General features: G+C 38.2%; 1 protein-coding gene across 7 annotated transcripts; it reads right to left on the reverse strand.

Moving 5' to 3' along the window:
• Positions 1-17,382: 17,382 nt before the first annotated feature.
• Positions 17,383-185,398, reverse strand: PTPN4 (protein tyrosine phosphatase non-receptor type 4). 7 transcript variants are annotated; one of them, XM_081052197.1, is made up of 28 exons: positions 185,211-185,331; positions 171,343-171,487; positions 156,903-157,057; positions 130,427-130,534; positions 102,966-103,008; positions 102,789-102,888; positions 100,789-100,833; positions 100,476-100,528; positions 99,984-100,104; positions 95,049-95,136; positions 86,761-86,849; positions 70,050-70,113; positions 67,362-67,534; positions 66,002-66,070; positions 59,578-59,703; positions 57,517-57,675; positions 46,630-46,789; positions 43,617-43,700; positions 43,469-43,525; positions 38,381-38,537; positions 34,362-34,528; positions 33,462-33,552; positions 33,316-33,377; positions 29,741-29,887; positions 28,857-28,985; positions 26,215-26,363; positions 24,829-24,964; positions 17,383-19,585 (listed from the first exon to the last, which is right to left on the reverse strand). In XM_081052197.1, exons 3-28 carry the CDS (start codon positions 157,038-157,040, stop codon positions 19,499-19,501), a joined length of 2,802 nt encoding a protein of 933 aa, XP_080908323.1. In that variant the 5' UTR covers positions 157,041-157,057; positions 171,343-171,487; positions 185,211-185,331; the 3' UTR covers positions 17,383-19,498. The 7 variants fall into 7 exon arrangements, with proteins under 7 accessions (XP_080908323.1, XP_080908320.1, XP_080908325.1 ...); XM_081052194.1 differs by having other exon boundaries at positions 43,448-43,525; XM_081052199.1 differs by lacking the exon at positions 171,343-171,487 and having other exon boundaries at positions 102,789-102,867; positions 185,211-185,398.
• Between the last annotated feature and the right edge of the window lie 63,878 nt (positions 185,399-249,276).

Consider the following 249,276-nt stretch of genomic DNA (forward strand, 5'->3'; position numbering starts at 1 on the left):
AACAGATCAGGAGTTGTTTTCTTCCTCACATAAGTAGTCTAGACATAAGTGGCAGCCTAGTATTGGTTCAGCTCCTCAGCAATGCTGTAAACATCCTAATAAAAGCATCCTAATAAACCCTTTTACTCTCTCTGTTCTGCCATCCTTGATAGGTTGACTCTGGTTTTTATGCTTCTAGCTTACGGGCCACAGGAGGGCTACAGGATCTCCAGTCCTCCTATCTGAGTTTCAGAAACAAAAGGGAAAGGGGAAAAGACCTTCTCTTCCTGAAGTCTTGTCTTTTACTTCTGGGAATAAAGTCCCACCACCCTGTCTCATTGGTCAGAACTAGATTACCTGCCCATATTTAGGCTAATTACTAGTCATTGGTAAAGAGAATGCCATCACTGGTTTCAACCAATCCTAATTCACTAGTGGGGCTTAGGGAAGGGCCTGCTCTCTCTGAGATCAATGGCTCTCCATTAACTTCTTGAACAAATCCAAGTTCTATTAGCAGGAAAGCGGGGGTGTTACTAAGAAGACTGACTGTGGGTAGGCTACACAGAGGGCCTACCACAATAACCCACTTTTTGGTGGAATAGTTCTGGCCCATGGAAAGATTTTCCTTTATTGAACTTACATCCTCATCCTAGATTACCTATCTATCCTAGGTTCTGGTTTGATCTCTGGAGCCACACAGAATGGGGTAAATCCAGGTTTTGTGGGTTCTGAAAATCATACAACTGAGGGTGGGGAGTGGCTCTTAAAGTGAAATAACACAAAGTTAAGGATTCAAAATTAGGTACGAGGTTTCAGAAGGAGCCCACACAAGTAGTTCTAAAGCTTAAACCTGATTATCTTCATGATAAATTCACCTCTGCCCACAAGAAGAAACGTTATCCCTCTTTCACATCACAACCCTTTAAATGATTGAGGACATTTGTTCCAAGCCTGCAAGATATCTTCTTATCCTGATTTCCAAACTCTTTACTTTCTGGGTCAGCTTCTCTAATGGTCCACACTGGTGGAACCATTCATGCCATGGGATTCTGAGCAGAGTGAAGCAGAGAAATTTAATATGAGATTCAGTCCTCCTGTAGACTGAAGAAACCCTGCATTCCAAAAGCCTCCATTGAAAAGAAAACACACTTGGGAGAGTAGGTATTATGAATAATTTGCTTACCAGACACTGGATCTAAGACAGCACTACCTATTTAAAAAAAATGCACACAAATAAAATAGTCACGGGCCACATAAGAACATTTAGGTCAACAAAGGGCCACACATACAATGGTGGTCCCATAAAATTATAATGGAGCTGAAAAATTCATCTCACCTAGTGACTTCGTAGCCATCATTAATAGAGACAGATGTTCATGGTGCATTATCTGCTTACAAGCAAATCTACGATGAAAAAAATACACAAACCAAGCAAACCACCATGGACATATTTCTGAATAGAATGACATCTCCTCAAAAAGAGCCTCACGCAGATCCTTCAGGAGCTCTTCCAGAAGAAGGCACTGTGATCATAGAAGATGACAGTTCCACGTGTGTTATTGCCCCTGAAGACCTTCCAGTGGGACAAGATGTGGAGGCAGGAAATTAGCCTTATGTGTGTGTTTGTGTTTCCGTTTTTAACAAAAATGTTTAAAAGTAAAAAAACAAAATACAAATTTTAAAAATAGAAAAAAGCTTATAGAGCAAGGATATTAAGACAACAATGTTATTTATACAGCTGTACAACGTGTTTGTGTTTTAAGCAAAGTGTTATTACAAAAGTAGAAAAGTGCCAAAAAATTAAAAAGTTTATAAAGTAAAAAAGTTATAGTAAGCTAAGGTGAATTTATTATTGAAGAAAGAAATCTTTTTAATAAATTTAGTGTAGCACAAGTATACAGTGTTTATGAAGTCTACACCAGTATACAGCGTGTCCCAGGCCTTCCCATTCACTCATCACTCTCTCACCCACTCACTCAGAGCAACTTCTAGTCCTGCAAGATCCATTCGCGGTAAGTGCCCTACACAGGTGTACCTTTTTAAAAAATCTTTTTAAATCTATTTTTATCTATTTTTACAGTATCTTTTCTATGTTTAGACATGTTTAGGTACACCAATACCATTGTATTACAATTGCCTACACTATTCAGTACAGTAACATGCTGTACAGGCTTGTAGCCTAGGAGCGATAGGCTTTACCACAGAGCCTGAGTGTGTAGGAGGCTATTCCATCTATGTTTGTGTAAGTCCACGCTGATGTTCACGCAACACAAAGTCACCTAAGGTAACCCCATCATTAAGCAACGCATGACTGTAAATCAAAACATAAACCAGTCATCAGGAAATACCACTAAGAGAGAGTTTTATTAGCATACTGCAGAGTCTAGACTTCAGTTCAGAAGCTGAAAGACCTAAAACAGCTTTCAAGTATGTAAAATGAGGGTAATATCACCTTCCTTACAGGGTAGTTGTGGGGACAGAGCTAGGAGTGCAGTTTCCAGGCTCTCGGCCTCATGTGGAGGGGTGCTGGCTCAGGTAGTAAATGGCCATCAACTGTGATTGGATGGCCATCAGCTGTGGCTAGTTGGCCGTCAGCTGTAACCAGTGAGCCATTGGCCACTAATATAACTGCCGTGGCTACGCTAGCAGAGAATGGGGGCTAGTAAGAAGATGGTGGCTGAGTTAGCAAGAGTGGATTGCAGTTAGCAGGGTGGATTGCAGCTAGCAAGTGAGGTTTTTGGCAGAGAAGTGGACGCCAGGTTGCGGATCATGTGGCTCCTGCTTTCAGTGTCTCCAACCCAGCCGCCATCAAGACTGTAATGGTATGACTCCCCTACCTATGGCTCCGTGGGTGTTCCTTTTTGGCCTCACCAGGTCCTGCGTTCTTATGTGGGGAGCGGGAGCGGAGACCCCGCATGACACCCTGCATGACAATATTAAATTAGAATTTTGTTAAAAATAGTTGATTTAGAAATATTAGGTCAGGTTCAAGTTATGCTGATGATTTTTTAAAACATACAAATTGGATTGTTCCTTTAAAAATAATTTATCTCAAGTAATATTGAATTCGACTCTAGAATCAGAAAGAACTGTTCTAGTCTCCACCCCTCCATGTTCAAGGTACCTAACTTCCAGAAGGATAGTTAAACTCTGAGTTTCAATTTCCTCATCTATAAAATGGAGATGTAGTTGTGAGGACCAAATGCATGGTGGGAAATGTGCAGTTTAGAAACAGCGTAGCTCATTCTTAGTGCTCTTAATGTCTGAAAAAGCAGTGGGAGAGTGGTGGTGAGAGATGAAGCTGGGTATTTAGGCAGAAACCACTTCACAGGTCTCTGGATTTTCTCAGTGGCAGCAAATCTTTATTCTCTGAGAGTGGATTTTGTTCCTGGCAACAGTCAAAAGTCAATCAAAATATAGGTCAATGTGCTGAAAAACAAGGTGTCTAAAAGTAATGTGTTAAGTGAAGTCTGTGAAAATAGTAAGGAACCTTTGAAAGTCCTTTCATCCAGAAAAGCAATAAAGCACTGTAAAAAATAGTCAGAATCAACTTTTTCAGAACTCTGGATATTAGTAAGAGCAGTGAGTTTTGTGGCACTTTAACTTGCCCTATTCTCATTTTCCTCTCCCCAGTTCCACGACACACTTAAAACCCAGCATAGCAGCCACTGGACAGGACAGAGCAGTCAGAGCTCCTTCAAAGCCCCAATCTCAGAGAACTATTACTGTAAGACATATCTAGTGGTTTACTGGAAGGCCCCATTCACAAGGTGTCTTTATTTGACCTGACTCAGAGGTCACTCTGGGCAAGCAGCCCTTTTCCCTGGGGTAAATTGTTGAAAATAGGGGCAATTGTTTAACATTATGAATGTCTGAGGCAATGGATAGAGTTGGGGTAAACAATAGGCTAAGGAAAAAAGAGCTCAAAATAAAAATCTGGGGAATGAGATGTCCACAGGGGTCTTTGAAAAGCTCTGTCTGTTTCTTGGAATCTAGAAGGCCACTTGCATGCACAGGGTTTTGTGCTTGCCCAGCTCTACGAACATGTTCAGGAAAGATCTGAAAAGATCCTGAGGTCTCGTCTGTCTAACCTTGAGGCTCTATTTAAGTAAGAAGTGAAAGCTAAGAAAGAGTTGTAAACTGCCTGGAAGAGTGTTAAAGATGAGCCACAACATACACACACAGTGCCCCTTTATAAAGATTGAAGACTTAATTAGTTATAGGCATTTAAGGAAATGTCTGTCTGGTCATTAGGTAATCACTGAGCTAACTGAACAAAGACCTCAGCAGCCACATGTGATTAAAATATATATATATATATATATATATATATATATATATATATATATATATATGTATGTATTTCACAGCACTAATTCAGGAAAGTAATGAAACAAACATCAACAACAAGAGCAAAAACCATGGAGAGAGAATCTGATTTGAGTTGTCACATCATGTTATTTAAAATACTAAGTTCTCAACAAAAATATGAAACAAGCAAAGAAATGAGAAACAAGACAAAAAGTAGTCAATGTTTCATCCCTGAGTAAGACCAGCTATTGCATTTATTAAACACAGATTTTAAATCGGCTATTTTAAATATATTAACCTAAAAAGGAAAGGCCAAAGTGAGAGGCAACAAGTGTTTATTTGAGATGAGAATAGCTATTTGGAAGCACTGATTCAGCAGAAACCCAGTTAGTGTTCCAATTAGGGGGCGAAGGCAAAGAGTTATGAGAAAGGGAAGGTGAATAATTATATGAATAGAAGGAAGGAATTTCTGTTGGTGTTAATAAGTCAAGGAAGGAATTTCAACAGGTGCAAATAATGTAAATATTCTCTAGCTATTCATGATGGTGCTAATTCTAAAGAATGGTCTGCTTTCTTGTTAGCTTTGCAAACAGTTGTTTGGAATACAATGTTTCTTTAGCCCAGTCCAAAAGTTATTTTGTCCAAGTTAAATATTCCAAAGTTTTCAGGGTGAGAGGTGCAATGCAGTTCCTCTGGGATGGCAGCTCCGACTCCATTTTGAAGTGGCTCCGTTTATATTATTTTTCACAGTTCAAAGAACTAAAGGAAACTGTATCTAAAGAAATAAAAGAAAGCATGGGAACGATGTCTCACTAAATAGAGAATGTTAATAAAAAGACAGAAATTATAAAAAAGCAAATATAATTTTAAATTTGAAAAGTACACTAACAAATGAGGAATTCACTAGAGTGGTTCAACAGTAAATTTGAGCTGACAGAAGAAAGAATAAGTGCACTTGTAGATAGGTCAATTGAGATTATTCAGTCTGGATAATAGAAATGAAAGAACAATGAATAGACTCAGAGATCTGTAGGACCCTGTTATTTTCCAATGCAAAATATATGTTGTAGTTCTAAACCCCAATATCTGTGAATGTGACCTTATTTGGAAATAGGGTCTTTGCATATGTAATCAAGTTAAGATGGTGTCATTAGAGTAGGCCCTAATCCAATATGACTGGTGTCCTTATAAGAAAGAGAAATTTAGAGAGAGAGACAGGTACCCATCAAGGAAAGATAATAAAAAACCGGGAGAGGATGGCCATATTATGATAGAGGCAGGGTGCACCTAGAAGCAAAGGAATACCCAGGGTTGCCAATGAATGCCAGATTCTAGAACAGGTAAGGAAGTAGGCCTACCAAATTTTGGATTTATTGAGTTTTGGGTAGGATTCCATTTTCCTCCATTCTTGGCATTTATTTATTAATTAAGATATTTATTAAGAGCCTACCATGTGTAGCCTACCACTGTTTGTGCACTGGGTATACCGCAATGAACAACACAGAATCCCTGCCTTTCTGGAGCTAACATTATCGTGAAGAATTAGAGCATAAAGCAAAACAATTAAGTAAAATATATAGTATGTCAAGTGAACAAACGAAACAGGAGAAGGGAATGGGTCGTGCTGGAGGGAGGTAGATGTCAATTTTTTATTTAATAGACTTTATTTTTTGGAGCACGTTGAAATTTACAGAAAATTTGAGGACAAAGTACAGAGAATTCCCATTTAGCCTCTTTTCCTTCTACCCCCCGCCCCAGAATTTCCCCTATTAACATATTGCATTAGTGTGATACATTTGATAAGTCAATATTTATACATTGATATAAATAAAGTCCATTAGGGTTCACTTTTTGTGTTGCACACTCTATGGGTTGAAAAATGTATATTAACATGTATCCACCATGACAGTATCTTGCAAAATAGGTTCACTGTTCTAAAAATCCTGTGCTCCAACTATTCATTCCTCCCTCCCCACCAAACTACTGTGGTCATGGAAGTTTCTATTATCTCTAGGGTCAGCCAGTGACCTGAGAAGTATTTCCTTAAATGTCTGGCTCCTGAGAGAGAGGATAAAACCAAGTACTGTTTCTCAATTCCTTGGAAGCAGCTTTATTTAGCCCACGGGGGTTGAAACAATACCAACCAGCCTCTAGAGGTTTGGCCTCTCAGTGATTAAAAGCAGCAATCGTCGGTTAGAACCCACAATCTTGATATTTGGAAGACAAGGTCCTTTTTGCCCACTCTGGCACCAGCAAATCACACCAGGATCATGGGTAGCCATCCCCACTGCTGCCTGCCCCACGTATGGCAGATGGTAGTTGCTACCATGCGAAAGGCTGAAACTCACCAAAATTTACCAGTCTCTTCACCAAGTATCTACTGGATGCTGCAAATTTTCTAACTAAAATAGAGTTCTAAAATAGTAACTCCAGTGTCCACCAGCTATTAAATTGTTTAGGTGGAAGGATGAACTCCTGGAACTTCCTACTACACAATCTTCTGCTATGTCACTTCCATAAGCCTTCATGTATTTTTTTTAAAACAATAGTCTCCTTATATTGTTTTCCTCTACATCTGTGGACATATTAATCCTACTTGTTATGTGTCATTGTCTTTTTCTTCTAATTTCATTGTCTTTGCCATTTCTGAGTCTATTTCTATTAAATGATTTTTGTTCTACGGGTCATATTTCCTTGCTTTGTTCTACCTATAGTAATTTTTGTTTGCTGGACATGATTAATTTTATTTAGCTGAATGATATTAAGTGGGCTTTTATCTGTCAGCCCGTTAAGTAACTTGGGAATTAATTTGATCATTTTGAGGCATGTTTTAAGATCTTTTAGATGAAGCTAATGTAGCCTTTATTCGACAGCTTAGTTAGCTTCACTTCCAAAGTTTGGCCTTTCTTGGGTTTTTACTGAATGCTCTGTATTTTCAAAGAATCTTCTCCAATTACTTGAAATGAACTTGAATTCTTCTTATCATTGTGGCCAGCTCTGGGAATAGTCGTGTTACAACTTGCTAACTGTCTTTCTTCAAAATTTTTTTGTCTGGCCTCATGGGATTTCACCACATGCAAAGATTAATATTCAGTCTAGGACCCAAGGTGACTTTTATGTAAATTCTTGAAATCCTTTTCTATATAGATTCCTCCTCTGGAACTTTGGTTCATACCTTCTAACAGCCCCAGCTTCCTAAACTCTGATTATCTGGCTCCCCACATAACAAGACTACCAGTCCTATTGGGGTTCCAGATTTCTGCACCAGTTTATAAATTGCCTTCACATAGAAAACCTGGCTTATGGTTAAGGCTCACCTCACTTATTTTTCTTTTCTTGGGGATTATAGTCTTGTTCTGCCTTGACCCAGATTGTAAAAGTTGTTTCTTATATTTAGTTGAACTTTCTAGTTGTTTACAGGAGGATGTTTCTGGACCCTGTTACTCCCTCATGGTCAGAAGCAGAAATCCAAATAATATTTTGTTTAGGTAGAGTAAATTACAACAACAAAGGACCTGAAGGGGCAATTCACCCCAAAAGAAATATGCATAGCCAATAAACATATAAAAAGATATTAAATCTTAGAGACATATCTTCTGACTGTAAAGTGATATGTATTTTGGGGAGCCAATGTGGCAATATCAATCAAAATTTAGAATATACTTAATGGACGCACCAATTCCACTCCTAGATATTTACTCAAGATGAATGAAATCATGTGTCTACAGGCAGATTTGTACAGGAATGTTCATAGCATTTTTTATTGATAATACCCCCCAAACTGAAAATACCTCAAAGCCTGGCTATCTATTAAAAGGAGACTTGGCAAACAGATTGTGTTATAGAAATAAAATGAACTACTACTTATTAATAAAAATAAACAAGGAATACTGATGAAGCTCAAACTTTCTGACTAAACAAGTTTTAGAGTGTTTATTCATTCCATTTATACAAAATTCTAGGACAGGCTAATCTATGGTGTAAGAAAGACTCATTGTCCCTGGTAATGTTAAGGGTTGTATTGTGTCCCCTCCCATCAAAAATGTCAACATCTGTACACTCAGTACCTGAGAATGTGATGTTATTTGGAAATAGGGTCACTACTGATGTAATTAGTTAAGATGAGGTGGTGGTACTGAAGTATCACTAATCCAATATGGCTGGTTTCATTATAGAACAACGGCCATATAAAGATGCAGAAACAGGGCAGTGAGATGGCTCGTTGGTTAGAGTGCAAGCTCAACAAGTTGCCTGTTCAATTCCCTCATGGGATGGTGGGCTGTGCCCCCTGCAACTAAAGATTGAGAACGGCGACTGGACTTGGAGCTGAGCTGTGCCCTCCACAGCTCGATAGAAGGACAACGACTTGGAGCTGATGGGCCCTGGAGAAACACACTGTTCCCAATATTCCCCAATAAAAAAGAAACAAACAAAAAAAAACAATACCATAAGTAACATCTTCAAAAAAAAGATGCAGAAACACAAATGTCACGTGAAGATAGATTGAAGTGACATTTAAAAACCAAGGAAGGTCTGAGGCTCTCACGAGCTAGAAGAAGCATCTGAATAGATTCTTCCCTAGCACCCTCAGAGAGAGCATGGCCCTGTTGACACCTTGATTTTGACGGGAGGAAAGGTGAGGGTGGTAATGGACGGGGGAGGGGAAAGAGGAAACTTTCTGGAGCGATGCTAATGATCTGTATCAAACCCTAATGCAGGGGTTTGAGTTACACAGATACATACATTTGTGAAAACTTACTGAATGGTAGACATAATATTTGCTTATTTGATTGATAAAAAATGTATGTCAAAAAGGGCAATTATTGAATACTAGTTAATGATATGCATGCTGAACTGCTCAGGGAGAAGCGTACAGATGTTGGCAACATTATTTTATGAAATGCATAAAAAAGATAGATTGATGGATGGAGAGAGGCTTAATAGATGAACACAAATGTGATAAGAGCAAATATATAGCTGGATGTTAATTGTTGAACCCAGGGAATGAGTATGTAGGTGTTCAGAGTTCAATTCTACCTCTGTTTGAATATTTTCATAATACAATGCTGGGGGGAGATTTATATATAGTTGACCCATATGTACAAGCATGATTTGTAAGGGAATATATAAAAATCTATACGTATTATCGTTTTTAATAGCCAAAATTTACAAACTGTCTAAATATTTAAGAGGAATTATTATATAAATTATGGTAGAAACCCACATATCTGATGGGATCAGAAGTAATGGTTGATTGGTTGAATGAAAACCATTTAAAGAACAAATAAAAAAATACACATACTTTGTTTTAGCTCAAGATACATAAACGCATATTCATTTGTGATTCTTTTTATGTAGGGCCAAGGCTTTTTACGTTGGGTTTGAGCCCAATTATAATTCCTTAGTCTTTGTTGCAAAAAACAGACCCCAACTGTATCTATTTTTTCTGTTAATCTCTCAATTATATCATCGATTCTTTTGCTCTGTTAGTCTCTCTTAATTGTCTTGCTCATACCTATTTTTAATAAATTTTTAAAGAATTTAATAGTTTTAATGATACCTTTATAAGGCATTTGCAAAAATCCTACCCTTTTTCTTGTCATACTCATTTAATTGGCTTGTATAATATATAATTAACTAAATGATATAATAAAGGTAAATAAATTTGCATATGTAGGTGAATGAACGCACACAACTGATTTTAGTAAGCTTACGACTTAATTGATGGAACCAGAAGAGCTCAGACATAACTGAGAGCAGTCAACAGTGGGCAAGGGAAAGAAAGAGAAGAGTGCCCGTCTACTGAGTAGGCTATTTGGATGGTGGGTAAGAAAGCTTCAGTCAGATGGAATGTTAACAGGGATTAGGAAAAGCTTTTGCAGGTATGCCCCCAACTCAGAAGTCATTAAGGAGATTGACACACTTGCTTATGAAAGTATTAAAAACGTCATCATACCCCCCAGCTTTCAAAAAAAAAAAATCAAACACCATAAGGTTTTGCAACATACATGACTGAAATGACTAATTTCTTTAATTTCCAACATCTCATAATGAAAACATGAAACAACTTGATGTGAAAAGAAAGGATATCAATATGAAATTTAGGAAATAAATACAAGGTATCAATAAAGATAAAAATCTAAACCTTACAGAATACATCAAAATAAAATATTTCACTTACGAGATGAGCAAAAAAATTGTTTGATATCAGTTCTAAAAAGAATGTGGGAAAACATTCTCATATGCTTTGGTTAGAAGCATAAACTGGTATAATCTACTCTGAGAACAATTAGACAATATTTATTAAAATTTTAAAATGTCGGTGCCCTATGACTTAGCAATCTCACTGTTAGAAGTTTACCCTATGCATATACTTGGAATGATTAATGAAAATGTTTGCATAAGAATGTTCACTGCAGCATTGGCTGTACAGTATAAACTAGAAACAAGCTAAGTGTCCAACAAGAAATTAAATTATGGTATATCCATATGATGGAGTACAAGGCAGTGATTAAAAAGAACGAGGTAGACCTGAATATGCTGATACGGAAATATTTCCAAGATGATAAAGCAAGCTGAATATATTGCACAATCTCTTTGACATTAACAAAATGTGTATGTACACACAAATGCATGCACACACATTTCATCCCCTAGAAGAAAACACAAGAAATTTAACAGAGGTGGCCATTGACTTGAGGGGGACTATTCTTAGGGGTGGAGCATGTAGAAGAGGTTTCCAGAACTCCTCGTGGATCTTCCTCATACTGTTTAAATTTTTAGGATCTTGTACATAAGAACAGTCATGGCATAATGATGTCTTTATTTCTGCCTTTTGGTGTAATTTATTTTTAGTTATGAAATGATTTAAATATTAATTTTTTTCTCTAAGAAATTATTTTCTCTCAGATGAAAAAAGGCATACCTAACTGCACTTGGTGAAGATATGAAGCCAGCTGACTTTAGGAATACAAAGGTCCTTTATTTTGACTGTTGAGGTCTTCCATTAGGAATACTAGAAGAGAGAGCTTACTGCTGGGAGAAGGTATCAGACATCCTTTATTCGTCTGAATTTCTTTTAGTTCCTTATTTACCCTCTTCCCTCTCCCCAACAAAGCCACTATGTGAGCCAGTAATTCTAGAAATGTCACACTTAGCATTCTCCTCGTTCCTTCCGACCACCCATTAATGAATATAACCGTTGTTCGAAAGCCCAATGACAAAAAACTCATAAAATAATCTTCAAAACTCCTACACTTTAAATTACTAAATCACATCTTTATTTAGCAATTGAACAATTAAAAGTCACAGCTAGAGTTTTTTTCACGTTTGTACCTGAACAACTATTTCTCAATCAAACTGAAATATGGCCAACAAATTACGTGTCATAGCATTTCACATAACAAATTGCTCTTAGTACTAAAACAGTTTTAATGCAAATCAGCATTTTTATCCTGTTTGCTATTAGTATTTAGATTTTTTAAAAACATGAATTGCAGGAATTCTAATTTTTTACTGATATTAAGACAAATAAACTCACAAGGCCTTTCTAGCATATATTAAGCTGCAGTGACAAATGCAGTGATCTCAAATTATGCAGTGTTGACCAAGTTCAAGCGTACACATTTTAAATGAATCCTAAGCTTCTTTGCCTCTTACTTAGGGAACAAGCCCTATGTGAAGGGATATATTTTTGTGAAAAGGGGTAAGAGTTAGCTTGAAAAATTAGGGGGCTAATTCCATTTGCTACTAGTTCAGTACAATGAAACGTGAAATGGCAGCAGATGTGTAAAACAATGTTTTAATTAGGAAATAAACTAGACAAGTGACTTTTTGCCCTTCATATTTACATATAGCACCTGTGACAAGGAAACAAAAATCCCAAATTAAAACATCCTCTACACAGAAATTATTTTAAAAACCACCACTTAAAAGTATTACAGATGACTATATACCAGGGGTGTCCAAACTTTTTTCAATGTTTTTTACCAAGGGCCATATGTGGTAAAATACACAAACAGCCGGGCCACTCACTCGAGGTGAAGTACGTATTGCCTCACTTGGTTTATTTAAGTAAACTAAATATGTTTTTGGAATTTGCTGCGGGCCAATAAAAAATGAATCGCAGGCCACAGTTGGCCTGCGGGCTGCAGTTTGGACACCCCTGGTATATATAGTGAACTATCTGTCCTAAAATTAAGCCTACACTGTAGAAAACAAAGACTAGCTTTTCTTATTTGAAAAGATTACAGTATGGATTGTAACTGCAATGACCTGAAGCTGTAGGAACACTGAGTTGGACGGTTTTAATTTTTTAAAGCACATATATTCTAATGATAGAAAATGAAAACAGCTTAATGTAAACTGTTTTTTGTCTCTTAAATCCTGCCCTGTGACATGTATCTGAAGTGTCGGGACTTTGCCCCCTTCAATTTACTTGTGGTGCAGTATTGACTTAACCCCTAGGTACAACTTAAAAACAAACAAATGGATTTCCAAGTATTTAAGTAATGTACAAAAATGCAAAGCAGAAATGATTCCAGTAAACCAAACTTGGTTGAAGCTAGCTGAGAGAACTCAGAATCCAGCCATACAGTCAACTGGGTAGCTTTATTGTACTAAATAAATTACAGAAAAGTGGCAAAGCTAAAATCACACAAGTTACCCTTCAATATCAGTGACCAAGAGATCGATGTAAAGCATTCAAACTTGGGTCCAATCAAATGAGCTCTACATATAATCCACTAATTTTCCATATTTACAACACTCCTAGGATATTTTTAAATGTATAAATTAAGTCAGTAGTAAGCATGAAATAAAGTGCTACTATTTGAAATTCAAGGAATCAATTTCAGCCCTGAAATTTGACCTACTCTACAGACTGCAAGAAAGAATGAGTAATTCTGTTAACTCACCGAAGGGTGGGAAAAGATGGGGACCAGAGAAGCCCAGAACTGGGTTGAAATTTTCTTGCCCAGGAGGGCAAATAACTGGGACACGACAAGTCAGGAGGAAAAACCAAAAAGCTTTTTAAATAAAATGCAAAACGGGCTCAACATGACTGCAGTGAATTTGGGGAAACCACAAATCAGCACCTATTTGGGTCTAAGATTGTAAGCAGGGCTGGGCCCCCTTGCGGACTTTATGGTGATAATTTCATTTAGCATGTGGCACTTTATTTACTTAAATAATATTTGTTAAGTTTTGGAAACTCCCAGAAATGATAGGGGGCTGATAGTAATCTTTTAACAACTGTTAACAAATTTAATGAAGATACCACCTTATAGTTGCTCAGGGTACTTCACAAAGACTCTACCATAAAGGGAAGTTAATGATTTTGTACAAGTCAGAGGAATGGAAGCAGGTGTCAAAACAATGAAGGCTCCATCGAGTCAAGTTTAATGAGTAATAAACAACAAATACTACTTTTTAAGAAATTGTTGAATAAATTAATGATACCTAAAGATTTTGGTTTAAAATGTAGGGGTTTTTTTCCAGTTGTTTTTTTGTTCAATGGAATTAATAGACCCTAAACGTATACGACACCACCACTACAAGTCAAAGTTGGTCTTATCTGTCTAACACACAGAATAAAAAGGCAGAACTATTTGTCAGGGGCCTCTGCACATATTTACTGTGGTGAATCGTAGGCACGGTTTTCTGGCTTCACCAAAGTCACACTCTCATAACAGTGTCCTCATCTGTGGCTGCCACAGTGCCAAAGCCTGAGAAAATTCCTTCATGGGAAACACGGTCAGCAGAAATGTTTACCCTCACACAAAAGCAACCTTCCACTCCACTCCAGACAAGTCTATATTACACTTAAAAACAGTATGCACAAATTTTCTTCAAATTTCTTATTCCAGAGCTAAAACAAAGTGAAAAAGAATGTACATTATATTTGAAATGTGTCAGATTGTTCTTGTTTATAATGAAATTGCATTTTTCTTCTAAAATTGCATTTTGTATAATGAAGTGGAATACACTCTCCCTTTCCTTCTTTTCAATCCCTCACTGATTTTTTAAAACAAAGAGTATCTGTAGAATCAAGTCATAATTCTAATAACAAGTGAAAGATACATTCATTTTCTTTACAGCACAAAAGACATACAAATATCATTTTTTCCTCTTTAAACAATGAAGTAAAAGAAGTTAACAGTTTCAATCTTTTGTCCATAGAAAAATATTTTTCTGTATCATTTACATCACAACAGACAGGAAAATTTTACAGTGTTGAACTGAAACTTTTATGAGCACAAGGCTATCAAACATTTTCATTCTTGTGTTTGAAATCTTAAAAGGTTTCAGGAAGTTAAACATTAGAACGTCCTCCTAAAACTGTAGTCTTTAACTGCAATATTGCTAATACCTTTCACTTTGTAAATTAAAAAATAAACCAGTTTACTTATTTATGCAATGAACTGTATCTCGTCAGTGTTGATGAACTGCATCCCGGTAGATACCACTTCCGGCTGCCCATTTAGCTTGAATTACTAAACTAAAAAAGACTACAAAACTTTAGAAATCAACAGCAAACTGCCATGGAAAACCTCACATATAAATAGCAGCAAATTTAGGTATGGAAACAGAAATAACAATTTGGTGTCTACACATGACGACTTCATCAAGATTATAAAACCAAAATGTCTAATTTCTGGCTGAAATAGGGCTTGTTTTTGACAACATTGAAAGGCGTACTGTAGTAATGGCTACTAAGAATGAAGTTTGTATATAATAAAAAACTGTGGATAATAGTTGCAGACATTGTAAAGCAAGTTGAACCCCCAAAAATAAAATTTAGAGTATAATTTCATGTATTCTTTATAAAATTGAAGTTATCTATGAGCAGTTAGCCCTTAAAATGTTTTACGTAAATTCATATCTACACAATTCTCAAAGAATTTTATACAACTTGCGTTGTGATTACACTAGGCACCAATAAATCTCTACCAACAGAACACTAATTCTGATATTTGATAAAATTAATCCAGTGAGTTTTAATAACATAGCTATTTTAACTGGAGGAAACAACACACAAAATGATCGCAGAAATTGTGGTGGGATAGCTGAAGCAAACGTATGACGTAAGCAAAGCTAATGTAGTTACTTTGCCGATGTGGCAGATGACATAAAAGCAGCTGTCTCATAAATTATCTTTGTCTTGTCATGTTATTAAGAGATGTTTATTCCAACAAATATTTACCATAATGTATTTTCTCTAAGTGACAATGCAAATTCACCTGAACTACAAACCAATGACTACAAGATAAGAGATGTAAACATATTCCACATTATTGTGGTATAAATATTTTTATGAATTCAAAACTACTTTGGCAACCTTACCATCAGAATATTTTAAATATTTCCAAAACAGGTATTTATCACACTAGAACATTGTTAAAAATTCTTATTTTCTTCTCCCTTTCTGATAAGATTATAAAACAAGTAAAGATTATAAAACAAGTAATCCTTTAATTTTACTACATGTTCACACTATGAACACAAATTATTTGATTATAAGTGGACGTGTATTCCAAATCTTAGTTCTATGTTTTAAGTGCTTTTCAACATTAGTCTTCTAATTAGCATTTTAGCATGTTTTCACACTGCACGTCTATCAGCCTAAATACCTTACAAAAGCTTATGTTCTGTCAGGGAAGCATGGCTAGCAAACTGAGTTGGGGTCCTAATTAGGATCACTTTTTAAAGCCTACTTATTTTCTACCTTAAGTGACATCTTCTAAGGTCATCCAACTTATTAAGTGAAATCACTGCCTAAGTACAACTCTTGAGATGAAATAGACAAAAATTCATGAGAATTTATGATACGTTGCCTAAACTAATAGAACGTGAGATTAGATAAAAATCTTTTAAGTTCCTTATAGCTCTCAAGGTATAGTACTTCTAGTGGAGATAGATTTTTTGCTCAAATACCTGCTTCGATCTGATCAGATCTGCCAACAGATAATAAACAACTCTATAGTTAAAATAATCCTTTACTTCTGTTTGTTAGCATTAGCTTTTCTGAAACACACAAATATATAAACACACAAAAGTATCTCTGTGTGTATGTATTAGTACTTGAAATCTTCAAGTAACTGTCTTAATGGCTTAACATACGTTTATACATTTGAAGCCAGCTTTTATATATATATTTTCTCTTCACTCTTAATCAAAGTGATCAGCCCTTTCTCCCCTCTTACTTGTGCTACCAGGCCAAACAAAGGAAATTATTTCTTATGCTGTTACTCTGCCTCTATTTTGAATGGATACACTGGTTTAACAATTACTACCAATTCTTCTTCTCGTGAATGGAAAGTTTATTCCAAATTATTCCTCATCCTATGTATAGAGTGCTGACACAAATCAGACGCTCAATGAAACATTTGAAACGAACATGGTAAAACCATCATAAATCAGATGGGAAAGGTTGTCACAAACATTTCTTAGCATTTACAAAAGCCCTTTGATTCACCAATATCTATTTCCACTTGTGAGAATAACAATCAGCATTAATTGAGAGCGAGAGCGAGAGCCAGGGGGTGGGGGGCTGGAGAATAGGGGAGGGGGAAGAGTAGTTTAGATACAAGAAATCTGGCACTTTAATCAAGCAGTATTACACTGACACGGCCGGAATCTAGAACCACTTGGTGTACACAAACCAGGATGTTTCCTAGAACGCCGTACAGACTGATAAATTGGTAAAAACATTCCTTAGGTGTAATGGGTGAGGTCTTATCTGTCCTGTGAACCGGGAGCATAATTAGCATAGCTGTGAAGGATAATTTATTTTAAATTTAAGATCCCAATAAATGTGCCTTTAAAAAAGAATCTTTTCTGTACATAAAAATACTGACAGAGAATACCCCCCCAGATGAGAAATTTAAATGTAATCCTAAACGTCTAACATATCACTTAAAGACTGGCATTAAGGATTAAAAAAGGCAGCAGTGCTCATTGCCAAGAAATGATTAGAGTTAATCTCAGAAGTGTAAACAAAGCTCTAAATTGAAGAACACGCCAACCATGCCATTTATCTGCTTATGTCTATACAACTGTATCTTGTTAAAAAACCCATGGTTGTCATATTCTATCCATACAGTTAGAACAGTTTTCCTTTTAATTCAGGTGAAAAACAACCACCAAAACAGTTATTAATTATGCAGACCCCAACATGATTTTACTTTTCAACTTATCATCATGTCATAAAGCAGCCTAAATTACATTTATCTGTTGGTAGAATGGAATGTTCAAATAAAACTATAGTTATTTACTATCTTATACTGTCTTGACTATGAAATCCAGAAATAGATAAGAAAATTTCTCTTCAACGTGTTTCCTCTTCTCTTTTAAAAAGAACTTAAAATATTTTAATATAATAATTTATTTGGCTCTTGGCTATTAATGTTTAGGACTTAACTTTCTAAAATTTATTATTATGAATTTTGAACATTTGAAATAACATCATTAGGTTACACTTAAGATTTTAAAATGTACATTTCCCCCCTCATACTAAATGGCATTCCAAAATAGCTACCAGTCAACTCTAAATTTTATCAAGACTATACTGAAATATTCAGAAACCACTAGTAAATGAGTCTATTTTAACCACATCCATATAAAATAACTGTGTAATATAACTTTTCATTAGGTGAGCAAATTTCCACTTATATTAAAACTGGGCAATTTTAAAATTTTCTCTCTCCATAGACTTAAAAAAAAAAAAAAAACCTGAAGAGGAAAACACATCCTCAGAGGGAATCAGATCCTCTTATCAGGCAGGACAATCAACACTCTCTGTATTAACATGCTGATAACTTAATAAGTACATATAAACTGGAGTAATTTAATTGTACACAGAAATGACAAGAAGATCCTCATTTCAGTTATTGAGGGATTACATTTAGACACAAGTCAATAACGTTTCATTCTTCGTTTGAAGTATCCCAACCAATAAGCCACTGTGAACAAAGCTTGATATGAACTGAAATGAATGCCGAGCAGTAATAATTTAGTTAGTGGTAGAAGTAAATCACAATTAATTGCTCTAACTTTAGCTTAGAGTATCAATATGTTTAACTTTAATGTGTATAACAGATACCACTTCCAAAGTTAGGCATAAAATAAATATTAAATTTGAAGAATAAAGCATCTTTTAACTTGAGCTGCTAACTGTAACCCTTGTCCCTCAGGAAAAGAATGTGCAGATTTTGAACAATTCCATAGCAGCAGAGCGCTCACTCAGTAGAACAAAAATTACCTTTGTTTCCTGTGGCAAAACACAGGAATTGAGTAAGAAACAGAATTTCCTTACCCTTCTTTGACTGCATAACTCTCAATATAAGAAGCTATTTTAAAACGTGAACTGATTCAAAATGCATAAAAATGTAAATGTACAATATACATACATACCTCCTATTGGGGTCAAATGAGTGCCTTTTTATTAGACATACAAAGACGTCTCAAGGCACTTAAGGGGTTAAGACACAATGCATGCATTCCTTTACATCAAGTATGTGAAATCACATGATTTGGAATAAGCCAACCTTATGATAAATATAAGTTACATTGTTAAATTCAAGAAAATGTGTAGATTCATATTTATACTTTCTATAAGATGCTGGTAAATGGACAATGTGCAGCATTTCCTGGGAAAGCCAATTCCACCTTTCTTCTTATGGACAGCAGGTCACTACGGGGGGTGGGGAAGCTGTGCTGCGTCCGTAGGCAGTGTACTGGCTAACAGTGAGAACGATATTGCTAACATTTAAAAAATAAAATCTGGTAATCAGTATAGTAAGTACATGAATCACTGGAACACCAGAGCTGACTCCTGATGGTTACTTCTTTTTGCTTTCAGAATTCAGGAGGAGAATAGATGAGATGATGAGAATTCTGAGCCTTGGTTGTGGCAATTCTACCAGAAGGGGACTGCATGGCACCACCACAAAATTTCATAAATTACCCTGAACGTACTCAGTTATTCACTATTTGTTCGGAGCAAAGCATGAAATAGTCTTCAAACGCATGAATTATAGGTTTTAGACAGTGACTTTTTTTTAAACATAAAGTGCAACAGTGCTGAAGTTTTCAGTTTTTGTTAGTTCTTCATTGTTTGATTTAGATGCCACTTCCTGCAATCAGTATTATGGCACAGTGAATATAATGGAAAGCAGTTTCCAACACGTATCCCAGATCTTTTGCTTTCTTATTTATTTGATGATGATGTTAAGGGTTTAACAAATCCTTCTTCATAAACTTTCAAAATAGCTTCACATACAAATCTGTATTGACTCTGAAAAATAAAATATAAAAAATAGAATTGATCAGAAAAAGCAGGAAACAAAACAAAAAAATGACAAACTCACTTGATTTGTTTATTAAAAAAAGTAAAACTGCACAGAGATGCATTTTTCATGAACAGGCTAGCAAAAAATAGAAAAGTCTGACAACATATTTTGTCGGCAAAACTCATTCATATATTGCTAGTATCCCTAACATTACCACAATCCCTACTGATGGCAATTTGGCAGCATCTAACAAAACTACACTAATTTATCTATTTATTGCCTTGCAATCCCACTTCTAGGAAACTATCCAAAGATAAACTAGAAAAAGAAATTGAAAACATACACTCATAAGTGAGGCTATTTACTGTCGAATTCTTTATGATAACAGAAAAGTAGAAACAATCGAAATTGCCCCCAGGAAGAAACATGGTGAGTAATCTGTGGCATATCACATCCTCACACAGGAATACTATGTTGTGGGGAGAAAAAAAAGTCTGCAGACAACTCTAGAATGATTGCAGAGTAGTTTGTTAAGTAAAATATCAAGGTAGAGAAAACTGCATACAATATATTATCTTTATAAAAGAAAGGGGGGAATATAAGTATCTATCTGTCTGTCTGTCTCAATCATTTGAAAAACAGCAAGGGAAGGATAAATCATCAAAAAATGACTTTCTATAAAGGGAAGGAGGGAATAAGGTGCTGAAGAGAGATAGAGACTAGACTTCACTGAATATACTTCCTTCTTTCATATATTTTACTTTGGAACCACAGAAATATACCCCATATTTAGACCATTAATTAAAAAAAGCTCTATAAATTGAAAATAACACAAATCAACGTGTCTATCTAGTTGATGGCATAACTACTGTGTTTCCCTGAAAATAAGACCTAGCCAGACCATCAGCTCTCATGTGTCTTTTGGAGCAAAAATTAATATAAGACCTGGTTTTATTTTAACATAAGACCGGGAATAATAATATAATATAATATAATATGATATGATATGATATGATATGATATGATATGATATGATATAATATAATATAATACAATACAATATAATAACATAACATAATACCAGGTCTTATATTAATTTTTGTTCCGAAAGATGCATTAGAGCTGATGGTCCAGCTGAGTCTTATTTTCAGGGAAACACGGTACATAGAGAGGAGCTATTTCAAGGGACTTTGAAACAGTAATTTGACTGTATCTCTTGTAGAACATGTCCAAAAAACAAATAAAAAAAGAAACTTTGGGAAAAAATGAAAATTCTTTTCAGTATCCATATGTTGGTGATAGTAGTGTTAGTCTGTATATTCTGAGATTATTGTTGGTAAATTGGAATAAAACAAATGAGTACTGTGTGATAGGTCGGCTGGTAAAGAAACGCACATGGTCAGGCAAAATAAGAAAGTTTTTACTGTAAGAGACAAAAGTTTATCGGGTTGAGCAAAACATGGCTACAGCTCGGCTGCACGTCTAAAGGAGATTTTCAGCCCTGAAGGAAGGGGTGAGGAGGGTTTTATAGGGGCTGTGCTGACAAGGAGCATTGTTTGAACAGAAAATGTTGACTGCCTGCAAGCCAACAGACATTTTGTTGTCTTCTTGCAGACATGGCGCTGTCTGTAAGTCAAGGTCTCTGAGACCTAGCATTCAGAGACCTACCATTAAGTCAAGGCCTCTAACATTAGAGACGGAACACTGTGGTATTCTAAGTCTTTCATTGCTGGTATTGTAGAGAACCAGCACGTTTGTTAAAGAAAGGCGATCAATGTAAGATAAAAGACGTTAAGTAAAAACAATGTGGTTCTGTGTTTGTATTGGAAGCACCAGTATTGATTCATAAGTTGTTTTCCTACCTCTGGCAATTGGAAGATTTCTAGAGACAAACACTAACACTACTAACCAAAAAACTATAAACCACTCTAGTGCTCAGAGGTGCTCCCTAGAATCATTTCTCCATAAAAAGAACCAGTACTTTTTGGAGAAATTACAGATTCTAACTTGGGGGCACGAAGTATACAAGTGAGGGCCTCAATATCTTTACTGATGGCAAGGAAGCTATCAACGTTACTCAGGTCTTTACAAAAAGGCTCAGGAGCCAAGCTACATAGCTCCCACTGGCCAAAAATGGGACAATTTAGGCATCATTAAGAATCATAACTACAGGGGCCAGCCCAGTGGCCCGGTGGCTCAGGTGGTTGGAGCTCCGTGTTTCTAACTCCGAAGGCTGCCGGTTCGATTCCCACATGGGCCAGTGGGCTGTCAACCACAAGGTTGCCAGTTCAATTCCTCAAGTACCACAAGGGTTGGTGGGCTGCTCCCCTTGCAACTAAGATTGAACATGGCACCTTGAGCTGAGCTAAGCTGCTTCCCGGATGGCTCACTTGGTTGGAGTGGCAACCACAAGGTTGCCGGTTCAATTCCCGCAAGTGATGGTGGGCTGCGCCCCCTACAATTAACAATGGCAACTGGACCTGAAGCTGAAATGCGCCCTCCACAACTAAGATTGAAAGTTCAACAACTTGACTTGGAAAAAAGTCATGGCAGTACACACTGTTCCCCAATAGAGTCCTGTTCCCCTTCCCCAATAAAAAAAAAATCATAACTACAATGGATAGAAACATATCACATTACGTATAAATCCACAATTTCAAAATAATGTCAAAACAAACGAAAGTAAACCACTGGGAGAGGCAATTGAACCAACTCATTCTATTGAAAAGTTACAAAGGGAAAGCATGCCTTTCCTACACAGAGTGTGCCACTGGTTAACCTCTTTAAAGAAGTAGTCCAGCTAATCAATAAATAAGGAATGATAAGGTATCATCATTTTGAAAGCCCAATGAATTAATGGTACAGGCATTGATCACCCAAGGCTGCTTTGAGACTCTTTCATTTTTTTTTTTTTTGATATATAACCAGAAGTCAAACTGCTGGACCATATCATACATAATGAGTTATGTTTTTACAGTATGTCAGGATTCATATGTGGTCCATACATTTTGATTGGTTTATATGTTTTCTAAATCTCTTAAAAAAAAGAAAGGTATCTAAATTGAAAAGGAAGAGGTAAAGTATCTCTACTTGCATATAATATGATCTTATTTAGAGAGAATCCTAAGAAATCCACTTTCACACACAAAAAACTATTAGAGTTAATAATTTCAGCAGTGTCAGGTACATGATCAAGATACAAAATCAATTTTATTTCTATACCCAAGCAATGAATAGTCCTAATATGAAATTAAGAAAAAAATTCCACTTTAAATAGCATCAAAAAGACTAAAATACTTACGAATAAATTTAACCAAAGAAGTGCAAGACTTGCACACTGAAAATGACAAAACGTCATTGAAAAAAGTTTTAAAAGACATATAAATGGAAAGACATTTTATGTTTATGGTTTGGAAGATGGAATATCATTAAGATGGCAACGCTTCCCAAAATGAGCTACAGATTTAATTCAATCCCTATCTTGCTTTTTTTTCAGAAAGGACAAATTGATTATAAAATTCACATGGAAATGCAAGGGACCTAGAATAGCCAAAACAGTCTTGAAAAAGAACAGAGTTGGGAGATTCAGGTCCTGACTTCCAATTTTATTACAAAGCTACAATCATCAAGACAGTATACCAGCCTTAAGAATATACACACAAATCAATGAAATAGAATTGAAAGTCCAAAAAACACACACAAATGTTTATGGTACCACTATTCATAATAGTCAAAGAGTGGGAACTATTCAAATGTCCACCAACAGATGATGAATGGACAAACAAAATGTAGTATATCCATAAAATGTAGTATTATTCAGCCTAAAAAAAAGGAATGAAGTACTGACACATGCTACAGAATGCATGAATCTTTAAATATTATCCTAATTAAAAGAAGCCAATCACAAAAAAACACACCGTATGATTTCATTCATATGAAAGGTCCAGAATAGGTAAATCTATTGAGACAAAGTACATTACTGGTTGCCTAGGGCTGGGTCAGAGGAAAACTGGGGAAGGTATGAAGGAAAATGGGTATGAAGTTTTTCTGGGGGGGTAATGAAAACGTTCTAAAATTAGACTGTAATGATAGTTGCAAAATTCTGTGATATACGAAAAACCACTGAACTGTACACTTTAAAACGGTAAATTTTATGTATGTGAATTACATTTCAATAAGGCTGTTCTAAAATAAAAAAAGACATGAATTATGAGATAACTGGAAACTTGAATACTGGTTATTTGATAATATTAAGGAATTACTGTTAATTATACTTAGATGTGATAATGGTATTATGGTTTTGTTTAGAAGGAAAAACAATCCCTGTCTTGTAGACATATACAGTAAAATATTTATAGACAAAAATGATATGATGTCTAGGATTTGTTTCAAATATGGGGAGAGTATGTGGCAGTATAGATGACACAATATGGCAAATGTTGGGTCTGAGTACTCAACATAATGTTCATTATATTATATTGCCTGCTTTTGTGTGTTTGAAATTTTCTATAATTTAAAGCTAAAACAATGACAGGCTGTTATAGGATCATATAGGTCAGCTCATTTCAGGAACTTTACTGCCACTAACAATGCTCACATTTCACAATGGCTTATACAAAAAGTAATCTTAACTTTAACTCTAAAATTCCATGATTCCTCTTTTGAGTCCTAGAACATTATTCAGAGTCATTGTAGAATGCAGTAAGTTAGTAGCTTAATTTCTATGATTTGTGTTGTTGCTGCAATTAAAATTCTTATGTGGAAAAGAAAGGTAATTTCACCCTGGGTGTTTCACTGACAGCAGGTCTATCAAGATCCTCCAGGTCAGGGATGCTATCATTCCTAGCATTCCACTTGACTACGTAACATAGGGCAATTCTGTGGAAGCACTCAAGAATTAACTTGCTACAGTGGTGTTGACAAACATTTTCTGTAAAAGACTGGACAGTAAATATTTTTGGTTTTACAGATTAGATGGTGTCTGTTGCAACTTCTCAACTCTGCTATTGTAGTGTGAAAACAGCCATAAACAATATGTAAATGAATGAGCATAGCTGTATTCCAATAAAACTTTATTTACAAAAACAAGTGGCAGGCCGGATTTGGTAATGGGCTGTATTTGACAATCCCTGGGGTTATTTGCTCCCGGCAGGGGAATCAAAAGCTAAAAATATAGTTTGGAATATACAGTGGTAACAAAAATCACCGTGTTGAGAATACACACTTATACATGAAGTACAGTACTTACAGGTGTTTGGATCATCATAGCTCGTTGATCTCTCATTGTTCTTACAATATCTAGTGGATAAACTGGTTGATTGCATTCAATGAGACACATGGCTGTTTCCATAGTAATAAGAACCCCAGTTCTTCCAATCCCAGCACTAAAAAAGACAAATATGAGGCAAGGTCTTATTGACACTATTCCGTTAAAACTTCTGTGGATTTTGTGCAGAAAAATAAAGTACTGAACCACAGTATAGTAGAAGAACAATTTGATTTTAATGTTTAATATCACGAAGGCAGCAGGCCAACTAGAAAATATTTTGAAAATTGAAAAAAAAGTCACATTTAATACAGATTAAAATGGTTTGTATCCACACTCTCCCCCACTGATAGTTGTAAAAATACTATTTTACAAGAGTTATATTTCAGTTTTTAAAATATGAACAAGGTATAGAAATTTACTGGAGTAACCTAACTTTAAAATGTAAAATAACAGAATTACAATAATCTATCACTAAATACATGAAAGATAGTATTTTACACACTCAAGTCAGTTTTTAAAGGCAAATTTAACTCTGACTAAACTTTACCATTGAGATAGACCACACCAACTTTTTGAAGCCTTCTCTGTGAACATGGCTATAGTGGACATTGGACCCTTAGGGTAGAAAATGGCCAAAGGTGTTTACCATTCCTGCCATTCTGTCTCTCAAATATGTGGTCTACAATCTGTTTTTGATGATTTGAAAGTCTGGTCTTAAAAAGTGCTAGAAAGTTTAAGAATAAAGAGATACCTCAATACATCCCTGAGTAAGTCCCTTAACAGAGGTGGCAGGATGGGGAAAAAATAATTTCTCTCTCCTCATCTCTCGGTTGGTGTCAGTGAAGGCTGGAGTCACTAAACCTGGCTCTTTAAGGGCAGATGGGGCATGAGTCTGAAAGGAAAGGAGGACAGCCTACCACTATTTATCTGGAGCTCCTAAAAGTGGCTTATCTTGTGCTGGTATTGGGTAGGCCAATTCCAAGATATGTGAGAGTACTCACCAAAAGTCCTGAGAGGGGCCACAGGAATTCTAAACCTTAGCCTGCAACCAAATGCCTACATTACCGTATTTTATCAAGTCTAAGATACCATCATTGGAACACACATCCCAATTCCAGATGTTAAACTGTGAAAAAGACAAGCTTCTAAGAATCAGTGCAAAATATTATTTTTACTTCCTGTGATAAAGTTTCTGCCAATGATATATTGTGAACATATCCTTTGTCTTCTACCTTCAGAGCATAGCTTTGAGTTCTCTCTAATTATAGTGAAAATCACAACTTAAGGATAAAATAAATTACACATTCCCTTTTAAAAATGACATCTAGTCAGCTATTCAATCATAAAGAACAGAAAATAGAATACCTGCAATGAACAACAATAGGTTCTTCCTTGCCTGCCCTCTTACTTCGTACATGACAAACAAAATCCAGAAAGTCACTTGAATCATCAGGAACCCCATGGTCAGGCCAGGCTATGTACTGGATCTGAGTGAGTTGACGACTCTCATTTTTCTAAGTGTAAATGAAAAATTATGTACCCTTACTTAGGAATTACCTTTAAAATATAAACATTCATGTCATTTTAATTTTAGAAGAAAAGCAAAAAAAATTACTCCCACTATTCCCCAAAAGTAATATATACACTCAATGAAACCAAAAATTTCAACAAAAAGAATCCATTTTATAGAAATAGTTGTTTGGATCATTACTTTTCTTATAACTCAATTTCTCTATTTGTAAAGTATTTTTTTTAACTTTTTAAAATTTATTTTAAGTGTGTTTTTTCAGGACCCATCAGCTCCAAATCAAGTAGTTGTTTCAATCTAGTTGTGGAGGCTCACAGTGGCCCATGCAGGGATCGAACCCGCAACCTTGTTGTTAAGAGCACCACGCTCTAACCAACTGAGCTAACCGGCTGCCCCCAGGGAGTATTTTTTAAGATGACAATCAAGTAAACAGGCAAAAACAAGTTAAGTTCTAGAAAAATGTGTAAGAAAACTAAAGAACTCGTTGAACAAAAATGGCAAAGCGAAAAAATAATTATGAACAGAGTTGGGCTAATCCTAAAAAACACAAGTGAAATCATGGAAGATCAGGAAAACAAAACCTGAAAGTAAACGTAAATTAAAAACTGAATATCATAAAAACACAAATTCAAATCAGGGCTTAATTCTTTTTTAGGAGCCAAGAGTTAGTATAATAGAGAAAAAGACACTGGATTTATACATCTCGACTCTGTCAGTTGAGGCACTTCCTTCAGCTGAAAATGAAATAATATCTACACCCAAAGGGATAGTCTTATGTTGAAAGGATTCTATGAGAGGACCTATAAATCTCCCAATCAGCTGTTTGGAATCATATGCTTAATAATTGGTAGCTATAGTCATTCAACAATGAATCTCGTGATTGTCATTTACATTAAAGGGAATTTCCAGAAAAGACCATGAAAGTAAAAGATAATTAAGGAAGGGACTAATGAAAGAAGAATTCCCAAAGATACCTCAGTAAAATTTAGTAACTATAACTAAAAGAATCCTGTAACTCTGTAAAGTGAATTGAAGTGTATCTAATACAGACTACCTTGATTATTGTTAACAAAAGAATTTAATGGTACCAATAACCTACAAGAACAGATAACGTAAAATTATATTTTATTAAGTTTTGGGGTAGTGTCTGTCTCTTCATCCATGTATGTATGTATTTATGATAGCAAATTTATTTTCCTAATTATATTTCGGCCAAACTTTAGAAGCGAATTTAAGTGTTAGCATAGCTCTGAGGTACTCAGGGTTTGCAAATAAAGTATATAAATTGGCCGTGGACAATGCATAGGTGGAGCAAAATAGAGACTATGCTGAAGAGATAAATATTGTTTTATGTAACCATATACAGCCTATCTTTCATATCTACTTGAGAAAGTGAAGAAATATCTTATTAGCTTGCCTTGTTATATTAGACCATGAGCTATACAGTACATGTCCCTAAACACTAAATTCATTCTGATGGAATCTCTACCCCATCAGATTTTGAAACTTTAATTTTGTATTTCTTGTAACTTTAGCTTTACTCAATGACAGATTTATTTAAAAGAAATCAGCACAACTTCTAGCTCCTTACGTTTTGGTCAGTAAGGCTCTAACTTGCTGGGCTCCTTTAATCATACTCAGGAGGTAGGGGCTAGTGGGGGGAATGGCATTGTCGTTTCCAAAGGCTTAACCATTGATGGGATGGGCCTGGGTCTTCATAGCTCTGCTGTTTGCTCGTCTTCTCTAGTGATTGTTTCTTCTTCCAGCCCCATTCAAAACCAAAGGTGGGTGGCAGGGGAATATGTAGCTGCAGGCAGTGAAAGTGTGGTGCACCGTCTCTAACAGCCTGACATGACTAGCAGCATGCCATCCTCCACATACATCTTCCAATTGGTTTATTAAGCCATCATTTAGGAATCAGTTTCCATTTCTGGCTCTGGCTTTGGAAGCCAAGGTGAGTGACCCAGGTGGCAGTAAGAAGTAGAAATTAAAAAGCTACACTCTATCTGCTATCAGAGGGTCTTGCCTATGACCTTTTCCCCTTAATACCGAGGAGACTGAAATTTCTCTCCTTTACACCTTTAAAAAAGGGGAATATTTTGACAGCTTACAATTGTTCTTTTCATTTCTACAGATGTTCTCAAATACTTTATTGATATCACTTGTAGGAAAAAACTGATTAACAAATATACCTCTGGTATAATTTTTATGAATAGGCAAAGTATTAAGAGTAATAACTATTTATTTACGATTCTTTTTTCACTGACCATTCATATTTACCCACAGAAACTGGAAATACATTTATTATAGTAGGAAAATACAATTCATGAGATTTCAAAGCATCCCAATCAATCAAATAATTCACTAATTTGAAATAATTATTTCCTAGTACCAGGACTCAGACTAAAAGCATTTTCCACTTCCAAAGCCTTCCCCTTGAACATAACGGTCCGGATGAATATCTTTCTTGCCCTCTTACCTCCTGGTTAAATAGTGTCATCTTCCTGAAGATATATGCAGTGTTTCCTTCTTCTGAGTGGCAGGTGACTTGGTAGCATCCATAGGATGAACTTCCTGTGGGCTCTGGCCAATACTGGTGACACTTAACCTGAAATCAATAAATTTAAAATACACATATACATATAATTTAGGTTCTCCAATTCTTAAAATGTTTTGATTTTTAATAACTTTCAAACTTACAGAAAAGTTACAAGAATATTCGAATGAACTCTCATACATGCTTCACCTAGATCTGCCAACTATAAACATTTCCTCTTTGCCATTTTTGTCTCTTTATACTAATTGTTTGGATATATTTTGAGAACTGCAAATATACTGTTTACAACAAGCTTTCACCCAGTGTTTTACTATTTATGATTAATTCTTGCCTGAATCAATTAATATAATACTATGAGGATGGCAAAATGGTGCACTAATTTTGATATCTTTTAGATTTAAGTTAACAATGGAAGAATCTTCAACTAAAATGCCAAACACAATCCATTTATTTTCATAATTAGGGTTTTAAAAAATAGCTTTACTGACATACAATTCACATATCATACAATTCACCCATTTAAAGTACACACTTCAATTTTTTTCAGTTTATTCACAGAGCTTTGCAACCATCACTACAATCACGTTTAGAACATTTTCATTACTCCCAAAAGAAATCTCATACCCATTAGTCATCACTGTGCATTTCTTTACCCCATTCCCTTTATTCCACTCTGGACCTAGACGACGACTAATCCACTTTCTGTCCTCTATGGATTTAAAAGTTACAAAAAAGACTACAGTAATGTGAATATTTTGACTATAGTTTACGCAATGTAATTTGTGTAAGATTCAAGTATGACTTACTCTGCCACGTTCAACTTGTGTGGTCAACATCACAACCATGGAAGAGCCTTGTTCCCAAGTCATCTGCCAAAAATCTGTACAAGTGTGTGGTAATGGCCCTTGACAAGCAATGTACTGATTTATAATGCTAGAAGAAGGAATTTCCATCTACACAGAATAAGACACAAAAATAAGATTTTCTGCATTATTACTTTTTACTATGATCAAGCATATGAAAATCATCCACTCAGTGGTAATTGAATACAACTAATCTCAATAAAATGCAAAATCAGTAAAACAAATCTTCATCAACAATTTATTTTATTTGTAGAAGAAATTTCTTGGAAATGGCCAGTAATTAGTGAAAACAGAAATTTAAGTATTTTCCAAAGCACTGTTATGGTTTTAAGAGCGGTTTTACAGAGAATCTGGTTTCAGAGGCAGAAACTTGATACAGAAATAAAAAATATTTATCTCTAAACACTAGTAAAATCTGTTTGAGAAGCAAAGTTCTGACATTTGTTTGAGTTTAGGTTTTACATGTTCATATATACACATATATAACATACATATGTATATATGTATACATATATACTTATGCATACATATATGTATATATAATAAAAGAATATTAGAAAAATATTTCAAATTCATTATTTTTAGAAAGCAGTAAGATTATGAGTATTTGGGGAAGATGAGTCATCATCCTACACTATTTTGAAATTAAATTAAGAAGAAAAGGTGACATATGCACATGGCAATTGGAAGAATATCAAAGGGTAAATAAAGTCTCCCTTCCATCTTAGCCTCCAGTTTATATCCAGAGGGCAATTCTTTTTTCTAGTTTCTAGTATATCCTTTCAGAGATATTCTATATACCATACACAAATGAACATGCAAAACTATCTTCCCTTTTTTCCTGTAAAATGTAATGTTGCTGTGCATTTTGTTTCTTTTCCCCCTACTTAATCTTTGAGATCATGTCAGATTAGTAAATAAAATTTCATTCTTTTTAATGGCTATACTGTGTAAATATACCATATTTTATTTAACAAACATTTAAGTTACTAACCTATTTGCTACCATAAACAAAGTTGCACTGAATACTTTTGTAAACCTAACATTTTGTGCACATAAGAAATATATTTGTATGGACAATAGGAAGAAATGAGAATGCTGGATCAAAGTGTATGTGCATTTAAAATTTTCACAGCTAGTGCCAAATTGCTCTTCAAAGAGGTTGTACTATTTATATTTTTACCAATAATGTATGAGGAATGCTTATTTCCTGATAATCTTCTTAATATAGTCATAATCCCTGATCCACAATTCTGAAACTCCCAATGCTCTAAAGTGTAAGTTTGTCTTTTTCTTTTGGTATACCTGACTTTACCTGAACTGATTTGACAGCAATACCTGAGTTTAACTGATCTAAGACGACTTACAGTCTGTATTAGTTCCAATTACTGGAACTATCCATAGTTTGCTGTTGAATATCAACATACTGATTAAAGGGCAATGTCTCAAAGCCTGGTGGGGATGTTACCTATATAACATACAGCATATGCACTTAGCAACCTTAAAAAAATCCAAAAAATTCTAAATTCCAAAGCATATTAGACTCCAAGGTTTCAGATAAAGGATATATATAGATTTATATATGGTATTATCAAACTTTTTGATATTTCTATCTAATAAGTGAAAAATGGTAATTCCTTACAGTTTTGATTTGTACTTTTCTTTTTGTGAATTAAGTTGAGTGTATTATTTAACTGTTATTGTTATTTTTTCTAAATGTTACAATGGTATTGTGGTTTTGCTAAAAAACTAAATAAAAAAGGGTCCTCAGAGATTCATACTAAAATCCTCATTATTCACAAATTATGTATTTGCAAATTTGCCTACTTTCTAAAATTTATTTATGACCCCAAAATACTTGTAGAGCTTTCACGGTTATTTACAGATATGTCCAAAAAGGTGAAAAATTGGAGTGACCGAATGTGTACATTTCCAGTGAATGTTGAATGAGAGATGGTTCTGTCTTCTTGTTTCTGCTCTCATACCGTAAATAAGTGTACTTTTTGCAGTCTATTTAGTGCCATGTTTTTGAATTTTTGTGCTTGGTGGTGATTTCACTGGCTAAAATGGTCCCCAAGGGTAGTACTGAAGTGCTGTCTAGTCTTCTAAGTATAAGAAGAGATATGCCTTACGGAGAAAACACATCTTAGATAAGCTTCCTTCAGGCATGAGTTACAGTACTTGTTGGCTGTTGAGTTCAAAGTTAATTGATCAACAATATGTACTAAATAAGTTCAAACAGAAACAAGTTCAAACAGATCAGTTATATACTGATCACCTGACAAAAATGTTGCCAATAGAGGCTCATGGGAACTTAAACCTCTATTTCCCCTTGGAACAAGGATTCAGTATTTGCTAATTCAGGGTTAATGAAGACTGTATGGACTATCACTACTGCAAATAACAAGAATTGACTGTATTTACAAAAAGTGATATATTTAGGCTTTAAATAAATTATCTAGGGGCGTGGTGTTAGATGAAATAAGATTGGCTATTTGTTGATAGTTCTTGAAGCTGGGTAACAGGTTTGTGGTGGCGGAGATCTTCATACTAGTTTTTCTACTTTTGTATAGATTTGAAAATACCATAACATTTTTTAAAACATTATTTGAAGTTCCTTTTCTGTGACCTGTCTTTGTATATCCTTCATTATTTTCATTGTATTTATTTTTCTTATGCATTTATTCTGTATATTGAAGAAATAAGCCCTCTGTAGTATTTTAAAAATTTAGTATTTTTTAAGCATCCCCCAGATTAAAATTTTTACATTGTCAAATTCACCAATCTTTTGTTTATAACTTAGACATGTTTTCTAAGCTTAGAAAAGCCTTCCACTTTCTGAGATTTTAAACAATTCTAACATATTTCCTCCAAGTTATTTCATGATTCCATTTCTTACATTGATATTCTGATATATCTAAAATGTATGTTGGCATCAAGACTATGTAGGTAAACTATTTGTACATAAATGATCTAATGTATGGATTTGTTTCAAAACAGTCTGGATATATGGGGGTACAGTAGGGTTATAGGTGAAACAAAGTTGGCTATGAATAATAATTGATGAAGCTGAGTGATGTGTATATAAACATAAAAGTTCTTTCTACTTTTTCCTCTACTTCTGTATGTTTGAATTTTTTTATATTTCAAACTTAAGGAAAACAGTAATAATTTTTTCCCCCAAGAGGGGGGACCTCCTTACGTGATATATTCTAGACAGTAGACCTAACCCATTCACTAGGTAATCTGTTTTATCTTCAATGATTTAAAAGGCTATCTCGATCATAAACAAAATTCTACTCTTTATTTCAGGACTAGACTATTCCATTCCACTGCTGTATATGTACTTGTATATTAATATGCAGTACCAAACTATTTAACATTAATTTTATAATATTTTTCAATATCTGAAAATTTTAATATTCTGTCAACGTTAGGCTTTTAACAGAGGAATAGTGTCAAAGTTTATAGTGGTCCCTCTTATACCAATGACAAAGACACAATAAAAATAAACTTACATTTATATAATTTGCATTGATATAGTCTTCATTACCCTTTAAAATGACCCGTGTAGCATCATCTGAAAAAATTTCAAAGAAAGAATGTTTTAATAAAGTAATGTTATAAAGATTCAACTTAACATACAGAGATCATAGATACTTACAAGGCGAAATATCTCTGTATCTATTTTTGGAAATGTTCTGAGGTAATTTGGCACAAGACATTGTCATTCCAGGTTTTTTCCGATACAGTTGCTATAAAAAAAAAAAAAAAGTACAAGACAAGTCCAGCAAGCCATCAAGAGTTTCTGTTTTGTTTTGCAGACTTGTGTCTATGCTAACAAGAAACAGGTTTTTTTCCTTAGAATACTTCATCTATACAATGATATAACTTAGACTAGCAGGATATTAAACCAGGTTTGCAAAGATGAATTCTGCACAATTTCTGACATGAATTATGTATCATATTTTGAAGAATGGTAAAATAAGTTAGAACAATTTTGGTTACAGCACAAAAATGAAGTACCTTCAGTTTTGAATAGCAAATCTGTAGAAAACATTTAGCTTTCATTTAGCTTGCAGATGTTATAGTACATGAACCGAGGACCTTTTACAAGAAAAACTGACACACCCTAAGTGTTTGTCAGTCACAAATGTTTATAGTCACTTATCTATAACATATACTTCCAAGCAACAAATATTAATGATGGCCAACTACACTGACAAAAATTAGAGGATTAAATATGACAAGGTACAAAAATTATTTTCCTTTAACTCAGGATTTTGAAGTCTACAATAGCCTGTCTTCGTCTGCCAACTGTCATAAAGACAGCTATTTATTACAGAAAAACAAATTAGTTTGATGATATATGTATAAAATCTCCTTATTCCTCTCTTTTACTTTGACATCTATTTATGTAACCATGGCTAGTATTTTGGGAGCAATTTTAAAAACTTTGTATTTCAGAACTCTTTTTCTGTCAAGTATTTCTCAGAATACCATTTTAGTGTGTAAATTATAACTGACAGATAAGACAGTTAAGAAACCATACAGCACTACTTACATCAAATTGTGTCAGGACTGTTCCAGTGATGAGCCCCTCAGCTAGCTGGATCATTGACTCACGCAAGGAATGGTCATCCTGATGGACGTTATCTAGAGGGGCTTTCTCAGGAATGTACTGGAAGTCTGGCTCATTTTCTAGCTTTTCTTCCACTACATCATATATAGCTAAGACAACAAACAAAAAACACAAAAGAGCCATATGGAAATCTTAATGAATTGATAAAAGGAATTTACCGTATCTATTCTTTAATTATGTGGCATTTATTCTTAATTCATTTATTCTTAATTCATCAGGTGAGGCTGGTGCCACAGTATAGGGACGAAGAGCGGCTGTGGAGTTGAGTTTTGCTACACCTTTGGGGAAAAGAAGGGTTCTTGGCCATATTGCTAAAAATATCTGTAACTTGAGGAGACATGAAGAAAAAGAGGAGCTGCCAAGAAGCAGCTCTGCAGAGACCTGCCCTTAATCTGTGGGACCTAGGGCAAGCGTACAAATAGAGGCCTATATACCACATGTCTAGGTTTGAAAGGTTACAAATAAATTAAACAAATATGTCTTATCCCTTTTCCTTGACACATGTACAAAACAACTGGGAGGCCATTGTTCAAATGTGAATGTAGGCCAGAACTCACGGTCATGGCAGTGAGGAGAGCCAGACCCTAGACTCTGGCCTATGGCCCACCCTACTTCTTCTCCCACCCTCAGCCCTGTTCTTACACATGGGAGCCTGTGAACATGAACAAGAACATCCCAGTCCATATGTAAGCTTGTTCTACACACCTTTCCAAATTGCCACCTCCCAGCCACCCTGCTGGCCTAAGAGTACATACATCATGTGAGCCAGCTTGGGAGAATGAACCTGGGAAAATGGCCACACAAGCCCAGGATTGGGCTCAGAGCTATTTGGACAGAGAACTGAGGGTTGAAAAAAGTGGTCTAGGAAGGAAGGGGAGGTCACAGGACTCCTTGCTCCTGCAAAATCCTGACTTCCATGGTGGTGGTTAAGGGAGGTGGGGGGTGGGGGGGAGGAGGGACGGGCGGGGGGCAAAGCCAGAATACAGCTTTCTAAAGGATGGAGCCAAGCTATGGGTCTCCAGTGTCCTTGTCAAAGAGGTTTGGTTCCTGCTCAGATATGTAGGCACTTTTGAGAAGAATAAATTTCTGAAATGAATGAAAAGACAAAATGGTATGAATGCATTTTGTCTAAGAAGAAGTAAGATTTAAAGGGGAAAAGACCAGAATATCAAGCTTTTTGTTTTTCTGGTATTTTTGGCAAACATAATTTTAAAGTTTGATTACATAGCATGTCCTCCCTTAACGTTGATAGGTTCTTGGAAACTGATTGGAGCAAAATGACATACAATGAAGCCAGTTTTACGAGAGCTAATCAATATAAACAAGAGTTAAGTTCCCATATATTTCTGGTCACAAAAATCTCACCAAACTTCTAAATAAAGATCCAAAATACTTCTAGCATTAAACATTGAAATAAATGTGAGCTATGTGTACATTTAAGAAAAATTAATAAAGGCAAGTAAGATAATTATTTTCCAACATGCTTATTCCAGGTCAGGGTCCCACGCGGCCTGAGCCTGTCCTGGCAGCTCAAGGCAGGACCCTACCCTGGAGTGGACGCCCTTCCATCACAGGGCATGCTTACACACATCTACACACTCACTCGGACAGGATCAATTTAGACACGCCAGTTCACCTCATGTGCACGTCTTTGGGATGTCGGAGGAAACCTGAGTCCCTGGAGGAAACCCACAGAGACATGGGGAGAAGGTGCACACTCCACACAGACAGTGGCCCTGGCCAGGAATCGTTTTAATTTTTCCCATCAACATTATAACAAATGATGCTGAACAAAACATTATTTGAGGATCTGCTGTTCGTTATTTTAAATAAAAATAGATATGACACACCCACACTGAAAGTGAATACAGGTCATGGTCCAGATTTTGACCATAAAATAACATTTGAAACATCTTTTGTCAAGAAGTAAGTCCTAGGTGGGTTCTTCTTCTAATTAAAGTATAAATTAGGTGATTCGAATTGCAAGAAGCCCTGACTTTTCCATTATATGGACTTTTGTTCATCTTCTGGGTCTGTACTACTCATGAATTTGTGAGCTGAATGTGTTGGTGCCAAAGTGTCTTCAACTATAAATTGGGGATAATTCATCTCAATGGATGGCTATGAAAATTAAACGGAAGGGGCGGTAGGTTAGCTCAATTGGTTAGAGCGTGAGCTCTGAACAACATGGTTGCTGGTTCGATTTCCACGTGGACCAGTGAGCTGCGTCCTCCACAACTAGATTGGGGACAACGAGCTGCCACTGAGCTTCTAGAGGGGCGCCCGGATGGCTCAGTTGGTTAGAGCGTGAGCTCTCAGCAACCAGGTTGCCGGTTCAATTCTCACATGGGATGGTGGGCTGCGCCCCCTGCAACTAAAGGTTGAAAATGGCAACTGGACTTGGAGCTGAGTTGCGCCCTGGAGAAGCACACTAGCCCGCAATATTCCCCCCCCCAAAAAAAAAATTAAATGGGAATATATACAAAAGAGTCCAGGTGCATGAGAAACACTTACAAACTATTATTATTGTAAATTCTTTAGTATGTTATCAAGAGGAAACAGAACAAAATAGGGAGAATATTATTCTTGGTATAAAATTTAAGTGCTTTATGTGACAAAAAATGCCTAATAATGAATCACTTCAGTATCATGTCTAAATAAATGAGTTCCTTGAAAAGTCAAAATAGAATGTTCTGTTGAAGTTCTTTGAATTTCCCTACAAAGCAAATTCTAGACCACAAAAAGAGAAAAACACAAAGTAGAGAAGATAAAATGAAAATGCCTGTTTGTACCCAAATAAGTTTTGTGTTTTATTTTTTCTTGCAAAAATTTACACGGTTGGGTATGGTGGGTGAACAGATAGAGTTCTAATTGCTTCTCTATGGTGTTCTTCAACAACTGGTACACGGTATTAACCTACAATTACTCTGGTGGCTAAAACTGACTAATAGAAAACTGTTAAGAACAAAATTAGAAAAATACATCTGTAAGAATTTTTTCTCAGGAGACAGATGGAGTGCTGAGGGAACTTGAAACAATGCCATATGCACACTGGCTGAGGGCCTGGGGTTGTTAAACTGGAGAAAGGGGGCGGGTTTCTAGTAAAACCAGCTATTGTCAAAAAACTGAAGGCAGAGGGGTTAAACTTATTCTGCATGAAATTTACTGTGCATAGCACAAAGTGATAGAATCAGGATCAATAGGACTGAAGGAAGTTGGATTTTTAATTCAATTAATAGTTAAAGCTATCCAAGGGGGAACGACCTGCTTCAGGAGCCACGGAGTGCTCCCATAGACAGGCTGTTCTGAGATTGTTGTAAAGGAACTCAAGCAGTCGGCAAAGGGGCCAGCGCGCACGCAGATGGCAGGAAAGTTTCTCCAAGCCTGAGATTCTTGTCTATGAATTAACAGGTCAGCTGTCCAGAGCAGCATTATCGTACTAAAAACAGACAGGATTTTTTTTTTTTAAAATGCTTTAACTACTGCTTGATTCAGAGTTTTCTGAAAGTAGAACAGAGTTCAAAATTTACTCATTCATTCAACAATTGTTCACTAAGTACCCACTACTACTATTAGAGCAACTGGGGGAAGAGGGAGGCCATTTTAGCTATGGTAGTCTGGAGAGGACTTTCTGAGGATGCCATTTGAGCAAAAACCTGAAGGAAATGAGGGCATAAGCCATACTATAATCAAGAAGAGTATTTTAGGCAGAAGGAACAGCAAGAAGGCCAGCACAGAATAGAGGAGAGTGAGAAGGCTGAGGGGTAAGCAAGGAGGTCAAGAATTTGGATTTTACTCCAAGTGTGAAAGGAAGCCACTGTGCTGAGTAGGAAACTGACATGACATGACTTAACGTTTTAAAAAGCCTACTCTGGCTGCAATGTCTAGTAATAAATACTAAAGAATTATGAAAAATACCCAGTGCTGCGTAGAGTACGTACCATTAGGTCGAACTAGAAGTACGAGTTCCCCAGAATGTCTCTCACAGCTGGCTTTAATAAACAGGACAACCTGATCATGGGTATGTTCTGCGATGTCCCGACCATTGATCAGTACAACTTGGTCCCCTTCATTCAATCGAGGGACACAGAGGTCAGCCTGTGATGTAATGCAGATAAGGTTTCAGATTTGTACATGGCTTTCTAAAAGTAAAGCACGAAAATTTATTTTTATAGACTCTACAACAGGAGAACTAAAACTACATATAGAAAAGCATCCATCTACTACCAAAAAAAAAAAGAGAAGTAGAAATATAGTTTTCCCATGAAGACGATGTATTGTTTTCCTTCTTCATTCAACCGCTTCTTCCCTGATGCCCCATTATATGCTTAGACACACAGGTAAGACTAGTAGTCTCGAGGTGGCTAGAGACAGCCCTTGCTTGTACCATCCAGGTATGTTCAAATGGCAGTTACCACAGTTTAAATAACACCAGTTTCCCAACAACACGGTACAAATTTCAGTTACCATGATACATTAATTGTGAATAATTAATTGCATGAAGTACAAACTTTGCTGCTAGCTCATAGTCCAAAAATCACCATGTAAATAACAGACATAGATCATGATCAGTGACCAAGCCATGCACTTGTTATTCAGTTCATGCAGAGACAGCAAAGTATGTACGTATGTTGCTTCCTTGTCTCCCAGTGATAAACCTACATAACAACGGATGATCTAAAGAGGAAATTGGCCAAAAATGTTAAAAGTGCAGCAAAGAAACAAAAAGTGATACTGCTGGAAGTGAATTTCATCTTGAACGTAAATGGAGTTATAAAAGCAATAGCTGATGGTGGAAACACATGATGCACACGACTATTGTTTGAGAGATTCTAGGTATATAGTGAGAAATTTAGTGACGGTGAACTTAACATAAATGATGACAGTGGCTGTAATGAGAAGGAGGAAGACTTCCATGAGGAAGTGATGTTGGCAAAAAAACCTCATTAAAGGAATGCTTAGACATATCTCACAACATTGAAAATGCAGAGGACAAAATGTTGGATGTGGATTCAAACTTCGATAGGATTATGACAATTTGCCAAAGCGAGAAAGAATGCTCACTCTGTATCTTAAGTTTCATGATGAGGACACAGCACTGTTCAAACTACTTGTGATAAGTTTTTACAAAGAAATAAAACACTTAAATTCTCAATGTTTCTAATGTTTAGACGTATAGGATACTAAATCAGTATTAGTTTTATTGTTTTTTTATTTCCCTATACATTAATAAGAAAATGTATTTTATTTTTTTTATTTCCCTATAAATTAATTGTTGAATGAATGAGTAGAGAGGTTTTAATGTTTTGATAAAAAAATTAAAGTTCATGGAATCAGGATTTCCCCCCAGTGATTATTAAGGTCACTTTGTACTTTCAGCTTGAATGGTCATTTGTACAGTCTTGCACTACCTGTGCAAAGTGAGGACTGCCTGTATTTTATTGAGAAAACAAGTAATTAAAGTAAAAGAGATAAACAGAAATACGGACAGCATGTTCCAGGAACACGGTAATAAGGCCGTATGGGAGGCAAGTATGAAGGATGATAGGTCAGATAGAGAAGGAAATGATGACAGGGTTGGTTGGACCTTACAAAAAAAAGAAAAAAGGAGCTTCCAGTGGCAAAGTCTTAAGAAACAAAAGCATGACTACTCACATTCACTATAAATACAAAATCAATAAAACCCAACATGGTATTATCATTAGTGGAAAGAGCACAAGTCTAGGAGCCATGTTTTTCCTGTACTGCTTATGAAACATGTGATCTTGGACACCTGAAACTCTGAAAATGGAGCCGATATCTGCTCTAATTATTTCAGAGTTGTGAAGATAAAAATGAGATAACTTTGCAAAGTGTTAAGGTCTGGAGAATTCAAATTTAACATTCTATCATTCTCTCTGGTTGCTTCTCGCTCTACTTCTTGTAGTGGAGCAGACGGCATTCACATCACCCCGTGCGCTAGCAGTGTGATGCTTTTGTGTACCAATCTGGTCCCACGTTTTTACAAATGTCTTTGAGGTAGAAAGACTAGTGAATTGGGAGGTATTAATGGTACTGGGAGAAATGTAATGGGTTATAAGCAGAAAGTTACCCTCTCACCTTACTTTGTGGATAGTGCAGTTGGTGGAAAAGAGGAAGTGGCCTACAGTTAGAGAGAAGACAGTTGCAAATCTCTAAGTGGACATTCACTGATATTTCCAGTTCAGGGATTGAGACTAGCAGGGGAGTATATGCTATGACATACAGAGATTTTTTTTTTTTTAACCCATTATCACTGAAGAGAACAGAACTCTCTCATACTTAATCTGCTTTTGTCAGGTATGTTTATAATTTTTTATTTGCATTTCATTATGATCTGGCAAATTTAGATAAACTGTATTAAAATGAATTTTGTTGGAGCAACAGCTATTAGCTCAAAGATGATCAGATAGGAAATAAAACATGACTTTAACTGGGTATTATTTTATTCATTTCAGAAGGTGTCCAATATATATAAAAAGACATTAAAATATTTACACTGTCCTTTTCTACTAATCACTTTAAAATGAGGTTTCCAATGGAAGACTGTGATGGTCTCTAATTAGTAAAATACAGAAATGATAAATTTGTGCTGTGTTAATTTGTTCCAAATTTAGCTCAATATTTATGAAACATAGTTGTATGTGGCAAAAGGAAAAAAATCACCAATAATTGTTATAGCCTAAAAACAAAATTTAGAGTCAAAGAATTCTGTTTGGAAATGAACCTGTCCGTAGAATGTTCCCTAACCATCCTTGATTTAATTAAAAACCATCCACATTCGGTGGTAAGAAAAATCAATTATTGCTTTTGTGTCATTCACTGACTCTTACAACTGGCATAACAAAAAAGGTTTATTATTATTTCTAATATAAGAGCAATACATGCTCATTGTCATGATTCAGACAATTAAAAAAAGGAAAATAGAAGAAAGTGATAATTACCAGTAATTACACTACCTAGATGAAACACTGTTAATATTTTAAGCATGTTTCCAGGCTTTTTAAATGCACATCGCTCACATTTAAAAAAACTGGATAAAACATGTATGTGGAATTATAATATTACATTTCCCGTAACACCATCTTATAAACATATTTCCATACTGACATAGAGCTACATTATCCAACAAGTCAATAGCTGCAAAGCAATGCATGATTTATTTCACAAAGTCTAATGATGTATATTTTGATTTTCTCCCAATTTTTCACTGTTATAAATAATACTACAATGAACACCCTTATGTATCTTTTTGTTCCCTAGTCCAACTGTTTCAGTAGAGGCCATTCCTAAAAGTGGAATTGTCAGGTCAAAAGATACACATTTGATTAAAAAGTTTTAGTTACAATTTTTGTTTTTAGCTAAGTTATACATCACATAGTTTAAAGAATTGGTCTGTAAGATTTTTAAGACGAGAAACTATTTCTTGTATTCTTCCCTACCATCTTCCCCTGATCTAGAGGCAACGTCTTTCAACATTTTAGCTACATCTTTTATCTTTACCTCAGTATCTGTTCTTAATATCCCTATTTGGTTTTTCTTAATTTTCTATTTTAGTTGTTATCTAACTTTCTACTCCATAGGTGAAAACAGCAATCTTATCTCCTCATTTGCAGTCCCAAAAACACATACATATTTCCCATCAAACATATACTAAATAAAAAATTTTGGATTATTTCCCCCAGCTTTGTCCCCATCTTTCATATGCATGGTAGACTCGAGTCATTTTACGTATCATATCCAGTCCTGACCCCTGACCACAAAATTTGCTTAAAAGAGGATATGTGATCCAAACTGGGTCTGTGACTGGTTTCCTTCCCACGAGTCTATGATTTGGACAGGTTTAATCACTCTGGGTTGCCGAGCTGGTAATATGGAAACCTGGAGGTTACGAGCAGTGACATCGGACCACATGACTAAGGAGTGGAATAGTGGTAGCTAAACAATTTCTATTTAGTAGAGATTTAGGAGTCATAATTGTATTTGAAGGTAGAGTGTGTGTGGCGGTGGTGATGTTGCAGGACATGAAGCTGCTACTAAGCACACTGCTCGTATTTAGAGTATGTTACTTGGAGCAGCTTGATGAGGCTGATCTAGGGTACACATTGGTTTGCACTGAGACACCAGAAGGGAACATTCACATAGAGATGAAAAACAGAGAGTGACGGATGATTTTTAAAGTTCTTTCTAGAGGTCTGACTGCATTCCTGTCCTTGGATTTTGTGAGACCTACAGAGCTCTACGATAAATTTTGTATTTACGCTAAACCAGGGGTATTCCATGAGTAAGGACCCTGTTATTTGCAACCAACCAAGTCCTTAAAAACCAGAACCAAAACCATATATATCATGATATCCTTAATCAATCTTGGCTGTGATTTTCAAACCAACTTTGAGATTGCTGCAAAGCACCCAAAATAGCATAACTGGCCTATTTCTCTCAGGCTGCTGGTTCATACTTTTCCTAGGGTGGGGGATAGTTAAATGACAAAGGGTGCTGATCGAAAAGTCCTTGAAGACCATTTAGGCAACGACATAAATGTAAACTGAAAGCAATATTTGCTATATAAGAGCAAAAAAAAAAAATTGACCTTTTAGGGGAAAACAAAATCACTGGCACTATTTCTAGTTAAAGTAAAATTTTTAAACATAGAGTAGGTAAATAGTATCTAGGTAAACAATTCTAAATGAAAAACAAGCAAATAAACAGCAAATGAAAAATATACCTCTGTCTACATTTTGCTGTTTAAAGAGGTCATACTTTAGAGGCATTGAAAGTCATAAACAGCTTCTTTGTAGGGACAAGGATTTTAAAATCTCTATAGACATGGAATAAACAAAAACTAACTTTACAGCAATTTCAGATATTAAGCCAACATTGGAAACTTGACAAACTAAAAGAAATGATTGGTTTTTTCCTTTATTGAAACTAACAAAAATACTATTGTATTTAAATTTATTGTATTTCATATTCTCGAAAATAGGATTTACTTGCAAGATTAGGTAACTCACAGGTGTTCCTGGTGCTACTCGGGACACGATCACAGGCATCTTCTGATCATATCCTCCCTTAAAAACAAAGCAAATCAAACATTAGACAAACATTAGCGAAACAGAAACATCTTAATTTAAAAACAGTACAATATAAATTTTAGATTACCTTTACATTGAATCCAAACCTTCCATTTTCATCAGGTTTCATTCTGATTAGAACAAGATTATCGTGTGGAATACCACCATTAGGCTTAAAAACATAAAAATAAATAACTTGTAATTGTCTTCATTTATAATCTATCCTTCACATATACATGAAGTACGTTTTTTTGTATGCTGATGTTTTACATACATGAAATCACACAGTATACAGTCATTTGTTACTGGCTTCTTTCACTTACCATGTTTTATGCTTGCTCTCTGAAGATACGTGTTTGGCTAATTCTTATTTGTCCGCCAAGACACAGGTCAGAGATGATCACTTCTTGGAAGCCTTTCCTTAACCCCACAGCTGCATTAGTTATTTTTATATACTTTTGAATTCCCTATAATCACTTCTAATTATAGAACTTATATTGTCTTCAAATTGTCTTCATACTTGCTTGCTCTAGGATCCCATCCTCTCTTCCATACTCAAGAATATTGCTATAGCAATTCTCTACTCTCCTGAATTATCCATTTCCCCACCTCCTGGGAAATATTCTTATTTCTCCCATTAAAAAAACCCAAAACCCAAAAAATTCACTCTGGATTCCACTTCCCCATCCAGCTCCTGCCCCATTTCTCTCCTTCCTCTTGCTGCTAAACTTCTCGCAAGAGTTATCCACATTTGCTGTCTTTATTTCCTCTAATCCCATCCTTCTGGAGTCTGGTTTTCATCCCCAACACTACACCAAAACTGTTCCAATTAAGGTCACCCCAAATTTTCACATTGCTTCAGTGTTCAATTCTCAGTCCTCATCTTACCTGACTTACCAGTGGCAGGTGACAAAGTTGGTTACTATCTCTGTGATTTCTTCCCATCAGCCATTTGACTATCTGTCTGCATCTCCTCAATCTTCTTTGCTGGTTTCTTTCATCTTCCTCATATTTACAATTTGGAGGACCAAATACTCAATTTTTAGAACCTCTTATTAGGTTACCTACAGACACCACATTTCCTTGTTGATTTCTTCCTGTCTCATAATTTTAAATACTGTCTACATGCCATCAGCTCTCATTGTTGTAACTCTTCCTTTAATTCCAGAATCCTATCCCCAAATGGATTTCTAATAGACGGCTCAAATTAACAGGTCCTAAACTGAGCTCCTGATAGTCCACCCATACCTGCTCTACCTGTAGCCTTTCACATCTCAGTAAATGGCAACTTTGTCCTTCTAGTTGTTCAGGGCAAAAGCCTTGCTGTAATCCTTGATTTCTCTTTCTCTAGTACTCCACGTTCAATCCATTGGAGTATTATGTTAGCTCTACTATAAAAATATACCCCAAATATAGTCACATCTCATTCCTTCTGCACCCACCATCCTGGTCCAAATCACCACTAATTCCTTGGAAGAATTTATACCTTGTGACAACTATCTCTATTACCCTGGTTTCAGTCTATTTTCAATATAACAGCAGAGTGATAATGTTAAAACTTAAGTGACATCATGTGACTTCTCTCTTCAGATATGTATATCCATTTGCTTCCTATCTCACTCAGGGTTAAAATACAAAATCTTTGTAAGACCGGCTTGTAAGATCTGGCCCCCTCCCGTACCTGGCTCCTCCTCATGTGCTTATTTTGCTCTGGCCACACTGACTCCCTTGCTGTTCCTTGGCCATATCAGTCGTCTCTTTGTACCTGCGACGCCCTCAGCTAACCGACATGGCTTAGCACTAAGTCTACCACCGGCGTACACTATCTAAAATTGTAACACTCTACTCTTGCAATTCCTTAGCCGCTTCCAGTTTTATGTTTCTCCCCAGCATTTATATTATCCAATATGCTTTATGTTTAAACTATTTACGTTGTTTACTGTTTGTCTTGCCCTTATCCCCCAGAATGTAAGTAACTTGAAGGCAGAGGGATTTTTTCCCCAATTTTATTCCGTTATAGCCCCAAAGCCTATAACAATGCACTGAATATATCAGTTACTCGGTAAATAATTTTTGCATGAATGGAAAAACAAACTAGACCGTAGATTATTTAACAGCAAGGACCATGTTTTGTTTCTGTATTCCCACTACCCACCAAAGTACTTTAGCAGACAGAAAGACTTCAACAACTATGAACCAATGAATGAATAAATGATATAAAAAATCACCACATAGATAGCACTAAAAAACTGCCATTTCTGGTAAGGATTTTGCTCTCTTTTTGATGTGTCTGTGGTGATGGAGCAATAGTGTAAGAGAACAGTGTTGCCTGCAGCCTTTCAACTTTAGTTAATGTTGGAGGGCTATAGGTGAACAAATGAGAGGGCCATGAGTGTCATGGCTACCGGAAACTTCTGGCGCTGCCAATACCTGCTGTGGATTCTCCTCTCTCTGCATCTTATTTTATTCCGAGGTCCCTTAAAGATTCCCGAAACACTCTCATATTTTGTCTGTGCTTACACTTCTTCACGAACAGAGAGTATTTTTCAAATTTACTGATAATCTCACTTTTGATTTATTTACATCTACCTGAGAAAGCAATAAAAGTCCACAAGTCAGAGGATTCTAACAATTTACCATTTGTTGTGGTAAAAGCATGTTCTCTAAGGCAAAAGTATCAATATAATTCATACGTATATTTTGTAGAACAAAGAGTGATCATATACTCCAAGGATTTGTACTCAATTTCAAAAGGTTGATGAAAATGTTAAAGTCTCTGCACTCAGTGAATTATATAATAAAGTTAATGGTATTTAATGGATTATTAGCATCTGTTCTGGAAATGTTGTGTTTTGCAAGATTAAAACCCACATAAATTTGTTAAGAATTAATTTCTAGAGCAATGAACATTTTATGAATAATAAAAGGAAATTCCACAATTGGATTATATCGTGGCACAATTCATGAGCAAACATATAATGAAAAAGAGAAAGTACTATAACTTACAGATAAAACATGTCACAGTACAGTACAAAAGAAATTTCATTTATGATTTAAAAATTTCAAAGAAATTTTTCAAAGAAATATTTGAAGCTACTTACAGTAGATTTTTCTGGGGAAGATGGAACATCAAATGTTTCATTAATATGATTTTCTAGATCTTGTTGAGAATGTGAATATTGAATTTGGTTCCAACTATTTTTCTTTGATTGTTTGGGTGGTAAAGCTGGTGGCTGCCCATCAACTGGGGTCTCTTGTGATCTAGATAGGAAAAAAGGAAAAGAATGAATATTTTGGAAATTGTCTTACAGAACTGTTATTTTAAAAACTAGGGTTAAACAATTCAGATATTTACAATGTCTAGCAGGAGACAGGCTTTAAATACCATATTTATTTGCAAGTGTCTCTGCTTAATGAAATATTTCTTTGAAATATTAAAACTTTGAAATTTAAGCAGCAAATCTAGTTTTCTGCTTTATTAAATCTGTAAACAATCCTACATATAATAAAAACCAGGGGTGCCAAAAAATGTATGCAAAGTGGACACTTTGGTCAAAGCTGCAAGCAGTAGTTCACCATAATCAGAAGTGTCTGGACGCTGATGGTAACCACTTTAAGCACCTCTTGTAATTGCAGAAGTCCAACGTGACTTGTATTCACCTTTTGTTATCAGTATATATTGAGTATTACAATTTTTATAGTTTTTTCCTTTCTTAAAATGTGTATATAGTTTTTGGCACCCTCTGTATAGTTTAAGGGTATCCTTATGAAGATATTTATTTCAATCTAGTAAAACAATGTACACACCTTTCCAAAAATCTTTTTAAAAGGTTTTTAGTGAAGTTATATAGGTAGCCAGGGAATAAGGCAAAGAGAAATCAGAACTCAGAGTTGAGACATTCCACAGATAAAACACCTGTTCTAGTCTAGAGAAGTTAAGTGATTGACTCAATTTATTTAGAAATAAGACACAATTCATGAAAGTAATGAGCTCAATACTGCAAACAAGGATTAGAATCTGAGTGAAAATGCTGAGATCCCTGAAAAGACAAAACTGGATGAGACATTGTCAGAATATAATTTAAGGTGAGGAAGCAAAAATTCAATTAACATCAGAGAGAATAAGCCTCAATCTGTGACAGTAGGAATTAACAACAAGAGCTGGGTATAATAGGGAAGGTTTCAAGGTAAAAACTGTAGCTTTTAAGAACAAGCACAGTGTATGTTACTAACATTACTTGTGAGTTTTTCCCAAAGGCCAGAAGGGGGAACCAATGGGTTCAACTTGTATCCTAGGAAGCATGCATCCGAGGAGCTGAGGAGTTAAGGAGAATAGGCAAGAGGAAAATGGTTCTTGAGAAGGGCACTCACCATCACTGGGGTTACTATTTATCTCTACACGGCAGCAGGTCTTTTGGGGGAAATAAAAGAGTTACCGTTCACTGCCTAAGAACAGTTGACAGCTGCTGTGTCAAGCTCCATGGCTGCTGCTGTGGCACTCAGGCACACATTTCACCCAGTTTCTGCTTATTTTTGTTCACTGACAATGGATGCCTAAGATAACAAGCCATAAGGTCGTGGGGAAGTGGAACTGTGTAAATTACATTATTGTTCAAAAATTAATCTCCATCCCTCCTAGTTCGACACTTGGCGTGGCCCTATGACTTGCTGTGGCCAATGAAATATGAGAAGTGGTGTGTATCACTTTGAAAGGAAGCACTAAGAAATAGCTCATGATTCATTATACTTCTCGTTTTCCTCAGCCCTGAGATTAGCCATATCCCAAAACATGGGTTGCTGTCAGCCTGGGTCCTGGGACGAACATGACATGGAATTGAGAGCCAGTCGATCCATGATGTACATATAATGTAAGTCAGTGTAAGTTGGGGTTAATTTGCTACTACAGCAGAATTTAGCTCGATAACTAATACAGAGATTACAGCCAGAGTGGCCCTTAGATACATATGATCTCCCTTGGCAGAGAAGCTGTGAACTTTATTTAGAGGCTTGCTGCTAGATACCTGGTAGATAGACAAGCTAAAAGTTTGAATAGTGCCAAGGAAGTCAGCCAGGATTAATAATAAATGGTGTAACTCTATGGTCCTCCAGGGAGGTTTCTCCTAATGAGAATACAGTCCTGCAATTCTATAAGCGAGTATAAAATATAATCTTTAAATAAGCAGGTAAACAATAATGTCCACTCAGCTGAGCTTTCCTCATAGTAGTCTGTAGGGCACAAAACACTCTAAATTCTGATAAGCCTGTTAACACTGCATCAGAGACCATCTCTCTCCTTTTCAGAAAAAGCTTCTTTGAGGTCTACCTTGATGGCCAGGGATTCTAGGTCGAAACATACTAGTTTTTATGTAGCTAGTTTCAACTGCCAAGAACCCACGCCTCTAAATTCAATACATTCAAGTGCTGCTGGTACAGAAAAATGTTCCTAACGATTAGAATACAGACATCTACCTCAGTTGTGCCCTGCTGCAAGGAATTAGGAAAGATGAAGATGGAAATCCCTTGGCAGAGCCCCACAGATCTGACATTTCTAAAAAGCAGTTGATTAAAAGCCTCCGAGACATTACAAAATCCAGAAGTCCCTGGACTCCACATGTAGCAATCAATAGGTCTTATTCCCTACTTAGGGTTAAGAGTGTAAGGTGAACAGAAACTTCTTCTAGTTTTGCATACAGCTAGCTGTCACAGCCGGCAAGCATTTAGTCTCAAAACTAAAGGTCCGTAGGGAAAAGTATAAAGTTGAGATTGGATGGGAATAGAGTCAGAGCAACTTTCTTTACTCTTGGTCCAGCTAACAATGGAAATACAGCACCAAAACACACAGCCAGGACCAACTTGAGCCTGCTCTGCAGTGCAGTACCTAATGAGCCAAACCTGATGGGTGAGCTAACAATGGCATTGCTCAGCACAGGAAGGACAGGACTGACATCATGCGACATGTTGCTAAACCTTCTGAATCTGAAGTTTGGGGGTTAAAGATTAGGCATGTATAGTCAAAAAAAGCTCCACAAGTGATATTTATTATGCACTTCTGATTAGAAAGCATTTTCCTAAAAGAGTAGTGGCCAATTCATGACTTGTGGGACAATTTTGGCCAACATACATATGGCCCATTCATTGCTTTTGTAAAATGTGAGTTAACTACCATTTAAAAAGTTACATTCAAATCCGGATTTCCAGAATGAAAAGTGGGAGCTCTGGAAAGAATGGACCTGCATTATAAGTTGTCAACTACTGGACCAAGCCAGATGATAGCTGCTGCCTTTAAATGGGCCATGGGCATTCTAGTCTACTGGAATCTCACCCAGTGTTACTCCAGTGGGTATTTGAGTATAACCTCTTCTTTAAACACTCATACTCTGCAGAAAGACACAGATAGGAAGGGAGCCCAAGCATACAGTTGGGGCTGCCATGTAAGCCAAATTCTAAGAAAAGGTGAAGAGAATGTAGTAGAGGATTAGCCAAGATGTAACAGAGGTGAGGAGAATAATTTGGATTTCCGGACAGCGGCTACCTGCCTTGTCTTATTGTTTTACGTAACTTTCTTATTAAAGTAACTTTAATTACAAGGGTTGGACAAGCTTTCCACATGCATGATTGCTATTAAGGTGAGGCCGGACTGGGAAGCTTCTACAGACCAATGACGTGCTGTCCCAGTAATCCTGTTAACTATCTTTCCATTTTATATATTTCAAATTTATAAAATACATATAACCAAACTATTTCTCTGTTTTTCTCCCCTGCCACCATCCACTTACCAATCTAAAACACAGTCAATAAAAGTAACTAAGGGTGTCAACATTGACTCCTGAAACTCATCTTTTGGACAAAGGCTAGCAATTACATTTTAAAGACATACTCCAAAAGTATTAATTTATTACAATAAATGATAACTTTCTTCTACATAGCGAATGTAGAGCTGTCAAATGCAATTTATTACTCAATTATCTAGTAAGATGACTTTCATAGGTAAACCATGCATTATAATTAGAAATTATAATACATTTAAATAATGTCATGAGACAGGCCAGTTTTAAAAATGATACCATTTCTAAGCACACTCCCCCCCAAACAACAACAACAATAAAAACTTCAAACAAAACAAAAAACTGCTAAGTATAACAGAATGAAGAGACATCATATATTTGGGAAGAACAACTAAGCAGCATAGTAGAACACAGCCACACTAGAAATAACAGTTGGCACCCTGAAGGAAGGGACCCATACAGTAAGGCCAGCATCTACTAACAGGTGGTTTAGACAGGACTAGGGAAACAGAAACCAAAGAAAAAAGTAGGGATCAAGACTTTGGCTAGAGTCTCATAAGTAGAGGTAATCATTTGGCTTTAAAGATGGGAGTAGGAGAAGATCTGTCTGTCATAGGGAGATTATAGAAAAACTGTTATTCCAAAGGGATTGTTTTAGTTACTTAAAAAATTAGCAAGATAAATCCTGAAAATTGTGAATTAAAAAAAAAAAGACGTTAAAGGATTTCCAGTCAAGATGGTAGAGTAGGTAAACACTACGTTTGCCTTCTCTCATGATCACCTTGAAATTACAACTAAACTACAGAACAACCTTCATTGAGAGACCTCCTGAAGTCTAGATGAACTGAAGTCCTATATCTAAGGACATACAGAAGAAACTTGAGACTGATAGGAGGGGCAGAGACGACCATACCCATGTGTGACCATTAAAAATCAGGCGGAATATCTCACCTATGGAGGCCTCCCCACCAGGTTCCACAGCCCAGGGTTCCAGTACTGGGAAGAGAAGCCCCCATAACTTCTGGTTATGAAAACCAACGGAGACTGTGGTTGAGTGAGATAAAGGGTGGCAGGAGCCCTAGGTATCCCTCTTAAAGGGCCTGCACATGGACTTACTTGCTGACAGACTCCCTTGCTCTGAGCTTCAGCTCTGGGGCAGCAGCTCGACAGGTGCCAGGGACATACGGGGAGGAACTAAGTTGTCTGGCTGCAGAGCGAGGGCTAGAGGGGCAGCTTTCTCAGACAGAAATGCTGATAGAATCCATTCTTTGTTGAGTCCTCCCCCCTCCCAGCATGCAGACACAGGGAGATGCCATATCTGAGTCTCCATCATCCTAGCTTACATCATTTGTTCTCTTCACCCTGGTGATTCCCTGAGATGCTGCCCCATCCAATTTGAGGAACCCACCCAAGCAGCATCAATCAAGTGGCTTTTCCATACAAACAGCCTGTCTTGCTCATGCTGCGGACTTTCCTAAAATATCTCAAAGATTCACAAACCCCAAACAAGCAACATTTGGCTTTGACGTGTCCCGTACATCTTGCTGAACAACCCCAATCTCAGCACTAACGGCAGCAGGCCTCGATCCTGGCTTGGCCTCTTGAAGCACCTCCAAGCCCAGCACGGATGGTGGCGATCTGCAGATTGCTTTGTGGCTCATGCCAGGTGGTCCTGGGCAGGATACAGGTAGTGGCTGAATTTGGCCAGTGGCAGTGCACTGCCCAGGAAGCCCTGGGGCTGGAATGCCTGGTGGCCAGCTTTGGACTGAGCTGAAGTATCACCTAGCCGCCTCCAAGGATGACACACCCAAACAGCAAACTGGGCAGGCAAGAGAATGCTGCTAAAATGAATCCTGCTCCATAGGGGCAGCCCCTGCACAACAGCTCCTCCACTGTAGTCATAGCCAGTCCTCACAATTAATGAGCCTGAGAGTCAATCCCTCTCGTTGACGTGCAAACAGCAACCAATGCTCAACTACAACAGGACACATGGAACACACCGAAAGGACACACTTACAGCACTCTGCTCAGGTGACCAGGCAGAATATGCCACTGGGCCCCACAGCACATCTACAACATGAGGCCACTCTACTAAGCCTGGGAGACATAGCAGCCCGACCTATACATAGAAACAAACACAAGGAGGCAGCCAAATGGGGAGACAAAGAAACATGTCCCAAATAAAAGAACAGAACAAAAGTCCAAAAATGAACTAAACAAAATAGAGACAAGCAATCTACGAGATGCAGAGTTCCAAACACTGGTTATAAGGATGCTCAGTGATCTCAGGGAGAACTTCAACAAAGAGATAGGAAACATAAAAATGGAGATAGAAAACATAAAAAGAACCTGTCAGAAATGAACTACACAATAACTGAAATGAAGAATACTTTAGAGGAAAATCAACAAGTTAGATGAAGCAGAATATCAAATCTGCAATTTAGAAGGAAGAGAACATACAATAAGGATAATGAAAACAAAAAAGAATGAAAGAAAAATGAGGGCCTCTGGGATAACACCAAGCACCCAATACTCACATTATAGGGCTACCAGAAGGAGAAGAGAGAGAGCAAGGAATCGAACACCTATTTGAAATAAAAATGATGGAAAACTTCCCTAACCTGGAGAAGGAAATAGACATACAAGCTCAGGAAGCACACAGAGTCCTAAACAAGATGAACGCAAACAGGCCCACATCAAGACACATCATAATTAACATGCCAAGGTTAAAGACAAAGAGAGAATCTTAAAAGCAGCAAGAGAAAAGTAGTTAGTTATCTACAAGGGAGCTCCCATAAGATTGTCAGCTGATTTCACAACAAAACCTTTGCAGGCCAGAAGGGACTGGCACAAAACAGTTAAGCAAAGACCTACAACCTATGTTATACTACCCAGCATAACTATTATTTAGAATTGAAGGACAAAGAGCTTCCCAAAGAAGAAAAAGCTAATGGAATTCATCACCACCAAACCAGTATTACAAGGAATCTTACAGGGACTTCTTTAACATGAAAACAAAAAAAAAAGATAAAAAATGTAAATAATAAAATGGCAATAACTACATATCTATCAACAATTACTTTAAATGTAAATGGATTAAATGCTCCAATCAAAAGATAGGGTGAGTGAATGGATAAGAAAATAAGACTTTATATATGCTACCTAGAAGAGACTCATGTCAGATTGAAAGACACAGAAATTGAAAGTAAGGGAAAAAGATATTTCATAAAAAAGGAAATGAAAAACTAAAAATCTGGAGTAGCAATACTTATAGCAGACAAAATACTTTAAAACAAAGGCTATAATGGGTGGGAGATGAGGGTAAGGGGGATCAAATATATGGCGATGAAAGGAGAACTGACTCTGGGTGGTGAACACAGAATGGGATTTATAGATGATGTAATACAGAATTGTACACCTGAAATCTATGTAATTTCACTAACAATTGTCACCCCAATAAATTAAAAAAGAAAAAAGGCTATAACAAGAGACAAAGAAAGACTCAGTAATCCCACTTCTGGGTGTTTATCCAAAGAAACCCAAAACGCTACTTCGAGGGCACATGTGTATCCTTATGTTCATTTCTGCATTGTTTCCAATGGCCAAGATGTGGAGGCAGCCCGGGTGTCCGTCAATAAATGAATGGATAAAGAGGAGGTGGTACATAGATACAATGGAATGTTGCTTGGCCAGGAAAGGGAATGGGTTCTTGCCATCTGCGGCTGCATAGATGAACCTGGAGGGTACTGTGCTGAGTACAGTATGTTAGACAGAGAAAGACAGAGGCAATGTGATTTTGCTTATATGTGGAATCTAAAGAACAAAATAAACGAACAAAACAGAAACAGAACATTTTGATAGTTGCCAGATGGGTGGAGGGTTCGGGGGCTGGGTGAAAAAGGGGAAGTAACTAACAAGTACAAATTGGTTGTTACACAGTAGTCATGAGGATGTAGGGAATAGCATAAGGTATATAGTCAATAATATTGTAATAATTATATATGGTGTCAGATGGGTACTAGATTTATTGGGGTGATAGATGGGAGGGGGGTTGGGGAACAGAGTGAAAAATGTGACAGGATTAAGAAGTACAAATTAGTAGTTACAAAATAGTCATTGGGATGCAAAGTAAAGCATAGGGAATATAGTCAGTGATATTGTGATAGCGTGGTACAGTATCAGACAGTTACTGGATTTATCACTTTGATCACTTCTTTAAGTATATAAATGTTGAATAACTGGTGTACTCCTGAAACTAATATAATGTTGTATGTTAGCTATATTTTAATAAAAATCTTTAAAAAAGATGTTGAAGGTTCAACTGTATATACATACCTTTCATAGAAGCACAAAGTTTATTCTAATTTAAGACTAGAAAACAAACAGAAACCATGTTCTTTGCAGACACTAATATAAACTTACCAGGAATGATGGATCCTTTTAAAACTCTCATTTTTTAAGATACATACCAGAACTCATGACTCCTTCAATTACAATCACTACTGTCGTCCAAGTCTCTGCTGAGCATTTAACCCTACTACACTTTATATTATGTAAGATACAGATAAAATTCTGGTTCAAAATTCAGGATTCTTGACACTCTGACATTCAGAGTATTTCAAAGTAATCACCATTTCAGAGTGACTACTAAGTAATGCTCAAGGCAATTTAAAAAGTATATATAAACTCTCAGGGATATGATTAATGTAGGAATAAAACTGAAAATGTCATATTATTTTATCAGTAGGAATTCATTCCAAAATCAAGGTCCCAGACCTGAGATTCTGGGTTTCAACCAAACTCCAAGTCCCTGATCTTAGCTGCCAAATCCAAGTAGTGGAGACTTTTTCCAGAGATGGAGGGCAGGTAAGTATACTGCAGCCGTAACAGCCCAGGGACATGCAATTAGTCTTGTCGTCACAAGTACAGCATCTAATATGGTGTGTCCTCTGAGTTCCCATGGCTTGATACCTCCTTCCAGCTGCACCCTGTTTGGTTCTTTTATTTCCTTGTCCTAGAGCAGTCTAGTATTTGCAGGGTCCATGACATATGAGACTTGATCAAGATTGGCATGGGAATTGGGTTAAGCTGAGCCTGGAGATGAAGTTAGTGCCAGTAGCTCAGAGGGGCAGAGGGAAGGCAAATCTTTGATGACTAAGCCAAAGGAACTGATGAGATACGAACAAAGCTGTGGTAACTCATTAGATAGGATTAGAATGGGACAATCCACGAAAAAAATGGCTCAGGAAAATGGATTGAATACTTGAGGGGAATGAAGTTGAGAATTTGGGAAATTCTTCACTGTGTTTACTTAGCCATCCATACTTCAAACATGCAGACAGATAAATGGTACATAAATACTTAAGAGATGCCAGTGTATACCCCCAAAATTAACTGAAAAAGGCTATGTAATTACTATAGTTAACACCTACTAAGCACTTTTTCTCTGCTGAACTATGCGTCTCATTAAATGTCACAGCAATTTTATGAGGTAGATATTATCAGGCTATTTTTACAGGTGAGGAAATCGAAGCTTACAGAGATAAAATAATATACCCAAGGTCACATAATTAGAAGTGGTGAAACCAAGTTTTAAACCCAGTTTGAATGCAGAGCTTGTGCTCTTAACACTGTTATAGTTGTACCTCAAAGAAGATCACTGTAAAAGGCAGGAGTAAAGTTATTTTAAATTAGGTGTTTGCAAACTTTTGGTAGCAGTGGACTCTTCTTCAAATGAAATGCTTCGCAGAAGCCAATTTAAAAAACAAACAAAAGCTAAGCAACCCTCTTACCTGCCAGTATGTGAGGCCTCAACAGACCTATTTTCTATGATTCCATTTTGGTTATAAGTGGTAGTATTGTTGTAGTTTAAATTCTAATAGAAACTACTTATATTTAAATAAACAGAATGCAAGATCAGTAGAGACCAGGGCTCTAATAACATACATATTTACTTTAGATGATAACATATTTCTAACTCAATGATTTTAATATATTCAAAACCAATATTTGCCTAAAATAATCCAAAGGCGGGGGTGGGAACCAGGGCTTGAGACACATACTGTTCAACATTTAGCCATATAAAAAATGTTGTGGATAAATTAGTTCCTGTGTTAACTTTTGGATGTTAAGAAGAGAAAGAGGAAGACAGGAATAACAGCTGATCCTTGAACAACGCAAGGGGTTAGGGGACTGACCCCCACATACTCGAAAATCTACATAAGACTTTTGACTCCCCCAAAAATTCAGTTGTCCGTCAGTATCTGCCAGGGACTGTTCTAGGATGCCCGTGGATACCCAAACCCAGAGATGCTCAAGTCCCTTATATAAATGGCATAAGCGCAATGTACACAGTTGGCCCTCCACATCTGCCCATTCCCAAGTGCAGATCAAAACAACAGTTTTCGGTATGGCTCTTACAGATCCTGTCACAAGTTTCTGGAGCACCTGTAACTAAATGCTTTGTTGATCACTCCACCTACTCCTCCATCTATCACTCTCAGACTCAGCCTTTCTTTAATCCTGATCACATTCGCTAGATCTCATACCCCTTTCTCCTTCTGAACAATGAATCTTCTTTTCCATCTATGTATCTTATAAAGTATTTTACTTTTTTCTAATTCTCACATAGTACTTCCATATGAACTGCATTATATAAACCAATAAATCAAGATGTTGTATGTTAATATAAGCATGTTGTACACTACATTGATGAGATATAAATATTGAATTATGAAGCTGAATTTATGTATCAGAATGTAATATGAATTTTAGAAATGATGCATGCATGTTTTCTATGACTTATTTTCATTGTGATGGTCATCGTACTTAGTTCTCCTTTGTCAGTTAATTTTTCCAACACTGTCTATTCATCCTGTGGGCCCCTTCCTGAAAAATATTTTAAAAACCCTACCTTTCACTACTTTATTGCCTGACCACATTATCTGCAAAAATATTTAAGTGTATGTACTAACAGTTCAAGAACATATTAGTCAACAAAATAACATTGATTTCTTTTGGTTTATAAGGGGAGCACCAAGAAATCTCTGGGACAGATAAGCACATTTACAAATATATAAATTTTTAAAACACTGCAAAAATAAAATCTTGTATCAAATACCCCAATTTCCCAGATTATTTCAAATGAAACAATTTGGGGCATTATTACTTATAAGAAGGAAACCAAATGGAAAAAGTTCTTACGGTGATGATTCCAGAATGATGCTATTAGCTTGTGTTGAAGATGGAGATCTGTGATTCACAAATACTTCACTTGGGGAAGTGTGAACCACGTGGTCTACCAGATGACCAACTGAAGATGGTCGCAGCCGGGTTCCCTCTTGTGTGAATGCAGAATTTCGACTGCATAAAGAGGAAGAAAACTGAGTAAAAATGTGCTTTAATTCAATGTTTTCAAGCTTCTTAATTGTATGATTGCATTGAAAGTACGCATGTGCTTTTAAGACTAACCACATTGACTAAGCAGAGTCTCTGACAAAAGTAGAGCGATGTAAACAGAAAGATCACAGGATAGGAAGTCAAAGATCTGAGGGATTGTCAACCATCTGCCACAAGGATTTTATCTATTCAGACATCTATTATCTCTACCAACCTTACCGTTTCTAGGTTTTAGTCACTACAACGTTGTGTCTTAATCAGCATTTAATAAATAAATGGATAAAATAAATGATTCAAAAACACCTTTGGTCTGAATCACTTTTGAATCCCTATAAGTATTTTTACGTATGGGACTTTAATTCCTAACAATATTGCATAACATATTTCCATGCTCATATGTCACATAGTCACATGAATTATTATTGTCATTATTATCATTAATTATGATAGCTAACATTTGAGCACTTATTATGTGCCAGGTATTGTTTTAAGCATTTTACATATATCAACCTCATTTAACCCTCCTAACAATACTACAAGAAGGATATTATTATTATAAACATAATTTTGTAGACGAGGAAAATGGGACAAAGATTAATTAACTTGCCCAAGTTCCAACATACAGTGACTCCAGGGCCCGTGCTCTGAACCACTAAGTTCTAAAGAGACTGTTTAGAATTTAGAAAAAGTTTTTCAGACTATACCTAAAATTGTTTCATTAACCAAATATTTCATCAGAGCTACTGCTAACTAATTAATTCAATCATCTGGTTTAAATTTCTTGTTTCTGGTAACAAATGAAGAAATGGCTGGAAAAAGGACCAGCAAAAGAAGTTTCTAATTTTCTTTAAACAAGCTAATTAACCTTGAAATACAGGCAATTTTTTTTTTTAAAGAAAGATGATATAGCAATCTGCAATTAGAAAAGATAGAAACTTTTGAGTCTATTTTTAATAGTAGCAAGGAAGACATCTAGGTATCGGGTAACATTCTGTGAACCAAACTGTTTATGCACACATTTTACTTCCAATGCAGAAGTTTATTCTTTGACTGACAAACATCCATCAGTGACACAATTTTTAGAATTTAGTGCATTTATTGAACATTAATGTGTATCTATTTCTAAAGGAAGATTTCTTCAAATATTATATTCCATACCCAAATTAAAATATTTTGTCTATCAGCCTTATGGGTTAACAAGGTCTGTCAAACATACTGACATACATTTATTACTATGTTAATAACATATATTACAACACATTTGTTGACATTATAAAATTAACAACATCTTTGACTAATAAAGTTTATTAACTTACTATCTACACCAAAGCACACAGTTTTTGTGAGAAATGCTAGAATGAAGTACATACACAGTAAGTGCTGAATAACACAGTACTTAGCATAACTACTATGGCTAAGCTCGTAGGAACTAATGTTGGAGATCCCTTTTTGTATACCATAGAAAGTGGCAGAGCAGTGGTTCTTCAAACAATATATGCTCCCCTAGAAATTCTATTGGACACCACATGGATGAGGATTATAACAATAATATTTCCAGATTTTAAGTCTACTAATAGATCTTGATTTATTCGCCAGGGACCTTACTTTGAAAGCCAACTACGTGAGGAAGCGAGCATCTTGTCGAACATCCTTGCTCTACTATCTCACTTGCTGAGGCTATTCCACACCACTTACACAATGAGCTGCAGGCCGAAAGGAAAGAATGCTCTGGAGCAACAAAAATCATGTCTGATCAAAAGATTTAAATATAAAGATTTACGTATTTTGATCTCCAGGCAGTGGAAATATACAGCCAATAATTTAGAAGTAAGCAAAAATGTACATCTGATATTAGTCTGTACTTACTGATTAGGAGTTCCAGGTGGAGATCGTGAAGGGAGGCTTTGTGTTTCTAACCTGTCATCAGATACTGAATTTCTGCTTACTATTTCCCAATCCATTAATTTCCGCACCAAGGGCTTACTTGGGGATCTGCAGAAATAATTTAGTATGTAAAAAATTTTATGTTTGTAGCTGAAACTATAAACCACATTTTAGAATTTGTATTAATAGATCATATTCTAGATGGATAAATATGAAGTATTTACTTATAAGCAATTAACGCATTTGGAGGCTATATATCATATAATTTCCGAAGAAAGTAAAGTCTGCTTTGTATGAAGAAGGAAGAAAAGATAAGCTAGGAAAAGTAGGAGAGAAAATAGGGAAAAGAGAAAAAAACATGAAAAGCAGAAAAAAAAAAAAGCAAGGAAATGGATGGCTACCAAATTTTCTCAGATATTACCAATGTTATAGAGTACTGACCATTCCTTACCATTCCAGAGTCTCTAAAACTCTAGCTTACTTTGGAATGTATTAAACAATTCTTATTATGTCATCTCCTGAATGTCCTTAAAAGTAAATCCTGATCCCTTGCCTCAATGAGGGCAGGGCTAAAATGATAATTATGTATACAACATTTTGGGGCAGGGCTAAAATGATAATTATGTATACAACATTTTATTTATAATTTTTCCTTTTTATATGCAGTAGGCCAGTGGATTTCTTTCTTTTTTATCTTTTCTTTTTAAAAAACCATTTGGAATGTTAACTATTCTGTCTCATGGTGGGCAGTAAAAGAATATGTTTTATTACCAATCTATATATTGTCATCTATCATAGTGATAAAGATGAAAACTAAGTGATATTTTCAAAAAAGATAATGATCTTTGCAGAGATTAAAAACCCTTATAGGTAAGTTACCAACTAAAGTCTTTTTTACATGTAAATTCAGATAGTGGCCAAAATTCATGGAAAATACATGACATGTACTTGAAGTTTTGCTTTTTGAGACGTAGTTAATATGGAGTCTAATATTATAAATTAAGCTACTTATATTAAAAAACATAATAAATCATCTTGTAAACTGATAGTTTTACATTTCAGTAATATATTCACTGAAGTACACAGAAATAGACTGGACTAAAAAGCATGGTAACAATGACCAAGAAAGGCTATTCAATAAAATTTAGGTGCATACGAGGAAGCATTAGAATGATGATGGAGAGGGACCCTAAATTCTAGTTTTGATCTTCCACTAACTTAGGTTTCTACATCTAAATATCTAAATTTACTAGTACAATATATGATCCTAAGATCCTTCCTTACCTCCTGAATTTTGATATACTAGCATCTAAATTTTCAGTGCAATGTTTTAGTCTATTAATTTTACTAAACCATGAGTAACTTAAATTATTTATGATTCCAAACCACATTAAGTGCCTATCATTTCACGTATTCATAGCCAAAACCTTTTTGGTTTGGCCTAATGACATCTCCTTAATTTAAGAACATATAACATTTTCTAAGAGATGTAATGTTATAGATTAAAAAAAAGATGTTGACTCAGATTTGTTTTCATAAGTGAATTTAAAGTTATTTAAGCATGAACATTTCCCATTATCCTGTGTTTATAGAATTTTCTGACTTGAAGACAATTCAGGACACCAGTTAGACCAAACCCCTCATACTGCAATGCAAATACTCCTATCAGTCACAATAAAAGGAAAATAAAGTATATTATCGCATGCATTAGATTTTTAAAATGAAGCAAAGATTACGAAAAGAAACAAGCATTTATAGCTCTTCTATTAATGCTAACTTTTAATTTTAATAAACGATTCTTTCTCATATACGAGACTACTGAATGTAAGCTGTAAGAGAGCTCACTAATCATAGCCAGGAGAGCAACTACTTTCATTTTCTAAGAGAGGAAAAAAGTCATTTGAAGGAGGAAAATATCCAGTTTTACTCACCTATTATAAAGCATCAGAACACTGTACTGTTGTTAATAAACTAAACATGGTAGGGAATGCTTTGCACTTAAAACTAAATTTCAGGTACCTTATTTTATTAACAGTTTTAACCTCAGAGGTCCACCCACTCAAGCTTGCTGTCTATGTTTCCTGTTGAGTGTGGAAATTTCAGAGAAAAAAATACCACACTTCATCATTGTGTTTGCAATGTGGTAAGTTTATTTTCTGACCATGGCACTTTATTTTTCTGTTGCATGGGAACATTCTTTTGCTTTCTTCCGAGATATTATATGACAATTCAAAAAGTGTGAAAACAATTCAAAGAATTGATATATAAGGAAAATAAAAGTTTATTATTGCTTAAAAAAACAACCTTACATGAAAAGCGTATGAAGAAATTCCTTCTATTTATTTATATTGCCAATTAAAATTCCACGAAGTGGACAAGAACTCTATAATTCTCTAATACTTTAACAGAGTAAGTTAATAGTTGCTAAAACCATTCGAGTATTTTGGCAGACATGCATCAAGTCACCACAATGAGATTCTGATGTATTATAAAAGCAAACCTAGGAAAGCTTAGTCTTTCAGAGTTAGCAGGATCATCAAAACAGTACTATTAAAACCTCGTCCCAGGTGATGACTTATCATTTTTAAGAGGATTCATATAATTTCAGCATAACAAAACAAATAGGACAGTTACTTGGTGCTTATCATATTAGAATTTTAGCTCTACTACTCATTGAATAATATATTTATTTTATAAAACCACCTGTTAAACTATTTCACATTTAAATAATATAGAAAATAAAGTAAGATGCAGGTATAACTGTGTATTTCGCAAAACCTGATATGATGAAAATAGGAAAACATTACCACTTATAAAGTCATTTGCATGTGATATTAATATTAATGTATAAATACACCTATGATTTGATATTCATATTAGAACATCATACTACAGTAGAACTAGTTATCAAATCATGTTCAGTATTTTTATACATATCAAGCAAGAAAAAAAGTTCTTGTTAGGAAAAGAAAAAAAGTATAAGTATTTTGTTACTTATACTTAAAAACAACCTTACATGAAAAGTTTATGACCATGCAGTTTATAAACCATGCAGTTTTAACAGGAAAAAAACCCAGAAAAATATTTATTTTGATTTTAACAAGTCTGAATGGAGTGTTGCAAGTAAGTTATAGTACTAAGAACAAGGACAAATATATTTTTAAATTAAAACAACAAAGGTGATAGGAAGTAAATTCTTAAGAGCAATTTCAAAGAAAACAATTTCAAATTAACATTTTACTGTACATTTTTACCTGTGTGCAGGTCCTTAGTACTTTCTAAGTGGAAAAAAGGGCATCTAAGACTATAAAAGGGAGGATTTTGAGTAATTTCAGTAGCCATGTCTATTGGGATAGGCATCTGTGTTCTTACTTTTTTTCTCCCTTCTGAAATAACCAAGTCACTAATATGATAACACCAAGATTTGTATTTAATAGTGAATATTTCCCTCACAAATTTAAATATAAGAAATAATAAGTCAACTTCAAAACATTTTTGAACCTATGCTGAAATAAATTACATCATTCAAATTTAAGTAAACTTATCACAGCAAAATACTATAGCCCTGATGAGCTAGCTAAATCCTTCCTATATCAAGGCATTTTCATTGATGGTTTTCCTGTTGGGTAGGTTATTCATAGACAAATAGGGATGTACTAAGCCAGGAATGAAGGGGAAAAAAAATGCAAGTAAATTTTATTATCCAAACACATACAAATCATGCTTAAATGATTTTTTTGTTTCAAATATCCTTAACTCTAAGGAACTTACAGTATTATTTATTATTATATTTTAATAAGCATTCAGGGCACAGCCTCAGATGGTCTTAGCAATGAACCTGACTCCAGAGGCATGAAGTAACAGGGTAAAAGGAAGAATTCTAAAGTTATATCCTACCATTGAGGATAAAAGGATTCAACTGTTTAATTGATTTATTGACATTATAAATGACTGTAGATTTTTCAATTTCAAAGAAAATGCTTGGCGGGTTAAGTGATAAAAACACACAATAAAAAGTATTTAAAAAGTCTTTAAAATAAATAAAAGATACACATAAATATATCTATGAGTATATGCTTGGCAAAATCTTGACTAGGAAATACCAAACATTTTGAAACTGATTGTATTGGTCGGGGGGGTCCTCAATTTTATTTTATGTTACTTGGCAATATTGGAGTTTTAAAAAAATAATAAACTATCATTTATACAAGTAGAAAACACAATAAAACACTGTCTACTTTTGGAGGGAAGAAAGAAAAAACTCCTTTCACTCCAGAAACATACAGCAGGAATGTCTTAGGGATAACGACTAAGAGCTAAATTAAAGGAAAAACAAAAGCAAAATTTGCTAGCTTTCATTTATTACAATTTTCAGGCCTTCAATGGCAGTAGAAGCACATGAACTCTTCAAGGACTTATCCTCTCTAAGCCATTTTCACTGAAAACACACTGCTTCATTTACAAAATATCTGCCTTTTCCTACACATTAATATAAGAGCTGGGGCTACTGCGGTGAATAAAAGACAAAACTCCTGCCGTCACAGAGCTTACAGGCAATAAACAAGGTCATCTCTCCTATCTCTGAGACAGGAAAGGAGTCAAGCACGCACTTATGTCATGCAGAATAGCAAAAATTGTTCTGTAGTGGTTAGAAGTGTGGATAAGAGCCTGAAATTCCTGGCTTAAAATCTTGGCTACGTTCCCTACTATCTGTATAATCTCAGGAAAATTATTCAAACTCGCTATGTTCAGTTTTCTCATATGCAATGGGATTTACCTCATTGAGTTATAAGGATTGTGAGTTAATATACAAAACTCGCCTGGCACAGATAACAACAAAATAAATGTTAGCCATTATTAGATTCACTGACCAACTCCTTCCTACCTACTCACATCCCCATATAGCTGACTGTCACAGCAGCCAGAGTGAGCTCCCCACCCCCATATTTTTATTATGGAACATTTAAAACAGTAACATAAGTAGAGAGAACAGTTTAATAAACCCTGTATATTCAGGATCAAGGTTCAACAATTATCATTATGGTCAATCTTGTTTCATCTCTATCACTTACTCTAACCCTCTCACCCCAATTATTTTGAAGCAAGTCCTAGAAATCATGATATTTGTACATAGCTTATTACTCTACCACATTTTAAAAAATACAAGTCAGTTTATATCCCTTCCATGCTCATAGCCCCCATTGGCTTCCACTTAAAATCCAAACTCCTTACATTTCTAACATAGGGTCACACAAGTTCTAGCTGCTGCCTGCCTCTCTAACCATCTCCTCTGTCATTGTCTTCTCCCTTTGGTCCATTATTGGCTGCTTTTCTTGAAACATAAGTAGTCTCCAGTTCCATGGCCTTGCTGACTCAATCCTTTACTTATATTTGATATCCACTGCACCAATTAGAATCTGAACTCCATGGGATTAAGATGTGTATCTTGTTTTTCACTGCATTCACAGGGCCTGAAACAATGCTCAGCAGAGTAGGTCTTCAACAAGTATCTGCGGCCACTGATTTGGTACTTCTCCCTCCTCCAGGGCTCTACCTCTGAATATTTAATCATCTATTGGGTAATCCTGTTAAAGAGTGTTGCTCAAGCATCTCAAAGTAGACCTCTGCTAATTTAACTCCTTTTTTCCTTACAAATTTGTTCTCTCTCCTGTATCCCTCCCTGTCCATTGTATGTCACCCAAATGTGACAGTCTTTCCAGATACTCCTGTCTCTCACACATCTCATCCAATCGGTCAACTGCTAGTTCTACCTACCAAATGTTCGGCAAATTTGTTCCCTATTCTCCATTTCATTGCCAATGTTTTAGTTCAGGCCTTCATTATTTTCACTTGGACTGCAGCAGTAACTTTTTAATTGGTCCCTGGGAACCCAGTCTTTACTTCTAATCCATTCTCTATCTTTGTTCATAAAACTATGTTCTAAAACATAAATCTAATCATGTCATTTCACACATTAAAAGCAAACTAGCTACTAACAGATCTAAAAAGGGGAAGCTAACTAAATGGCACCCAAATAAAATGCAACTTATTTCCTAATGATTTTTTTAAAATATGGAAATGGACTGGATAACATATAAAAAGAGTCATTATATTTCTCAAAAATGTTTAAAAAAAAGGAAATGAACCTTCCAACAAAATGTTATAATAATACTTGATTCAGCTTAGTCAGAGCTACAATTCTTGGCACAGGGTTAATTTAGCTCATGTTAAAAAAAGAATGAATAAACTAGACAAACTATTAATATTTCATTATTCGCGCAACATAATTTGCTGTTTAATTAAAGAATGAATCATGTAATAATTCTGTAATCATATCTGGAAAAAGAGTAATAATTTTAATCTTTCTTTAAAAAAAAGTTAAGACACTGAAACAGAAGTGGCTTACCTTGCAAATACCCTGTCTTTATTGGCCTTTTCTTTGCCATACTGAACTGACTGGACTTCAGTTCTCCCGCTGAAATACATAAATATGCACAATAATAAAATCTTTAAGAGAACTATAAAATAAAATGACAATATACAACATGATGATGATATTACAATTTCATAAGAGACAAAATATTTCTAGCAGAGAAAAGGGAGCAGAGGTTAAGAAGACTGAACTAAACTTAATTGTTATAGTTCTTTCATCAATGAACAAAGCTATGTTCCACAGACCCTGCATTATCAGATGCTTCTGTATTTGAGAGTGAATGAGACATAATTTTGCATGAGAGGAATTCCTTCTCTGCTTTGCCCTGAACAGAAGGAAGAAACAGTTCTGCCAGAGGTAAGTGTAGTCTTGTGTAATAACTCTGGGGGTTGCTTAGTTAGGAATTAAGTTTATCAAGGGTTAAAATCTGTACTGTTCTCTGCTGAGATGTAGTACCAACAGATGATGCTTTTAAATTTTTTCTTGATTTTCACCATTGAGCTAATCCTCACTCACTCTTCCTATTTACTTTTAAATTTGCAAGTACCTTACTTTTCCCAGTATTGCTTTTAGGAAAGTGGCAGAGGAGTTAAGCATGATACTAAGTCATTTAAGAATCTGCTGTGCCTTTTTTGTGGTTAAAATTTTCCTAATTCTGTTTGTGTTGCTACTGAATTTTGGAGCAACTTTTACTTTTTTTATTGGGGGGACGGCATGTATTTTTAATGGAATATCCTATACTAAGCTTTATGCTGTTATTTTTTCCTGGTTAGAGTTATCCCTCAAAGATTGTTGCCTTCAGGAAAAATTAAAAGCTATCACGAATAGGTAGTAAGATAATTTTAGGAGAAGGAATCTGGTGTTATTGTTCAATGATTACTATCTATTTTGTATAATAGCTGTTTTGAACTGTTCACAATAAAGAATTTGACAACTCATATATAAAACAAGCAAAGTACTTGTACGCTCATGAAAACATCTTGGTTTTCACAAATAAAATAAAGGTATCTTAGAACAAAGAAGTTTTCTTGTAAATATTTAACAAAGACTGTAAATTATAACATTTCTAGAATTAAAATAATTAAATGTGGTTGATTTACATTAGGAAAGAATGACCTGGAATAAAGTCAATTAAACAGGTTTCTCAAGTATGGTTATATCAAAGAACCTACAGAACTTTTTGCTGATACAGAAAAACTCCACACTCCACGGAGATTTTGACTTACTAGGTACGTATCAACAAAAATTCTATGGTTCAATAAACCAGACCCCATATATTTTAAAGGGAGGACAAATCCAGCAATACTGCATTTAATGCATAAGCCATACTTACCAGTACCGGAATTTTGAACCTAATGTAAAATAATGTGCAAAAAAATTCTTTTGAGGTGGAAGTGGTCTGTCCAAACGGAAGAATGTGTGATGTTCTACACATGCTTTCCACAAATTTTTGCACGCTCTATAATTCACCATGTTAAATCCCAATAATGTTTCTCTAGATTCATGCTGTAATAAATAACAAAAAGCAGTGGAATAAATTTTATTTGATTTTATCTTCCCAATCACCCTAAGTTCTTAAATCATCCCTACACTTTCCTCTTCCTGAAAGAGAAGCCTGGACAAGTTCAGCATTACTGATAGAGCCCAAATATTCTCACCTAAGTGCATTATATGTTATTTCTATGTCACAACATATTGCCTTTATGGTCACCAGATGCTTGTGTAATGGAGACATATTGAACTACTTCTCTGATGATTAATGAGGTTCAATACCTTTACATGTTACTGGCTATGTGCATATCCTCATTTCTGACGCGTCTGTTCATGTCACTAGAATATTTTTGGACTGGGTTGGAAATACAACCAAAGATGTTGTAGTATGTGTGTATTACATATAATACTCTGTGCTACTTCATTCTTAATGATGTCTTTTGATGAATACAGTTCTTAATTTTAACATAGTCCAAGTTACTGATCTTTGCTTTTAAGGTTGGTTTTCTTTCTATGTCCTGTTAAAGAAATCTTTGCCTATCAAAAGGTCATGAAGATATTTTCCATAACTAAAATGCAATAAAATGTCCATGTATAAGTATTTAATTATCATGTTAGAAAATATTGTGCTTAAATTATCACTTTTTGATCACCAGGGAAGTCTTAATTATGCGTAGTTGCTTTGTATGCACTAACAAATACCATTTCCATGTTGTAGAACATACCACAAACAATGCAAAAGGACAGAAAATGTCTCAGAGTATGACTGCAGTAATGCTTCTCAGTGGAAGCAAAATCTGAGGTGCATATATGTTCTTTCTCTTTTTGACACTTTGCACACTTCAAAAAGTCTACATGTGATTCTGACATTCTACCTATTGTATTTGGGATGTAACAAAAATTTCCCCACACATTTTGTAAACAATAGATATACAAAATGTGGTATTGAGAGATAAATAGACACCACAGTTTGGATATTTAAAAATAAAGAGATATTTCAGAGAGAAAACATTAACAAGGGAACACTCTGCAGAGCATGCCTGCAGACAGTCTTTAGTTGACTTTTGTTGCTAATAATATCTAACGCTAAACACATTCTAATGATACATTACCTCCGACAATGGTTGTGAGGATTAAATTAAATAAAAACGATTGGCATATTACCAGGCACGTAGTAAGACCTCAATAAATGCTAGACACTATAACTCTATTATCATTACCAGTAACAACAGTACTATAATGGGAAGCAAATTAGAAAATTGGCTTCTATATTGTGTTCTACAAATGTAATTATTTAAAGTAAAATGTGTTCTCTAGTTTCCAGATAAGATTTATCACACTTTATTCCTCTAAACATTTATCAAAAAATGTACAAAAATGTCCATTAGTAGCATTAATCATAATAGCTACAACCTGAAAATGATGAAATTGTCCACTAACATAAGAATGAACAACTAAATTATGGTACATTCCTTCAGTAGAATACCATAAAGCAATGGAGCAAACGATTGCTGTGTGTGACAACATGGATGATTCTCATGATGTTAAGGGAAAGAAAGCACACAAAAAGAGAACATTCTGTATGAGTTCTTTTTTAAAGTTTAAAAATAAACAAACTAACCCATGGTGATAAAAGTGAGAATGATGTTTATTTTTGGGAGGGTTAATGACTGTAAGTGGGAATCAGCGCCATTAGCAGTAATTCCAGCTTCTGGGGTGGTAGTGATGTCCTGCATATTTGTATTATGTATCATACACTCATCAAGCACTATACTTAATATCTCTATACTTTTCTATTTCAATAAAAACTGTTGAAAAACATTTTGTGAGCATAAATGATGAGTCATAATTACTTAGTAGATCAATATCCTTATAAAATATAGCTGATTCAAATACACTTTTAAGGTTTTTGAATATATTTTACACAAATACAACCATTTTGAAATCTGCACTAATTTGTCAAGATTTCTAATAAATAATGTAAGTCAAAAAATAAGGTTAGTTTAATTTGATAGAATAGAGAAAACCACAAGATGAAATTCTTCCCAACGCTGCACTTTCCATAACTCAACGTGTTGTTATCTAATACATAAAAAGGGTATTACCACTCCAAAAAAGGAAGGAAATATACTATATGTTCATAAACAAGAAACAAAACTAAACACTCAGATTCTCTTCAATGAAATTAGCTTACATATGAAAGTGCTACAGATTTAGAAGAAATAAGAAAAAGGACATATAAAAGGCTCAATTACCGCTCTTATGAATGGACCCTGGGGCCTAATAATGAACATTATGATTGAGATCAGTTTCTAAGTTCAAGAGATAGCGGAATGGATATCTAGAATAACTTTAAATCATAACCAAATACTGGGGAAATAAATACACTTTGTCATAAAATGTGAATTAATTATCAAAAGTTATTAATTATCAGTTATCAAAAGTATTAATAATACACTAAAAGTTCTGTCATAAATGAGTTATTTCTCAAGACTTCATTTATATTAATAATTATTAGATCATTACTCACCAGTTCTTTTCTAAGTTGAATAAAAAACTGTTTGCACTTAAATGAAATTTTTACAATTTTCAACCTGGATAAAAAGAGAGGGGAGTATTTAAAATATCAAAAAGATATAAACATTAGCAAATAAGAAAACAATTTTAAAAATAATCTTTTAAATGTATATTCAGTAACATATAAACATTTAATCATATATACATACACACATTACATAAAGAATCTAAAGTTTTTGGTGCTTTGTGGAAAAATAATTAGAATCTATGTTCTCAACTAAGGAAAGTTTTATCAGAATATTTGCTGTGAACTATACATTTCCCTATGTTATAGCTAAAGAAATACATAAAGATGTCACAAATTAAAATTTCAAGAAATCTCAATAACATAATTATTTACTCTTTAAAACTGCAAGTAGCTTTCTGGTTCTGTATGTAAAAAGCTTAGAAATCACCACTCACTCTTAACAATATAAAAAGCTCACAGACTGAAAAATCAACACCTCTTCTTGGATCCATAAGTGAGGGGAGGGCATGGGGCAAACTACTGTCCCCTTGACTTAAGAGACCAACAGCAGCAGGTGAATACAGGGTAGCTATCGTTGCTTACCAGAGGAGAGACGAATGAGCAGAAACTGCCAGAAGACCCAGTGTGGGGGTAGGAAAATATGCACTGTAATTTACGAATTGTTGGAGTTTCAGTCAGAACAACTCGAAGAGTGAAAAACTCCAGGGGGACCCAGTCGTAGCGGGTGTGGGGGTCACAAAATTGTGAGATTTACCTCCAGGAGCTCCACCAGATTCCCACAGTAAATATCGAATAAAAATACCTTCGGTTTCTGGCAGGGGACGGGAAAAAGGAACCATTTGGAAATAAACCAGAGCACTTGGTTTTTCTTAACAAGGTCTGCCATCGGAAAACTAGTTAACCAGAGCCTTACCTACAGGGGTATGATCAGACTCTAATTGACCTAGGGAAGGGAAGTACCCAACTGCAGCCTACCCTAGCCACCCTGTCCCGCCTAAGGGAAGAGAAAAACCCTGAGAAACACTGTGCAGTGCACAGCCCAGAGGCCCAGTCTCGCTAAAACACTGAGAGCTAATCACAGGATAAAGGCTCCCCCACCCCACATCACTAAGGCCGAGTTACAGCAGTCCCGTTAGCCGGACATCATGTCTGCATACCAAGAAAGATTCACAAGGCATACCAAGAGACTAAAAACACACTGTGAAGAGAGAGCAAGCATCGGAACCAGACAGGGAAGGGATGTGGGAATCATCAGACAGGGAATTTAAAACAACTATGACCAATACGCTAAGGGCTCTAACGGATAAGGTAGACAGTATGTGAGGCCAGGTAGGCAATGTAAGCACAGAGATGGAAATCCCAAGAACGAACCAAAAAGAAACGCTACAGGTAAAAATCAAGGTAACAGAAATGAAGAATACCTTTCATGAATTTATTAGCAGACTGGACACAGCTGAGGAAAGGATCTCTAAGGTAGATATTTACCAATAGAATCCTCAAAAACCAAAAAGCAAAAGAGAACAGACTTAAGGAAGGTCAGAGAACACAGGCAGGGTAAGGGCCTGAAAAACTACACACACCTACGCAGGTCATTTTAAAATTACAGAAAATCAAAGATAAAGAAAAAGTCTTGAAAGAAGCCGGAGGAAAAAAAAACGCCTTGCCTATCTTACTTATAGAGGAACAAAGATAAGACTTACATCCCACTTCTCAGAAACCGTGAAGCAAGAAGAGACTGGGGTGAAGTATTTAAAGTGTTGAAAGCAAAAAACCCACCAACCTAGAGTTTTGTATTCTGTGAAATTATCCTTAAAAAACGCAGGAGAAATAAAGACTTTCTCAAACAAACAAAAAGAGGAAATTTGTTGGCAGTAGACTTGCTTGCAACAAATGTTAAGAAGAGGAAAATAATAAAGGTCAGAAACCTGGATCTACATAAAGAAAGTTAAAGCATTGAAGAAGGAATAAGTGAAGGTAAAATAAACTTTACTTTTGTTATTCTTAATTGACCTAACAGAGAATAGGTTATTCAAAATAGTAAAAGCAATAACGTATGCAATTATGTATATATCATATATATATACAATTATATATTTATTTATGCTTATATAGACAGTCCCCAACTTAACGATGGTGGTCTTAACGATTTTCAACTTTATGACGGTATAAGAGTGATACCCATTCAATAGGAGCCACATTTCAAATTTTAAATTCTGATCTTTTCCTGGTCTAGCGATATGCAGTACGATCCTCTCCCATAATGCCGGGCGGCACGAGTGAGATGGTTTTGCCCAACTGTAGGCTAAGTTCTGAGCGTGCTTATGGTAGGCTAGGTTAAGCTATGATGTCAGGTAGGCTAGGTGCATCAAGCGTGGTTTTGACTTAGGATATTTTCAACTTACAATGAGTTCAATCAGAACATAACCCCATCATAAGATGAGGAGCATCTGCATATGAGTGAAAGAATGACAGCAATGATACAAGGGACAGGAAGAAGAAATTAGTACTATTTTGTTAATATACGGTATTTATGTTACCTGTGACATGGTATGCTGTTATTTGAAACTGGAGCTGGATTAATTTTAAGTGTATATTGCAAACTCTAGGGCAACCACTAAAAAAAGTACAAAAAAAAGAAATATAACTGATAAGCTAAGAAAGAGAAAAATGGAATCATGTAAAATGCTCAATAAAAACAAATGGCAGAGAAGGAGTGAAACACAAAAATAGAAACAAAAAACAAGGGCAACAAAGAGATAACAGTAATGAACATGGAAGATATTACACAAATGCATCAATAATCCCTTAAATTGTCAATGATCTAAATGCACCAACTGAAAGAAAGATATTGGCAGAATAGATCAAAATACAAGATCTAACTATATGCTGTCTACAAAAAACTTGCTTTAAATATAAAGACACATATAGGTTAAAAGTAAATGGATGGAGAAAAATATACCATGCTAACACTAATCAAAAGAAAGCAGGAGTATGTGGGGATGTAATGTACAGCATGGTGACTATAGTTAATAATACTATATTTTGTCTATTTGAAGTTGCTAAGAGAGTAGATCTTAAACATTCTCAATACAAGAAAAAATATAACTTGTGTGTGTAACTGTTAACTAGACTTATTGTAGTGATCAATTCGCAATACATACAAATATCATATCATTCTGTTGTACACCTGAAACTAAAACAATGTTGTAAGTCAGTTATACCTCAATTTAATAAAGAAAACAAGAGTAGCTCTGATAATCTCAGAAAGAACAGACTGTAAAGCAAGGAAAGTTACCAGGGATAAAGAAGGGCGTTACATAAAGGGGTCAATTCTCAAAGACACTAAAAATTCTTCCTGTGTCAGTGCCCTGCAACAGAGCATCAAACTACAGGAAGCAAAAACTGATAGAACTGCCAAGAGATACAGATGAATCCACTATCCCACTTGAAGACTTCAACATCCTCTATCAGAAATGGACAAATTCAGCACACAGAAAATCATGAAGACATAGCTGAGCTCAACAACACCATCAATCAAATGGATCTAACGGAAATCTATAACTACTTCGACAAGAGACTGTGTATTTTTCTCAAGTCAAATGGAATATTCACCAAGATAGACCACATTCTCAGCCATAAAACACACCTTAAACTGAAGGAAAAAAAAACAGAATTCACATAATGTCTGCTTTCAGACTACAATGGAATTAATCTAAAATCAATAACAGAAGGACTACTGGAAAATCCCCAAATAGGAGGAGATTAAGCAAGCAACACACCGATAAATAAAACAGGAGTCAAAGAAGAAATTTCAAGAGAAATAAAAAATTATTGGAATTAAATAAAAATAAAAATACAACCTATCAAAACTTGTGACGGCAGCAAAGGCAGTGCTTAGAGGGAACTTTATACTACTAAATTCGTATCTTAATAAAAACAAACACTACAAATTGATAATCTGAATTTCTACACTGAAGTAGAGAAGTTAGTGGAATTGAAAACAGGAGATCAGGATCAAGACAATGAAGCCAAAAGGCAGTTTTTTGAAAATATCAGTAAAATTGATAAGCCTCTAGGCCAGACCAAGGAAAAAAGAGAGTATACAATTACTAATATCAGAAATGAAAGAGTGGACATCACTACAAATCCCACTGATGTTAAAAGTATAATAAAGAATACTATGAACAAGTCTATGCCCACAAATTTGGTAATATCGATAAAATAAATCAATTCTTTGAAAGACACAATCTGCCAGAACTCACACAGGAAAAAATACATGATCTAAACAGGCCTACACAGCAGTCCCTTCATCTGCAGGGGAAACATTCCAACATCCTCAGTGAATGCCTGAAATTGCAAATACTACTAAACTCTATCTATGCTGTTTTCTTTTTTCTCTACATACACACCTTTGCACTTAAAGGGAGCACGTTCTGGCTTCTCTTCGGCATATATGAATTGCCAGCATCACTACTTTTGTGCTTTGGGACCATTATTTAGTAAAATAAGAGTTACTTGAACACAAGCACTGTGATCTGATAACCAAGAGGGCTACTAAGTCAATAATGGCCAGGTAAACGTATACAGAGTGAAAAAGTGATGATTCACATCCCTGGCTGGATGATGCTGGGCAGCTCGAGATTTCATCACATCACTCAGAAGAGCATTCAATTTAAAACTTATGAATTATTTATTTCTGAAACTTTCCATTTAATAATTTCAGACCACAGGTAACTGAAACCGTGGAAAGTGAATTGCAGATAAGAGGGGACTACTGTAGCTATTAAAGAAATTTAATTAGTAACCTTGCAAAAAAAAGCCACTAGGCTCAGATGTTTCATTGCTGAATTGTACCAAACACTGAAGGAAGACATGATACCAATTCTCTACAATCTCTTTAAGAGGATAGACGCAGAGGGAACACTTTCAAAATCATTCTATGAGACCAGCATGACTCTACTACCAAATCCAGACAAAGGCATTATAAGAAAACTATAAAACAATCTCTCTCATAACCATAGTTTAAAATCCTAAACAAAGTATTAGTAAACAGAAATCAACAATTTATAAAAAGACAACCAGCTGAAATTTATCCCAGAAATACAAGGCTGGTTCAACATTTGAAAATCAAATAAAAAAGAAACACATCGAAAGACTAAAAGAAAAAAAAAAAAAACTACACAATCACATCAATACATACAGAGTAAGTAGTTGACAAAATCCAACACCCAGTCACGATTAAAAACTCTCACTAAAGTAGGAATGGAGGGAAACTTTCTTAACTTGATAAAGACTTTCTACAAAAAAACCTACAGCTAACATAGTTAATGGTGAGAAACTAGCTTTCCCACCAAGATCAGATAAAAGGTAGGGCTATCTTCTCTCACCACTCCTTTTCAACATCATATGTGAAGTCTTGTTTATGCAGTAAGAGAAGAAAAGGGAATGGAAGATACACAGGTTGGGAAGGAAGATATAAAACTGAATTTGTTCACAGATGACAGGATCATCTTTGTAGAATATCCAAAAGCATAGACAAAAAAACTTCTGGAATTAATAAGAATGACAGCAATGTTGCAGAATACAAGGTTAATACACAAAATTCAATTGCTTTCCTACATACCAACAAAGAACAAGAGAAATATGAAATTAAAAACACAATACAATTTACATTAGCATCTCTCCAAAATGAAATTGCTTAAGTGTAAATCTAAAAAATATGTACTAGAACTATAAGTGGAAAATTATAAAGCTCTGATGAACAAATTCAAAGTACTTAAGACATGTAAAAATAGTCCATGTTCATGGATAGGAATAATTAGTATTGTTTGTCAAGATGTCAATTATTTCCACTTTGATCTATAGATTCACTGCAATCCCAATCAAAACCCCACCTATTTATTTTGTGCACATTGACAAATTGATTCTAAAGTTTATACGGAGAGGCAAAAGACCCAGAATAACCAATGTGATATTGAAGGAAAAAAACAAAGTTGGAGGATTTATGCTATCTGAGTTCAAAACTTACCATAAAGCTATAATAATCAAGACAGTGTAGTACTGGTGAAAGAACAGACAAAACAGATCAATGAAACAGGGTAGAGAACTCAAAAACAGACCCCCATAAATATAGTCAAATGATTTTTGAGAAAGGAGCAATGGCAACACAATGGAGCAAAGACAGTCTCTTCAACAAATGCTGCTGGAACAACAGGATAGCCACATGAAAAAAATATGAATTTAGACAAAGACCTCACATTCTTCACAAAAATTAACTCAAAATGGATCAGAGACCTACATCTAAAATGCAAAACTATAACATTCCTAGACATAACATTGAAGAAAACCTAGATAACCTTGGGTATGGTGACGCCTTTCGAGATATAACACCAAAAACATGGCCCATGATATAAGTGATAAGCTGGATTTCATTAAAATGAGAACTTCTCTTAAAAAAAAATTAAAACTGCTGCGTAAAAGACAATATCAAGTAAATAAGAAGACAAGCCACAAAGGAGAAAATATTTGTAAAAGACATATCCGATAAAGGATTATTAACCAAAATATATAAAGAACTCTTAAAATTCAACAATAAAACAATCTGATAAAAAATGGGCCAAAGCCATTAACAGATATCTCATCAAAGAAGATACACTGATGGTAAATAAGCACACAAAGATACTCCACATTACATGTCATTAGAGAAATGCAAATTAAAACAATATGATACCACTACAATGCCTACAGAACAGCTCAAATCCAGAATACTGACAATATCAAACGCTGATGAGGATGTGGAGCAACAGAAATTCTCATTCATTTTGGTGGGAATGCAAAATGGTGCGGCCACTTTGGAAGACCATTTGGTACTTTCTTACAAAACTAAACATACTTGTACCACACCATCTAGAAGTTGCACTCTTTGGTATTTACCCAAAAGAACTGGGAACCTAATCCACACAAAAATATGCACATGGATGTTAATAACAGTTTTATTCCTAAGTGCCATAACTTGGAAGCAACCGAGAAGTCCTTCAGTAAGTGAATGAATGAACTACGGTACATCCACATAATGGATTATTATCCAGCTCTAAAAAGAAATGATGTATCTAGCCATGAAAAGACTTGGGGGTGAGGGGAAGTAATTGCATATCACAAAGTTAAAGAAGCCAATCTGAAAAGATTACAAACTGAATGATTCCAACTATATGACATTCTGGAGAAAGTAAAGAGATCAGTAAGTGACAAGAGTAGGTGGGGAGATGATTAGGCAAAGCACATAGGATTCTTAAAGTAGTGAAACTACTCTATATGATATTATAATGATCGACATATGTCATTATATATTTATCCAATGCCATAGAATGTATAACACCAAGAGTGAACCCCAATGTAAACTATGAACTCTGGGTGATTATGATGAGTCAACGTAAGTTTTATCCTTGCAAAAAAAAAAAAGCATCATTACAGTGAGTGTTGTAATGGGGGAGGCTGTGCATGTGTAGGGGCAGGAGTATATGGAAATCTCTGCACCTTCCCTCCATTTTGTTATGAATCTAAAACTGCCCGAAGAAAACAGTCTTAAAACATTAAACAAATAAAAACTATAAGCAACATTTGGAAAAAAATGTAAGACTTCAGGTTTTATGCAATGATCCTAAAAATACACGTATTTTTTATTTAATGTTAAAAAGCATAATGATTTTTAAATGTTACCTTTCTACATTGCTATTCTTCTTATGTGCAACTCATATAATGCTATAAAAAGGGAGTTCTGAAAGCTTAATTAGTACAATCAGTATCAGCAGAATATATTTGCCTCCTTATTTTAACTTTATAGTAAGTCATACTCAGATCTTCTTTATCTTCAGAGCTAAGAGTCTTGAGGCCAAAAGATTCAATCTTACTAAATAAAGCTTGTTTTGGGATCCTGGACCAATCATCAAAATATTGTCATGGTAATTCTAAGTTTGAATATTTATGATGTATGGCATTACGCATTCAAGAAGCTCTCAGCAGAAGAAACAAAGATTTAAAAGTAGCAATGAAAGTCTACATGAGCCAAGGGATTCCAGCAAAAAGATAAATATTAGAATAATCAGGATTCCAGAAGGAGAAGAGAAAGAGAAGGCAAAGCGTTTATTTAAAGAAATAATAGTGTAGAACATTGCAAACCTGGGGAAAGTAGATTACTACCATGTTTCCCCGAAAATAAGACCTAGCCTGACCATCAGCTCTAATGCATCTTTTGGAGCAAAAATTAATATAAGACCCGGTTTTACTTTAATATAAGACTGGGATAACATAACGTAACGTAACGTAACGTAACGTAACGTAACGTAACATATATAATACCGGGCCTTATATTAATTTTTGCTCCAAAAGACGCATTAGAGCTGACAGTCTGATTAGGTCTTATTTTGGGGGAAACACGGTAGTTGCTTAGAGCTGGGGGGTGGGTGGGAAGCAGGGGATAAGGAATGACTCCTAAGGAGTAATAAAAATGCTTCAAAATTAGAGTATGGTGATGGTGTACTTGGTAAATAAACTAAAAACCATTATTTGATACTTTAATAAGGAAACATCATACGTAAACAATATATACATCAATAAATTGTACAAAATGGAGTTTGATAAAGGTTCAATAGGTTTTAAGGTTTTAAGGTTCAATATATTTATGCTTTTAGTAATATCTGACACATTTGCATTTATTTATATATTTTGCTATCTTTCAAAATTTTTGACAAATGTTTCTACTGGGATAGCAACTATTTTTTATTGCTTCAGTGGTTACATTTATCCTTACTGTAAGGATTTCCTCCCGCTTTGAAAACCATTTTATTAAGTATAATTTGACATTCAACAAATTGCACATTTAAAGAGTACAACTTAAAAAATAGTCATGGGTATGTAAAGTATAGCATAGGGAATATAGTTAATGGTATTGTAATAACTATGTATGGTGTCAGATGGGTACTATATTTATTGGGGTGATCACTTTGTAAGTTATAAAATGTCTAATCAGTATGTTGCATACCTGAAACTAATATAATATTGTATGTCAATCGTAATAAAAAAGTAAAAATTACTTTAAAAAGTGTACAATTGTCTAAGTTTGACATTTTTATGTATACTTATTCACTCACCATTGCAATCAAGAGGGACTATATCCATCATACCAATTCCTTCTGCCACTCTGTAACCCCCCCTCAGTCACCCTATCCCAAGATAACAACAGATCAGCTCTCTGTCACTATAGATTAGTTTGCGATTTTCTAGAATTTATATGAATAGAATCATATAGTTTGTACTCTTCTTTACCAGTCTTCTTTCACTCAGCTTAATTATTTACAGATTCATCCATATTGCTGTGTTTTTCAGTAATTTTTTTCTCTTTCTTGGTGAGGAGTATTAACATTCTATGGATATCACAATTGGTTTATCTGCTCAGCTAATAATGGACATTTATGTTTCTAGTTTGGGCTATTACAAATAAATTTGATATGAACATTATGTGCAAGTCTTTATACACACATTTGCTTTAATTTCTCAGGTAAAAACTTAAGAATGGAATGGCTCATTCATATGGTAGGTGTATGTTTAACTTTGTAAGCAACTGCAAAAGTTTTCCAAATTGGTTGAATCATTGTACATATAAATATAGCTACACTAGCCTTCTTATGATTACTATTTCCATGGTTTATCTCTTTCATTCCTTTATTTTCAGTCAATCTATATATGCACTCATATCTCCAAATAAAGCAGTTTATCTTCTTTTCAATCTGTTTGCCTTTTATTTTTTTTTCTTGCTTTAATATGGTGGTGAGGACTTCTGGAACAAAGCTGAAGTAGTGCACGTAAGCATACCGTTCCTGACCTTACACAAAAAAAGCATTGATACTTTTACCACTTAGCATAATATAAGCAAAAAAAGATTTTCCACAAATGTACCTAATCATCTATGGAACAGAAGAGTACCCTTTTATATATATTAAGTTAAATTTTTTTTTATCATGAAGGAATGTATAATTTTGTCAAATTCTTTTATTGCATCTACTGAAACAATTATGTTTTTCTTCATTACAATAATATTAATCATAGGGACTGATTTTCAGATGTTAAAGCAAGCTTATAATCCTGGAATAAGCCCTATTTGGTCACAATGAATTATTATTTTTATATATTGTTGGATTCAAGTTGGTAAAGTTTTATTATTGTTAAGGATTTCAACACCCATGTTCGTAAATAACTATTTTTCTTGTGAGGTCATTGTCTGGTGTTAGAATCAAGGTAATAATTAATTTGAATATATTCCTTCCTCCTTGATTTTCTAAAAGACCTTATGTAAAATTGGTATTATTTTTACCTTAAATGTTTGATAGAATGCACAAAGAAAGCAATTTGTGCAGGGAGTCCTGCCAGTTAAAAGGTTTTAAATTATAAATTTATTTTTTAAATTGATATAGGAGTATTCAAGTTTTCTATTTTTTCTTCAGTTACTTTTGTTCATTTAGTCTTTCAGAGAATTTGGCCATTTAATTTAGGTTGTGAATGTATTCATGATATTCAAAGCTGTTCATAATATTCTTTTATTATGCTTTAAATGTCTATGTAATCTATATTGATGTCCCTTTTTAAATTCCTTATGTTAGTAATTAGTATCTTCTTTATCTCCATCAGTGTAGCTATAGACTTTCATTAATTTTTTTTCCATTTTGTGTTCATTTTATATTCAATTGATTTTCTTTCCTTCTATTGAGTTCAATTTGTTCTTATTTTTCCAATTTCTAAAGATGAGAACTCAAGATAATGGATTTCATATTTTGCCCCCAACATAAACATTTAAACAAAATTTCCTCAAAACATCACTTAGGCTGTATCCTCAAAAATTTATGTTGTAGTTTTCATTTTTGTTCTGCTAATTTGTCTTGTGATATGTTTTCTTTGACTCATGGTTTATTTAGAAATCGTATTTATTAAACAAGTCTTTGGAATTTTTCTTGTAATCTGATTGTTAGTGATTTCTAATTTAATTTCATTGTTGTTAGAGAATATACCCCGCATGATTTAACTCTTTAAAATATTTACTTAGGCTTGTTTTATGGCTCAGCATATTTTCTCTCCTAATAAACCATGTGTACTTGAAAAATATATGTATTCTGCTGTTGTTTGTAGTATTGTATAAACATCAATTAAGGCAAGATAGTTGAAAGTGCTCAAATCTACTTCAGCTGATTTTTATTGTTTAGTTTTGTATGGATTAATGAGAGGAAAATGCTCAAATCTCCAAATATGACTATAGAATTATCTATTTCTCCTTTATTTTTTTGCCTCATGTATTTGGTAACTTATTAAGCACATGCATCCTTACAACTGTTTGTTGCTTCTTTTTCGGGTGTATGGGTAATATAAGGTTGGTGCGAAAGTAATTGCGGTTTTTGCAATCATTTTTAACCTTTTAAACAGTAATTGCTTTCACACCTACCTAGTAGTTTCCTTCATTTCTGCATGCCTTTTAATATTTTGTTGGAAACTGGATGTTTTACATGTTATATTGCAGTAACTCTGATATTGGTTTCCCTTCCCCATAGCTTGTTATTGTGATTTGATAGATTATTTTCATGAACTCTATCCCCATCCATTAACCCCCAGTGTTAAGCTTCTCCTGTTGCTCTTCAGGAAGGCATGTCTTTGGGGAAGCCCGCAGTAATCCTGTGATGACGGTGGTACCAGTCATCCCACTCTTTCAGTAAGCACACCCAGCTATAATTGCCAAACACATCCTCCATTGTTTCCAACAGTGCCCTGGGAGCATGAATTCCTTTAGAAACAAAAGCAGTCAAAGTGTAGCTTCTTCAAAGGAACCGTTTCTCAGATAGGTGTTTGAGGCTGTTCCCTCTAGCATCTGTTTTTGTCTCCCATGTTGTCTTTGGGTTTCCCTAGAGACTCCTTCTTCAGTAGACAGAAGCCCTGTTGATGAGAGAGTAAGGTGTGGGCTGCGGAGGAATCCTTCTTTAATCCTATGATTAGGTCAGGGGTTTAGTGCTCTGTGAGCCCTGGCTGTGACCTTCAGTGCTTTTCAGTTCACCCTCTTCTTAGGTGAGACAAGAAGTACAGAGGGGGCTGGAAATGGTTAGGTTCTGGTAAAACCCATGTTGGTTAAGTACTGGTAAAACAGATTTTCTTGAGGGCAGACTTTTGTTTAGGAGAATAGAAAGCTCTTGAGAATATTTCAAAATGGTTATTTCCCTGTTCACCACCACCACCCACCACCACCCCTCCAGAGCATGAGTAGATTTTCCTCCAATCTTCACCTTGAGAAGCTGGTGAGGCGCCTGGTAGTAAAACGTATGAAAGTATGGGGACCTTCTTAAGGCTGGGCCTTCAGGAGTTTTCATCTCTCAAGCTAGTCTTTGCTCAGTCTCCAGCAATTAGTCAATTACCCTTTAAGTATTCCTACCAGTTGCTGGCTGCAGCAGTGGTTTCTAGTCCTGGTAAACTGTCATTCTTTGTATTCATCTGTCTCCAGTTTTCAGAGCTGCAGTTTGCCTTGTGTCCTTAATTCTCTGAGGGATCTAAAAAGAATTGTTGGTTTTCAGTTTTCTTTTTTTTTTTCTTGTGAAGACAGGAGTGATGACTTCCAAGACCTTTACCTGCTGGACTGGGAAACAGAACTCTCCCCTTCCCTTTTCATTTCCTTAATGGTGTTTTTTGATAAGCATTCATTTTAATGAAGTCTAATTTACGGAATCCAAGTAATTCCAATTCACTACTCTACATTTTTAAGTTATAAACTTGAACTGGATCATTCCAGTAATAACCATACATGGAAAGACATGAGGGAGCATATTTATTATGTGATACAATACTTTTTCTAAATGTATCTCTAATTTTGAGGGAAGAGCTAAGTGAGAAGTTTGTGTTTCAGAATCTGAAAGATCTCGGTTTAGAGTTCTGCTTCGTACTTATCAGATGTTTAACCTTGGGGCAGTCAACTTTTCTGGAATTTCTCATTCCTTATCTATAAAATCAATGTTAATAACATTCAAGTTGCAAAGTTCTAAGTTACAGATAAAATGCATTAAAATCCATCAGTGATTTTTCCCCCCTTGCCTTGATCTTATAAAACTAAAATATCAGTTCTCAAACTGCCAACTTTACTCTAAACTCTTCATTCATATAGAAACTTGGTAATTTCACCATTTAACTTTTGGTCAGAATATATTACTTAAAATAGTAATAGGCTAAAAGTAGCTAAAACGTATGTGATACCACATTAGAGCTGTAATCATTATCAGTTCTCATCAAGTGATTTTTCTTATACAATACTTTGTTAAAATATAAATTTAAAGGCAATGGCAATTCTACAAACATTAATTTAATAATGGTGATGAGGTTAATATGGTCTCATTCACATATAGTATTATTAATGAGAAGTATGTTGCCTTTGTGAAAACAGATCGATATTTTAAGAACTAAAAAGTAAACCATGTATTTAATGATTATCATAGAACCCATTGATATTCCTTGGAAAGCAATTGATATTGGATCTTAACTTGTGGCTACTTATGGTGTATTTATAAATGTGTTTGTTGTAGTATGTACTGTTACAAGTAGTTAGGATCATAAGAAATTCTTATGTTCCCTGATAATGTAAATTTAATAGCTTTAACAACTTTAAATCCCATTTATTCAGTTTAATTATTGAAAATAAAAATTAAGATGAACACTATCCTTTTTCCAATCGATCTCTTAGCTCACATCCTTTGTTTCCCCGAACCTAACTTGTATTATAAAGACTTGAAAATATGAGTTCTATTTCTCAACATTAAACTAAGTCCAAGCATATTTACCAATAAAATAATATACTAACTCCTGAGCATACAAAATATGTAAGATCCTTCACAATCCGAATCCAATTTCTCTCCTGAGTATCAACTTCCTAAATTCTCGTTCCCTGGCTTCTGTGCTCAATGAAGATAACTGAAGGAAAAACCAAGCCAAATAGCCCACCATTTCCTCAACTCGCCATGTGCTTTCTTATTATTAGGTCTCTACAAGTGCTTGTACCTCTATCTTGAATTCCCCTATTGACCCTCTATACACATATGCCTCTTCTTCACTTCCTTTTCACTGAGGAAATTTCTAGCGATCCTCTAAAGACCACCTCAAATATCGCTGAGCTAGTAAAATTTTCCCTAGAGAGATTGTATCCATGGCGTTTCGAAAGCAATTTGCTAAAAACTCTTTTAGAATTCTTATTTAATAAAAATAATAAAGGAATAAGTCTACAATATAAAATTTTAAAGATACAGAAAAATTTAGATTATGTTATTCTAACCCCCATCATCTGAAACTAATTTATTTCTGATCTTGACATTTATATAAAATATAAAATTAATAAAAGGTGAAAGAGTATTTTTAAAATTGCCTTTAGTAAAATCATAAATGCAGTAAAATCAAAGATGCACATTTAACATTATGAAAATCAACAATGATAATTATCTTCTTTGAAGCATTTAGTAACAAATTTTCTCACTGTGTTGTATAATGAATTTTTGTGTGTCCACTTATAAGCAGGGACCATGTCTTTGAACTGTTTTGTATATTCCTTTGAATATGTCAGTTTGAATTATATAGGAAGCATTTAGAATATGTGGCATGAAATACTAAATGATCTTTAGTTTTCTTTTATGAGACATACAGAGGTACAATTTACATATACAATAAAATATACCAATTATAGGTGAACAATTCAATGAATTTTTATAAATGTATTCAGTTGTACATCCATTTGGTCGGTGCAAAGGCAATTGCAGTTTTTGCAATTATTTTTAACCTTTTAAACTGCAATTACTTTTGCAGCAACCTAATACCACCCAACAAAGTTATCATGTAACATTTCCATCACCTCAAAATGTTCCCTTGGTGCCCTTTTGCGGTCAATTGCTTCCTCCCATTTTCACTCCTTGGCAATCACTGATCTGCTAAATCTAAAATTTTTGTTTTCTAGAATTTTATACAAATAGAAACAAAGTGTATATACAATACTTTGTGTCTGGCTTCTATTATTAGCATAATATTTGAGGGTAGGGTCACATCCATAGGGTTTACTGTCTCAATAGTTCATTTCTTTTTATTGCTGAATAGTATTAGTATTCCATTGTATAGCTATACCATAATTTTCTTATCCTTTCACCAAAGGATGGACATTTAGAATTCTGTTTTGTGCTGTTATGAATAATGTAGTTGTGAACATCAGTGTACAAATCTTTATATGAACTTACGTTTCCATTTCTTTTGGGTAAACATCTAGAAATAGAATTCCTGGATTATATGGTAAATCTACGTTTAACTTTAAAGAAACTGCCAACTTTTCCCAAGTTGGTGTGCTAGTTGGTACTCCCACCAGCAATGGATGAGATTCCTAGGTGCTCTGCTTCCTTGCTATCACTTGGTATAGTCATTCTTTTTATCTGGAACTATTCCAGTGATAGAGTAATATTTCTCTGTGGTTTTAATTTGCATTTCACTGATAACTGAGCTTCTTTTCATGTGCTTATTAGCCATTTGTGTATCTTCGTTGGTGGAAGTGTCTATTTTGCCTATTGTTTTCAATCGGTTGTCTTCTAATTCCTGATCTATAAGAATTCTTTACATACTCTTGATAAATCCTTTATCAAATACGTATTTTATAAAAAGACTGTATCTTGCCTTTCATCTTTAGAGTGTCTTTCGAAAAGCAAAAATATTTAATTTTGATGAAGATAATTTTTTATTTTTTGGTTCATATTTTTGTGACCTATAAGAAATGTATCTGTTTTTTTTTTTTTAACACAGTTGTGGTGATTTTCTAAAATAATTGCTTCTGTCAGTTATCATATTTCTGTTAAAGTGTTATAAAGGGACTAATTATAAAAACCTATTAAATATAAAAATCATAGGTACTGAAAAATCAGAACCAAATCTTTTAAAAGCTATAAAGAGAAACAGATTAATACAACATATTTCTTTTGTATTTGTTTCTTTCCCTAAAGAAAATCAGTTTATTTTTAAAAACCTGGGTTACTTATATGATATATACATAAGGCATATGATCGATGTGATTTTTACGATTTTCACATTATCCCCTTAAAGGAAAGTGGAAGATGACACTCTTCCTTCTTCCTCATCCTGGGATGGGGGGACTTATCCCGGACAATGAGGACAAGGACAGTATGATGAGGACAGTAGAGCAATTAAGACAAGAAAAAAAAGAAACAAAACCCCCCAAAACATGAGTTTTATACCCCATGGTGCCACCATACCTTTCTAGCACCAACTTAAACCACTGTAATAACAGGTCTTTGTTGCAGCAACCAGGCCCGTGTTCCAATTAATAAACTAGCACCTCACTGAAAACGTCTAAAGGAAATACTGTATTTAAAGCAATTAGCATGCAAAACAGACGTTAGCTATTATATTACAGCACAAATTTAGAGATTATCTAAGAGAAAAATACATAAAGTAGTATTTTCCATAAGCTAGGCAATTTTTGAATTAAATAATTATTTTGGTATCTTCTGCTAGATTCCAAGTAAGTGGGATAAAGTTGCATGACAATATGAATACTTCAACAGCCACTGTCTTTATATAAACTTATGAATTATTATGTTAATATAATGGTAAAAGCAAAAGTATTGATGGAAGTTCTTACCATGGAAAGGTATTCATTCGTACCCTGTTCTTATAAATCAGAATTCCTCCTGACATCACTCCAATCATAATTTCATTGTTACTTTGATCCTTCAAAAAAAGAAAATGACAGATCTAAAATACTGGGCTTTAGTTGCTAAAGATATAGTTTAAAAACAGGATTGGTTTTTCTTATTTTACACAATAAGACATTGTCAAAAGGCAGCACATAATTGCATATTTACAGATCCATACAGTAAATTGTTATCTCACAAAAATAATGACATACTTTAAGTCGAACTTAAATGTTGCATTATTAAAATTCATTAATCTAAAGCAAAAATGATCTCGGGATTTCCCGTAGTTTATAACTGGGACTGACATTTTGGGATAAGAAATTGAAGGCCTTCTCATTTTGTAGAATGATGACTTAGTATCCATCCTTCCATTCCTAAAATTATTATGATCCAATCACTATGTAAATATAATGTGAGGATTGCAAAAGTGAATAAAACATGGAGTAGTTAAGAGTTTGATGAAGGGAAGGAAACCTGTAATTAAACAATATTTGCAATATAATGAAAGTCCTATAACTAACATAATAAAAATATCATGGGAATATAAAGTGAGGAACAACTGTTGGAGAGTTTGGAAAACCCCAGGGAAGAAAATTTGAATCCTGCTTGACAAATGTGCAAGTATTCATGCTAACTGATCCAACTTAAATAGCTAACTGCCACTCTAGAGTAAATGAGTAGAATTAAAATATTTTTTTCAGATGCTAATCAACCTTGAAGTAGTTTGCTTTTTGACTTGAAACAGTCTACAGGGAAACTAATACAGCAATAATGCGGTTACCCCCTATTATTCATTTGCTTAGAAGGCAGAATTGATGAAAATATAATCAAGACTTTATAATTGTCTCCCTAGGGGGAGAAAAAAAACCTTTAATATGTAGTTTCACTAATTTCTAATTCAATAAGATCTTATTAAATTAACATATTAGGGAGATAATACGTAACAAGGCCAAATAGAACAATGTATGCTAATTTGTCTGGCTGCTTGTTTTGTTTCACAATAATCAGCAACACTGCACACTATTATCAGAGTCTTAAATCTTTTCTTAAGGACGTCAATTAGAGGTCTGGACCAAGACTGCAGAATGAGACAAAAAAAAAAAGGCAGAATTAATATATGCTATTACTCCTGCTCACAATCGTAAAACATCAGAGAAGATACATGAAAACCGAAAGAATGTGTAACACTTGAAAACAATCCATTACACTTAAAGGTAATCAATGTACCAGACATTTTAAGGAATCTGTAAAAACACAAAAAGGATAAAATCAGATTTATAGAGAGAAAAAAAATTACAGAAAACCACAACTCAAACTATATACTCAAGAGAAAGTTCTATGTGGGGCAGAAAAGTAAGCAAAGTCAACAAAGTTCAGAGACAATGGATAAAAGAAATAAAGTGAGCCCTCAAATGACTGTCAGGATCATAATGTAGGGAGCAGCTATGGTAATTAGCTCCTATCGGCCCTACAGCACAGCCCCGTCTGGATTGAGCTATAGGACAGAGAAGTGTGTGCAGCCTGTCTGAAACATTGTGTTTCCCTGAAAGTAAGACCTAGCCGGACAATCAGCTCTAATGCATTTTTTGGAACAAAATTAATATAAGACCTGGTATTATAATATATTATCATATCATATCATATCATATATCATATCATATCATATCATATCATATTATATTATACCCGGCCTTATAGTAAAATAAGACTGGGACTACACCTCCAAAAGTGCTTTTACAAGGTAACCAACAGCTTCCACATTTCTAATTTACTTCTCATCTGACATAGTTGATCATGCCTGATTGACTTGGCTTTAAAGACACATGTGTCTTTGACAGAAAGAAAGGCTTTCTTTCTATATAAATTGCTTCTTCTTTCTGGTCTCCTTTCCAGGTTCTTACCCATCTCTAACTTCTAAACTTTGTAGTGTTCCAGCTCTGAGGTCGTCTTCCTTCAATATCTACTAGATTTGGTACTTCGGTGCTCTTATTTCATGGTTTTAAATATCATTTAAAGCTGACAGTTCCCAAATTTATATCTCTAGTCTAGACTTCTGCTCTGAACTCTAGTTTCATATACTGAATTACTATTTCCTACATTTGGATTTCTAAAAACTTTGTAAAATTTAACATATCTCAAAACTAATTCCTGACTCACCCTCCCAAAGCTGTTTCTCTCTGATCTTTCCCAATTTAGTGACTTACTTACTCCATCTTTCTAATTGTTCAGGCCAAAAACTTTGGAACCATGTCTAAATCCCTTTTTTTCTCACACCCCATAACCAATGCACCAGTAAATGCTGTCAGTTCCATATTCAAAATATATACAGAATCTGATTACTTTTCACCACCAATAGCTACAACCACCATTATCTCTCCTCTAGATCAATGTTGTAGTCTCTAGGCTGGTCTCTTTCCTTGTGCCTTACAGAATACTCTCAAAACAGCAGCCACTGTTATCTTTTAAAAATGTAAATTACACCATGACTTTTATCTCCAGAAACCCTCTAATGGCAGTGTTTATAATTAAAAGCCAATGTCTTTTAAATGTCCTTTAAAGCCCTTGCCTGCCCTGACCACATCAAGTATTCTTTCCTGGCTCCCCTAGCTCGCACTGCACCAACCATACTGTGCTCTTTGCTGTTTCCTGAACTGCTAAGTACACTCTATCATGGTCTTTCATTGCTGTTTTCTCTGCTTAGAATGTTCTCCCCACAGGTATCCGCATGACTCCTTCAGGTCTGTTTGTCTTCTCGGTGAGGCCTTCCCTATCATTATACACCATGTTTGGTTGTCTCAATCACTTCTCAACTTAATTTTTCTCCATAGCATCTATCACTGATATATTACCTATTTAATTAACTGAAAAAAATTGAATATAATGTACATAGAGCATGTCTCAAATTTTACATACGTGCATATACATGTGTATATACACTTCTATGTAACCACCATAACCCAACATATACATTTTCAAAATTCTAGAAGGCTCCCTCATGAGCTTCCCTGCTAACACCCTTCCATAGGGGATTGCTATTCTGATTTCTTTCAATACAGACTAGTATTTTGCCTGTTACTGAACTTGACTTCCATGGAATCGCACACTATGTACTCTGATGTACTCAATTATTTGTTTATATCCTGTCTTTCCACCAGAATGCAAGCTTCATGTGAGTTTGGGTTTTATCTACTTTACTCACTTCTGTATCCACAGTGTCTAAAACAGGACTTGGAGCATAGAAGGTGCTCAATAAATATTCACTGAATGAACGAATAATCATAATAGCATCATTAAGCTTTCTTTTTCTTGAAACACTGAAGGACAAAAGTTATTTTTCAGAAGAATTATTATCTTCATCTATATTACAAATACCTATGGAAATAAGATATTCACGAATAAGACTAAAACTTGGGTAGATGTATTTTAGGGTTAGAACATCCTATACCTAACAAAAAACCTGAAGCCAAGCCTTTGTCATTACATTTATATTTTGATAACTAGGAATCGGTTTCTTAGGTAAACAGAGTTTATATTATACTAACATCATTACAAAACAGATTGAACTTGAGGATCCATGGCATAGCTATCTTATAGTTCAATTATGTTCTTTTATTCTATTCTCAGTTTAATATATATTGATTGATTTTCTAGTAAAGATGATAGGTGTTTAATGAGCCCTCACTCATTTAACAAGTTAAGACACTTTAATTAGGTCAGCAAATTACTCCTGATAGTTAGTGCCTTTTCCATTTTAAGAGGCCAGGAATTCTTTACAAAAATTTTAATTTAGCTTACACAATGTTCTTTGGTATTAAATGTTCAAATTGTTTTATATTTTCAAGATCACTTTAATATCCATTATATCAACCAATCCTAACCACAAACTTGGGAGTAACTAATTGTTATTCCTTCTAGGTGAATGTCTGAGAGAAAGCAGAGAGTGTTGGGTAGAAATAATAACAGTATTTATACCCATGGCTTACTTAGAAATGTATTTCTGAATTTCCAAATGTTTATAGAATTTTTAAAGTCATCTTCCTATCATTGTTTTTAGCTTAACTACACTGTGCTCAGAAATTATATTCTATGTTTGAAAACAATGCAGGCTCTGAAGTTGTTTCAGACAGTTTTCCACATAGATCAATTAAGCCAAGTTTGCTGACTGTATTTTTAAAATCTTCTACATCTTCTAATCTTCTATAATTTTTAGACTGTTCTATCAGTGATGGAATAAGGGATATTAGAGTCTATCATTTCCTTTTGAAAGACACTATTAAGAGAATAAAAGGGCAAACCAAAGAGGGAGAAATCACAGAAATCACATATGCAAATCACATATCCAACAAAAAAAAGTGTATCTAGAATATAGAGTTCTTAAAACACAAAAGAAAGAAAAGAAAAAACCAAATTAAGTAATGGGCAAAACACTTGAACAAACATTCATTAAAGAAAATATGATGTTCAACATCATTAATGATCAGGGAAATGCAAAGTAAAATGATAAAACACACCTAGTAGAAAAGCTTAAAAAGAAAACAAAACAAAATGAACAGTACCATATGCTAAAAAGAATGGGAAGCAATTAGAACTTGCAAATATTGCTGGTGGGATACAAAGTGTTTTAGTCACTCTAGAAAACAGTTTGGAAATGTCCTGTAAAGCTAAATATACATTTACCATATGACCCAGCAATCCCATTGTGGTTTTTACTTTACAGAAATGAAAACTTAAATTTACACACACAAAAAATGGTAAATAAATGTTTGCAGGAGGTCTATGAATGAAAAAAAAAAGAAACAAAAAATGCTGGAAACAATACAGATGTCCTTCAGTGGGTGACTGAATAAACAAACCAAGGTACATCTATACAATGGAATACTTACAGCAATAAAATATTCAGCAATACAAAGGAATGAATTATTGAAACACATAATAACTTAGACAAATCTCAAATGCATTACTGAAAGTAAATGAAGCCAGTCTCAAAAGGTAACATACTGCAGGATTCCGTTTATAAAACATTTTGGAAAAGACAAAACTACACAGTCAGAAAACAGACCAGTGGTTGCCAGGCATTAGGTGTAGGGTAGAATGCTGGATTACAAAGAGGCAGCATGACTGAGGTCTTTTGGAGGGAGAAGGGTGACGGGACTGTTCTGTATTCCGAGTGCCAGGAGTGTTTACGTGAATCTTTGTTAAAACTCACACAACTGAACAGCCCTCCCCCAAATCCATGTACTATACATTATTTTAAAAAACGAACATCTCCCTGTTCTCTCCCCCCAAATCTCTTTTCTTTCCTTTTTATCCCGAAGTTGTCATTGAGTCTTTACTTTTCTACAGTTTTCTCTTCCTTTATTCATAGCATCTTCTAGACATAAAATATTTTTAAGGTTTTTTTTTTTGGGTGTGTGTGATTGTTTTTGTTTGTTTGTTTTTAAGGAGGGCGCAGCTCACAGTGGCCTATCCATGAGGGGATCAAATCGGCAACCTTGGTGTTATCAGCACCATGCTCTAACCAACTGAGCTAACTGGTCACCCCCTAGACATACTGTTTTGATTTTCTCAAGTATGCTGTGTTCTCCTGTGATTTCAGGTCTCCATTCATGCTGATGGCTCTGCAGTGAAAACCACTCTTTGCTATTCTTATTCATTCTGGCTTCAGTAAATTACTTTATCTAAGAAGGATTCCCTACATTCTATGCTCAGGTTGCATGAGATATTCCTGCAATGTGATCCCTTAGCAATCTGTATTTCCCCCTTCATACCCTCACCTATTTAATTGTTGACACATGTTCCATAATCCCCTCCCACCCCCGCCTCACACCCCACACACACACTATCCTGTGAGCTCCATGAAGGCAGGGATACTTAAAGTTTTCTTCACTAAGGAGTCCTTAGCCTCAACACTACAAAACGCAGAACAGTCACCACAATGATGCACTAAGATTTACTTGTATTTTGCAGATTGCTATAAATAACTTATTTCTACTCTGAATTTTGTAATATACATTGTAAAGGCAGAGAGAAAACGTCTTATCTTGTTTTTCAAAATAAAATGTTATCGCAAACACACTTATGCTTGTGATATTCAATTAAAACTTAAGTGTTCTCTTTAGGTATCCTTTCCCCTCTACCTTTTGTCCTTTTTGTTCCTGATGCTGCAAAATTTCTTTTCATATTGACTGAACGTTTCCACATTATTTTCTTAAGCTCTTTGTATCCACAGAAACACCTTTTCCTGGCTTTTTTTTTAATAGTCTGCACAAAATATGTTTCTGAGTAACTCCGAGCATTTAAAATTTAAAATACTTTAATCTGGTATTGTACATTTATTATTGCTGTGAGTTTCACAATCTAATAATTAAAACAAACAAAAAAATCTTACCTTAATCAAATCAATAAATAATCTGGTTAATTATGTATGAGATCAGCCATGTCTCTTAAATGTTTCCTTTTTTTAAAGGAAATTAGTCTAACACTGTATTTCACTGATAGCAGTCAGAGATAGCAGAGTCTAAACTACCTTTAGAAAACTGCTAAGGATTAAAATGACTGAATTCAGTGGTCTTTTATTGACAACAATAGTTTAGTTCATATATTTAAAGTTCCATTGATTTTAAACTTTATTATAAAAAAAAAAATTAGTTGCATATATACTGACTACTCTTACATTTTGGAGAATCAAGTTTAAAGGTAATACCCCCAAATAGGGACGGAAGGTGAAGGGGCACATTTGAAAAGAAAGAAAAGAAAAAGTTGAAGACATGGGCTGGCCCGGTGGCTCAGGTGGTTGGAGCGCTGTGCTCCTAATGCTGAGATGGCCCAATCAATTCCCACATGGCCAGTGAGCTGCGCCCTCTACAGCTAAGATTGTGAACAACAGCTCTCCCTGGGGCTGGGCTGTGGTGAGCAGCGGAGGTTGGCGTGTGTTGCCAGGAGCCCAGCGTGAGGGGCAGGAAGCTGGCAAGAGCTGCCATGAGCAGCAAACAAAAGGCCAGCAATCGACTGCCTCAGTGGGAGACAGTGCAAGGCTCATAATACCAACAGGGGCCAGGGAGCTGTGTCCTACACACCTGCACTGAGAAACAATGGCTTGAACTGGAGTGGCGGGGGGAGGTGGAAGAAAGGAAAAGGAAAAAAAAAGTTGAAGAGAGACTTAACCACACATTGTAAATGGCATCAAACAGATTTTCAAGTCACAAACACTCAGAATTACTAGATATAGTTATGTGAGAAAAGCAAGTCATTCAGATTTTTAAAGGAGAGACTGATATAAGCTTTTCAAAATATAAGGACTAGCACTCTTCCCTAGAACATGGTCAGGTGAGGCCCTAAATGATAAAACCACTCTATGGAGTAGAATTTTGAGTTCTCAAACCACTGTCTACGTCTATGGCTATAAATTAAAATAAATTCAAAATAACTATCTAAGGAAAACTTAACTCCCTTTCAGGTTGCTATCCTAAGGCTTGGCAATTTGACCCAAGAGAATATAAAACCTATCACCAACTCAACCGATGATTACCTTGAACTCCACTTTTCGCTGGTTATGAGAATAGCTATACCAGGTACTTCTAACGAAATATAACCTCTTGATAAATAAAGTGTGAAAAGGAATCTTGGTGAAGAGATACACAAATAAAGGATAGCCATTCACAAATATGCTTACAGCAGCCAAGTTTGAAACAATGAAAAAACATTACTGAGTGATGTATATATAGAAGGCAGTGATTATAAATTTCATCTTAATAAAGAGATTGGGGGAGGAGGCAGCAAAATATATTAATATGTTTCATTTTGTGCTTTATAAATAGAAATTTTTAGTGATATCACTAAAATAAAAAAGTGAAGTAATATAGGCCTGAGTCAGGTGAAAGCATCTTTTATGGTAACAATTATCACAAAAGTTAAATATACAAAAAAACTACTTTTTGTATAACTTAATCTTTATCTTATAAAATAAAAATTCTAAAGGCACTATTTCTTATGGTCTAGAAAAATTATCTTTATAACATAAAAAACTACCTTAAAGAAAAATTACAAAAATCTAGTTCAACCACATCAGGCATTGATTGTGAAAATACTTAGAGGAAATTTTCAGTGCAACTATGTTGGCAGCACTCCCTAGTTATTACATCTGTTGCCTGATCCTATCAGGGCATTACACATTTTTTGATATTGAGTAATGGAGCCTAGCTCAACAACATCAAAGTAAGTTTTCTTCACTTACCCTTGCATAGTGGAATTCAACTCCATAGAGTTCTAAGGTACGTGCAGTGTTCAGGTAATTAAATTCTGCTTCTGCAGGAGATAAGCCTCTGTAAAGACATCATTAGGTTAAAAATTAAATCAATCATGAATATGGCCAAATTAGAAAAAGGTTATTTATCTGGGAAAATTTCAGCATTCTAATTAAATCTTTTACAAAACACCATGCATAACTACTCTTAGTCCTGTACAGTAACATTTAACTTAATCTGGAGTACATTTTCAGTAACACAAATTATTACTTTGTAGAATATTTTATTTTCCAGAGATATAAGAATGCAGCAATTTTAAAAGTCCCTAGGTTTTCTTATGGCTGTTACCAAGTCACTGATTCTTAGACATAACTTAAAAGAATAATTTGTTCACAATTTGGTCTGTACATCATAGCTGCGTTTAAAACACAGAGTGCTCCTGAAACATGCACATTATGAGGCAATCTCCAGAGCAGGGCTTCTCAGAGAATGGTGTAGAGACAGGTGATGATTCATAACAAATACAGAAACCGAGAGTGTCAGAGTCTTTTACAGAACTTTAGTAATTTTATGTCTGTTGAATCTAACAATAAAAAAAGGAAGCTTGTAATTTTTATGTCTTTGTTTATTTCTCCATTTTATTTCTCTAGTAATTCATTTTTATTTCATTTTTTTAGAATTATAGTTCCATGACAGATTGGGAAAAATTGGTCTTTCATCACAGATAATTCCAGAAGTATTAGAGAATCTGATATAGAATGGATGGCATCCAAATTGTTTATATTTAAAAAATATCCCACGTGATTCTTATGAACACAAGTTTTAGAACTATAGCTTTAAATGCAAAACCTTTAAAAACTGACTTACTCCTATATTATGTACTGTTCTAACTTTATTACCTGATATTATCAGATACGGCAGAGCAAAAGCAGCAAATTACAAAAGCATAGATATCAACATTTCATTTACTATTTATACTAGAAAAGGGAGACAATGCATGATCATAAAAATGGGATTCCTTAAAAAAAAGCAGATATAATTCTGTTTTCTATAAAATTCAATTAAGTTAAATACTCTACCTTCCCTTATCGTTCCCCACCAGTTAAACAAGATGATTCTATTTTTCCTTTGTTTAAAGATTTGAGAATTCATTTCTTTAAATCAAACAGAAATTTATAATTAATACCTTGTCAAATGTACAATCTTTTTTCTAAAAGAGATTTTACATTATTGGTAAATTTTTAAAAAATCAGGTTTATCTTCAAACCTTTGATTCAGATATGCTATGCATAGAACTTTTATTACAAATGGCATTTACTTTTAGACCAAAATTAGCACTCACCATATTAAGCCAGTTTATTAAAGTCCTCATTCATTAGCCTAAGTTTAGATTAGGGGACAGCAAACTCCTACTGGAAAGAGCTGGACAGTAAACACTTGAAGCTTTCAGGCCACACAATCTCTGTTGCAACTACTCAACTCTGACATTGTATGAAAGCACCCACAGACAACATGTAGATGAAAAAAGGGAATCTGTGTTCCATAAGTGTTCATTTATGGACACAGAAATTGGAATTTCCAAAGATTCGACATGACACATAATGTTATTCTTTTTTTGATTTTTTTTCAACCATTCAGAATGTACAAACTTCTGGGTCAAGACGGCAGAATAGTTGAATGCTGTGCTCATCTCCTCCCACAACCACATCAAAATTGCAACTACAGAACAATCATCATTGAGAATTGCCTTAAGTCTAGCTGAACAGAAGTCCTATAACAAAGGACATTCAGAAGAAGACACTTCCAGACTGGTTGGAGAGGCAGAGATGTGGAAAGGGCTGGTCCCACACCCATGTGTGGCAGTTAAAAAAAAGAAGAAACATGTTTGCCTCAGAAATCCCTGAGGAATGAGGGGTCCCAGCCCCATACCAGGCTTCCCAGCCCAGGGTTCCAGTGATAGGAAGAGAAGTCCCCATAAATTCTGGCTGTGACAACCAGCGGAGATTCTGGCTGAGTGAGATGGAGGGTTGCTGGAGTCCCAGACACTCCTTTTAAAGGGCCTGTGCATGGACTTACTTGCTGACAGACTCACTTACTCTGAGCACCAGTGCTAAGGCAGCAGCTCCAAAGGCATCAGGGACATATGGGGAGGAAATGAATTGTCTGGCTTTAGGGCAAGGACTGGAGGGGCAGCTTTCTAACACACAGAAGTGCTGGCAGAAGTCAAAGTTCCTTCACTGAGCCCTCCCCACAACCCAGCCAGCATGGGCAGGTTGGGTGACATACCACCGTGTCCTAGCTAATACAGTTGGCTCTGACCTGGTAATTCCCTAAGACCCCGCCCCACATGATTTGTGAGCCTATCCAAGCGGATACCAAGTGGCTTTTCCAAACAAATGGGCCTGTCTTGACTCATGCTGCAGACTTTTCTAAAATCTCCCAAAGGATCACAAACTGTAAATAAGCAGCATCTGGCCTCAGCATGCCCCATACCTCTTGCTAAGGAGCCCCAAACCCAGCACTAGTAACAGCAGGCCTCAGTTCACAGCTTAGCTCTCTCAGGCACCTCCAAGCCTAGTATAGGTAGCAGCTATCTACAGATCACGTTGTAGCTCATGCCAGGTGGACCTGGGCAGGGCACAGGCAGTGGCTGACCTTAGCCTCCATGACAGCCCCTCCAAAGAGGCCCAAGAACCAACATACCTCGTACCCTGCTTCAGGCCACACAAGAGCACCTCCCAACCATCTCCACAAGTGACACACCCAAAGGGCAGACTGGGCAGGCACCAGAGCCCTGCTACAGTGCATCCTGCTCCATACGGTCAGCCCCTGCACAACAGCTTCTCCATTGTAGTCACGGCCAGTCCTTACAACCAATCACCCTGAGAGTCAATCCCTCCCATTGATGTGCTAACAGCAGTTAAGACTCAACTACAAAAGGTCACACACAAGATACTCACCTGGATCACCAGGCTCAGATGACCAGGGAGACTGCACCACTAGGCCCCACAGCACACCTAATACATAAGGCCACTCTACTAAGACCAGGAGGCATAGCAGCCCTATCTAATACACAGAAACAAATGCAGGGAGGCAGTAAAATGCAGAGACAGAGAAATATGTCCTAAATGAAAGAAAATAACAAAATTCCAGAAAAAGAATGAAACAAACTAGAGATAAGCAATCTACCAGATGCAGAGTTGAAAACACTAGCTATAAGGATGCTTAATAACATCAGGAAGAACTTCAACAGAGACAGGATACATAAAAATGAAGATAGAAAACATAAAAAAGAACCATTCAGAAATGAAGAATACAATAACTGACATAAAGAATATATTAGAAAGAATCAATAGTAGATTAAATGAAGCAGAGGATCAAATCAGCAATTTAAAAAATAAAGTAGCAGAAAACAGTCAGAATAGCAAAAAGAAAAAAGGGTCCCGAAGATGAAGATAGTTTAAGAGAACTCTGGGACAACATCAAGCATACAAACATTTGTATCAAAGGGGTACAAGAAGAAGAAAAGAGAGAGCAAGGAATTGAAAACCTATTTGAAGAAATAATGCTGGAAAACTTCCCTAACCTGGCGAAGGAAATAGACATACAAGCCCAGGAAGCGCAGAGTCCCAAACAAGATAAACCAAAAGAGACCCACACCAAGGCACATCGTAATTAAAACACCAAATGTTAAAGACAAAGAAAAAAATCTTAAAAGCAGCAAAGAAAAACCAGTTAATTACCTACAAGGGAGCTCCCATAAGACTGTCAGCAGCTTTCTCAACAGAAACTTTGCACACCTGAAGGGATTAGCAGGAAATATTAAAAGTGATGAACATCAAGGACCTACAATCAAGATTACTCTACCCAGCAAAGCTATCATTTAGAATCAAAGGATAGATAAAGTGCTTCACAAAAAAAAAAGCTAAAGGAGGTCATCACCACCAAACCAGTATTACAAGGAATCTTAGACAGGCTGCTTTAAGAAGAAAAAAATGAATAACAAAACAGCAATAACTACATATCTATCAACAATTACTTTAAATGTAAATGGATTAAACACTCCAATGAAAAGACAGGGTGGCTGAATGGATAAGAAGACCCTTACATATGCTGCTCATAAGAGACTCACTTCAGATCAAAAGACATAACACAGATGGAAAGTAAAGGGATGGAAGAAGATTATTTTATAAAAGTGGGGAAAAAACCCAAAAAGATGTGGTAACAATACTTATACCAGATGAAATAGACTTTAAAACAAAGGCTATAACAAGAAACAAAGAAGGACTCAGCAATTCCACTTCTGGGTATTTACCTGAAGAAACCCAAAACACTACTTCCAAGTGACACATGCATCCATATGTTCATTGCAGCACGATTTACAATAGCCAAGATATGGAGGCAACCTCGATGCCCATCACTGAGCCATAAAAAAGAATAAAATCTTACCGTCTGTAACAACATGGATGAACTTAGGGAGTATTGTGCTGAGTGCAGTAAATCAGATAGGGAAAGATAAATGCCATATGACTTCACTATTATTCTTCATTAAAGAATAAGATAAACAAAAGAACAAACGGAAACAAACTCATAGATACAGAAAACATTTTGAGGGTTGCCAGATAGGAGGAGCGTTGGGAGCATTGCTGAAAAGGTGAAGGGATTAAGAAGCACAAATTTGTAATTGTAAAATGTCACGGGGATACAAAGTATATCACAAAGAATATAGTCAATAATATTGTACTATGTATGGATACTAGATGGGTACTAGATTTATGGGGGTGATCACGTCCTAAGTTACATAAATGTCTAATCACTATGTTTTACATTGGAAACTAATATAATATTATATGTCAACTTAAGTTGAAAAAATTATTAAAAAAAAGAAGTTTACCAAATAAGTAGAAAAGTATATAAATCCTTACGTATGTTGCTGATGTAATTTTGCAATTTCTTTTTCAAAATCTTGAGGTTGATTAGGAATGAAAGAATAATCTGAGAGGTAGCCTGGCAAGTTTTCTGACTGATTGTAGTCTCCAAGTTCAGCTAATAAATGAACGAAAAATATTCACAATTTAATAAACACATTTTTTCAATTTCTATAGCCAAATCAGCCATGTCATAAATTCCATTATATTTCTGGAAGTAAAATATTTATGTTTCTATTGTTACCATTTAAGCAAGCTAGAACAATGCATTTAACGTTCTTCAAGGTCTCAAACAACTTCAGAATTTTTTTAAGGCATCAAAGTAATTGCTAACTAATTGAACATTTCATTAAATTTCCTCTGAAATCACTTTCTTCAACATAGTAACATACTCATTTGTCTAAAGAACCCATACATTAAAGGCAGTGTGTTCTCAACAGAGACCATGTGATTATATGCCATTTGACTCAAAAGTGGGCTGATACTTACACTGAACAGCAAATGAAGCCAAAAGGGCAGCAGTATTACAAGGACAAGGCAATCTGATAAAACAAAACAGAAAATATGTAACCCAAGGTTAAACACAATAATTTCCAAAGCACTACATATTATACTACTCACACTGGAAATTTCCAAGTAACTTATATTTTAATTATTAATGAACTTATTTGATGAAAGGAATTCATGCTCAATGTAACCATTTTTCAATAGATAAGTTGTCTGCAATAATCATGAATTATTTAAATAATACAGAATTAAGAGCATTTTTTAACTCCGCTACTAAAAATTTAAAATAGCCCACCTGCCAGTAAGAATGTCTTGTTTAATTTGCAAAAAATACTGGTACCTTAAAAAAAAAAAAAGATAGCATTTATTGGAATTAAAACATTTAGAGTTTTAAAACCGTATACTTACATTACTAATAAAATTAAAATAAGTATCTCCTTCTATAATATACATATTAACACATGAAAAGATATTTTAAAAGTAAGCTTTCATAAATTCATGAATCCAAATCTTTAAAACTCTTTGATAAATAAATTTTGTACTGCAAATATCTTGTTTCCACTAGCTCTATTACAAAACTCCTAAACTTTTAAAATAGTTATATGACCAAGGGAGATTAGGGAGAAATATTCTGAGAAATACTCATCAGTAGACTCATGGACTGAGCACAAATTAATTCCTTGATTACTATCAAACTTGATTTTACTTCTCCTTTAGGAAGATATTCTGATTTAATTATCAATGAGAGACATTTATTCCTTGATTGTGTTTTCAACATGGGCTATAAAAGAATCAACACATTCAAGCTCTATTAAGAAATTCAAAGATAGTGTTTTGAGTGATGTAAATTATGAATGTGGCTATAATTGACAGTATTTTAATTGCTTATGCTAACAAACTTCATAAACATTAAATATATTAGAAATCCAATCTAAATTTACCGATTTTTTAATTATAAATACTTCTTATACATTTGAAAATCTAATTACCAAAATACATATTATGTAATACTTTGTTACTTGATTTTAATTTGTACCAGGAAATAATAAAATGCATTTAAAAATGCTTTATAATTCATAATTTTCATTAATCTAGAGTAGTTTCCTTAAAGTTCATCCAAAATTAAATTTTACTGCACTAAGAAACTTATTTTATTTAACAACAATAACAAAACTTAAGAGCTACAGTATTAAACTAAAGTGTGTTCCATATTACACACTTTTTAAAGAAAAATTAGCTTAGATACTATTAGTTTCAAATGTTAGGACTGCCCAATCCAGGTCCTATATTCCCAAGCTCTCCTATTACAAAAAAGGTAATACCCTGCCCCGCAACAAACACACAGAAAAGGAGTCTTAAGGATTTTTCTTAACTGGTCTGCTGAAAACCCTACTTCACAAACACCTGAGAATTGGCAGGTACAGCCAAATATCTTTATTCTTTTGTTTCTATACTTTACCACGGTACTCTAAATGGTAACCATTCACATGTAACAGACTATCTACAGATTTTTAAGTACAGATTTTTAATATGGCAAATATAGAGTAATTCTGAATATAGTTACTTTTATGAAAGGTATATATAATGTTCTAATTTTTTATTGTCTTTGTTTTTAATGAATTACTAATTATGTCTTTCAAGGAACACAGCAAATTATCATTCATGTTATTTTAATAATGACAGTTACAACACTGTGATTATTCCCTACTATTTATACCTTAAACAGTTCACTTAACATTCACACACTATCAAAATGCTCGTCTGGGTCATTCTTGTGTATACAGTATTCACAATCTTCAGTGGGGCATCCACATATGCGGAAGGCTAACTTAAGTGATATGTGGATTTTGACTACACAGGTGGTTGGTGTCCCTAACCACCCATGTTGTTCAAGAGTCAACTATATATAGAACATACTTTTACATGGAAAAAAAAATCAGGCACAATTCTCACTATGCAGCACCACTTAAATACAGTTGTAGCATCATCTGATTACAATTAGTCATAGAAATGCTGCTTAACCATTTTTCACAAGTGAAAAATTTTAATATTTATGTATCTCAGGAGGCTTATGGCTGGATGCGGTAGCCGCGGTAGCCCTGGGTTCCAATCTCCTAAAGCCCTCCTAGTCATCCAAAAGGAGAGGAAACTATTATCTTGAAATATTTATAACCATCCTGTATGCTGGCTGGTAAACTAAAAATTATGGCACGCTAATCTATTTTTGCCTAATAATTCAAAATTTCATAACAGTTTTGACGATATTTTCAAGAAAAATATGCTGCATAAACCCACCTTGTATATTCTTCCTGTAACTTGTTGGGGTCACTTACAAAAAATTTGACTCTAAAGTTCAAACTGTAAGGAGATCCTCCTAGAATTAATAAAAGCAGTTCTAATTAATCAGATTATATTAACCCTTCATCTTTATAAAGCATACTTGACAAATATCAAGTAAATATGTATGCTCACTCTTTAGCTGCTTTCTTATCGGTTTGTTTGGATCCAGCCACCTCTGAAAAATAAATAAATAAGACTGATTTCTTTTTTCCTTGAGGAACTAATATATCAATTCATGCAAATCTGTTCCATTTGAAGATTAATGCTAAAAACTGCTTTTTCCAAAAAGGCCTACCGTGTCTCCCCAAAAATTAGACCTAGCCAGACAATCAGCTCTAATGTGTCTTTTGGAGCAAAAATTAATATAAGACCCGGTCTTATTTTACTATAAGACAGGGGTTTATCTAACATAATATAAGACTGGGTCTTATATTAATTTTTGCTCCAAAAGACGCTTTAGAGCTGGTGGTTCAGCTAGGTCCTAGTTTTGGGGAAACACAGTAGGTAGGAAAAAAAATCATTAAGTTACAGACATTGATATCAAATATAACAAAATTATGCTAGAAAAATACTGAATGTACAGTGGTAACTTTAAGATTTTGATTTTAATTTCCCATCAAATTACATAGTGTACAATAACATCTATCCAAAAGTAAAAGTCCTTAATAATCACAGCAATCTAAAGTGATTTCTGTTAATTTAACTATATTACTTAACAGTGTGGCAAGTTTAAAAAATTATCTTTCAGAAAAATATGCTTGGCCTCAGACAAAATTTAACCATACAACATAAAAATTTCCTCTTAAAGAAAATTTTGTAACTTCTATCCTATTCCTTAAAAAATAAACTACATCACTACCAACCAAAGAAAACCACACTAATTTTATAAAGGATAATGTTTAGTTTTGGGAAAGACTACTTTTTGTACTGGTATGTGAGAATTCTAAGTAGTCTCAACACTTCTGAATCCCTGTTAAGCTCTATTTTAGAAAAAGTATAATAGACTTTAGAAATTACTTGAACTGCTGACATTTTAATTTTAAAAAAATAAAGAACTCAAAAATAGGTAACAGATGTGGCAGTATTTTCAAAGCACTACACAAACATAAGCTTATGTTTCATCATTTATAAACCTTACTCCTATCTCCCATACTTGATTCCATGAAAAGCACATAGATTTTAATAACAAATGGCTAGGAGCAATCCATGAATCTCTCCTTTCAATGAAACCTAACATCCAACACATCATATCCAGCTGATTCTACCTTCAAACAATACTTAGAATTTAACAATTATCCATCTACTCTGCCGCCATCCTTATTTCTGATATAGCTCTGGCCAGAGCTTCTTAATTGCTGTCCCTGCTTCTTTTTCTACTACCATCTTCATCCTCCATCTTGACGCTGGAGTAGTCTTTTAAAAGATAATGTCACTCCTTTCCTTAACATCTCTTGATAATTTCTCAGTGCAATTTCCAAAGTCTTTAGCATGGAATCTTCTTACTTATTCGACTTCAATTTCCTAAGCACCAGCCATAATGGCATCCTTTCGCTTACTCAAAGATGCCATCTTAGGGCTTTCATTCTAAGCTTCCTTATTCACTGAGTGTCCTCCAGCTTTCCCATTGCTGACTCCTTTCATTATCTGTGTCTCAGCTTAAAAGCTACTTCCTCAGAAAGGTCTTCATTGACAGCTCTATCAAAAGCATGTCACAATGCTCCTGTAAGTTATTTCTAGAAACAGGCAAGGAGCATTAAATTCTTTCATAACGTATTTTCATTGTAATAGGTTTGTTTTACCTTTTTACTTCCTATCTCCTTCATTAGATTATGAACTCCATGGGGTAAGAGATAAAAATCTGATTCATTCAAAGCTGAACAGTCAGCACCTAGCACAGGACTTGGCATATAATATCTATTAAAAATATTTGGTGGGGCCAGCCTGGTGGCTCAGGCGGTTAGAGCTTAATGCTCCTAATTCCGAAGGCTGCCGGTTCGATTCCCACATGGGCCAGTGGGCTCTCAACCACAAGGTTGTCAGTTCAATTCCTTGAGTCCCGCAAGGGATGGTGGGCAGCGCCCCCTGCAACTAAGATTGAACACGGACCTTGAGCTGAGGTGCCACCAAGCTCCCGGATGGCTCAGTTGGTTGGAGCGCATCCTCTAAACCACAAGGTTGCCAGTTTGACTCCCGCAAGGGATGGTGGGCTGCGCCCCCTGCAACTAGTAATGGCCACTGGACCTGGAGCTGAGCTGCACCCTCCACAACTAAGACTGAAAGGACAACAACTTGAAGCTGAACGGCACCCTCCACAACTAAGATTGAAAGGACAACAACTTGACTTGGAAAAAAGTCCTGGAAGTACACACTGTTCCCCAATAAAGTCCTGTTCCCCTTCCCCAATAAAAAAAATATATATATTTGGTGAAGGACTGACTAAACCTGCTGAACGACTCAATAGTTTTCTTGGGGGCTTCTGTGCGAATAATCAACTGTTTTTCATTCCTACTTAACATATTTGTTTCCCCTATATAACCACACATTAATCCATCTTCTCACTCATCTATTAAGCTAGTGATTTTGTTCTTCACAATTTATAGAAAAAGTTATAAATGACTTTCATTTTAATACTTGTCTAAAATCAAAATCTGGGACAAGTTAATCTATCCAAAACCTGCCTTCCTCATTAGTTCCCCATCAAAATATTCTGATATCAGAGAAACAAACACACTTATATACACAAATAGATGTATTAGACTGACATAGCTTAGAAGGAATACAATGATAAGCACTGGGAAATATAATAGAACTCATCAATAATGTCAGTGAGACAGGACTTAGGATCTTGGCTCTTTAGGACTTCGGATCATTGCTCCAAGAAGATGGAGCAATGCTATAACGAGCCCTGCTGGACAGTAAAGATACTGTTCATAGTAAAAACATACATTACATCAAAAGAAAAAAAAAGTAGGAAAAAAAAAACATTAAAAAATTCTACAAATCGAGTAAGAAAATGGCCAACACTAATAGAAAAACAGGCAATGGGTAAGAATAGAATGTTCATAGGAAAGGAAATATGAACAGCACTTAAGTATATGAAAAGATATTTAATCTTGATCGTAATTACAGAAATATAAAAGGTAATCATTTTTCAACTATAACATTGGCAAAGATTAAAATTTTTAATCACATACCACAATGGTAAGAATGTGAGGAAAAGAGGCACCTATACATAGCTTCTAAGAATACAAATTCACCATTTTAAAGTGTACACTTCAGTGTACTTTAGTATATTCACTATGTTGTATAGCTATGGACACTAAATAATGTCAAAGTATTTGCATCACCCCAAAAAGAAATCTTATTTCTATTAGCACTCAGTCCCAATGCCCCACTACCCACAGCCCTGAGCAATTACTTATCTACTTACTGTCGCTATGGATTTGCCTATTTTGGACATTTCATATGAATGCAATCATACAATAGGTGATCTCTTGTGTCCAGCTTCTTCCACTTAGTCCTGTAGCCCCTTTTATCCACAGGAAATATTTAACACAACCCCCAGTGGAAGCCTGAAACTGCAGATAGTACAGAACCTGTCTATACTATGTTCATTTCTATCATACATATATATGATGAAAGTTTAATTTATAAATTAGGCACAGTAAGAGATTAACAACAATAACAAATAATAAAATAGAACAATTATAACAACATACTTTAATACAAGACATGTTATAATGAAGACATGTTATAATTAAAGTATCAAAAGTTCAAGATAAGGAGAGAATCTTAAAAACAGCAAGAAAAAAAACAATTTGTTATGTAAAAAGGAAACCCTCATAAGCCTATAAACAGATTTTTTCAGCAGAAACTTTGCATGCCAGAAGGGAGTGGCACAATAAATTAAAAGTGCTGGGGGAAAAAAAGCAACCAAGAATACTCTACTCAACAAAATTGTCCTTCAGAAATCAAGGTAAGAGTTTTCCAGACAAGCAAAAGCTAGGAGTTCATCTCCATCAGATTGGCCTTACAAAAAATGCTAAAGGAACTTGTAAAAACTGAAATGAGGGGCGACATCATCAAAATGGCGGCGTGAGGTGAGGCTCTGTAAAGCTCCCCTGGAATTTACAACTAATCGAACAACAGTAACTCCACAAAGAACTCCCTGCACAGCAGACAGGCAAGACGAAGAGGCCCACTACTGAATTCACCTAGGGGTGGGAGAATCATGCAAGCGGGGGAGGAGGGAAGGGGCAAGTGCGGAGACGGAGCCCCGCGGTCACAGGACGCAGACCTAGCTCAGTGCTCCGAGCTCGCTGCATCCTGGAACTACCGCAGCAGTGGGAGAGGGAAGGACTTGGACTCTTAGGGCTCCGCTTATGGCCCACAGGGCTGAGGGGGCAGCAGATAACATGGCTGAACCCAACGCTCATGGCAGAGACCTCAGAGAAAAGACTGAGGGAAGTGAGAGGGTAGAAATTGACACTCCAAGCAAATGGTACCCAGAGAAAATCAGGTGTAGCCATAATGATATCAGATGAAACAGACTTCAGGGTGAAAAAGATAACAAGAGATAAAGATGGACATTTCATAATGGTAATGGGGACTATACAACAAGAAGACATAACAGTCATCAATATTTATGCCCCCAATCAGGGAGCACCAAAATATACCAAGCAACTACTAACAGAACTAAAGGGAGAAATTGACCAAAACACAATTATACTAGGGGACTTAAATACATCATTGACAGCTATGGATAGATCATCCAAACAGAAGATAAATAACGAAATCGCAGCCCTAAATGACACATTAGATGAATGGGACATAATTGACATATATAGAGCACTTCATCCTAAAACATCAGACTATACATTCTTTTCTAGTCTACATGGAACATTCTCAAGGATAGACCATATATTGGGACATAAAATCAGCCTCAGCAAATTTAAGAAGATTGAAATCATACCAAGCATATTCTCTGATCACAAAGCTTTGAAATTGGATATCAACTGCAAAAAGAAAGCAGGAAAAAACACAAATACATGGAGATTAAACAACATACTTTTAAAGAATGACCGAGTGAAAGAAGAAATTAGAGATCGAAAGATACATAGAAACAAATGACAATGAAAATACATACTACCAAAATTTGGGGGATGCAGCGAAAGCAGTTTTAGGAGAGAAATTATATCATTACAGGCCTATCTCAAGAAACAAGAAAAATCCCAAATAAATAACCTCATGTTACAAGTTAAAGAACTAGAAAAAGAAGAACAAATGAAACCCGAGGTCAGCAGAAGAAAGGAAATAACAAAAATCAGAGCAGAACTAAATGAAATAAAGAACAACAATAGAAAAAATTAATGTGACAAAGGGCTGGTTCTTTGAAAAGATTAACAAAATTGACAAACCCTTGGCTAGACTCACTAAGATAAAAAGAGAGAAGACACTAATAAACGAAATCAGAAAAGAAAAAGGGGAAGTTATCATGGACGCCACAGAAATACAAAGGATCATGCAAGAATACTATGAAGGACTATATGCCACCAAATTCAATAACCTACAAGAAATGGACAAGTTCTTAGAAACACATAGCCACCCAAGGCTGAACCATGAAGAACTGGAAAATCTAAACAGACCGATCACCAGTAACGAAACTGAATCAGTCATCTAAAACCTTCACAAAAACAAAACTCCGGGACCAGATGACTTCACTAGTGAATTCTACCAAACCTTCAAACAGGATCTAATACCAATCCTGCTCAAACTCTTCCAAAAAATTCAAGAAGACACAGTACTCCCTAACTCATTTGATGAGGCCAACATTACCCTGATACCAAAACCTGGTAAGGACAACACAAAAAAAGAAAACCACAGACCAATATCTCTGATGAATACAGATGCAAAAATCCTAAACAAAATTCTAGCAAATCAAATACAACAATGCATTAAAAAGATTATTCATCACAACCAAGTGGGATTCATCCCAGGGTTACAAGGATGGTTCAACATCCGCAAATCCATCAATATGATACATCACATAAACAAAATAAAAATCATATGATTATATCAATTGATGCACAAAAAGCATTTGACAAGATATAACATCCATTTATGATTAAAACACTTAATAAAATAGGTGTAGAAGGAAAATACCTTAACATAATAGAGGCCACATATGACAAGCCCTCAGCTAATCTCATAATTAACGGTGAAAAACTGAAGCCCTTTGCTCTACATTCAGGAACACGACAGGGCTGTCCCCTATCACCTCTGCTTTTCAACACAGTGTTGGAAGTCCTCGCCAGAGCAATCAGGCAAGAGAAATAAAAGGCATCCAAATTGGGAATGAAGAAATTAAATTATCACTCTTTGCAGATGACATGATGCTATATATAGAAAACCATAAAGACTCCACCAAAAAGCTGTTAGAAACAATCAACGAATACAGTAAAGGTGCTGGCTACAAAATCAACGTACGAAAATCCATTACATTCCTATATACTAACAATGAAATCTCAGAAAAAGAAATGCAAAAAACAATTCCTTTTGCAATTGCAGCAAAAGAATAAAATACCTAGGAATAAACTTAACCAAGGATGTGAAGGACCTATATGCTGAAAACTATAAGACATTTTTGAAAGAAATTGAAGAAGACACAAAGAAATGGAAAAACATTCCATGCTAATAGAGTTGAAGGATCAACATAGTTAAAATTGCCACATTACCCAAAGCAATATACAGATTTAATGCAATCCCCATCAAAATCCCAATGGCTTTTTTCAAAGAAATAGAACAAAAAATCATTAGATTTGTTTGGAACCACAAAAGACCCCCAATAGCCAAAGCAATCTTAAGAAAAAAGAACAATACTGGAGGTATCACACTCCCTGACTTTAGCTTGTACTACAGGGCTACAATAATCAAAACAGCTTGGAATTGGCGGAAAAACAGACACATAGACCAATGGAATAGAATTGAGAAATCAGAAATAAAACTATATAAATATGCACAGGATAATTTTTGACAAAGAAGCTAAAAACATACAATGGAGGACAGACAGCCTCTTCAATAAATGGTGCTGGGAGAATTGGAAAGCCACGTGCAAAAGAATGAAACTGGACTGCTATCTGTCACCATGTACCAAAATTAATTCAAAATGGATCAAAGACTTAAGCATAAGACCTGACACAATAAACTGCATGGAAGAAAACATAGGTACTAAACTTATGGACCTTGGCTTCAAAGAGCATTTTATGAATTTGACTCCAAAGGCAATGGAAGTAAAAGCTAAAATAAACGAATGGGACTATGTGAAACTTAAAAGCTTCTGCACAGCAAAAGAAACCATTGACAAAATAAAGAGGCAACCAACTGAATGGGAGAAGACTTTTGGAAATAGTGCCTCCGATAAGGGGTAATATCCACAATATACAGGGAACTCATGAAACTCAACAACAAAACAAACAACCCAATTGAAAAATGGGCAGAGGACCTGAAGAGAGATTTCTCCAAAGAGGACATACAAATGGCAAACAGATATGAAAAACTGCTCAACATCACTAATCATCAGAGAAATGCAAATAAAAACCACAATGAGATATCACCTCACCCCAGTCAAATGGCTTTCATCAACAAGACAAATAGTAACAAGTGTTGGAGAGGCTGTGGAGAAAAAAGGAACCCAAATACACTGTTGGTGGGAATGCAGACTGGTGCAGCCGTTATGGAAGGCAGTGTGGAGGTTCCTCAAAAAATTACGAATAGAATTACCATATGTCCCAGCAAGCCCTCTCCTAGGTATCTACCCAAAAAATCTGAAAACGTTTATACATAAAGACACATGTCTTTATGTTCATGCTCATTGCAGCTTTGTTTACGGGGGCCAAGACATGGAAACAACCAAAATGTCCTTCGATAGATGAATGGATAAAGAAGTTGTGGTATATATACACACTGGAATACTATTCGGTGGTAAGAAAAGATGATACAGGAACATTTGTGACAACATGGATGGATCTTGAGAGTATAATGCTAAGCGAAATAAGCCAGACGGAAAAAGCAGAGAACCGTATGATTTCACTGATATGTGGTATATAAACGAAAAACAACAAAGGAACAAAACAAACAAATGAGAAACAAAAAGTCATAGACACAGACAATAGTTCAGTGGTTACCAGAGGGTAAAGAGGGTGGGGGTAGGAGATGAAGGTAAGGGGGATCAAATATATGGTGATGGAAGGAGAACTGACTCTCGGTGGTGAGCACACAATGGGATTTATATTATGTAATAAAGAATTGTGCACCTGAAATCTACGTAATTTTATTAACAATTGTCACCCTAATAAATTTTTTAAAAATTACATTAAACCTGAAAAAAATCTGAAATGAAAGGGTGCTAATTATTAACTGGAAAACATATAAAAGTATAAATCTCACTGGTACAGGTAAATACATAGTAAAATTTAGAATAATCTAATGTTGCAAAGGTGGTTAATAACTTATAAAACTATTATGAAGGTTAAAAGACAAAACTAGTGAAAATAAATATAACCACCATCATTTGTTAATGGATACACAAGGTAAACAAGGTGCAAATTGTGACATGAAAAACATAAAACGTGAGAGGGGAAGTAAAAATGTAGAGGTTTAGAATGTGTTCAAATTTATATTTTCATCAACTTAAAACAGAGAGTTAAAAATCTAAGTCGTTTTATGTAAGCTTCATGTTAATCACAAAGGAAAAACCTATAGTAGATACACAAAAGATAAAAAGAAAAGACTCTAAGCATACCACTGCAGAAAACCATCAAATCACAAAGGAACAAAACAATTAACAAACGGTAATAATTACATACCTATCAATAATTAAATATAAATGAACTAAATTCTCCAATCAAAAAACACAGAATGGCTGAGTAGATTAAAAACAAGACCTATCTATATGCTACCTACAAGAGACTCACTTCAGATGTAAAGACACATACAGACTGAAAGTGAATGGATGGAAAAAAAATATTCCTTGCAAATGGAAACCAAAAGAAAGCTGAGTAGCTATACTTACATAAGACAAAATAAACCTTGAGACAAAAACTGTAATAAGAGACAAAGAAAGTCATTATGTAATGACAAAGGGGTCAATCCAACATGAGGCTATAACGTGTAAATATTTATGTACCTAACATAGAAGCACCTAAATAAAGCAAATATTAACAGACTAAAGGAAGAAACAGACAGCATTACAATAATAGGGGACTTTAATAACCCATTTTCATCAAAAGGTAGATTATCCAGTCAGAAAATCAGTAAGGAAACATTGGCCTGAAACAAGAGGTAACAAGTATTGGCGAGGATATGGAGAAAAAAGAACCCTTGTGCACTCTTGGTGGGAATGTAAATTGGTGCGATCACTATGGAAAACATAGGTTTCTCAAATAATTAAAAATAGAATCATAATATGACCCAGCAATTCCACTTCTGGTATTTATCCAAAGGAAACAAAAACAGCAACTTGAAAAAATATTATGTGACACTATGTTCACTGTAGTGTTATTTACAATAGTCAAGATATGGAAGCAACCTAAGTGTCCATCAATAGATGAATGGATAAAGAAAATTTGGTATATACTATAAAATGGAATATTATTTAGTCATAAAAAAGGAAACCTTGCCATTTGCAACAACTTGGATAGACCTTGAGGGCATTAAGAGGTGTGATCAAACAATACGGTGGCTGTTTAAATTTTAAAAAATTTATTACAGTGAAAGACACGTTGCCATTAATCCCCCTTGTTTCGAACATACTTATCCCATAATTTTTACCACTTTCTGAAGCAGTTCTGGAAGTCCTTTTTTGTGTCTTTAGTTGTTTTGTCATGGCTGCTTCAATGTCCTGAATCATTTTGATTTTGAGGAAGAGCCAGAAGTGTCAGATATGGTGAATAAGGTGGATGAGGACCCACTGTATTATTTTTATTTGACTGAAATTGCCATATACCAGAAGAGATGTGTGACACAGAGCACTGTCATGATAGAAGATGATTTATGGCACCCTTTAAAACACACCTTCTCCAACCGTAGCTCACATCCAATTGCACCGAACAAGTTGAAACTTGTCACACACTGTTACTAAGGTTCCATGAGCCGCTTCCCGTATTGAATACCTGAATACCCCTGCCTTTCCTCTGTTTGGCACTAGACAGCAGCATTCACAGTATTTTGTGATCACAACGGAAAGGCTCCATGTCACACATCACTTCTGTGTGGCAATTTCTGTCAAATAAAAACATTACGGTGTGTCCTCATCCACCTTATTCACTAGATCTGGCACAGTGCGACTTCTGGCTCTTCCCCAAAGTCAAAATGACCACGAAAGGTAAACGTTTTGAATCGATTCAGGACATCAAGGCAACCATGACAGAGCAGCTAAACACAAGAAAGAGGACTTCCAGAACTGCTTCAGAAAGTGGCAACAATGATGGGATAAGTGTGTTGGAAGCAAGGGGGAGAATTTTGAGGGAGATTACTGGCAATATGTCTTTTACTACAATAAATTTTTAATTTAAACATTCACCGTATTTTGTGATCACACCTCATATGTTAAGTGAAATAGAGAAAAATAAAAACCATATGTTCTCTTTTATATGTATAATCTAAAAACAAAGAAACCAAAATGGTGACCTCTTAGAGAACAGACTGTTGGTTTCCAGAGGTGGGGGGGTAGGATATGGGCGAAATGGGTGAAGGGAATCAAAAGAGACAAAGTTCTAGTTATAAAATAAATAAGCTCTTGGGATGTAATGTACAGAATGGTGACTACAGTTAACATTTTATATTAACAATAGTTAATGTACTGTGTTTTTGAAAGTTGCTGAGAACAAATCTTAAAAGTTCTCATCACAAGAAAAAAATGTAATTGTACAGTGATGAATGTTAACTAGACTTACTGTGGTAATCATTTTGTAATATATGTAAATATGAAATCATGTTATATGCTTAAAACTAATAAGTTATATGTCAATTGAAAAAAGAAAAAAATAGCTAATCGGGACAGGTATTTCATCAACTCTATCAATTCATGAAGGACTTGCAATTAAGGCATGGAGTTGTTCTTTTTAGTTTTCTCAAAACCAACTACGGTACTCATTCTTTTCCCTTTGTAGAGTCCTTTCTGAATTCTGCAAATTCTTCATATTTGCAAGTTAATTTTGTATCTTCCAAAATGTAATATTTGAAAAAAACGTAGGTTATGTGATTATCTGACTGAGCTTGTTACTAGAATACTGTATGTGATTGTATTATTATTTATTTGCCGCACCCATTAACGTTGAAAGCATTAAATCTTCCACAGCATCAATGCTATCCTAACTGGTGAGTTTTTTATTCTAACAATTATGTTTTGAATTTCCAAAACCGTTTGCAGTTCCTTTTGCATGCATGCAACAGCCTCTGTAATCGTACCAATGTAAATTAGAGGCCTTTTCTTTAGTTTGTTGTTAAATTAATATTCATCAAGCACTTACTATGTCACAAGCATTGTTTGAAGCGCTTTACATGTAAGAATTCACTTCATCTCCACACTAACCCCAAGATTGGCACTATTATTTCTGGTTTTACAAATTGTTTGCTCTTCTATTTCCTTAAGTGTAAAATTTGATCATTTGGATGAAACTCTTTTATAGTGTTGGCTTTCCTCAAATGGTGATGTCTGTTTTATTGGGTGCTTATTTTTATTCTGAAATTTTATAGCTGTAAACCACTTTATGAATCCTTTATGTAGCTGCCTACTTGTGGAGAAAAGACAGGATATACAGCCTGATTCCAACAGCTGGTGAAGGACAGACAGTCTGTGCTGCCAGTAGGTTGTGATATCTAATCTCCTGGGCAAGGGGCTTTTTTCATTTCACTGGGTGTCACCAGCTCTCTGTGGGAATTGGTTTATCTCTCTAATTCAAGTACTCACACTTAATGGTACAATTAGGGGTAAACATTACTAATCGCTTCCCACAGGGCCCACAAGTAGGGAATAAGTTGACCCATCTGGCTGCTTCTACAGCCGTGTACCTCCTCCCAACAACACCCTGGAAAGCTCCAGTCTGCCTGACTCCCTCATCACTGAATTAGACACACCCCTGGAACCATTCTCTCATTTACTAACTTTGTGATCATGGGCAAGTTACTCCATTTCTCAGTACCTTGATTTTTTTTTTTCATCTGTAAAATAGGAATGATAGTATCCAACTGTGTTTTGGGGATTAAATTTGGTAAAAAATTAAAATATTTAGTGCACAGTATTTAATATATGTTAGTAATGTTCACTCAGTTTATTTACCATCTTGTTATAGAAGCATTATCTGCTTGTTAAAATAGGATGCTTAAATATTCTTAAAGAATATAAATACAGGATTTTAAGATGGTTTTATAAACTTACCTTTGAAGCAATCCATGGAACAATGATAGATATACATACAATAAACAAATTAAACAAAAAATTTAGAGTTAGGGAAGCAGAGGTAGGACAGCTACCTAAAACTGGGTAACACAGTCTTTCCTCCGCTGACTGATGCAAGGAGGCTGTCACTGCATGGAGCTCAGAGGAACTGCATGCCAGAGAAGCACTTTTCAAAATATGTGTATCTTTAGATGTAAAGTTAGTTTCTTGCAAACAGCATACAATCAGAGCCTGTTTCTTTCAATCCATTCTGCTAATCTATGTCCTTTGATTGGGGAATTTAATCCTTTTGCATTTAAAGTAATTACTGAGAGGGAAACACTTATTTGACATTTTGTTGTTTTCTGTATGTATTGTAGCTATTTTGATCCTCATTTCCTCCATAACTGCCTTCCTTTGCATTTAGTTGACTTTTTGGTAATGTTTTGATTCCCTTTTCATTTCCTTTTGCATATATTCTATAGCTATTTTCTTTGCTGTTACCATGGGGATTACATATAAATTCCTAAAGTTATTATAATCTGTATTAAACTGATACTAACTTAACATTAATTGCATTAAAAAATTCTTCTCCTTTAGAGCCTGCAATCTTTATTTATAATAGATGTCACAAATTACATTCCATATTGTGTTCTCTTTAACATAAATTATAATAATCTAATTATTCTTTATGCATTTGCCTTTTCAATCCTATAGTAAATAAAAAATGAAGTTATAAACCAAAGTGACAATAATACTGTTTCCTATAATAAATTTACATTTACTGGAGAACTTCAGATTTTCATATGGCTTTGAGATACTGTCTAGTGTCTTTTTCATTTCACCTCGAAGGACTCCCCTTAGCTTTGCTTGTAGAGCAGGTATAGTGGTAATGAACTCCCTCAGGTTTTATTTGTCTGAAAATGCCTTAATTTCACCCTCATTTTTGAAAGCCAGTTTTGCTGTGTAGTCATGCACCACATAATGATGCTTTAGTCTTTGATGGAACACATATATAACAGTGGTCCCATAATATTATAACGGAGTTGAAAAATTCCTATCGCCTAGTGACACTGTAGCTCTCGTAAGTTTGTAGCTCAATCATGTTTGTGGTGATGCTGGTGTAAACAAACCTGCTACGATGCCACTTACATAAAAGTATAGCACATACAATTATGTATGGTACATAATACTTGATAACGGTAATAAACTGTTACTGGGTTATGTATTTACTACACTATACACTTTTATCGTTTAGAATGTACTTTTTACACTTATGTAGAAAAAAGGTTTGCTGTAAGACGGTATGCCATATCCCACCAGCAGTAGCCTCATAGATGTGTTGATAGCATCTCTCGACTGCATCATTTTCTCGTGTGCTTGATGTAACCTAATGTTGTGTTGTACAAAGCATGCTGCACAGGCTGTAGGAGCAGCAGGCTGTACCATCTAGGTTTTGTGTAAGTATACTCTATGATGTTTGCACAATGACGAAATGGCCTAATGATGCATTTCTTAGACCTTCTGCCTGTGGTTAGGCAGCATGATTGTATAGAATTCATGGCTGATAGGATGCTTTTTTTCCCCTCAGCATTTTGAATATAACATCCCAGTGCCTTTTTCCCTTCCAGGTTTCCACTGAAAAATTCATTGATCACCTTACTGAGTATCCTTTTTTTTGTGATTTGCTTTTCTCTTACTGCGTTCATGATTCTCTTTATCTTTAACTTGCAACTATTTTACTATATGTGTCTCAGCATACATCTGAGTCTATTCTATATGGAGGTTGGTGGGCTTCTTGTATTTGTACATCCATGCTTTTCCTCAAATTTGGGAAGATTTTGCCCATTATTTCTTCAAATAACCTCTCTGCCTCTTTCTCATTCTCCCTTCTTGCTGGCACTCCCATAATGCATATATCGATCTTATGCTGTCAAGTAAATCCCTTACACTTTATTAACTTTTTTCAATCTTTTTTCTTTTTGTTCCTCGTACTCAATAATTTCAAATGACCTTTCTTAAAGTTCACTGATTCTTTTATTTTTAAATTTTTTCCCAATTTTTATTGTGGTAAAATACATACAACATAAAATGTACCATCTTAACAATTCTAACTGTATATTCAGTGGTATTAAATACATTCATAATATTGTGCAACCATCACCACCATCCATCTCCATAGCTCTTTCCATTTTGTAAAACTGAAACTCTGTACCCATTAACCCCCCCCAGCCCTAACAACCATCATTCTGCCTTCTGTCTCTATGTTTTTCACTCTTCAATGTATCTCATATAATTGGAATCATACTGTATTTATCTTTTTGTGACTGGCTTATTTCATTTAGCATAACGTCCTCAAGTTACATCCGTGTTGTAGCATGTGTCAGAATTTCCTTCCTTTTTAAGACGGAATAATATGCTATTGTATGTACATGTTTGTTTATCTATTGACGGACACCGGGTTGCTTCCACACTTTAGCTGTTGTGAATTATGCTATGAATGTGGGTGTACAAATACCTCTTTGAGACCCTGCTTTCTTTCAATTCTTTCAATTCCAGGAGTGGAATTAATTGCTGGGTCATATGGTAATTCTATTTTTAATTTTTTTTTTTATTAGTTTCAGGTGCACAAGACAAAGTTCACTGATTCTTTCTTCTGTTTGTTCAAGGGTATTGCTGAACTCCTCTAGGGATTTTTTCAATTCATTTATTGCCTTTTTCAGCTCCAGAATTTCTTTTTGGTTCTTTATAAAACAATTACTATCTCTTTCTGATCTTCTCATTTTGCCCATATATAGTTTTCCTGATTTCTTTCATTTCTTTGACAATGTTTTCCTTCAGCTCTTTGGATATACTGGGGGTTCCAAAAAATGTATGCAAGTGGACACTTTGGTCAACGTTGCTCAAGCAGTAGTTCACCATAATCAGTGTCTGGACACTGATGGTAACCACTTTGAGCACCTCTTGTAATTGCAGAAGTCAAACATGACTGTATTCACCTTTTGTTATCAATATATATATTGAGTATTACAATTTTAATAGTTTTCCTTTCTTAAAATGTGTATAATCTTTTTTTAGCACCCTCTGTATTTAAGACAGTTGTTTTAAAGCCTCTGTCTAGTAAATCTGATATACAGGTTTCTTCAGGGACTGTTTCTAGAGGTTTAATTCGTTCCTTTGAATGGGCAATCTTTCCGTTCCTTTGTATTTCTAGTTATCTTTTGTTGAAAACTGAACATTTAATGAACAGCCATCTCTCAAACTCTTTGTAGACCTTCATTAATTAGTGAGACCCTGAGCCTTAAGATCAGCCCAGCATTAAGACTTAAGGTTTTCTCTGATCTTTTCTGGGCATTAGTTTTGTCTGGGCCTCTGTGTGTGTGTGCTTTTTTTTCCTCCTAACTCCTTACTTCCCCTTGTCTTCTTTTAAATGTCTAAGGTCTCAGAGTCTCACTTCAGCTACTTCTCATAGCTTTAGATGTTCTGTAGGTGTTCAAATATATTCCTCTGACTATAGTCTCTTGCACCCAGGTATCCACGACTCTGCAGCTTTCACATGCTGCAGCTCCTGCCACTGCCTTTTGTGGCTTCCAGTCAGAGATCCAAACTATGCTGTTGTTCCCTAATTTCCAAGTCAAGTGAGAACAAAAGCAGTCCCTTGGGTAGTCAATAGGTAGACCAGAATGTTGCAAACAAGTTTCACCCTGCTTATTCTGTCCCAAGGGTAAGAATAAAAAATGAGGCTGCTTCCTCCTGGCCACAATGTGTACGCTGAGGAAGGGGTAGGGCAAGTGCAAGTAAAACACCACAAAGTTTCCTACAGTTTTGAATGTGGCTTTCTCTTGTAAATCTGACTAGTTTCCAGAACTCCTACATGGTTACTTTAGTCAGTATATAGCTGTTTTCTGATGTTTCTGTTGGGGAATAAGGGTCTGGATATTTCTAGGTCGCCATCTTGCATATAGTGTTCTATTTCTTGAGGGTTTTTTTTTTTGTCTTTTTTCCTGTATGTTCTGTATGTTTGAAATATTTCAAAATAAAAATGTTTGGAGTGGCAGTTATAAATAACAAAGAATACTTTACACTTGGTTTGAAGAGTCCATCTTAACACAAAAAATGGAAAATGAAAAGGGCTTTATGATAATATTATTCTGAGTCAATAATAAAATGAATCTTATTCTGAGTCAAAAATAAAAAAAGAATGTAAGAAATATTTAAATAATGGATTATTTTCAAAGCTTCAAAAACTCTGCACGTACAACTTCCTAAAATACTGCAACACCAAATATAGATATCAAAGAAACTGTTCTTTCCTGAAATTCATCCAAAGCACTAAAGCAGCTACTGAGAGTGCTTTACAACTTCTTAGATGAAATAAATTAGATAGGATATTAAAAAGATGAATCAAGGCCAAAGATCAATTCACCTCTTATGATTTTTAGTGCTTTGTGTGTATGTGTGTCTGAAAAATTTCAAGACAATAACCTGACTTTCCTTTTGGTAAAGAATATACTGTAACCCAATAATCACAGAAGCTAAAGGAGTTACTTACTACTTACTTACGTGCTCAATTGGTGCTTTCTTTCAAGATCAGCATTCTGAGTGTGCATATTGTAAAAAATATGTTTTTCTCTACCAAAGTGAGTTGAAAAACTGGGGAGAAACTAAATTTGTACATACTCGTACACATGCCAATCCTATAAATCAAAGTTTTTAAAAATGCAAGATGTAGAAGTTTGTTTTTAATTCACCGATTAAAAATTCTTTGGAAATATCCACTACCCAATGAAAAAATAAGTTATCAAATGATATTCCTTGTCTTTACTGACCATGTTTTAACTGGTAATATCTGACATATTCCTTATAACATTCTTAAATTCATACTAAATGTTGTTTTTTTAAATTATAATGAAATAAGCAAGCTATTTTGGAAAAGATAAAATTACAGTTGACCCTTGAACAACAGAGGGGTTGGGGCGTTGTCCAGCCGCACAGTTGAAAATCCACATATAACTGAAGTTGGCCCTCCCATTCGCAGATTCCCAACTGTGGATCAATACAGCTGACCCTTGAACAACAAGGGATTGAACTGTGTGGATACGATTATGGATCTGCATAGTTCAAACTCATGTTGTTCAGGGTCAACTGTATATAGAGAGAAAAGAGGAGAAATGAAAAAGAAAGGTGGGAGGGCAGGGAAGGAGAGAAAGGACGGAAAGGAGAGGGAGAAAGAGACAGAGAGGAAATACAACAAATATACTTAACAAGAATTATATGCACAAGACTAAAGAACAAATACTAATAATTATGATGGAATACCAAATAGGCAACAAACTAGAAATATTGCCGATTAAAAAAAAATTAAGTAAGCTTGTTTAAAGTAACTCAAAACTGTTCAGGGTTCCTACTGTAAACAGCCTTACTTTTAGAGAAAATAATGTCTGCACAAGTATATAGCCATACATTTAACTCTTATTGATCTTGTCTCGAGATCACTTTGGACACTGGATAGTTTGCACTGTTCCTTCGTATGTCTGAGATGTAGATTTCATCCTTAACTAAGTCCTTATTTGCAGCCTATTGTACACGAGGCACTGTGCCAGGTATTGGGGTGATACAAAGATAAAGACTCGCTTCAAGAATTTGGAGTCATGAAACCTATCACCTCAAGAAAGTACTGTAAGTACCACAGGGGCATAAGAGAAAAAGGTGCACTGTACCTGGAGGTTGAGGGAAGGTTTTAGAGAGAAAATGACTTTCATTTTGAGTCTAAAAAATATGAAGTTAGAGTGGAGACATGAAGAGTGAGGGGTGAGGCACGCGGGTTAAAAAAGAGGTTACGCCATTTCAGGAAGAAAAAGCAGTATGTACAAGACGGCGCAGATCAAGTCAACTGCACAGCCAATCTGGGAAATACTCCGTTTTTCTCTCCATTTTCAGAAACCTAGCTGCCATTATTTATCTTGATGATAGCTGTGTACATTATAATAACCTTTTCTTCTCTTATAAACCAGTCCTATTTCTTGTTATAAATCAGGTTAGAAAGCTGGAATAAAGGGAAACAGTAACAACTTTTGATTCTGTGTAAGTTGAGCATTTTCCACATAAAGGAATACTGGAGAGTCATCATAAAGGAATATTGGGGAGTGTAAGCTTAGTTTCTTTGACCTTTATTCTGATTAAAATCCAACCATAAAAGTAAATAAAAGATAGACTCAATTGCACAGCAGGGAAGAAAAAGGTAAGGAAAATTTTTATTTAATTTCAACTTTGCCCCTCAGTAGCAGTGCTACTCTGAGTAGATTTTAAAAACCATAACAAAAACAATGCAGGGAACTGGTGGGGCCTGAAATGAATCCTGGTCTGAACATTTCCCACTACAGCTCCCCTTAAACCTCAAGAGTGTCTTTCTTCATCTGTAAAATTAGGTGACTGAACCAAATGGGTGGCTGTGAATGTTGGCCAGTGAGTACCAGACTCGCACAGGAAATTTTTCCTAAAATCCTTAGGTCTGCATAGGTTCAGTAACTATGACTCTCTAGCCACGGAGTATCAGCATTTTTGTATAATTTTCCCCAGAGATTTAAAAGTATGTTAGGTCCTCGAATAATGCCATTTCATTCACTGTTGATAAGCTACTGTAGGAACTGAACTCTCTTGGTTATGTCAATTAGCCTGTGGTAAAACTGGTTTTCTTATATGTTGTTTTGCTTAAAGTTGCAGAACCCATCAACGTCATTAAGTGAGGACTTACGGTATAACCAAGTTTGAATGAATGACCACTTACCCTTGGGTTTTCTATAACAAATTATAAAAATACCAGAAAACAGTACCAAAGCAAATTATTCAAGTCACACATACACACACAAGTGCATCTGAAAAAAGACACAAAAGTCTCTCATTGTGGCTTTTCCAGTCCTACTCTCTCCTCCTCAGAGGTAACTGCTGTTCACATATTAGTAATGCTGTGGTATATGCACACATATACAATGATTTAAATATACATATACATATTTTAAAATATATTTATTGGGTTTATTTTTTAACTTTAGCTTTTATTATTTTAAATTTTTTAACTTTATTTTTAATTTATAATTTTTTAACTGTAGCTTTTATTATTTTAAATTTTATGTATTTACATTTGATTAATTAATTATTTATTTAATGTGTTTTGTGGTTTTTAATGAAAGCATAGCTTGCTTTTATGTGGATATCCTATACTTTCATTTTTTTTTAAATTTTTTTTGTAAGGAGGGCGCAGTTCACAGTGGCCCATGTGGGGATTGAACCAGCAACCTTGGTGTTATTAGCACCAAGCTCTAACCAACTGAGCTAACCGGCCACCCCTCACACTTTAATTTTTTTAATTTTCTATTTTGAATTATGTTCCCTCACTGGCATTTAGAAAGCTATAGCATTTTGTTTGTTGAGCTTTAAATCTTACTAATTATAAAGTTTTCCAAATGATTTGTTTGGACTCTCAGGCAGATAATTACATTGCTTAAAATAAGAGTTCTCCCCACCTTCGTCCGAAATATGCAAACAACCTTTTTCCAGAGGGGAACCGTACCTGCTGCCCTCTATTCAACTAGAGAAAGAGAGGAAAGGAGAAGGCTAAGTAGCCTAGTTGCCTCAGATAGTTTTTCAGCTAGTCATTTCGATAACTATACTGCATTACCCTGAAAACTCCTGCCTCTGCTGGAGTGCTATCCTGTATTCTTTTTCTGTTTGGGGGCGGAGAGGTTTCCTCTGATTCTTCCACCAATCTTTGTCAGCAATGGATCTTCTGTGAAATCCTTAAAATTTCTTACCTGCTTATGGCATTCATTGTGTGTGTGTGTGTGTGTGTGTGTGTTATACTGGACACTAAAACAACTAAAACAGGCAGAAATAGGAGCTAAGTCTGCTTTTGAAAAGCAGAAAAATTGCAATGAGTGAGATTTACACATTTGTACTTTTTGCCTGAGAGCAATCTCAAATCCAGCACAAGGCAGGGGACAAACAGACTTACTAACTTGAGCTGTCATTGAACCAAGTTCAGGCAGGAGTGGCAGAGCACCCAGAAAACTGAGGAGGAAATCCAGAAAGGGGGTGAGCAGCAGAAAGGAATAGCTCTAAAATCGGTATATAAAGTCTGACAATTAAGTTCGTGAACTTGTTGCAATGATTTTGCTAACGTTTTTTAATATCAGAGGGATTATTCATTATGAATTTGTACCAACTGGACAAATAGTTAACCAAGTTTACTATTTGGAAGTGCTAAAAAGGCTGCCTGAAAAAGTTAGACGACCTGAACTTTTCGCCAACAATTCATGGCTCTTGCATCACGACAATGCACCAGCTCACACGGCACTGTCTGGGAGGGAGTTTTTAGCCAGTAATCAAACAATTGTATTGGAACACCCTCCCTATTTACCTGATCTCGCCCCCAAGGATTTCTTTCTTTACCTAAAGATAAAGGAAATACTGAAAGGAAGACATGTTGATGACATTCAGGACATCAAGGGTAATACGATGACAGCTCTGATGGCCATTCCAGAAAAAGAGTTCCAAAATTGTTTGAAGGGTGGACTAGACACTGGCGTTGGTGCATAGCTTCCCAAGGGGAGTACTTTGAAATTGACCGTAGTGATATTCAGCAATGAGGGATGTAGCACTTTTTCTAGGATGAGTTCATAAACTTAATTGTCCGACTTTGTATACTATAAAAGCCACCTCAACTCTGGCGAACAATTAACTTTTTCCTGCACAAAGAGACCTCAGAGCCCCAGGAAAAAGAATCAGTTGGAAATTCAAAGCAATGAATGGAAATAACTGTTTAAACTCTCCCCCCGCCCCACCAAAGAACCAACAAAACAAAACAGAATATGGAGCTGTGGGACCAGCTAGATTGATGACACTTATTTTCAATGTACAGTCTAAGTTGTGATAAACATATACAGGTTGTCACAACCACCATCACAATCAAGATATTTCTATCCCCCTAAAATGTTCTCTGTGTCCCTCTGCAATCAGTCCCCCTAAACCTCCATGCCACCAGTGATCTATATTTCGTCACTATAATATCATTTTTGCTTATTCTATAATTTATTATAAATAGAGTAATAGAGTATATCATATAGTGTTCCACTACATAAAACTACAACAATTATTTTTCATCCATTCACTTACTGATGGATATTAAGGCTAATTCGGGTTTGGACTACTATTATTATAAAGCTACTATGATCGTTTGTGTATAAGATTTCTTATAACATGTTTTCATTTCTCTTGAATAAATACCTAAAAGTGGGGTTGCTAGGTGGCATATAGTAAATCTGTTTAATTTTATAAAAACCGCCATACTACTTTCCAAAGTTATTGTATCCCTTTAAAGTCCTACCAGCAATTCTACACAGCTGCATCCTAGCCAACAGGTGGTATTGTGAGACTTTACTTTTAACTATTCTAGTGGATGTGAGGTAACATCTCACTGTGCTTTTACTTTACATTTCAGCAGAGGTCCTTTATCAGAGTGAGGATATCCCTTTCTTTTCAAGTCAGTTGAGAGTTTTAATTATGAATGGGTGTTGAATTTTATTCTATGTAAATTATGCCTTAATTACACTGATTAAAAAAAGAAAGACTTTATACAGCTAACAGCAGACTTAATGAAACATTGACTCCATTCCTTCCGAAGGCGACGTAGTCTGCTCCCTATCGCTTCTATTCATCATTGTTCTGGTTTAGCCATGTAACAATAAATAAAAAAATAATGGGGCGTAAAAAGAATATAAACTGCAGAGGAAAAAAAACTGTCCCTATTCTCATATGACATGATTTACAAAGAAAATCCTAAGGGATCAATAAACAAAACAAAAAAAACCTAGATGTATAATAAGTGAATTTAGCAAGGTCATCGGGTACAAAGTTAATATAGAATCAATTGTATATCCTGGGATTTATCTCAGGAACACAAAGTGGATTAAATTTTGAAAATAAATGAAATTTACCTTATGTTTACATGACAGTTTATGTAGAAAATCCTGTAGAATTTACAAGTTAACTAGAATTGATAAGTTTAGGAAGGTTGCATAATACAAAATCAATACACAAAATAAATGGTATTTTTATATGTTAGCAATAAACAAGTGGTAACTGAAAAAAAGAAAAACCAACACCACTATTTGCATGGTTCTTCTGGCTATCAAGTTGCCAAAGACAGGCTCTGAGATATTAGACTGATTTCTATTTCCTTTATAAACGACTCTACCTTAATCAAACCAACAAGTTCTGTTGACTGTCTCCTGAACATCTCTAGCACTTACCACGTTTTTTCATCCCCCACAGCCAATCATGATCTTTCCCAGGGAAAACAGGCCCTAACACTGAAACCAGACTCTCACAGTTTGTTTCTTTCTTTCCAGTTTTAAGTGTCATTCATGAGGTAACAATAGGTCTCCTGGCAGCTCTTGGGAGATCACCAGACCAAGCCGGATCAGACTGGTCCCAGAGGCTTGAACAGGTGTAGTTAGCAGCTACATGATCCTAAACTGACCTCAAGAGCACAGAACCAAAATTCATGAAACCCAAGTAGCAGTTTTACCACACAGCCCTTCGAGAAGTGCGGGGTCAGTCAATAAGATCTGGTGCAGGGGCCAAATTTGGAAACACTTAGAACTGATAAATCACAATCAGCCAGATGTAATTTCTTCGTTCTCTATAGCCCTTTCCACATCCCTATCGTTAGATGGCTTAGTTCCAAGCCTACCCAAACAGACCTCTGAATTAGAATTAATAAATATGTATAATTTCTCCTTACCCTCATCTCTTAAAACTGATCCCAAGCCTTTCCTGGGGGAAACTAACATGAGCTTCCTCTATGGACATCTCTTCATTCGGCTGGCCTGATGAATAAAATCTCTATTTCTCTGCGAAAACCTGCTGCCTCAGACTTTTGGCTTCCCTGTAAGTGGCAGGCAAGGAAATCACCACCTTTGTTAAGGAACACTAATAACTTCATCATTGCAGCAATCTCCCAACTTTCTCTAGTTTGCAACTTTATTTGCTACTGGCTACAAGACCAGAGTGATATGTCTAAAATAAAAGTCTCATGTTATCGTGTAAATAAATCCTTAGGTAACTATAACCTTATAAATTAAAAGGCACTTCATGATCTGACATACTACTCAAACCTCATCTGTGACCCATCTTCTCCTCTTGCTCTACATTCCATTGATAGGAAATGTTTTTTGCAGTTCCTCAAATGCAATATTCTCTCTCCTCAGTCTGGAGCTCTGCACACGATGCTGATTCCCTCTGAAAGTCTTCTCTGCACCCCAAATCCCTTTGTCATTCCCTCCCCAAATGGAATAGAGTTAGAAGAGACCCAAAGTAAAAATCTAACATTTGGCAGGCTAGTTTATACAATAAGTAATAAAAGCCTAAATTAAAGTATCACAGTAGAAACAGATGAAATGAATAGAGAAATAAAAGCGAGCATTTTAGCAATCATGTTGTACTAAAACATGGCTTGTGGAAATAAGAGTCATCTTCTATGGGAGTTTTCCTGTATTTCCTCAATCCCGATAAAACAATTCAAGAACTTTTGAGTTATGTAAAAAAAATCTTCAGGGGACAGACCGAGTTACTCCCTGTGAGTTACCTCTTACTTTCGCAGGCTCACTTAGCAGCCTATCGGGTGAGAGCAGGGACTTGCCCAGTGCGGCTCCTTGGACCAGCAGCACCGCATTGCAGGGGGACTGCCCTGGAACACGCACTACTGAGCTCCACACCAGGCTTTCGGAACCAGAAACTCCAGGTGGAGGGCCCAGAAATCTGTACTTTAAGGAGCCTTCAGGTGATTCTGATGTCAGTTCAAGTTTGAAAGCCACCGGTTAGGGGATATGGAAACAGTTGTAAACCAGAAAAAATACCATAACCACAAAAGAAACTATCAGAATGATGAAACTGCAGAAAAACAAGTCAATAGTAATCGATAACCTACTCTTTATCCCACTGAAGGGCACTGTAATTCACTCTGGGGGCAAAAAAAGAAAACGTAAATTTACATGAATAATGTAATCTTAAGACTGACAAATATGCTGCTAAAGGCCACTAAGGAACAGCTGCCTTTAAGTGCTTAAAAACTAAAGAAATTATACATAATGAATTATAATCCCACTATTCATTATTTTGCTTACTCAATAAACATTTACTGAATACTATTATTGTACAAGACATTATGGTAAGAGCTAAAGTGACAAATCGGTTTTAAATGAAAGCAAGAGAAAATCCAGGAAGTCACAGCTTTAAGTAACTTTGTCGCACTGGAACTCATCACCAAGGAAGACTCTAAAGAAAAAAATAGTCAACAATTCTATTTTTGTTCTGTACAAGACCACAATAAAACCTTAGCTGCTTTTTTAATTTATCAATTGTAAGTCCAATTAAATTAATTTCAATGTGTGTGTCTAAGGAAATATCAGTTCTTATCCTCTAAAACTTGTATGTAATATACGCATGCAACACATACATATATACATAACATGTATGTATATATAATATACACACATTGTATATGTATGTATTAATATTAATATATGTATGTATTATATGTATGTATGTATTAATACATACATGTATGTATGTATTAATACATTAATATATGTATTGATATTAATGTATATATAATATAGATAGGCTTTAAGATGCAAAAACTCAACTAAGGGCTGACAAGTGTTAAGTTTTTTAGAATATTACCAAATTCCTTTTGATCACTGCAGTAATTTATTGCATGGTTACTGCCTCTTTTCAATATGCTCATTTTTATAAGTCTTGTGTACTGTGTACCAATATCATCATTTCTTGGGAAGCAAAAGGGAGATTGTAGGGTTTTGAGTCAGACAGATACGAACTCAAATCCTTTCTCAGCTACTTAATTATCTGTGTCATTAAGTAAGTTCTGTAGGCCTAAGTTGAAAAAATTTTAATGAAACATTCATGAGATTATTGTGAGAATTTAGTTTACTAACAAGTCCACAATAGATGTTTCATAAATGTCACTCCCTTACTTCTGTCTCTTTTTAAGAATGGCATCTTTTTTCCTTACTCCATTATTTATCCTCAAAGTCTTGATATATTTCATACTGACAGCCAGAAATAGGACACTACTAACAACATATGTGCTGTAAAGGTCCTTCCTTGGACAGATTCTTCTCAATATTTAAATACTGAAATGGTAGTGCTGTGGAAAAGACTTGCATGGGGAGTTAGTTTCATTCATGCCAGCAAGTAGCTTGGGTTTTATCTCCTTGGACTGGGGTAAAAATCTCATGAAAAATAAGGGTGTTAGACAAAATAATCTCTAAGACTTTGGATCTTTAGGTCTTTAAGATTCTATGATTCTAATTTTGGGGGAAGAATTATTTTGCATCATTAGGAAATGGATCCTTGGACCCGGGAATGTAATTTACTTGGGAAGGAATGCTCAAGATAGAAAAGTAAGGTGAAGAGAAAGTAAGAGACAGCAAAAAAATCAGTCCAACTCAAAATATCTGCGCTTCCCCATATTCATTCTGCTGTAATTATTTTAGAACAGAAATGCCTTCTTGTATACAAATTTATGTGGCATAATTTTTATCTCTTGTAATACATGTGATCTTTACATTGGTCCCTCTAGAATACTTTCTCAGGAATGATGGTTTTTCATACTCATGGCAGTGAATATGCTGGTAGGTAGTCTCTCATAAGATTTGTTGTCCTGTCACTTCTCTAATCAATCTACAGACAGGCTTATAGTTACAGTGTCGACAAGTTAAGCTAAGAATTATCTATTTTTTAACCTCAGTGTTGCTCATAGTGAAGTCTAGCAGACACCTTTCAGGTATTTGCCCAGCTTACAATTTATCTTTCTGGAAAAGATTGCATTACTGACATTTCTACTCACTTCCATTTAAACGTGTGTTTATTTATCAAGAAACAACACTATTCTTCTAGACCCTTGGAGAAGCTCAAGTCATCTGGTAAAGGCATCAAAGTATGGGGAAAGTTTGTTACATTTTAGTTCAGTACTAAAAAATTTACTTCTACTGAGACTAGCTGGCCCTTGCTTTATTTTATGCACATCATCCTCATAGTTTTTAATAATAAAAAAATCAATAAATGACCTCAAGAAAGAGTAACATTCAACATTTCATATTTACTTGCTACTAACCATTCATTCAGAGACCTAGGATCCTGATCATGAAAAAGAGACAAGAAAGTGAGAGATACAGAAAAACCCTATTTTTCTCATAAGATTTATTTCTATTTTCTATAGCCATTCTATCAACATGACCTCACAAACTGATTTCTAAAGCACTGATCCAGAGAACTATTTCTTCAGCCTCTCAATTTTTCTAAACTATACAAAATGTTTCCTTCAAAATAGTCATTCTCCTGTACCAACCAAAAGGATTATCATATTCTTTTGTAAAAGACCTCACTGTATAACCGTATAAATTTATAAAGGTTTCAACAGTCTGTTATTCATCACATCCTATCTTCTATTTCTATGATGCGATCTTTCTAATAAAAAGTATCATGATTGCAATTACTGAAGAATTAATAACTATCTAAAAAACTTAATAATGCCCAAGAATTGCAAAGCTCTGAAATTTAATCTCTATCTTATTTGGGAAGATTTCCACTGAATATTCCTACCTGGAAAATTTACACTTAACAAATTAAGAATTTTGGTTAGAAACAGCTCTCCATGAATGCCACGAAAAAACTAATTTCATTTTAATGCAGACTAATTTATGTAAGACCAATATACATTAATGTTTTAAAATATAAAATATGAAATATTTAAAAATAAGTTAATATTTTAATTTTTATACCCAACTTTCTTTCTTTACGTCAAGAAACATGAGTTGGATTTACTTCTTAGTTGTCTGAGACACATAAATTAACAGGCATTAGATTTAACTGACTGACTTATAATTATGAAAACCCTAAGGAAATAACCTTACAGATTAAAACATCAAGAAAATGAGGAAGAAAAGATTTACCTCTAATCATTCAAATTAAAAACTTTTTAAAAACTCACTAAATCAGTGAACATTATAAATCAGAAAGGACTTCATATTACGAACAGAGAGAAAAACTGAAACGAAAATGAACAGCTTACACTTACTGGGTTATCTGTAGACTCATCAGCCAACTGTAAACCAAAATAGTCACGCTCAGTCAAATCAAGATGCTTGAAGACTATATCCAACAGAACTTGCCCCTGATCATGTTTCTAGAAGAAAAATAAAAGGAAATCAACACTGATAAACTATGTACACTTTCAGATTTTTAACCTCTTGGACTATTTTCCTCTTCTGTGAAACTGGCAACTGTTTCCATACCAATGACTTGGTTGAAAAAGAAGACTTCACAAGTTACACAGTACTTTAAAAAGTCTGACTTCAGGCAAACTGATTCAAAGAGTACTTAATAAATATGAAGATAGGAGGAAAACCTTTGACTTAAAATACCTTATGGTTATTTAATAACCTTTCAGGTTATTATCATGGTATTTTTGTAATTTTACATTGTTTCCACATTAACTCCTGTACATATCCATATCATTTGTCTTGTGGTTTTTTGTTTTTTTTATTGCGCTTCACTTTTTTACAAGTTGAAGGCAAGACCCTCCACCAGCAAAAAGATTATGACTCAGTTTATTGCAGTGACCTGGAACTAAACCTGCAGCATCTCTGAGGTCTGCCTGTATACATTTTTAAAAAGACTGTGCGGAGGAACCTGTAACATAGAGGAATGAAATGGGCCAGGATGGAACAGTCGCAAACTGGTCAGCTGTTGTCCTGTCTCAAGAATGTTAACTGCTCACCTCCAGCCAATTGTTGCCATGTGGAAATGCAGGCCCCAGCTTTACAGATTTTCTTACTTTTTTTTTTTTTTTTTAAGATTTTATTGGGGAAGGGGAACAGGACTTTATTGGGGAACAGTGTGTACTTCCAGGACTTTTTTCCAAGTCAAGTTGTTGTCCTTTCAATCTTAGCTGTGGAGGGTGCCGTTCAGCTTCAAGTTGTCCTTTCAGTCTCAGTTGTGGAGGACGCAGCTCAATTCCAGGTCCAGTTGCCGTTGCTAGTTGCAGGGGGCGCTGCCCACCATCCCTTGAGGGAGTCGAGGAATGAAACTGGCAACCTTGTGGTTGAGAGGATGCACTCCAACCAACTGAGCCATCTGGTAGCTCAGCAGAAGCTCAGCTCAAGGTGCCCTGTTCAATCTTAGTTGCAGGGGGCGCTGCCCACCATCCCTTGTGGGACTTGAGGAATTGAACTGGCAACCTTGTGGTTGAGAGCCCACTGGCCCATGTGGGAATCGAACCGGCAGCCTTCGGAGTTAGGAGCACGGAGCTCTAACCGCCTGAGCCACCGGGCCGGTCCCAGATTTTCTCACTTTTTGAGTATCCCATCATTTGTCTTATTTATTCTTACATTTTAATTATGACTGGAAAGTGACATATTTGACTAAATAAAATTTAAAATTTGTGTGTCTAAAATAAAGTCACAAAAAGGGAAACAAAAACTGTGAAAATTATTTGTAGCAAACTGATGAAGGATTAATATTTTAATTATAAAAGTATTCAGAGATCTTTAGAAAAATACCTCATTTTAACCACACACCAATTCTATCATGTAGGCATTATTTATTTTTAGCACATATTAGTTTTAGTAAGAGTAACAATGACTTCCCTAAGTTCTACAACTACTAAGTTATGGGCGTGACAAGACAAAGGGAATGACAAGATAATTCCCTGAAAATAATATGTAAATGAAAAATAAAGACATGGAGAAATGATAAACAGCTTCAGTAGTAAAAGAAATAACAAGTCGAAAACTATAGTGACAATCCAAAACAAAATTCCCATGAGTAATAAAAAATACTTATTGTTGTTAATATTGTAGACAGATATACTCTATTGGGAAAGCAACTTGGAAATATTAAGCAAGAACAATAACAATATTGACTACTTCTAGCATCCTAACCTGAGTGAAAAATAAAATCCAGTATTGGGGGAAATATAGCTGTACATGCCAGCATATTCACTGAAGTATTATTTCTATAAAACAAATATTAGAAAACACGTTAGTAAATAGTGGTTTTACCACGAATTTTTACTCTCATTAGTTGTAGCAGTTTGGTAGCTTCCAGCTACAAGCTAGAATTAAAACTCAGAGCTGAAACAATATGGACACGTATTTTTTCATATAATGGAAAGTACAGAGGTACAACAGACTCCAGAGCTGGCTAATTCAGCAGATAAGAGATGTAGTCAAGCATGAGGATTCTTTCCATTTCTCTTATCTGCATTCCTGCTGTTCACATATTTGTAGACTGCAAGCAAGGTGGTCACAGCAATTTGAAAATTCATATCCATACATGACAATGTTTAAAAGAACAACCTTCACTGTATGGTTATCTTACAAAGAGCTTCCCTTCATGTCTTATTGGCCAGACTAAGTCAAATGGCTATTTGCAGAACTCATCAATGGCAGGAAAGTATGTGCTTCAAACAGTGCCTCACAATAGTGGTTCCCTTTCAAACAATGTGTGAATATTTTTTACATTTATGCAACTCACTGCCCCATTCCTCTCCCATTCTCATTAAATTGGTCCAGGATGAACACCAAGCATTAATCTTTATAAAAAGCTACTACGGTAAGTCTAATGTACTCTTCTAGAGACAGGAGACAGTAGACCCATTTCTCCCTTTATCTCCAGCTAAGTGAAACTTAAAAAAAAAAAAAGATTAAAAACAAACTCTGAAAGGTGAAAAGAAAGTGACAGCTTCGTTAGGGAATTCCTTGAGTTTTCTTTCCATTTCTTTTATTGAGGTAAAAGTCACATAATATAAAATTAACCATTTTAAAGTGTGCAATTCAGTGGAATTTAATATGTTCATAATATTGTGCAACCATCTGTTTATTTAGTTCCAAAACAATTTCATCACACCTAAAGAATACCATACCTATTAAACAGTATCCCGACCCCCACCCCAAGCCCTGGCAACCACTAATCTCCTTTCTTTCTCTATGGATTTACCAATTCTGGGTATTCCATATAAATAGAATAGAATAATGTGTGACCTTTGTGTCTGGTTTCTTTCACTTAATGTAGAATTTTCAAAATTCATCTACGTTGTAGCGTATATCCACACTTTGCAAACATTTCCCCCCATTTTGTAGTCTGTCTTTTCACTTTTTTGATCACATACTTGGATACACACTAGCTTTTATTTTTTGTGAAGCCCAATTTATTCATTTTTTTCTTTTGATGCTTGTGAATATCTAAGAATTCATTGCTAAATCCAAGATTATGAAGAATTACCTATGTGTTTTCCTCTAAAAGTTTTATAGTTTTAGCTACATGTAGCTCTCTTAGCCTTTTTGAGTTTCCTTGAAATAAAGTCCTATATAGATACTACCACATGTGAAACTGACCAAAATTAAAAGAGCAAAAGGTTTAAAAACTCAACTACAGTGTAGAATATATGCATGATTTTCAGTTAGGTCTCAGGATCTCTCTTTCTCTCTCTCTCTCTCTCTCTCTCTCTCTCTCTCTCTCTCTCACACACACACACACACACACACACACACACACACACACACACACACAAAGTAGACCAAAATAGTAATATAAAGATTCTGGAAGCCAAACTGTCATTAGAACCACAATCCACAAAAGCAGGCCAGGCCCCATGCTATACCAGGGTGACTCCCTGGTATAAAGAAGACTGAATATGGTCCAGTGTCATATTGCCCAAAATGTCCAAAATACTACCTAAAACCACTCATCACACAAATAGTCAGGAAAATCTCAACTAGAATGATAGGAAACAATCAAAAGATGTCAACACTGACATGACTCAGATTTTGGAATTATCTGATAAAGATTTTGAAATAGTCATTGTAAAAATGTTCCAATGAGCCATTATGAAAGATGTTTTTTAAAGTAGTTGAAAAAAACAATATTTCTGCAAAGAAATAAAAGATATAGAAGAACCAAATGGAAATTATAGAACCAAAAATCAAAGCAATAGAAATAAAAGCTGTATGGATGTACTAATAGAAGAATGAAGATGAGAAAGAAAAGAATAAATGAATTTCAAGACAGATCAACAGAAATTACCCAATCTAGGCATCACAGAGAAAATAGATCAAAAAAAAAAAAGAAAATGAGATTATGTCACAAAAATGGCAAGTGTGAGGTAAGCCTCTTGAAAACTCCCCTAGAATTTACAGCAAACTGAAGAGCTATAATTCCACAAACGACTCCATGCCCGGCGGACAGGCAAGACTAAGAGACATGCAGCTGAAATCATCTAAAGGTGGGCAAATTGGGTGAGTGGGGGAGGAGGGAAGAAGGAAGTGAGGAGACCAGGCTGCACAGGTGCAAGAGAGGGAAGAACTCTGACTGCTAGGGCTCCCCTTATGGCCCACAGTCCCACCTGAGGTATCAGCATATAACACGGCTGAACCCAATACTCACGGCAGAGATCTCGAAGTAAAGACTGAGGGAAGAAGAGTAAAAATGGCGTTTTAAGCCCTCACCACCGAGCAGAGAACAGAAGCCATAGGCACTGAGCCTAGCCGACCCCCCAACCCTCCCAGAGCTCGCCCCGCCCCCACCTGCCCGTGCTAGAAGCGGACGGTAGCAGTGTCAGATCAAAAGAACAGAATATTTGCAGTTCTGAGAACTGCGGCCCCGCAGCCACAGACTCGCAGCCCAACTAGTTCTGGCAAAAGAGAAGGAATTTTAGGTACAAGATAAGTGTGCTGGTAGTTGCTCAGAGCCACCTCTCACAACCCACCTTGCCGGTGTCCCCACTTATCTGGGCGGATCCCTGCAGGGGTAAACAGAGCCTTGGAAACACACTGCCTCTGAATCTGGCGCAGGAAGAGCTTTGGGACTTCAGAAGCTCTCCATAAACCCCAACAGAGGCAGTGCCCTGAGACCCAGGCCACCTGCTCACAGAGGAGAACCCTACCTTCCAGGAAACCTCTGCCCCCCCCACCCATCGTGTGAGAAGCCAGAACAGTGCAAGAGAAAATACAACATTACAGCATGAGAGAGAATAAAAGGCTGCAGTGGGAGAGAAAATAAAACATTCCATCAAAATCTATTGGAAAGCAAAAGGAAGACCTCTTCCTATCAACCTGTTGCAGAACCCACTCCTGTAGCTGTCTAGGAAGAGAAATAATAATTCATTAATTCCTATGAATAACCAAGGTAACAAGGCAGCTCAGAAAGAAAATGAAAAGTCTCCAGAAAATGAACTTAAAGACATGGAAATATGTGACTTAAATAACAAAGAATTCAAGATTGCAGCTCAGAAAAAAACTCAACGAGATGCAAAAAAACACAGACAGGTCATTTTAAGGAACTCAGAAACAATCAAAGAACAAAATAAACACTTTACCAAAGAGATTGAAATTTTGAAAAAAAGAAAATGACCAGACCCTTAGAGACCCTGTGGGAAATGAAAAAAAGATACAACGGTCATGTCTTTAGAATCCCTAAAAGAGAAGAGAGGGAGTTTCAGGATGATAAATGATTTAAGGAAAGATTAGCTGAAATTGCCAAATTTGGCAAAACACAAAAACATAAATTCAAGAATCCAAGTGAAGCCCAAACAAAATTAATTCAAACAAATCCACATCATAATCAAACTACAGAAAACAAAAAAGAAAAAACATCTTGAAAGCAACTACAAGAATTAGGCATTTACCTAGAGAGAATGACAATTCAAATTAGAACAGACTTTTCGTCTGCAACCATCAGGCCAGAAGGAAGTGGTACAATATACTCCAGGTATTGAAAGAAAAGAACAGTCAACCCAAAATTCTCTATTAAGGGAAAATATTTTACAGGAATGAAGGGTGAATAATGACATTCTCAGAAAAAGAAAAATTTAAGGAATATATCACCAACAGATCACAACTGAAAGAATGCCTAAAAGTTGTCCAACCAAATGAAATAAGATGAAGAAACTTGGAAAAACAGAAAAGAAGATAGAGGAATGGAATGTAAGAAATTGGGGAAAATATAAAAGCCTATGCTTCTCTTCAGGATTAAATTGTGTGACAATTAAAGCAAAAAATTTTAACTTTATCTACTATGCTGCCCGATTTATGTAGAGAAAAACTTTAAGACAATTATAAAGAAGAAAAGGTAAAAGTCCCTACTGGTAAAATTTCTATCATTCACTCACGGTGGTAAAATGTGGTTGCCAACATATTATGATAATTTATATATATAAAATGTAGTAACAAGAGCAACTACTCAAAAAAGCTATATAAAAAGATACTCTCAAAAACACTAAAATAAATAAAACTGAAATTCTAGAAAATGTTTACACGATCTATTATGTAGAAAGAAAAGAATAGAAATTAACACATAAACAGAAAGCAAGTAATAAAATGGCAAACTTAAATTCTAACGCATAAATAATTACATGAAAGTAAATGGCCTAAATACATGAATTAAAAGGGAAAGACTGGCAGAGTAAGAAAAAAAAAAAACATGATCCAACTATATATTATCTAAAAGAAACTTCAAATATGATGGTATATATAAGTTGAAAGCAAAGGGATAGAAAAAGATATATCATGCAAATATTAATTTTAAAAAGTAGACTTGAGCACAAATAATTTTACAAGGGGGAGAAAAAGGATATTACAGACTGTTCATGCACAAAAGAACATACCTGGAAAATATATGAAACAAAAATAGAATGTGAAGAAAATTAGATAACAGAAAAGGCACAAAGATAACTAGAAATATCAAAAACCTAACAATTGCTAGAAATACTAAACTGAAAATCAGCAAGAATATAAAAGTCAATAATATGTCAAGTAACAGGATATAACTGTCATTTATAGGATACTCTACTCAACAGACACCCATTCTTTTCAAGTGTCTATGGCACATTCAAAGACAGACCACATCCTGAATCATGAAACAAACCTTACCAAATTGAAAACAACTGAAATCACATAGAGTGTGTTCTATAACCACAATGAAATCAAAATAGAAAACAGTACTAGAAAAAGAAAAATTTAGAAACTAAACACTTGGAAATTAAAGAACACATTTCTAAGTAATCTACAGGATAAAAGGGACTTAGAAAAACAGTACAACAAACTGATCAAAAACAAAGGAAACTCAATATATCACAATCTGGCTGTGGGATACAGCCAAAGTAGTGCTGAAAAGAAAATTTATAGATCTAAAGGAAAGCTCTCAAATCAAGTCTAAATACCCTCCCCTAAAGGAAACTAGAAAAAGAGTAAAGTAGACAGAAGGGAGTAACACAGGTAAGAGCAGAAATCTATGGAAATCTGGTTCTTTGAAAAGATGAATAAAATCAACAAACTTCTAGCAAGAGTAATAGAGAAAAAGGAAGCGGAAACACAAATTACCAATTATAGAAGTAAAACTGAGGATATCACTACATATTCCAAAAACATTCATAAGGTAGGTAAATAGAAGAAAACAAATCTACACAATAAATCTGACAACGTGGATGAGATAGACTAATTCCTCAAAACGGAAGAATCTACTAGAATTCACCTGATACGAAATAGATACTTTGAGTAGCTGTAGAATTATTTTTAAAATATAATAATACTTAAAAAAAAAAACACCTCCCCAAAAATGAAATCTCCTGGTCCAATGATTTCTCTTGCAAATTCTAGGAAACACTTAAATAATAATTAAGAACAATTCTACTCAACCTACCTCCAGAAAAATCAACTCACTCTGTATCACCCTGCTACCAAAGCCAAAGACAGTACAAAGAAAAGAAAGCTACACTTATCATCCCTCATGAACATAGTTGCAAAATTCCTCAACAAAATATTAGCAGATGGAATTGAGCAATCTCTCAAAAGGATTAGACACAATGACTAAGTGGGGATTTTCCAGAGATGGTTCAATGCTCCAAAATCAGTCAGGTGATGATGCCCAGAAAGCAGCTCCATGGATCTGCTCCCTAGCAAAACAGCTATTGTGGGGAAAATAATTTAAAAACCAACGAACAAAGCAACTCACGAATGTAAAGTTTCAGGAAATTGTCTTAAGAGCGTACAATAAACAAAACAGCACTTATTCAAGGAATTCTAAATCTTGGTAAGAACAGTGAGTGTGTGGCACTTGAGCCATGATCACAATCCACTTCTTCTCACTCCCTCTCAGGCCAACACTATGGAAGCTCTCCTCCAGGCAAGTGCAAAGACGACCGGGATTTCTCCACCTTCACATCCAGTTAAGGAGCACAGTGTCTCTGCAGAAGGGGCAGGGCCACCAGCATTTCTCATGCATCACAGCTCCTGTTAACAGATTGTAAATCACAGGCTAGGTGGCCAAGAAGTTGGAGGTCTCCACCCAGCCCTGACTCATGGGACTGAGACTCTACCTCAATCACAGAAAGTAAAAAAATACTGACGCCACAAAGCAGATGAGATTGCCCAGGGTCAGAAGGAAGAGTGAGGAAACAGCTGATGGAAAACGCTAACATGAGTACTAAAATCCCGAGCAGGTAGAACAGTGACTGCCGAAGAAGACAATCAAAAACTATTTGGTTAGTCGAGTAAGTGAATGAGTCAATGATAAAATGGCCTACAGAAGAAATTTCGAAATTTATACGGCTTTCAGTCTCTTTGCAGGCATTTCTGGTCCTATAGTTTTTCTTATTTCACAAGAAGACCAGTTAGAAAAGGCATTTAACAGAATGTCTAAAGCACAGGGACAGCACATCTGCAGAGCAACTAACTTACTGGAAATACTTTCTCTAAAGATGAAGAGACAGTCCCTAACGGAATTTTAGGCTTATCACAAGAACTTTAAGGAGTAACAATTGCCAGGCAAAACGGAGATTCTTACTCTTGCTGGCAGGCCAAGCATAAGGACAGATGTGTCAGACAAGTTTGTAGGAGACACTAAAAGGCAGCTCTACAGACCTATGGCAGAAAAAAATACTGTGGAAGGTAGTATGATAAAATGGAAATGGCAAACAGTCAGGCCAAGTCCTTATCTAGTGAGCTGGTATACAGTCTTGTATGACTCTTGTTTCCCCCTAGGCCAGTTTCATCAACTCTGTAACCTATGGGACAGACGAGATCCGTGGTACAGAACTACCTGTGCAGTGCCCAGGGCTAAGTGTGCGTACTTAGGTTTATGCTGATGCACTGGGGGAGAAAAGTGCAAGGAGGCCAGATTGGGGCTGCCAGCTTCAACCACAGTAACTGTAACTGATCCACCACACACCCCCCCCACACACACACGTAAACCGGTGCATGTGTGCATGTACCTTTACTGGGGGGAAAAAGATTCCATATTTGTAAATGTCTGAACACAACTAGATTAGATTCCATATTTTTAAATGTCTGAATACAACAGACATTAGAGTATTTCTAAAGAGGCTCTCTTGAAGATGGAAAGGAGGAATATATTCATATAAGAAAAGAGACAATTATGTAATCAACCGATTACATAACAGGTAATCGAAAACAGGTTAAGAAAGACTGAAAAGGCCATAGGAAGGAGTGAGTTCCCTAATGCTTGGGCCAAGGGCTTATAATGCCTGTTCCCAGGGATTGAAACCCTTTAGACTCCTGTGAGAGTATGGACTTTGACTACCTCCCTGGAGGAAAAATACACCACAGGAATAGATTTTCATTAGGCGTTTAGAGAGAGGAGACAATATAAACTTTAAGATACTACATAAACAACACTGATTTTGATAAGAAAAGAGGTTATTTACTGATGGAAAATGTCAAGTTTAATAATAGCTTAAGGAAGTGGCAACAGTTCCTTTTTTCTGCCTGGAACTAATTTATAAAACAGGGGGAGGGGAAACAAATAATACAGTACTCCAAATATAATGCATGGCTTCTGCAGTTGAAAAACTAAATTATTTTCTATATAGAAGTCAGGGCAAAAGCTTTCACATAAAGAGAAACAGCCTCAAGAAGTAAGAGTTATAAATAACAAATTAACAATAATAAAAATAGCCCACATTTACTATGTTGTAAGTGTACATGTATTGACACATTTAATTATCATAACAACCCTCTGAGGTAGGTACTGTTAAGAATATTTAAAGATGAAATCACCAATGCACAGAGAGGAAATACAGGCTTCTAAAGATCACACAGGTAGTAAGTAGCAGGGCTTCCATTCTACCCCAGATTATCTGGCTCAAGAGTCCATGCTTATAGTCACAACGCAATACTTTGCTTTAAAGAAGTATTTTGCCATTGTCAACAATGGCAGACTATTTATATTTAGTCTTCCCATCTGAAAGGGAAATTATTGAAGCTGACAATACACCATTGCTTTGCATAGCCTATTAAAAACACCAACTTCCCATTCTAGCAGTATAGCAGACATGATCATTTAAAAACTCTCTGGAACAAAATCCCTAGAAATGCTGGATAAAATGTCATAAACATTCTTTTAATTGCATAGCTAAGCTGAAAAGGAATCTTTAGCACGGAGAAAGGAAGAAATGGAAAACTTAAAAGAGGCCGGTGTGAACTGTGATAGGGTGCCTTAGCAGGGCTTGCTAAAGAACAAGCAGTCTGGGTTTACCACACGCAGGTGAGGCTATGAGCAGGCCCTGGGCTCAGACAAGGTGAGATACAGAACTAAGACTTTCCCGGATGGCGATCTCCTTAGTGAAAGGTAGAGTATGGGGAAACAAATTCTCCCACCAGCCCAGGATGAGATCAAAGTTTTTCTGCCTTCACCTGGGATCTGGATGAAGAAGAAAAGTCTCCCCTAAAAATTAACAACCACAAGCTGCCCTCACATGGGTCTAAAGTTTGATTTGTATACTATCTACTGTCTGTAGACCCAAAGGTGAAAAGTTATGATAAGAAATTAGTCCTGGGTAAAAACAAAAGTCTCTCAAGGAAGACATCCTTAACCCAGATTACAGATGATCTGCGGAGCTAACACTTACCTGGAGATAAGGTCAGCCCCAAATTACCATGTGCCCCCGAAAATAAGACCTCGCTTTTAGAGCAAAAATTAATAGAAGATCCGGTATTATTTTACTATAACATAAGACCAGGTCTTATATTAATTTTTGCTCCAAAAGACGCATTAGAGCTGATGGTCCAGCTGGGTCTTATTTTCCGGGAAACACGGTATAAAACAGGAGAAATCAAGAGCACGAGTCTGCAGAGCTGAATTATACCCCAGTAGAACTTCAAATAATAGAACTACACAGACCATAAACCTAAATGATGGTAAGTATTAAAAATAAAAAAGGATCTACTCTACCCAACACAAATATTTATTACAAAGAAAAATAATTAAGACAGTGTGGATTGGCAATGACAGACCAAGAGACCATAGAGTAAGAGGGAAAGCCCAGAAAACTGAGGGGTTGGCAGAGGGGGAATGGGGTGAATAGGCAGAACACAGAAGATTTTTAGGGTAAAGAAATTACTCTATGACACTACAATGGTGGATATATTTCATTTTACATATGTCTAAACACATGGAATGTACAAACACCAAGAATGAACCCTAATTTAAACTATGGATTTGGGTGATTATGATATATCAATATAGGTTCATCATATGTACCACTCGGTGCAGTATACTGACCATGGGGGAGGCTATGGATGTGTGTGCGTAGGGGATAAAGGAGAAATCTCTGTACCTTCTGCTAGTTTTTGTGAACCTAAAAACTACTCTAAAAAAGAGTGTTTTAAAAAAATGTTTAAACATTACTGTAAATGTGATAACTAAGAATGTGTTTACCTTTGCTCCTTCCTGAAAAGCTCATTATATTGAGGGGGGAAAAGGGATAAGCATTAAAAAACAAAACCAAAAGGACAAAGAAAAGGTGAGACGACAGCAGTTAAAGAGATAGGAACACATTTTAAAAGATAGAACACATATGGAAGAGACAGCAGAGCTAAATACCAAATACCTGAGAAAGATGGATCCAATATGAAACAAGTCAAAAACATACAAAGGCTCAGACTAGAGGCATAAGTATCGAAAAGGTGAGAATAAAGCATGAGGTGAAAATTTGGAAAAAAGTGGTTGAAAATTCATGTAGGGAGGAATTACATTCCTCAGCTCCCAGTTCCAGTAGAATTAAAACACAATGTGATATATAGATGATGTATTATAGAAATGTACTTGAAACCTATGTAATTTTACTAACCACTGTCACTCCACTAAATTTAATTTAAAAAATGACTACGCAGCTCACCTGAAATATTCCAAGATAAACTGAAGTGGTTTCAAACCTAGAGACACGAGGCTTAGTGACGAATAGGAGAGAATGTCATAATGGGAATAAGTGGCTTTTGTGAATAAGCTACACAACTATCAAAACAGAATGATGGCACTGGCTGAGTCTAGTTACACACCAAGCGTGTAGAGCAAACAGCTCAAAAAGGAGCACATCAAACGCTTCTTCGAAAGATTTCTCTAAGAAGATAAATTTGATAGACTGTTTGACATGAAGAATATATAAAGATAAGATTCAGAAAACTATTAAAGAGTTTTGGGGTAACTAATGATCTATATAGGAAACAAAGGAAAGAGAAACAGAAAGACAGAGGGAGGGAAGGAATTACCAACTATGAAAACCAAGAAGTTTTGCACAAAAGCAAAATATAATCATAGCATTCTGTGGTTCCACCGTAAATATTAACATCGCCATAATAATGTATACATTGAAAGTAACATAAACTTTATATCAAGTCAATTATATTGATAGGATATGGAGTAGGGGTTAAGGGTAAAAAAGAACTAAATTCTCATCTTTTTTTCCCTTTTTTAAAAAATTTATTGGGGTGACAATTGTTAGTAAAATTACATAGATTTCAGGTGTACAATTCTGTATTACATCATCTGTAAATCCCATTGTGTGTTCACCACCCAGAGTCAGTTCTCCTTCCATCACCATATATTTGATCCCCCTTACCCTCATCTCCCTCCCCCCACCCCCCTTACCCTCTGGTAACCACTAAACTATTGTCTGTGTCTATGAGTTTTTGTTTCTCATTTGTTTGTCTTGTTCTTTTGTTGTGTTTGGTTTATATACCACATATCAGTGAAATCATAGGGTTCTCTGCTTTTTCTGTCTGACTTATTTCGCTTAGCATTATACTCTCAAGATCCATCCATGTTGTCACAAATGTTCCTATATCATCTTTTCTTACCGCCGAATAGTATTCCAATGTGTATATATACAACTTCTTTATCCATTCATCTATCGAAGGACATTTTGGTTGTTTCCATGTCTTGGCCACCGTAAATAAAGCTGCAATGAACATTGGAGCACACGTGTCTTTATGTATAAATGTTTTCAAATTTTTTGGATAGATACCCAGGAGAGGGATTGCTGGGTCATATGTAATTCTATTCGTAATTTTTTAAGGAACCTCCACACTGCCTTCCATAGCGGCTGCACCAGTCTGCATTCCCACCAACAGTGTATGAGGGTTCCTTTTTCTCCACAGCCTCTCCAACACTTGTTGCTATTTGTCTTGTTGATGATAGCCATTCTGACTGGGGTGAGGTGATATCTCATTGTGGTTTTTATTTGCATTTCTCTGATGATTAGTGATGTTGAGCATTTTTTCATGTTTATTTGCCATTTGTATGTCCTCTTTGGAGAAATGTCTCTTCAGGTCCTCTGCCCATTTTTCAATTGGGTTGTTTGTTTTTTTGTTGTTGAGTTTCATGAGTTCCTTGTATATTTTGGATATTAGCCCCTTATCGGAGGCACTGTTTGCAAAAGTCTTCTCCCATTCAGTTGGTTGCCTCTTTATTTTGTCGATGGTTTCTTTTACTGTGCAGAAGCTTTTAAGTTTCATATAGTCCCATTCGTTTATTTTAGCTTTTACTTCCATTGCCTTTGGAGTCAAATTCATAAAATGCTCTTTGAAGCCAAGGTCCATAAGTTTAGTACCTATGTTTTCTTCTATGCAGTTTGTGTCAGGTCTTATGCTTAAGTCTTTGATCCATTTTGAATTAATTTTGGTACGTGGTGACAGATAGCAGTCCAGTTTCATTCTTTTGCACGTGGCTTTCCAATTCTCCTATCACCATTTATTGAAGAGGCTGTCTTTTCTCCATTGTATGTTTTTAGATTCCTTGTCAAAAATTATCTGTCCATATTTATGTAGTTTTATTTCTGGGTTCTCAATTCTATTCCATTGGTCTATGTGTCTGGTTTTCTGCTAATACCATGCTGTTTTGATTATTGTAGCCCTGTAGTACAAGCTAAAGTCAGGGAGTGCGATACCTCCAGTATTGTTCTTTTTTCTTAAGATTGCTTTGGCTATTCGGGGTCTTTTGTGGTTCCAAACAAATCTGATGATTTTTTGTTCTATTTCTTTAAACAATGCCATTGGGATTTTGACGGGGATTGCATTAAATCTGTATGTTGCTTTGGGTAATATGGCCATTTTAACTATGTTGATTCTTCCACCCCATTAGTATGGAATGTTTTTCCATTTCTTTGTGTCTTCTTCAATTTCTTTCAAAAATGTCTTATAGTTTTCAGCATATAGGTTCTTCACATCCTTGGTTAAGTTTATTCCTAGGTATTTTATTCTTTTTGCTGAAATTGTAAAAGGAATTGTTTTTTGTATTTCTTTTTCTGAGATCTCATTATTAGTTAAATTCTCATCTTTTTAAATAGGAAGTCAGTAGATAATACCTAAAACTGAAAAATTAAGTAACAGCAACATACACCTGCTATTTAGAAAGATACAGGGCAATACCAAGGATTCTACTAAAAAGAATTAAGCTAGCTGTTTCTAGGGAAGTGAACAAGGGCTAGGATAGAAGACAACTGCGATTTTGTAACACACCTTATAATACAGGTAAATCTATTTGACTCTTTAAATTAAATACATAATTTGAAAAGACAAAAACTAAAAAATTACAGAGAGAAAACTAAGCATGTTTTTTAAACGATGCAATGACTAATTCTAGGAAAAGCAGACTGTAATCACAGTAGCCACGCTAAGCCACTGTTTGACTTAGCAGTGACTTAACTTGCACAATCATACGAGAAGATAAACAGTGACACTGATTAAGTCAGAAACTGCTAACTGCCTACGTCATATCCATTTTCTCTCATTTATTTAAAATAAAACTCCAATACTATTTGGGGTAGCAACAAGAATATCTAAACTCCCCAGCCTTGCAGCCCAACGTGGGCATGTGACTCAATCCTTGCCACCAAGATGCCACTAGAAGCTGCAGGTAGGACTTTTAAAGGTCAAGTTCCTTACGACTGGGAGAGAAAACTAGTATGTGCACCTTTTGCTTCTCCACCCCCCCTCACCACCTGCCTGAAAACGACATGATTGCTAGAGCTCTAAAAGCTCTCTTGGATCAGGAAGTATTGTTATGTATAGCCACGTTATCAGGAAAGTGAAACACCAACAGGAACCGTAGCTCCCTGGTAACTGTGAAGTTGGTATCTCATTCCTGAACTGTCAAGCTCTATGTGAGAGAAAAATGAAGTTTAGTTCCTTTAAGTTATTGTTACTTCCCATTTCTTTTATTAGAAGACAAACGTAATTCTGATAAATAGAAAACAGGAAAATAAATAGTAGAGACGAAGATAAATTTAACTAAAAATTATGACATAAGAATTTTAGAAGGGAGAGTGAGGGTGTAAAATGGACTAAGACGACTAAATCCTCATCTTGCATAAGAGGAAGTGAACAGATAACGCTCAAAATGAAAATAAAAACCAGCATGGAAAAATGGAAGCTGGAGGTTATCACTTTGTGAGGGGTATAAATGTCTAACTATTACATTGTTTTGTATAAAAGAAGGAAGGAAGGAAAGAGAAGGAAGGAAAGAGAAGGAAGGAAGGAAGGGAGGTAAGAAAGAAAGAAGGAAGGAAGGGAGAAAAATGGGAAGTAAACACCTAAAGCACAGCTCCAAATGTATTTGGAAGCTACTACTAAAAGAAAAGAATGAGAATAATTCATTAAGCTTTCATTGTGTTTTATCTTGTTTTGCTTCTTAAAATTATTTAAAATTTATATTATTACTTAGATAAAAATTAACAACCAAAACATTAATGCTGAATAATTTAATCAGTCACTACAAAAATGTAGCACTAATGGAGTGAAGAAATAACCTTTTGCAAAGAGAGGTCTGGTCTTTGCCCTCAGCTACTGGGAGGTGATCTCTTGGCTCTGGGAATGTCCTGCCTAATGGGTGTCTTCATTTGCCTGGGGGCTTTTGGTCACTTCTAACGAAGTGATTTATGATGGGGCTCTGGGCCACATCACATCAGTTCCGACCTCGAGAGGAACTGAAGACTAAGGGTATTAGGCCTGACCTCTGGGAGAGGCTAGAGATGAGTTAGTCACACAGGGAGTATGTGATTGAGTCCCAGTAAAAAGTTTGGACACCAAAGGCTTGGGGAAGCTTCCCTCGTTGGAAATACTCTGTGCATATTATCACACATGGTGACCAGGAGGAGGTCACGTCATCCATGACTCCATGGACTAGAAGCTCTCCTCCATTCAGACTCCTTCGGGACTCTGCCCAATGCATCTCTTCCCTTGGCTAATTTTAATCTGTGTCCTTTCTCTGTAATAAACTGTAACCATGAGTACAATAGCTTTCAATGAGTTCCACAAGTCCTTCTAACAAATTATCAAAACTTGGAGTAGTTTTAGGACTCTCCCAAGTTTGCATTTGGTGTCAGAAGTGAGAGCAGTCTGGTGGACACGGTCCCCTCTGAACTTTGTGTTCTGGTTAACTCTGGGTAACTAAAGAGGTAGGAGAGGAAAGACATAAAGGGCAAGAAGGGATGTTACATTTCTAGAATAACTATTAGAATCCCTTTTGGATGCTTTATAGACATTCATTTAATCCAGATAGCCCTAATATAATAGATGATACTATTTCCACTGTATATATAGGAAATTATATATAAAGGGCAAGTAAGTGTGCCAATGCACAGAGCGCGTACTTATTAGGATACAAACCTAGGATTTCAGATTCCAAGGCCCATGCACTTCTCACTAGATTACGATGTCTCCCTAATATCACAATGCTTCCCGTATCAATTACTCATACAATGCTTGGAGTCTTAATTTTGACATCACTATATGCTTAAATGATCTGTCTGTGATAGTCTAATACCTAGAATCCAGGATCAGATAGATCTATGTAGCTCTTCGTAGAACTAGCACAGTTCCCACCCAAGTTATTCTTGGTAAAGGAAAACGAAAGTCACCTCATAGTAATACAAAGATAAGGAATATCAAAAAATATATATAATGAATCCAAAGTTGTAAATTAACCAAGTACTATAATTAAGTACTTATTTGAAGATTAAGTGCTTATCTACCTCCGGATTTCTTTAATGTGGGAAAAAAATTAAACAGCTGCAAAAGAAACATCAAAAACTATAAGCTCTGAAGTTTATTATAAACAAATCAAAGGAAGCAACCAAAAGAAATATCTGCACATTCACAAAAATGTCATAACAATATTACAAATCACTCATATATTACAGCTGTTGCTTTTCTTTCTGGAAACTAAACAAAGTGTTACATTAAGAATTATGTGTAGAAATCAAAAGGAACATGAAAAAATAGTCATAAAACCAGTTACTAGGGAAAATATTTAAGAGGAAGACATATTACTATACTGAAATCCAAAATAGGAGGAAAAAAGAGTTTGGGGATAAGTAAGATTTTTGAAAGTGAGTAATTTCCCTGTATGTGTACACGCAGTGCATGTATATATGCAAGTCTGTGTTTTATTTTAAAGTTTTGGAAGCACAATAATTTTAAATCTTATTACTGGAAAGAATGTTAAATAAGGGCAAAGACTAACTGGATGTTCCCTTTAATACAAAACCAAATTTCTAATACATAGATACTTAACTATCTAATTTGACTTAGGAACAATATTCTAAATAAGTACAAACATGAGAAGCAGTTCCTTTTCTCCAGTATTGAGATCAGCGGAGTCCAACTAACAGCACCAAAATCAGCCTCTGGGCAGAGGGCACATTGGGCACCAGGGCTTCCTCTGCTGGATTTTTGAGTCCACAGGGGCTCACAACAGGATTACCCAGGGGAGGGGAACAGGCGATGAGGTGTCAGCAAGAGGTCATACAGCTTACTTACGTGATAACTGTGTCTATTTCTACGGTCACCAACACCATTCCACTGAATACTAGTAATAAAAGCTTGTTTGCAAGTTCTAGTAGGGAAACAGAAAACGGGTCAGAATCATCTGAGAAGGGCATGCTATGCAACTTCAAGAGACACACATAAAGCAAGAGAGCGAAAGTAAGCCCCAAACTAACCACCTAGTTTCATCAGATTAATCATGACAACCAGTGGCCTAGACAGATAGCCTTCACATTCAGTACAATACAAAAACAAAACAAAACAAAAGTATGATGGCAAAAACACTTAAATCATTTATTCCCTCAAAAAATATGAAATAAGTCATAAAGTAGTGGATTACCAACCCTGTGTTCCACACATGCTGTTAATATGGTAGTTAAGAGACAAACTGGGGACTACAATATTTATGAATTGTTTTTGAGAGGCTGGATATATAAACAACAAACACAAAATTGTTAAATAATTAAGTGTTAAGAACTTATCAGCCAAGGAAAGTGTCTCTGATAATAGCTGAGCCCAGCTCAACTAGGGTTAAGGTGCATCGCAAATGTGACAGATGAATTCTGAGTCGAAATCTTTTAAAATAACAGACCCAATGGGCATGTGCTTAGGGCCTCATCTTTGGAAAGCAAGTGGCATTTTATTCCTTTACCAAATCATTGTATCTCAGACTAATTTGATTTTAGAAAATGTAAACGTTTATCATTACTGAGTTGAGTCCTTGTATTTGGTTCAACTATTTGGGTCAACTGAACAATGGATCAAAGAATACAATAAGCAATATATTAAATGTTTCAAATCAAAATCCATTATTATATAATGAGATATATTTTCACATTTTAAAACAACCAAGATTTTCAGTTCTTGTTATGATGGAGTAGCTAATATTGGAATACCCTCTGCTATAAACATCTATAAAGGCTGAACCAAATACAACACACAAAAACAAACAACAAAACCCAACCCACTATCTGTAGGCATTAGACAACAACCAACACAGAGCTATGATCCTTGATAGAAGAGAATCAGATGAACCAATCCTACATTTACACTGGCTTTCTCCTTGAGGCCATTTCCCAAACAACGGTATAGAGAAATAGAGCCCAAGAAGAAAGTGATAGTTTTGCTAGGATGAGAAAATTAAAATTAATATTTGGGACTGCTAACGTGGCTGGGTTTGGGGGGCAGGTTGTTAGAGAGGAAAGAGTCAAAGAGAAAAAGCTACAAAAGTCTGTATAAAAATCCCCTTCTGGTCCTCATCTGCCCCCTAGGCTGTGCATACGCAGGATTACACTCCTAGAAGCCTAGGAGGCAAGAGCTGTTGGGAGGCTGTTAGCTAAACAAAGATTCCAGAAGTGGTACAGTTCTAAAGAAAGGAAGTTCAGGCTCAGTTAGAGGAGACAGACTTGAATGAATATTTCAGACATTTATTTGAGAGGCTAGACACTCCGTGCCCTACTAGGAAGGGAAACGAAGCTGAAAAGACTTACCTTACCCAAGCCTGCACCTAAGCCTCCAAGAGATCAAAGTGATCGCTGGCAGTTTATGCACCTGCCAGAATAAAAGGCAACGCTATTTGGAGGAAGATAATAATCCAGAGCTTCTACAATAAGGTTGGCAAATCTTTCCTGGGAAGGGCCAGAAAGTAAATATCTTCAGGCTCTGAGGGCCATAAACAGTCTCCATTGATCATTCTCTTGAAAAGAAAAAAAAGAAACCTTTAAAAATGTAAAAACGATTTTTAGCTCACGGGCTATACAACAATTGGCCCATGGGCCATAGTTTCCTGTCTGCTACTCTACACTCACAATATCCTTCATGTGATGTGAAATTAGTAGATATGTGAAGTACAGAAAGTGACTGAAAATAAAGAGAAAAGGAGTTAACAAAAAGAGACTTAAGAGTGATTTATCAAATATATGGTGATGGAAGGAGAACTGACTCTGGGTGGTGAACACACAATGGGATTTATAGATGATGTATTACAGAATTGTACACCTGAAACCTATGTAATTTCACTAACAATTGTCACCCCAATAAATTTTTAAAAAGTGATTTATATATTGGTCTTAATATGAGAAGGCTTCAAAATAACTATGATTAACATATTAAAGACAATAGAAAATAGAGAAAACAGATTAAAATATGAAATATTTCCAAAGACAATTAGAATCTACAGAAATGATCATAAAGACATTCTAGAACTGCAAAATATAATATGTGAAATATAGAACCTCCTAGGATGGGTTTAACCGCAGAATAGGCACAGCGAAAAACAGAACACAAAGACAGATTAATAGCTATTCAAAGCATAGGAAGAAATTATAAACAAAAAAATTGAACATATGTTAAGAGATAATATTCAGTGAAATAGCCTAACATATATGTAACTGAAGTCTAGAAGTAGAGAAAGAAGAATGAGTTAGAAGCAATATTTAAATCAGTAAAGCATAAGTTTTCAAACTTTATAACACATTAACTTATACATTCAAGAAGTTCATTGAATACCAAGCAGGATAAACACACACACACACACACACACACACACACACACACACACACACACAACCACCTCTAGGTATATTATAGACAACTGACTAAAAAAAAAAAATCAAACATGAAGAGAAAAATCTTAAAAACAGAGGAAGAAAGTACACATCTCTTGTCCTTCAGAAGAACAGTAAGAATGCAAGATGACTGCTCAAGAAAAACTATGAAACACAAGAAATAGCATCTTTAAATTACTAATGAAAAAAATATCAACACCAAATTCTATGCCCAGAAAAAATATCCTTCAAAACATGAAGAGTAACTAAAGATATTTTTCAGACAGACAAAAAGCTGAAAGAATCTGTCATTAACAGACCCTATTTCAAAGAATAAAAGAATTTCTTTAGGATGAAGGGAAACAATTCTAGATGGAAGCATGGATATGTTAAGAAATGAATAGACAAGCAATTGTTTACAATAATAACAATGTCTTGTAGGGTTTATAACATATGAGGGGGGTGGTAAAAATACGTAACAATAGCAAAAAAGTAGGAGGCAAATAAATGGATTTAAACTGCTTTAAGGCTTTTGTATTTTGGGGAAATATGGTAGAAGTACTAAATAAAGGTAGACTTTTGCAAGTCAGGACACATTTTGCAAGTTCTAAGGTAATTACTAAAAGTATGATATTAAAAGAGTAACCAAAAAAGCTAATAAAGGAGATAAAATGGAGTAAGAAATGCAGGGGTACAAGGAATATCTTTTGGTGAGGGAAGTATTCAATGCCTTAATCTGGTGGTGGTGCTACAGATATATGCACATATAAACAGTCACTGAGTTGCATACTGAAGATTTCTGCACTGTACTATATAACATGTATTACACACATTATAATAAGTAAACAAAAAAAATCTCTATATACTTTCCAGAGTAAGGAGACTAAGCTGCAGAATTTTTCTAAATAGAGTCTAACATATTTCTCAAAAATGTAATGGCTTACGTCTATTTTCTGAAATTTTTTCCATAATGTGCACTAGGCACTCAATACTTGTCATTAAAAGAAGTATATGTATAACTACAATTTTATTTAATTTATTGTACCACTGCAAAGATTTTAAAAATTACCTAATTCTCAAAAAAAAGTAATATTTGACAATCGTTTCTTCTATATTTTTTAGGAATAAACTGGCATTTTTACATTTTCATGTACATGTATTTTCAATGAATATTGCAGGAAACAAACTGGGTTTTGGAAACAGCACATGTACAACAGTACGTAGATGAAAATATTATATATACATATAAAACAATGAGATCACTATTGTATAGAATTTTAATAATAATAATAATAATAATATTCTTCTAAGAAAATATTTCTGGAACTAGAGAATAGATCAATTGAACCACAAGCAATAGAGCAAAGAAGAATCAACCTTTGTAAATTGCATAATATGAGTCAGACACATAAACAAGCACTTCACAAAATTCTCATTTAATTCTAAGCATCCTAGGCAGGACGAGTATTATTCTCTTAACAAATGAAGAATCAGAAATACAGAAAGGTAGAGAAACTTGGTTAGAATCACAGAGCTAGTAAGTCTTCAAAACAAAGACTTAGAAATTCATCACTGGATAATAGCCTAGAAAATCTTTCAAGAAAAGTAAATGTCATTATCAGTAACAGATTCATGCATGACAAATATGACACAAGACCTAGCAACTATACATGCCTGATGAAAAGACAAGATTAAAGAATAAACTAAGAACTACGGTAACTTTAATTGCACACAACTATAAATACGATTGACAACAAGTTTTCTAGTGATATACGAGTAGTTTAGGGAAACATTTCAAAATAGAGAAAGAAAATCTAATGATCTATCACATACTACAATGTCTGAATTTTCAAAATTATCATGTCTTCAGTGCAAAAAGATAACCAATTCCATTTTAACATCTAATTTTACTCAAAAAAATCTTCATAAATAGTAAATTCTCCTTCAAGGTAGACATTGAAAATCAATCTGAGAGATGTCAAGGTTAAACGAGGCAGACTGGACACAAACGTTTGCTTCACTAAAATAACAGCGAAGGCAGTAATCAAGTAGAGTCTGTATAACAAGAGCCCCCTCCGTGACCAACAGCCCCCTCTCACATCCCCCTTCCTGCTACCAATGTCTGTAAGAACTAGAGATTTACGACTCTCCAATGAAAATGATCCAGTCAGACTAAGGATTTAGGGACATCGGGTACAGTTGATTAATTTTACTGTGCTGAAAATGAAAACACAGACTTAATGGTATTTAACGGAATTAAGAGAACAAATATCAGAGGTTTGAACTTCCCTATTAGTTTGCAGGCTATCATATACCACTGCACTCGCTGTATGACAAAATGCATAATAGGGGGCCATTCACATAGAGTAAAATACGCAGCACCTACATAGAAGTACAAAGCAACTCAGACTTTGAATGACCTGGGTGCAAATACCTGGGAGAATAAATATACTATACATCCCACAGTCAATTTCTCATTGTTCCTCTCAGTGCTTTGATGACCTGAAGTAATGGTACAGAAAATTTCTAAAACCTTAGTGCTCCTCATTCTAGTAATACACGCAACTCTACTGTGTTTCCCTGTAAATAAGACCTAGCAAGACCATCAGCTCTAATGCGTCTTCTAGAGCAAAAATTAATATAAGTCCCAGTATTATACTATATTTGTATTATATTATACCCGGTCTTATAACGTAGTAAAATAAGGCCAGGTCTTATATTAATTTTTGCTCCAAAAGACGCATTAGAGCTGATTATCCGGCTAGGTCTTATTTTTGGGGAAACATGGTATTAGAACTGATATTTAAATTTATATTAAAATATATAAACATGCATGAAATATATTAAATATGTCTTCCTAAAAGAGTAATTAGATAAAGCATTGATTACAACATTAAAAAATAAAACATAGTTTTACTAACTAAAGTACCCAACAGAAAAATTATGCTAGATGGGAAACATAGCAAATCCTTCCACAGTATTTTGGAATAAATAGAGAACTGCAAGTTAAAATAAAAACTAAATATTAACTAATTAAATATTAATTAACATTAAATTAAAGGAAGAATTACTAAGTTTAAACACCCCCAAAGTTTAATTAGTCAATAACAGGAAAAAAGGCTTATTTTCTTATATCAATTCTCTAATACGTGAGAGTCACCATTAACCAGAAATTTTTATAAAGCAGAATTACCTGCACTGAATGTTATCTCTGTTTGACAATCTATATTCCAACTATCTATTAATAACTGACAAAATACAAAACACTTAAAATTTTAAGTTTTGGAAAAGCACATTAGTTGGGTATGTTAGATAATATCCTTAAAGATACTACTCTACAACCCCTTTTCCAATGTGAAACGGCTTGGAATTTGGGATAAAAAAGGTAAATTAGTGATCTTGCTAAATAGTAATACATATCGAAAATTTTAAACTCAAAAACTGGTAGAAAGATTAATATTGTATGTTTCCCACCCTTATTGAGATATAATTGACATATAGTATTGTGCAAGTTTAAGGTATAAAACATGCTGATTTAATGCAGGGGTTAAGGGGCACCAACCCTTACCTAGTCAAAACTCCACATATAACTTTTGACTCCCCAAGCCCAGATACTCCCTCAGTATCTGTGGAGATTGGTTCCAGGACCCTGTGTAGGTACCAAAATCCACGGATGCTCGAGTCTTACATAAAATGGCCTAGAACACATAAAACTGGCCCTCTGCATCAGCAGATCGAAAATACTGGTTTTGATCCAAGGTTGTTGAATCTGCAAAACCAGGGGATATGAAGCACTGATGGCGGATATTTACTGGGGAAAGAATGCGCATAAGTGGAGATGTACAGTTCAAACCCATGTTGTTCAAGGCTAATTGTATGTTGTGAAATGATTACCACAATAAAATTAGTTAACACATTCATTACCTCACATAATTACCTTTGTATGTGTGTGTGTGTGTGTGTGTGTGTGTGTGTGGTGAGGACACTTAAGATTTATTCTTAGCAACTTTCAAGTACATACTATGGTATTGTTGACTAGTCAGCATGCTGTACACGAGGTCCCAGAACTGACCTATAACTGGAAGTGTGTACCCTTTGACCAACATCTCGCCATCTCCCCCACGCCCCAGCAACTACCATTCTACTCTCTGTTTCTAGGAGTCCAGCTTTTGGAGAGTCCACATGAGTAAAATCATACAGTATTTGTCTTTGTCTGACTTACCTCGCTTAGCACAATGCCAAGGTCCATCCACGCTGGCATAAATGTTAGGATTTCTAAAGATCAACAATTTATATTACTTAATGATTTCAAAGTATAGAAACATAGTATCTGCCTTATCCACGGGGAATACATGCCAAGTCCCCCAGTGGATGCCTGAAACTATAGCTACATATACATAAACTATAGCTACATCTCTCTACATATACTATGTTTTATCCTATACATACATACCTATGATAGTTTAATTTATAAATTAGGCACAGTAAGAGATGAACAACAATAACTAATGATAAATGAGTTAGAACAACTGCACCAGTACACTGTAGTAAAAGTTATGGGAGTGTGGTGTCTCTCTCTCTCTCTAATAATTGACACAGCTACTACTAAGGGACTAATGGGTGGGGAGCACATACAACGTGGAAATGCTGGACAAAGGGATAATTCACATCCCGGGCAGGAAGGAGCAGGACGGCGCAAGATTTCATCATGCTACTCAAAAGAGCACACCATTTAAAACTTATGAATTGTTTATTTTTGAAACTGTCCATTTAATATTTTCAGACTGCAGTTGACCGTGGGTGACTGAAACAGAGGAAAGTAAAACCATGGATAAGGGTTTCCCTCTCTACCCAGGGAATGCAGCAGGAAACAGACCAAGGTGCTATCTTGGAGATGTGGAAATAAGGAATGAGGAATTCCAGTTTAAATATGGACTATGTATTAGACAGCATTATTTTCATAATGTTAAATTTTGGGGTGTAATAATGGTACTGTGGCTAGTTATGAGATTCTTAGGCTGCTGAAGTACTGACAGGTGAAACGTATCACTTTCAGAAATTTCAGAAAAAACACACAGAAAGAAAAAGAAAGCAAATGTTCAAAACGTTAACAACAGATCAATCTAGGTAAAGGGTATGTGGGGATTCATTATACATACTATTCTTTTACCTTTTCTGTAGGCCTAAATTTTTTTAAACAAAAAAGAGGAATGTACCCTTGTATATATTAAGACATGTACAAGAATGTTCTCCAGCAACATTGATAAGAGCCCAAAGTGGAAACAATCCAAATATACACCAGCAGTAAAATGAACAAGTAAATGGTAATAAATAAATGGACAAGTAAATTACGATGTGTTCATATAACAGAGTACTACACAGCAGTGAAAATAAACCAACTACTGTTAACACATCACATGGGTGAAACTCACAAATAATGTTAAGCAAATAACACTATGCACAAATAAGATGAACTAATATTTGTTGAATAAATATTTCAGAGAAGACTCAGATTAAGATCAGGGCTGTCATTTACCTTTATTTAGCAAAAGTTTTATTCATAGACAGTACAAATAAGATGACAATGAAAATGTATAAATTATTTAGGAGAAAAAATTCCCCTCAAGCACCCTTAAGTACATTTACAAAAACTACCCACATACTACTGATCTGCTCCACTAATTAGTCATAGTGCAATTTTTTTAAATATCCAGTTTGAATTAGAACTTGTACTTGATCGTTACAAACCCATACTACAAAGTCTTCTCTTCATCGAAAAGGGATTTCAAACTGTAATACAATTAAACAATTTTCGTTTTAAAATATAACCTAAATTCAGATGTATAACCAGAGATAAGTATTTAAAAGAGAGACAGAGACATAAAGGACTTACATTAACTCTGAAAGCCTGTACAGTGTTATCCAGAAGAAGGATGTTACAAATCACCTCTGTGTGCTGTCTGTCTCGGGCCAACTCGGAAGCTCGCACATTGTAGGTTCTGCCAGCAGGCAATCGGAAGCGTGAGGTCATTACTGTCCACACAAGGTCTAAGTTGAAAAAGAAAGTTCAATAAGTAAAAGAATAGCTCAAGATACAAAGTAGTTTAAACCACAAAATTTCACTATGTACTTTTTAAACTAACATTTAGGTAAAAAGCAGTTATAAATTTTGAAACAGCCAGATAAGAATTATAAGTACAAAAAAGATACTATATATATAATCATCTAAACAAAAATTATGAACTACCTGGAAGAGGAGCTCTATTTTTAACTGCTCCATTGAGAAAACAATACACAAATTGTTTAGGAAGTCATAGTCCAATTCAAAATATATAAATGTAAGAGTAGCCAAAGGGAGGAGGAGAATATGTTACCTCAGGAAGCTGGACATTACTCCTGATGCAAGTATTCAAAACGGTAAAGTGGCAACAGGAGGGAAGTTTATTTAAGCTTTTATTAAAGCTTAAGATTTGGGGGAAACACAGGAGTTTGCTGTTAACTGTAATTATACCCTTCATTTTAACTAAACTCAAATTCAAATTCGAATAGGATTGTTCTTCTTCTTAAGAAAACAAAAACAAAAACTTAAGGCTACAGATCTTTGCTCTCAATTTGCAACCTAGGAGGGAAAAATATATTGCCTATAAAGAACAAATATCACCAACATTTGATGTTAAAAGACAGCTGTAGCTTCAAAGTCTGAAAGAAAATTATCTGCAACATAGAATTATATATCCCCCAAACGAGAATTCATGTGGCAGAATAAATCTAGAGACATTTTCAGACATTCAAGGATTCAGTTTAAAATCCATAAAACTTCCCAATTATAGATAATTAGATAATGGAAACAAACTACACTAGAAACAAACACAAGTATATAGAAATTTTTAAATATAAATAAACAATAGACATTTAAATGAGCAAGCAAAAATAAAAAGAAACAGTTAAAATCAGTGGTATTCAGAAACTGCAGCTGACATCATGGACTGTTCATGTCAAAAGGATTAAAGCTTAAAGGGAAAGTCAACATCGCGTAAGCATACAAATTGTAGGAAAAGAGCTTTAGCATGTTGATAGAAAAAGATTAGCCAAGTAAGATTCACCAACTACCGGTAAAAGATAGTGATTGGTGCAACAAACAAGTGCTGGTGAGATTGTGGAGAAAAGGGAACTCTGGTGTTGGTGGGATTGCAGATTGGTGCAGCCACTGTGGAAATCAGTATGGAGGTATCTCAAAAAATTGAAAATGAAACTACCTTATGACCCAGCAATTCCACTCTTAGGTATCTATCCAGAGAAATCCAAAACACTAATTTGAAAAAAATATATGCACCCCTATGTTTATTGCAGCACTATTCACAATAGCCAAAACATGGAAACAACCGAAATGCCCATCGGTAGATGACTGGATTAAGAAACTGGTACATTTATACAGTGGAGTATTACGCAGCCATAAAGAAGAATGAAATCTTACCATTTGCAATGATATGGATGGACCTAGAGAACATTATGTTAAGTGAAATAAGTCAGATGGAGAAAGACAAATACCATATGATCTCACTTATATGTGGAATCTAAAGACCTGAATAAATGAGCAAACTAAACAGACCTAGTCTCAGAGATAGAGGAAAAACTGATGGTTGCTAGAAGAGAGAGGGATGGGGATGAGGGAGAAGGTGAGGGGCTTAGAAAGCACAAATTGGTAACCACAAAACTGCCACCAGAATACGAAAGACTGTTTGGGGAATGTAATCAATAATGTTGTAAAGATTTTGTAGGGTGTCAGATGGGCACTTGTCTTATTAGGGAGACCACTTCATGACCACTGCGCTGTACACCTGAACCTGAAGCTGAATAATACTGAATGTCAACTATAATAGTCACAGGATGTGGAGTACAGCATAGGGAACAGTCAATGGAATTGTAACAGCTTTATACGATGTCAGAGGGGTAGGAGACTGGGGAAAGGGGCGTTATCACTTTGTAAGGGGTGAAAATGCCTGAATAGTACATTGTTTTGTACACCAGAAACTAATGAAAAAAAGAAATCATAATTATGTGAGGTGATGTATGTGTTAACTAACCTTATAATGATAGTCATTTTGCATTATATACATGTATCAAATCTCTACATTGTACACCTTAAACTTACACAATGTTATATGCCAATTATATCTCAATAAAGTTGAGGGAAAGATTTAAAAAAAAAAGATAGTGATTGGTCGTTTCTAGTTTCATATGTAAGGAGATTGGAAGTTCCCACTCCATCCTAACAAGTAAAAAGCAGAACGAACTGGAAAATCAGCAACTCTTCTTTGGTCTGTAAGAAAGAGGACAAACCACTGTCCCCAAGACTGGAGAGACAAGCAATTATGAAGAGTCATGACCCACAGGACACCACCACCAGAGCCAGTGCATGAGTAGGAAAACCTGAACTACAACTGATGAATTGCTGGAGGCTCAACGTAGACAATTCTGAGAGTTAAAAACTCTAGGGGGGCCCAGTCACAAGAGGGCTCCCACAATATTGTGAGATTTACTTCCAGGAGCACAACCAGATTCCCACAGGAAACACCAGAGAAAAACACACTGGGCTTCCCACAGTTGAGTGAGGTGGAACGACCGTGGCGAAACCCACCAGGGCTCTCTGCTCTTAACAAGGTCGGCCCTCGGTCAGCAGAGCCCAACCGCCCTGGCGCAAGGAAAATACCCCACTCCAGCTGAATCTAGCCTTCCAGTGGGGAAGGGAAGCACCCAACTGCAGCCCCCAGCCACCCTGTCCCGCCTAAGGGAAGAGAAAAACCCTGAGAAACACTGTGCAGTGCACAGCCCAGAGGCCCAGTCTCACTAAAACACTGACAGCTAATCACAGGATAAAGGCCCCCCCACCCCACATCACTAAGGCCGAGTTACAGCAGTCCCGTTAGCCGGACATCATGTCTGCATACCAAGAAAGATTTACAAGGCATACCAAGAGACTAAAAACACACTGTGAAGAGAGAGCAAGCATCGGAACCAGACAGGGAAGGGATGTTGGAATCATCAGACAGGGAATTTAAAACAACTATGACCAATACGCTAAGGGCTCTAACAGATAAGGTAGACAGTATGTGAGGCCAGGTAGGCAATGTAAGCACAGAGATGGAAATCCCAAGAACGAACCAAAAAGAAACGCTACAGGTAAAAATCAAGGTAACAGATATAAAGAATGTCTTTTATGGGCTTATTAGTACTCGAGACACAGCAGAGAAAGGATCTCTGAGCTACAGAATAGATCGATAGAATCCACAAAAAATGAAAAGTAAAGAGAACAAGACAAAAAACAAAACAAAAACCAGAACAGAATGTCCAAAAACTGTGGGACAACTACAAAAGGTATATGGGACATACATGTAATGGGAATACCAGAAGAGAGAAAAGAACAGAAAAAATATCTGAAACAATGACTGAGAACTTCCCCATATTAATGTCAAACATCAAACCACAGATCCTGGAAGCTCAGAGAACACCAAGAAGGAAAGACGCCAAAAACAATGCAGAACACACCCAAACAACAAAAAACACAAACAAATAAACAAAAAATACATCTAGGCCTATCATTTTAAAACTACAGAAAATCAAAGATAAAGAAAAAATCCCAAAAGAAGCCAGGCAAAAAGCACTTTACCTATAGAGGAACAAATGTAAGAATTACGTCTGACTTCTTAACCACACAACAAAAAGAGAGTGAAGTGTAATATTCAAAATGCTGAGGAAAAACCAACTTAGAATTCTGTATCCTGCAAAACTATCTTTCAAAAGAGAGAGAAATAAAGACTTTCTCAGATGAGAGAACCTGAGAGAGAGAAAGAGAGAGAGAGAGAATTTGTTGCCAGCGGACTTGCCCTGCAAGGTAGGTTAAAAGTTCTTCAGAGAAGGAAAAAAAATATAGGTCAAAACTCACATCTACATAAAATAAGGAAGAGCAGCTAAGAAAGAATAAGTGAAAATAAATTTAAAACTTTTTAATATTCTAAATTGATCGATCACTTACAATACCCTGAACTTGAGTGTAGGAAGGACTTAAGGTATTTGATGGGCTTTTCCCTCCATGACTAGGTGAAGGCTGAAAGGGATTTGCAAATGTGATTCAAGTGCCCAGTCAGCTGAGTTAATCCAGAGATTCCATTGGTGGGCCTGACTTAATCAGGGGAAAGCCCTTAAAAGAAAGACTTCTCCCTGAAGTCAGGGAAACCCTGCTGCTGCCTGTGAGAGGGTCTGTGGCAGGGCCTCTAGGAACCGCCAGCCAGGAACTGAGGACCTCGGCCCTGCAGGTGATTATAGTTGTTAACAATTACACGAATTGGGAAGAGGACCCAAAGCGCTCCCAGTCCAGTCAGCACGCAGATTGTAAATTTGTGAGATCCAACCAAGCTGTGCCCATACTCCTGACCCACAGATAGAAGAAGAAAATAAAGGTGTGTTGTTTTAATCTGCTACATCGGTGGTAATTCATTACACAACAGAAAACCAAGGCATCTTGGGTAGTGGTGCTACTCAACCCATAAGCATTCACAGGAGAAAGAAAGAAAACACAAGGAATGAAGCTTTATTCATAGCGAGCTCCATGCACATTCCATTCCTGCCTGTGATGGACGCATACTTTCCTTCTCCCCAACCCTGCCTTCCCTTCACCAGGGTAAGTGGTCTGGCCAAAAAAAGTGACCAAAGAGATAAAGAAATACAGTAGTAAGAGCAGAATCAACAACTTCGTCTTAACAGAAGGGGAGCTACCTAAAAAGGAAAATTGGTCAATGTTACAAAAGTATCCCCAGTCAAAGCACCGTACAGGAATGACAAGATCAAAAGATATCAGTGTATTTTGCCAATACTAGTCTTTTGCATTTACTAACACACTTACTTTTCAAATTCGCACTTAAAGACTTCCAAGTAAAAGCACAAGTGAGTTGTCTAATCCACTCTTGAGATTTCCCCCAAAATTAACATATTTTTAGTTAGCAAGATACCAAATACATTCATCCTGCTTGCCACATTTACTTTCAATTCATAAAGCAAAAATTCTGTTTGATTTCAGGAGAATTTTGCTACTTGAAAATTCTAACTTTGTGAGAGAATATACTAAATCTTCATGTTTTAGAAAGGCACGAGTCAAATAAAATTCTTCATCACATCTTTCTTTTTTCATCTGAAAGGTGTTTCAGTAACACACACACACACACACACACACACACACACACACACACAATTACTGTCCAGGGAAGAGAACCCATCTTTTTTAAAGAAAGAACATGAATTGTGATCTATAAAAATGTTCATTATTTTAAAGATACTCAATGTAGTAATAAAATCTTAAATATTCAAAAGTTCTAAAATGATGATAAAAAAATTTTATGTCTATAGGTATTAAAAATGTATACATATCATGTTAAATAAAGGGAGTTGAACATAAATGGTGATATTCAAACTATAAAAATTATGGACAAATACAGTAAGAGACAGAAGAAGCACTTGGGCAAATTCACAGTGCCTGGTGAATAAAATTTTGGGATAAAATTGTTTCATATTTAGAATTCTATTAATGTTAATACAATGTTTTCTGTTTAGTAAAAATAAGCACATTCTTTCTGACTTTCTTTTAACTTCAAAGGTCAAAATGGCAAACACTCAGTTTATTTTTCAATTACCATAAATACAGATTAAAAAGTTTAGGCTGTCAGAAAAAGAGACAAGCGACATGACTACAGCAATACCAAGAAAGTCCAAGAAAGACAGAATGAGTGGGAGAGAATGAAAGCAGGGGACAGGTAGATACTCCTTGACCAGATACAAGACGTGTGAAAAACAAAGTTAACATCATACTTAATGTTTTTAAAATCTTAACGCTTTCCACCTAATATCAGTAACAAAACAAGGATATCCATCTGCTCTCATCCCTTCTATTCAGAGCTGAACTGGAGGTGAGAACCAGGGCAATTAGGCAAGAAAAAGAAATACAAGTCATTGAGATTAGGCAGGAAGAAGGAAAACTATCAATATTTACAGATGACATACTATCTACATAGAGAATCTGAGGGAACCCAGGGAAAAAAAATAACTATACTAGAACTAATAAGTGAGTTTAGCAAGGCAAGAAAGAACAATATGTAAAAATTAATTGTATTTATATAAACTAGCAACAATCAGGAATAATTTAAAAATAACAATTTATAATGGTATTAAACTGAAAACTTAACACTGCTTAGAGAAATTAAAGGAGAAAAATAAATGAGTAGATATAATGTGTTTATAGGTTGGATGATCTCAAGATTCAGTGCAATCTTAAGAAAAATCATAGCAGGCTTTCTTGTAGAAATTGACAAACTGATTCTAAAGTTCATGTGAAAATGAGAAAGACTTGAATAGAAAATAGTTTAAAACAACTTTGAGAAAGAAAAAGTAAAAGAAAGTAAAAGAAAGACTAAACCTACTGATTTCAAGACTTATTATAAAGGTACAGAAACCAAGACATTGTTATATTGGCATCAAGATAGAGCAATGGAACAAAATAGAGTCCAGAATGAGACCTACACATATATGGAGAACTAAATTTTGACAAAGATATAAAGGCAACTCAGTAGAGAAAGGGCAGTCATTTCAACAGATTGCCTAAAACAACTGGATAACCCTATGCAAAAAAATATGAACTTCAATCCTTATTTGCACCATATGCAAAAATTAACTCAAAATGGATCACAGACCCTGCACTGTCCTCTACAGCAGCCACGCCTCATAGGAGGACAACTGAACACTTGAAATGTGACTCATACGACTAATGAATTTTTAAATTAAATTTATTGGGGTGGCATTGGTTAATAACATTATAAAAGTTTCAAGTGTAAAATTGTATAATACATCATCTGTATATTGCATTGTGTGTTCACCACACAAGTCTAGTCTCCCTCTGTCGTCATATATTTGTCTCCCTTTACCCTCTTCACCTTCCTCCCACCCTTCTTTGCCTTTGATCACCACTATACTGTTATTTGTGTCTACGAGTTTGTTTCTAACAAAATTTTTGAATCGAATTAAATCTAAATGGCCACATTTGGAGAGGGGTTGACCTACTGAGCAGTGTAGGACTACGTGACCTCTAGATTCCCTTCTAGTTCTAAAATTCAATCATTTCTAATTTCCAGCATTAAAAAAAAAAACCTCCCTTCTCCCTAAAATGGAACAAATGAACTATAAAACAAATATATGACACAACCACACAGAAAATAAAAATGATCCTAGCAAATATTGAACACAGCATTCCTGACTAGGGATGACAAACTTTTTCTGTTAAGGAACCAAACAGCTAATATTTTAGGTGTTACAGGCCATACAGTCTGTCACGACTACCCAATTCTACCTTTGTAGCATGAAAGCAGCTATAAACAATATGTAAATGAACGAGCATGGCTGTGTTTCAATAAAATTACAGATACTGAAGTTCAAATTTCATATAATTTTCATAATTCCATGTTATAAAATGTTATTTTTCAAACATTAAAATGTAAAAGTCAGTCTTAGTTCATGGGCCATATAAAAACAGGTGGCAGGTCAGATTTGACTACAGGACCAGTGAGCTGACACCTGCTCATGACTATATAACCATAGCAGGATTTAGTCTGAGGATAAATCCAAAGAAATATTAAAAAACCCAAAAAACCTGAAATCTTACTTAGTAGTTTGTTGTCAGTGGTGGTCTTGATGCAACATTCTGAAACTATGTTGCGTGTATTATTTCACTGAACAACTGAATAAATGCATTGATGCTGTTGGGAACCAGGGGTCTCACCATAGGAGATAGGAGGTGACATAATGGGATGGGGGAAGGTTGTCATGTTGCATTGGAATTGGAATTAGAGATATTGAAATAATCTGTTTTTAAAAAAATGTATTTGCTATCTCTGTCCACTAGTAGGCCCTAGAAGCAAAAAGACTCCAACAGCCCTGAACATACCTAATGCCCTACATACTATTCCACACTAAAAAGAATCAGGACTCCCTGAGAGAAATGGCTGATTCCAGATCTGGGGCAAGGAAATTACAAGGTCAGGCTAAATATCTTGAGCCAGTAAGTAAAGAAGTCCTCAAAATCTGATGGGAACAGGTCAAAGAACACGAGCAGCAGTTTAAAAGGGCTCCCACCAGCCAAATGAGACAATTTAAGTTTCAAAATAAGTAATAACAACAATATATACTACTCTGAATAAAAAAGAAGCCATGGGTCTAACATGATACTAATTTTCAGTGAGGGAGAGGAATAACTCTTCTTTGTAGAATGCCAAATGATAAATGCAGAAGGAATAACAAATAGAAAACTACTACTTTACAACTACCATAACTGATTCAGGCAAGAATTATCAATGAATGCTAAAATCACTGGGGAATAGTTTGTAGGGGAACAAGATACACATGTAATCTGAAAATATTACCCCACAAATTACTTATTAATTATAAAGAGAATAGGTACCTTTACAATGGAGAAATCTGTCAAATTCTACCTTAACCAATGATTGTATTTGGCATCACAAAACTAATGTCATAAGCACCACAATGTTATACACTGAGAACACAAAACCTATGTAATGTTCCTGCCAAAAATGTTTAACCTGAATCTAATTATGAAAAAAATGAAATTAAAATAACCAGACAAATCCAAATTGAGGGACATTCTACAAAACAACTGGCCTGGGTCTTTCAAAACTGTGAGGAGGATGAGAAAGAAGTGGGGAGAAGGAGATGCAGAAAAAGGCTTAGGGAAGTGATGTAGATTAGAGACGTTAACACCCAAATGCAATGTGTAGTCCCTTATCCAATCATGGATCAGGAAAGGAAAGCATAAAGGACTTGACTGGACACTTGGAGAACTGTGAATGTGGACTGTATACATCAGAATGAAGTACTGTGTCATGTTCCATTTCTTGAGCGTGATCATGATCGCCAGGTTACATAGGACAATGTGTTTAATTCCTAGAAGATGCATGTTTACATATAGAGGCATTTAGGAGTAAAGTACTATGATCACGTCTGCAATCTTCAAATAGCTCAGAAATTTTAAAAGTATACACACACATAGAGATAAAGCAAAACAGCAAAATGTTAGCAATTAGTGAATCTATATGAAAGGTACTTGGGTGTTCAATATACTATTCTTGCTGCCTTACCATAGGTTTGAAATTTTTCAAAATAAAATGTGGTGAGTGAAGAGTAAGAAAAAATATTCCTTTCAAATTTTGCTTTTACACTTAACAAAAGCAGATACATTAAAACCTGTATTATCCAAAATTATAAAGCAATTAACCACTCCCACCAAAAAGTTTTCTGGACAGTTACAATCCTTCACACTTATTTTAAATGGAATGTTCTCCAATGAACCATTCTCTGCTATAATGTTTATGACACAATGCTTTGGATGTAACTATAAACTAAAATGCTGGTAGTGTAAGATATTGGACGGAATAATTTAGCTGGTTGCTGTAACACGACACAGTATTCAATGAAGGCTCCCTCAACCCTTCCAAACTGAACTTAGCAATATAAAACTGAATGGGCCAGATTTTCTTCGGGCAGTGCTATGAAAACTATGACCATAGAGGCGGCCAGTGAGCTCAGTTGGTTAGAGCACGCGCTCGTAACAACAAGGTTCCCAGTTCTATTCCCACATGGGCCAGTGAGCTGTGCCCTCCACAGCTAGACTGAAGACAACGAGCTACCAGTGGGCGACCAGATGGCTCAGCTGGTTAGAGCGTGTGTGTGCGCGCATGCGTGCGTGTGTGTGTGTGCTTAACAATTCCTGCATGAGATGGTGAGTTGAGCCTCCTGCAACTAAGATTGCGACTAGACTTGGAGCTGAGCTGCGCCCTCCATAAAGGACAAAGACTTGACTTGGAGTGATGAGTCCTGGAAAAAACGCACTGTTACCCAATAAAAAAATTTAAAAAACAACAACTATGTGCCACAAAACTGATATCCTGTAGAAGAAAAAAATATCCAACGTAGCAATAGTTTTGCTCTAGGGCCGGCCCGGTGGCTCAGGCGGTTAGAGCTCCGTGCTCCTAACTCCGAAGGCTGCGGGTTGGATTCCCACATGGGCCAGTGGGCTCTCAACCACAAGGCTGCCAGTTCGATTCCTCGAGTCCCGCAAGGGATGGTGGGCAGCGCCCCCTGCAACTAGCAATGGCAACTAGACCTGGAGCTGAGCTGCGCTCTCCACAACTAAGATTGAAAGGACAACAACTTGACTTGGAAAAAAGTCCTGGAACTTCACACTGTTCCCCAATAAAGTCCTGTTCCCCTTCCCCAATAAAATCTTTAAAAAAAAATAGTTTTGCTCTAAAATTTCTCTATATATTTAATATGCCAAATATATTTATATGGTAGTTATTATGAGTAACTTACACAAGAAGCTTCTTATTTAAGAAACGGTATATGCTACGACAAAAAAGTATCCTAGATAATCATGTGCAAATCAATTAATTGAGACATGAATGCATAGTACCGGGCCTGCACCTTGATTCACTGATGTATAGGCAGCATTTTCCAAATGTCTTTGTACGTCCTCCAATTAACTGTTACTGACCTGTTAAGAACACTGAATTTTAATGTCACAATGAATTTGATCTTCATTGTCAACTACATATTTAAACACAGGAATCTAATTTGAACCACGTCTTGCATCAAATTTATTTACCTGAGGCTTCCCGTTCTTTGCTAATCTTTTACATCTCATTATATTCTATTTATACATTATATTACTTACATTAATATACATTGTATTATAATGTATATTATTACATATTACAATGTATAATATACATTATATTAAGTACAGAGTGTGTGTGTGTATGTGTGAGAGAGAGAAATAGAGAGAGAGAGACACAGACACCTAAGTGCCCTAACCCTGTTATTCATGTAAGCATCAACAGCTTCTCATGGCAAGAGACAGTGCTAGATGCTCGAGATATAAATATGTTTACATCTAGATCTCTGCCCTCAAGGAGCTGAGTCTAGTTGTGAAAAGAGACTAAGTAGTTCAGTGAAATAATATACTCAAAAGATAGGAACAAACTGTTTTAGTGAGTCAAGGAACTACCGTCTCTTCTGTCTGTAGCTCATTACTAAACACAGGACACCACGTCAGCTGCCACCAGCGCTTTCCCTCTGTCCCTCCCCACTTTCTAACTTTCTGTTCTTTGTCTTCCTCCATAGGAGATTCCAACAATAAAGTCGATCTTTCACAAGTGCCACCAGCCAATGAAAATATTCTTTTCTTCCCTTGTTGAAAGAGGGCCATCAGTGTAGTAAACAGTCTGTATGGTTTTGGTGCTCCTTTCTTCTTCAGCAAAAATCATTTTCTTATTAGTTAGGGAATTCGTATAGAGCGTTTTTTTACATTAAAAAAAAAAAGACCGCTGGTCTCTAGAGTTTTTGTTCCTTTAGAAAGCAAGTCTCATACACGGTCTCACAATGAAGTGCGCGAACTTGCCACGGTGAGCTTACACTGGCAGCTCTGTACACAGCTGGGTGAGGTTCCTACCTGTGGTCTATCAGTGTCTCACAGCTGTGTTCGCGGTGACGGGTCGCGGTGTCTTGCTGAGTGGCGTTCATTATTGTTGCGTGTTTTTTTGTGCTGTCGCGAGAATATTTGAGCTTAAATTAGAGCAACGAACAAACAATAAATTTCTTGTTAAACTTGGCAAGAGTGGAAGTGAAATCGGGGATATATTAGTCCCAGTTTATGGGGCTAATGCCATGAAGAAAACGGCAGTGTACAAATGGATTAAACGTTTTTCTGAGGGGAGAGAACGCATCACTGATGAAGAGAGGTCACGGCGGCCAGTAAGGAGCAGGACTGACGAAATCATTGCAAAAATTAGTCGAACTGTGCGCAGTATCTTCGGCTGACTGTGAGAAGCACAGCAGATCAAGCAAACATCAATAGAGAAACAGAAAAATCTTAACTGAAAATCTTGGCATGAGAAAGGTGTGTCCAAAACTGGTCCTGAAGGAGCTCACTGATGAACAAAAGCAAAGAAGAGTCGAAGTTTGCCAGGACCTTTTAGAGAGGCAAGACAATGTTTTGGGCTGTGTTACCACTGGTGATGAAACCTGGGTGTACTGATATGACACTGAAACAAAGCATCAAAGTGCATAGTGGAAATCAGCCAATTCTCCATGACCAAAAACGTTCCATCAGTCCAAACCAAGAGTCAAAACGATGATGCTAACTTTTTTTAGATATCAGAGGGATTATTCATTATGAATTTGTACCAACTGGACAGTTAACCAAGTTTACTATTTAGGTGTGCTGAAAAGGCTGCGTGAAAAAGTTAGACGACCTGAACTTTTTGCCAACAATTCATGGCTCTTGCATCACGACAATGCACTAGGTCACACAGCACTGTCTGTGAGGGAGTTTTTAGCCAGTAAACAAATAACTGTATTGGAACACCCTCCCTACTCACCTGATCTGGCCCCCAATGACTTCTTTCTTTACCGGAAGATAAAGGAAATATTGAAAGGAAGATATTTTGATGACATTCAGGACATCAAGGGTAATACGACGACAGCTCTTATGGTCATTCCAGAAAGTTTCAAAATTGCTTTGAAGGGTGGACTAGGTGCTGGCGTCAGTGCATAGCTTCCCAAGAGGAGAACTTTGAAAATGACTGTAGTGATATTCAGCAATGAGGTGTGTAGCACTGTTTCTAGGATGAGTTTGCGAACTTAATTGGCAGACCTCGTATAAGCAGTTTTCTTTGTAATTGAACACAAACAACAGATTTTATAGTACCTAAATGTTTAATGAAATGCTTCAATCTGTAGGCTGAGACTCGCTATGAAATCAACTTAGTAGGTCAAAAGCAACATTTTTTAAACAAAACACAATAAAATAAAAACTATCAAGAGCATGATGTAAAAAGTACCTTTTAATGTAGGGTAAAATCTCCACAGTGGGAAAGTCACTGACTTTGTATCTGCTCATACATAATACCATCCAATCCTATCACCTCATATATGTTTTCATGAGTCCTTACGTCTGTTGAAAAGAACTGAGTATGAATCTTTCACAATAAAGTTAGATTAAAAGAGAAGGGGCTCTGCAAAGGGGCCAAAAGTATAATACAAATTATTAGTATACATGGGAGGTGATGCCACTTAATAGTTAAGACTATCAGCTCAGGAACCAGACTGTTTTAAGGTTTTAAGGTTCAATCCTTACTACCTTTATGACTTGAATCGTTACTAAACCACTCTGTGCCTCAGTTTCCTCATGTATAAAATGAATTGCTATGAGGATTAAGTGAGATAATATATAAGAATCCTTAGCACAGTGACTGACACTCAAAAGTAACTAATAAGTGTTAGCCGCCATCATCATCATCGTCATTGAGCACCAGCTCTCTAAATATTCAAAATTGACTTTAGGAAAAATTTGGAACTACATATTATGTTTTTATTAAAATATTCTAGTTACAACAGAATTACAACAGAGTATTGATTGTTAAAAGCCTCAGAAATCTGAGAATGTCCAAGAAATACCATCAATCCAGTTGGGTGGAAAAAAATTCATCAGGGGAACAGCAACAATTAAAGGTGGAAAGGTGTCTGGAACAGAACTGTGGGGGAGTTCGCACTAATGTGGGCACAGAGCGGGGCAGCAGCCATGGTCCACAGGCTGCACCTGCTCACGGTCGTTTAGGGCTGCGAGTTAGGAATGGTTTTTACAGATGAACATCCACAGCTGACCCGATGAGAGGAAACACTTAAATGCTACTTAAAAACAAACAAAAAAATTCCATTCTTCCTATTAGTATTTCAAAACAACAAATTATATTCAATTATTCTTATTGTATTTTTATTTCATCAATAAAAATGTGTAAAAAAATTAAGCCTCAATTCAAGGGTCTGTGCTACACAATGAGAAAAGTTCCTCTTTACTTCTCCCTACCCCTTCCCTTGTTCAGCGTATGTGCTGAATGTCTCATAATGTGCCAGACAGAAGCGACATGAATATATCCACAAACAAAACAAGGTAAAACCCCCTGCCCTTACGGATCTTCCAGCCTAATACAGAAAGAAAAAATATATATACAGTACGTTATAAGGCGGTAAGCAGGGAATATGGGAACAAGAAAGAAATTTTAAATAAGAGTATTCAGGAAAAGCATGACTGAGAAATTCATTTTTGAGATCTGAAAGGAGGTGAGAAAGTGAGGCATGCAGACACTCTGCCTGGAACGCTTGGAAGAAAGGTGCACAGGGAGAGAGAAGCACAAGCACAAGGACCTCAAGTGGGCGCGTACCTGGACTGTTCCAAGAACAGCAAAGAGGCCAGTGCGCCTTGAGAAAGGTGAACCAGGAGAGGGGTCAGAGACGAGTTCGGAGAGGGAGCAGGAGCCACAAATCACGCAGGCCTCACTGGCCATGGGAGAAACTGCAGCCTTCACTCTAAGTGAGACAGGAAGCCAGTTAAGGGCCTTGGAGCAGAGGGGCACATTCATTTCCCTTACACTAGAAGTCTTCAACTTGCAGCATTTCCTACTGATACGCTAAATACACAAAGCTTAGACTATGTCACCAGGACGCCACTGTGCCAGCAGAAAACCAGTTAATATCTACAATATTATAAATTGGTTAAAAAAAATAAGACCCTAGGAGATAAACAAAAAATTTGAAATATGTATGCAACAAGAAATGAAATTAGTAAATAAACATGAAAACATTATCACTAAAAAGAAAGTCAAAATAAAACAAAGTACCATTTATCACCCATTGCTAGGGAAACTTGTGCTAGGGAAAACTGATTCAGGTCAACAATCCTGTATCTGAAACCTTTGGTTTCAAAACACTTTCAGAAGTGTTATGAATATCAGAATATTTGGATTATGGAGAGGTGATATGGTACAAACACCTTATATTACCTTACATTCTTGGTTGGGTCTAGGGGTAACACCCTGTGTAAACCATACTGCTAATTTAACATTTCTTTACAGAGCTTTAAGAATATGCACTATAAGTGGAATAAATAAAAGATTAAACAACCTCCCATAGGTTTAAGTCAAGTTTTCCAGTTACAGAAACTTTTGTTTTTCAGGGCCTTGGGGATCTCAGAATTGCATATAAGGAATTATTGACTTACACAATTCTTCTGTAAACAATTAAGCTAACACAGATCAGAAACCATAAAATAGCCAGAAGCAAAATGGATCGCAATATCACGATCGCCTGGGCAAATTTTCCCAAATCACAAAATCCTTCCCAACGAAGATTCCCCATTTCCCTAGTAGATTCTGCATTAAGCCACTGCAAATGATCCCAGTACATACTGGGCTGGAAAAGGTACAATAAGTTTGAAATGAAAATACACCAAGTATAGAGATTTTTTAAAATTCCTATGTAAATAAAACAATTTGCAGATTCTTGGAGTTTGTAAAAATATTTTACTTCCATGAGATAAGAACTATCTTAAAAAGAAATGAGCAAAAAGAACATCAACATTACTTTAAAAACGGGTATTTCCCAAATCATTTTAATCTCCGTGGAAAATTCATTCATTTTATTCACTCAAAGTAGAGTCAATATTAACCAGCACATATTATGTGCAAGGCACCGTGTATACCAGGAAATACCAGGAGTGAGGCTTGGAGAGGTAGACAGGGGCTGACCACGTGTTTGGATTTTTATCTTACACATAGATGGAGAGGCAATAAAAAAATTGAGCCAGGGTGTAATGTGATCAGATGTGCAAGTCAGATCACTCTAGCTACAATGTAGAAGATTTAAAAGGGTAAGACCAATGGCAGAATGCACTTTAGGAGACAATGGTAAAAGTCCAGATATGATGAGCTTTGTTTAAAATCATCCCCCCAAATTTCAGAAGTTTTGCCTAAGCTTCATATTGCCAAACTAAAGCTCCAGTGGTGATAGAGGGGAAGGGAGACCTCAACAGCGATGATGAGACGGAATCTCTCAGTAGCAATGCTGAGGGGGAATCTCAGCCGGCAGGTAGAAAGTAGCTGCATGGCTTACTGCTTAGCAGGCGACAGGCAGTGATCCAGGCAAGCGGGGCCTTATTGTAGCGGCCAGATAAGCAGGTGGCATCCCAGCAATCAGGAAAAACACAATAGGGAAACACGTCTAATTTTATGGTTCCTGGTAAAAGGCTTATAGCAGACAGCAGAAAGCTCCAGCTATAAGACTGGAGTTCAGGAATTCAAAAATAGGAGACAGAAAATAGGACAGCAGCAGAAAAGATACAGATTATGGACTCCAATTAACCTACTTTCAAAAACAAAATCTGCCATTTCCTAACTGAAAGTTGGGACAACTCAGCTTTTTAAGCCACAACTTCTTCATCTATAAAAAGGGAACAACAGTACCCACTCCAAAGAGTTGCTGGGAGAATTAAATGAGATATCATACTTTAAAATATCCAGTACAGTTCAACAAATATTAGTTTTATCCCTTTATCTTCTTCCACTTTCCATCTAAGCTACTGAAATAAGGAAGTATTTTGCTTGGCCACAAAGTCTGAAAGGCTTATCCAAATAGGCATGAGAGGATGTTAGGTGAAGAAGGTAAGGCAGGTCATTAATGCAAAATGCCTCCCGAGAGCGCTAATTCATACAGAACTGGAAGTAAATGAGTCAGGCTAAAAGAGCCTAAAAAACTGGAGTAAAAGTTTAAATAAGTAGAATTAGTTAGGCTAATAGTATATCCACACAACAGAATATGTCACTATATTTAAAAAAGAAAAAAGGGGAGAGCTCTCTGTATACTGAAGTCAAAGATCTCCAAGGAGTATTCTAAATGATTATACTCATAAACCTTATACATAAATGGTAGAGGGGAAAACAGTAATCCAAATTTGTATTTTGTTTCTATTTGCATAAATACTGGCAAAATATACAAAGAAATAGAAGTGGTTACCTATAGAGAGAAGGGAAGGGAGGTATAGACAAAGTAGTATTGAAATTTCTCAATATATACCTTTGTATGTTATTTTGAAACTTAGGAACTAAGTAGCCATATTACCAATTAAAAAAGGAAATAAAATTTAAATAAATTTTTAAAATACTTAAGAAGCCTGAGTGTTCTGATAATACATTGCACTACACTTATTTTGTATGCCTTACTTATATACTAACACATAGTTAACTATGACTTGTCTGTAAACATTTCTATCTGCATAATAGATTGTAAGTTCCTCCAAAGAAAGAACTATAATCTCCTTGAGGATAAAGATCATGTCTTATTCATTCTGTAACCTCACTGTAAATCACAGTGCCTGGCGCCTAGCTAGTGCTCAAAGAATACATTGAATTGACTCTGGATTGTCCAAATGCTTTCCATCTGAAGTCACCTCCAATTCTGGATATATTTTTTCATTGTATTGCTGAGGACTTGTCAATATATATAAAAATACACTTAAAATTCAAGCTTTTATAAGAATGAGACAAGCTCTTAATTAACAACTGTTTAACAAAAAGGCAAGATATAAATTTAAGTAATAATAAAATAAGATTAACAATGACCCTGGATTACTCCAAAGACTCACCATAAGATGGCAAGCATCTGAAATGGGTCGAGGAGCTAGCCCATTTACCTTCCAAAGTTCATTCACAGCATTTCTTTGATAGTAAGTATTGCTGTATAGTTCCACTTATCCGTCTTTCAAATAACTACTACTATAGTTTCTTTCTCTTAATCCCCCAAAATGCTAAGGTGTATGCAACCTTTAAAAAAACAACAAAGGATGTTTTTCTTGATTCTGTCCTGCTGTTGCTCTATGACCCAAGAGATCTTCCTTCTTCCTTTATGACCAAATTTCTTAACAGTTGTCCAGTCTATTTCTTGTATGTCTAGTTTCCTCAATTTAGTTTTTCACGCCCCTCTACTGTAACTCTTCTGCTAAGATGATGAACCTGAAACTGTAGTATAACTCAGAATAACAGTAGCAGCATTTCAGCAGATTTCCTATGCAACCTCCCCATTCCTCAGCCACCCTTTCAGGAATCTGTAAGGTCTGAGGTGAAACCTGGGGAATTGATTATTCTAATCAACATCTCATTTGATTCTGATACAGGTAGCCTGCCTGAACACACTAGCTGAGGTCATTTATAACTTTCCCATAGCTAAATTCACAGCACTTTTGTTCTCTCTCTCAGCAGCATTGGACACCTTCCTGAAACTCCTTCCTTCATCACCTCCTACCACACAACTGGATTCTCCTCTCTCAGCACCTTTCACTCTTCTTAGCTGGCTTCTTTTCTGGGAGCCATTAACAATTAAACAACGGTGAGGGGCTGTGTCAGTGATCCTCTTCCTAACTTGGCACACACTTCACAAGCGTTAAGAGTCCCACCCATTGCTTCAACTACTACTTATAACCCTAAATCCTGCCACTTTGAATTCCAAACTAGTTTCAGGTAGTCAGAGGCCGTGCAGTATAGGAGTGGGGAAAACATGCTTCAGGATCATGCAAATCTGAATTCAAAATATTTGCTCTGCTATTTACGTGGTAACATGCCCAAAGTCACACACCTTTCTGAATTTCAGCTTTGTTTTCGTTTAAAACTGGAGATAACATGTTTCTGACAAATTTTGTTTGGATTAAATGAGGGAAATAAAAAGATTAAGTGAGAAGTTCCATTCCCTTCCAGGCATGGTTTTGACACCCTGTGCCATGGGTCTCAGAGGTGGCATGCAAGAGACAACTAACCTGGGTTAGGAAATTGGCACATACAAGGGAATAGAGCAAATAAGCAAATATAAGGAAATATACTGAGGATAATAAGAGCCAATTTCTCACTGCGGGAGAAGGGATTTATAAATACAGAAAGGGGGAAGACTAAAAAGAATCCTGAGGTGTTGGATTGGAATGGGACATATTAATGTGAACTTTAAAATAAAATAATACACCCAGACACACACACGCACACAGGAAGAGATTCAGATGTGTACATACATTTCCTAGCTCTGTCCACCTGGAAGTGATGATGCACCAGCAGAAATGAGTACATCAAGCACCCAAATCTTTGTTTCTAAATACCATCTCCACCAAGACAAAACAAAAAAAGAAAAAAAATCAGGATTCCTTGGAAAAATGTATGATTCCAGAAGTAGGACAGGAAAAGTACAAAATAAGTCTGCAACGCCTTGTTGTGCTAGAAAGTGGGGAATACGCGAGAGGGTCAGGACCTGTCAGGAAGACAGAAGAGCCGTGTCCAAGTGGTTCCCACTAGCCAAACCTAGGGCACTCTAAGCATCAAAATAAAATTAAAAATGCTAATAACTAATAAAATCCTCTGAATAGGAACAGAAATCCATGAGTATATATTGATATAAATAAATAAATGACTAAATAGGTGCTTGGAAAAGCAGCTAATAAATACAGATGGCGACCTTCCTAGGAGTGGGTGATTCAGGCAGGAGTCATCAGTGGATCCCAAGGCTGGTGACCGATGTTTGATGAGGAACAGGATAGGGGCACAGTCTTGGAGAGCCTCCCACAAAAGAATTACCAATCAGGAAGGGAAAATGATGACTTTACAGTATACTTGAACTTAAGGTGTTCGTGCTTAAACATCAGCAGTGGTGACACTGTGGGCCTCCTAGCAGAACACGAAGACTATCACACCATTTCCACGCCATTCCTGCCGACAACGCATTCAGTCTGTACACGAGCAACCACCAGATGAACGGAAGTTAAGGGACATCGTACAGAATTAAAAAAAAAAGGTCGTAAAAGACAGAGAAATACTGAAGAACTGTTCCAAACTGTATGATCCTGAATCAAATCCTGGACCAAAAAGGAAGAGAGACACTGTTGGGACAGTTGGAAAAATCTGAATGGCATCTGGGGACCTGAAGTAGTGTTGTATCAAGTTGATTCCTGGTTTGGCGGTTATGTAAGAGACTGTCCACGCTTTGGTAAATACGCACTAAATTATTTAGGAGGGCTGGACATCATGTTTGCAACTTGCTCTCAAATGGTTCAGAAAAAGTCTACTGAGATTAGAAAAGAAGGCCTCACAGAGGCTACTACAGTGAGCCAAGCACAAGATGTTGAAGGCTCATCTTGTATATACATAACGTATACACAGAGGGTGCCAAAAAAATGGATACACATTTTAAAGGAAAAAATTATATTAAAATTGTAATACTCAATATATACCGCTAACAAAGGATGAACACAAGTCACATTTGACTTCTGCGATTACAAGAGGTGCTCAGAGTGGTCACCATCAGCGTCCAGACACTTCTGATTAGGGCGAACATTGTTTGGTAGACTCCTGCGGCGAGCGTGTAACCTGTTCCAACACCTCCGCAGAAGAAGCAGGATTTGTTGCTGTGCGAGGCCTCTCGTTTCTTCCCTGTGCACGTGACACACAGCACCATGCGTGTCAAGCTTATCACGAATGTGTGCAGTTGTTAGGTGTGTTGGAGGTTCTGTTGCAGACTCAAGCCTCCACTGTCCTTGTTCTTCTACAACGTTCTTGAATTTCAAATACACTTCAAAATGGCCTTGCGCTCCTTGAACAACCGTGCTTCTGCCACTTTCTCTGACTGTCCTGCCTGTCGCATGGTGACGCTAGCATGCATTTGATTAATGCCGTCTTTTGAGCGAATGTCATACTACACATTGCTACTGTAATTCAAGTCAACTTTGAAAAGTAATACATAGATAACATTTCTTACTCGTAAAATGTGTACCCATATTTTTGGCACCCCCGGTATGTAGTACAATGTTAAAAATTGGTTGAAGTTCATGTGTGGGGATAGAGTTTATGGGAAATCTCTGTACCTTCTCTTTAACTTTGCTGTGAACCAAAAAGTGCTTTAAAAAAGTACTGTTACTAAAAAAAGAATTGACGTTGCAGTAATAGTTCAAGAAGAAAGAAATTGGTGAAGGGGCTTTGGGAGCTCTTTGTGCCGTTCCTGCAACTTTTCTGTAGGTTTGAAATTATTTCAAAATAAATTAATTTTAAAAATTCAATGAGAACTTATGACAACCTTGATGCCTACCTGGCTTACTCCAGGTACTTGATAAAAATTATCCAGCCTTCTCTTCCCAGTTACCTAAAGGGAAAAATCAGCATCATCATCAACTCTTCCTCCCCATATCCAGATGGATTCTCAGTCCAGTGAAACTACCTAATCAGTTTGCAGTTCGAGCCCCACATCTTCACCTTTATTTCTCCATTTCCGGCTCTTAACTCTCATGTGGACTGTAAGTCTCTCTGCTCCATTTTTAACCTCATCTTTGTACAATCCTTACATCTATGCATCATGATCTAAAAAGGAGTTGCCTTTCCAAACTCTTACATCTAATCATTCCCTTATTTAAATACTTATAATTGCTCCCCAAAGTAAATGCTGATTTCCCAAGAGGCAGACTAAACATGCGTGTAGGGCACTAGCAATGCAGGAACACCAAAAAGATATTTCTCTCTCTCTCTCTCTCTCTCTCTCTCTCTCTCTCTCTCTCTCTCTCTCTCTCTCAAGTAGTAATTACAGTGGGGGAAGAGGGAAGAGAGGGGCTTTGACTTGACCTCTTTTATGCTTATTTTAGGATTGGGTATTGGTTTTATTTTTGATTACATAGTGGGAATGCCAGGGATGAGTAGGTACCATAAACTTGCCAATACTTAGAGCCTCTAAAACAGTGCTTTTTCCCACTTGGCACCAAAGAAAATAATACATTTTTAGATTTTCAGCACACTGGGAGAAGCCAAGGACTATTCAACGTCAAAAGCAAACATCCTAGGGACTCCAACACGCCCAGTCCCATAGGCTGAGGGGCATCTTGCTCTCCAACACACTGGTAAAGCCTTCATGGCACACCAGCTGGGAAGCTCTACTCTAAAGGTCTTAATATGATCCCCCTCAGAGCCCAAACAAGGACCCTCACGACGTTACATCTCCTACCATAGTCGACACACACGTACAGGCACAGATTCATGCACAAATCAGACACCAACACCCAACCCACAGAGACAGACCTAGACAACCTGCATTTCTCCAAACACACTTTGTACCCTTTCATACTTCTGACTTTTTATACATGCTGTTCTTTCTACCCAGATCAATTCCAACTCAGGCTCCAAGACGCTGCTCAAATGCCACTTCTCATTTCCCCCAGATCATATTACACTTGTCACTCTGAACTGTAATTGTTTGTTGACATGTGTTACCACCCTAGAGTTTGAGCTCAAGGGCAAAAATCATATCTTATTTACCTGTACCACCGATCCCTATGATAAATATTCAAATGTTTGTTTAATTAACATATGTTTATGTATGTTCACTACATAATTCCACAACAAACCTTTTTTCCCCAAAATACATTAATTAAAACAATGAGGTCTAATTTTACAACCAAATTAGCATTTTTCCAAAACAAGAACACCCATTATTTTTTCAGAGAGAGATTTGGTGCTGAAATAGTCATACCACTGGACCATTATCCTAGTCCTAGGATTTTAGACTGAGGAAATGGACAAATAAACAAACAAGCTATAAGCACAAACATATTCACTGTAGATAATAATGTGCATTGGAAACTTTAGAAAAAACCAAAATGTTTAACAATAGGTAAATGACTAAATCAATCACCTGAATATCTAAACAATTATTTAAATTATACTCACGACTATGGGCATGGAAAAATGGGGTAAAGATATCAGCTACCATTTATTGATCATCTCTTCTACTTAAAGAATAATGTCAGGGCGGCCGGATGGCTCAGTTGGTTAGAGTTCAAGCTCTCAACAAGGTTGCCGGTTCAATTCCTATATGGGATGGTGGGCTACGTCCCCTGCAACTAGAAACGGCGACTGGACTTGGAGCTGAGCTGCGCCCCCCACAACCAGATTGAAGAACAATGACTTGGAGCTGATGGGCCCTGGAGAAACACACTGTCTCCCAATATTCCCCAATAACATTTATTTTTTTAAAAAAATAGTTCTAGATGCTTTATATATATATTACCCTAATGCTCCAGGCCAAGTATTATCCTAATTTCACAGACAGGGAAGAAAGCTCAGAGGTTATATAATTTGCCCAAGGTTTTCGAGACCAGATTCCAACTCAGATCTACCTGATTCCAAAGTTTCAGCTTTTCCCTACTTCCTACTGCCTCTACTAATACAATGTTTCCAATATATTAAACTCAAACTGTATCTCTACCATACAACTTTATTTAAAAAAAAAAATGTGCACAATTTCCTGGAAGGAAACAAAAATATCCACTAGAGGTGATTAAGGGTGAATATTTTTACAGTATTTATCTTTTTTTAAAAAACTAGCAACTTTTTAAAAAATTACTGAACAATGGACTAAACTCATGATGCAATACAAAAGAAACAATCCATATTCTAATTTTTTAAATATTTTCATCAGAGACACAGAGTAGGTAACATAAGGATGTACTCAACTATATCTAAACAATCACATATGAACCCCAGGGTACTTATTACCAGGATTCAAAACCTGGTCATTATAACTGGATTAAGCAGCATTCTTCCAGAAAAAACTTAATTTTGACTTAAAAAGGAGGCACATGGATTGGAGACAGTTAGAAATGTTTAAACTGAGGAAACAAGGGCAGAGGAAAGAACAAGAATGTTTTCTTTTTAAGCAAGAATGAGAAACAGGGTGAGATGAAGTTGGTGGAAAGCCTTCAAGGCCAAGCAGATAAGTTTGGAATTAATTTGATAGCAACAGGGAACTACAATACATTCTTAAATGGGAAGGTGGCAAGCTTGAAATACAGTCTTTAAACATTCAAACTTTGTTCCAAGGTACTGCCTTTGGTTACGTGTTTTTGCCAAACAATTGCAGGGAATAATCCATTATCTTTTATGTGCTTTATACATACTTTTATCAAAAAGAGAAACTGACTAAACAAACAAAAATTTTTATATAAGGGGTGAGTATATTGGGAGGGTGGCTTTCAGATATAAATGCTTGTGAATATTAAATGCTACTGTACATTTTAATAAGAATCAGAGCTTCACAGCAAAAAGGGATGCTGGAGATAATTGTTTAGTAACAACTTCCTCATTTTCACAATGAATTAAATTGAGGCTCAAGAACTAAATAGCTTGCCTACTGTTATATGTAAGCTAGTGGGAGAGTCAGTATTAAAACTCAGATTTTCTAGGCAGCAAAGCTGTGCTGTCCAGTATTGTAGCTACTAGCAACATCTGGTTATTTAAATTTAAACTGGTTAAAATTAAATACAGTTTTAAATGTCAGTTCCTTGGGCACGACAGTCACATTTTCTAGTGTTCCATGCCACACATGGTTAATGGCTACCATACCTGACAGTGCAGAAAAAGAGTACAGCAGGTCCTCAAATAATATCGTTCGGTTCAATGTCATTTTGTTGATGCCGCGGGAACTCAACTCTTTTTAAATTCAAATCGCCTATGGTAAAATTGGTTTCCTTGTACGTCATTTTCCTTAAAGTTGCACAACCTATCAGTGACTCTAAGTGAGGACTTACTCTATCTCTTCCATCATTGCAGAAAGTTTAACTGGACAGCACGATCTAAAGAATAAGCTTCAGAGTCAGACAGACCTAGTTTGAATTCTACTTACTAGCAGTGTGACCTAGACAAGTTAATTTCTCAATACCCCGATTTGGGGAGGCAGGAGGAAAGCAGGGGATTAAGAATACTTACCTCACCAAGTGTACTTGATGATTATGTGAAACAACATGAAAAGCCCCTTTACACTGTCTGGCACATGACAGTCAATAAACATTTTCCTTCTGGATCCTTTTTTCTTTCTATTCTTCTACCTAACATCCTTATTAAGATATACACATAATAACTCACCCAAATTAATATCTTCCCTTCACGATAATCCACAGTAACCTAATTTTCATTCTGTTCCCGCCAATTTCTTCAAATACTTGCACCTCTCTTCTAGGATTTCTACTTAGGAATAATGAAATCAAGAATGAATGTAGGGGAAAGCTGCCGCTAACGAAATGGAACAGAATGGAATAAATTTCCTCTCTGTTTTCCATCCTGTTTTAAATATTACTATCTGACTGATGATGCAAAGGAAAAGGAATACATTATACTATTCCTACATACTGTACTTCCACAATAATAAAGGGGAGTCCACAGTGCTTCTCCATTATATTACTTCTCATCATCTGTTCTACTAACTGAATATTAAATGAAGAAAGAACAACTTCCCCCTATAGTACTTTCCTGGGAAACAATAAAAAGGATTTCAATGGCATTCATTGTACACCAGAAGCTAAACAATAATGAATGCCAACTATAATTTTATATATATAATGTGATGGCTCGGTGCGAGGTCGGATGGATAATGGATGGGGGGAGGGGGGTTCATAGTGTGAGGGATATAAATGATGAACGTCTAAGTAGTACCTTGTCTTGTACACCTGAAACTAATTTAAAAAAAAATAAATTAAAAAAAAAAAAAAAGGATTTCAGAATGTTAAACCAATCTTTAAGGCTTCCTGGCTTAATCTAGTGAACTGACAAATTTAACAAATCTATACTATAGCGTATAAAAAACTTCATGGCATGCATGTTATAACCCAGAAAAATACCCAAATTCAACTCAGTTTGTAACTAGTGAATTCCTGCCAATGCTAAATTTTATTTAGGAACAATTCATATTGTTCAATTCCTATTGAGCCACATAAAGTCACATAAACTGGCCATTTCTAGTGAGGTTACCAATTTTACATTTCTAATAACTAAGAAAAAATTGAAGCAGAACTTTTAAACATTCATCTTGAAACATCCACCAAACAAGGTTTCTATTCTGCAAAGCTTTCTTACCGTTTAAAACTGACCACACCAACTCTCAGAGGGGAAAAACAAAAGTCCTCTCAATAACAGCGTCTCCTTGAAGTTACCTGGTAGTCTCTTACTTTGTTCCTTAAAGATAATTTACTCAAAAACACCACCACTGACCCCCCTTATATAGAGTTTAGAACAAGTCATAGATACTAAATAGGTAACACTGCACACTGTAGTCCTTTACAACTCAAATTAATTATGTTTAATAGACAAAACTAAAATATTTAAAATACACAAATCACAGAGTTTAATAATAATCTATGGGGGTCACCTGTTAAAATTTTTTTTAGGTTTTTATTACTGTCCCACATAAAGTATTTGATACATTAAAAAGTTAGGCTTTTATGCCTGAACTTAGGAAATCTAAATTGTGAGATTCCTGTTTTTTAAAGTCCTTCAATAATAATGAAGTGTACATTGGTCACAGTAGAATAGTTCAAATGAATTTTCCTGAGGCTGCATTCTGAGTACATCTGACCCAGAAAGTATTTTTAGCAAGTGTGTTCAATCAATGCTGGTTTTATGCTTAGCCTAAATTAGAAATTGGGTGTCACAAATTTAAAGTAACAAAGTTACTAGGGACATTTTCAAAGATACTCAATTAGAACACAAGATAAAAAATCACAAGTTTGAAACAATTCAATGCACACAACCCAGAAGCTAAGCAGGTTGGAAAGCAGGCAACAAAGTCACATCCTCATCCATTACTGCTTTTGAGGAGCCTGTGATTTTCCAACTTAATAAACTTTAACTAACATTAATTGAAAACTACAAAATTGTGATGGCTCCTTGTTAAAACACGTTTTCAAAATCTCTTGCCAAATGTTAACAACAGATGAGCTAAATCATTAATATTCCATATACAAAAAAGGCCATGTTTCTCTTCTTATAAACCACTCAAGATCATATTATGGGACCATGCATATGTTTCAATGGAAAATGGTAACAAAGACATGTGTGCCATTAAAAAAAATAAGACACATAAAAATAACTTTTGTGTTAACTGGAGCATAAATGTATTCTGACAAAAAATGGTGGGGGTCCACAAAATGATTGCACTTTTATTATGAGTTAGCAAAGTTCTGCACAACACACAAACTTTTGTTTACAGAAGAAAGTCTTTTTTGAAAACAAATATGGGGTGGCCGGTTAGCTCGGTGAGAGCGTGGTGCTAAAAACAGCAAGGTCGCCGGTTCGATCCCCGCATGGGCCACTGGGAGCTGCGCCCTCCTTAAAAAAAAAAAAAAAATCTATAGGTAGAGTTTATATTCATCAAAATATATCAAGGTTTAAGTGATGTAGCGAGCCGCATTCCATGAAGCACGCTTTGGGCTCTGAATGATTGTTTAAGGTCAGCTCCTCCTCCCCTTAACAAATGAAAAATAATTTTTTTCTGGCACGTTCACGCTGAAAAATCAGGACAAAAAAAATGCCTTGGCTTTTACTGTTCCACAGTCTTCCTTTCTACTCAAATTGTCTTTTACAAGTCGGATGCACTGGCTTTCTGGGGTTTTCTCCCCCAAAGACATGTTTTGAATTGTTTTAACGGGGCCCAAGATCTAGTCACGTAAACCCAGCATCACTCCAACTTCTCGGTTCCAAAAGCAGTGGGTGCGCTGCGTACGCACGAGTTCTCCGGGAACCAGCGCTTGAAAATGCTACAAAAGCGTCCCGGTGCGTCGTCCCTGTAATGCTACCCCCGGTGGAAAGCCCTCCACTGTAAGTGTCTCAGACACGCGTAAACACGTGACCCGTGCAATTAGAAACTGTCCCACTTTAAGGAAACCCTGGGAAGCGCATCGGCGCGTCTATTTAGCTGCATCTCAACTTTCTTCGGCCCGACTACAGATTCTCAAATACAGGCAGGATTCCTCGACACCGGGAGAATGGTGAAGAGGCTCCAAACTTCCGCGGGAGGCAGAGGGTGCCCACACAGCACGCGGGAAGCGCTCGCGGAAACCCATGCAAGAAAAGGGAGGAGGAAGGGAAAGGAGGCCGAGCAGCGGCGGCAAACTCCGCAGACCCCCCCCGAGGGCAGGTACCGCGGACCGTCCCACGCCCGCGCCCAGCCCGGCCCGTCCCGTCCCCTTCCGCCCGCCCGAGACACAAACGCCAACGGTAACCCCCGGGAGCGCCGAGAGCGGAGATCCCGGGAAGCCGGGCACCGGCGCGGCGAGCATCACTTTCCGCCCCTCCTCGGAAGCCGGCCCGGTACCCGCGGCTTCCCCGCCCGGCTCGCCTCCCGCCACACGCGCCCGGTAGCAGCTCGCGAACGCCGCGCGGGGCCAGGCGGCCCGCGGGGACCGACAGCCTCCTACCTTCGTCTCACCGCCGCGTCCTCTCGGCCGGAGAAGCCAAGCCTCCAGGCCCGGGGCGCGGGCAGCAGCGCGGCCGCCGCGCCGCTCCCGGGGCTCCCTCAGCGCCCCCCCAGCAGCCGCCGCCGCAGCGGCCGCGCCACGGCCGGGAGCCGCCGCCACCCCCTCATGCTGCGGCGCGGCCGCGGGCCGGGGCGGCCGGACACGGGCCGGAGGCGGCGGCGCGGCGCGCTCCCGGCTCGCCGCGGGGATGAGATAATCCACACCCCCGAAGCGCCGTGGGGGAGGGGAGGGGAGCCCGGGACTGGGGGCCGGCCCCACACTGCGGCCCTTCAGCCACCGCCAAGTGTCCCTCCTCCCCGCCTCAGGCCCCGGATGGCGCCCCCGGGGACCCAGGCGTCCTGAGAGAACAATGTGGGGGCGCCGCGCGGAGCGGAAAGCGCGCAGCGCGGCGCGAGCGGGCGGGCAGTGCCGGGCAGCGTCTGTGTGTGAGAGTGCAGGAGGCGCTCAAACCCCCGCCTCCTTCTCCTTCCCTTCCTCCTCCTCCCCCGTCTCCTCCTCCTCCCTCAAGCCCGCCCCGTCTCCCGGGCCACAGCATAGCAACCGAACATGGCGGCTGCGCAGACGCCGCCAGTCAGCGGCCCGGAGCCGCGGCGGCAGCCCCTGGACGCGATCTCGCGAGAGGTGAGGCCAAACCCCCTCCCCGCGAGCGCCGACTGGAGAGGTTGCCGCAGCCGGCGCGCCGGGGGACGCGCAGGTGCGAGGGAGGCGGGACCTGGGTAGGGCGGGGTGGGAGCGCGGGAGGAGGAGGCGGGGCGCTGTGGCTCCGCCCCACGGCCCCGCAGCGATTGGTTACTTCAACCTCGACCCCTGCGGCACCTACCGACCTAAGGGACCCGACCGAGGGGCAAGAAGCCTAAGTTTTAAAAGGGAAAAAGAGACCCGTTGGCCCGGGTCGTCTCCACTTCAGTGCTAATAGAGCACATAACGGGTTTTAGTGTGCAGCTTTGAATCGTTTCCTCTCCTAAACACGGAGTCTAAAACAAAGAGCAAACGTTCATCTGTAAAACAAACATTTGGGCGCCTTCTGCGTGCCGGGAACCGTGCGCTTTTGAAACTTGAATTAATTCACTCTAACAAAGCATATAAATTTGGTGTTGTCACGGCAGGGTTTTTGCCCAGGTGCATTCTCATATCTTATTGATGATACAGAGTTACCAGTGATCAGACGTGCTTACGGGCGGGTGAGCTCAGCCGAAACGATGGGCAGGGGCATTTGGGAACGGTCACGCGTCCCTCTGCCGTCATTTTTCGGTGCGTGTCAGTGCCCCTTCCTGTCGCCGGCGCCGTCTCGCTCTTCCTTGCCCTTGGCTTCAGCACCTCCCCAGAGCTGGCCTCCACACAGACGTGCTTTCAGCAATCCCTGTCCCTCTAAGGCGACAAAACGCCCGTTTACTAATCAGTGGTCGCACAGAGGAAATCTTGCAAATTTACACGAAGCTGTGAAAGAGCAATTTCTATTGACCCTTCTCCCTCGCACACCCCTTCCGTTTCTCCGTTTTTGAAAAACGACTTGTCAGTCCGTATTTCTTGCTTTGCCTCTGCTGCTTAATGTCCTTTCCAGAGCGTGGTTCCAGCCAGAGCTCATGCACCCTTCCTTCAGTATGCTGTCCCGCCTCTCCCTCTCCGTTTTCCGTGCCTTTGTTCCTGCTGGGTCCCTCCACTGAAATGTTCTTCCCTTCATCTCCATCTGTCAACCACAGAGCACAGGGAACTTCCACCAGAAGTGAGAAAGAATTTCTTCCACCTTTGACTTGATAGTTCCAGGTTTATACCTCTCTTTTTCGTATCGCAATGGACATTTTATTATACGATACTGCCCCTGTGGAGTCTTGTTGCCATTGCTACCTGGGAAGGTACTCGAGGGCCAGGATCTTGTCTTAGTCACTTTGCATCCCCTTTAACGCCTGATGACACTGCCTGTTGTCAAATAAGTTTGTTGAAAGAATAAATGTGTAAATCTCTAGTTGGTGGGATTTCAGGAAGGTACTTGGGATGGAGCAGGCTCTTCCTAGGCTTCAAGTCTGGTAGGGTGCTGTGTCTCTGGGTGATACTGGTCTGGTCTGGATTTGTCTTTGTTGATGCCTTGTAAAGCCTTGTAGCTGGTCCCCCAACCAATCTTCCTATCTCCAGACCTTCCCCCTCCAGCCCATTCCTCCCACCCCATCCGTAAACCACAGTGACCTTTTATACAAATATAAACCTGAGTTGTAACATAAATATAGCTGGAGTCTCAACATTGTAGGGGCTAGAGTGGGACACCCTTTGTTTTGGGAAACTCCACAGGATGAACCCTTTAGATAAACAAATATGAGCCTCATGTCCATCCACTATCCTTTAGGAAAACTGTGAAGTCGCTTTTTAAAACTTGAGATAATTCATGTATCATAAAAGTCACCCATTTAAAGTGTACAATTCAACGCTTTTTAGTAAATTTCAAAGTTGTGCAGCCATCACCACTATCTAATTCCAGAACATGTTCAGTCCAAAGAAGAAATCTGTACCCATTAGCGGTCACTCTCCATTCTTTCGTCCCCCTAGCATCAGACAACCACTAATTTACTTTCTGTCTCTATGGATTTGCCTACTCTGGATATTTCATATAAATGGAATCATAAATATTGCAAATTCTCTACAAAAGTATGTACATTTTGCTGTTACTTAAATTATAATTTTTAAAAAGTTAATATATGCCTATTCTGGATCATTTTGATAACTATCTTGTAATTAAACACTGCCACTTGATTGTATATTTGGCACCAAAACTATAACTTTAATTTTCTTGGGCTAATGAGAAAAGAATAGAATATTTCTCATGGAGATGACAGCATTCTGGCTAAGTGAAGGTCAAGTGTCCTCATGGCACACTGTACAAAAGTTTCACAGAAATTCAAACAGAGAAGAATGTTAGGGTAATTAAGTCGCTTAAATAAGCATGCCTTTAAATGCCTGTATAATGGCAGTAGTTCCATATTCTCATTGCAAAGGACAATTTAATTTCAGCAAAGCAGCATCATCCACCACGTTACGTAACATTAATTGAATTTTTAATTTTGTTAATTTAATTTGCAAAATTGTTTCAGTTTTAGATGTAGAAGAGCTGTGAGAATAACGACTTTATTCCTAATCGTATGTTTACACTTAATTAAGGAATACAATTTAACTAATTTAATAGTTGAGAGTTAGTGAGATTTTTTTTGTTTTTTCATTGAAAAGTGGCCTCAACCACAACTAGACATTGGTAGACACTGCTATGGACTGATTTTTTTCCCCCTTGTCTGCAGCCTGCCTTTGGCTGTGCTTCGAGAGAGCAAAAGCAAGATTGTGTCCACACTTGGAGTGTGTTAGCAGGGAAGGACTTGCCTTTCTGCTCTGTGTGGTGGATGTTACGACCTCTCCTAACCCTGGGTAGCTACAGCCAAGAGGGAATAGGCATTTGTTCTAGCCTGGGTAGCCGAGCCAGGCTGCCTGGGCCTTGGCAGTAGCCTCTGGCAGCCACAAGGAGCTTTGACCAGGCACTGTGGCTGCCTGACCAGCCACCCCCCACCCTATCAGCAACTTGCAAGGACCCCTTTTAAAGAAATGAGTAACCCTTGGGTTACTGGGGAAAACTAGGGAGGAGAACCCCAAGGGAAGGCTGGACTCAGCTTGCTAGGTAGAGCTCAGAAGAGTGGCATGAATTTTAACATTGAAAAACACGTGACTTAAGGTGACTTGATTTTGTTGCCTAAACAGGTGAGGTAGTACCTACAGGGTACACAGGCTTTCAAACACCTAGTCTCTGACGTGTGACCTTAATTGGGTATCTGTCTGCCTTCGCTGTGCAATTAAGGGGAAATCTTATTTTGTTACCTGTCTGGAATCTTCAGGCATAACTTGAGGCAAAGAAAACAAAACAAATAAATTTAAAGAGTTTATACCTTTAAACAAGTTATATATTTTTCCAAGTGGCAGAATTCTGTGGCTTGGGCTTCCTTTAATCATAGAGATGCTTTAAATACACTTAAAATAATAGTAATTATTATTATTATATTTATTTATTTATGTTTCAAAATTAGATATCATATAGCTCTGAGGCAGTTGGCCCAGATTTGATCACTCTGTCAACATGGTCCAACATGGCCCTCTCCCTCTTTACTGGACAGCAATTCTTTCCCTCCTTTTCTTTCCTTTCCTTCTTTCCTTCCTTTCTTCCTTCCTTCCTTCCTTCCTTCCTTCCTTCCTTCCTTCCTTCCTTCCTTCTTTCCTTCCTTTCTTTCTTCCTTCCTTCCTTCTTTCCATAGCAGCATAAGACCCAAGTTAGTAATTTCTGGAATCAAGAACTATACAGAAAAATGTAAAAATTTAAAAATCAAAGACTTCCTCTTACTCCCAATTTCACTCCTCAAAGGTAAGCGCTATTAAAAACTCCTTGTGTGTATTTCCAGAATTTTCTCTGTCTATGTAAGCTAAATGTATATCTTTTTTCCCCTACAAACAAGGGATTATACCACATATACTATGTTTCAATTGGAAATGTCCTTAACAAAACAGATATACATATATATATATATATATATACATGTATGTATGCATGTATAATACTTTCTAAGGGCTGTGCCACAATGTATTTAATCTTCTCTAATAAATGCACATTTAGGTAGTTTCAAGTTCTTTGCTATTACATACAATGCTGGAAAGAACATTTTCGTCATAAAGCTTTGTATACATAACTAAGAATTTTTTAAAGATAAATTCCTGGAAATGCAATTGCTAGATTGAAATGTATGGGCATGTTTGATTTTGATAAATGTTGCCAAATTGACTACCAACTACGTGTGAGTTACTATTATCTACCTCTTCCTTATCATTTCTGGGATTTGTATTTTCCTTAATCAAAAAAAAAAAGTATTTTCTTGTAGTATTTTTAGGTGTTTTGTTTTTTGGGTTTTTTTAAATGCTTAATCTGGGGCAGCCGGATGGCTCAGTTGGTTAGAGCAGGAGCTCTTAATAGGGTTCCCGGTTCACTTGCCACATGGGCCAGTGAGCTGCGCATCCACAACTACATTGAAGACAATGACTTGAGTTGAGCTGCTGGTGGGGCTACCAGGTGGCTCAGTTGGTTAGAGCACAGCTCTTAACAACAAGGTTGCTGCTCCCCCTGCAACTAAGGTTGAAAATTGCGACTTGACTTGGAACTGAGCTGCGCCCTCCACAACTAGGTTGAAGAACAATGACTTGACTTGGAACTGATGGGCCCTGGAAAAAACTCAGTTCCCCAATATTCCCCCCAAAATAAAATACTTAATCTCTGACCCATCTGGAAACAATTCTGGTGTAAGAAGATAGGGATCCAGCTTTATTATTATTTTTTTATTTTTTTTTTATTGGGGAGGGGGAACGGGACTTTATTGGGGAACAGTGTGTACTTCCAGGCCTTTTTTCCAAGTCAAGTTGTTGTCCTTTCAATCTTAATTGTGGAGGGTGCCGTTCAGCTTCAAGTTGTTGTCCTTTCAGGATTAGTTGTGGAGGGCGCAGCTCAGCTCCAGGTCCAGTTGCCGTTTCTAGTTGCAGGGGGCACAGCCCACCATCCCTTGTGGGAGTCAAACCGGCAACCTTGCGGTTGAGAGGACGCATTTCAACCAACTGAACCATCCGGATGCTCAGTGGCAGCTCAGTTCAAGGTGCCGTGTTCAATCTTAGTTGCAGGGGGCGCTGCCCACCATCCCTTGCAGGACTCGAGGAATTGAACTGGCAACCTTGTGGTTGACAGCCCACTGGCCCATGTGGGAATCGAACCGGCAGCCTTCGGAGTTAGGAGCATGGAGCTCTAACCGCCTGAGCCACCGGGCCGGCCCGCTTTATTATTTTTTATGAATCAGTATGCATTTGTCCAATATTGAATAATTTATCACACAAACACACCCACCCACACACACACACTTTTTGCTAAATTGCTTTCATCAGATACTAAATTCTAAATTTTGATTTGGGAATTTTTTAGTTTATTCCATAGAGCTATCTATTTCATCTCTGTATTTGTTTCCTATCGCTGCTGTAACAAATCACCACAACTTTAATGACTTAAAACAACACAGATTTATTATATTATAGTTCTGGACATAAGAACTCCAAAGTGGATTGACTGGCTAGCTGTTTCATTCGGAGGTTCTAGGGAGAATCTTTCCTTGTCTTTTCCAGCTTCTACTGTGTTTCCCCGAAAATAAGCCCTAGCATGATTTTTCAGGAGGACATCCCCTGAACATAAGCCCTAATGTGTCTTTTGGAGCACAACTTACTATAAGACCCGGTCTTATTTTTTGGGAAATACGGTAGAGGCTACGTGCATTTCTTGGCTCATGGACCCTCCCTCCATCTCCAAAACCAGCAGCCTAGCATCTTCAAATCTCTCTCCATCTTTTCTTTTTTTTTTTCTCTCTCCATCTTTTAACTCTGTCTCCCATGGTCCTCTTACCTCCCTCTTATAAGGACCCTTGTGATTACATTGGGCCCACCCACAGAATCCACAGTAATCTTCCCATCTCAAGATCCTTAATTTAACCACACCTCAAAGTCCCTTTTGCCAGGCCAGCTAACATATTCACATAATCACCGTATGGATGAGGGGGTGAACATTTATATGCCACAGTCTCTAATACCAAACTTTATAGTTACTAGAATTTCTAATAAATTTTACTCTCTGAAAGAGTTAATTTCTCCTAATCACTTCCTTTTCCCAAGATGAATATGTTTTTAATTCTATGAATTTAAAATGTGAGACCAGGTAGCTAGGTGGCTCAGTTGGTTAGAGCACAGCTCTTAACAACAGCATTGACGGTTTGATTCCCACATGGGCCAGTGAGCTGCACCCTCCACAACTAGATTGAAGACAAAGAGCTGCCGGAGGGACGGCCGAATGGCTCAGTTGATTGGAGCGCAAACTCTTGGCGACAGGATTGCCGGTTCAATTCCCGCATGGGATGGTGGGCTGTGCCCCTTACAACTAAGATTGAAAGCGGTGACTGGACTTGGAGCTGAGCTGTGCCCTCCACAACCAGATTGAAGGACAACAACCTGGAGCTGATGGGCCCTGGAAAAACACACTGCTCCCCAATATTCCCCAATAAAAAATTTTTTTAAAAAAATGAGCCCATGACTCTGACTGAAATGTTAAATTATGTCAACAGTGTATATGCTGTGCCTAGTGTAGGATCTACATGTTATGGGAAAAAATATTATCTGTAAATAGATGTGAATATAATCTATATGTACGAGTATACGTACATTCTTAGGATGCTGGTTATTCATCTTATAAGCCACAACCTGTATCCAAGTCTTTTTAATTTAACTGTTAATGCAAATGAGTCCTTATAATTTCATTCATTTAAAAAAACATGCATTGCTCACTTACTACGTGCTAGGCACTGGGAATACAGATAACAAGTGGTCCTTGCCCTTAAGGCAAGTATATGTCATTCTTAGGTTGTGACTTATCAGCGGGTTATATTAATTTGGTGGATCATGACTAGCATTTTGAAAAAAATAAATAAACTAGACTAGAAAATATCAGAATGCATCACACTGATATTGTTTGTGTGTATGTGAGTTGCGGTGTAAAATGTCTTTCTTACTTTGGGTGTAATGGCCAAAAACATCTTTGAGAGCCTCTGGTCTGTGGGAGACTTAATAAGTAAATAAACAATACAAATTAATATGAGAAGTGCTTTCACAGATTAAACCATAAACTCCATGAGGGCAGGAACCACGCTTCCACTCACCAACATTTCATCATAGCCTAACCTAATGTCTGATCTATAATCAGTCCTCAGTTAGTATTCTCAAATAAATGAATGAATGGGGTGGACCTAGGGTGCTAGGGAAAGCAATAGAAGATGAACCTACTAGCATATTTTGTGCCTTAGGTTTTGCATGGCTTCATTGAAAGTCCTGGGCTGCTGGGACAGGTTTGGAGAGGAAAAAGGTGACATAGAATTGAAGGTTGGCCAGTGCCTTCGCAAAGGAAGCCTGAGGGATCTTGAGTGACATCTAGTGGCTTCTTTGCCCAGATGGGAGCACAGCCTGAGGCATCTCCCATTAGCTGGAGTATTACTAGATATGTATTTGCTTTAAAAAACAAACAAACAAAAAAAAAACACGATGGATTCCATCCCTGCATAGTGTATAAATGTTCCTTTATTTGTAGATGAATACTGTGAGTTTATTGGTTGGTGCTCTTTTTTAAGTGTTGTCTTTGTCTGTAGGAGCCTTAGCATCGGATTAGAATATCTTGATTGATCTCTGTGCCTTTGTAGCTTGTTACTCAGCACCTGGTCCAGCACTGTCGGGGGTGCTTCAGGTGTGTAATAAACACCAGCTGTTGGCTGGCTGACACGTTTCAGTCATTCATCCAACCTGTGGTCGTTGACTGGTACCACCCACATTAAGGATTTTCCTCCCTAGCCACAGATTAGAAACACCAAGGGAGTTTCTAATAAATACTGAAGCCTTTGCCCCATCTTGATCCTACTTCCATTCTCACTTAATTGGTCAGAGTGGAGCCCAGGCGTTTCTCTACACATATGGATATAAAGATATTTGTTCAGCTCCTGAGGTGATTCTTCCGTGTAGCAGCAGTGAGACCGACAGATGCCATTGGACAGGCACCTAATGTAATGCAGCATCAGTGTGAAACATACCCCTGCCCTCTAAGTCAGTGCTTCTCAAACTGCCTGGGTGAAGGACCGGTCAGTCATGCACCAGTATTTTCGTAAAATATAAATAAAAATAAACAACGGAAAAATTAAATAAGACAAAAACATATAATAAAATACAAGCCCCATTTTAAAAAATTAGATTCAACAGAAATTAATTACTCTCTTAAATTTCTCTAAAAGGCTCTAATGGCTTAATCCGAATTTCTGCATTTATCTTCATATGGACTGGTGACAAACCATCTGCATGCAGGCACTTTGAGTCACATTGCTCTAGGTTATATTCTAGTTGGAGGTGGGGGCAAGGAGAAGACCGAGGAGATGCAAAATAGACAGGTAACAGCTGTAGCAGGACACACAGGTAATTCTTGGTACATCTGAGCAAGAGGCCCTCTGACCCTTCAGGCAGGCCTTGCAGGCATCAGAGCCCCATGGGATAGCCACACTTTGATCTTACCTGAACACCCAGTGATCAGACGCTTGGCACTGTCCAAATGCTACAATTTTTTTAGAAACTGGTTATAAAGCCAAGGTCACTGTCTTTTTAAAGCTAACATGCTTTTCCAGGGACCAGACACTGCTGTTTGCATTAAAGACACCCTCTTTCCAGTATGAAGGTCCTTGGGCATAAGAAGCTTACTTGGGAAACAGAGAAAGAAGATCTCTCCCTGCCCTACAATAGAGCACCTCTCCCTCTCTAGTGGTGGCTGTGCTCATGTCCACTCGAAGCATATGTCTGTCCCTTGGACAGTGCTTAATAAACTGTGACAGACTTTGACAGCCTGTCACACTTCTGGGATGTACCCTCTAGCACCTCAAGCAAGCAGGTTCAATTGACTAGAGTAAGTTATCATTTTCTCTGGTTTTAAATCACTTCTGAGGATATCCCAAGTCACCTTGATTGGATTTGAATGATCCCTCAGTTTTCATTGGCAATGTACTCGTCAGCTGTCCCCAGCACAGATTTCATCCACAGATGATTCGTCCATTAAAAGCTGATGATTCCTCCTCACCTTTTTATATGTACCTTTTCTGTCTGCCTATAATACACTCACTGCCTTCCCTTTCTTTGCCAAACGCCTACTCACATTTTGGATTTCAGCTCTCAGAGTGGCTTCTCCAAGAAGTCTTTCTTGATCTTCCCCTCACCCAGGGCTCAATTCTCTGCCCCCAGCAAAGCATATAGCCCATGATGCTACAATGGGCCATTTTCACTCTTCTCTCCAAATGACTTTTAAGCTTCTTAGAACAGAAATCCTGGTTTTCACTTACTCCTGGGTCCCCAAAAGCCATACATAGTAGAGACTTAAAGAAAAAAAGTTTGGTGACATAAACTAATTTTTTAGTTCTATTCTCCTTTTTTATTCCAAGGGGCAATAAGAGATATGGTTAACTACTTATGAAGGCTTGGTTGGGCAGGTAGTTGTTTCTAGAAAGTCAAACTGAAGAGTGTGAATATTAACTGGTAGATGATGAAAATGTGTAAGGAGTATGATGATGATTTCTGTGACTTAGGAAAAATTAATTTCATGCTATTGAGGAAGGAGAGATTAGATTTGGGCAGAGACTGAACCTGGAAGACCAATTAAAACAGTGACAATGTTTCTTCATGACGGGCATCTTGGAATCACCTGAGATGCGGTATCAGTACTGGCTCTCACCCTCTGCCCCCCCCAATTTTGATATGTTGCCTACATATCAGTGTGATAATTAATAAATGGAACAGCTCTGATATGTGTCAGTCCCTAACTCTGGTTAATAATCACTGCCGTGGGGAATGTTGCCTGAGGTGCAAGGGAAGGAAATTCAAGTCCATTTTAACAGTCTAGATGAGAAGTGCTAGAAACTTGATGTGTGACTGTTACATATTTAACCAGTTTAAATAATGATTCCAATTTTACAACTGAACTTTTGCTGGAGGCAAAGCAAAACTTCTAATGAATGATAAGAATTGGTTATCTTAAAAGCTCATTAACTAGTCACTTGACAAACTTTGTGTTAATTTCTAGTAAGGGCAGCTAGTCTGTGGATTATATACAGTGTTCTTTTACTGAATGCTTGATAAGTAACGCAGTATGCTACTCGTGGTCTAGTCATTTTCTTTGGAAAAATTACCTATACTGTTTTTATAGGTATTCAGTAAGTTATACATTGTTTTCCTTTCATCTCAATATCCAGTAATATACCAAACCAAAAATTAATGTCATGCTTCATTCTCTTTAAGTTGGATTTTCTCAGAAATGAAAAACAACAAAAAACAAAAACAGAAACAAAAAAACCTGCCTGCCACGAGTGAGCCAAATGTTTCTTTGGCCAAAATTAGTCAATTATAAAGTCTCATAATTGCCAATCCAGGTTTATCCATTTCTAGTTCCTAACTTCTTTAGATTCTTCTAATACTGATAGTTGCTCTGAGGATTATCAAAGTCACACAGTCTAGAACCCACTCCTTCCTATCTAGGCATTGGGAGAGAGGGAAAGAGGGAGAAAGAGAAAAAGATTTTGTGTATCATCCCTTCTTTTTAATGGCAGTCTGACTAAAGGACCAGTCCAAACAGGTCTATGTGTCGTCCTTAAATACAGACTCAGGTGTCCCACTGTGTGCAAAAAGATACTACAGTATGTAGAAAATCATATGTAAAGGGAATTTTCAATTAGAGGAACTTGAAAGTTCTCATGAGCCATAAAAATTTAATCCAATAGGAATCTATAGGCTGTTAAAATTAAATTTAGATTTAAGTGAAGCAATTTGGAAATGGGCATAAAAACCCAAAACAGAATACTTGACAAATCAATCTCAGAGAATATCACTTTTTTTATTGGGCCTATGGAAAGGCATCAGTGGTATCGGCCTGTATCTAATGTGGGAAGTAGAGTACGAAGAAAAATTTAGTTATTTTCTATTTACAATGATTCATTTCTTGAGAGCTGAGGAAAACTTATCCTAAAAGCCAAGTTGGGGAGGGAAAAGAACATAGGTAGGGGAGGGGTAGAACAAGTACACTCACAGATTAGAAATAACCTACAGAATCAAGAGTTTCCAAGTTTCTAACAGAGCCAGATTATGGATATTAAAAAATCACAGCAGTCGTACCTACCTGCTGAAGCCGACGTACAGCCCTGGACAAAGGCACACTTAAATTAAGGATGCTGGGTTGAGTTGTCAAACATCCCTCACTCCCAGGATTTTAAAAACAAATCTTGGCAGAAAAACCTTGATGCTCAACATGGGGATAGGTTAATTTAGTTATGGTTTATCCATGCATGCACAGAATATTATTCAAGCATTAAAATTGTGTTTATAAATAAGTTTTATTGACATAGAAAAATGCTTATTATGTAATATTAATTGGAAAAAACAGGGTGCAAAGTGAACAGACGTAGTATGAACTCTGCCTAAAAATGACATGCATAGGAAGGGATGAACAGATGGCGCTCAGGGGATTTGTCGGGCAGTGAAGCTCTTCTGTATGATAGTGTGACGGTGAGTCCATGATGTTAGACGTTTGTCCAAACCAACAGCATCTACTACACAAAGAGTGAATCCTCATGTAAGCGTGAACTTTAGTTAATAATATTCTATCAATATCAGTGCATCGTTGTAACCAATGTACCACACGAACGCATGATACCAATGACAGGGGAACCGGAAGGGAGTGCGGTGAGGGGGAGACAGAATATGCGGGGACTCTCTATACTTTCTGCTCAATTTTTCCATAAACCCAAAACTCTTCTAGAAAATAAAAAAGAATAACAGAAAAAAAAGTAGGGGGAAATACAACAAAATGTCAGCCAGCTTGTGTAATCCCATAAAGTAATGATTAAATAAATACTCGGGTTGTAGACTCAGATTGCCTTGGATGAAATCCTGTCTCCTTCACTTATCGCATAGGCACGTTACTTCAACTCTCTGTGATTCAGTTTCCTCATCCATTAAAATGGGGATTATAACATCACTGACCTCATTAGGCGTGTGGTGAGCATTAAATTAGTTAACACATACACTATGACTAAAACAGTCCTCAGAACATAGTGTTATCATCTCTAGAGGGGTGGAATTGTGGTGAGTCTAATGTACTTCTCTGTATTTACTCTATTTCACCAACAAATATATGTTATTTTGATAGTTATGGAAACCTACATAGGTGTGGATAGGTGTACACATACTTAGAAAATAAGTGTTCATATATTTTGTATTAGTTATATGTGGTTGCTGGACATAAAACAACAACATTTACTATGTCACAGCTTCTATGGGTCAGGAATCAGAGTGGGCTGCTGTCATCTAAAGCTGCAGGCCTGGGTGCAGCTGGAAGATCCGTTTCCTCCAGCCCGTTCATATGGCTGGCTGGTTGGGGTGGACTGTTTGCAGGAGGCCTCAGTTCCCCACCAAGTGAAACTCTCCATAGTGCTGCTGGAGTGTCTTCATAATATGAGGGCTGGCTTTCCCCAGAGTGAGTGATCTCAGAGAGAACAATGCAGAAGCCTCCATCATCTTTATGGCCAAGCCTAGGAAGCCACTGTCATGCAGGGTGTCATGTGGGGTCTCTGGTTCTGCTCCCCACATAAGAACGCAGGACATGGTGAGGCCAAAAAGGAACACCCACGGAGCCATAGGTAGGGGAGTCATACCACTATACTCCGTACCTCTCTGCAATCTGCTCTTGCAGGCTCAGCCACCGTCTTCTCGCTAGTCTTCATTTCCTGCTAGCGTAGCTACAGCAGTTATATTAGTGGCCAATGGCTCACTGGTTACAGCTGACGGCCAACTAGCCACAGCTGATGGCCAGCCAATCACAGTGATGGCCATCCAATCACTACCTGAGCCAGCACCCCTCCACGAGAGGCCGAGAGCCTGGAAACTGCACTCCTGGCTCTGTCCCCATTGCCCATCATTTCTGAAATAGCCTGTTGGTTACACAGTTCAGCCTTATTTGGTGTGGGAGATATAAACTACACATGGTATAGACACCAAGAGGCAAGGATTAGGGACCATCTTGTATGCAGGCTACTACGTGTGTGTGCGTGTGTGTGTGTGTGTGTGGGGGGGGCTTCTGCCAACTAAAGCACTACCCTAGTGTCCCTGCATGCACATTCTTACCTTCTTTATTCTATTGAAGCACCCCTCGCTTTCAACTCCTTGGTCTTAGCAAACTCTTCCTTCCCTCCCTCCCTCCTTCCCTCATTCTTTCCTTCCTTCATTCTTACTGTCATCAAGACATACTTACTGTGTACCTAGTAAGTGCCAGTGAGTCATGTCTGCCCACCCCTCTGACCCTACCCTCCTCTCGTGCTCCCTGCCCTCCTGTAGGGTCCCCAACACCAGATTCCGAGTAGTTGGTCAGCTCAGCTTCCACAAAAGCATCTAAAGCTTTCACCTCCAGTCCTGCCTCTTTCCAGATGTTCCCAAGCTCTAGTCCCCATCACTCTCCTCCCCATCACCAAATGCACCCTCCTTCTCTGCTGGCCTGAATAGCCTGGGGAAAGCCGAGGCTTGCTGCACACCCCTGGTCGTGCTAATGCATCCGTCTTCCTTGTCCCAGGTAACAGGCAGCTGAGTCTGACATGATGCTCAGTGTAATAGCTGGGAAATCAGAGAAAAACACACCCAGAACAGCTCTAGAGGGACCAGTTAGCTTCCTGAAAATCCACATAGAACAAAGAACCTAATATTTTATTCTGAGGTTTTCATTTCTGTCATGCGGGGTGTCCGGCGGGGCGGCCTGCGGGTCTCTGCTCCCGCTCCCCACATAAGAACGCAGGACATGGTGAGGCCAAAAAGGAACACCCACGGAGCCATGGGTAGAGGAGTCATACCACTATGGTCTCACTGGAGGCTGGGTTTACACGACGTGCGACCTGCTGTCCGCTTTGCTGCCAACCGACCAACTCTCCTCGACTCTCCTTACTCTCCTCAGTCTCCTCCTTCACTCTCCTCGGCTCCCCTCCGTAGCCGTGGCAGTTATATCAGTGACCAATGGCTTAATGGCTACAGCTGATGGCCCACCAGCCACAGCTGACGGCCATCCACTATCCGAGCCAGCACCTCTCCACATGAGGCCGAGAGCCTGGAAACTGCTTTCTGGGGCTCTGTCCCCACAATTTCCCTATAACTATAAACCTCCAAACATTAATAAAAACTCAGCTTGGATAGCTCACCGCAATCATTAACAATAGACCACTACTAAACAGAAAGTGTCTGTAAGACCCTTTCAGGGCTCACAAAGAGGAGCAGCTGAGACCTAAGCTCGGCAGCAGTCCTCTTCTTAGCCCGGCACAGTGACTCCTAAAAAACCTAGTGCCAAGGGGCCCTGGATGGCTCAGTTGGTTAGAGCGTGAGCTCTCAGCAACAAGGTTGTTAGTTCAATTCCCGCATGGGATGATGGGCTGCGCCCCCTGCAACTAAGATTGAAAGCGGTGATTGGACTTGGAGCTGAGCTGCGCCCTCCACTAGATTGAAGAACAACGACTTGGAGCTGATACACCCTGGAGAAACACACTATTCCCCAATATTCCCCTATTAAACAACAAAAACAACAACAACAACAAACCTAATGCTTAGGCAAAAAAGCAAAATAAACAAAAGAATCCAAGAGAGACTGAGATGGTCCCCCTCTGGGTTCCCTTGGCCCCTTGTATCTATCTACCCTTTTCGTAGTAGTTCTTACACCATATTGCAATTGTCAGCTAACTTGTCACTGCCCCCTTCTAGATTGGCAGCAATTTATTGATGGAGAACATATAATCTGTGCATTGTTGGTAGCACAGTCAGAGTTTTAGGTTCTGGGAAGTTGTCCCGCAGTCTGCTGGGGTTTTGGGGGTAGTGGTAGTGTATATGATTATTGTTTGGTGGGGGAGAGGAAGGAAAGAGTAGGTTGCTGCTGCTTTAAAAAATGATTGAAACCCCTGATATAGACGTTGTCCTAAGTTTCTTCTAGACTTGACTCTCAGAACCTATAAGAGAGAGATAGAGTAGAAAGATTAAATGGCACAGACATGTGATAGCACTTAGTTGGGTACCTGGCACACGGTAGGGCCTCAGTTGGGGGAATATCAACCTGGAAAGGAAAAATATAACGGATGCATTTCACAGAAAACCCAAAATACAGTGGAGTATACAGGGAGGGATTTATTTTCCTCTCCTGTGTATGATTGAAGCGAGCCTGGCAGTCCAGGGCTGGCATGGTGGCCCTGCCCTTTGACGTTCTCAGGGACCCAACTTTTTGCAGCTCCCTGCTCTGCCATCCTGGTGTGTGCCTGTCATTTTCATGGCCTACATTGGTGACTGGAGCGCCAACACATCCACATTTCAGGCAGCCATTGGAGAAACGGACAAAGAAAAAGGGGCAAAGCCAGGTGCCTGCAATTTGAAGCCGGCACATGTGACTTCATCATTGGCTGGTGCTTAGTCTGTGGCCACGCTGAGATGCAAGGGAGCCTGGGAAGTGGGGTCTTTACTCCACTGCTGCCACGTTTCCAGCTAAAATGTGGGGCTTCTTCACTTCCAATCCAGAAGAAAGGGAGACTGGGCACTGGGAGGGAAGCTGCCGCTGCTGCCACAGGGGAGCAGGACAGAGCCTGTAACCCAGGTCTCAGGACCTCTCTCTCTCCAGTGCTGCTCTTTCTCACTCTCAAGTATAATATTAATATTTACACTGTGCTTTACAATTGACAAAAACGTTTTCATACGTGATCCATTTTAATTGCATTTTGATCACACTAACATTAAAATAAAATATGCTCCTTGTTTAAAAAATGATATTACATATAAGGCAACTATCTCCGTTGATGACCACTCCCAAGCCTGGGTCTTCTCCATCTCTTAAGAGTCGGTGACTGTCATGGGTTTGGCATGCATTTGCCAAGTCGCTTTCTATGAGGGATGACTTGAAGACCTTCCGCCAGCCTTGGGAACGCGCCTGCAACCCCTACAAAAGGCGCTTGCCACCCTGTGCCTGGCATTCAAAGAACAATTCTCAAACTGTCAGACAGCATTCTCCCCACACCGACTGCTTGCTATCTTCTCACAGCCCTTCTGGTCTTCATTGTATCCCCACGTGGCCCCACCTGCTCAGAGCTCTGGACCAGTTGTTCTGGGTGAAGCAGACTTTGACCTTGGTTTTCATTCCTCCTTCTTGGATGAGGCCTTTGACCAGGCAGCTGTCAGGACAGTGCGTGCCCGGTGGCCACATCTGAACTGATGCAGAGCCTCCTCTCTGGGCACTGACCCCCCAGCTGGACAAACCTGGCTGTCCTCCGTATGGACAGTGTGTTAGAACAACAGCAATGGTGACTGAGGGCTTGCCATGTGCCAGGCACCGCTCTCTGCTCTTCTCGACTACACAGCTAATCAGCACAGATTTCCTAACCCTGCCCGGCCCTGGGCCTGTCTGGAAAACACAGGTACTGTGGACGGAAGCTGGGCTTTGAGGCACGGCAAATGTGTTTGTTGTACTCGTATGTTCTCAGGCATGTTACTCAACCTCGAAAAGGATTATCGATACCTACAAAGTTGTGATGAACATTAAGAGATAATACACACCAAGCACTTAGCCCAGCGCCTGGCACTTAGTGTTATCCATGAATGGTAATGCTGCGTTATGTAGATGAAAAGTAATTCAGTTGTTTCAAATGGGGGAGCAGGTTATTTTAAGGCCCCGCAATTGCAAGTGGGTGTGGTGGGGGGAACTTTCCCTCTAGGCACTGTCCCTTCAAGTGCCAGTTTTACTTGCTTCTACAGTTGGATTTTTGCCCCAAGTTTTTTTGGATGTTTTTGTGTGTGTGTGTGTTTTAATGCTTTAAGATAGGCCTGATTTAATCATGATCATAAATTGAGAATTTTTCCAAGGCTGCGCCATATTTCTGTTTTGGGCTTACAACATTTGAAATTATCATACACATTAGCATCTTTCCATATATGAATGTTTTATATGCTTAGGTAATAAGAAAGGGGAGGAAGGATTTTACAAAAATCACAGATCTAGTCTTAGTGGGAAAAGAGTAGGAGAAACAGCAAAAAAAAGAGAACTGGAACTGTACCTTTATCTGGTTATAGGGAAAAGAGAGCACGTGTTATTATAGTGTGGTAACTATAAGGCATGTCTTTTCTTTTTCCACAAGCATATCAGAATCTGCACATTGAAATCAGTACAGTCCTTCGATTTAGTCATTTTGAGAAGCTGTATGTCTTTCCAACAACTTGACAGTTCCCCAAACACTGTCAACCCCCATCTCATTTCATCTTTACCACCTAGGTTCCTGTACGGGAGGATGCTGTTATCTATCCCTTGTGAGTGCTCTGCCACCCTAACCCCAATTTTGAACCAATCTTGGTTGAAGCAGGAGGTAAAATAGGACCTCTCCTGCCACCAGCAGGATTGAGCGTTTGGCTTAGTTGAGTGCCCTCTCTGTGCCAGGCACCATGCCAGGTCTGGGTTTGCAGAGATGAATACAACACAGCACCTGCCCCATAGGACTTTGTAGACCAGTAGAGAAGAGGTTCATCTAAAGCTTGTACACTTATTCTCCCTCTTTTTGTAAGGGGTAAAATTTCCAAGTGTTCACGGAGTTGAGGGCAAGTCCTGGGAGATCTGTTTGTGTTGACATAAGGCATACACGCCAGCCCCTGTGATATACCCTTACACTTGTCCTGGAGCACCTCTGATCGTTGGAAGTTTGGCTGACACCCAACCCAGGAGACACTGGGTAAATACTGTAAGCGTGGAGCAATTTGCTCTAGCTCAAAGTCAAGTTTACCCAAACGGGCAGCCATAAGTGTCTCTGTTTTAAATCTCCTACAAAATGAAAACGATGTGAAATGGCAATTTTGAAAAGAGCCAAAATGTGTAAGTGTCTTTGAAGCAATTTCCAAACTCCTTTATTTACGAATGATAGATATAACTTTGGTCAATGACATAAATCAATTTTACTAGATCAATTCAGTGGAGAGAAAGAGCTTTCAAATTATTGAGAATTTGGGGTGTGTGTGTGTGTGTGGTTGAGAACACCCTATTGGCTTTATACTAACATTCTAGAAATTAGCCCTCAGATTTTCGTGTCCCCCAGTATAATTGGTAACACATTTATTAGAACTCTGGTGCATATAGCTAAAGCAAATGTATTAATTCAAATGGTTTCCAGTGATGAAGGAGACGCAGAGTTGCATAGCAGTTAAGAGTAGTGTTTGGAGCTGCCCTGCCAGGATTAAAATCCCTTCTCTGACACTCACTATCGGTGTGATATTGGGCAAGCTACTTGTTATGGGCTGAGTTACGTCGCTCCAAAATTCATATGTTGAAGCCCTAATCTGCAATACCTCAGAATGTGACTGCATTTGAAGATGAGGTCTTTAAAGAACTAGTTAAGTTAAAATGAGATCAGTAGGGTGGGCCCAAATCAAGTATGGTTGGTGTCTTTATAAGAAGAAGACACTTAGACATAGACACACACACAGAGGGCCATGTGACCACACAGCAAGAAAGTGGCCGTCTATAAGCCAAGGAGAGAGACCTCAGGAGAAAACAAATTGCCAACACTTTGATCTTGGACTTCCAGCCTCCAGAACGGTGAGAAAATAGATTTCTGTTGCTTAAGCCACCCAGTCAGTGATCCTTTGTTATGGCAACCCTAGCAAACTAATACACTACTCAAACTCTCTGTGCTTGTTTCTCCATCCATTAAAATTGGAGTAATAATACTTACCTCAAAGGGTTGTTACGATCAAGGGAATTAGCAAACGTAAAGCACCTAGAGCTGTCCTGGCCCAGAGTAAGACTGCTGCGTAAGTAGTAGCTGTTATCATTGATGAGAACTTACCATGTGCCATGTCTATTATACACACTGTTGAATTTTCACCTCCTAACTCCACTCTGAGCAAGTGTCAGTATCCCCACTTTGCAGATAAGGAAACCTGAATGTAGAGGTTTCAGCAAGCCCAGTCACATTTAATATTGACCTCCCACAATGGAGCTGTAAAAATTTAAAAAGTACTGTATGTAAATGTAAGCAACTCAAGTTACGAAATGGTAAAACAACGTGATGTCAGCAGCCAGCATGGAGTCCCATAAGCCACGAAGAGGAAAGGACAAGAGTAAGGATGGATGGTGGCCCTTTGTGTTTGTATGCCATGAACTCTGTGTTGGCAGCAGAGAGGAGCCATGGAAGGAGATTTTATAAAGCATATTTTATAAAGACCGCTATGATGATAGTGGAGGATAGGCTGGGGGGTAAAGATGGGGAGACCAATTTCATACCCTCAGTAATAACCCAAAGGGTTATAATAACTATTTAAGCCACGGTGGAAATTACAGATATAAAAGAGAACAGAAATACTAAGTAAGTAAAAACAAGATGACTCAATCTTTTATTATATGACCCAGATGGGACCCTGGTTCCCGGGTTGGCAAAGTGTCTGGATGGGTAGTAGTACCAGTCATCAAGATCAGGACATAAGACAAAAGGGAGAAGATTTTGAATGAGATGGTGATGAGTCCAGTTTAGAAGAAATTGAACTGAACCTGTGAGATTTTAGGTAGAACCATCCAAAAGTCAGTTAAACATACAGGTCTGCAGCTCAGGTCTCCAGCATGCAGTGGGGTTAGAGATTTGAGGTGGTAACGCAGGTCCTAAGGACAATATCTGGAGAGAAAAGAGAAGGAAAGGAAAGCATCCTGGAGAGTGAAACCCAACATTTCGATATAGGCTCCTGTGGTAGACTAGTCGTGGTGAGGAGAGAGTAGGGTCACAGGCCCCAAGAGAGGAGACTGTCAGGACTGTCAGAGAGGGTGGCTGTGCCATGTGCCACAGAGCTGAATGAGCTGTGAGTGGAAAAGTATGCTGGAGACTGGGAGTTTACTATTCATTCATGACCTTTGCCAGAGTTTCAAGGAAAAGGTGGGGGTTGAAGGCAGATGAGTGAGTTGAAGAGGCAGTGGGAAGCAGAGACAGACTGAAGACAGGTTACAAAGAGCTTAGTTGATTAAAGAAACTGAGAGAAATAGAGATGGGACAGGGTCAAGGGCAAGCTTTGGTTAGAAGACAGTACTAACAATACTATTTCATGGGGTTCAAGTCTCCATGAGAGTCCAAAACTAGTCTCTTTAAATATCATCGTTAATAAACCCGAACCCAAGGTAATCATTTGGTAAATGAATAGCCCATGTTTTACCAGCTCCCCCATGAGTTTGGAGTGTTCCAAAGGGTTGTGATAGCTCCACTGATTACCTACTTAACAACTACTGTCCTCTTCTTGCTAACAGAACCCAACTTAATGGTGTGGCAATTTGCCCAGCCTATCATGTAAGTTGTGATTGTTCTAGGACAATTAATGCAATTCTGTTTCCCTTTGTGAGTAACTAGACTGTGGTATGCGTATGACCCAGGCCTAACCAATGGGAAAATTTTTTGAGGGCTTCTAGAAAAGATTTCCCTCTTGCTTCTGACCCCCCCCCCCAAATGAGAGAAAAATGAGGAGAAAGCCCTTTTGTTCACCCTTCACCTTCCATTCTGTTTAGGAGATAAACATAATTGTAAGGAAGTCCAACAACGTTCTGATTTTTTCCAACAGTGATTCCTTTGATGCATTCTTAGAACATTCAAATTCAAAATTATTTCAAAAATAAGTTTTTAGGTGTTCCTGCTTTGCGGGTATTCTAAGTCGACTTTTAATTAGCTTATTAGACATCTAACATTGACTCCCTGATGTTAGCGTCAGACCCACAGATGAAGGGCTCAGTCCCACAAGACGATTCCCCACTTCAGACACCAGTTGCCAGTCACCACCCTCCTTACTTCTTCTGATTGACCGGCTAGAAATAGGGGGTTCGTTCCCACGACCCCCTCCTTGAGTTTGATAAATTTGCTAGAATGGCTCACAGAAGTCAGAAAAACAATTTACTTACAATTACTGGTTTCTTCTAAATGTTACAACTCTGGAACAGCCAAATGGAAGAGGTGCATAGGATAAGGTATGGTGTGGGGGTCACGTAGCTTCCCAGCACGCTGATGTGTTCACCAGCCTGGGAGCTCTCCAACCTTGTGCTGGACCGGTTCTTATGAAGGTTTCATTACGTAGGCGTGATTGACTAAATCATTGACCGTTGGCGATTAACTTTATCTCCCACCTTTCTCCCCTCCTCAGAGGTCCAGGGGTGGGGCAGAAAGTTCTAGCCCTCTAATCATATGTTTAATCTTTCATGCCCCAATCCTGAAGCTATCTGTCTGGGAGCCCTTCAGTCAAGGGTCGTCTCAGTCATATACCAAAACCCGCATCATTCAGGACATCCCAAGGATTTTAGAAGCTCTTGTGCCAGGAACCAGGGACAGATAACAAATATACAAGGTCAGACAATTAAGTTTGCAAACTCATCCTAGAAAAAGTGCTACATACCTCATTGCTGAATATCACTATGGTCACCTTCTAAATGCTCCCCTTGGGAAGCTATGCACTGATGCCAGCACCTAGTCCACCCTTCAAACCAATTTTGGAACTCTTTTCCTGGAATGGCCATCAGAGCTGTCATCGTATTACCCATGATGTCCTGAATGTCATCAAAATATCTTCCTTTCCAATATTTCCTTTATCTTTAGGTAAAGAAAGAAGTCATTGGGGGTCAGATCAGGTGAGTAGGGAGGGTGTTCCAATGCAGTTATTTATTTTTGACTAAAAACTCCCTCACAGACAGTGCCGTGTGAGCGGGTGCATTGTCGTGATACAAGAGCAATGAATTGTTGGCGAAAAGTTAAAGTCATCTAACTTTTCATGCAGCCTTTTCAGCACTTCCAAATAGTCAACTTGGTTAACTGTTTGTCCAGTTAGTACAAATTTACAATGAATAATCCCTCTGATATCAAAAAAAGGTTAGCAACATTGTTGTGACAAGTTTGTGAACTTAATCGTCAGACCTTGTATATTATATTTTGACATCACACAACATTGCTGTTGAGTCATGTCTGCCAGAAACACACTCACTCTTAGGGGACAACCCATATGAGTGGGGGTGGGACACAGACTGTGTAGCCAGGTCTACGGGGAGGAGGGAAATTTAGATACTGATCTTGTGTGAAGTTCCTCAGAGTTCACTCAAGTGTATAATTTAGAATCACATATAAAAAATACTTTTTTGAGAAAGACTCAGAATTACTGAAATGAAACTTCTTTTTTTCCATAATGTAAGAGCAAAGCACTCCCATCCCACCCACACTCTGGTTTCTTCCACCTTCTCTTACAATCATTGAGAAGTTCGTTCCTCTCCCCTCTCCCCTCATTCATGCTTTTCCCGGCACTGTTAAGAACAGCATAATTTGGAGTGGGTTTTCCCCCCCTTTTTCTTTTGGTCCATGTGAATGGTCTGTGGGTTTAGTTCATCCCAGATGTTTCTCTTCAACCTGCGTGTCGTAAGAAATCCAGAGTTATTTTTAAACATAATTTGGGAGCTTCCAAATAAAACAAATATCCTAATTGCCTGTGGGTTCCTAAGTTACAAGTCCTTGCTTGGTGGTGGGAAGAGCAGAAGACAAATGCCAGTGAGGCCGGCTCTGAGGACAGTGAGGTCTCAGGCTGACCCCGTGGGCTGGCCTGTCTCCCCTTCTCTCTTTTTCACATCTCAGGCATGTTATGGACTAAATTTTGGCGCCCGTCCCCAATGTACGTGTGGAATCCTTCATCCCCCATGTGACTATTTGGAGATGGGCCTCTAAGGAGGTTAATTAAGGCAAAATGAGGTTATAGATTGGGACCTTGGTCCTAGAGGATTAGTGTCCTTATAAGACACTAAGCTCTCTCTCTCCATGCACACTCAGGGGATGGGCCAGGTGAGGACAAAGTGGCCATGTGCAAGCCAAGAAGACAGCTCCCACCAGAAACTGAAACCTGCTGGACCTTGATCTTGGGCTTCCAGCCTCCAGAACTGTGAGAAAATATATTTCTGTTGTTTAAGCTATGCAGTCTGTGTTATTTCGTTATGGCAGCCCGAGCTGACACCAACCCTGTACCCTCTGGCTGCCTTGTGCCACCCTACTTGAGTAACTCATTTCTGTACCATGAAACACAGCATGAAGGCCTTCTGGTGAATTTTGTCAGCATCCTTTCTCCTCAGAAGCTAATCTGATAGAGTAATTCATACATTCATAATGTACATTAATTCATACATTCATGTACATACATACATTAAGCCATTAAGGGTCCCCATGAATGTATGAATTACTCTATCAGATTAGCTTCTGTACGCTGGCTATACATTAGAATCATCTGAAGAACTTATCAAAATACATTTCTTAGCCCCACTCGCCCCAGATCAGGGAGTAAAGCCCCAGAAATTAGCTTTCAAAAAAATGAAAGCTATTTTTTGTTATAAAGATAACACGTGATCCTCGTTTTTATTGCTAATGTAAACATCACAGAGCCCTTTGAAGTGAAAAATGAAAATCCCCCCTTTCCTCCCTCCTTGCTCTTCCAATCCCACTCCTCAAAAGCAAGCACTGTTAACAGTTTTATGTGTCTCTTTTCAGGAGTCGCCTATGTCTATTTTGGCAGACTGTACATGTTTATTTCTTATGCAAACGTCATCAAATTATTACAGTTGCTTTCTTCAGTTCTGATAAATCTTGGAGAACTTTCCACATCACTACAAACTCGTGTCGTCATTCTTCCTAAGATTTGCCGTGCCTGGTGCCCCGTGGCTGGGGCTGGGGAAGGCACGCTGGAGAGAGGGCTCCTCCATGGAGAGAAGCCGGGCTAGCAATGTCTAGGATGTCTTCTCACTTCTAGAACCACAGGGCTTCTGTTGCCTTTCTTCAGCATGCTTTTTGCCGAGGAGCTGGTCTGAATGATCACCTCTCAGCTAACACAACAGCAACGCGGCACCAAGACAGCACGAGAGCACAGCACTTCCGCAGGGAGAAACCCCGTGTAAACTGCAGGAAAACATACACTTTGGAAAAGAGCTGCAGGTACATCCTGGCTGTCTGCAATGTTTCGCTCATTTACGTATGGGCCTCAGGGCACACTAGGGGACTATGAGACATGAGGTTCACCTGGATTGTCCCTCAGTGGGAACAGAGGAAAAAGGGGGGCCATCTCAGGGGGACCACTTTGAGAACAAACCTAGGGCTTCACGTAGACAAAAAGACTGGAGTACATGTGTAATTTGATTTCTTAGATAAATGAACAGTCTAGTTTCCCACTGTGTAAGAGGGGTTCCCTCTGAATTTTTGTTCTATTTTCATGATCCGTTCCCAAGCAGCAGTGTGTCAATGACAAAACCCCCCTCTAATCCTGCCTCGGCCACTGCCGTGGTGTGGGAGGTGAGGCGGGTCCTTTAACCTAACTGGGTACCTGTTTCCTCATCTGTGAAATGAGGCAAGTGTGTTAGATGGTTTCTAAGGTCTTTTCTGGCTTTAAAATTCTAGGGTCCATGATTATGACCATTCACAAACCATATAGAAATGTTTAAAAAATCACAACTGAGCTGAAATATTTGGAAAACAGGTAGAAGGCCATTACTCAGCTGGGTGCTTCTTATGGATACTGTTGTATCCTGACTTTAGCTCTTTTCCTTTCAAACCTTTAAGTGGAGATTTAGAGCATTGCATTGGACCTTGATGGCTCGAGCTTGTTTTTTTCCAGAGTTGCTACCACCCTACCACTTCTTTCAAGAGGATATTGTCCAATTTAATGGGTTGTCATAATAAGTATGTTTTATATGTATATAAGCTTTAACAGTGTACCATGAATGGTATTTTAGAAAGCAAACGGGTTTTTCAGGAAGAGAAACCTGCCTGATAGCGGCTGGGTATTGGTTCCAAATAGAAACGGTGTCTGGGTTACGTAAACAGAAGAGGAGTGTATGTGCAGAGTGCTGTGAAGTCATAGCATCACTGGGAAGCAGGAGGCCCTGGCTGGGGCAGGACCCAAAGCGGGCACAATCAAGGGACTGCCGTAGGAGGTGCAACTTGTCACTGCACTTCAGGGCCACCTCATATCATTCCTAAGTGACCTGTGTCTTCACTTATCTCCCTCAAGGGGCAAAGTTTTGAGCAGCCAGAGACTGGGAAGATGGAATATCGTCTCCTTCAGCTTGGTTTCCATAGTGGGGGATGGAACCCTCCTCCCACGTGTCTGGATGTTCTTCCCAAATAAGTATTGTATCCGCAATGGAACATCCGCATGCAAAGGAAAATAATCTTGATTCTTACCATGTATTGTATACAAAAATTAAGTTGAATCGGACCTAAATATGATTGAAAACTACGAAATTTCTAAAAGAAAGCATAGAATAAGTATATCCGATGCCAAGCAGCCAAAATGACAAATGTTCACCATGTGGCTTTACCAGCTACTACTGTCAGCCAAGTGACCTTGGTAAGTTGAGGGAGGAGACAATATCCATCTCCACGGTGGCTGTGTGGGTGCAGCGGGAACGTGTCTAAGACGTCAGCCCAGGGCCTGGTGCTGCTCCCCCACCCCGCTGTGTAGCATGTTCCCCTAAACGCGGTCATGCCTTGGCTCCTACGTGTGTCTGGTGTGCTAATGGCACTCCCAGCCTCTGCCTGTCCTTCTGCTAGGAGTGGGGGGGGTCACATCTCTTGGTGTTTGCAGCTTTGAAAGCCCTGAAATTCAGCTTCCCTGGGGGGTATGGGTAACTGTAAAGAGAGCTTCCCTGGCACTTGAGAAGCTCATGTGGGGGTTCTCCTGAGACCCCTCAGGACCTCCCAAAAATATCTCTGGTGTAACTAATGTAGGGCGAACTGGAGGCCCTGTGTCAGCAGGTGGGAGGCATGAGCTGTGACATCTGTCACCTGGCTGCTGGGGCCTGAGAGAATGTGGGACACACATACACCCTCTTAGTGGGTTCTCATGCCATCCCTTTGCGGTCAGCAGAGCAAGTCCTAGTAGGCTCATTTTGTACCTGGAGGAAGAAACCGAGGCTCATGGATTAGAGGACACTTGCTGAGGTCACTCAGCTCCGGCCCGGGGGCTTGTTTTTCTGATCCTGAGCCCAGCATCCTTTCCACCATCCACACTTCTTCCTGTGTTGGTTACCTCCATTATTAGAGCACCTGGATATTCTTAGCTAACAATGGGTCACATAAATAAACACACAGCAATTTCCCCACATTTTTGCACAGACCCACCGCAGAGGGCAGAGTCCTTTCTCTGAACGCACTGCATGAAAAAGCGTTTCCAAAAGTGAAACAGAACTTCAGCGTTAATCACCATGGAGAGGTGGAAACTGGCTTTGCAGGCGATGGAATGTCCTTCAAGGAAGACTGGCAGCCCAGGCTGGCAGTCAGAGGACCCCTAGTGATGGAAAGTTCGGGCCGCCTGCTGTGCCAGGGAACAGGTGTTTGCACTCAGTACCCCAGGGAGAGCACCGTCTGCTGTGTCCCCTGCAGGAACTAGACTGAAGCTCTGAGTGCTTGATCCGAAGGCCAGGCTCCTGTCCTGGCCCTGAGGCCCCAGCTGAGGTGGGGGAGGGGGTGACTCCCTGTAAGTCCAGTCTGGAATTCTCCATGCATTTAATGAGTCAAGGAGGAGTAACTAACATAGACCCTGGAAGAAATAGGTCAGAGGCCAATAGAGGTGGCTTCTTATGTCAGGCTGGAAGGTTGTAGTAGAATTGGGGTACTGTGTCAAGAGCCAGTCAGGATGAGGATTAATGTGAATAGCCCCTCTCCTAGGACACTTTGTACCCAGCAGCAATGACTGTGGAAGTAACTCGTAGTTCAGCAACCAAGGATAGTTTTTTTGGGGTGGGGGTGGTTCCTAAAAGGGCTGCAATAGGCGGGATGAAGCAGGAAGGTACATGTGGCTCAGCCCCTTTTGGGCCCCTCAAACCCCCGTGGAGGCTTCTCTGCCTCCAAGCCCACGCAGCCTCCCCTCCACTGTTTTTCTCTCGGTGGTAGAGGAAATCAGGGCTCCCACGAAGGGCATGAAACGCCCCGGATGGGAGCACCTTAGCAAGCCTTTAGTCAGGCAAAAATGGACAAGTAGACATTTGTCTAACGCTATGAAGTTTTAACTCACAGTCTAGAAAGCATGTTTTAAATGAAGAGAGAGGAGGAAGGAAGGAAGAGAGAGGAGAGGAGGGAGGGAGAGAGGGAGGGAGAGAGGGAGGGAGGGAGGGAGGGAGGAAGGGAGGGAGGAAAATTTGCTCAATTACACAGAAAATTAATAGGTTGACCTCAATTGATTTGTTTAGATGTTAACTTTTAGAAATCAATCTGTATATGTAGAAACAGCATGTACGTTTAGTAACTTTGAACATGTGTTTACCACTCATGGGAGCTGACGACTGTTTTGGCATGATGGCATGAGCTCAGCTTGAGGTCCAGGCCTCTTTGTTTATCTGGTGTATGACCTTTGTCACCTGGTCCCTTGCTGGGGTGTGTGTGTGTGTATGTGTGTGTGACAGTTCGAGCCCCCCACCCCTCCTTCCACCCCCATCTTGGCTGCTTGCCTCTCAGGCACCAATTTCTTGGACCCTTGGTGGATACTGGGGCTCTGATGGCTTTGTTAGCCCTCAGGGAAGTCCTCGTGGCCGACTGGGCCCCGTTTCCTTCAGCTCTCAACTCTCTTGGCTTCTTAATTTCAACATCTCTTCATCCCTTGGGATGCTGTCGGCCGGGCCCACCCCTGAGGAGAGATTCTCAGCAGTTGACCTCAGCTTCCTTCCTTCCCTCCTTCCATGTAAAATGATATGGTTGGACTGGACCAGCTCCAAATCCCGTCCTGCTCTAACTGCTCCATGAGTCTAACAAAAGTACCACTGCGATGTTTGGGCCGGAGCCCTCCCTGAAACCACAGAGAGAGGAGCGTGGTGACTCCACATGCTGTGTCTACACAGCCGCTGTCATGTAAGAAGCTGTGGGATGCTTTCTGGGTAGTTAGAAAGCCAAAGGAGCCAGACAGGGAGCCACGGAAAATAAAGGCAGGACAGAAGGCAAGTATTCAAGGACCAACTTGCTCTCCGAGGGCCTGCCCAGCAGACTCAGGGCTGTTTGCACAGTGGATTTGTCATCCTGTTCTCGCAGGCTTACAAGCCACTCATTGTTCTCGGAAGACAGCAGCTGCTTCTGGAGAGCTTTCAGCATTTGGGTGTGACAACCTAGGGAAGCTAGTTTTTAGCATGAGGCACAGGCCTTCCTGTCACAAAGAAGGGGGAAGTCATTCTGGGCAGGGTATCAGTTTTCCGTTGCTGCTGAAACAAATCACTACAAATTCAGCAGCTTCAAACAACACAATTTGTTGTCATAGCTCTGTAGGTCAGCAGTCCAACACGGGTCTCCGAATGGCCACAGACTGGTGTGTCTTTCTGGAGACACTAGGGGAGGATCCATTTTCTTGTTCATGAAGTTGGCAGAACTCAGTGCCATGAGGGTGAAGGACTGAAGTCTGCATTTCCTTGCTGGCAGTCAGCTGGGGCTGTCCTCAGCAACCGCAGGCCTCTCTCTGGTTCCTGTACACAGCCCCTTCCATCTCAGAACCAGCAACAGGACTCCTCACTCAGCCATCTCTCTGACCTTCCTTTCATTGTCACATCCCGCCCTCTGGCCACAGCTGGGAAAGGTTCTCCACTTTTCAGGATTCGTGTGATTAAGTGAGCCCACCTGGATAACCCAGGATCCTCTCCCCATCTCAAAGTCCTTAATCACATCTGCAAAGTTCCTTTTTGCCATGTGAGGTTAAATTCTGGGGATGAGAGCGTGGACATCTTTATGGGGCCAATATTTTGCCTCCCACAGTCAAGTTTAGGCTATATGATTTGCTGACCCTCCGTTAGATATTACACGGGGCCAGTAACCCTTCATCAGGTGACTCAGCCCTCCTATGCATGTGGAGAGACGGAGCTGTGTGAACTGCAGCAAGCCAGTGCCAGCTGGGCTGTGCAAGGTGAGACTTAAATGCCTTTCTCCCAGGCACTTAATGGCCAAACCATCGAATTCACTGAGTAATTAATGTTCACATGGCTTTGTGAAATGCAATTATGTAGGCTAGCTCATAAACCTTTTATTTTTTACAACACCTGACACACATGGGACCTACTCAGCCTGCTTTTCCTGTTCTAGTTTTGCTGGGCATAGTCAGGACCCTTCTGGAATGTCACCTACTGCCAAATCCCCATCCCCCTTCCACCAGTGGGGTTTGGTCCCTTTTAGCCTCTGAACTATAGGCTGAACCCACAAAATCAGGGTTTGACTCAAACGGAACTTCTGTTCTGCATTCACACTTGCTGTTCCCTGCCTGCAAGGCCCACCCTTTCCACTTCCCCCAAGAGCCTGGCAAATTTTCCCACATGCCCATCTAACCCCTCTGCTTATAATGCAGGTAAGGACCTCATCTGAGAGCTGTGGGAAATGCAGAGTCTCAGGCCCCACCCCAGGCCTACTGAAGCCAAATCTGATTTTTAATTCCATCCCAGGGGATCATAAACACTTTCAAGTTTGAGTAGCAATGACTGAGGGCCTGCTGGATGGCTCCTCCTCCATGAAGCCCTTCCTGATTGCCCTAGACCCAACTAAATAAGCTCGTCTCACAGTTCCCATTGTGCCCCATTTGGACTTCTTCATCTGTAGGGAGTATAACTGGATATTTAAAGGGACTTTTCCTGTTATCCAGAAATTTCAGTAGAGGCCTCAAAGAGAGAGAACAAAATAGTCAATGCCAAGAAAGCCCCCGTCCACACAAGGTGCTGAGAAACCCCATGCAGGACAAACTCAGAGAATGTGATCTCAGCATTAGCTCTTCCTGACTTCCAGCCTATGAAAGATAGGTCAGGAGGATTTCTATGGATACAGTTGACTGAAGGAATGTGTTCCCGGCACCCCCAAAGCCCTTCCATGAGGGAGGGGAGACAGGTGCTTCCCCCACAGCTCAAGATAAGTGAGAAGAGCTTCAAGGGGAGCTTTCCTTGTACCTTTAAGTATTTGGGGAAATGCAAGGACTGGTCCAAGATATCAGGGCTGCACTGACCAATGCTGCCCTGCATCAGAGAGCAGTGAGGCAAAGTTGTATGGTTCCCATGGACCATATGGGTCACAAGGTGAGGAGACTGCCTGGAGCCTCCTTGAGAGGGACTCCACGAAGGAGGGCTGATTTGGGATTGGGGGAAGGCAGGCAGAGGGCAGCAGAGAGATGGCCCACTGGAAAACCAGAGGCTGAAGGGGTACTGCAGTCCCCTCCCCAACATACACATACCCTACCCACATACTGAAAGCTGTAGTCGGGATAGGGTTGCCAGATTTAACAAATGAAAATACAAATGGCCATTTACATTTGAATTTCAGATAAGCAGTTGTTGAGTTTTTAATATGTCACATGAAATATTTGAGATATACTAAAAAATTACTTGTTTATCTGAGCTTCAAATTTTGCTTGGTATTCTGTATTTTATCTGGCAACCTGAAGTCGGAAGCTTGGCAGCAGAAACTCTTGTGGCTTCCACAAGAAATCCACAGAAGGGCCCCAAATAAAATTAGCTATTGAACCCCAATGTCAGGTCAGTCTTGAAGCAGTCAAAGAAGGCCCTTTCTGCTCCTTTTTCTATGTTCCTTTCCTTTTTCCTTTCCCTTTCTCCCCCACCCCTCATCAAGAAGTCTGGCTAGTGCGTGGGAGATAGAAGAGGACAGGACCTCACCTACTCCTTTCCACCACTGCAGGCTTCTGAGCGAGAGGAGGGAAACACTTCCAATGAAATTGAGCCTTTTGATTATTGCCTGGGCCAGACTACTGAACACCTACTGTTCTTGTGATTAGAGGAACCTGTGTATGATACCTGCCTAAGACGGCATGCAGGGGTGGGGAAAGAGGCAAACACTGGAGCCGGCTTGGAAAGATAATGCCTGGAAGAATAGAGTTGCTTTATGGTTACACCCTGCTGAGTGGAGCTGGTTCACAAGCTGATGTCTTGTTTTCATATCCGTCTCTCTCACTAGTGTCCTGTTGTTCATTTGTGTCCCCAGTGCCTGGTGTTATGTAGTAGATGTACAGTAAATGTTTAAGTGTTGAATGATGAAAGCTTCAGTGTATCTACTCATTTCTTCACCTACAGAATCTACGAAGAGAGAGTTTTCTGGCAGGTATAACCCTTCCCGAAGGTACTTTGGCTGTAGTAAGCTTCTTGTTAGAAAACATGTCAGGTATGGTGATGGACATAAGCTAAACTGGATTTGGAATCTTCTCTAGAACATTTAAATTACAAATTTTAAAAAGCTAACAAATACCACACACATGAAAATTCCAGAAAAATCATAACATTTGGGTGGTTAACTATCAGACACATCACTATAATACACTATTTTTCCCCACATTTTTTGACTATATTTTCCCCCCACATTATTGCCTCATGGTGGTGGCGGCCTATTATGAGTCTCTGTTATTCTTGTTGATGTCTGCATTTTGTGGTCAAATCATCAAGAATGCAAATCTTTTTTAATATATTCATATGATTCACTCTTCTTCATTAAATTGGGTTGTTCAAACAACCTATTTATGCTCAAAATGTATTTCTTCCTCTTAATGAAATACTGCTTTTGGCATGATCTAATTCTTCTAATCTTTCTCTTTTCTCTTGACATTTTCATTATTTGTATTTTCTTAGTTGTGATTATTTTATGTGATTCTTTTCCTTAACTTCATGCTTTTGTCCATCAGACTTTTTAGCTTCTGTAGTGATAGAACAAAAGAGTATTTGACATTTTGCAGCTTCTTCTAGTCTTTTTCTTTCAGTGTTTGTCTGAGGCTTCAACTGAGATGTTTCTCTCTTAATACATTTGAATTTTGTATACTCAATCATTCTGAAAAAAATATACAAAAGTAATCAGAAATAAAGGCACACTCAAGAACAATTCAAATGCACTTAAAAATTGCTGAAATGTTGTGCTGAGTTCCACACTGCAAATCAGATCACTCTTCTGCCACACAGACTGATCTATATGTAGGGGTTTGGTTATTGTGAAATACATTTTCTTCTTTTTCTTCCTTTCTGTATCTGTGGTGATTTGGTGCACAGTTCATCTGAAACTACCAGGCTTCATCACAACAGGAGGATCAGATAGATACTCTCAGGAAGATCTGCTCAGCTGGGACAATAAGCCTATGAAAGGTGCCACACGAGCAGTGGAATGGCCTTTCTTTGCAGAGAAAGGTGGAAAAGCTGTATACAATAGACAAGCCTTGTCTCCAAGTCTGCTGTGAATTGATCGAACCTTGTTGGAAAGCAGTATTATTGAAAGCCTTAAAAATATTTATATTCCCCTCAAACACACACACATTCCTATACTTTGATCCACTAATTGGACGTTGGGGAGTGAATCTTAAGGAAATATTTCTAAAAATAAAAAAACTATGATGCACAAAGATGTTAACCATATATTCCCAACAAAAAACTAAGTGATTTGTTATCTGAATAATAAAACATAAACTTGATGGGTATTATTACTATTGAAATTTATAGAAGCTTTGTTATATGTTACAAAATAGTTCTTACAGTGGGTGGCCGGTTGGCTCAGTTGGTCAGAGCGTGGTGCGGATAACACCAAAGTTGCCGGTTCAATCCCCGCATGGGCCACTGTGAGCTGTGACCTCCTAAAAACAAAAAAATTCTTACATAATGTTAAGCCAAAAAAAAAGCAAGATAGAAAATTATATATGCATTTGTATTTCAGCTAGATTATAATAATCCCTATGCTCAGAAAAATCCTGGAATATACAAAATGTAATACTCTATAAATGTATTCGTTCTACATATAATGAACATTCTCCTGTGTCAATAAATATGGATCTAGGATATCATTTTTAATAATTGCATGGTATTCCATTGTATATATGAACAAAAATTTAATCAACTTCCTATTTTAAGACAGTGAGATTGTTTCCAATCTTTGCCTGTTTTAAGTATATTGCAATGAACAATCTTGCACATTAATCTTTAGCCAGTTTTCTAATTATTTCCTCAGGATAAATTCCTAGAAGTGGAATTGCTGGGTCAAAAGCATTTTTAGAACTTTTGAAACTATTGCTAAATAACCTTCCAGAGAGACTATAAATTTATACTCTCACCAGCAGTGTATGAGTGTATGCCCTTTCCCTGGTGCCTTTGCAACACCGACTCATTCATTTGCTTTAAAATCGATAAAATAACTTAAGAAAATATGCCTGCAACAGATTTGAAACTTACTAAAGTTTTTATGATGCAATCCCAGCTTGCTATAGTGTTAATAGTGGCTCACATTTATTGTGCCATTACCAGGTCCCAGACACTGTGTTACATGAGTTAACTTTTGTAATCCTCTGGATAATTCTATGAGGTAGGTACCATCATCAACCCACTTTACATGTGTGGAAAGTGAGGAACAGAGATGCTACTAAATAACCTGCCCAAGGTAACACACCCCAAGGTAATTGAAGGATGAGCTAAGATTTGAACCCAGGCCACAGTTTACACCACGTTGTACAGTTTCTCTCTAGAAGGTCCCTGTTGAGGTGTTCTTAAGTGCCCAGTGAGACCATTCAATTCAGGACTCCCTGGAAATCCATCTAGGTCATATTTGAGGATAGGTTTCAGTTTCGTCAGAGGCCTCAAAGGGAACCACTTAGAAAATACCAAGAACTACATGAGAGAGGGAGCAGACCCTCTCTGTAGGATCTGCTAAGAGAGTGCAAACCTGGCCTGCCAGTTTCAAGCCCACTGGTCACACTAGACTGAAGAGTCAGGAAAAAAGGGTTACGTTGGAGGGAGCTGGGAAGTATGATGTGCCCACCCTCTGGGTAAGGTGACCAATTCCTCCTGTTTTGTCTGAGGCTGTCCCAGTTTTAGCACTGAAACTTTGTATCCTGGGAAATCTTGTAGTCCTGGGCAAACTGGGACAGTCGGGTACCATATCCGTGGGGGAAGGTTCTGGCACTTCCCTGTCACCCTAAGACAAGTAAGTGTGAAAGGGTTTGAGGGTTCACTCTGGAGAAATAGGCCTGGGACACAGCTACCTCTCATGGTCCTCCCAGAGGACCCCATGCCACGTCACTCTGTGGTGCCTCCTTCCCCCAGTGGGTCCAACCTCAGATGACCCAAAACCCTGCTAGTGAGTGTGGGGGCTGGGCACTGCACTGGGAGAGAGAAGAGGCCAGCGACAGGGACCCCATGCCCCCTTCTAAGCCTCAGCTTGCGGGAAGAGGGAGCAGAAGCTAAAAATCTAACACAATTTACAGGTTGACTATTACACTGCCTGGGACATTGTAAGCACTGAAATGAGACTTGAAAGGGCCCAGAAGCACCATGGGAGGGTCGGGAGATGGTCCCAGGGGATGGGGAAAGATGATTGCGGAGAGCCGTCTGCTTTATGATTGCATGCTGCTGAGTCCAGCCCTTCCAATAACAGGGTTACGTGGAATAGCTGCTATGAACCCCACCCAGTGCCCTGCTCCTCTCAGGCAGGGGTGGGTGCAACCACAGCTGCTGCCAGTTCTACTGCCTAAGGGGTAGGAGTGGGGGCCAAGAAACCAGGGCCCCCTCACTGCCTACTGTCCATCAGGCTGTGGCAGGAGCCTTCTCCCACCCAGAGTCCACCTCCCCAAATGAAGCATCTCAGTTTCCCAAACTGCCAGAGCTCATCCTTGCCCTCCCCCAAGCAGCTACAGCAATAAATGATAGCTTGTTATATACGGAAGACACTCTAATAACTTTTTATGCATTGTCTTCTCTTGTGCCTGTAATTGACCTGGGAGGTATAATCATCCTCAGTTTTCAGAGGCTTAGAGAGGTTAAGGAATTAGCTCAGCTATTAACCAGCAGAGGTGGACTTGAAACCAGCTCCATCTCCATCTAAAGCCCATGCCCAGTTCATGGTTCTGTTGGGTCTCCTCGCTCTCACCTGGAAGGGACAGCTTCCTGCTGGCACTGCGGTGGCCTAGCTGTGTTTCCACGATTCCCCCTTGAAACGTGGAATGTGCTTTTGCTTGGAAACAATATGATAAAGGGTTGCTTCGTCTCCACTGTGGTTACTTATTGGTTAAGTCGCCCTTTGTGACCTGGCCTGGGGTTCTAACCACACTGGATCATGTGATTTCCCGGGAAGAAAACACATCCTGAGTTCTAAATAGCAAATTCAAAACACACGGTTTTATTTTGTATGACAAGAAAAACAAGCTGGGCTCTTGAATTTTACTATTTGGGTTGTTGGTTCAAAATAACATAGAAGTCATGGAGCTGCTCCACAGGTGTTCCTCTTCTAGGGTGTCATTAATTTGAATCATTAAATCTCTTTCAAGAGTTTGTGAATATGGCCTGATGAAAACATCTACAGCATATCGAGTAAAGACTAGGTTAGGAGTCAGGGGATGTGGGTCAGTCCTGCCCTTGCCCTTAATTAGTTGTGTGACCTTGGTTGAGTCACTTTATCTATCTAGGCATGTGTCTCTCCATCTGTAAAATAAGGGGTTACATTAGAGGATCCCCAAGTTCCCGTCCTGTTCTCAGATTCTATGAAACACAAACAGCCTCAGGTGCAGAATTACAAATGAGAAAGGGATCTGCTCCAAAATCATGTTTCTTTCTTTTACTTCCCTTTGTAATTTTAAAAAATCTCTGAGTAGTGGTGTTCTCCTTAAGCCATGGCAGAAGAGAAAAAGGGAAAGTCAGGTTCTTTTGTGTTAAATGGAGCATTTAACGATGGATAAGCAAAAAGATACGTGATGGGCCTTTTTCTCAGTTGGAGTTTGGCTAATAGATCAGCAGATCCTGGCATCTGAGTGACAACCTGCATTGAAAAGGGCGGAACTTGGCTCTCTTGCCCTTCCAGCTGTGAGGGCTTGAAAGGCAAGCTATGGGGGGAATGTCTTTCATTTCCCCCTGGAAGCTGGGAGAACATTCAGTTTAGCATTGCCAACTGTGCAATGTGGGCTTGTGTCTAAATGAAGCCTTTTTCCTGGGACGTCTTTCAGGCCTCAGTATTCCCTTCGGCACCCCCACCCCCTTGGAACAAAGCCTAATGTAAAGTCTGGGTGCTACTCAGACCAGCTTGGGAAAGAATTCACTTAATAATGGTAGAAAGGTCTTGATAAGTCTTCAGTGTCTTTTTTTTTGTTTTTGGAAAAAGAAAAGCTAGGATTTGATTTATTTACTTGTTTGTTTTTGTCCTATCTCTTTCAACTAAAATGGCTTACAGCAAGCACATTTACAACAAAACGCTCCTGGGAAAATAAAAACAGGTAGAAATTAAGGCTCAGGAAAATAGAAATGATACTGAAAAACTTCAAGTTTTCTTTCTTATATGGATTTTAAGTTTTCTTTTCCTTAAAGTTTCCTTTCCCAGGTTTTTAGCTCCTATCCCCCTGCTTCTTAATTACTTTATAAATCGGTTTCTTAATCATAAACAATAGATTGTTTTTAACCTGAATCATAGAAATCTCCTACCCCCTGCTTTAGATTATCCTGAAATTTGTGATTTATACTTGTTGATTGTAATCATTGAAACCTAATGTTCTTTCCAACCTGTTCTGGGCCCAGCTCCTCCTGGACAACTGATGCCACCGGAGTGACCGGTTGAATGACAGGCTCCCTAGAGCTGATGGATTTTCCATCATGTAGCCACCCCGCATCAATAGCTTTGAGCTCTGCTCTTTAAGCCAATAGTTTTAAATTTATTAATTCAAATCTAGTTTTCCTCATTTAGCGGACTTGGGGATACAGAGGATACCCCAGCAAAATTACCAGTCCCAACCAAAGAAGCCAGCATGGTCTTCCAGGTGGACCTTGAGACCCCTTCCTCTCATCTATGATCAGATAGGGCGAGAGTTCCGTGAACATTCACAATAGGTAGGGACAACTCTAGGGCCTGCCCAGCAGGAAGCAGATACAGAAGAAAACACCTCCTGTCCCTCAGTTTCCCATAGAAATTTTATGGGGATCACGTCTCTCAAGGGAAAAACAAGGCAGGCAGTTAGCGATAGACATGGGGTCTCTGCATTCCTGCACAGCCAACACAACCCACAGAATGTGACCGCTCAAAAGACCTCCACTCTCCGCCCAAAACTTCCCCTTTTCACTAAAATTATCTACAGCTATGAGGAAACAAATGGGTATAAAATACCCAACTAGATTAGACCAGTCACTCGCACCTGCTCAGTAAAGGCCACCACAACCTTCATTTCACCTGAGTCTCATTATACCATCGCTACAATGTCATACGTATGTCCGGAAGTTCATTAATATCATTATAACAGACTGAATTCTGGGAAGGAACATGCATAGTCTAAAAAGATGAGGTAATAGCCTCTAGTCCATTACAGGTGTCAATCAAGTGGTCCTATCCCAAAGAAGAACAACCCATTCTAGAGCAAAAAAAGAGTAAAAACTCCAAGTCCTTGCCAGTCAGGGCCATTTGAGCCTTTGAGCCTTTAAGCCACAGCCTTTTAAAGCTATGCTTTTGCTTGGGCCCGGTTCTACCTCTTTGGAGTGTCCTTTTTCTTCTAATAAACTGCTCTTTCACTACTTTACGTCTGTTCAATTATTTGCTCGAGATGCTGTAATGCAGGGTCTCTGGTCCCGCTCTCCACATAAGAACGCAGGATGTGGTGAGGCCAAAAAGGAACACCCACGGAGCCATAGAGAGGGGAGTCACACCACTATATTCTCGCGGGTGGCTGGGCTGGAGAGACAGGAAGCAGGAGCCACACGATCCACAATCTGCCGTCTGCTTCTTTGCCAACCCATCAACCAACCCCACTTGCTAGCTGCAATCCACGTCTGCTTCTCTGCCAACCAACCAACCCGCCAGCGTCGCCACGGCAGTTATATTAGTGGCTAATGGCTAACTGGTTACAACTGACAGCCACCCAGCCACAGCGGATGGCCATCTGATTACAGCACCTTTCCACGTGAAGCTTTGAGCCTGGAAACTGCTCTCTGGGACTCTGTCCCCACAGACGCCAAGAACCTGGACACTGTGCTGAGGAGGGCCCATCCTCCGGCCATGTAGCAGCTACCGTGGTTTTCCCAGTTTTCCTCCAGGAAGCCCAGGTTCAACCCCCCCATGTGGGAACCTAGCCCAGACACCACCGGGTTCGACCCCGGGTGTGGAAACCAAACCTGGGCATCACACCAAGAAGGACCCGCTGTCGGGTAACAGAAGTAGAAAATCAAGATCAGGTAACAAAAGAGTGCAGATATGTGCCCTCTGAAGGCCAAAGAGTTGTTAGAGCTGAAATTCAAAGTCAGGGAGCAAAACTTTTCCTAGTGTCAAATCAAGAACGGGCTACACAAATCATCACATCCTTCTTCATGTTAGGGGGAAGGAAAGGGTTCCAGTTACTCAGAGGAATGTCCTCTTGTCCATTCATGTAATTGCTCTCCATGTGCCAGGCACTCTTGGAGGTAATCAGAGATGAAAGGGCTGCCCTCAGCCTTCAGAAGCTCAGCATCTAAGAGGGAGCAGCATAAAGAATACTTATGTGCCCACTACATGTCGGGTACTGTGCATTTATTCTGTACCCACCATGTGTTACACCTATGCATTTTGGTTTAATGCTGATATTACAAATACTCATTCAAGTAGACATTATTATCTCCCTTTCACAGTAAGAAACAAACCCTCATCGCTTCTTGGCCTTTTGGCTAAGATCAAGTGTAGAAACAAACCCTCAGAGTCTGTTCCCATGGATGGTAAATACTGAAGTTGGGATTCAAATCAAAGGCCATTCTCTTTTTCATATGGTAGTATGCTGTTGGTGAACATCCATTATTCAGCCCCCTTTCCCTTTCCTAAGAGAACCTCAACTATGTTTAGTTATTTACCACTCCACAAAAAACAGCTTGTGTGGGCCATTTTCAACTCTTGGGGGGCAGATAGGAGATTGATTAATCTAAACTAATCACAGTAATGCCTTATGCTTGCCAGTGATTGATTTCAGAACTTGGGCTTAAACTACCCAATACATGGTATTCTCCTGGTGAACACCTTAGGTCTAGGATGATATACGTGGGCGCGGTAAGATTGAAGGAAACATCATTGATTCCTTGTTGCGGAGGTGGAGGGTGTGAATTAGTCTTTCTTGTTTGCTGGAAACAAACTAGTAGGTATGCTGCTGTTGGCAGTCTTTGTGACTCTGGCGGAAGCTGACTATTCTGATACCAAGTGTTGTGACGCCAGCTGGTACTGCAATACAATTCCCCAGACACAAACGCGAATCCCACCTGCAGTTAGTGCAGACTCCACAAATTAAAGGGCATGGTCCCCAACGAGACCGTCCACTTCAGGAGCCAGCTGCACGTGGGGCTATGTGCACTCTGACCAACTGGCTAAAAGCTCTGGTGTCTCCACAACACCCCCCAGGTTCAACAATTTGCTAGAATGACTCATAGAACTCAGGAAACCATTATGATTAGAATTCTATTACAAAGGCTGTAAATCAGCATCATAAGACCAGGTCTGGGAGGGTCCTGAACAGGGAGCTTCTTTGTCCTCTCCCCAGGTAATCAGGGCACATCACCCTCCCAGCATATCAGGAAGCTCTGCTGAACTTGAACTTCAGCATCCAGGGTTTTTATTAGGATTTCATTAGGTAGATATGATTGATTAAACACTGGCCACATGATTGAATTCAATCTCTAACTCCCCTCCCCCGCCTCCCTGGAGGTGGGACTGGCTCAAAAACCCAACCCTCTAATCACATGATTGGTCTTTCTGGTGACTAGCCCCATCCTGAGCCATCTCATTAGCATCAACTCAGGTGAGAGTTTTGGAAGCTCTGTGCCAAGAACCTAGGAGAGAGGCCACGTACAGTCTTTATTCTACAACCCCGATCTTCCGACAAACCTCATGGAGGAAAGTACTGATAGGTGAACAGGAGAGAAACAGAGCCAGAGGCCTGTAAGCTGCTCCTGGAGCCTACCCTACTTTGGACTCTGAAATAGGGGTAGTGCCTTACCCTACTGTGTAAGCCAGTCTCGGTTTCTTTGTCACTTGCAGCTAATTGATCTTATAGTTGTTACTGTGCTTTGAGCTGCAGGAAACAAAAAAACCCACCTAAAAGTAATTTAAACAACCATAACTTATTATTCCATATGATAAAAAGTCTAGAGGTAGGGCTGGCCCAGTGACTCAGGCAGTTAGAGCTCCGTGCTCCTAACTCCGAAGGCTGCCGGTTTGATTCCCACATGGGTCAGTGAGCTCCCAACCACAAGGCTGCCAGTTCGATTCCTCGACTCCCACAAGGGAGGCTGGGCAGCGCCCCCTGCAACCAACAACTGGCAACTGGACCTGGAGCTGAACTGGGCCCTCTACAACTAAGACTGAAAGGACAACAACTTGAAGCTGAATGGCACCCTCCACAACTAAGATTGAAAAGGACAACAACTTGACTTGGGAAAAAGTCCTGGAAGTACACACTGTTCCCCAATAAAGTCCTGTTCCCCTTCCCCAGTAAAATCTTAAAAAAAAAAAAGTCTAGAAGTAAAACAATGCTAGAGTTTTCACTTTCACTCTGGGCTGGGACTCGGTGAGGTGAGGTTACTTTTGTCTAGGGTACAAAATTTAAAGGTGTACCATAAAAGTCAGTAATTAAGTTAAATAGTATTTAATACAATATTTTAAAAAATGAAAATGAGGTGACTGGTTAGTTTAGTTGGTTAGAGTATGGTGCTGGTAACACCAAGGTTGCCTAGTCGATCCTCACATGGGCCACTGTGAGCTGCGCCCTCCTAAAAAAAAAAAAAAAAAAAAAAAAAGATATATATATATATATATATATATGAATGCAGAAATTCACAATGAACAAAATAACAAAAATAACAAAAATAGACAATATCAGTATTACTGCTTTTTCCTTTTGCCTCAGGCTTCACCATCTTTCAGTACAGTATTATTACTATACCTGTCTTTATTTAAATGTTTGATATTTTGTTCACTGTAGATTTTTTACATTAACTTTTATTTTTTAAATATAGCATTAAATATTATTTATCTCAATTATTGAGACTTTTTATATCCCCTGACATTTTGTACTCTAAGCAAGTGCTTCACTCACCCCACCCTTGCCCTAGCCCCGTTTTCACTATTCTATCTTCAGAATGTTGACATTAGACATCAGATTTAGACCCTTTCATTGTTGGAAAGTGACTGCTACAATTCCAGAAACAACATCAGACAGAAACAGAGGAAAGTTTTTTTTCCTGTGAATCTTTTTCATAAGCAAGAAAAGCTTTCACAGAAGCCCTTAGCAGACTTTCCATATTGGTCAGAATTGTATTACATGCCTGCATCTAAACCGGTTGGCTAACAAGGGTGATGGAAGACCCATACTTGACTTAGAGCAATCAAGGTCTATACCTGGGGAGAATACCACCTTCCCAGACCACATCACCTGTGGAGTCTGGAGTCTAATCAAGCTCAGGGCTTGGCACACTGCGTCAGTCCTCTAGGGCTGCCATAACCAAATATCACAGACTGGCTGGCTTAAACAACAGGCATTTATTTTTTCATAGTTCTGGAGACTGGAAATCCAAGGTTCTGACTGATTTGGTTCCTGGTGAGAATGCTCTTCCTGGCTTACAGACAGCTGCCTTCTAGTTATGTCCTCACCTGGTCTTTCCTAGCTGTGCTGTAGGGATAGGGATAGGGATGGGGATGGGGAAGGGGCTGGGGCTGGGGAAGGGGATAGGGTTGGGGATGGGAAAGGGGATGGGGCTGGGGAAGGGGCTGGGGAAGGGGATAGTGTTGGGGATGGGGAAGGGGATGGGGTTGGGGATGGGACTGGGGATGGGGATGGGGTTGGGGAAGGGGATGGGGAAGGAGATAGTGTTGGGGATGGGGAAGGGGATGGGGTTGGGGTTGGGGTTGGGGCTAGAGATGGGGATGGGGATTGTGATAGCTCTCTCGTGTCTCTTATAAGGACACTAATCCTGTGGTACCAAGGCCTCACCCCTATGACCTCATTTAAACCTTAATTACTTCCTTAGAACCTCAGTCTCCAAATATGTCCACACTGGGGGTTAGAGTTTCAACATATGAATTGATGTGTGTGTGTTGGGGGGGCACATCAGTTTATAACACATGCTATGTAGAGTTCAAAAACAAGCCACACTAATCTATGTTGTTAAAAGTCAGGAGGTGTCACCTTTGGGGAGGTGGGAGGAAGGAGTGATTGGAAGGAGGCCCAGGCAGCTTCTGGGATACAAGTGATATTTTCATTTCTTAACCTGGATGTGGTTCATGGGTGTGTTCATCACCAAGCTGTATACCTATGGTTTGTGCATTTTTCTATCTCTAGATTATATCCCGCTCCTTGAAGGGTGGTCCACAGCTAGCAGCACCCGCATTACCTGGGAGCTTGTTAGAAATGCAGTCTCATGTCCCACTGATTGAATCTGAAACTGCATTTTAACGAGATTGCCAGGTGATGTACTCACACAATAGAGTGGGAAATATGATATCATATGTCAGTTCTAAAACTGCTTTTACAGAAACTACTATCAGAGCTTTGCCAACAATACAGGCAATACATACTGGATGCTGACCTGGTCTTGTGGCAAGGACAGTGTGGAAATGAGGGGTGAGATAGCAATTTCCTCTGAAGTGTGACCCCTATTCCTTTGAAAGTAGCAAAGAATTCTCCAGAGATTTTAGGAAAATGGCAACAAATTCTGACCCTCAATGAGAAACAGCACAGCCAAAGGCCCCACCTAATCTGTCCAGACGACTGTAACCAAGCATGCACCCTTGTCAGCTGGAGCCATCAGATTGGAAACAGGTCAAGCGGCTCATCTCAGGGCTGGTGGGGATGGGCGAGACCATGGAGGTGGCACCACATGAGGCTACATCTTTCACGCATATGAATGGGGCGAATGGCTTAAAATCTCCATCAGCCTAATCAAGATTCCAGAAAAAGCTGCTTGGTAAGGGATGTTGGTTCTGCAAGAATATATGTTTTGTCTGAAGGAACAGAAACTGGGATTCTAAACTCCAGAAACAGGCATTTTAGGAACTATACACTTTATTCCTTTTGCTCTAATTTAAGATAAAAATTCTACTTATGAGTTCTGCCTACAATCTGAGCTCTCTCAGACCGGTTTGTGCCCCTACCTATTTGTGCTGAAGAGCCTGAGCTACGAGCAAAGGCAGAAGGAAACACACAGAGGGGTGTTTTGGCAGGCAGGAGAACAGGAGGAGGCTTCTATTAATATGTATCAGGCACACCCTCCTTTTAAAGTCTCAGGTCAGGGGAAAAGGTCAGCAGTGAGGGAGAGATTCATGGGAGCTGTAGCTATGACCAGACAAAAGGCTTATCCACCACCCAGCGGCCCGAGTGAAAGGTCCTGAACAACGCAGGCTTACTTCAGGGAGGTGACAGAGAGGCCACTAGAGCAGGGCTGGCTGGCTTCATGGGCATGTGACCTGTACAGTTACACAGGGCCCCACACTCAGAAGAGCCCTGCCACTGTTTCAAAATTCTTAATAAATTTGAACAAGGGGCCTCACATTTTCACTTTGCACTGAGCTCCACAACTTACATAGCCAGTCCTAAATATGAGAATGGCCAGCACGGGGCGATGTCTCATGCTTCCTCCCCACCCAGAGGTCCTTGGTACTCCATGAAGAATCAAATTCAACTTGTTCTATGTCTTCCTGTCCCCAGGATTGCCTTTTAGTTCTCTAGCTCACTGCTTCATGCCTTCTCTATGTCTGATTTTCAATCCTTTGTTCTCTATTTCTATAAATTCATTAATTTCCTACAGCTCCACTAATGAATTACCACAAACTTGGTGGCTTAGATGACACAAATTTATTATCTTACAGTTCTGTAGGTTATAAGTCTCACATGAGTCTCATGGGACTAAAATCAAGGTGTCTTCTAGAGGCTCTGAGGGCAGAATTCATTTCTTTGCCTTTTCCAGCTTCTAGAGGTCACCCATGTTTCTTGGCTTACAGTCCCTTTCTCCATCTTCAAAGCCAGCAAGGGTGGTCAAATCCTTCTCATATTGCATCACCTTGGCCTCCCTTCCACGTTTGAGGACCCTTGTGATTACATTGGGCCCTCCCGCATAATCTCTCTATCTTAAAGACAGCTGATTAGTGTCCTGAATTCCCCTCTGCTATGCAGCCCCACATACAGTCCTGGGTATTAGGATGTGGGTGTCTGGGGTTGGAGGGGGTGCAGTGGCCTACAACATCCTTCTTCCTTCTTTCCCCAATATGAAGTCCCAGCTTAGCTCATCAAGTCCCAGCTTGGCACACTTTTTGCCCAGAGCTTTTTAATTTAATTTAAGAGAAAGCAAGGGACTGAGAACCTATTTGAAGAAATAATAACTGAAAACTTTCCTAACCTGGCAAAGGAAATAGACGTACAAGTACTAGAAGAACAGAGAGTCCCAAGCAAGATGAACCAAAACAGGCCCACACCAAGACACATCATAATTAGAATGGCAAAGGTTAAAAACAAACAGAGAATCCTAAAGGCAGTAAGAGAAAGGCAACTAGTAACTTAAAAGGGAGCTTCCATAAACAGATTTCTCAACAGAAACGTTGCAGGCCAGAAGGGCTTGGCACAAAATATTCAACGTGGTGAAAAACAAGGACCTACAACCAAGATTACCCAGCAAAGCTATCTTTTAAAATCGAAGGACAGATAAAGAGCTTCCTAGTCAAGAAAAAGCTAAAAGAGTTCATTATCACCAAACCAGTATTATAAGGAATGTTAAAGGTCTTCTTTAAAATGAAAAAAAAAACAAATCAAAATTATTAATAATAAAATAGTAATAGCTACATATGTATCAACAATTACTTTCCATGTAAATGGATTAAACGTTCCACTCAAAAGATATAGGAGGGCCGAATGGATAAGAAAACAAGACTCTTACATATGCTGCCTACAAGAGACTCACTTCAGATTGAAAAACACATACAGATGGAAAGTAAAGGGATGGAAAAAGATATTTCATGAAAATGGAAACAAACAAACAAAAAGTTGGGGTAGCAATACTTACTTGTACCAGACAAAATAGATTTGAAAACACAGGCTATAACAAGAGACAAAGAAAGACCCAATAATCCCACCTCAGGGTATTTATCTGAAGAAACCCAAAAGGCACTTCAAGGAGACGTGTGCACCCACACGTTCATTGCAGCCTTGTTTACAATGGCCAGATGTGGAGGCAGCCTGGGTGTTCCCTTGATGGCTGAATGGATAAAGAGGAGGTGGTACATATACACAATGGAATATTGCTGGGCCATGGAAGGGAATGGGTTCTTGCCATCTGCAGTGGCATGGATGGACCCGGGGGTTACTGTGCTGAGTGGAGTATGTCAGACAGAGAATGACAGATACGATGTGTTTCACTTATATGTGGAATGTAAAGAACAAAATAAACAAAAAAACAGAAATAAACTCATAGATATAGAGAACATTTTGATGCTTGTCAGATTGGAGGGGGTTTGGGGATGAGGGATGGGCGAAAAAGGGGACAGGATTAAGAAGTATAAATTGGTTGTTAAAAGGTAGTCATGGCAGAAAAAGCAGAGAACCCTATGATTTCACTGATATGTGGTATATAAACCAAACACAACAAAAGAACAAGACAAATAAATGAGAAACAAAAACTCATAGACACAGACAGTAATTTAGTGGTTACCAGAGGGTAAGGGGGGTGGGGGGAGGGAGATGAGGGTAAGGGGGATCAAATACATGGTGATGGAAGGAGAACTGACTCTGGGTGGTGAACACACAATGGGATTTATAGATGATGTAATACAGAATTGTACACCTGAAATCTATGTAATTTTACTAACAAACGTCACCTCAATAAATTAAAAAACAAAAAAAAGGTAGTCATGGAGATGTAGTGTATAGCATAAGGAATATAGTCAATAATATTGTAATAAGTATGTATAGTGCAGATGGGTTCTAGATTTGTTGGTGTGATTAGGTGGAGGTTTGGGGGCAGGCTAAAAAATGTGAAGGGATTAAAAAGTACAATCTGATAGTTACAAAATAGTCATGGGGATGTAAAGTAAAGCACAGGGAATATAGTCAATAATACGGTAATAACTATGTGTAGTGCCAGGTGAATACTAGATTAGTCAGGGGATCATTTCTTAAATTATACAAATGTCTAACCACTTTGCTATATACCTGAAATTAATATAATATTGAATGTCAACAGCAATTGAATTAGAAAATGGGGGAAAAGGTGAAGGGGAATAAGCAGTCCAAATCTCCAGGTATAAAACAAATAAGTCATGGGGATGTAATGTACAGCAAAGGGAATATAGTCAGCAATATTGTGATAGCATGGTAACAGTATGAGGTAGTTGCTGGACTTCCCATGGTGATCATTTCTTTACGTATATAAATGTTGAATAACTATGGTGTACACCTGAAACTAATATATTGTATGTTAGCTATTTTTTAATAAAAATATTTTTTTAAAAAAAGAAAATAAGTTACTTATGAGAAAGTGGTAGGAATTGTACCCATTGAGCCAACACAACAATTGAGGCCCTAGAAAAGGCCTTTGAGGAGGAGATGTAAGAGAGACCCTTGAATAACTGCATTTCCTTCTTCGACTTCTGAATGTGGAATCTATGCTCTGGACCAGAGGAGTTGCCCAAGGCCCTTACATTTTCCTGTAAAGTCTTCATTCCATTCCTCCTTCCAAGGTCAAGACCCCCCTTCCTTTGGGGGTGATGAGAAGCTCTGGGGTGAGTGTGAATGTGCCGCGTGTATTCCTCATGCTGCACTTCTCCACCAGCTGGAGATCCAGCATTGCAAACAAAAACTCTGGGGCAGATTGCTAAAAGAGGATCCTGGCTTGGAAAGAGTTGCCAGCTGGTCTCGTACCCACATCTTTTCAGTAAATTTCTCTCAAGCATATGTACACATACAAATACGCCTTCTGTTGAAGGCAATGAAATAATCTTTCACCAATGAGGCTGGAGAAAATGCGCTACACCATGAGACTGAGGCAATGCTGTCAGGTACAGGTTTTCACGGGGTAAAGACCTTTTTCCACCATTGCTGAGCAGTGCACGACTTGAATGTTCAGCAAGTCCGAGCGGCCCCTGTGAGACGAACCAAGTGTGGCAGTCCTGCTGGGACCTGCTAATATCCTTCCCTGTCCACCCGGCTAAGGAGGCTCCAGTCGGTCCTGTCACATTCCTGGTTTACTTCCTTCGCAGCACAGACCATTACCATCCTGGTTTGTTTACAGGTTGTCTGTCTCCCCACAGGAATATAGGCTCCACGATCTATTTTGTTCCTGAATGTACCCCCAGTACCTGGGACCTAGATGCCCAGTCCGTACTGTCACAGGCCTGGTGGTGGATAAAGGGTGTCTTTGTCCTGGGCCATTCGTCATTGTGCCTGACCTGCCCACAGGGAGTCTGGCCGCTCTGCCCCTCAGCCGCAAAGGCCCTGAGCAGTGACTTCTGACCCGCCAGCTTCTCGCTGTTGGGAGTCTGACCTAAGATAAAGGGAAAGCCTTCCCCAGGGGGAAGTCACCCTGCAGGAGACCTGGGGGAGCAGAGGAAAATGTAGCGCATTTTCTCCCAGGGCTAGGAGACAAGGAGGAGGAAGCCAAAAGTCCGCCCTTCGGGTGCTCACAGCCCCCGGGGAGACAAGCCAGGAACCACTTACAACTCAGTGACGTGTGCTCTCAAAGGATCAGATCTGTGCCACTGGGGAACAAGGGGAACAAACTGCTCCTCAGTCTGGGCCAGCCTAGGAAGGATTCCAGAGGAATCCTTGAAGAATGACTGGGAGTTTGCCACGAGCAAGGGGATTCATGCAAAGGGATCTGGGTTCAAATCCCATCACTGCCACTGTGTGAGATACCCGTACTCTTGGTTTCTTCCTCTAAGGAAGAATGATAGCAGCCTCCACACGTTAGGCTAAGGCTTGTAGGATTCCCAACAACGGAGCAAAAGGGCCTTGCTCCTGGCATTCATGAGGCAGCTCTCATTCCAAGTGTAGGCAGACACACGTTTCCTGTCTTTTTTCTACCCTCCTTTCTCTCCAAACATCTTGTGTGGATTCAAACCCTCCTCCTGGCAGGGCTTGCACCTTGGACCAACTTTACGGTGAAGTCTCCTGGGCCTCAACCCGGAACCCACCCAGCAAAGGAACCCACCCTGCCTTTATGACCCAGAACTGAGTTCCAGCAGCTTGCAGCGACACAGCCCGGCTGCTGGTGGCCCGTCCAGCTCTGCCTGTCCTGTGGCCGCCCTCCCTCCCTTTGCTGCTGCACATCCAAGCCACTAACCAAGCTGTGTCTGAGGAACAGGGTGAAGGAGCAGTTGAAGAAGTGACTATTTGCGTGGCATCTATGACAAAACCTCCAGCTGCCAGTTTCTGCTGCTTTGCGGAAGGCACCCCCACTTTGTCCCCATCTTCCTTCCTCCCTATATTTCTCTCAGGGCTCTGAAAAGAGGACTCATGAGCTCATGTCTCAGAAATGCTTTGAAGACGAGAAACACTGAGCATTTCCCCAACAGCCCTCAATTTACTTTTTCAACATTCTCTCTGGGTTGTCAAGCCTTTGTATTTATTTTTATAAATAGCAATCACTGGCTGCTTCCATTTTTACCCAGGAAAACTCCACCTCCAGCTAGAACTGGCTACCATCCGATAGCAGACCAGCCACAGGGCTGTATTTGCCCTATTTCTTCTAACCAACCCCTTCTTTCCACATCCCTTCCACTCCTGCCCACCCCACCCTCACAGCCTCTCGTGTACTTCCAATGTCTCTCCATCTCCCTGTTGCCAAGCCACTGATCTATCTCAATTATTCCCCTCTACACACAAAGCCCAAGTGCTTCAATGGTACCCAGTGTCCTCCATGACCTGGCCACTACTTACCTGCTCAGCCAAACGCCCCTTGCCTTGTCTCCTACCACGCCTTGGGCTCAGACATCTTAAGCTACCTGCTTTCCCTAAAGCACCAGGCTCTTTCATGCCTCTTAGCCAGGAGAGAAACCAGTTTGTAGAAAATGGAGACTGAGTCTGGTGGTGAGCCTCTCCCAGCATGGAGGGGTGAGCGGGCTCCTTGACTGATTAATGTGCAGTTTTTGAATAAAATATTTAAATTATACAAAAATGTCTGGGGAATAGCATAATGAACCACCTGGCTTAGGAAATGAAATGCTACCTTTATACCTGTGGACCTCTTTCTTTCCCTTCTACTTTCCCCTCCAGAGAAAACGACTCTTAAATATGGTATCTGGATTTCTAGGAAAATCTTTATGCTTTGGTTATATATGTATATGTATGTATATCTAAATAATGTATAATATATAGAGTATTTTTGTGTGATTTTAGACCTATGTAAATGGTAACTTACTGTTCATATCCTTATGAGATTTACCTACTGAATTGTTAGTCACATATTCAACAAACTAACCGTTGCTTTCTTGCTGATTCTAGTAATATATCTTTTCATGATAGTCTTAACAAGAGTCATGTTGACCAGTGATGTACCAAGGAGGGGAGTGTTGGGAGTGATTTAGGCTGGAGGAAGGTATTTAATCACTGACATTCTTTAGAATTGCCAGTTCACACTGATAATAAAAAGCTGAGTGACTTTTAGTGGTGTCTTCGTAAGTTCTGGCTGCTGTAACAAAATACCATAGACTGGGTGGCTTAAGTAATAGATATTTCTTTCTCACAGTTCTGGAGGTTGGAAATCCAAGATCAGAGTGACAGCCGATTCATTTCCTGGTGAAGTTCCTCTTCCTGGTTTGCAGACAACTGCCTTGTTGCTGTCACATGGGAGGGAGAGAGAAGGAGAGAGAGGGAAAGAGGAGAGAAAGACTGAAGAAACTCTCTGGTGTCTCTTCTTATAAGGGCACTAATTCCATCATGGCAGCCCCACCCTCATTACTCCCTCAAAGCCTAATTACCTCCCAAAGGCCCCATCTCAAAATACCATCACATTGGGGATTAGGGCTTCAACATATGAATTTGGGGAGGGGACATACAATTCAACCCACAGCAAATGGTTTTATTATTTGTTTTTAAGTGCTGTACAGACAATGCACCCTTTATTGCCTGCAGCAGGGTGGATGATTGCCCCTATTCCCACCCCTTGGCACACCATGGATACCAACACATTCCCCCTTTGAAAATTGTAGAAAAAGGACACTTTCAGAGAAAACCTTCACAGAACCCACCACTGCCCTGCTTTGACCTACCCATCCCACCCATGTCAGATTTTCCCCTGCCCAGGACTTCACTTCCAAGGTTCACTCCAACTTGAGTGCCCTTTGCATTTCCTCCTCCCTCTTCATGATCTGGTGAGCAGCAATTTGTCTTTCAAAGCCCAGCTCCAGCTTTACCTTCTATGAAATTCTTTTTTGGTGTGTCTTTAGTGGAATGGATTTCTGTCCCATCAGCCCTTGTCAAACCAATTTCTGGCAATATGCCCCAGACTCCACTTCCAGGAGGCAACATTATAGAGTGTACATGCTTCGGAGTCAAACAAACCTGGTTCCCAAATCCACCTCAACTCCTCAGTAGCAAATTGCTTCTCTGATCCTCCGATTTCTCACCTGTAAAAGGGGGAGAAGAAAAGCCACCTCATAGTATCATGGTGAGGATTTAATTAAATGAAATACAGGGCCAGCCCGGTGGTTCAGGCGGTTAGAGCTCCGTGCTCCTAATGCGGAAGGCCGCCAGTTTGATTCCCACGGGCCAGTAGGCTCTCAACCCCAAGGTTGCCAGTTCAATTCTTCGACTCCCGCAAGGGATGGTGGGCTGCGCCACCTACAACTAACAATGGCAACTGGACCTGAAGCTGAACTGCGCCCTCCACAACTAAGATTGAAAGGACAACAACTTGACTTGGGAAAAGTCCTGGAAGTACACAGTGTTCCCTAATAAAGTCCTGTTCCCCTTCCCCAATTAAAAACAAATTGACAGTTATATTTAAAAAAAAAAGAAATACAGTATTCTTCACTCCCAAAACTGAGGGGCAGGATGAGAGAAGGGGAAAGGTATAATAAGACCATCAAAAGCTCTATTAGTAATTAATTTGGGTCCCAGTACTATGAAAGTTGATAAAACTTAGGTATGAATCAGTTGAAGAATTTCCTTTGCAGGTCTAAAGTAAAATTTGCAGAGGGTGTGAAGAGGCCAGTGGGAGAGCTAGCTCCTGCCAGGGGGTCTAGGCCACCACTATAACATAGACAAAATTGTGAATGTATTAAACTTTGATGATTGTTAGCCAATCATTTATTTATGAATGTAACTCAAAAAGAGGATCCTTAAAAAAATATTTCATGGGGGTGGGGGGTGGGTGATGAGGGTAAAGGGGATCAAATATATGGTGATGGAAGGAGAACTGACTCTGGGTGGTGAACACACAATGGGATTTATAGATGATGTAATACAGAATTGTACACCTGAAATCTATGTAAATTTACTAACAATTGTCACCCCAATAAATTTAATTAAAAAAAATATTTCATAATACAGATTTCTCGCTCTCATCATCATAATTATTGAACACTCATTATGTGGCCATTGTTCTAAGAATGCTACAGGTTATCTCTCCCATTTGGCTGAGTGAGGCTTGATTTCTTTACTAAAAACTAATATCAGTGTCTTACCTTTGCATGGTCTTTTCACACATTATTCATTTAATTCTCACAGAAGATCCATGAGGGAGGAGTTTCTTTGTCAGAGTCTTTGTCAAACTTCAATGGTGTAGAATAGTAAGTGTTTACTTCTTTCTGATGGGCCTGTGGTTGGCTCTAAGGCATCTGGACCAGGTTGAGCTCCAGGCCGTGGACTCTTGGCTCTGAAATCAGGCTAATGCTGTTGGTTGGGTTGACATCTGCTGCATGTTTCTCTGCTCCTCCTTGGGTCAGTGTGTGTCCAGGGCATGCTCTTTTCATGGCAAATGGCAGAGGCACCAGAGCACGGGCAGAAATGTGTGATGCCTCTTGAGGCTATGAACCCCAAGAAAAATTACATCTGTCCAGGTGGACTTCACATGGTTAACTGGGCCCAAATTCATAATCAGAATCTAGCAGCTACTGCTGCCAGAGGCCTCCCACACACTCTGCATTTTGGGGAAAGCCACAGGCTGAGCTCTCAACCTCCTTTACTCTGCCCCTGCTTGTTTACACTGCAAGAGTCAACCACTATAAGGAAGTTCCTGGTTTCATTTTTCACCCAATGGACTGAGACAAGGCCCATCCAATCAGAACTGCACAAATTGTATCCTTATTTGCATCTATACTGACCGATCAGAACTGCACAATTTGGACCAATTAGACCTATGTGATTTAGAACCCTCATTTGAATGAAATGAACCAAAATGAGGACTATGGGCAGGAGTTTTCTCTATAAAAGGTGGCCTCTCCTTAGTTTCCGCAGAGCACAATTTAATCTGTGTCTCTCGGGCAGCAGCTCTTTCTGCTCAAATAAATGCTTTTATTCTTTATTCCAGCCTAAAATTAATTTTGGTCCACAAAGCCTTGGCTAGGAGCTGGCATTCTGTCACCACTATCTGCATTCCATTGGACAAAACAAGTCTATGACTGTATTAGTCCGCTCAGGCTGCCATAATAAAATACCACAGACAGGGTGGCTTAAACAACAGAAATGTACTTTCTCACCGTTTTGGAGGCTATAAGTCCAAGATCAAGGTATCGGCTGGTCTGGTTTCTCCTGAGGCCTCTCTCCTTGGCTCACAGATGGCAGCCTTCTCCCTGTGTCCTCATGTGGTCTTTTCTCTGTGCAGCTTTTCAATTAGTGAAGGAAGCCTCCCTCAGGGGCAAAAAAGTACCCATATTTCAAGTCCCAGGGGATGAGAAAAACTGAGCGTTGTTTAGGAGTATTAATTTTCCACAGATATGAGTGTTTCTGCCGAGAAAAGTTGCCTGCTTTCTGAAGGCTGCTGCTCCATTCCACACTTTATGGCCACCTGTGTGCCAGGTGCTTTAAGGATATCACTCCATTGAACATTTGCAACTGCCCAGCAAGAAAGCATTATTATCCTCACTTTACAGAGACTCAGATTAAGCAACTTACTTCACATTTTGATCTCTGTGGGACACAAACATGAAATGGTGTTTCAATTCTCCAAATCTTTTAGAGGTTTATACCAATATCTTTCCCATAATCCTTAATAAAAATTTGGGGCTGATTCCCTAGCTTTGTGGTTGCCTTGAGATATTAAAAAAAAAAAAAACCGTGTCCAGTCTAGTTCATTTTCAAAGTCTTAAATCTTGAATCTGATATACTGTCCTCTGCCTGCCCTCCTCCCAGCACCAGCCACCTTTAGCCAGGAGCCTAGGAGTGAGGAGGAACATGGCTGTTCTTCAAATTTTGCTGCACTCTTTTGGTCCCTTTCTCTTCCTGTACGTGGGGACTTGGAGAAAGGGTAGGAGAGAGGATACCAATCTTTTGGCTTTACTGGGTATGTGACTTCAACCTCTCCTTCTGTGGTTTTTGTGGGTTCTCTATTGCTGTTCTCAGGATGGCAGGTCTCCAAATGCCATCTCCCAAGAGGAGTTACTGTGGGCCCCTCCCTCTGCCTCTGCTCAGCTCCCTCTGACAGCTGGAGTCCCTTTGCCTGGGGTTGGCTTTCTTGTGGAGAAGCATTGGTAGGACAACCCAAGAAACCTACTGCCCCATGAAACTTGGGGATACTGCTTATGTGTGCAAGCTGCTCAGATTAAGCCACTCAACTTACTTCACAGTTTGAACTCCATGTGTCACGCAGGAGACCCTGCTCCGTGTGGGGCGTCCGGCGGGGTCTCAGCTCCTGCTCCCCTCATGTCGTGCAGGGGACCCTGCTCGCTGCTCCATTTGTCGTGCGTGCGGGACGGCCTGCGGGGTCTCAGCTCCCGCTCCCCACATAAGAACGCAGGACACGTTGAGGCCAAACAGGAACACCCACGGAGCCATAGGTAGGGGAGTCAAACCAATATATTCTCACCGGTGGCATCCGCCTCTCTGCAATCCGCTCTTGCTAGCCCCCAATTCTTTTTCATTTTTTTCGCTAGCGTAGCCACGGCAGTTATATTAGTGGCCAATGGCTCAGTGGTTACAGCTGACGGCCAACTAACCACAGCTGCTGGCCATCCAGTCACAGTTGATGGCCATTTACTACCTGAGCCAGCACCTTTCTATGTGAGGCCGAGAGCCTGGAAACTGCTTTTTGGGGTTCTGTTCCCACACCATGGGACACAAACATGAAATGTTTTTGTTTTTTTCCTCTCCAAATCTTTCAGAGCAATATCTTTTTCACAATCCTCAATACAATTTTGGGCTGATTCCATAGCTTTTTGGTTGCTTTTAGGTAGTAACAACAACAACAACAAAAGCCCCAAAGAAGCCAAAAACAACAACAAAATAAAACACCTGGTCTAGTCTAGTTCATTTTCAAATTCTTAAATCTTGAATCTGATGCAATGTCCACTGCAGCCTCTCCATTTTGCCCCAAAGCCTCTCTCCAACTCAGGAACATGCTTCTTGCAGGCACCTCTGATCTCAAAGAGCAATGCTTCACAGTGCTTCCCTTGACTGAGGAGAGGAGAGTCAAAACACTCCCTGTACAGTGCTCCCACCAGCTCAGATCTCATCTTCCACTTAGCAGTCTGAGGTGGTGGGCAGGCTGGGTGTGGTTAGGTCTAGTGGAGTCGAATTGAGACATTTAATCCTTCTAGTGTTGTGTATTTATCTTTATTGGGTGAAATCCACATAACATAAAATTAACCATTTTAAAGTGAATTCAGTGGTATTTAGTACAGTGACAATGTTGTGCAACAAATATAGTGATCTAGTTTCAAAACATTTTCAGCATCCCCAAATAAAATCCTATGCCCATCGGTCCATTACTCCCATTTCTTCCTGTCCCCAAACCCTGGCAACCAGCAATCTGCTTTCTGTCTCTACGGGTTTGCAAAGACTCGTGTATTTTGATATTTTCTTTTTTGGGACTCTTTTCCCTAAGATTAGCTAGCTGACTATTAGCCATCACCAAAGGCTTCTGGGACCCAGTGGATCAAACACTCTGATCATTCAAAGAGATTGTAGTGTCTGGTGGAATTTTTAGCCAGAATCCATTAATCATTTGCTTTTCAACAACTATCCTTAAATAGCCACAATTTCATTCACCTCAAGAAATTAAGAATCAGATGGAGAGCCGTAATACATCTATTAGGCAGCAACCACTTCGTGAGGATTTTCTGTGCTTCAGAGGCAGTGCTAGGTGCTGCAGGAAAGGGGAGACGGAGGCGCCCGATCCAGTGCTGTGCTGCCAACGGGCTGCGTGTCCTTAGATAAATTATTTAGCTTCCCTGGACCTCAATTTTCTCATTTGTCTGATGAGTGGTGACGTATGATTCATGCAATTTGTAAAACTATTTAAAAAAGAAAAATCAAGGCTTAGACCAGATAATCTTTAAGATCCGTTTGTGGTCAAACGTCATTAAGAAGTTTAATTTTTGCTTCCATGTAGCTTTACACACAATTAGGAAAACAAAACAAACAGATGTAGAGAAGATGATAAGAGTTAAGTACCAAGCAGTGGCACGGTGACTCCGAGTCTGTAAGGGTCCAGACTGGGGAGGAAAGGGGTCCGTGTGCTGTGAGAGGAGGGCTGTGGACAGAAACTGACAAAGCAGAGTGTGTAGGGGACTCTGGGGGGAGTGTGCACAGGTGGGCGGAGTCAGAGGCGTGTGTGTGTGTGTGTGTGTGTGTGTGTGTGTGTGTGTGTGTGATCTTGTGGTGGGAGGAGTGTTCAAGATGAAACACTCAGAAAACATATCTACCAAGTGCAATGGGTGGACCTTGTTTAAATCCTGCTTCGAACAAACCCATTGTAAAATCAATCTTTGGAACAATTGGGAGGATTTGAATATGGACGGGGTGTTAGACGACCATAAGGAAGTTTTGCTCATTTTGTTAGGTTCTTAATGTGTGAAGAGAGGTTGGAACAATTTAAATATACTTGTTATGTAAGAAAATGTCCTCATTTTTTAAAGAGTTACATACTGAAATCATTTAGCAACATCATGATGTCTGGGATTTTTTCCCCACAAAAATAAAAATAGATGAAGTATGGCAGAATGGTAATCATTGTTAAATCTAAGTGATGAGTGTTTGGGTGTTTATTACACTGTTTCTATGAGTCAGGATCTAACCAGGAGGCAAAAACCACTTGAGTATTTAAAGCAGAGGGACTGGAGACAGAGTGTTGGCTACACAGGAGATGGGAGACTGAGAGAACCCGGAGATTAATGCCAGCCACTGCCAGTCCTGGGCTGGACAGACAACACAAGAAGGTGGGGTCACTGGAGCTCAGAGCCTGGGGTTACTTAGCAAAGTAGAAACCACAGCAGACCTTTTTTTGGGGGTGCTGGTGTTACTGTGGGCCACAGCTACTGTGGGAACATTACTCAAGGTAGAAGAGGCGATGGGAAACCCTGCTTCTCCCTTCCTCTCACCCTCTGGTCTCCTGCTAGTGCCCCTTTCAGCCAAGCCCAACCTACAACCAAAATAAAGCCATCGGGGGTCAGCCCCATGCAATGCAGAGCAGAGCAGCGGAGGGCAAGTGGAACAGGTCTGAGGGCAAACCAGGTTAGGGCCTGCGTGTGATTCTTTTGACATTTCTGTATGTTATTTTATAAAGGCAGGAAAAGAGATCTTTACCCCAAAACATCGTTTGCAGAAGGACATCCCAGCCCATCAAGACTGAGCATGGACACCCCCTTGCCACCCTACCATGCTCTGGGAGGCACAGCCATTAGTTCCATTTTTCAGCAGCTGTTGGTTGCTCATATCACGGCTTTGTAGCAATAAAACCAAGCGCCTCTCTGTGTCAGCAGAGCCTGTGAACAAGGACCCAGAAATAATCAAACACTCTGACTGCAGAACCACCAGCTTTGAGAGGCCTTGGACATTAAGCTTAAAATCCCACAGTGGTTCTGCTGGTGACCTACCCCAAATCCAGTTCCCATCTTCCAACTAACAGCACCTTGAATTTATTGCCTGTGGCAATGTGCCCAGATGAAACATTTACCTCCCCGGTTCCCAGTAACAGGAGTTACTGGTGACCATAGGATCAAGTTCTGGCCAATCCATGTAGGTAGAAGTCTTTGAGGAGGGTGATCCTTTCAGAATAAAAAGGCCAGTCTCTGCTCTCCCTGCTTCTGCCTGTGTGGAATGTGGATGCAATGCCCGGTAATGGAGCAGCATGCTTGCGACCAGGAGGACCGAAGTGAGACGCTGGAGCAACAGGGAGACTGGGGGCATGATGACATCTTTGAGCAACTGCACAAGCCCTAGCCTGCCTTCCCCTGGGCTTCTTGTTAGGTGATCAAAGTAGGTCCCTTACTTATTTAGCCGCTGAAGGCATTGAAGTCTTTTGTATGATTTGCAGTTGAACACACACTTTAACTCAAAGCAAAGAAATAGGCTTTTACTCAACTGAAGGAAAAGAAGGAAGTAAATAAGTTGGCTACCAAGGAAGAGATTAGCAGCATTATCTCTTTCTTAAATAGCAGATGCTATTAGCAGATGCTCAAGAAATGGGTGGTGCCAATAAATGGGTGAATCGATGTGGACAAGTGAGTAGTGAATCTGAAGAGTATAAAGGCTTCAGGTGGTAAGGCAAACTCTCCCATCGTTATCTCAAAAGAAACCAGCAACAAACATGGCCAGGATACCTGCTGTTATCACAATTGTTTGGGGACAAGGAATATTATTTCCTGAATGTCCTGGTAAAAATGCAAATAGTGACTGACTCTGGGTGGTGAACACACAATGGGATTTATAGATGATGTAATATAGAATTGTACACCTGAAATCTATGTAATTTTACTAACCATTGTCACCCCAATAAATTTAAAAAAATGCAAGTGTAGATGGATGGAAAATACATAAGTTTGTCCATCACCCAGCAGATAACAGGACCCTGAGGGGTAGGCGTGGTGACCCCCAATGAGTCACACACTATATAAATCCCACCCTTTCTTGCTGAGTATGGGAGGAAATTGGGACTTGCTTCTACCAATAGGAGATGGCAAAGATGATGGAGTGTCACTCCCTTGAGTGACATTACAGACATACCTCATTTTATTGCACTTTCCTTTATTATTCTTCACAGATATTGCACTTTTACAAATTGAAGGTAAAACCCTCCACCAGCAGAAGGATTATGACTCGCCGAAGGCTCGGATGATGGTTAGCACTTTTTAGCAATAAAGCATTTTTTAATTAAGGTATGTACGTTGTTTCATTAGACATGATGCTGTTATATGCCTAACAGACTACAGTACGGTGTAAATATAATTTTTATATGCATTGGGGAACCAAAAAATTCATGTGTCAATTTACTGCAATATTTGTTTCATTGCAGTGATCTGGAACCGAACGTGCAATTTCTCCAAGGTATGCCTGTATATGGCAAAGGTGATCATATGTGTGTGTTACACACACAACTCTGGGCAGAGTGGAGTGAGACAGATATTCTTCCATGCTGACTTTGAAGAAGGGAGCTTCATGTGGTAACAGAGCCACTTGGCAAGAAACTGTGGGCAGCCTCTAGGAGGTGAGACAGGCTTTTGCTGACAGCCAGCAAGCAAACAAAGATCTTAGTCCTACATCTAAGGACATGAATTCTGTCAACAAGCTGAATAAGTCTGCGTGATTTTGAGGAGAGTCAACGGCATATGACTGGGCCCTGAGACCAGCCCCAGTCAAGCCTTCAGATAAGAATGCAGCCCCACCGGCACTGGCTTGTGAGTCCCTCCTCTTCCCACCCCTAAGCAGTGGGCCCAGCTAGTCTGTGCCGAGAAACTCTGAGATAATAAACGTGTGCTGTTTTAAGCCACTAAGTTTGTGGAATTATTTTTACACAGCAAGAAAAAGCTAACATAATGAGATAGAGAGTAATATTTCTTTGGGGAAAGAGAGGAGGCTGCGAAGAGTTGTCCTGGGACCCAACCTAGGAAGGGTAGATCTGGGCAAAACATTCATTTCTTCATTCATTGATTTGTCAACTATTTATTAAGGGCTACTATTATGTGCCAGGCACTAGGTCACAATATGAAGCTTTCGTGTCTCACACCCCATTTCCTCTGTACCAGGCAGCCACAGCAGGAACTTTCCCACTCTAGACATGGTTGCAGGGTCACAAGGGGAAGTCATAGTTGTTGAGTTCCCATGATGCCCTGGTCCTGGGCACAAGGCCAGACACTACATACACCGACTCATCAATCATCACTTGTATTGATATGATCATTTTACAGATTTAAAAAAACCAAGGTCACACAGTGGTAGAGCTGGGTTTCTAAGAAATTAAATCACCTCCTCCCATTCTAAGCTGGGTGAGAATTTGGGATAGGGAAAAATCAGGTCATCTGAGCTCATCTGGCCTACTTTATCAAACTCAGAAGCACATTCTTAAAAGTTGAAATATTAAAAAAAGAGTTGAAATATTATGCAGTAAAAAATAGAGTCTGGTAGTAACTTCTGGCATTTTTTAAGTGGAATAAGTGTTGAGTGTGTCCTTTTCATCTGTCTTTTGTCGGCATATTCTTCCCTTTTGAAAACAACATTGTTCGAATATCCTTTCAAATGCTTTCTAAATCTGACTCTGGTTTTAACACTCCTCTCGACTACATTCCACTGCATTGTGAGGGCTCAGTGGAATAAAGCAGATAATGCAGTGGGCCTTTTTTTCTATACAAAGCTTTGTAGTCTTCTCCTTTCACTTAACATGTTCTCAGTCAGAGTCCCGGCAGGAAGCAGCATTCGCTCTGCTGGCTCAGATGAAGAGCCGTTTAGTGAAGGATGATTTGCAGAGATGCAGAGAAGTTGAAGGGAACCAACCAAGGCTGCTGTAGCACCCAGGAGCTGGCCATCGCAGGAAAAGGTTACCACCCTTAGCGCCAAAAGGGCAAGGGGAGACATCCGCGGTAACGGAGCTCAGGGAGGGCTGCAGGCTTAGCGGGGCAGCTGCAGGTTTACAGGGGGGTTGCCTAGAGGGAGCTGTAGTCCTAGAGATGCTGAGACAAGGAGAGAGGGAGGAAGACAGATCCTGGCCTCTCCCTCCTCCCACCCTTCCATCTCCTGATGGTGTCTCCCATTGGCTGAACCCACTGCAGCCAGAGGACGAGGAAGTCAGGATGCAGTTGTCAACGGGGGTCAGCTCCCGGATGCAGAGCAGAAAATGATTCTGGATGGACAAATGGAGAAGAATTAGCACATTACATTATGAGCATTATCCCATGTCATTAAATATCTTTTGAAGACAAAGTTCTTAATAGCTAAGTAATATTTATTTCATCATTGTGTGGGTCTACAATTTATTATTAGTAGTAGTAGCAGTAGTAACACCAGAGGATAATAGATAGGTCTCTTTCCTTACCACAGTGGGCATATTTGCCCATAATTATTCTTCTTCACGTGCCATTTCAAGTGACTCAGTTCATGGAGGTCTCTCCACAGTTCACAGGCTTGGAGAGTCCAGCCGAGAAACACCAGAGACCCAACCCCACTCCCCAGCCATCCCAGGATCCCTTGAAACCACCCTGAGCCATCAAGTCTAACCTTTTTTGTTCAGTTGCGAGTCAGGAGAAGTCTTGGGCAGTACCTGAAAGAACATTTCTTCAGAAAATGCAGGGCTGGGCTCAGGGCTGAGATGGGGGGATGGACGCCCAGGCGTGGTCTCATGCTCACAAAGGTGCCCACTCCCTAGAAGGCTGTTGGATGCCAGGAGGCTAAGCATTTTCAGCTTCCACCCACCCTTCTCTTCCCTGGGGCTCCTGGGCCTCGGACTGTGGCAAGCTTGCTCCCCCTGCTGGCCAGCTACGGCATCTGCGAGAAACAGTGCTCAGCCAGGCTCCTGCAGTCCATACAGCAGCCACCCTGGGCATAGTCACCAGCAATATGTGCCCAGGCTCTGGGACTAGCCCCTCTGAAAAGTCCTCACAGGGCTTTGAGCATCTGAGGGATGCTTGTATTCACCTCCCTGAGGTAGAGAACTGTCTTGGTTAGAACAGAATCTCTCAGACACCAGTGGAAATTTAAAAGGGCATACCTTTTGAGAACCTTCAGATTTTTGATTCAGCCTCACCTCCTCCAGGAAGCCTTCCAAGACCACCCCCTCAATTTCCCAGTGTAATCTATATGCCCCTTTTCCCTGCTTCTGGAGCACTTTCGCTTGTCTTCGACTCAAGCCAACAAGAAAAATAACTTTATTTTGCTCTAATTTTTTAAATTTCTATTTTGAACTCCATTTCCCCCGAGAAATCATAGTAACTTGTTTTCAATTACTTCAGGGTTTCTCTCTTCCCTGTCCTTGAGACTGTGACCCAGAGAGTGGTGGAGGGAAGAGGGAATGCTTATGTAGGGGACAAGACATAGGGGCCACCAGTCCTCTTAGTTGTCTGTTCCCAGACACCTGCTGAGATGCTCCTGGGCAGCAGTCAGGAAGTCCCCACCAAGAGGCCCTGTATTCCCCATAGCTCCTTCGCTGGGTCCATTGGGATTCCTAGGAACTCCTCTGTGGCCCTGTCACCTCACAGGGGCACCCAGATTTTCTGAAAGAACAGCTAAGGAAACAAAGAAGCTAAGTTCTTTTCAACCTGTCCCCTCCCCCACCCGGTCCCTTCTGCTCTCACATCCCATACCACACCCCAGAGGCTCAGCTCAGGAAGCAGAGCCCAGGCCCTACCTTTCACCTCCTCTGTTCCAACTGGCCCCCTCTGACCAGCCTGGGAATCATTGCCCTGGCAGGAAACCTTGCTCTCATTCCTCAGTGGTTTCCACCCAGATCTTTTGTCCCTGCCCAAGTGACTCTTCCCCTAATGGTCTGAGAGGGCTTTTGAAACACAAAAGCCAGGAAGTGACTGCTTTTATTCTGCTTTCTGCTCTCATACTTCTTCCCTCTTCCAGAAGGCAAGGAACACTGGTTAAATTGGGGAGAAGAAAGGAAGAAGGAAAAAGGGGGTGAGGGAATGGAGAAGAAATCATCTAATGTTTCAGTAATGTCATGCCACCACACATTCCTGAACTCATGCTTGACTCACCTTTCCTCACTCCTCCTGTCCCCAGGGAGGGAGGTCAGGCAGGCAGAGGAGGAAGCTAAGAGCTGGTGGCCGCAGGCCCCTCCCTGTCGCGCCCCCTACCTCGCACCCAGGCCTGGCCTACAGCCCGTCCTTAGTCAGTGCGGCCATCAGTAAAGATCTTAAGACAGCCAGAAAACGCAAGGAGGTAATCTACTCCTGAAAGAGAGACAGGGGCAGAGAGAAAAACAAAGGGAGAGAAATTTGCTAGAAGAAACAGCCTTTCCAGAAATGAGCACTTGACTAGGAGCTGGGAGATCTACTCATAAGTGCAGTGAGACCTCGGAAAGGTGCTTCTGCTTTTCTCTGGGTAGGTCCTGCCACCAAGTCCGGGCGGCAGAAGGAAACATGTCTTTGCAGTGGTTACTGCCCTTTGAAACTTAACCCACTGGTGGGTGTGACCACAGGCAAGCACGCAACCTTTTTGTAAGTCTCATTTCCTCATCTGTAAAGCAAAGGTAAGAATTTCCACATTGAGTGTTGTTGTGAGGATTAAGTGAGAATAGATGTGAGAGGACCCACAAGATACCTGCCTACCATATGGAAATACACGTTCTCCCAAGGTGGACAACGCAAGGTTTAAATGTCCAGGGAAGCCGGGGACAGCGCAGTGGGAACGCTCAGGCTCCCAGCACAGGTGATCTGGAAGACTCAATGACGTGCCACCTTGGAAGCCCGCAGACTCCCACTTGTTGCCCCCCTCCTTCCATGACCTGGGTACACGGGCCTCCTGTCCCCATCATGTCCTGTTTCACTTCCCCCTTGGTTCTGCTCCACACTGGAGTCCAGTCACCGGAACCAGAGACCCAACAACCAGCTTCCTTTCCCCTTGCTGTTTCACCAGAATTTCTGGGGATCTCATTCAAGGGATTGAAATTGACATGTGAGGAGGAGAAAGAAAGCAGGAACTTACCCGACAGGATGATACAGATGATGACAGAGGGAGGTGCAACAGCACAGTCAGGAGAAGACAAGTTGTGAGGAATCAGGATGGTTTCCTGGTCCCTGGGAAAGCGAGGCCTGAACAAGCTGGACAAAAAGGGCTGTGAACGCTTCAGGCAGAGAGAAGGGCACATTCCTGGAGGTGGGAAAGAATAGCCTGGAGTCCATATCACTGGATCGTAAATGGAGACCTGTGAAGTGACATGTCGCAGAGGCAGGGGCACACGCTGACTGACCCCTCAGTCCTGTTAGGACTTTGGTTCCATGCTTTGTGACAGCACCACTCAAAGGCAAGCTGGGTGGGACCTGCGCTT

This window comes from Rhinolophus hipposideros (assembly GCF_964194185.1).
Source record: "Rhinolophus hipposideros genome assembly, chromosome: 6".
In the NCBI taxonomy this organism is placed as follows: domain Eukaryota; kingdom Metazoa; phylum Chordata; class Mammalia; order Chiroptera; family Rhinolophidae; genus Rhinolophus; species Rhinolophus hipposideros.

What these genes read in the sequence shown, in the direction of transcription:
- PTPN4 (XM_081052195.1), bottom strand. Translation starts at nt 157,040, where the DNA reads ATGACCTCACGCTTCCGATTGCCTGCTGGCAGAACCTACAATGTGCGA. An exon ending in AAAGACAGGGTATTTGCAAG is followed by an intron (nt 59,704 to 66,001) that starts GTAAGCCACTTC and finishes TTATTTCTGCAG; the next exon opens with ATCCCCAAGTAAGCCCTTGG. An exon ending in TGAGTTACCTAATCTTGCAA is followed by an intron (nt 38,538 to 43,447) that starts GTAAATCCTATT and finishes ATTACATCACAG; the next exon opens with GCTGACCTCTGTGTCCCTCG.